Source organism: Cherax quadricarinatus, chromosome 61 (assembly GCF_038502225.1).
Source record: "Cherax quadricarinatus isolate ZL_2023a chromosome 61, ASM3850222v1, whole genome shotgun sequence".
In the NCBI taxonomy this organism is placed as follows: Eukaryota; Metazoa; Arthropoda; class Malacostraca; order Decapoda; family Parastacidae; genus Cherax; species Cherax quadricarinatus.
This window is the reverse complement of record NC_091352.1, coordinates 4,225,919-4,470,306: the sequence shown is the minus strand read 5'-3', so window position 1 is coordinate 4,470,306 and position 244,388 is coordinate 4,225,919. Positions and strand designations below refer to the sequence as shown.

Below are 244,388 nucleotides of genomic sequence, written 5' to 3'. Positions count from 1 at the left end.
AACAGTCAGTAACACGAGTGTTACTCCATCAGTAACACTGTAGCACTCAATAACAGTCAGTAACACGAGTGTTACTCCATCAGTAACACTCAGTAGCACTCAATAACAGTCAGTAACACGAGTGTTACTCCATCAGTAACACTCAGTAGCACTCAATAACAGTAAGTAACACGAGTGTTACTCCATCAGTAACACTCAGTAGCACTCAATAACAGTCAGTAACACGAGTGTTACTCCATCAGTAGCTCAGGTGTTACTTACTCCATCAGTAACACTGTAGCACTCAATAACAGTCAGTAACACGAGTGTTACTCCATCAGTAACACTCAATAACAGTCAGTAACACGAGTGTTACGCCATCAGTAACACTCGGTAGCACTTAGTAACAGTCAGTAACACGTGTGTTATTTCATCAGTAGCACAGGTGTTACTTACTCCATCAGTAACACTTAGTAGCACTTAGTAACAGTCAGTAACACGAGTGTTACTCCATCAGTAACACTCAGTAACACGAGTGTTACTCCATCAGTAGCACCCAGTAACAGGTGTTACTCCAGTAACACAAGTGTTACTTACTCCTTCAGTAACACTCAGTAGCAGAAAATAACAGTCAATAATACGAGTGTTACTCCATCAGTAACACTCAGTAGCACTCAATAACAGTCAGTAACACGAGTGTTACTCCATCAGTAACACTGTAGCACTCAATAACAGTCAGTAACACGAGTGTTACTCCATCAGTAACACTCAGTAGCACTCAATAACAGTCAGTAACACGAGTGTTACTCCATCAGTAACACTCAGTAGCACTCAATAACAGTCAGTAACACGAGTGTTACTCCATCAGTAACACTGTAGCACTCAATAACAGTCAGTAACACGAGTGTTACTCCATCAGTAACACTCAGTAGCACTCAATAACAGTCAGTAACACGAGTGTTACTCCATCAGTAACACTCAGTAGCACTCAATAACAGTCAGTAACACGAGTGTTACTCCATCAGTAACACTCAGTAGCACTCAATAACAGTCAGTAACACGAGTGTTACTCCATCAGTAGCTCAGGTGTTACTTACTCCATCAGTAACACTGTAGCACTCAATAACAGTCAGTAACACGAGTGTTACTCCATCAGTAACACTCAGTAGCACTCACAAAGGGTTGTTAGGTAGCACTGCACAGCAAATAGCACCAGGGAGAGTGAGACGTGATCACCACCCTGGATATGACTGGAATGCCAGGTAGCGTAGCGCCCTACCTTCCTGGGTGCCACTGGGAAGGCAGGAGGGTGCCACAGTGAAGGGAGGAGGGTGCCACTGGGAAGAGAGGAGGGTGCCACTGGGAAGGGAGGAGGTGCCACTGGGAAGGCAGGATGGTGCCACTGGGAAGGGAGGAGGTGCCACTGGGAAGGCAGAAGGGTGCCACTTGGAAGGCAAGAGGGTGCCACTGGGAAGAGAGGAGGGTGCCACTGGGAAGAGGAGGGTGCCACTGGGAAGGCAGGAGGGTGCCACAGTGAAGGGAGGAGGGTGCCACTGGGAAGAGAGGAGGGTGCCACTGGGAAGGGAGGAGGTGCCACTGGGAAGGCAGGATGGTGCCACTGGGAAGGGAGGAGGTGCCACTGGGAAGGCAGAAGGGTGCCACTTGGAAGGCAAGAGGGTGCCACTGGGAAGAGAGGAGGGTGCCACTGGGAAGAGGAGGGTGCCACTGGGAAGGCAGGAGGGTGCCACTGGGAAGGCAGGAGGGTGCCACTGGGAAGAGAGGAGGGTGCCACTGGGAAGGGAGGAGGGTGCCACTGGGAAGGCAGGAGGGTGCTACTGGGAAGAGAGGAGGGTGCCACTGGGAAGGCAGGAGGGTGCCACTAGGAAGGCAGGAGGGTGCCACTGGGAAGGCAGGAGGATGCCACTGGGAAGGTAGGAGGGTGCCACTGGGAAGGCAGGAGGGTGCCACTGGGGAGGAGGGTGCCACTGGGAAGGCAGGAGGGTGCCACTGGGAAGGCAGGAGGGTGCCACTGGGAAGGCAGGAGGGTGCCACTGGGAAGAGAAGAGGGTGCCACTGTGAACTCAGGAGGGTGCCACTGGGAAGGCAGGAGGGTGCCACTGGGAAGGGAGGAGGGTGCCACTGGGAAGGCAAGAGGGTGCCACTGGGAAAGCAGGAGGGTGCCACTGGGAAGGCAGGAGGGTGCCACTGGGAAGAGAAGAGGGTGCCACTGTGAACTCAGGAGGGTGCCACTGGGAAGGCAGGAGGGTGCCACTGGAAAGGCAGGAGGGTGCCACTGGGAAGGCAGGAGGGTGCCACTGGGAAGAGAGGAGGGTGCCACTTGGAAGGCAAGAGGGTGCCATTGGGAAGAGAGGAAGGTGCCACTGGGAAGGAAGGAGGGTCCCACTGGGAAGGCAGGAGGGTGCCACTGGAAAGGCAGGAGGGTGCCACTGGGAAGGCAGGAGGGTGCCACTGGGAAGGAAGGAGGGTGCCACTGGGAAGGCAGGAGGGTTCCACTGGGAAGGAAGGAGGGTCCCACTGGGAAGGCAGGAGGGTGCCACTGGAAAGGCAGGAGGGTGCCACTGGGAAGGCAGGAGGGTGCCACTGGGAAGGAAGGAGGGTGCCACTGGGAAGGCAGGAGGGTTCCACTGGGAAGGCAGGAGGGTGCCACTGGGAAGGCAGGAGGGTGCCACTGGGAAGGCAGGAGGGTGCCGCTGGGAAGAGAGGAGGGTGCCACTGGGAAGGCAGGAAGGTGCCTCAGAATGCCAGTATATCCTACAGCTCTTGGACCCATCCCTTCCCTTTCAAGCAGAGGATGCTACGATACTGAAGTGGTTTTGATTCGAGGGACTGGAGCTATCCTTCCTCCCCTTCCTTGGATCAAACAATAATAATAATAATAATAATAATAAAGTGAAAATCACACTGACATGGACCCATTACCAGGTTCTGGACCATCATCAGGTCCTGGACCCATTACCAGGTTCTGGACCATCATCAGGTCCTGGACCCATTGCCAGGTCCTGGACCCATTACCAGGTCCTGGACCCATTACCAGGTCCTGGACCCATTACCAGGTCCTGGGCCCATTACCAGGTCCTGGACCCATTACCAGGTGTTCAGAATCGTAGTGTCGTGAGACAGTCAGACAAGAAAGGCATTCAATTGTTCATTGATTATACTGTTCTCACCTTGGAGTATCCAGCACCACCTGTGGTCTTAACCACCAGGTCTAGTGTGGTCTTAACCACCAGGTCTAGTGTGGTCTTAATCACCAGGTCTAGTGTGGTCTTAACCACCAGGTCTAGTGTGGTCTTAACCACCAGGTCTAGTGTGGTCTTAACCACCAGGTCTAGTGTGGTCTTAATGACCAGGTCTGGTGTGGTCTTAACCACCAGGTCTAGTGTGGTCTTAACCACCAGGTCTAGTGTGGTCTTAATGACCAGGTCTGGTGTGGTCTTAACCACCAGGTCTAGTGTGGTCTTAACCACCAGGTCTAGTGTGGTCTTAATGACCAGGTCTGGTGTGGTCTTAACCACCAGGTCTAGTGTGGTCTTAACCACCAGGTCTAGTGTGGTCTTAATGACCAGGTCTGGTGTGGTCTTAACCACCAGGTCTAGTGTGGTCTTAACCACCAGGTCTAGTGTGGTCTTAATGACCAGGTCTGGTGTGGTCTTAACCACCAGGTCTAGTGTGGTCTTAACCACCAGGTCTAGTGTGGTCTTAACCACCAGGTCTAGTGTGGTCTTAACCACCAGGTCTAGTGTGGTCTTAACCACCAGGTCTAGTGTGGTCTTAACCACCAGGTCTAGTGTGGTCTTAATGACCAGGTCTAGTGTGGTCTTAATGACCAGGTCTGGTGTGGTCTTGACTAATGAGGTATAAACGACCAGGTCTAGTGTGGTCTTAATGACCAGGTCTGGTGTGGTCTTGACTAATGAGGTATAAACGACCAGGTCTAGTGTGGTCGTAATGACCAGGTCTGGTGTGGTCTTAATGACCAGGTCTGGTGTGGTCTTAATGACCAGGTCTGGTGTGGTCTTGACTAATGAGGTATAAACGACCAGGTCTAGCGTAGTTTCCCGTTAACTCAAATTATGACAAGGCTGACGCCATAACCATTCTCATATTTTTATATTATTAACAAAAAAGTTAATCAATTATCGACATTCGGTTATATCAAGAAGCAAACTATATATATTTTAGATTTTTTGGTAAGAAAATAAAATTCGTAGATGATGCACACGCATGACTTTTGTGTTCGTCCACCCAGAAATACCTCGACCCGTTAGGTAAGTGTTTCTGCCCTCAGTAACACGGAACTAGCAGTGTTAAGAAACTAGCGGTGTTACGGAAGTAGCAGTAATACGGAACTAGCAGTGTTAAGAAACTAGCGGTGTTACGGAAGTAGCAGTAATACGGAACTAGCAGTGTTAAGAAAGTAGCGGTGTTACGGAAGTAGCAGTAATACGGAACTAGCAGTGTTAAGAAAGTAGCAGTAATACGGAACTAGCAGTGTTAAGAAAGTAGCAGTAATACGGAACTAGCAGTGTTAAGAAAGTAGCAGTAATACGGAACTAGCAGTGTTAAGAAAGCAGTAATATGGAGCTAGCAGTGTTAAGAAAGTAACAGTAATACGGAACTAACAGTGTTAAGAAAGTAGCAGTAATACGGAACTAGCAGTGTTAAGAAAGTAGCGGTGTTACGGAAGTAGCAGTAATACGGAACTAGCAGTGTTAAGAAAGTAGCAGTAATACGGAACTAGCAGTGTTAAGAAAGTAGCAGTAATACGGAACTAGCAGTGTTAAGAAAGTAGCGGTGTTACGGAAGTAGCAGTAATACGGAACTAGCAGTGTTAAGAAAGTAGCAGTAATACGGAACTAGCAGTGTTAAGAAAGTAGCAGTAATACGGAACTAGCAGTGTTAAGAAAGTAGCGGTGTTACGGAAGTAGCAGTAATACGGAACTAGCAGTGTTAAGAAAGTAGCAGTAATACGGAACTAGCAGTGTTAAGAAAGTAGCAGTAATACGGAACTAGCAGTGTTAAGAAAGTAGCGGTGTTACGGAAGTAACAGTAATACGGAACTAGCAGTGTTAAGAAAGTAGCAGTAATACGGAACTAGCAGTGTTAAGAAATCAGTAATACGGAACTAGCAGTGTTAAGAAAGTAACAGTAATACGGAACTAACAGTGTTAAGAAAGTAGCAGTAATACGGAACTAGCAGTGTTAAGAAAGTAGCGGTGTTACGGAAGTAGCAGTAACACGGAACTAGCAGTGTTAAGAAAGTAGCAGTAATACGGAACTAGCAGTGTTAAGAAAGTAGCGGTGTTACGGAAGTAGCAGTAACACGGAACTAGCAGTGTTAAGAAAGTAGCGGTGTTACGGAAGTAGCAGTAATACGGAACTAGCAGTGTTAAGAAAGTAGCAGTAATACGGAACTAGCAGTGTTAAGAAAGTAGCCGTGTTACGGTAGCAGTAATACGGAACTAGCAGTGTTAAGAAAGTAGCGGTGTTACGGAAGTAGCAGTAATACGGAACTAGCAGTGTTAAGAAAGTACCAGTAATACGGAACTAGCAGTGTTAAGAAAGTAGCGGTGTTACGGTAGCAGTAATACGGAACTAGCAGTGTTACGGTAGCAGTAATACGGAACTAGCAGTGTTAAGAAAGTACCAGTAATACGGAACTAGCAATGTTAAGAAAGTAGCGGTGTTACGGTAGCAGTAATACGGAACTAGCAGTGTTAAGAAGGTAGCAGTAATACGGAACTAGCAATGTTAAGAAAGTAGCAGTAATACGGGACTAGCAGTGTTAAGAAAGTAGCAGTAATACGGAACTAGCAATGTTAAGAAAGTAGCAGTAATACGGAACTAGCAGTGTTAAGAAAGTAGCAGTAATACGGAACTAGCAGTATTAAGAAAGTAGCAGTAATACGGAACTAGCAGTGTTAAGAAAGTAGCAGTAATACGGAACTAGCAGTGTTAAGAAAGTAGCAGTAATACGGAACTAGCAGTGTTAAGAAAGTAGCAGTAATACGGAACTAGGGGGGAAGAGAGTAGCTCCTGTTACTTACCGTTGGGCGATGAAGACAACAGTGCTCTCATCTACCGTTATAACTGTTTTTTACGACCAGTAGCTACTTCACTCAGCTGTATAATAATAATAATAATAATAATAATAATAATAATAATAATAATAATAATAATAATAATAATCTTAGTAGCTAAATTTAATTCAGTAAAAAAAATAGAAATCTGTCTGATGTGGTTTAGCATAGTTAATGTGTACGTGGATGTTGTACGTGGTACGTGTACGTGGATGTACGTGGATTGTGTACGTGGGTGTTGTACGTGGTTTGTGTACGTGGGTGTTGCACGTGATTTGTGTACGTAGTTGTTGTACATAGGTGCTGTACGTGGGTGGTGTACGTTGTGTACGTGGGTATGCACATATTGATTTCATTTACGTTTATTCCTTGCTGCTCGGCAACCAGTCTCCCCCCCCCCATCACCCCTCCTCTTCCTCCTCCTCCTCCTCCTCTTCCTCCTCCTCTTCCTCCTCCTCCTCCTCCTCTTCCTCCTCCTCTTCCTCCTCCTCCTCTTCCTCCCCCTCCTCCTCCTCTTCCTCCTCCTATATTGTTTACATTAAGGTCATTAATATAATATTTTTTCTTGAATTCGATTTTATATCATCGTTGTAATAAATTACCACCAATTATTTTGAAATTATAATTAATATAATTACCACCATTATTGTTGTTCTTGTTATATTGTTCTTATTGTTATATATATATATATATATATATATATATATATATATATATATATATATATATATATGTGTGTGTGTGTGTGTGTGTGTGTGTGTGTGTGTGTGTGTGTGTGTGATATTATTATTACTATTATTATTATTATTATTATTAGTAGTAGTAGTAGTAGTAGTAGTAATAGCAGTAGTAGTGATAGTAGCAATAGAAGTAGTGGTAATAGTAGGATTAATACCACTACTTCAATTACTACTAGTAGTGCTACTACTAATAGTAGTAGTATACTAGTACTACTACTAGAAGTAGTAGTATACTAGTACTACTACTAGAAGTAGTAGTATACTAGAAGAAGTAGTAGTACTAGTAGTAGTACTAGTACCAGTAGTAGTAATTGCAGCAGTATTTTATTCAGGTAGAAGCGTTAAACCCATCGGGAAAATGGGAGGCAGTCAGATTCGATCCGAGGAAGAGGACAACAGGTTCAGTTCCTTGGATCAAGAGCCCCTCGCCAGCATCAAGGAAGCGTCATGTGTGCGCATGCGTAACGTAACTATACGTACGCTGCCGTTACAACCGCTAAATTGTAGCGGTTTTCTTCACCTCCGGCGTCACCTGCATGGCCACGCTGCCTGACGTAAGATAGCTGTACTCTCAACAACGCTCTACTAATTTCAACCCTTTAATATATACCAGTAAAGTCGTAATTTATTGCATTAATTATTATTTCAGTTAAATATTATTCTTTTTACATTAGACAATGTGTGTATGTAATGTGTATATTTGTATTCAGATTCGTAGCTTTCTGCCCGATGTAAACAGCGACCCCCAGGAAATAGACATACCGTATTCCAATTTTGATTAGTATTGTGAATTATTATTATTATTATTATTATTATTACTATTATTATTATTATTATTATTATTATTATTATTATTATTATTATTATTATTATGTGAGCAAATTACCTGCAGGAGGTTTACAGGGCATTACCTGAATTTTTACCTGCAAGTAATTTGAGTGAGGTAAGTGGGACTTCGTCACAGCAAGTCGCCAAACTGTCACTCCTTCGAAGCCCACCCTCTACCACTCTCACAAAAAGCTAGACCTGGATCACACCACAATACCTGCCTAACACCTACACTCTACACTGGCCAGCTGGAGATGTAAGTGCAAGGACTAATGGTGCACTTCCCTGTGAGTGATGTTCGCTTCCCTTATCTTCTGCCATCAACACCCAGTTCTTGAGGTCCCGCAAATTTCTTGTCCCAATTCTTCAGCAGGGGATATTAACAAGGGTTCCTAATTACAAATTCAGGCCGAAAACCCCCAATTGACCTTCGAGAATGCCCGATCATATTGCACAACTTAGCCCAGTCTTCACGCATTATTAAATTCAATATGGTGTCTCTCCCCGGCGTCACTCCGCAGCTCCTCTGCACCCCCCCCTCACTCGAAATTTTCGAAGGGTCTAAATAGCATCACATTTTAATACATAATTATTATATTGTTCGTTTATATGTTCTACCTTTAGGAAATTATGTAAAAAAAAATTCCTCAGGTTTATCTGAATTTAACTTTATTTACATAGAGTACGATAAGTACACATTACGTCTGGCAAGGTAGAATATCGCTTAGTTCCTTAAAGCGTTGGTATCCACACGAAGGTAACTTAAATTACAAGATGGACCTATTATAAGCATATTAACCAACTCTTTTTAAAAGAAAATAAATAAATATATAGGAGGGTAGGAGAGTTTCAGTGGGGGGAAATAAATGGGATTAAATCTGGAGTATCTGAGAGAGTTAGAGCAAAGGAAGGGGTAGCAGTAATGTTAAATGATCAGTTATGGAAGGAGAAAAGAGAATATGAATGTGTAAATTCAAGAATTATGTGGATTAAAGTAAAGGTTGGATGCGAGAAGTGGGTCATAATAAGCGTGTATGCACCTGGAGAAGAGAGGAATGCAGAGGAGAGAGAGAGATTTTGGGAGATGTTAAGTGAATGTATAGGAGCCTTTGAACCAAGTGAGAGAGTAATTGTGGTAGGGGACTTGAATGCTAAAGTAGGAGAAACTTTTAGAGAGGGTGTGGTAGGTAAGTTTGGGGTGCCAGGTGTAAATGATAATGGGAGCCCTTTGATTGAACTTTGTATAGAAAGGGGTTTAGTTATAGGTAATACATATTTTAAGAAAAAGAGGATAAATAAGTATACACGATATGATGTAGGGCGAAATGACAGTAGTTTGTTGGATTATGTATTGGTAGATAAAAGACTGTTGAGTAGACTTCAGGATGTACATGTTTATAGAGGGGCCACAGATATATCAGATCACTTTCTAGTTGTAGCTACACTGAGAGTAAAAGGTAGATGGGATACAAGGAGAATAGAAGCATCAGGGAAGAGAGAGGTGAAGGTTTATAAACTAAAAGAGGAGGCAGTTAGGGTAAGATATAAACAGCTATTGGAGGATAGATGGGCTAATGAGAGCATAGGCAATGGGGTCGAAGAGGTATGGGGTAGGTTTAAAAATGTAGTGTTAGAGTGTTCAGCAGAAGTTTGTGGTTACAGGAAAGTGGGTGCAGGAGGGAAGAGGAGCGATTGGTGGAATGATGATGTAAAGAGAGTAGTAAGGGAGAAAAAGTTAGCATATGAGAAGTTTTTACAAAGTAGAAGTGATGCAAGGAGGGAAGAGTATATGGAGAAAAAGAGAGAAGTTAAGAGAGTGGTGAAGCAATGTAAAAAGAGAGCAAATGAGAGAGTGGGTGAGATGTTATCAACAAATTTTGTTGAAAATAAGAAAAAGTTTTGGAGTGAGATTAACAAGTTAAGAAAGCCTAGAGAACAAATGGATTTGTCAGTTAAAAATAGGAGAGGAGAGTTATTAAATGGAGAGTTAGAGGTATTGGGAAGATGGAAGGAATATTTTGAGGAATTGTTGAATGTTGATGAAGATAGGGAAGCTGTGATTTCGTGTATAGGGCAAGGAGGAATAACATCTTGTAGGAGTGAGGAAGAGCCAGTTGTGAGTGTGGGGGAAGTTCGTGAGGCAGTAGGTAAAATGAAAGGGGGTAAGGCAGCCGGGATTGATGGGATAAAGATAGAAATGTTAAAAGCAGGTGGGGATATAGTTTTGGAGTGGTTGGTGCAATTATTTAATAAATGTATGGAAGAGGGTAAGGTACCTAGGGATTGGCAGAGAGCATGCATAGTTCCTTTGTATAAAGGCAAAGGGGATAAAAGAGAGTGCAAAAATTATAGGGGGATAAGTCTGTTGAGTGTACCTGGTAAAGTGTATGGTAGAGTTATAATTGAAAGAATTAAGAGTAAGACGGAGAATAGGATAGCAGATGAACAAGGAGGCTTTAGGAAAGGTAGGGGGTGTGTGGACCAGGTGTTTACAGTGAAACATATAAGTGAACAGTATTTAGATAAGGCTAAAGAGGTCTTTGTGGCATTTATGGATTTGGAAAAGGCGTATGACAGGGTGGATAGGGGGGCAATGTGGCAGATGTTGCAAGTGTATGGTGTAGGAGGTAGGTTACTGAAAGCAGTGAAGAGTTTTTACGAGGATAGTGAGGCTCAAGTTAGAGTATGTAGGAAAGAGGGAAATTTTTTCCCAGTAAAAGTAGGCCTTAGACAAGGATGTGTGATGTCACCGTGGTTGTTTAATATATTTATAGATGGGGTTGTAAGAGAAGTAAATGCGAGGGTCTTGGCAAGAGGCGTGGAGTTAAAAGATAAAGAATCACACACAAAGTGGGAGTTGTCACAGCTGCTCTTTGCTGATGACACTGTGCTCTTGGGAGATTCTGAAGAGAAGTTGCAGAGATTGGTGGATGAATTTGGTAGGGTGTGCAAAAGAAGAAAATTAAAGGTGAATACAGGAAAGAGTAAGGTTATGAGGATAACAAAAAGATTAGGTGATGAAAGATTGAATATCAGATTGGAGGGAGAGAGTATGGAGGAGGTGAACGTATTCAGATATTTGGGAGTGGACGTGTCAGCGGATGGGTCTATGAAAGATGAGGTGAATCATAGAATTGATGAGGGAAAAAGAGTGAGTGGTGCACTTAGGAGTCTGTGGAGACAAAGAACTTTGTCCTTGGAGGCAAAGAGGGGAATGTATGAGAGTATAGTTTTACCAACGCTCTTATATGGGTGTGAAGCGTGGGTGATGAATGTTGCAGCAAGGAGAAGGCTGGAGGCAGTGGAGATGTCATGTCTGAGGGCAATGTGTGGTGTGAATATAATGCAGAGAATTCGTAGTTTGGAAGTTAGGAGGAGGTGCGGGATTACCAAAACTGTTGTCCAGAGGGCTGAGGAAGGGTTGTTGAGGTGGTTCGGACATGTAGAGAGAATGGAGCGAAACAGAATGACTTCAAGAGTGTATCAGTCTGTAGTGGAAGGAAGGCGGGGTAGGGGTCGGCCTAGGAAGGGTTGGAGGGAGGGGGTAAAGGAGGTTTTGTGTGCGAGGGGCTTGGACTTCCAGCAGGCATGCGTGAGCGTGTTTGATAGGAGTGAATGGAGACAAATGGTTTTTAATACTTGACGTGCTGTTGGAGTGTGAGCAAAGTAACATTTATGAAGGGATTCAGGGAAACCGGCAGGCCGGACTTGAGTCCTGGAGATGGGAAGTACAGTGCCTGCACTCTGAAGGAGGGGTGTTAATGTTGCAGTTTAAAAACTGTAGTGTAAAGCACCCTTCTGGCAAGACAGTGATGGAGTGAATGATGGTGAAAGTTTTTCTTTTTCGGGCCACCCTGCCTTGGTGGGAATCGGCCGGTGTGATAATAAATATATACATATATATATATATACATATATATATATATATATATATATATATATATATATATATATATATATATATGCAGAACAACCGCTGTGAAAGAATAGAGAAATTCCAAGCGCTTTCGTGACTACTCACATTATCAAGGAACAATGTTCCTTGGTAATGTGAGTAGTCACGAAAGCGCTTGGAATTTCTCTATTCTTTCACAGTGGTTGTTCTGCATATTCTGAAATCACCTGTTTACTGTGATCTTATTGCATATATATATATATATATATATATATATATATATATATATATATATATATATATATATATATATATATATATATATATATATATATATATACATATATATATACGTATATATATATATAAACCACCACGGGGGGAGTTGAAAGATAGCTCTAGGCCTTTCGTCTTGTAAACAACACATCATCAGAAGCTTGCAATTCTGCAGAAAAGAGGATGAGAACCAAGCAAACACGTTCAGAATGAGCGTTGTGTTCACTCTGAACAACTGTCAATGAACAGACAGAAGGATGGACGAGAAGGCTCCAACGTGATCATAAAACATAGAGGCAGTAGAGCGATGTACCTGGCAATTTTGTGGCCACGGTTCAAGCCTCTAGTCCATCTTTCTATATAGCATTTAGTTTTGAAATAAAAATCAACCTGAAGAGGTATCAGTGGATACCACGTCTAATTTCAGTTACAGCTTTACTAACTGCAGTGCAAATCTGGGATGATATTCTTGATGAGTACGACAACTGCGGCTGGTAGTGGAGTACCGTATGTGGGTTGCCCGGGGGTGCCAACCTCAGTCTTCCTCTAGCCTTGTGAGGGGGTGTATAGATTATTGTTGCTGCTGCTAGACTTATTATTTTTTTAAATGTTATACCTTAAACTAATTCTGCGATTATGTTTTGAAGATGAAAAGAACATGAGAAAATTCTCTTAAACAAAAAAAAAGGTGGGAAAAACAATGCTAGAAAAAATAATTTTGTTTCGAAGTGAATATAAAGTACAACTAAACAAATTACTAACAATTATCAAAAAAATTTGACTGTCATAACTAGCTAGAAAAAATAATTTTACGTTGAAATGAATAGAAAGTGCAACTGAAAGAAAATTATTCGTAATTATCAAAATTTTGACAGTCTTAAATTATCATTGTAAGAGGGAAAAAAAAAATTTTAAGTTCATCCTGGAGAGGATTTCTCTGTGGGAAAAATAAACTTTCTTATATATATTTTTTAAGCTTGTGATGAAGTGGAACTTAACAATGAGGAGATGGAGGTACAGTGACCAGGCCAACGCTTTACTAGGCCTCCTCAGGTAGGCCTACTCTTGATCCACGCCTCTTTAGGGGAGGATCCTTGATGCTGGTGAGGGGCTCTTGATCTAGGAAATTGGATCTGTGATCCAGTTCCCTGAATTAAACCTGAATACCTTCCATCCCCCCCAGGCGCTGTATAATCCCTATGAGTTTAGTGCTCCCCATGATAATAATCTTGATCCAGGAAGTCACCCTTCCCTCCCTAGGCCTCCTCAGGTAGGCTTACTGTCTCCCTTGATGCAAGAAATTTAACCCTTATTCGGATGCAGCGCCGTATAACTCTTAAGGGTTTAGCTCTTCGTTATGATTATAATAATTCTTCCTCGGATCAGCCCACTTTTGCTTCCATATAAATTCCTTTACTAAAATATCGAACATTAACTCCCATGCAAAATCAGCCTCAATCTTATTCTCCACATTTCTCAAGTTTCTCTCCACTCCCACGTTTTTTAACCCTATTATATAGAAGGTTTATCTACTATTAAACGTTTTCCCTGTCCTTTAAACGCTTTTTCCCCACCATTTAAAACTTTTCCATATTTCGACCTTTTTTGTCTACCATTCTGACATTTTTCCCATCATTTAATGTGTCTAATTAACTTTTGAATATTTCTTGGCTGCCAGTTTAGCATTTCTTAATACTTTAACTCTCCTCAGTACCTGGTGAATCAAAGCTGCTCCTGTCTCCCGCCTCAGGTACCTACCGTACGTGGCGTGCGTGGTGCTGCTGAAGGTGTACGTTATTATGCTGCTGGTCCACTCCAAGGACTACACTGAGGACCTCAGTGACTACGACGACTACACTCTTCGTCACGACCACCCGTCCCACAGGTTCTTCGATATTAATAATCTTTATTTACTACAAGTACATGATACAACTTATACAGACCATAGCTGATATCAATGACATACTACTATATAGAAAGATACTTGTTTTGCTGAGCATTTCCCGCAACTTAGGTCAATTTTGTCCCAGGATGCGACCCACACCAGTCGGTGTAGGTTTATTTAGGCACAAGTACACATACAGTATACACAAATTATCATACATAAGTAACTGTAAATTACCCAGGTGGGCGTGTTTTTAATTTAGAGTATGTTAGGGAGGTAGTGGAAAGTCTTCATCACCCTCCTCTGCAGAAGGCCTACTTTAGGTTAGATTAGGTAAGGTTCGTCAGGAAACAGGGCAAGTGTTTACTGACGCGGGTCTTAGTCATATGATGACCCGTAGCTGGAGCTTTTGGTTATCTGACCGACGCCTTCCGCTGGCTTACCCCAACACTCCCCTCAAGGAAGGTTCCTTGATGTTGGTGAGGGGCTCTTGATTTAGGGAATTGGATCTGTGCTCCAGTTCCCCGAATTAAGCCTGAATGCCTTCCACATCCCCCCCCCCAGGTGCTGTATAATCCTCCAGGTTTAGCGCTTCCCCCTTGATTATAATAATAATAATAATTACCCCAACACTTTATGGTTATAGTTATAACCATTTTATAAGGCCTACTTTGTGCCACCTGAGTAGTTAGTTTACTGCGCACCTGCAGGTCATCCTGTGAGCGGTAACTTAAAAGAACGGGATTACAGGGAGTGATAATTGGCCTTTGTCAGGCCCCACCACGCGCAGTTACATCCTTGACGATATTACAGCCGTTTAAATAACAAAAAGGCACAATACCGTGATTGGAACCATTCATAAATAACCTGCACATAGGACAAAGAAGCTGATGACGACGTTTCGGTCCAAACTTGGATCACTGACAAGTCACGTTTCATGTATCGTAATTTATTGACATAGCTAATCTACACAATGGAATATGTAGACACAGTCTCAAGACAGTTTGTTGACAGGTTAAGTTAATTAAGGTTTGTCCTGTGCCAGTGGAAGGCCAGTGTCAGTCCTGTGCCAGTGGAAGGCCAGTGCCAGCCCTGTGCCAGTGGAAGGCCAGTGCCAGTCCTGTGCCAGTGGAAGGCCTCGGTCAGATGACTTACCGGTCCATCCCAACCATTAGATTGTATTATTTTGTTGACAGGAAGTTGTCAGTGCCTGCTACTACGACGACTGAGGAGCCGGGGTGGCAGGAGAAACAAGAGGTTCTGGCCCGTCTTAACGACACTGTTATTGAACCCTCAGCCACGAATCGAACCCCCAACACCATCTGGCTCTTCTTCAACCGCATCCCACGCACGGGAGGCCAAACACTGGTCTCCCTCCTCAAGTCCCTCTCTGAGAACCTCGACTACCAGCACCAGGAACACGTGTACAGAACCCCCTGGCAGAGGTAAGAAATTAACTTCTATAAGATTTTCCCTTTTTGTGCCCTTTCAGTAACCCCTTTTATGTTTTGTTCAGGGGCTCCCTTTATACCTGTCCATTGCCAATTTTCAAGTCACTTTGACCCTCTCTTTTCCAGGTTGATGACTAATGAGGAACAGAAAAACTTGGCTACATGGTTCGAGTACAACTTCTGGCCTAAGAGTTATGACCGCTTCTCTCTCTTCATTAACTTTACCAAGCACAGGAGGTTGGTCGTACACGGTTATCATGTAAGGATGTTCAGAGGTCGTCTTCTAGCCGGTTGTATTTAAGGGGTAATCTTGAAGGGTATCTTTGTACGGGGGTAATCTTTAAGTGGTGGTTCTGTATGGGACATTCATTAAAGGGTTAGCTCTAAAAGGGCCTTGAGGCAGTCGTGGGTTAGCTTAAGGAGTAGTCACTAGATTTTTGTGTACAAATTACTGAAGGATTTTTTGTTTCTTGACACGTTTGAACGATCTTGTACTCGCTAATGTTCCACATGCCTTGGCCCTATTCTTGGCCACTTGAAGTCTAGTTTACTTACTTCATCCTGCTAAAACCCAACTTCCTTCTTTCTTACTCAACCTCCACTTCTTCCACTGTCTCCAACACATTCTTTGTGTTTCAAATACATTCTGTGTATCCTCAATACATTCTGTGTATCCTCAATACATTCTGTGTATCCTCAATACATTCTGTGTATCTTCAATACATTCTATGTATGTTCAATACATTCTGTGTATCTTCAATACATTCTGTGTATGGATTGAAAAAGCCACTAGTTGGCGAAGTCTCTTCAATAAAAATTCCCAGGTGTCGTTATCGTATTTCAATAATATAATGATAATTGCCCTGGGTCACTAAGCTGACGTGATAACCTTGACCTCCACAGCCAGTACGTGAAGATGCGTCCCGCCTACATTACCTTGGTGAGGGACCCCGTAGACAAGTACATCTCTCACTTCCGCTTCAAGAGAGTCAGTCAAGAGAGAGTGAAGCTGGAGATGGCAGTGAAGGAGAGAGAGAACCCAGGCAGTGGTAAGTTAGGTAGGAGAGTATCAGTGTTGGGGAGTGTGTGGGGAGTGTATGTGGGGAGTGTATGTGGGTGAGTGTATGTGTGGGTTGTGAATAAATAATTTACAAAACCGACAAGTTGATAAATGAGACACTTGTGAGACATTTGGGTACTATATTCCAGAATAAAGATACCCAAATGTCTGACTTATCAATATGTGTGGGGTAAGAGGTGTCATTGTGAATAAGTTTATTTAGGCACAGCTATACACGTAAGTACAATTTCCTCGATAATGTGAGAAATCACGAAAGCGCTTAGACTTTTATTATTTTTTCCATTTTTTTTTTATTTTTTTTCACAAGTACAACTATCACACAATGTGTAGATTACCTCGGTTAACACAAAAAAAAATCAAAGTGATTTATTTCCATTAGGGTCCTTGAGTGTGTGTGAGAGAGGAATGCAAGAGTGAGAAGTTGTCGGTATGGACGAACTGGAGGTTTAAACAAGGTGTTTGAGAAGGTTATTCAGCAGGTGTCATACCTTCCCCGGGTGACAGGTCGAACTTGGTACTGGAAGAAGCTGGAACAATGCGTCTTGGAAGATGACCCCGAGTGTGATCTTCAACCTGGTTCCCATGACTTTATCTCCGCTATTCCCTTCTTCTGCGGCCAGCACCAGCAGTGTCTGTAAGTCAGTCAGTCTCTCTCTCTCTCTCTCTCGGAAAGGCTCTTGGTCAAAGGAGTTTGAGCGTCCATCCCTTTTCTTGAATCAAACCTGATAGCATTTCATTCCCAATTCCTTATATGACCTCAAAGGGACTATAAAAACAATAATAATAATATAATTAGTAATGAAAATATAACAAAAATATAATTAATAAAATTGTAATTAATATAATGATAATTATAATTAAGAATATAAGTGACCAACGAACCACAAACTACCTCAACACTCAACGGTAGTTACAAACTACCTCAACACCCAACGGTAGTTACAAACTACCTCAACACTCAACGGTAGTTACAAACTACCTCAACACTCAACGGTAGTTACAAACTACCTCAACACTCAACGGTAGTTACAAACTACCTCAACACCCAACGGTAGTTACAAACTACCTCAACACTCAACGGTAGTGTTACAAACTACCTCAACACTCAACGGTAGTTACAAACTACCTCAACACTCAACGGTAGTTACAAACTACCTCAACACTCAACGGTAGTTACAAACTACCTCAACACTCAACGGTAGTTACAAACTACCTCAACACTCAACGGTAGTTACAAACTACCTCAACACCCAACGGTAGTTACAAACTACCTCAACACTCAACGGTAGTTACAAACTACCTCAACACTCAACGGTAGTTACAAACTACCTCAACACTCAACGGTAGTTACAAACTACCTCAACACTCAACGGTAGTTACAAACTACCTCAACACCCAACGGTAGTTACAAACTACCTCAACACTCAACGGTAGTTACAAACTACCTCAACACTCAACGGTAGTTACAAACTACCTCAACACTCAACGGTAGTTACAAACTACCTCAACACTCAACGGTAGTTACAAACTACCTCAACACTCAACGGTAGTTACAAACTACCTCAACACTCAACGGTAGTTACAAACTACCTCAACACTCAACGGTAGTTACAAACTACCTCAACACTCAACGGTAGTTACAAACTACCTCAACACTCAACGGTAGTTACAAACTACCTCAACACTCAACGGTAGTTACAAACTACCTCAACACCCAACGGTAGTTACAAACTACCTCAACACTCAACGGTAGTTACAAACTACCTCAACACTCAACGGTAGTTACAAACTACCTCAACACTCAACGGTAGTTACAAACTACCTCAACACTCAACGGTAGTTACAAACTACCTCAACACTCAACGGTAGTTACAAACTACCTCAACACTCAACGGTAGTTACAAACTACCTCAACACTCAACGGTAGTTACAAACTACCTCAACACTCAACGGTAGTTACAAACTACCTCAACACTCAACGGTAGTTACAAACTACCTCAACACTCAACGGTAGTTACAAACTACCTCAACACTCAACGGTAGTTACAAACTACCTCAACACTCAACGGTAGTTACAAACTACCTCAACACTCAACGGTAGTTACAAACTACCTCAACACTCAACGGTAGTTACAAACTACCTCAACACTCAACGGTAGTTACAAACTACCTCAACACCCAACGGTAGTTACAAACTACCTCAACACTCAACGGTAGTTACAAACTACCTCAACACCCAACGGTAGTTACAAACTACCTCAACACTCAACGGTAGTTACAAACTACCTCAACACTAGTTACAACGGTAGTTACAAACTACCTCAACACTCAACGGTAGTTACAAACTACCTCAACACCCAACGGTAGTTACAAACTACCTCAACACCTCAACGGTAGTTACAAACTACCTCAACACTAGTTACAACGGTAGTTACAAACTACCTCAACACTCAACGGTAGTTACAAACTACCTCAACACTCAACGGTAGTTACAAACTACCTCAACACTCAACGGTAGTTACAAACTACCTCAACACTCAACGGTAGTTACAAACTACCTCAACACTCAACGGTAGTTACAAACTACCTCAACACTCAACGGTAGTTACAAACTACCTCAACACTCAACGGTAGTTACAAACTACCTCAACACTCAACGGTAGTTACAAACTACCTCAACACTCAGTTACGGTAGTAGTTACAAACTACCTCAACACTCAACGGTAGTTACAAACTACCTCAACACTCAACGGTAGTTACAAACTACCTCAACACTCAACGGTAGTTACAAACTACCTCAACACTCAACGGTAGTTACAAACTACCTCAACACTCAACGGTAGTTACAAACTACCTCAACACTCAACGGTAGTTACAAACTACCTCAACACTCAACGGTAGTTACAAACTACCTCAACACCCAACGGTAGTTACAAACTACCTCAACACTCAACGGTAGTTACAAACTACCTCAACACCCAACGGTAGTTACAAACTACCTCAACACTAGTTACAAACTACCTCAACACCCAACGGTAGTTACAAACTACCTCAACACTCAACGGTAGTTACAAACTACCTCAACACTCAACGGTAGTTACAAACTACCTCAACACTCAACGGTAGTTACAAACTACCTCAACACCCAACGGTAGTTACAAACTACCTCAACACTCAACGGTAGTTACAAACTACCTCAACACTCAACGGTAGTTACAAACTACCTCAACACTCAACGGTAGTTACAAACTACCTCAACACTCAACGGTAGTTACAAACTACCTCAACACTCAACGGTAGTTACAAACTACCTCAACACTCAACGGTAGTTACAAACTACCTCAACACTCAACGGTAGTTACAAACTACCTCAACACTCAACGGTAGTTACAAACTACCTCAACACTCAACGGTAGTTACAAACTACCTCAACACTCAACGGTAGTTACAAACTACCTCAACACTCAACGGTAGTTACAAACTACCTCAACACTCAACGGTAGTTACAAACTACCTCAACACTCAACGGTAGTTACAAACTACCTCAACACTCAACGGTAGTTACAAACTACCTCAACACCCAACGGTAGTTACAAACTACCTCAACACCCAACGGTAGTTACAAACTACCTCAACACCCAACGGTAGTTACAAACTACCTCAACACCCAACGGTAGTTACAAACTACCTCAACACCCAACGGTAGTTACAAACTACCTCAACACCCAACGGTAGTTACAAACTACCTCAACACCCAACGGTAGTTACAAACTACCTCAACACCCAACGGTAGTTACAAACTACCTCAACACTCAACGGTAGTTACAAACTACCTCAACACTCAACGGTAGTTACAAACTACCTCAACACTCAACGGTAGTTACAAACTACCTCAACACTCAACGGTAGTTACAAACTACCTCAACACTCAACACGGTAGTTACGGTAGTTACAAACTACCTCAACACTCAACGGTAGTTACAAACTACCTCAACACTCAACGGTAGTTACAAACTACCTCAACACTCAACGGTAGTTACAAACTACCTCAACACTCAACGGTAGTTACAAACTACCTCAACACTCAACGGTAGTTACAAACTACCTCAACACTCAACGGTAGTTACAAACTACCTCAACACTCAACGGTAGTTACAAACTACCTCAACACTAGTTACAAACTACCTCAACACCCAACGGTAGTTACAAACTACCTCAACACTCAACGGTAGTTACAAACTACCTCAACACCCAACGGTAGTTACAAACTACCTCAACACTCAACGGTAGTTACAAACTACCTCAACACCCAACGGTAGTTACAAACTACCTCAACACTCAACGGTAGTTACAAACTACCTCAACACCCAACGGTAGTTACAAACTACCTCAACACTCAACGGTAGTTACAAACTACCTCAACACCCAACGGTAGTTACAAACTACCTCAACACTCAACGGTAGTTACAAACTACCTCAACACTCAACGGTAGTTACAAACTACCTCAACACTCAACGGTAGTTACAAACTACCTCAACACTCAACGGTAGTTACAAACTACCTCAACACTCAACGGTAGTTACAAACTACCTCAACACTCAACGGTAGTTACAAACTACCTCAACACTCAACGGTAGTTACAAACTACCTCAACACTCAACGGTAGTTACAAACTACCTCAACACTCAACGGTAGTTACAAACTACCTCAACACTCAACGGTAGTTACAAACTACCTCAACACCCAACGGTAGTTACAAACTACCTCAACACCCAACGGTAGTTACAAACTACCTCAACACTCAACGGTAGTTACAAACTACCTCAACACCCAACGGTAGTTACAAACTACCTCAACACTCAACGGTAGTTACAAACTACCTCAACACCCAACGGTAGTTACAAACGGTAGTTACAAACTACCTCAACACTAGTTACAACGGTAGTTACAAACTACCTCAACACTCAACGGTAGTTACAAACTACCTCAACACCCAACGGTAGTTACAAACTACCTCAACACTCAACGGTAGTTACAAACTACCTCAACACTCAACGGTAGTTACAAACTACCTCAACACTCAACGGTAGTTACAAACTACCTCACCACTCAACGGTAGTTACAAACTACCTCAACACTAGTTACAAACTACCGCACCACACAACGGTAGTTACAAACTACCTCAACACTCAACGGTAGTTACAAACTACCTCAACACTCAACGGTAGTTACAAACTACCTCAACACTCAACGGTAGTTACAAACTACCTCAACACTCAACGGTAGTTACAAACTACCTCAACACGGTAGTTACAAACTAACGGTAGTTACAAACTACCTCAACACTCAACGGTAGTTACAAACTACCTCAACACTCAACGGTAGTTACAAACTACCTCAACACTCAACGGTAGTTACAAACTACCTCAACACTCAACGGTAGTTACAAACTACCTCAACACCCAACGGTCGTTACACACTACCTCAACACTAGTTACAAACTACCTCAACACCCAACGGTAGTTACAAACTACCTCAACACCTCAACACTCAACGGTAGTTACAAACTACCTCAACACCCAACGGTAGTTACAAACTACCTCAACACTCAACGGTAGTTACAAACTACCTCAACACCCAACGGTAGTTACAAACTACCTCAACACTCAACGGTAGTTACAAACTACCTCAACACTCAACGGTAGTTACAAACTACCTCAACACTCAACGGTAGTTACAAACTACCTCAACACTCAACGGTAGTTACAAACTACCTCAACACTCAACGGTAGTTACAAACTACCTCAACACTCAACGGTAGTTACAAACTACCTCAACACTCAACGGTAGTTACAAACTACCTCAACACTCAACGGTAGTTACAAACTACCTCAACACTCAACGGTAGTTACAAACTACCTCAACACCCAACGGTAGTTACAAACTACCTCAACACCCAACGGTAGTTACAAACTACCTCAACACCCAACGGTAGTTACAAACTACCTCAACACCCAACGGTAGTTACAAACTACCTCAACACTCAACGGTAGTTACAAACTACCTCAACACCCAACGGTAGTTACAAACTACCTCAACACCCAACGGTAGTTACAAACTACCTCAACACCCAACGGTAGTTACAAACTACCTCAACACCCAACGGTAGTTACAAACTACCTCAACACTCAACGGTAGTTACAAACTACCTCAACACCCAACGGTAGTTACAAACTACCTCAACACTCAACGGTAGTTACAAACTACCTCAACACCCAACGGTAGTTACAAACTACCTCAACACTCAACGGTAGTTACAAACTACCTCAACACTCAACGGTAGTTACAAACTACCTCAACACCCAACGGTAGTTACAAACTACCTCAACACCCAACGGTAGTTACAAACTACCTCAACACTCAACGGTAGTTACAAACTACCTCAACACCCAACGGTAGTTACAAACTACCTCAACACTCAACGGTAGTTACAAACTACCTCAACACCCAACGGTAGTTACAAACTACCTCAGCAACCACCCCTGTCCCTCCCACAGGAAGCTGGGAGACAAGTGGGCTTTACAGAGAGCCAAGTATCACGCTGAGTACGAGTACTCTGTAGTAGGCTTGATGGAGCACTGGAACACCACTCTGGGGGTCCTGGAGCACTATCTCCCCCTGTTCTTCCAAGGAGCTCGACAACGCTACTGGAGCCCAGGTGAGAGCTTTCAAACAGATTTTTTTTTGTTTTTTTAATAAAATTTTTGCTACCTTGTTCTCTGTGATTAATACACAGTGGGAACAAAACCTAGCTATACCTTCCTGTCAGCCTGAGCTGGAAGACTTCAGTAGTATCAGCCTGAGTTGGGAGACTTCAGTAGTGTCAGCCTGAGTTGGGAGACTTCAGTAGTATCAGCCTGAGTTGGGAGACTTCAGTAGTATCAGCCTGAGTTGGGAGACTTCAGTAGTATCAGCCTGAGTTGGGAGACTTCAGTAGTATCAGCCTGAGTTGGGAGACTTCAGTAGTATCAGCCTGAGTTGGGAGACTTCAGTAGTATCAGCCTGAGTTGGGAGACTTCAGTAGTGTCAGCCTGAGTTGGGAGACTTCAGTAGTGTCACCCTGAGTTGGGAGACTTCAGTAGTGTCACCCTGAGTTGGGAGACTTCAGTAGTGTCACCCTGAGTTGGGAGACTTCATTAGTGTCACCAGGGCCAGATTAAGAAGTCTCCGGGCCATAGGCTATTCAGATTGGCGGGGCCCCTTTGAGTTACGGGTAAGCGAAGCGACCCCTTCCAGCTTGGGGGTGGGAGGTGGGGGGGTCGGTGTGAGCCTGTTTAAGGTCTAATTATATACATTCTGGCTATTTAGATTAAATTTAATAGGGAAAGTACATCAAGACAACCAAAACCATTTACCAACAGCCATTAACTATCTTGTTAAATCATGCATTTTAAAGAGAATAAACTCAAGACAGCATAGTATTACTAGATTAGGCTATTAAAGTAGTGACATCATGTACCTATTATATTCAGCATAACCACTACAGCACTATTATTCCCTTTATAAATCACTGACCATTATTGTTATCATTGCAAATGACCATAATTTTTAAAGGGGTGGACCGGTAAGCCAGCGGAAGGCCTCGGTCAGATGACCAAAAGCTCCAAAGGCGGGTCATCATCTAAGACCCGCGTCAGGAAACATTTGTCCTGTTTCCTGACGAACCTTACCTAACCTAACCTAATTGCATCATGCATAAGACTATCAAATCTTATAAACTCAAGAAAGTAAAGAATTGTTTATATTCACAGGCACTTCTTAAATAAACTTTTTTCTGGATTTCAGATTGGCAAAATCATCAATTATATTCTGAAAATCAATATTTCTTGTTAGATCAGACTCAATGGTAAACAAGGCTAGGTTACACAATTTGTCTTGGCTCGTTGTTGAACGGAACTGGTTTTTCACTCTTTTCAAAACAGAAAATGAACGATCTCCTTCACAGTTAGTAGCTGGAAGTGTTAGGTAAAGGCGATACACTATGTCAACATTAGGGAAGGTTTCTGAGATACAGTACTGAGATACAGTACAAGTCTAGATAACGTGTAATTACTACAGAAAATTGGAGAGGAATCTCCCATACTCACCCATTAGCTGGAAAACACAGCTGTTCTGATGTAAACAAAGGTGTGTTGAGTGTTGCCATCTATGGTTAGGTTTATTTATTTTTATTTTATTTTATTTCATTTCATTATTTATTTTTGTTTTGATTAATTTTTAAAAATCAATTTTACTCTCCAAACACTTGAACTTTTTAGGTAGGGACCCCTTTGCACTTGCACCATGTGCGCAGTCTTGGATGAGCCCCTGAACCCCTTGGACCGCGGGGCCCTAGGCAAATGCCTAGTTTGCCTATGCGGTAATCCGGCCCTGAGTGTCACCCTGAGTTGGGAGACTTCAGTAGTGTCAGCCTGAGTTGGGAGACTTCAGTATCAGCCTGAGTTGGGAGACTTCAGTAGTGTCAGCCTGAGTTGGGAGACTTCAGTATCAGCCTGGGTTGGGAGACTTCAGTAGTATCAGGCTGAGTTGGGAGACTTCAGTAGTATCAGCCTGAGTTGGGAGACTTCAGTAGTATCAGGCTGAGCTGGGAGACTTCATTAGTATTAGCCTGAACTGGGAGACTTCAGTAGTATCAGGCTGAGCTGGGAGACTTCAGTAGTGTCAGCTTGAACTGGGAGACTTCAATGGAACAATGAGGATGTCATCAAGTATTCCAGTAAGGGTTCATCAGGTACGGGAACGTCAAACATTTCCTTCTATCAGAGCTGGAGTTACTGTCACTTGGGAATTTCCATCTCACGTGAGAACCTGCCCCATACATAAAAGAAATGTATTTTTATGAAAATATCTCTATCATCCCAGAGCGGAGACAAGAGAAATTTTACATAGGAGTGTTACATGGAAGGAGGCGTAAGGTATATGCGCCGAGAAATAAGTATCTCGCTGTATATACCCTGTGGTGTATATACAAAGAGGTAGGTGTGTGTGTGTGTGTGTATACGTACCTAGGTGTGTCTCTCCAAATTGACCGGTAAGCCAGCGGAAGGCCTCGGTCAGATGACCCAAAGTTCCAGCTGTGGTTCATCATATGACTAAGACCCACGTCAGGAAACTTGTCCTGCCTCCTGACAAACCTAACATAATCTCAAAATCAGTGCCACTCAGGGGCGGATCTACTATAAAATTAATGAAGCTTAAACTTCAGGGCCCGTGATCCCGGAGGGACCCCAGAAGCGACTGTAGTTGCTTAAAGATGTTGAGTCTACTGTATGAGAAGGGGTTGCGAAGGGGCCCCCATAACAGTTCATGCTTCAGGGCCCCAAAAATGTAGGTCCGCCACTGGTGCCACTAAACGATTTTATCCACCTCTCCATCCCACCACCTCCCTCCATCCCACCTCCTCCATCCATCCCACCACCTCCCTCCATCCCACCTCCTCCCTCCATCCCACCACCTCCCTCCATCCCACCACCTCCCTCCATCCCACCACCTCCCTCCATCCCACCACCTCCATCCCACCACCTCCCTCCATCCCACCACCTCCCTCCATCCCACCACCTCCCTCCATCCCACCACCTCCCTCCATCCCACCACCTCCCTCCATCCGACCTCCTCCCTCCATCCCACCACCTCCCTCCATCCCACCTCCTCCCTCCATCCCACCACCTCCCTCCATCCTACCACCTCCCTCCATCCCACCACCTCCCTCCATCCCACCACCTACCTCCATCCCACCACCTCCCTCCATCCCACCACCTCCCTCCATCCCAACACCTCCCTCCATCCCACCACCTCCCTCCATCCTACCACCTCCCTCCATCCCACCACTTCCCTCCATCCCACCACCTCCCTCCATCCCACCACCTCCCTCCATCCCACCACCTCCCTCCATCCCACCACCTCCCTCCATCCCACCACCTCCCTCCATCCCAGCATCTTCCTCCATCCCACAATCTCCCTCCATCCCACCACCTCCATCCCACCACCTCCCTCCATCCCACCACCTCCCTCCATCCCACCACCTTCCTCCATCCCACCACCTTCCTCCATCCCACCACCTCCCTCCATCCCACCACCTCCCTCCATCCCAGCATCTTCCTTCATCCCAGCACCTCCCTCCATCCCAGCACCTCCCTCCATCCCAGCACCTCCCTGCATCCCACCACCTCCCTCCATCCCAACACCTCCCTCCATCCCAGCACCTCCCTCCATCCCAGCACCTCCCTCCATCCCAACACCTCCCTCCATCCCACCACCTCCCTCCATCTCACCACCACTTCTACATTATCATCTCCACCTCTGGCAGAGTTCGAGGAGCAGCGACAAGTGAACAGAAACCCGAAGAAGTACCCGCAGGTGGCGGAGCGGGTACTGAAGGCCTTGAGGCAGAGACTGGGGCTGGAGTACGACCTCTACGAGTTCCTCCGTCAGCGCCTTCACTTGCAGCACCAGCAGCTGCTACACACCCTGACGGCCTCTACCACCAGACTACCAACCAGGTCCACTGATGTCCCTCGCTGGGGCATTCTTGACAGGATGGACATTGAAATGAGACATTAATGATGTCTGCTTGTGTGAGGAAAAAAAATAATTTTAAGCGCTAAACTCACGTGGGTCGTTCGGCGCAAGACGTGGTGGAGGCTTAAACCTCCGTTTGCTGAATGCGTGACAGACGCGCTTCCTATTTATACTCACCTATATGCTTGCGTGAGAGAGTGGGAGAGAGAGAGTAAACCGTAGGGGTTATAAAGCACCTGGGAGAATTGGAGGTGATCAGGTTTGAGCCGAGGAAAGGGAAGGCAGCTCCAGTTCCATGCATCGATTCTCTCCTCTTACAAAGTTCCTAATTGGTCACTACCCTCATCCACATTTTTATTACCTAGCAAGTAGTTAACACCCAGTTATAAAATGTTGATAATTCAGATAATAAATAATATCTAGGCAACATAATTTACACTTAAAATTACCATTTCCATAATTATTACTCATTTTAAGATACAAATTTCTACATGAGAGGGATAACTATAATAAATTTTTCTATACACATTATTTATTTATAAGTTTAGGGCACATAAGATTTTTTTTAAAGTTTAGCGAGACAATAAAATATACAAACACGATCGACTTTTTATTACCTGGAGAGAGTTCCGGGGGTCAACGCCCCCGCGGCCCGGTCTGTGACCAGGCCTCCTGGTGGATCAGAGCCTGATCAACCAGGCTGTTACTGCTGGCTGCACGCAAACCAACGTACGAGCCACAGCCCGACTGGTCAGGAACCGACTTTAGGTGTTGACAATAATTAAGGTAAGATATTGTTCGGATTTTTAACCCCGGAGGGTTAGCCACCCAGGATAACCCAAAAAAGGAATTATATCATTAAGGGACTCTTATTTCCACTGGGGTCCTCAATTTTGTTCCCCAGGATGCGACCCACACCAGTCGTCTAACACCCAGGTACCTACTTGCTTGCTAGGTGAACAGGTATAAGAGCGCCTAGTTTCCACCCCTGCCGGGAATCGAACCCGGACACTCAGCGTGTGAAGGAAGAACTTTGCGAGCCACTACAGACAGGTGAGGTGAAGCAGTTGAAGGCGGCGTCACCGGTGGACAATTCACTAGTGCAAGGATTCCCATTTTTTTATGCCCCGCACCCTTAGGAAATGATTGATTAATGTCGCACTCACTACAAAAGTAATATCACATTTGCATCAATTGTAAATATAAATTGAGCAATTTAAAAAGTTTTTGGTCAAATAAACGGAATTGTGCATGTCATTAGGGCTCGTTGTCGCACTCCCTTGAAATGCCAGCTCCCACCCCAGGTCAGGAACCCCTACACTAGTGGACTGTCCACCAGTGATGCTGCCTCCAACTGCTTCACCTCGCCTGTTTGTAGTATATAAACTGCTTCTACACGCATATGCTGTACTTTTATCAAGATAGACTGAACAAATCTTCAGGCTGAGGGACTGTTTACCTCAGACTCCTCATTTTCCAACGGTCTTTTCTGCATTGGACTGAAGAATCCACTGGCTGGCAAAACGTTCCACAATAAACATAACCCAAATTGTGAGTTTGATCTAAGGAAGAGGCAGAACTGCAAAGAGGCCTGGACAGGCTGGACATGTGGTCCAGAAACTGGCTTCTCGAATTCAACCCTGCCAAATGCAAAGTCATGAAGATTGGGGAGGGGCAAAGAAGACCGCAGACAGAGTATAGGCTAGGTGGACAAAGACTACAGACCTCACTCAGGGAGAAAGACCTTGGGGTGACCATAACACCGAGCACATCACCGGAGGCACACATCAACCAAATAACTGCTGCAGCATACGGGCGCCTGGCAAACCTGAGAATAGCGTTCCGATACCTTAATAAGGAATCGTTCAAGACACTGTACACTGTGTATGTTAGGCCCATACTGGAGTATGCAGCACCAGTCTGGAACCCACACCTGGTCAAGCACGTCAAGAAGTTAGAGAAAGTACAAAGGTTTGCAACAAGGCTAGTCCCAGAGCTCAAGGGAATGTCGTACGAGGAAAGGTTAAGGGAAATCGGACTGACGACACTGGAGGACAGAAGGGTCAGGGGAGACATGATAACGACATACAAGATACTGCGGGGAATAGACAAGGTGGACAGAGATAGGATGTTCCAGAGAGGGGACACAGGGACAAGGGGTCACAACTGGAAGCTGAAGACTCAGACGAGTCACAGGGACGTTAGGAAGTATTTCTTCAGTCATAGAGTTGTCAGCAAGTGGAATAGCCTAGCAAGTGAAGTAGTGGAGGTAGGAACCATACATAGTTTTAAGAAGAGGTATGACAAAGCTCAGGAAGCAGAGAGAGAGAGGATCCAGTAGCGATCAGTGAAGAGGGGGGGCCAGGAGCTGAGTATCGACCCCTGCAACCACAATTAGGTGAGTACAATTAGGTGAGTACACACACTCAGAAGTGTCCTTGTTTGCAGATGATGTGAAGTTAATGAGAAGAATCAAATCGGACGAGGATCAGGCAGGACTACGAAGAGACCTGGACAGGCTACAAGCCTGGTCCAGCAACTGGGTCCTTGAATTTAACCCTGCCAAATGCAAAGTCATGAAGATTGGGGAAGGGCAAAGAAGACCGCAGACACAATATAGTTTAGATGGCCAAAGACTGCAAACCTCACTCAAGGAAAAAGATCTGGGGGTGAGTATAACACCGAGCATATCTCCTGAGGCACACATCAATCAGATAACTGCTGGCAAACCTACGGATAGCGTTCCGATACCTCAGTAAGGATTCGTTTAAGACTCTGTATACCATCTACGTCAGGCCCATACTGGAGTATGCAGCACCAGTTTGGAATCCACACCTAGTCAAGCACGTCAAGAAATTAGAGAAAGTGCAAAGGTTTGCAACAAGACTAGTCCCAGAGCTACGGGGATTGTCCTATGAAGAAAGGTTGAGGGAAATCGGCCTGACGACACTGGAGGAGACATGATAACGACATATAAAATACTGCGCGGAATAGACGAGGTGGACAAAGACGGGATGTTCCAGAGATGGGACACAGACACAAGAGGTCACAATTGGAAGTTGAAGACTCAGATGAATCAAAGGGATGTTAGGAAGTATTTCTTCAGTCATAGAGTAGTCAGGCCATGGAATAGCCTAGAAAGTGATGTAGTGGAGGCAGGAACCATACATAGTTTTAAGGCGAGGTATGATAGAGCTCATGGGGCAGGGAGAGAGGACCTAGTAGCAATCAGCGAAGAGGCGGGGCCAGGAGCTGTGACTCGACCCCTGCAACCACAAATAGGTGAGTACAAATAGGTGAGTACACACACACACACACAAACGCGTCAAACAAAGGGGGACTGAAGTAAACTCAGTTTACTATACACGCGAGGCATACACCTTTCTGTGTATTTCCTGCGGGTTTAGCTCTTTCCCAAGACTATAATAATTAATTTTATTTACCTGGAGTTTACCTGGAGAGTGTTTCGGGGGTCAACGCCCCCGCGGCCCGGTCTGTGACCAGGCCTCCTGGTGGATCAGCGCCTGATCAACCAGGCTGTTGCTGCTGGCTGCACGCAAACCAACGTACGAGCCACAGCCCGGCTGATCAGGAACTGCCTTTAGGTGCTTGTCCAGTGCCAGCTTGAAGACTGCCAGGGGTCTGTTGGTAATCCCCCTTATGTGTGCTGGGAGGCAGTTGAACAGTCTCGGTCCCCTGACACTTATTGTATGGTCTCTTAACGTGCTAGTGACACCCCTGCTTTTCATTGGGGGGATGGTGCATCGTCTGCCAAGTCTTTTGCTTTCGTAGTGAGTGATTTTCGTGTGCAAGTTCGGTACTAGTCCCTCTAGGATTTTCCAGGTGTATATAATCATGTATCTTCTGTGTAACTCCTCAATATCCTTGTACACATGTACGTCCAATGTTTTTAATGCTGTGTTATGCTGTACTCGCCAGAGGATAAAGTGTCCAGAATATCTTGCTGCCAATTTTGTCAAGGTCGGGAACCAAAGCAATCATAGTACTAAGGGGGGGGGAGATGACACAACTTTGTTGTACACACAGTCAGTGGCCAGGCTTCAAACACCTTTTATTGTACAACAATAAAGGAATGGAACAGACTGCCTGCACATGTCAAAGCCAGTCATAGCATGAACCAGTTCAAGAAGACTGCCAAAAGTTGCTTAATGAATGTAGAGACAGAAAGGGAGGGGAATGATTTTTTATGTTTTAGCCGACCTAGAAAATGTACAGAGAACTTTCACGGCGCGCATAACGGAGATAAAACACCTCAATTACTGGGAGCGCTTGAGGTTTCTAAACCTGTATTCCCTGGAACGCAGGAGGGAGAGATACATGATTATATACACCTGGAAAATCCTAGAGGGACTAGTACCGAACTTGCACACGAAAATCACTCACTACGAAAGCAAAAGACTTGGCAGACGATGCACCATCCCCCCAATGAAAAGCAGGGGTGTCACTAGCACGTTAAGAGACCATACAATAAGTGTCAGGGGACCGAGACTGTTCAACTGCCTCCCAGCACACATAAGGGGGATTACCAACAGACCCCTGGCAGTCTTCAAGCTGGCACTGGACAAGCACCTAAAGGCAGTTCCTGATCAGCCGGGCTGTGGCTCGTACGTTGGTTTGCGTGCAGCCAGCAGCAACAGCCTGGTTGATCAGGCGCTGATCCACCAGGAGGCCTGGTCACAGACCGGGCCGCGGGGGCGTTGACCCCCGAAACTCTCTCCAGGTAAACTCCAGGTAACACACGTGTAATTTTACCTTATTCCTAGTAATGACCCTCGTATTGTAGTCTTAATGACCCTCGTGTAGTAGATAGTCTTAATGACCCTCGTGTAGTAGATAGTCTTAATGACCCTCGTGTAGCAGATAGTCTTAATGACCCTCGTATTGTAGATAGTCTTAATGATCCTCGTGTAGTAGATAATCTTTTTAGTGTGATAATAAGATGCTATCTTCATTATAGATTAATAATAAGATATAACCTTTATATTATAATAATAAGGTAAAAGGACCCCAATGGAAATAAGTCACTGACTTTTTTAGGTTATCCCAGGTTCTCTACACATATGCTGCTATGTATGATAATCTATGTAACTGTATTTGTGGATATGTACCTGAATAAACTTATTTAGTCAAACTTGCTGGAAAATGCTCTAGTTAGGTCAGTAACTTTATTTAGGTACAGGTACACATTAGTACAATTATCATAGTTTAACATATATGTAAATTACAAAAGATAACCCCTCCAAAAAAAAGTCAAAGTGAATTATTTCCATTGGTAGGTTGATGGAGTTTAAAGCCGATCTACTACACGAGGGTCATTATGGCTGCTCGTAATCTTTTCACCATCTGACAGTAATACTTTAATAAGTGAAATAGAGGCTAATATATATATATATATATATATATATATATATATATATATATATATATATATATATATATATATATATATATATATATATATATATATATATATATAATATATATATATATATATATATATATATATATATATATATATATATATATATATATATATATATATATATATATATATATATATATATATATATATATATATATATATAATCACCCAACCTGGAGATATACACATGGACTGCCAACTATCTTCCAGTTTTACAAGACTTCTGCGACACATTGATGTAAATTTAGTAGTAGTGGTAGTAGTAGTAGTAGTAGTAATGGTGGTGGCAGTGGTAGTAGTAGTAGTAGTGTGGAAAATACTGTATATATTTTCCTGAAATACAGTAGTTATATGTAAATAGATGGCCATACTGTATTTAATAAAAATTATGTTATAAAAAATGGGAAACTGCGCCTGCACAGAGGAGACTCGCCATTGTTGGTTGAATTGGACACAAACGTTAGTGAATAATGGGAAGAATTTTTCGTGCTCTAGAGGTAAAATTGGGCTGACACCTCTCAAATAGGAGCCGAAATTGTTGGATGTGCAGTCCTGCATAACGAGAGAATCAGGCGACTGGACAGGACTCCGTAATTAGATGAAAACAGGATATTACCCCCAGTTAAGTCATGTCTATATTTATGTTTATAGTTCTGGCCAGTATTATTATCATAAATGTAGACAGGGGGGATTTCTGAGTATGATGCACCTTAATCTCCAGTCAAATTGGTGAGTGATATTAAGATATATTCTCCTTCTGTTATGTAAATGTGTGTATATGTAATCATTTATTAATTTTAATATACAGTCCACAAATTTATATATTTACCAGAATTCCTGGTGATGTATATTTCATTTGTAATTATATATGTAATTAATGTGTGTATATGTAATCATTTATTAATTTTAATATACAGTCCACAAATTTATATATTTACCAGAATTCCTGGTGATGTATATTTCATTTGTAATTAATAGGTCCAGAGCAACTTGTGAATATGACAGTGGTAGGTATCGAAGGGGGACAATTTTTGTGACCTAGGTGTCCCAAATTCCTACTTGTCTATGTAACTCTGATAAATAATAATTATCTTTGTTATTTACTGGTATGTACATTATGAGTTACATACAGATAAATGTAATTTTCCACAAGTAGTAGTAGTAGTAGTAGTAGTAGTCGTAGTAGTAGAAGTGATGGTGGTAATAAATTTTAGTAGTAGTAGCAGTGGTAGTAGTAATTTTTGTTATTATTATTAGTAGTAGTAGTAATTATTATTTGTTATGATTATTATTATTGCTATTATTAGTGATAGTAGTATTATTATTATTATTATAATCAAGGGGGAAGCGCTAAACCCGGAGGATTATACAGCGCCTGGGGGGGGGGGGGATGTGGAAGGCATTCAGGCTTAATTCAACTGGAGCACAGATCCAATTCCCTAAATCAAGAGCCCCTCACCAACATCAAGGAACCTTCCTTGAGGGGAGTGATAGTAGTAGTAGTAGTAGTAATATCATTATTATTAGTAGTGGTAGTAATTATCATTGCTATTATTATTAGTAGTAATTGTAATAATAATTATTATTAGTTATTATTATTGTTATTATTAGTGATAGTAGTAGTATCACCATTATTATTAGTAGTAGTAGTAGTAGTAGTAATTATTATTATTTGTAGTAGTAGTCATTATAGCTCTTATTAATAGTAGCAGTGTTAGTAGTAATTATTATTGTTGTTATTATTGCTATTAGTACTCAGTAGTAATCATCATTGATAATTATTAAAGTTACACATAAACATGAATGTTAGTAAACAGACAGACGCCTCAACTTGACTCTCTCTCCCTCTCTCTCTCTCTCTCTCCTTCCTTCATTTATGGCGCCGATATTAAGTTGAAGTAAGTGAACCTTTGAGTTCTTCCCTCACGGGAGGTTCTGTCTTCTCTTGGTGTATTTCTCAGCCTAGAAAGAACTAGAGAAGGTTAAGTTCGTGGAAAATACTGAGGTTCTTGGTGGTGGTCTGCAGAGCTGACGGCGCCGCCATCACTTTTCAAAATCTGTTTTTATCAATATTCTGGGCTTTAAAAATCTAACAACCACTTAGACTAGATATTAAAGCTGTTCACAATCACACACACTTTCTGGGCTTTAAGCTAGATAAATTTTGTTCGGATTTTTAACCCTGGAGGGTCTGTCTGATTTCCATTGTGCTCCTCAGTTTTGTCCCCCAGGATGCGACCCACACAAACCTAACACCCAGGTACCTACTTGCTAGGTGAACGGGACGACAGGTGTAATGAAATGCGTCCAATGTTTCCACCCTTGCTGGGAATCGAACCCGGACACTCGGCTTTGCCTACCAGGCCATGAGGCCTATACATAATCTGTACACAATCACACATTCTTGGCTTTAAGCTTTAAAAAACAGGCAGTTTAGACTTTAAAGCTGTTTACAAACACATTCTGGGCTTTAAACTAAAAATACGTACTTTAGACTTTAAACGTATACCAACGTGTACCAACAATACCACCAGTCCGATAACATTCTTCTTTGCAAATATACAGGGTCTAAAGCCAGCAATAAACAACAAAATACCTTTCATCCGTGGACTGCTTGCAGAGGCAAAGGCAATGTTCGCAGCTTTCACTGAGACCCACATAAAGGATCACTTGGACAACGAAATATGGATCCCAGGTTACAACCTATACAGATGTGACAGAGTGAACAGGCAAAAGGGGGGGGTTGGCCTGTACATTGCAGAGTCACTTGTTTGCACAGAACTGCTTAATGCCTCAAATGACGTAGTGGAAGTTTTAGCAGTAAAGGTCGAGAACCAAAACCTAGTCATTGTGGTAGTCTACAAGCCTCCGGATGCAACATCCCAGCAATTCCAGGAACAGCTGTTAAAAATTGACCACTGTCTGGAAAATCTTCCAGCTCCTGCACCCAACATCTTGCTCCTGGGGGATTTCAACTTAAGGCACCTAAAATGGAGGAATATAGCAAATAATATTGTTGCAGTAATAACACCAGGAGGCAGCTCTGATGAAAACTCACACTCACACGAGCTTTTAAATCTCTGCACAAAATTCAATTTAAACCAGCAAATAATAGAGCCTACTAGACTGGAGAATACACTAGACCTCATCTTCACTAACAATGATGATCTGATAAGAAATGTCACCATATCAAAAACAATATACTCAGATCACAACATAATTGAGGTTCAGACATGTATGCGTGGAGCCTCAGACCGACAAAATGAGACTAGTCACGAGGGAGCATTCACCAAATACAACTTCAATAACAAAAACATAAAGTGGGACCAAGTAAACCAAGTCCTAACCGATATAAGCTGGGAAGATATACTAAGCAACACAGACCCAAACTTATGCCTAGAACAGATTAACTCGGTGGCACTCGATGTATGCACAAGGCTTATTCCTCTAAGAAAAAGGAGGAGTAGATGTAAAATAGAAAGAGACAGGCGCTCCCTTTACAGGCGACGGAAAAGAATAACAGAGCGGCTAAAAGAGGTCAATATATCAGAAATGCGCAGGGAGACACTGGTCAGAGAAATAGCAAGCATCGAACTTAAGCTAAAAGAATCCTTTAGGAGTCAGGAATCGCGGGAAGAACTAAAAGCCATAAATGAAATCGAAAGAAACCCAAAGTATTTCTTCTCCTATGCCAAATCAAAATCGAGAACAACGTCCAGTATTGGGCCCCTACTTAAACAAGATGGGTCCTACACAGATGACAGCAAGGAAATGAGTGAGCTACTCAAGTCCCAATATGACTCAGTTTTTAGCAAGCCGCTAACCAGACTGAGAGTCGAAGATCAAAATGAATTTTTTATGAGAGAGCCACAAAATTTGATTAACACAAGCCTATCCGATGTTATCCTGACGCCAAATGACTTCGAACAGGCGATAAATGACATGCCCATGCACTCTGCCCCAGGGCCAGACTCATGGAACTCTGTGTTCATCAAGAACTGCAAGAAGCCCCTATCACGAGCCTTTTCCATCCTATGGAGAGGGAGCATGGACACGGGGGTCGTCCCTCAGTTACTAAAAACAACAGACATAGCCCCACTCCACAAAGGGGGCAGTAAAGCAACAGCAAAGAACTACAGACCAATAGCACTAACATCCCATATCATAAAAATCTTTGAAAGGGTCCTAAGAAGCAAGATCACCACCCATCTAGAAACCCATCAGTTACACAACCCAGGGCAACATGGGTTTAGAACAGGTCGCTCCTGTCTGTCTCAACTACTGGATCACTACGACAAGGTCCTAAATGCACTAGAAGACAAAAAGAATGCAGATGTAATATATACAGACTTTGCAAAAGCCTTCGACAAGTGTGACCATGGCGTAATAGCGCACAAAATGCGCGCTAAAGGAATAACAGGAAAAGTTGGTCGATGGATCTATAATTTCCTCACTAACAGAACACAGAGAGTAGTCGTCAACAGAGTAAAGTCCGAGGCAGCTACGGTGAAAAGCTCTGTTCCACAAGGCACAGTACTAGCTCCCATCTTGTTCCTCATCCTCATATCCGACATAGACAAGGATGTCAGCCACAGCACCGTGTCTTCCTTTGCAGATGACACCCGAATCTGCATGACAGTGTCTTCCATTGCAGACACTGCAAGGCTCCAGGCGGACATCAACCAAATCTTTCAGTGGGCTGCAGAAAACAATATGAAGTTCAACGATGAGAAATTTCAATTACTCAGATATGGTAAACATGAGGAAATTAAATCTTCATCAGAGTACAAAACAAATTCTGGCCACAAAATAGAGCGAAACACCAACGTCAAAGACCTGGGAGTGATTATGTCGGAGGATCTCACCTTCAAGGACCATAACATTGTATCAATCGCATCTGCTAGAAAAATGACAGGATGGATAATGAGAACCTTCAAAACTAGGGAGGCCAAGCCCATGATGACACTCTTCAGGTCACTTGTTCTATCTAGGCTGGAATATTGCTGCACTCTAACAGCACCTTTCAAGGCAGGTGAAATTGCCGACCTAGAAAATGTACAGAGAACTTTCACGGCGCGCATAACGGAGATAAAACACCTCAATTACTGGGAGCGCTTGAGGTTTCTAAACCTGTATTCCCTGGAACGCAGGAGGGAGAGATACATGATTATATACACCTGGAAAATCCTAGAGGGACTAGTACCGAACTTGCACACGAAAATCACTCACTACGAAAGCAAAAGACTTGGCAGACGATGCACCATCCCCCCAATGAAAAGCAGGGGTGTCACTAGCACGTTAAGAGACCATACAATAAGTGTCAGGGGACCGAGACTGTTCAACTGCCTCCCAGCACACATAAGGGGGATTACCAACAGACCCCTGGCAGTCTTCAAGCTGGCACTGGACAAGCACCTAAAGGCAGTTCCTGATCAGCCGGGCTGTGGCTCGTACGTTGGTTTGCGTGCAGCCAGCAGCAACAGCCTGGTTGATCAGGCGCTGATCCACCAGGAGGCCTGGTCACAGACCGGGCCGCGGGGGCGTTGACCCCCGAAACTCTCTCCAGGTAAACTCCAGGTAAACATTCTGGTCTTTAAGACTTAACAATCACAGTCTGGACTTTAAATTAAAGCTGTTCACAAAAACATATTCTGGGCTTTAAACTTTAAAAACACACTGTACAGGCATTTACCAACTCATTCTTAGTTTTAAAGCTTACAAATTAGCATTGTCTTAAAATTTCACAAATAATCATTCTAAGAATAAAAACATTTATCAAGCCAACATTCTGTATTTAGATTGATTTAAAAAATACAGTAAAAGGAGCCCTTTATTAATACAGCGTTTCACCTACACGAGGCTTTATCAAAATTTGCAAGCCAGCAATCGAGATTTTAACATTTACGAACCATCATTTTGTAGGTAACAGGTTCATAGAACCGGCAGGTAGATGAATTAGACACTTGTGCAACACTTGGGTATCTTTACTATGGAAATGTTTTGCCAACCAGCTGCTTCCTCAGTCAGTGCAGAGAAAAATGGTTGAAGATCACAAGGAGTTTGAGGTAATCAGTCCCTGAGCCTAGAGTTGATGGGATCAGTACATCTTCCTCAGTCCAATCTGACTGAGGAAGCCGCTGGTTGGCAAAACGTTTGCTCAGTAAAGATACCCAAGTTTTGCACAAGTGTCTAATTCATCACTTTACATTTTGAAGATCTTTTCTAGTTAGCATTGCAGATAGAAAATGGTTTGCAAACCAACATTTTAGTATACAGTGGACCCCCGGTTTACGATATTATTTCATTCCAGAAGTATGTTCAGGTACCAGTACTGAAAGAATTTGTTCCCATAAGGAATATTGTGAATTAGATTAGTCCATTTCAGACCCCCAAACATACACATACAAATGCACTTACATAAATACACTTACATAACTGGTCGCATTGGGAGGTGATCGTAAAGCGGGGGTCCACTGTATATTAAACTGGGTTATGAATTAACATTGTAGACTGTTCTCACAAATGTTGTTAAGGTTTAATATATGATTTTTAAAAGTATTGCAGTTTAAACATTTACAAACATTATGAGATTTAAATATGTACATTGTAAATGCAGTCCTTATGCTGTAAATGTTATACAGTATTTACAAACTCTAGATTTTAAAAGTTTATAGCATAAGGTTTTGCTAAAATTGTGTTAAAAATGTTAAATGTTACATTGTAAAAGACAAAACAGTTTTTTTCATGTGAAAGAGGCCTATTGTTTTGTGGTAGTTTCTGTAATTTCTGAATACTGTCCTACGTGTTTTTAAGCCAGGCTTATAGTGACACTGCTGCCTATTAATTAAATTGTTGATAATAATTACATGTAAAGTTAGCTACACAAGACTAGGCAGTTTGTCTAATTTTCCTTAATGAGTCAAATTAGTTAGGGGGGAAAAGTAGTTGTGTTAAGTATATATTTTTGTTGTTGTAGGAGATAGTTTAGAGACTGTGATAGGAGACAGTTAAGCAGCTATTGTCAGTAGAGACAGTTAAGGAGCTATTGTCAATAGACGAAGTTGGGAAGCTATTGCCTCTTTAAAAATTCTGCAAAGTTAGTTGTACTGGATTTGATATTCCTTTGTGATTTGAAAAAAAAAAAAAAAGAGTTGTCGACAGATAACATTTGTGATCTAAGTGCCGAGACAGATCAGACAGCTAAAAACTAAGTTTTTTGATTTATGGGAGTTTATTTTAACATGTGCCTTCTAATAATTCAATCATCTTGTAGCATACCTGGCACTGTATGACCCATTTGGGTTTGGTGCACTCTTGTAAATGTGGGTAGATAGCTTTTTTTTAATCTTTCAAATAACATATGATACATAGTTAAAAGGGGCCACAGGTTATTTGTACCCTGAAAATTTTTGTTTTAATACTTACTATATTTTTTGACAACTTAGGGAAAATATTAGATTGCATGTAATTTGTCCTGAAGTAATTTTGTGTTCACTCTGTGTCTTGCATGCAATAGCCTGTATGTGTTTATGTGTAACTCGATACCTCTGTATGAGAAAGTTTATGTTAGAACCTTTTAAGTACCCTGACAGCATTATACATGACTCGGAGGTAAATGAAGAACATAGAATGTCATTGTGTCTCTCGATTTGTATCACACAGCTCATGTTACAATATTTTAAGTATTGTGGCATCATTATACATGGCTTGGAGATAAATAAAGAACAGTGAATATTACTTTGATGCAAAGTACTCATCTGTTGTGGAAAAGTTAATTTTTTCCCTTAGCTGTCAATGAGACCTCATCCAACTAGCTCTGGAGCAGCAACAATGCTGGAGCCAGAATAGCACAATACATATACTCGGACTGATTAAATGGTATCTCATATCCCCAGCTGTGGAAAAAAATTAATTTTTTAAATCTTTGAAAATATGGCACCAGCTAGGTAATAGTATCTGACTAGAAGAAAAAACATATAGTAATTTGTGTGTGTTGTATGATAACTTTTTCCATGATTCACATTAGTTTTTATAAATTTTTACAATAATTTCCTTTTTTTATCTGCATCAATTTTTAAAATATAGGATAATATCTATAGATCAGAAAATAATAGTCGAGAAACAAGGTATAGCATAAAATTATGGTTAATATTTTGTACTTCAAGACTTATAGTGTGGGTATCACCAGCAGCCAGTAAAGAAATACATATATACTGTAGAAACAAATGTCCCTCACTTTATGCACTGTGTGCGTTCCAGGCCCGTGGCAGCTGTACTAAACCCAATCAGGCCATCAGCACTTAATTCTGCATAATATGAACCAACAGTACACTTTGTGAGCCACATCGATAACATATGGCAAAAGTACAGTGGACCCCCAGTTATCGGCCGTAATCCGTTCCTGAAGGTCCGCCGATAATCGAAATGGCCAATAACCGAAATGGCCGATAACCGAATTAATATTTCCCATAAGAATTAATGGAAATATGTACAATTAATTCGTTCCAAACAAAAATATTTACAAAAAAAAAAATTTTTTTTACAATTGTGTAAGTATTACATACCTTTATTGAAGGCTAATGCTGGCTTCTGGAAGATAGGGAGGAGGAAAGAGGGAGGAGTTAGTGTTTGAAAGGGAAATCCCCCTCCATAAAAACTTTAGATAGCAAAGCCTTCTCTGGGGTTACTTCCCTTCTCTGTCTTTTAATGCCATTAAGACCAGCTTGAGAGTCACTGGACCCCTGTCTCACAAAATAACTGTCTGAGTGCTCTGTTTCTGGCATCTCTAAGATTTCCCTGAAGTGAGACAGGGTTTTGCCACTAAACATGTTGCAGATATGGTTTGTTTCAGCTTTATCAGGGTGGTGTTTCTTTACAAAAGCTTGCACCCTAGTCCACAATGCACACACCTCTTTAATCTCTGAAGAATCACCTCCTTCACTCCCTCTTCCTCCTCCTCTGAAGTAAGTTCCTCAGCTGCAGTCTGTTGCTGCTCAAGTTGAAGCTCTTGCAGCTCTTCAGTGGTAAGCTCTTCCCTGTGGTCCTCCACCAACTCTTCCACATCCTTGCCACTCACCGCCAACCCCAGGGACTTCCCCAGTTCCACAATAGAGTCCACAAGGTCGGCAGGGTCAGGGTCACAGTGAGCCTCAAACCCTTCAAAATCCCTCTCTTGGACACAGTCTGGCCACAGTTTTCTCCAAGCAGAGTTCAAAGTCCTGGAAGTCACTCCCTCCCAAGCCTTAACTATAAGGCTTATGCAATGGAGGATAGTGAAGTGATTCCTCCAGAACTCTCTTAGGGTCAACTGAGTGTCCGAGGTCACTTCAAAGCACTTTTGAAACACTGTTTTTGTGTAGATTTTTTTGAAGTTAGAAATGACCTGCTGGTCCATGTGCTGGAGGAGAGGAGTGGTGTTAGGAGGCAAGAACTTCACTTTTATAAAGCTGAAGTCCCTAAACACTTGATTTTTTTGAAGTTAGAAATGACCTGCTGGTCCATGTGCTGGAGGAGAGGAGTGGTGTTAGGAGGCAAGAACTTCACTTTTATAAAGCTGAAGTCCCTAAACACTTGGTCTTCCAAGTTTGGAGGATGTGCAGGAGCATTGTCCAGTACCAGGAGGCACTTGAGTGGCAATTTCTTTTCCAGGAGGTATTTTTTCACACTTGGGCCAAACACATCATTAACCCACTCTTTGAAAATTTGCCTTGTGACTCATGCCTTATGATTAGCTTTCCACATCACACAATCTATTCTTCATGACATTGTTTGTCTTAAACACTCTGGGATTTTCTGAGTGATACACACGTAAAGGCTTCACTTTGAAATCCCCACTAGCATTACCACACAACAAAAGAGTAAGCCTGTCTTTCATAAGCTTGTGTCCTGGCAGTGCCTTTTCCTCCTGGGTAATGTAGGTCCTGTTTGGCATTTCTTCCAAAACAGGCCTGTTTCGTCACAATTGAACACTTGTTGTGGTTTGAATCTTTCAGCCTTTACACAGTCCTGGAATTCATGAACATACTTTTCAGCCACACATTTGTCAGAACTTGCAGCCTCACCATGCCTTACAACACTGTGTATGTCACTACGCTTCTTAAATCTATCAAATCTATCAAACCATCCCGCTGTATAGCAGTTGTGGCTTAGCGCTTCTTTTTGATTATAATAATAATAATATCAAACCATCCTTTGCTGGCCCTAAATTCACAAATTGCAGCACTTGTTCCAGGCATTTTCTTTGCAAGATCCTCATGCAACTGCTTTGCCTTCTCACAAATGATCGACTCCACAACTTATTTCACAGTTGCACTGCAAGAAAAACCACTAAAAACAATGGTAAACAAACGAAATGTTTGGATGTATGAGCAGAAGCTTCCTCAGCCACCAAGAGACAAAGCCAAAATAAAGCGCAAGCTGCCCCAGCCGGTGGATGGACGTGTCCAAAATGGCTGATAACCGAGCGAACGGCCAATAACCGGGCGCCGAAAACCCCGCTGATAACCGAGTTTGCCGATAACCAAACCGGCCGATAACCGGGGGTCCACTGTATATCGCACATATGGAATTACTGGTAGAAATGGGACATCGCATAATAATGAATTCGGATAAAATAAACCCACAAAAAGTGAGTGAAACATGTATTTTGTGTATGAAAGCTTATATACACAGCAAACAACCAACATTTTCTTGTTAATTTCTAAATACAACTTTGCACCTCATAGAATTTTTTTTTTTGTTATACGTACTGTACATCATGTCTTTGCACTCTAAAATTACCATTATACAATAAAAACTAAATGGAATGTTGATTTAATTTATTATTTATTCTGCATGCTGATTCTGATTAGATAATCTATTGTTACCCTACAAACTTTGTTACCCTACAAACTTTATTACTCAAAGAATTTTAGCGGTTGCTAAATCTCTGCACCATATTATTGTCACATAATGTCACTTGTACATATATTGAGAGACCTTGATCCTTGCATGCTTCTGGAGAGAGAAAGAGAGAGACCTATTGAACGTAGCTTGAATTATTATCAGTATGAAAAGAAAAATCTTTGGGTTAGTAGAGGCCAAAAGGATAATATCAGCAGATATAAAATGTACATGTTCTATCATGGGTCTTGGAGTTTATGTAAATGGTAATAAGTTTTCTTGTCATGCATTTGGCTGTTGTTACCATATAAAATTGAAATGACCTAAGTAAATATATAGTAAAGGAAAGTCAACTGCCTGGGCAATAAGTGTAGAAATATAGTCACTTTGTCATGAAGTTCTTTGTATTTAAACCAAACCTTCTTGAGTTATGTTCATACAATGCAAATGCATTATATGTATTCACCTCTTCAGTATATTATCAAATAGCATTTTCATTGAAATGCAGTATTTTAGTGTGAGCTTCTTCGTAGTAATTCAGAGCGTTTCTTTTGTTAACATCGATTTCAAGGCTGAACTAATAAAACAGTTGTGCCCTTGTTTCATCTCTGTACTTTGGTGATTTTCTTTACCACGTCCAGTGATTCATCAGCGTTATGTATGGTGTGGTGCGGAAGTCTACTCGTGGGAATATTTGAAGGTTCTGTTGTGTGTACTAGGCTTTAAAATTGTTTTCTGACAATACAAACTAAATTGAATATAAATTTGATCTACTGATTAATCCTAGAGTGGGTTTGATGGCATTCTGTACTGGCATGTAAGTCAATTGTTAACAATGCTTATGGAACTGGTGAAGATGGTGTACCGTAGGTCATATTGAAACACTGTTGCCATAGGTAACATCTGCGTACTTGAACTGCGTGCTTTTTATTTTTAATTAGAGCACCCGTGATCATTTTTGTTTCATTTTGAGTAGTAGTAGATCGCTAGCTTATATTAAGTTGAAATGCAAGTGAGCTTTAAATGGATTTTGTTTTCATGCCTGTTGTCTTACACTCGGAGTGATTTTATTTCGATTTATACTGAAAAATCATCATCTTCCTCAATCCTTTTAGTACTTATTCGCGTCAACGCAAAATTTTCCGGGTTTTAATAGTTTGATGATTTTCAGACTGAAAAATATTAATTCACTTGCACATATAAACGATGTCAGTTGAACCTCCTACCCATGAAGAGATCCAAATAGATGATGAAGTAGAAGAAATTGATGATGAGGAAGAGGATGAGGAGGAGGTTGATGAGGAAGAAGATGTAGATGAAGAGGAGGAGGAAGAAGAAATAGAGGAAGTGACTCATGGTAGGAGCACTGGCAGAGGCCTAACCTTGAAGACACTGGTGAAGGAAGGCATCTTACAGCCTGGCGAGGGACTCATGACCATCAATTACCTGGTAAGGTCATCTTACGATATCTTGCGACTCAATCATGTGATGTTTTGCATCACATGCTTTTATGATGTCTGATATCCTAAAGTCGCATAACATCTTGCACCTAATGTTTTTACACAGAAATGTGTCTCACCATTTTATAGTACCACAGTCTGATAATGCCTTTTGGTTGCTCTTTTGTGATAGCCTGCCTATCATCTTTATGGGGTGTTGTATATTTTACAACATTTGCATTTTATGTTATAATCAAATGGTATTGTAGTTCTCAGACTGCTGGAAGACTTGAATGTTACATCTGCCAGTATACACAGCAGTGAATAGCTGTGTGAATTTGGAAACTATTGCCTTTTCCACCGCATAAATCTTCTGCTGGAGCTGAGAATTTTAAAGGGAAAATTACCTAAAATCTCAATATTTCATATTAAATGAAAAAACTTGATATTTTGCAATTTGCCGACATTCGCAATGCACGTCGTAAATTGCATAGATTACAAGCCTTGTTAAGTCTACTGATCAAAAGGCTTCATGAAGAACTATAGTATATATATTTAATACAGTATGAAATTATCTTACATATGAGCAAGGCATAAATATAGTGATCACCTACTCAAAATGAAACAGTAGGAACATTTGTCAGTAACAATTGCTGCTAAATTCATAGCCAGGGCAATTACTAATATACTTTTCTTAAAATATACGAACAAATCGATTAATTCCCTGCAGTAAATAAAATTTCATTGGCTGCAAATGTTGGGTATACTGATGTACCTTGTCCCTACCTATTTCTTGTATACTTTACTAAAGGCAGCACTCAGGATTGATGGACTCTTAATGTTATCTTATTATTTAATTACAGAACATAATGGGAAAAACAACATGATATGCATACTGACAGTCACATGTTGATTTGTTGATTACATCTTCATCGTCAGTGAATTGCTTCAAGACAGTTTCGTGGTTAGTGCTGCTCTCTGGTGTCTTACTCACTTGCTGAAGTGGGTTGTGTAGTAAAAACTTGTACTAACTTTGTAAATGCTCAATAACAAATCCTAATATAGAATATGCTCTGAAATATATAATTTAAAACATTAACATATTCTTGCTCTTATTAACACTACCCGTAACATTGTCAAGTGAAAATCTATCAAGTGGAGGATGGCATAGGAGTTGTCTCTACTGTATTGTGGATGCTTGCAGAATGATGAGGTTATATTCTTGAAAAATGCTGTACAGGGCAAAAACCCATTTGGTCAACTTGATAATTTATAGAGAAAATTGGGTTAAGGTATTTCAGTTGGAACATTCAGCAGCAGACAAAGTAACACAAATATTCCCTATATAAGTGAGAGAAAATAGGAGCATAGGAACACTGTACAGCAGACAATAACCTTTGGTCACCATGATATATGGAGTTTTATATTTTATTAGTACAGTAATGTAATCTATTCCTGTCTTTAATTGTAAGTTTATAATTATGACTGCATTGTTCATTTCGCTCAAAGTGAATAAGAGAGCGTCTCACCTTCTCACTTTCACATGTGGGGAAGCACAACAGCATTCAGTACTTCCTAAATCATATGGTATAAATGAATTTCATATGACATTATTTGTAAATTAATAAATAACTTAACAGTGTGACTAAAGAGAGATGCAGAAATGATATCCTTTGAAGGGAGGGAGCTAGGGATAGTGGTGTAGCGGCCTCTGAGGTACACCAGACATGTTCATGTACTGGACAAACACCACACTTCCACCCACCCTGTCAGTCTTCCTCTTGTTCTTCATGCCTTCTTATGACTTTTATCTTAAAAAATGATGAGTGAAATGTGAAAAGTTTCTTTTGAAGACAAGAGGGAGGGAGAGAGACAAGTTATTTAAGTTGTAGGAGGGAGGCAGAAAGCTCATTTTATTGTAGGATCGCCACACCACTAGCTAACTCTTGGCTGCTCAAGTCTTATGATGAATGAGTTTCACAGGAAACTTTCTAGGTTATGAACTGTGCTGTAAATCTTATCCTAGTATATGTATTCTACTTGACTTTCATCATTTTCTTGTTTATACCATAGCCAAAGCACATGATCTAATACCTGCATCTTGGCTTTCTAAGCATTTTTCATATGCTCATGGCTTCCATAGTTTCAGCATCTGCATAAAATTTGAGCAAATCAATTTTGTGTGTCACTCATGGTACATGTGTAAATATTAGACTCGTGCACTGCTAACAACAGACCTCCGTGTTATCCTGCAGATTTGGTCAAGTCCACCGTTTTGAATGCAAACAATTTTCCCATTCACCAAAACCAAGTAACACAAAAATCCAGTGCAAACCCATGTTGTACAAAAGTTGACTGTAGACAGAAATTAGGTAGGGATGAAACAGAAAATAGCCTGGTTCATGAGGCCTGGTCCATGAGGCCTGGTCCATGAGGCCTGGTTCATGAGGCCTGGTTCATGAGGCCTGGTCCATGAGGCCTGGTTCATGAGGCCTGGTCTGTTAGGCCTGGTCCATGAGGCCTGGTTCATGAGGCCTGGTCCATGAGGCCTGGTCCATGAGGCCTGGTTCATGAGGCCTGGTTCATGAGGCCTGGTCCATGAGGCCTGGTTCATGAGGCCTGGTTCATGAGGCCTGGTCCATGAGGCCTGGTTCATGAGGCCTGGTCTGTGAGGCCTGGTCCATGAGGCCTGGTTCATGAGGCCTGGTCCATGAGGCCTGGTCCATGAGGCATGGTTCATGAGGCCTGGTTCATGAGGCCTGATCCATGAGGCCTGGTCCATGAGGCCTGGTCCATGAGGCCTGGTCCATAAGGCCTAGTCTGTGAGGCCTGGTCTGTGAGGCCTGGTCCGTGAGGCCTGGTCCATGAGTCCTGGTCTGTGAGGCCTGGTCCATGAGGCCTGGTCCATGAGGCCTGGTCTGTGAGGCCTAGTCCATGAGGCCTGGTCTGTGAGGCCTGGTCCATGAGGCCTAGTCCGTAAGGCCTGGTCTTGGGGCATTGACTCTCAGAACACCCTCCAGGTATGTGCAGGTTATTTATGTAGTATATGTAAGTGTGTATGTGGTGTAGTATATGAGTAAAGGTAGAAAGTTGAAAGTGAACATAGAAAAGAGTAAGGTGATGAGAGTATCAAATGATTTAGATAAAGAAAAATTGGATATCAAATTGGGGAGGAGGAGTATGGAAGAAGTGAATGTTTTCAGATACAGTGGACCCCCGGTTTACGATATTATTTCATTCCAGAAGTATGTTCAGGTGCCAGTACTGACCGAATTTGTTTCCATAAGGAATATTGTGAATTAGATTAGTCCATTTCAGACCCCCAAACATACACATGCAAACACACTTACATAAATACACTTACGTAATTGGTCACGTTGGGAGCTGATCGTAAACCAGGGGTCCACTGTGTTTGGGAGTTGACGTGTCAGCAGATGGATTTATGAAGGATGAGGTTAATCATAGAATTGATGAAGGAAAAGAGGTGAGTGGTGCATTGAGGTATATGTGGAGGCAAAAAATGTTATCTATGGAGGCAAAGAAGGGAATATATGAAAGTATAGTAGTACCAACACTCTTATATGGGTGTGAAGCTTGGGTTGTAAATGCTGCAGCGAGGAGGTGGTTGGAGGCAGTGGAGATGTCCTTTCTAAGAGCAATGTGTGGTGTAAATATTATGCAGAAAATTTGGAGTGTGGAAATTAGGAGAAGGTGTGGAGTTAATAAAAGTATTAGTCAGAGGGATGAAGAGGGTTTGTTGAGGTGGTTTGGTCATTTAGAGAGAATGAATCAAAGTAGAATGACTTGGAGAGCGTATAAATCTGTAGGGGAAGGAAGGCGGGGTAGGGGTCATCCTCGAAAAGGTTGGAGGGAGGGGGTAAAAGAGGTGTTGTGGGCGAGAGGTTTGGACTTCCAGCAAGCATGCGTGAGCGTGTTAGATAGGAGTGAATGGAGACAAATGGTATTTGGGACCTGACGATCTGTTGGAGTGTGAGCAGGGTAATATTTAGTGAAGGGATTCAGGGAAACCGGTTATTTTATATAACCGGACTTGAGTCCTGGAAATGGAAAGTACAATGCCTGCACTCTAAAGGAGGGGTTTGGGATATTGGCAGTTTGGAGAGATATACAGTATTGTGTATTTTTATACGTATATACTTCTAAGCTGTTGTATTCTGGGCACCTCTGCAAAAACAGTGATTATGTGTGAGTGAGGTGAAAGTGTTGAATGATGATGAAAGTATTTTCTTTTTGGGGATTTTCTTTCTCTTTGGATCACCCTGCCTCGATGGGAGACGGCCGACTTGTTGAAAAAAAAAACGTATATAATATATACGTACAGTATATCTTTTTTTCTTCTTTCAACACACTGGCCATTTACCACCGAGGCAGGGTGGCCTAAAAAGAAAACAAAAGTTCCTCTTTTTAAATTTAGTAATGTATACAGGAGAAGGGGTTACTAGCCCCTTGCTCCCGGCATTTTAGTCAACTCTTACAACACACACAGCTTACGGAGGAAGAATTCTGTTCCACTTCCCCATGGAGATAAGAGGAAAGAAGAATAACGATTAATAAGAAAATAGAAGAAAAACCAGAGGGGTGTGTATATATGCTTGTACATGCATGTGTAGTGTGGCCTAGGTGTAAGTAGAAGTAGCAAGACGTACCAGAAATCTTGCATGTTTACAAGACAGAAAAAAGATACCAGCAATCTTACCATCATGTAAAACAATTACAGGCCTTCATTTTACACTCAATTGGCAGGACTATAGTACCTCCCTGGGTGGTTGCATATATACATATGTTCTGGTCACAGAACATATGTAAAAATACAGTATTTGATTGATAAACAAATAACCCACACATAGAAGAGAGGAGCTTACGGCAACGTTTCGGTCCGACTTGGACCATTTGCAAAGTCACACTAACCAGAAGTGAAGCAGGACGGCTATATATAGGCAGGAAGAGGTAGTGGTGATAGTAGTAGTAGTGGTAGTGGTGGTAGTGGGGAATTAAGGAGGAGGAGCCAGTCAAGTACAAAGAAAGGGGAGCACTGCAAGGGAGCTAGGTGCCCACAGAGGGAGAGCAAGTGCACAGAGGTAGGGGGAAGGGGAAGTGATGAAATAAATAATGAAGGAACAGAAACACGTGATAGAAGAAAGAAAGACAAAAAAGGAAAGAGGAAAGGGGAAAAGGGAGAAGAAGAAAAAAAATGAGGAATCAGGTTCAGAACACCCGTGACTTAACCTGATTCCTCAATTTTTTTTTTCTTCTCCCTTTTCCCCTTTCCTCTTTCCTTTTTTGTCTTTCTTTCTTCTGTTGTGTGTTTCTGTTCCTTCATTATTTATTTCATCACTTCCCCTTCCCCCTACCTCTGTGCACTTGCTCTCCCTCTGTGGGCACCTAGCTCCCTTGCAGTGCTCCCCTTTCTTTGTATTTGGCTGGTTCCTCCTCCTTAATTCCCCACTACCACCACTACTACTGCTACTACTACTACCACTACTACTACTACTACCACCACTACCTCTTCCTGCCTATATATAGCCATCCTGCTTCACTTCTGGTTAGTGTGACTTTGTAAATGGTCCAAGTTGGACCGAAACGTCGTCGTAAGCTCCTCTCTTGTATGTGCGGGTTATTTGTGTATCGTTCCAGTCAGGGTATTGTGCCTTTTTTTGTTATTTGATTGATAATATTTTATATGTAGAATTCAAAATTAATTGGATGATAATGATAAGTGAAATAAAAATCAGTATTGATAATAATAAAGTGATAAAGGTTAAAGATATGGTGAACACAATAAAATGTAGAGGGATGAAATCAAGACATGATGCAATTATTAAGATAACAATAAATATGAAAACTTTAGCAATTAAAAAACTTGTTTTAGTGAATTTCTGTACAAGGAATTTCATGACTGAAGTATTAAAGCACACAGTACTTTCCTTTGCTCTGATTGGAATTCATTTAGTGTGTTACATTTTTACATATTGATCTGAGAAGTTACTCCACATTTTTCCCTTTAATTTGCATAGTTCCTCTAGAGGTTCAAACAAATACAAGGAATATCCAAGAAGCATTTGTTTCTAGTATGATGTCTTTGTGTTGCTACAAAGTTTCTGAGCATCAGTATTGTAGTATAATGTCTAAAGATGCAGAGAAAACAGTAATAAAAAAGAATGGTATTAATATTTGGAAGGTTTAGGGATTTAAATAAAGACAGTGTATTGCCTGTACTTAGAGTTGTGCTTTTTTCTGATAGCTGCCTTTGATTAGATGGCAACTGATTGGAAGTGAGTTGCCAAAGTGGATCCCCAGATGCAAATTCCGTGTGTGACATTATGGGAAAATGTTGCAAAAACATAGAATTACTCTGAATCTAAAAATACTTAATACTGAAAATGTTTGGTAAGAAATATGATTATTAAAATGACTTTGATTACTGTGACTCTAAGCAGCTTTCAATACTGTACTGTACTTAAGGAAGGGTGGGACTGTTACAGTTCAGATGTTCATTTAATGTGTTATGTCCAAGTATTTCTGGCAAGTCAGCCATTAAGTAAATAATGAAATTTAGCTGCATTTATTTTACTGAGGATACAACTGCTGTATGAGTAGTTATGAATTCTATTAGTGCACACTTAGACGAAGTATTTTTATTTACGAAATATACTGTGCTGGGTTACACATCATCCATTTTATACAATTTTAACATGATAAGGCTTGATAACTTGGATAAAACCTCCTCTATGCATTTTTAAAGGTTAAAAACCACCTGCCCCAACAATAATTATTCTATAATGTGGTCTCCGTTCCATTTCATGGAATATTTGTACTCTGGGGAATGTTCGCTGTTACTATGTGCTATACCTGTTTAAGCTTATTTCTGATATAATTTTGTTGTAACAAACAAAATATAGTTTATAAGAGAATGTAACACAGTTATGTAATCTTTCAAATAGAAAGTTAAAGATTAATAAAACCACTAGTGAGAAACTAACTATTGAACAGTGAATAAACTGATTATACCTGTTGAACAATGAATAAACTGGTCATAACTGTTGAATAATGAATAAACTAGTCATAAAACTGTTGAGCAATGGAGAGAAACTGGTTATAAAACTGTTGAACAGTGAATACACTGGTCATAACTGTTGAATAATGAATAAACTGGTCATAACTATTGAACAATGAATAAACTGATAAGAACTGTTGAACAATGGATAAACTGATAAGATGTGATTTTGTTTGTTTCTGAACACAGTTAGTTCTGGCATATAAATTTACAATGTTCAGTAACTGAGTGTAATTTAATGGTAGTGATGAGGTGGACATTATTTAGTTAATGTTGGTCATTCACTGATAGGTTGTAATAATGTTTGTAGAATTACCAACAATGTGTTAGGTAAAAGGACACTTGTGCGACTAATACATTTTATTGTGGCAATGTTTCACTCTCTGGGAGCTTCGTCAAGCTTGACAAAGCTCCTGGAGAGTGAAATGTTGCAACAGTAAAATGTTGCATTAGTTGCACTTGTGTCCTTTTACCAAGCGTTGATAGGTTTCATAGTGTATTGAGGGTACGTGTTGGTCTCTGCCCTTCGTAAGTTCTGAGACAACAGTTCAGTAACAGCAAGGTTTGTTAAGATGTTCTCATCAGCTGTGCTTTTTTTTTACACAGTTGAGTTTAGTTATTGTATGGTCTTAGTAAAAAAAAAAAAGTTATATTACTCTAAACTTTTAATAGAAAATGTTACACATTACAAAACTACGAAGTGTTTTTATAGCTTCCATCTTATGTGGTAACGCTCCTGATGTTGAAATAACCAGAATGAAGACAACAGTGACTTTGTAAATGGTCCAAGTCGGACCGAAACGTCATCGTAAGCTTCTCTCTTTTATGTGCGGGTTATTTGTGTATCGTTCCAGTCACGGTATTGTGCCTTTTTTTGTTATTCCCATGGGAATATGAAGATAACTTTGTTTATTTTTTACATATCGGAATACGTATATAAACCTGATTGTGTGTGTTATTCCAAAACTATAATAAATTTTAATTTATATGTTTTGGAAATTAATTTATAAATAAACAGTAGAAATTATTATATGTATGTCTTTTTAAGAAGGTATGGTGGAACCTCTACTTGCGAGTTTAATCCGTTCCATGACCTTGCTCGCAACTGGATTTGCTCGTTTGCAGAGTCAATCTTCCTCATTTAAATTAATTGAAATGCAATTAATCCATTCCATTGGAATTCTGTACTTCAGTAATTTTGCTAATATCAACTCTATGGCTTATTTATCTATCAAAGTTCATCTAATATGACATAACAAACAATATAATAGAAACCTGATATATACTCCAGAATGCATAAAATGTCATTATGTAACAGGTGGCAGTGGTAAACACTGCCATCTAGTGACGGCCTTTTGAAGTCGTCTATTATTATAATTATTATTATGTAGTACATTATTATTATATATGTATTATTATTATATGTATTATATTATTATTATTATTATTATTATTATTATTATTGTATTATATTATTAAACTATTATTATTATACATATGATCATTATTATTATTATTATTGTATTATATTATTAAACTATTATTATTATACATATGATCATTATTATTATTATTATTGTATTATATTATTAAACTATTATTATTATATATATGATCATTATTATTATTATTATTATTATTATTATTATTATTATTATGTTAAGAAGCATCTTTCCATCATACATTGCCCAAGTTTCAATAAGATAGTCCAACACACAAATGAGATACAGTTACCTAGATAAAGATCAGGAGCCCCTCACCAGCGTCAAGGAACCTGCCTTGAGGTCTGCTTGCTTATGGAAATTTTGCTTGCGTATGGAAGCAAAAAATTGACCCATCAACTGCTCGTATTTGGAAAAACTCGCACATGGATGCGCTCGCAAGTAGAGGTTCCACTGTATAAAGTTTTAACTAATGCAAATAGTCATACTTAAGTGTCTTACAGTAATTTCAAAGGCAGCTCAGTGAATCATAATTGATAGTTTATGTTGCATATTTTTCTATTCATTATCTATATATCTTTTGTCCAGTATTAAAAATGTTTAATGCTGCATTTTATTTTTATTGTTGTTGTAAATGCAAAATTAGGCCAAGAGTGGGGCATGTTAGAATGTCATTAGTAAACACACAAATTGGTATGTGTGTGTTGCTGTGTTAAACATTATTTTATATGGAAAAGTAGAGCCTGAAATATTAATTTGCATTTGGTCAAGTTTTGACTGTTAAATTGTCAGGGAGACACTCCAGTAAAAGTCATTCCATTACTTAGTCTAGTCTGTGCAGTATTTTAATTATGAAATTCAATCACTAGAGTAAAAAAATGCATCAAAACAATGGAGTAGCTGTACAATACATGCATATGAAGCATGGAATTTAGTTTTCCTACTAAGAAGATGTCAAGGGATGCTTCATTAGTATTTAAAGGGGACTGATTCAGTTGCTGCTGGCATCAAGCTCTCCACTCAAGTTTCGAAGGCTTTCATGTAATAATAAACTTACGCAATATAGGTGCATATCCTTGAAGTCAAATCCTTTATAAGTAGCTAATACACTTATTAGTTTAGGGTCTCCACAGATTTATCAACTGTGTCTGCTTGTGTAGCATGAAGTGATATTAAATTTACAAGTCAATTTTTCTTTGATCAGTCTGTTCATCTCTGAATGTAAAAGGGAAAGGAGATAGGAATGTGATAAACTTACACTTGAGGTTATTGTATAACATGAAGCACAACAGAAACTATAAGAAACTTTGTTTAAAACAAAATTAAACTTTCTTTAGAAATCCTCACAAATAGTAAGAAAAAATAGGTTTTGGTAATTATTGCTGTTAACTTTAAAAACTTGTGTTCTTATGTCCTCTCTTAACTATTGAATGGTTTCTTGATGCATTGTACCACATTATACTTTTTGACACTCTACTTAACTATAGTAGATTTTTAGTCTTTACTACTGTACTAACCATGACATGATTACTCACATGTATTAGCAGTATCTTCTCAATCTAGTTGGTGAATTAATCAGTCGTATTTGTGTAACCAGGGTAACAAGTTTAAGGGTGACCTGTTACCCGATGGGAGAATTCGGTCACAAGAAACAAATAAGATCTTCGGTACACCCAGTGCATGGGCCATCTATTGTAAGAAGATTGTTAACCCAGACAAGAAATCGGGTTGTGGATGGGCGTCGGTAAGAGCAGTGTCATCAGCAAGATATCATTGTCGTGGCAACTTTGTATATTTTTCTGGAGTTCATTTCGATGTGCTTTATTAATTTATATTGTAATTTTTTATATTATTTCCTGTAGAATGGCATTATTGTGCTGTACTGTATTAGACATTTTTATGGCTGTTATATTTTTGCACGTATTGTAAAGTGTGTGCGTTCGCTCAGACCATTTTTTTATTTTCTTAGTAGAATATTGTTTAATATTTTTAGTAGGCTTTTTTGCATAGTAATGCAATTTATGTAAGCATTTTTTTTATAAATTTGGGCACTTGGGAGTATGGTAATCCATCTTTGTTCATATTTCAACTTCTCTACCAGTAATTACAACAGTATGTGCTCTCTCTAATGGTTATCCATTATCAGGTTTTATAGGAATTATTTGTATTTTTTATACTTTTCTAACATGCATATATATTTTTTTATTCTCTCCATCCATTAGTTCCTCAGATTGTACTAATTAATTTTCATAAACAGTTTATAGACACTTGTCTATAAACAAGACGAGATTTTCTTTTATATACTGTTCATTCACATGGACTGTGTATTTTTTTTGTTTTTTAAACTTTTGTAATACATAGTACATTATGTACAGTAGATGAGGTCATTAAATAATCAATTTTCTTTTTTCTCATTGTGTTAACAGATTTATGACACATGTAAACGTTTGTGTTCCATCATCAGGTACGATACCGTGGAAAGAAATTGGATTCTTACAAGAACAACTGGTACAGGCAGAAGCAGCTTGAATTTGAGAGGGAAGGTGAAGCATTGGGTTAGTATTAGCATAGTTCAAGCTGTGGCATACCTCTGACATATCTGTAACCAGTTTCATACAAGGTTCTGCCTTTGCAGCCTGACCTGGTCAACCAGGCTGTTGCTGATAGCAACCTGCAGGCCTACACAGCCTGGTTGATCTATAATAGTTACCCCTCAACTTAATGGACCACTGTAAGAGGGAAAAGTGGGTGACTGGTAATGGTGTTTGTAGTGGATAGCAGTGAGATTGTTTTGACATCAACATAGCAATAACAATTAATTCTGTAATCAACAGCCTGTGTCCATTGTTTCCAAATCAGTTAACCCAGCAGATTTTGTCCCATAATTCCAAAGTTTGTTAAATTGGGGTCTGTAATAATAGTAATAAAATTTTCAATAGACATTAGAGTTACTAATATAGGTTAAAGGAGATCGTGGTTTAGTTTCCTCTTGAAAACTTTCAAACTAAACGCAGACTTAGCAGGAAAGTAGAAAGTACATAAGAGGGAGAGAGTTTATATTTTAATGTCTTTTATTATGCATCTCAAACCCATCCCATGAGTGCTAGTCAAAACATTACACAGGTACATACTTTTGAAATGTTGTCAAGTCTTATCTTCATAGTATTGTAGTTTATTATTGTTACACTATACAGAGTCATCCCTCGGTATCCACGGGGGATTGGTTCCAGGACCCCCTGCAGATACCAAAATCTATGGATGCTAAAGTCCCACATATAAAATAGAATAGTATTTGCATATAGCCTATGCACATCCTCCTGTATACTTAAAATCATCTCTAGATTATTTTTAATAAATAATGCAATGTAAATAGTTGTTATACTGTATTGTTTAATGAATAATGTTGTGAATTAAGGTCATCTATTGCCCTAGTAGGTTTAGTGCTTTGTTTTGATTATAATAAAAGGTCATCTGTTCATTGCAGATGAAGAAGAGATGACTGACAGTGACAGTGACGGACCTCACGAGCAGGAGATTGTTGAGTTTGAGTTAATTGGCAACAGACATCCCAACCAGTAAGTAAATAAGGTGTTAGGTTAGGTAAGGTTTATCAGGAAACAGGACAAGTGTTTCCTGATGCCGGTCTTAGTCTGATGAACCACAGCTGGAGCTTTTGGTCACCTGACTGAGGCCTTTTGCTGGCTTACTGGTCCACCCCTTTTAAAAATTATGGTTAAGATTATAACCATTTAGTAATGAGGTGTTATGTCTCCCTGATTTTTTTATTTAAATCAAGGGAGATGGAGAATGAGATTCAGATTTAATCCAAAGAAAGGTAGGATCACTCCAGTTTCTTGAATCAAGTCTTTCACTGGCATAAGGGAACCTTCCTTGAGGGGTGTATTTGATGCAAAATTTCCTATATTAAATGCTGTAGAAATATTGATTGCTGATTGGAGGAGGCAGGGTCGGATTAAGGCATGGGTTTTAGGGGCTGCAGCCCAGGGGCCTCCACCACCTGGAGGGCCTCCAGAAATGTTCTCAACAACTTACAACAATTTACTGATGTTTGGAGAAATTTGTTTCCAAGAAATTACACAAAGCAAATGTTTGAACTTTGTGGTTAGCCTTGTAAAAATATATTTATCATTTCTTTAACTTTTTTCTCTTGAAAATATCACTGGGTGGAGGACATATGTCTAATGAACTGAGAATTTAATAACTTAGCTTAAAAAGCAACAAATTAATGGCTTTTCATACAGTATCTTTGTTTTTGTAATAGCCATGCATTTCTAGCAACATAGTTATTCAAGGAATGATGGTGAATGTGTTTCTTTTTGTATCAGTCTACCTTTCTGGGAGATAGCCTGTGCATTGAAAATATATATTCTCAGTATGTGTTGAGTAGGCAATTAAACCTTACCAAATAACCGTACCACTGCACTTTTATTGTATTAAAGCAATTTATGAGTTTTACGGAGTGACATGCAGAAAAAATATTTTATATAACATAGTTCCAGGATTGAACTGAAAGCGAACGTGTTTTCCTGTCAGTCAGGCAGTGGCCAGGACAGAAGCAGATGAGAGGTGTGTTTAGTTCAGTACGAGTTGGTGGTGATGGAGGTAAAGTCATGTTTGGGCGGTAGTTTGAGTAAGTAATTTTGGTAAGTTTTTTTAGTGTATACGACTATAGGCATTTGTGTTCTTATGTTTATTTATAAGGCCCTGGTATGCAGAGGCCTGTTTATGTATATGGTGTTTTGCCTGCCGTTAATTAGTCTACTAGGCAGAAGTGAAGAGGGGATGTGTATGTCATGGAGCCTCCCTGATGATTTATTTTGTTTAACTCGTTAGTAGCAGTGTGCTAGTGAGCTAATGTGAACTGGAGTCTGGTGGTTTTTTGGAGTAGATTGTAAGTTGTATGTAAGTTACTATTATTATAATAGAGATATTTTTATGTAAAGTAAAAGGACACAAGTGCAACTTGTGTCCTTTTACTTTACATATTGTCAGTAATTCTACCAACATATATACAGATATAAAAGAGATCATAGAGATAAAAGAGAGTGCAAAAATTATAGGGGGATAAGTCTGTTGAGTATACCTGGCAAAGTGTATCGTAGAGTTATTATTGAAAGAATTAAGAGTAAGACAGAGTATAGGATAGCAGATGAACAAGGAGGCTTTAGGAAAGGTAGGGGGTGTGTGGACCAGGTGTTTACAGTGAAACATAAGTGAACAGTATTTAGATAAGGCTAAAGAGGTCTTTGTGGCATTTATGGATTTGGAAAAGGCGTATGACAGGGTGGATAGGGGGGCAATGTGGCAGATGTTACAGGTGTATGGTGTAGGAGGTAGGTTACTGAAAGCAGTGAAGAGTTTTTACGAGGATAGTGAGGCTCAAGTTAGAGTACATAGGAAAGAGGGAAATTATTTCCCAGTAAAAGTAGGCCTTAGACAGGGATGTGTGATGTCATCGTGGTTGTTTAATATATTTATAGATGGGGTTGTAAGAGAAGTAAATGCGAGGGTCTTGACAAGAGGCGTGGAGTTAAAAGATAAAGAATCACACATAAAGTGGGAGTTGTCACAGTTGCTCTTTGCTGATGACACTGTGCTCTTGGGAGATTCTGAAGAGAAGTTGCAGAGATTGGTGGATGAATTTGGTAGGGTGTGCAAAAGAAGAAAATTGAAAGTGAATACAGGAAAGAGTAAGGTTATGAGGATAACAAAAAGATTAGGTGATGAAAGATTGGATATCAGATTGGAGGGAGAGAGTATGGAGGAGGTGAATGTATTCAGATATTTGGGAGTGGACGTGTCAGCGGATGGGTCTATGAAAGATGAGGTGAATCATAGAATTGATGAGGGGAAAAGAGTGAGTGGTGCACTTAGGAGTCTGTGGAGACAAAGAACTTTGTCCTTGGAGGCAAAGAGGGGAATGTATGAGAGTATAGTTTTACCAACACTCTTATATGGGTGTGAAGCATGGGTGATGAATGTTGCAGCGAGGAGAAGGCTGGAGGCAGTGGAGATGTCATGTCTGAGGGCAATGTGTGGTGTGAATATAATGCAGAGAATTCGTAGTTTGGAAGTTAGGAGGAGGTGCGGGATTACCAAAACTGTTGTCCAGAGGGCTGAGGAAGGGTTGTTGAGGTGGTTCGGACATGTAGAGAGAATGGAGCGAAACAGAATGACTTCAAGAGTGTATCAGTCTGTAGTGGAAGGAAGGCGGGGTAGGGGTCGGCCTAGGAAGGGTTGGAGGGAGGGGGTAAAGGAGGTTTTGTGTGCGAGGGGCTTGGACTTCCAGCAGGCATGCGTGAGCGTGTTTGATAGTGAATGGAGACGAATGGTTTTTAATACTTGACGTGCTGTTGGAGTGTGAGCAAAGTAACATTTATGAAGGGGTTCAGGGAAACCGGCAGGCCGGGCTTGAGTCCTGGAGATGGGAAGTACAGTGCCTGCACTCTGAAGGAGGGGTGTTAATGTTGCAGTTTAAAAACTGTAGTGTAAAGCACCCTTCTGGCAAGACAGTGATGGAGTGAATGATGGTGAAAGTTTTTTTTTTCGGGCCACCCTGCCTTGGTGGGAATCGGCCAGTGTGATAATAAAAAAAATAATAATAATTTTATATAGGTGAGTTTTTGTCCTTCCTAATAATAATTAATATTGTTTAATATATGAGTACATGCTGGCCCAAGGTTCGCTGTGTTTTCAGAGTAATTTTATATCCCCTAGACAGCAGTGTGAGCAGCCTTTAGGAGCCAGGAACATTTTATTTAGGAGCAGGAACATTTTATTTAAGTTACGACATCAAAGTCGTAACAATGGGTTAATTTTGAGTTGTACCAGTCTTTTTGTTGTAACTTAATCAAATTGAAATTGTACAAATTACATACAATTCTATGATCTTTTCAGTGACATGAACACAATGGTCGAATTAACTTCGTTCCAGTCTTTGGGACGAATGCAACCCTTCACCGTTACTATGTCATCATCGGCCATGGCTATGATCGATATTCATGCTCACCTGACTACATCAGAAGTTGTAGGATACTTGGCTGGACAGTGGGATGTCACTAATCACAGTAAGTAACTGACTAATGCTTAAGACAGTGACAGGTACTTGTAAATCTTGGACAGGAGAATTAGCAAAACTAATTATAATTATGAGAAGTGCTAAATCCATAGGGATCATATAGCACTTGAGGAGTGGGAAAAATCAGTTTTGATGCAAGAAAGGGATGGGTAACTTCACTTCCTTGGATCAAGATCCTTTCATCAAAACAGAGTAAAACAAAACCATGTTTGTGTATCTGTAGTAATAATTTTTGCTGAACTGTGTTCATTAAAGGTTCAATTATCAAACGGAATCATCAGTAACTTTCAATCATTATGGAAGCCTTTTAATTTTCTCACCTTCCTCTTAGTACTTTTTTGACCTCTTTTTTTTTTTTTTTAAGTTTTCCTTATTTTTTTTCTGTGTTTGTGGTACTTCATAAGGCAACTCTCATCTATTCCACGTGTTCTTCTTTCTCAGTGCAAACAAGTGGTAACTGCCATGCTTTTGTCATAACTACAAGTATGTAGATTCTTCAACATATGTTAAAAGTTTTTCTCAGTAGTTTTAACTCGTATACTGCATATGTGGATATAATTAGTGACTGAAATGTTTAGAGAAGCTTTGTTATATATATATTGTTAAGTACTTTCTTGATAATGCTCTTACTGATTCATTGTTCACAGACTTGATAGTTTCTCATGCGTTGCCAGTGCGGTGCCGTTTAGGTGATGGAGAAAAAGGCCGAATTGTTGAACAGGCATTATATGCTGAGATGGAAAAACTTAATTTGTCCCTCGTCGGATGGTAAGTATAAGCAAGAAGTAAGTTTAATGCATATTTTTTTGTCTTTTTTATATTAATGACATTTATTAAATTTGTCTTTCTCATTGTGAATAGTAGTAAGGCATGTCTGTTACTGATCATGTGTTTTGTAAACAAATCCCATGACAAGTATTCAAATTATAATACAGTACTAGATGATTTTTATTTAATCATACCTAGTCCATTGTAGTAGGTTGGTAGACAGAAACCGCCCAGGGAGGTACGTACTACCGTCCTGCCAAGTGAGTGTAAAACGAAAGCCTGTAATTGTTTTACATAATGGTAGGATTGCTGGTGTCCTTTTTTCTGTCTCATGAACATGCAAGATTTCAGGTACGTCTTGCTACTTCTACTTACACTTAGGTCACACTACACATACATGTACAAGCACATATATACACACCCCTCTGGGTTTTCTTCTATTTTCTTTCTAGTTCTTATTCTTGTTTATTTCCTCTTATCTCCATGGGGAAGTGGAACAGAATTCTTCCTCCGTAAGCCATGCGTGTTGTAAGAGGCGACTAAAATGCCAGGTGCAAGGGACTAGTAACCTCTTCTCCTGTATATATTACTAAATGTAAAAGGAGAAACTTTCGTTTTTCCTTTTGGGCCACCCCGCCTCGGTGGGATACGGCCGGTGTGTTGAAAGAAAGAAAGACCTAGTCCATGATTAACTGTTGGGCAGATATGTTAATATTATTTTAATTTCAGTCTATCTGTAGGCAGAAAATTACTTCTAATTATCTGGCATGGCAGTCTATAGTCTTATTAACACTTTACTCTTCTGTACAGAATTTACAATATTTTTTGGTGTAATACCCTTCAAAGGGGTACCTTAGTGATAGTAAAGGGTTCCTAATACAAGTAATTGGAGCTACAGTACCATATTTTATGGTGAACAAGACATGCCCAGTGTTGAGGATCCTTCTCCCCTTTCTGATCATTTTTTTTGTTTTTATCCAAAATTTGGCCTAATGGTACTTTGGCCTCCAAGACACCAGGTAAATTTTTGAGACATTTTGGGAAAAAGTAGCATCTTCGATGCCGTAAAATACAGTATCTTTCCCTTCCTGGGATTGAACCTGGTTGCTTAAACCCTGTACTATATAATTCATGGGTTTAGCAGTATCCCGTTAATACAGTGGAACCTTGTTTTTCGGCTGCTGCGTTTACCAGTTGATTCGTATTTAGGCCGGTTTTTCGACAGAAATTTGCTCCGTATTTTGACTGTTACTTTGTATATCGGTTGTATTAGACACGTCAACCCAGGATGCCACGCGTAGGCGAGTCAGTCTCCCTTTGTCTGTCAGCGAGTGAGTATATACTCCATGCATTCATCCAAACATTTCCTTAAAATCCATTGTTTTTGGTGTTTTTTTTATTAAATGCGACTGTAAAATGAGTCACCATGGGATGTATGGCAAAAACAAATCAACTATCACCTCTATCCTAGCAAAGAAAGAATAAATCAAGGAAGCTGATGTGGCTTGTTTATTAAATGTGACTGTGAAATAAGCCACCATGGGCAGGGAGTGTAGCAGGCATGCAGGGAGTGTAGTATGGAGGCAGGGAGTGTAGCAGGGAAACTGGGAGTGTGGAAGGGAGGCAGGGAGTGTAGCATGGAGGCAGGGAGTGTAGCAGGGAAACAGGGAGTGTGGAAGGGAGGCAGGGAGTGTAGCAGGCAGGCAGGGAAGTAACCCCAGAGAGGTCTTTGATACCTGAAGTCCTTTTGGAGGGGGATTCCCCTTCCAAACAATAATCAGTCCTCCCTCTCTCCTTAAGCCATAAGCCAACAAGTCTTCAATAAAGGTATGTAATAGTGATTTAAATGTTTGTTTATTTATTTTATTTAGTTCTCATTGTTTTGTGTACATAAAACTATAATTAATCCTCAAAAAATTTATTTTTTGTGAATATTTTTGGGTGTCTGGAACAGATTAATTGTATTTACATTACTTCTTATGGGAAACATTGCTTTGAACTTAGGCCAACCTTCTGGAATGGATTATGGCCAAAAAATGAGGCTATGAGGCTCCACTGTATGTTGTTCAGGTGTCAGGTGCAGTAGCACTGTACATCAATGAATTTTCAATTGCATGTTAGATTGTTGGTAGGATACATTTTTGTGTACATTTTAGCTTTATAGTTTTGATGACAATTGTAATAATGTTGGTAGAATTACTGACAATATGTAGAGTAAAAAGACACAAGTGCAACTAATGTGACATTTTTATTGTGGCAATGTTTCGCTCTCCAGGAGCTTTGTCAAGCCATTACAAACAGTACACCCTCCTCAGTGAACACATTTGTGTATGTAGGAACGACAACCTGAACAACGCCTGCATACAACACCGAAATCCCACCAGTCATCTCATGAAATTTAGGGACACCCAATTAGCGATCAAAGAAACTAATTTCTGCAGACGCAAGTGCCTTGAATCATCACTAATCACTGTTTCTGATACAATTAAACAAAGCAAAGGCAGCTTCACCATCTCTGAAGTCTTAGCAAGAATCTTCCTGAAAACAGTAAACCCTGCCATCACAGTCTCTCCTGCTAATACTACACAAGCACATTACAGAGAATGAACATTGAAACAGGCCTTCTCTATCCAGCCTCCTATAGAAATATTTGTCTAACCTATTGTTATGTTACCCAAGTTATAGCTTTTATATCCTTTTACGCATGTGCAAGTTAATTGTTCTACCATATTGTATTACTGCTGCTACTACTACTAATACAACTTATATCACTACTACTATTACCACTAGTATTGTACCTCACTCTGAGCCTATATATACCCTCTGTATCCATGCACTATTTTTAACAGCTTGACAAAGCTCCTAGAGAGAGAAACGTTGCCACAATAAAAATGTCACATTAGTTGCACTAGTGTCCTTTTACTTTACATGATGATGTAATTGTAAGTTATGATAAGGGCAGACAAATATTCAGTGAGGAAGGAAGATGTAAGATCATTTTAATAATGACCATATTTTTTCCCATTTATGAAAAACAAACCTCTTCAAGGGGGGCTCCTTGGCGTGGTGAAGAGGCTCTTGGTCTGAGGAATTAGACCTGTCGGTCTCCTTCCTCAGACCGAACCTAATTACCCCCCAATCCCCCCTTCCCTATCCCATCCTCCCCTTTTCCCTTTCCTCCTCCCCCTCCCCACCCTTCCCTTTTGCCCTTCCTCTTTTTGGCCTTTGGGATTTTTCCCACAGGCGCGCTAGTTCCTAGGTAGGGAAAAGGGTACCAGGGTCCATCCCATTCCGTTGAGGTTCTTGGTGGTGGCGTAGTTTGCCGTGGAATCTGGATCGCCTGGGGATGTCCCGATCCCTCTCCGGTATCCCGGAGAGTGGCTTTGGGTGTCTTTCGTGTGACGGGTATATCTCTGGAAGCCACCTTTCGGATTCCGGGGGTGGTGGCTGAAGGAGGTATGCTTTGTGGAGGATATCCGGCCACCCTCTCTTTTGTCCACCGAGGTAGCTCGGTAGATGTGAGGTTGCTATCCCGGATTCCTAGTTTATTGGCATGATGGGTAGGGTATGGCACGGGTTCCATGCTGCATCTACACTGCTTGCGGTGCTGAGGTCCTCTTGGGCGCGGAGGGAGATTTCTGGCCCTTTCATTCCTCCTAGGAACTATCCCTCCCCAGTCCCCCCTTTTTTTTATTATTTTTTTTTATTTTTATTTTATTTTCTTCTTTCTTTTTTTTTTCTTAAAAACAAAAAGAAAGAAGTAACCTAACCATGGCAGCCTTAGTCCATGAACCTGATTCCCCCGGGCCCCTTCTTGATACCGCACCCCGCCTCGTCTTTGGACCACTCTTCGGACACTCCTCATGCCTCTGTACCTCTTGCCGGTGCTGTTTCCTCACCTGCTTCAGGTACTGAGGTCTCACCTGACTCCTTTGATTTATCTGACCTCCACTCTCCTTTGATTATGCTTCCGGCCTCTCCCTCTACGGTGCGGCAATTTTCGAATCGCCGGCCCGTTCCGCGTCGGACCAATTCTGGTCCCACGCCTAAATGCCAACGACAGTTACCTGCTGATGATACTTCACCTTCTCGTTCTTCTCAGAAAAGATCAACACGTCCTGCACTCCCTTTCCACGCTCAGTTTCAGACTGCACAATGGACTAAATTCTTCACTTTACGACCAGCTTCCTCTACCGCCTATCTTTCCGACCACAGTATTGGCAAGGCACTCCTGTGCCATGTTGGTAAAGATATTTCTTTTCATGCTCTTAAGAGCGGTACATGCATCATCACTGTACAGAATGCTACCCAAGCTCATGATCTTTCTCTTCTTTTCCATATAGATACTGTTCCTGTCACTATTGAAAAACATCATTCCCTCAATTCTTGTAGTGGTACCGTCATTCTGCCGCATACCATAGTTCAACAAAATTTCCAGACATGTGGCAATGACATTCTTGAACAGCTGGAACTCCAAGATCTCCCAATCCTCAAGGTAGACACTTATGTTCTTCCTGCCTGCGGGCGGAGACGATACCCTAGCAATGTGGCTCGTTTAACTTTTGACAGCCGTGAACTCCCATCCTCAGTTTATGTGGCAGGACATCGGTTGCAAGTTCGAAAGGTGATCCCTACACCGCAGCAGTGTAGAAATTGCTGGCGATTTGGCCATCCAGCTAAATATTGCAGATCCATAGCCGAATGCCCAGTCTGTGGTGCCGATGACCATTCTAATACGTCTTGCAATCGACCTCCCTCTTGCCTTAATTGTCATGAGGCTCACCCTTCATACTCTTGCCGTTGCCAAGTCTACTTAAATGAGTGGGAAATCCGTTACCTCAAAGAGGCAGAAGGTCTCCCTTATGCCATGGCAGTTTCTCATCTCCGCCTCCGAGGGAGACTACCTCATGTTTCTTATTCCCGTATTTCAAAACGTCCCCCCACTTCTGGGGTCCCATCTTCTGCAGCCTCCTCTGTGGTTACCTCTCCCATAGTCACTCCTGTATCTAATTCTTTTGCTGTCCTAGGCTCAGACGTCCCTACTTCAATGCCTCAGTCTGTTCACACTTCTTCGTGTTCTCCCTCACAAGCCTCAGTATCGACGAGACTTCGTACGACACCTCCTCCCAATCGTCCCTCTACTTCTCAGAAGTCAAAAAAAGGTCCTTTAACCCCTCCTTCCCTAATTCCACCTCCTCATTTTACCTTCCCTGTCTCTGTACTGGGTTCTTCCCCTCTCACTGGCTCTGTTACAAGTGTAGAGGTTCACCCTCCTCCTCGTACTATACCTACCTCCCCTGTTCCCTCCCAGGTATCCTCTTCTACCACCTCCCAGGATTCTGCCTCTGCCCCCTTCCACGCTTCTTCTCCAGTTCCCTCCACCCTTTTGCCCCCCCCCTACCTTGGTACAGTCCATTACCTTTCCAATCTTTATTCATCCTCCCCCTACCATCTCCAATATTGTCTCCCATACGACGTCTCTGAATTCTGAAACACTTGAAGCAATCTCTGAATATATTGCAGAGACCAAACCATCAGTGGACACTGATCCACCCTCTGTTCCTTCTCTCTCCTCTCCTCCATCTGCGCAACTCCTTTCTTCACAGTGCACCGTTCCTTCGCTGCTTGAACGTTTTCCGCTGCCTCCGCATGCGGACTTTTCTAACCCCTCTAGTCCGTAGGAACCCTTACCTGCGGATTTCAAGTACAGTATATCTTTATCATTGCCAATCATGGCCTATTTACAGTGGAATATACGCGGCCTCAGGGGTAATCGGGGTGAGCTTCAGATGTTACTCTCCCAGTTTTCCCCTGTTGGTGTTTGCTTACAGGAACCAAAATTACACTCTGCTGTTATCTCTCCCATCTCAGGCTATAATTTATTGTATTCGTCAGATCCTTTTCCTGATGGGACCTTTAATGAAAGTGCCCTTCTTCTACGCAATGATATTCCGTACCATCAGCTATTTGTTCGTACTTCGCTGCATTACACAGCACCCTGTATCCACTTGCATAGGTGGTATACGCTCTGTTCTTTATATCTCTCTCCTTCTCGAGCATTATCTATTCCAGATATTGCCTTTCTTGTTTCGTCATTACCGCCACCGATTCTGTTACTAGGCGATTTTAATACCCATCATTTCCTCTGGGGGGGGGTCTCACTGTGATTCCTGTGGCATTCAGTTAGAGGCTTTTCTTGCCACCCACCCCCTCCATGTTTTAAATACAGGTACTCGCACCCATTTTGATCCTCGGACTCACTCTCTCTTGCATCGATCTTTCAGTCTGCTCTTCCTCTGCCACATTAGACTCCACTTGGTCTGTTCTCCCGGACTTACATGACAGCGATCATTTCCCAATCATTCTTACTTCCCCTTCATATTCACCACCTCTTCGCATCCCACGCTGGCAATTTGATCAGGCAAATTGGAACCTTTGCTCACACCTAACTGTTTTTAGAGAGGTTCCTTCTTCGTCCTCCATTGATGAGCTTTTACACCTCTTCTCATCCTCCGTTTTAACCGCCGGTTCTAATTGTATACCCCAAACTTCGGGCAGGCATTCTCAGAAATGCGTGCCTTGGTGGTCTCCTGCTTGTACTCGTGCAGTACGTTTGAAACGCGCTGCATGGGGCAGGTACCAGTACAATAGAACCACGGAGAGACTTCATGATTTTAAGCAGAAGCTTGCAATCGCTCGCCGTGTCATCCGTGACGGTAAACGCACTTACTGGCGAGATTATGTCTCCACCATCACCTCTGCTTCCTCTATGAGTGCAGTCTGGAAAAAAGTACGAAAACTGAGTGGTAAATATTCTCCTGACCCGGCTCCTGTTCTGCAGGTTGCCGGTGTTGATATAGCAAACCCACTAGATGTTGCCAATGAAATTGGCAATCATCTGGTCCGTATTTCTCAGGGACTCCATCTATGCCCCTCGTTTCTTTCCTCAAAGTCTGCCAGAGAGTTAGCACCCTTGGACTTTTCTTCTCTCAGAGAAGAACAATATAATGTGCCTTTTACACTTCAAGAACTAGAGGCAACACTCTCAGCTTGCCGATCATCGGCAGCTGGGCCCGACGACATTCACATTCGTATGCTACAACATTTACATCAGTCAGCCCTTGCAGTCCTATTACGCCTTTACAATCTAATTTGGTCACAAGGAGTTCTTCCACAGCTGTGGAAATCTGCCATTGTTCTCCCTTTCCGCAAACCAGGCACTACGGGACATGTTGATAAATTAGACACATGTGCAACTCTTGGGTATCTTTATTGAGGAAACGTTTCGCCACACAGTGGCTTCATCAGTCCATACAAAGGAGAATCTTGAAGAACAGGAGGAGAATGAGGTAATCAGTCCCTCAACCTTGAGTCGATGTGGTCAGTCCATCAATCTTGAATTCAAGATTGATGGACTGACCACATCGACTCAAGGTTGAGGGACTGATTACCTCATTCTCCTCCTGTTCTTCAAGATTCTCCTTTGTATGGACTGATGAATCCACTGTGTGGCGAAACGTTTCCTCAATAAAGATACCCAAGAGTTGCACATGTGTCTAATTTATCAACATGTCGGTTCTCTGAACCATTCATCTACAAACTACGGGACATGAAGCCTCCCACTATCATCCCATTGCTCTTACCAGTGCAGTTTGCAAAGTGATGGAACACCTGGTAAATAGACGTTTAGTGTGGTATTTAGACACACACAATAGTCTCTCTACTCGTCAATATGGCTTTCATAAGGGACGTTCTACCATAGACCCCTTATTACGCTTGGATACGTATGTTCGTAGTGCCTTTGCGAATAACTGGGCTGGAGTTTTGAGACTCTCTGACCGCGGGTTCAATCCCGGCCGGGGTATGGTTTAACCACTCAGTTATTGCCATATTTTTTGACCTTGAGAAGGCATATGACACAACTTGAAGGTATAATATTTTAGCCCAAGCCCACTCCTTAGGCCTTCGAGGCAATCTACCATCCTTCCTTAAGAACTTTTTAACTGACAGTCATTTCCGTGTTTGGGTTAATAATGTGCTCTCCCCAGACTTTATCCAAGCTGAAGGTGTCCCCCAGGGATGTGTTCTGAGCACAACACTTTTTCTCCTTGCTATTAATAATTTGGCCTCTAGTCTTCCATCACATATTTGGTCATCACTCTATGTTGATGACTTCGCTATTGCCTGTGCAGTAGCTGACTGTCACCTCATTACAGTTTCTCTCTGGCATGCGGTCGACCGTGTTTCCAATTGGGCCACCGCACATGGGTTTAAATTTTCCAGCACCAAAACCCACCAAATTACTTTCACTAGACGCTCTGTCATCTCCGATCATCCTTTGTACCTCTATGGCTCCCGTATACCTGAGCGTGATACAGTCAAGTTTCTGGGCCTCCTCTTTGACTGTAGGTTATCCTGGAATCCTCACATTACCTCTCTGAAGGCAACTTGTCACAGCCGGCTGAACCTTCTTAAAACCCTTGCTCATCTTTCATGGGGAGCTGATCGTCGAACCCTCCTTCGCCTACATTCCACCCTCATTTTATCGAAACTTGATTATGGTGACCAGATCTATTCAGTGGCATCTCCTGCTGCTCTCTGTAGCCTTAACCCCATTCATCACCAAGGATTACGTTTATGCCTTGGTGCTTTTCACTCTTCCCCTATCGAGAGCCTCTATGCAGAAGCGAACGTTCCATCCTTATCCGATCGCCGTGATGCCCATTGCCTTTGCTACTATGCACTCTCTCATGATCTCCGCAATCCTTCCATTTATAGAATGGTCACTGATATTAGTAGACATTCTTTATTTGTTCGCCGCCCCTGTTTACTCCGTCCCTTCTCTCTTCGCCTTCATTCGCTCTTGTCTTCTCTTCAATTACCACCTTTCTATGTTCATGTAGCATCTCACTTTTCCCTACCCCCCTGGGAAGTTCTAGCTGTTCGAGTCTGTGCTTTCTCTCTCCCTTGCTCGAAAGCCCAACTGTCTACGGTCGCTTCCCGCTCTCTTTTTCTTGACCGCTTCCACTCTCATTCTCATGCCATTGCTGTGTACACAGATGGCTCTAAGTCTTCTGACGGCCTAGGATTCGCAGCAGTGTTTGCGGACAGCGTCATACGAGGGCATTTACTATCTTCGGCTAGTATTTTTACTGCTGAAATGTATGCTATCCTTGCAGCACTTATCCGTATTGCATCTATGCCTGTGTCATCATTTGTGGTTGTCTCAGACTCCCTTAGTGCTTTACAGGCTATACAGAAATTTGATACACCTCACCCCCTAGTCCTCTGTATCCAACTTTGGCTACGCCACATCTTTACCAAGCATAAAGATATTGTTTTTTGTTGGGTCCCTGGTCATGTTGACGTACAGGGCAATGAACAGGCAGACACTGCTGCGCGGTCAGCAGTACATGACCTACCAGTTTCATGTAGAGGTATTCCATTTATGGACTATTTTGCTGCAATATCTTCCCACCTTCACACCCGTTGGCAACAACGTTGGTCTACTATGCTCGGCAACAAACTTCAATCTATTAAACCGAGTATAGGTTACTGGCCGTCTTCTTATCACCAGTGTCGATGTTGGGAAACTACTCTCTCCTGTCTTTGCATTGGCCATACTCGTCTTACTCATGGAGAGGCGCCCTGCTCCTCTCTGTGAGAATTGCCAAGCTCCATTATCAGTCAGCCACATTCTGTTGGACTGCCCACTTTATCAACGAGCACGCAGGATTTATCTCCGTCGTCGTCTTCGCTCCGCTGCTCTCTCTTTACCTTCTCTTCTCGCTGATGGACCCACCTTTCATCCGGACTCTCTCATTGACTTTTTGACAACAACTGACTGACTTCACAAATTCTGATGCCTTCAGCACTTTCTACTTCAATCTCTTGCTACCCTCTACCCCCGTACTATCCCCTGCCCCACTGTTTTCTGTAACCTACTGATCATCCCTCCTCCCTTCTGCCATCCAATACCCTCGCTTCCTTCCCTACCCTGCAGCGCTGTATAGCCCTTGTGGCTTAGCGCTTCTTTTTGATTATAATAATAATAATATGAAAAACAAAACAGTTATTGAAAAAGGATATATAAAAGGTTCTTTTATTAATAGACTATTATAATAATATAAAGTAAAACATGAACTTCTTATGTCTTTTTAATTATTGTTACAAATAGGATTACAAGTATTAATGATAAAGGCTAAACAAAGGATAGTATGACCCTTAAGGGTTTAAAGCTTGGTTATGATTAAATAAACAGGATAAGATCTTGAAGACTAGAGGTGTTGAGGGTGTAATAGTAATGATCAGAGCTACTGGGTAGTGCACTGATGGAGTGTACTAAGCTTCACAAGGGGTCCAGCAATTATGGTGGTGGAACATACTGTATGTACAGCTAGTGGGTGGCAACTGATGTTGCAGTATTGACTTTAGTGAGAGAGTATGTTTTGAACTATCAGTTTTTAATAGGCATCATAGTCAAGTAACAAGAGTACAATAAAGACTGGCACTTGACTACACTGTCAGATGTGGATATACAGGCAGTTGACTTCTAGAAATTTGAAGGTGGCTGTTGCCTTGTACTGGCACTTGTAGTTAACAGCTCCATTGTTTCATGATTCATAACTAGGCAAGTTCTATGGTCTGGAAAAAAAAAATATATTAGGAAGTTTGTATGTGATATAGAAAAATACCAATACTGAATTAACCATTAATTTTTTTCAGGTATCATTCACACCCATTCTCCCCACCTCTTCCCTCACTGCGTGATATAGATTCACAGTTGGAGTACGAGTTGAAAATGAAAGGCTCAAATGATGCAAGCTACACTCCATGTATTGGAATCATAATTTGTAAGTTACATTTTTATATTTCCGTATCATTACAGTTGCTGTATTAGGTCTGATATTTTACTTATTATACAGGAAAATTTGTCAAACATGTTTAAAAAAAATGTCATTTTGTATAGCACCTTATGTACGAGGTGGAGGCCAGGGGACAACCACGAGTGGATTTTGGGTAATGCCGCCACCAGAACATAAGCCTCAGGAATACGGACGACCCATGAGCATCCAGTTTACCATAGTACAGGATGCTTTCATACCAAAGGATGCACTCTGTCATGTGGTGAGTTAGTTATTTGTATTACTGCAATTCTCTCCTCTGTTATGAAAATAAGACATTAGCTACATATTATTTTGTAAACTGCACATATCTTAAAATATATAAGCAGATGTTGACAGATCAGTAGACAGAAAACCCTCTCATATTATTATTATTATTATAATCAAAAAGAACAGCTAAGCCACAAGGGCTATACAGCGCTGCAGGGTAGGGAAGGAAGCGAAGGTATTGGATGGCAGAAGGGAGGAGGGATGATCAGTAGGTTACAGAAAACAGCGGGGCAGGGGATAGTACGGGGGTAGAGGGTAGCAAGAGATTGAAGTAGAAAGGGCTGAAGGTATCAGAATTTGTGAAGTAAGTCAGTTGTTGTCAAAAAGTCAATGAGAGAGTCTGGATGAAAGGTGGGTCCATCAGCGAGAAGGGAAGGTAAAGAGAGAGCAGCGGAGCGAAGACGACGACGGAGCTAAATTCTGCGTGCTCGTTGATAAAGTGGGCAGTCCAACAGAATGTGGCTGACTGATAATGGAGCTTGGCAATTCTCACAGAGAGGAGCAGGGCGCCTCTCCGTGAGTAAGACGAGTATGGCCAATGCGAAGACGGGAGAGAGTAGTCTCCCAACCTCGACACTGGTGATAAGAAGACGGCCAGTAGACCAACGTTGTTGCCATCGGGTGTGAAGGTGGGAAGATATTGCAGTAAAATAGTCCGTAAATGGAATACCTCTATATGAAACTGGTAGGTCATGTACTGCTGACCGCGCAGCAGTGTCTGCCTGTTCATTGCCCTGTACGTCAACATGACCAGGGACCCAACGAAAAACAATATCTTTATGCTTGGTAAAGATGCGGCGTAGCCAAAGTTGGATACGGAGGACTAAGGGGTGAGGTGTATCAAATTTCTGTATAGCCTGTAAAGCACTAAGGGAGTCTGAGACAACCACAAATGATGACACAGGCATAGATGCAATACGGATAAGTGCTGCAAGGATGGCATACAATTCAGCAGTAAAAATACGTACTAGCCGAAGATAGTAAATGCCCTCGTACGACGCTGTCCGGAAACACTGCTGTGAATCCTACGCCGTCAGAAGACTTAGAGCCATCTGTGTACACAGCAATGGCATGAGAATGAGAGTGAAAGTGGTCAAGAAAAAGAGAGCTGGAAGCGACCATAGACAGTTGGGCTTTCGAGCAAGGGAGAGAGAAAGAACAGACTCGAACAGCTGGAACTTCCCAGGGGGGGGTAGGGAAAAGTGAGATGCTACATGAACATAGAAAGGTGGTAATTGAAGAGAAGACAAGAGCGAATGAAGGCGAAGAGAGAAGGGACGGAGTAAACAGGGGCGGCGAACAAATAATGTCTACTAATATCAGTGACCATTCTATAAATGGAAGGATTGCGGAGATCATGAGGGCGTACATAGTAGCGAAGGCAATGGGCATCACGGCGATCGGATAAGGATGGAACGTTCGCTTCTGCATAGAGGCTCTCGACAGGGGAAGAGCGAAAAGCACCAAGGCATAAACGTAGTCCTTGGTGATGAATGGGGTTAAGGCTAGAGAGAGCAGCAGGAGATGCCGCTGAATAGATCTGGTCACCATAATCAAGTTTCGACAAAATGAGGGTGGAATGTAGGCGAAGGAGGGTTCGACTATCAGCTCCCCATGAAAGATGAGCAAGGGTTTTAAGAAGGTTCACCCGGCTGTGACAAGTTGCCTTCAGAGAGGTAATGCGAGGTTTCCAGGATAACCTACGGTCAAAGAGGAGGCCCAGAAACTTGACTATCACGTTCAGGGATACAGGAGCCATAGAGGTACAAAGGATGATCGGGGATGACAGAGTGTCTAGTGAAAGTAATTTGGTGGGTTTTAGTGCTGGAAAATTTAAACCCATGTGTGATGGCCCAATTGGAAACACGGTCGACTGCATGCTGGAGAGAAACTGTAATGAGGTGACAGTCAGCTCCTGCACAGGCAATAGCGAAGTCATCAACATAGAGTGATGACCAAATATTTGATGGAAGACTAGAGGTCAAATCATTAATAGCAAGGAGAAAAAGTGTTGTGCTCAGAACACATCCCTGGGGGACACCTTCAGCTTGGATAAAGTCCGGGGAGAGCACATTATTAACCCGAACACGGAAATGCCTGTCAGTTAAAAAGTTCTTAAGGAAGGATGGTAGATTGCCTCAAAGGCCTAAGGAGTGGGCTTCGGCTAAAATATTATACCTCCAAGTTGTGTCACATGCCTTCTCAAGGTCAAAAAATATGACAATAACCGAGTGGTTATTCGCAAAGGCATTACGAACATACGTATCCAAGCGTAGTAAGGGGTCTATGGTAGAACGTCCCTTACGAAAGCCATATTGATGAGTGGAGAGACTGTTGTGTCTCTAAATACCACACTAAACGTATATTTACTAGGCGTTCCATCACTTTGCAAACTGCATTGGTAAGAGCAGTGGGACGATAGTGGGAGGCTTCATGTCCCGTAGTGCCTGGTTTGCGGAAAAGGAGAACAATGGTGGATTTCCACAGCTGTGGAAGAACTCCTTGTGACCAAATAAGATTGTAAAGGCGTAATAGGACTGCAAGGGCTGACTGATGTAAATGTTGTAGCATACGAATATGAACGTCGTCGGGCCCAGCTGCCGATGATCGGCAAGCTGAGAGTGTTGCCTCCAGTTCTTGAAGTGTAAAAGGCACATTATACTGTTCTTCTCTGAGAGAAGAAAAGTCCAAGGGTGCTAACTCTCTGGCAGACGTTGAGGAAAGAAATGAGGGGCATAGATGGAGTCCCTGAGGAATACGGACCAGATGATTGCCAATTTCATTGGCAACATCTAGTGGGTGTGCTATATCAACACCGGCAACCCGCAGAACAGGAGCCGGGTCAGGAGAATATTTACCACTCAGTTTTCGTACTTTTTTCCAGACTGCACTCATAGAGGAAGCAGAGGTGATGGTGGAGACATAATCTCGCCAGCAAGTGAGTTTAGCGTCACGGATGACACAGCGAGCGATCGCACGCTTCTGCTTAAAATCAAGATGTCTCTCTGTGGTTCTATTGTACCGGTATCTGCCCCATGCAGCGCGTTTCAAACGTACTGCACGAGCACAAGCAGGAGACCACCAAGGCATACATTTCTGAGAATGCCTCCCCGAAGTTTGGGGTATACAATTAGAAGCTGCGGTTAAAACAGAGGACGAGAATTATTATTATAATCAAGAAGCGCTAAACCCAGAGGATAAAAGCTCATCGATGGAGCACAAATCCAATTCCCTAAATCAAGAGCCCCTCACCAACATCAAGGAACCTTCCTTGAGGGGAGAGGACGAGAAGAGGTGTAAAAGCTCATCGATGGAGGATGAAGAAGGAACCTCTCTAAAAACAGTTAGGTATGAGTAAAGGTTCCAATTTGCCTGATCAAATTGCCAGCGTGGGATGCGAAGAGGTGGTGAATATGAAGGGGAAGTAAGAATGATTGGGAAATGATCACTGTCATGTAAGTCAGGGAGAACAGACCAAGTGAAGTCTAATGCGGCGGAGGAAGAGCAGACTGAGAGATCGATGCAAGAGAGAGTGAGTCCGAGGATCAAAATGGGTGTGAGTACCTGTATTTAAAACATGGAGGGGGTGGGTGGCAAGAAAAGCCTCTAACTGAATGCCACAGGAATCACAGTGAGACCCCCCCAGAGGAAATGTTGGGCATTAAAATCGCCAAGTAACAGAATCGGTGGCGGTAATGACGAAACAAGAAAGGCAATATCCGGAATAGATAATGCCCGAGAAGGAGAGAGATATAAAGAACAGAGCGTATACCACCTATGCAAGTGGATACGGGCTGCTGTGTAATGCAGCGAAGTACGAACAAATAGCTGATGTTACGGAATATCAGTGCGTAGAAGAAGGGCACTTTCATTAAAGGTCCCATCAGGAAAAGGATCTGAAGAATACAATAAATTATAGCCTGAGATGGGAGAGATAACAGCAGAGTGTAATTTTGGTTCCTGTAAGCAAACACCAACAGGGGAAAACTGGGAGAGTAACATCTGAAGCTCACCCCGATTACCCGAGGCCGCGTATATTCCACTGTAAATAGGCCATGATTGGCAATGATAAAGATCAGGTAAGGGTTCCTACGGACTAGAGGGGTTAGAAAAGTCCACATGCGGAGGCAGTGGAAAACGTTCAAGCAGCGAAGGAATGGTGCGCTGTGAAGAAAGGAGTTGCGCAGATGGAGGAGAGGAGAGAGAAGGAACGGAGGGTGGATCAGTGTCCATTGATGGTTTGGTCTCTGCAATATATTCAGAGATGTCATATGGGAGACAATATTGGAAATGGTAGGGGGATCATGAGTAAAGATTGGAACTGTAATGGACTGTACCAAGGTAGGGGGGGGGGCGAAAGGGTGGAGGGAACTGGAGAAGCGTGGAAGGGAACAGAAGAGGCAGAAACCTGGGAGGTGGCAGAAGAGGAAGAAACTTGTGAGGGAACAGGGGAGGAAGGTACAGTACGAGGAGGAGGGTGAACCTCTACACTTGTAACAGAGCCAGTGAGAGGGGAAGAAGTAGGTACAGAGACAGGGAAGGTAAAATGAGGAGGTGGAAGATGGGTAGGAGGTGTTAAAGGACCTTTTTTTTTTGCTTTTGAGAAGTAGAGGGACGATTAGGAGGAGGTGTCATACGAGATCTCGTCGCTGCTGAGGCTTGTGAGGGAAAACACGAAGAAGCGAGATCAGACTGAGGCGTTGAAGTAGGGACGTCTGAGCCTAGGACAGCAAAAGAATTAGATACAGGAGTGACTATGGGAGAGGTAACCACAGAGGTGGTTGCAGAAGATGGGATCCCAGAAGTGGGGGGATGTTTTGAAACACGGGAATAAGAAACACGAGGTAGTCTCCCTTGGAGGCAGAGATGAGAAACTGCCATGGCATAAGGGAGACCTGCCTCTTTGAGGTAACGGATTTCCCGCTCGTTTAAGTAGACTTGACAACGGCGACAGTACGAAGGGTGAGCCTCATGACAATTAAGGCAAGAGGGAGGTCGATTGCAAGACATATTAGAATGGTCATTGGCACCACAGACCGGGCATTCGGGGATAGATCTGCAATATTTAGCTGGATGGCCAAATCACCAGCAATTTCTACACTGTTGCGGTGTAGGGATCACCTTTCGAACTTGTAACCGATGTCCCGCTACATAAACTGAGGATGGGAGTTCACGGCTGTCAAAAGTTAAACGAGCCACATTGCTAGGGTATCGTCTCCGCCCGCGGGCAGGAAGAACATAAGTGTCTACCTTGAAGATTGGGAGATCTTGGAGTTCCAGCTGTCTGGAAATTTTGTTGAACTATGGTATGGGGCAGAATGACGGTACCACTACGAGAATTGAGAGAATGATTTTTTCAATAGTGACAGGAACAGTATCGATATGGGAAAGACGAGAAAGCTCATGAGCCTGGGTAGCATTCTGTACGGTGATGATGCGCGTACTGCTCTTAAGAGCATGAAAAGAAATATCTTTACCAACATGGCGTGGAGTGCCTTGCCAGTACTGTGGTCAGAAAGATAGGCAGTAGAGGAAGTCGGTCGTAAAGTGAAGAATTTAGTCCATTGTGCAGTCTGAAACTGAGCGTGGAAAGGTAGTGAAGGACGTGTTGATCTTTTCTGAGAAGAACAAGAAGGTGGAGAAGTATCAGCAAGTAATTGTCGTTGACGTTTAGGCGTGGGACCAGAGTTGGTCCGACGTGGAAAGGGCCGGCGATTCGAAAATTGCCGCACCGTAGAGGGAGAGGCCGGAAGCATAGTCAGAGGAGAGCGAAGGTCAGATAAATCGAAGGAGTCAGTCGAGGATTCAGTACCTGAAGCGGGTGAGGAAACAGCACCGGCATGAGGAGTGGTCAGAACGGGGTGCGGTATCAAGTTCATGGACCAGGGCTGCCATGGTTAGGTTACTTCTTTCTTTTTGTTTTTAAGAAAAAAAAAAGAAAATAAAAATAAATAAAGGGGGACTGGGGAGGGATAGTTCCTAGGAGGAATGAAAGGGCCAGAAATCTCCCTCTGCGCCCAAGAGGACCTCAGCACCGCAAGTAGCGCAGATGCAACATGGAACCCGTGCCATACCCTACCCATCATGCCAGTAAACTGGCAATCCGGGATAGCAACCTCACATCTGCCGAGCTACCTCGGTGGACAAAAGAGAGGGCGGCCGGAAATCCGCCACAAAGCATACCTCCTTCGGCCACCACCCCCGGAATCTGAAAGGTGGCTTCCAGAGATACACCCGTCGCCCAAGAGACACCCAAAGCCACCCTCCGGGATACCAGAGAGGGATCGGGACATCCCGGGCAATCCAGATTCCACGGCAAACTACGCCACCGCCAAGAACCTCAACGGAATGGTATGGACCCCGGTACCCTTTCCCCTACCTAGGAACTAGCGTGCCTGTGGGGGGGGGGGGAAATCCCAGAGGCCAAAAAGGAAGGGCAAAAGGGAGGGGTGGGGAGGATGGGATAGGGAACGGGGGATTAGGTTCGGTCTGAGGAAGGAGACAGACAGGTCTAATTCCTCAGACCAAGAGCCTCTTCACCATGCCAAGGAGCCCCCCTTGAAGAGGAAACCCTCTCATAAAGCAATGCTACATAATAGTTTTTGTGCAATGTGACTGAAAAAAGTGCAACCAGAAACTATGATACAGCACTGAGCTTTTCAAGAAGGATTATTTACACTGAAGATATTTTGTTGCTGTTACTTAACAGCAATATTAGCTTATTGTGGAGGGCTTCCATTCCCTTATGAAATTTGGGTAGTACACACTGCTCACTTACCGAGTGGAAATCTTGTTCACTTAACATTTTCCATACCTTCCTACTTAATATTTTTCACAAAAATTATGCATTATCTAATAATTGCACAATCCCTTGTCTTTTACAGTGATATGTCTACTGTTAAGCATGTTTTTTTATGACTTGCCTTGCTTGTATTCCAACAATATATTAAGATTTATGAAGGTGGGAAGTACAGTGCCTGCACTCTGAAGTAGGGGTAGGGATATTTGCAGTTTGGAGGAGCATCTGAACTGTAGTAACCACGTGCTCCTGACAAGACAGTGATAGAGAGCGCAATAGTGAAAGTGTTTCTTCTTTTTCGGGTCACCCTGCCAGTGGGAGACAGCTGGTGTATTAAAAAAAAAAATTACATGCCTCTTTAAACAAGAAAGGTGTGGAGGTAATATGTATCTTGGAAGTCTGTCAAGGTTTGGCCATGACACCAGTTGACCTACCTAACACATTGGCACATTCTAGATAATGTGATGTAGTATTTATTTGAATGTCTAATAAAATGAGAGATGATGTATAGGCAATTCTTCTGGCAGCTGCTGCCCCTATTCACTTATTACCAACATTTTTTTTTTTTTTACACTGATTTAATGAGTGAGAGCCACTGTCTTGCCAGAAAAGCATCAGCATTACAGTTCAGATGACCCTCCAAACTACAACAGCCTCACCCCTCCTTCAGAGTGCAGGAGTCATAGTTTCCACCTCTAAGACTAGTCCGGTTAACTGGTTTCCCCGAGTCCCTTTGTTACTTTGCTCATACTCTAACATGTAAAGTACCAAAAAAATCACTTGCCTAAACCCCTCTATAACATGCTCACACACAAACCTAGTGAATGCCTAAGCCCTAACACCTAAAACCCCTACATATCCTTCCCTCCATCTCAGAGTTGTCTTCCTAAAGGATGGGTACCAGGAGGCCAGTCCCAAAGCAGGCCTCCTGAAGTTATCCTCTTTTTCTCCATCCTCTCTAAATGTACAAACCACCTTAATCTCCAATACATATTCACAGTGCCCTCAAACATGACAACTCTGCCTCCAGCCTCCTTGCTGCAACATTCAGAACCTATTCTTCACACCCATACAAGTGTGTTGGTACTACATTCTCATTTATACCCCATTATGCCTCCATGGATAAAGTTTTGGCTCCACAGACATCCTCAATGAACCACAAACCTTTTCCCATCCATCTGTTCTGTGGTTCACCTCATTCATAGAATCAACGTATTATTATTATTATTATAATCAAGGGGGAAGCGCTAAACCCGGAGGATTATACAGCGCCTGGGGGGGGGATGTGGAAGGCATTCAGGCTTAATTCGGGGAACTGGAGCACAGATCCAATTCCCTAAATCAAGAGCCCCTCACCAACATCAAGGAACCTTCCTTGAGGGGAGAATCAACGTAGCAGTAATAGTTGTGAGGTGGGATGAGCATTGATTTCCTTAATCCCCTGCTAACTGTAGCTTCACTTCAAGATGTGATGTAGCTGACTCCTTTCTCCTGCAGACAATTCAGATTTTTAATAAAACTTGAGCAAAAACCAGAATCAGCAGCTCCCAAATGCAACTTCCCACACCATATTACAATTCTACTGGCATTTTGCTTGATTATTGCTTTTTTTTTTTTTTAATGGATTAATTTAATTTGGTAAAGGTGTGACAAGTTCCTATTTATTTGGACCATATTAATCCTTCCAGCATTTCAAATGCTTTAAGAATGACTAATGGTGTGAAAGAAGTTATATTTAGTGATTATTTACTGACATTCTTCACTTAACCTGCCAGTTTTCAGGAACATAGCCTGCTTATTATGAGAGGATTTACTGTACCTAAGAAGAGCAATGAATATTGTTTGATGTTCAATAGTCTAGTTATTTTTATAATTGGAACCCCTCAAGGAAGGTTCCTTGATGTTGGTGAGGGGCTCTTGATTTAGGGAATTGGATCTGTGCTCCAGTTCCCCGAATTAAGCCTGAATGCCTTCCACATCCCCCCCCCCCCCCAGGCGCTGTATAATCCTCTGGGTTTAGCGCTTCCCCCTTGATTATAATAATAATAATAATTTTATAATTGGAAGACTATCTTCAGTTTCATGAAGCAGTAGGTGCATTTACAGGATTATGTAAAATTTGTAGTAGTTATTGAATGATAATATTTCTATTTTTCATACAGCGTGACACTGTGAGATATTACAAGGACTGCCCTGATAGTGTCATCTTTACCGACATATTCCAGGATCGCTTTACTTACTGGGACAAATTAAAGGTAGAAACTGCTGAACATTGTTTTTGAAAGTAGCTTAATTTATTAAAATACCTCATCTAAGAAGCTTTCCTTACATTGGCAGCATTATTGCAGATATATTATTGCCTTTTTGAAAATGATTGTTTTTTAGCTATTTATACTCTGTGATGTTCAGAGAAAAGATAACTAAACACAAGATATTGTCTTGAATGGAAAAAGAGATTCAAATGACCGACTTATTGAATGATGCTGTACTTCAGTTAATGCAAATATTATCTGCCACTGACTTGTCATCTCACTGGCAGCTGCTTGCTTTGCGTGTACAGCACTCCTTACTATAATACTTGATGTTAGTTTGTCCTCTGTACTTATCTTTTTATTCCTGTTTTAGAATCTGTGAATTGTTAACAAAAATTTATTTTCATATGGAGCTGAATGTCCAATCATGTATCTATCCCAAGGATAACTGATTGATTTAATTCTCACCATCCTGAAATTATTTTAACAACTGCTGCAAAAGTATATAACAAAATTAGCATCTGCTAATATACTGTAGTGATGATTCTCACTTTTAGATATATTTTTTATATACAGGAGGGCCTGCTTACACAGCAGGTTTAGTTTCAGACTACTGCTGTAAAGCAAAAAAAAAAAAAAAAAAAAAAAAAAAATCACTGTAAAGTGAAACAGCCTTTTTTCACTTTCAAATGCACATAAAAGCCTGATAACATGTTTATACTATCATATTAAATGAGCATTAGAGCTAGGCCTAAAAAAAGGCACAATACCAGGAAGGGTAGCTACCCATGGCTACCCTTCCCATTTCATAGACTCTGCCTTTTCACGTGCTACAAGGACTTTCTTCTCTCCCAAACTGTACTCCTGGGAACTCTCCTGTACTCTCCCTTCCCTACATTTCTGGTCTTCCTAATCTCAACAACCCTCTCCATTCCTTAAACATCAGACTTACACTTCACACTAATCTAGTTCATCTCTCCTCTCTCAACAGATGCTCCTGGTGTCTATTTATTTCTTGTTCCTCCTGTCCTCCTCAGTACTTTGGAGAAACTGGCCATTCTCTTTCTGACAGACTCAGAGAGCACAAAAGTAGTGTTAGGCTTGCCAACACCAACAATGCTCTTTTCTGTTAGCCACATTCTGTTAGACTGCCCTCTCTACCAACGAGCACACAGAATTTACCTCTGTCGTCTCCGCTCTACTACTCTCTCTTTACCTTCCCTTGCTGGACCCTCCTTTAATTGTGACTGTTTCACTGACTTCTTGACAACAACTGATTTGCTCCACAAACTCTGATGATACCTTTCGCACTCCCCTCAACCGTTTCTACCTCAATCTCTTGCTACCCTCTACCCCTGCATTATCCACTGCCCCGCTGTTCTCCATAACCTACTAATCATCCCTCTCCCTTTTGCCACCTGATACCCTCACTTCGTTCCTGCCCTGCAGCGCTGTATAGCCCTTGTGGTTTAGCGCTTCTTTTTTTTTTATTATTTTATTATCACACTGGCCGATTCCCACCAAGGCAGGGTGGCCTGAAAAAGAAAAACTTTCACCATCATTCACTCCATCACTGTCTTGCCAGAAGGGTGCTTTACACTACAGTTTTTAAACTGCAACATTAACACCCCTCCTTCAGAGTGCAGGCACTGTACTTCCCATCTCCAGGACTCGAGTCCGGCCTGCCGGTTTCCCTGAACCCCTTCATAAATGTTACTTTGCTCACACTCCAACAGCACGTCAAGTATTAAAAACCATTTGTCTCCATTCACTATCAAACACGCTCACGCACGCCTGCTGGAAGTCCAAGCCTCTCGCACACAAAACCTCCTTTACCCCCTCCCTCCAACCTTTCCTAGGCCGACCCCTACCCCGCCTTCCTTCCACTACAGACTGATACACTCTTGAAGTCATTCTGTTTCGCTCCATTCTCTCTACATGTCCGAACCACCTCAACAACCCTTCCTCAGCCCTCTGGACAACAGTTTTGGTAATCCCGCACCTCCTCCTAACTTCCAAACTACGAATTCTCTGCATTATATTCACACCACACATTGCCCTCAGACATGACATCTCCACTGCCTCCAGCCTTCTCCTCGCTGCAACATTCATCACCCATGCTTCACACCCATATAAGAGTGTTGGTAAAACTATACTCTCATACATTCCCCTCTTTGCCTCCAAGGACAAAGTTCTTTGTCTCCACAGACTCCTAAGTGCACCACTCACCCTTTTCCCCTCATCAATTCTATGATTCACCTCATCCTTCATAGACCCATCCGCTGACACGTCCACTCCCAAATATCTGAATACATTCACCTCCTCCATACTCTCTCCCTCCAATCTGATATCCAATCTTTCATCACCTAATATTTTTGTTATCCTCATAACCTTACTCTTTCCTGTATTCACTTTTAATTTTCTTCTTTTGCACACCCTACCAAATTCATCCACCAATCTCTGCAACTTCTCTTCAGAATCTCCCAAGAGCACAGTGTCATCAGCAAAGAGCAACTGTGACAACTCCCACTTTATGTGTGATTCTTTATCTTTTAACTCCACGCCTTTTGTCAAGACCCTCGCATTTACTTCTCTTACAACCCCATCTATAAATATATTAAACAACCACGGTGACATCACACATCCTTGGCTAAGGCCTACTTTTACTGGGAAATAATTTCCCTCTTTCCTATCTACTCTAACTTGAGCCTCACTATCCTCGTAAAAACTCTTCACTGCTTTCAGTAACCTACCTCCTACACCATACACCTGCAACATCTGCCACATTGCCCCCCTATCCACCCTGTCATACGCCTTTTCCAAATCCATAAATGCCACAAAGACCTCTTTAGCCTTATCTAAATACTGCTCACTTATATGTTTCACTGTAAACACCTGGTCCACACACCCCCTACCTTTCCTAAAGCCTCCTTGTTCATCTGCTATCCTATTCTCAGTCTTACTCTTAATTCTTTCAATAATAACTCTACCATACACTTTACCAGGTATACTCAACAGACTTATCCCCCTATAATTTTTGCACTCTCTTTTGTCCCCTTTGCCTTTATACAAAGGAACTATGCATGCTCTCTGCCAATCCCTAGGTACCTTACCCTCTTCCATACATTTATTAAATAATTGCACCAACCACTCCAAAACTATATCCCCACCTGCTTTTAACATTTCTATCTTTATCCCATCAATCCCGGCTGCCTTACCCCCTTTCATTTTACCTACTGCCTCACGAACTTCCCCCACACTCACAACTGGCTCTTCCTCACTCCTACAAGATGTTATTCCTCCTTGCCCTATACACGAAATCACAGCTTCCCTATCGTCATCAACATTTAACAATTCCTCAAAATATTCCCTCCATCTTCCCAATACCTCTAACTCTCCATTTAATAACTCTCCTCTCCTATTTTTAACTGACAAATCCATTTGTTCTCTAGGCTTCCTTAACTTGTTAATCTCACTCCAAAACTTTTTCTTATTTTCAACCAAATTTGTTGATAACATCTCACCCACTCTCTCATTTGCTCTCTTTTTACATTTCTTCACCACTCTCTTAACCTCTCTTTTTTTCTCCATATACTCTTCCCTCCTTGCATCACTTCTACTTTGTAAAAACTTCTCATATGCTAACTTTTTCTCCCTTACTACTCTCTTTACATCATCATTCCACCAATCGCTCCTCTTCCCTCCCGCACCCACTTTCCTGTAACCACAAACTTCTGCTGAACACTCTAACACTACATTTTTAAACCTACCCCATACCTCTTCGACCCCATTGCCTATGCTCTCATTAGCCCATCTATCCTCCAATAGCTGTTTATATCTTTCCCTAACTGCCTCCTCTTTTAGTTTATAAACCTTCACCTCTCTCTTCCCTGATGCTTCTATTCTCCTTGTATCCCATCTACCTTTTACTCTCAGTGTAGCTACAACTAGAAAGTGATCTGATATATCTGTGGCCCCTCTATAAACATGTACATCCTGAAGTCTACTCAACAGTCTTTTATCTACCAATACATAATCCAACAAACTACTGTCATTTCGGCCTACATCATATCTTGTATACTTATTTATCCTCTTTTTCTTAAAATATGTATTACCTATAACTAAACCCCTTTCTATACAAAGTTCAATCAAAGGGCTCCCATTATCATTTACACCTGGCACCCCAAACTTACCTACCACACCCTCTCTAAAAGTTTCTCCTACTTTAGCATTCAGGTCCCCTACCACAATTACTCTCTCACTTGGTTCAAAGGTTCCTATACATTCACTTAACATCTCCCAAAATCTCTCTCTCTCCTCTGCATTCCTCTCTTCTCCAGGTGCATACACGCTTATTATGACCCACTTCTCGCATCCAACCTTTACTTTAATCCACATAATTCTTGCATTTATACATTCATATTCTCTTTTCTCCTTCCATAACTGATCATTCGACATTACTGCTACCCCTTCCTTTGCTCTAACTCTCTTTTTGATTATTATAATAATAATTTTCTGTCATGTCAGAGATCACAGTCATCCTATTGACTGGTCTTCAGCTAAAACTGTCTACCCTACTTCTAACTTTCACAGTTTCCATCTGGTTGAATCCTCCCTTATAAACAACTTTCCTTGCATGAATTTTAGTCCTGGCTTTGTCTCTGTAGATGCCTTCCTTTCCCATTACATTGTAAAATGCTCCAAGCTTCAGAACACCTGTGACTTAACTTGATTCTTTTTTTCCCCCTTCTCCCCTTTCTGCTTTGATTTTTTTTTCTTCTGCCTTGGGTATTTGGCCTATTATCATTAATTTATTTATTCTTCCCCATTCTGTGTTCTTGTTCCTACTCTTTTGGGCCTCTAGCTCCCTTGTAGTGCTCCTCTTTCTTAGTACATGTACATGTATTTGACTGACTGCACTACTACTACCATTACCTCTCTTCCTTCTTTCCTACTGCCTCTCTTGTCCTGCCCCTGCCAGCTGGCCTATATATACTCCCTCCCTCCTCTCCTTTTTGTTAGTGTGACTTTGTAAATGGTCCAAGTCAGGCTGAAACGTTGTTGTAAGCTCCCCTCTCCTACGTGCGGGTTATTTGTGAAATGCATATACAGTACACACATTACTTACCTTAAAATATTTTTGTTCTTAGCTTATAGTGAGTGGTGAATATATTTTAACAAGTCAGACTAAATGAATAATGGGTTTGATTGAAAACCGCTGTATTAAACTGCACAGCAGGGCATTCCTGTACTGTTATTCAATCATGTACTGTTTTGTTGCAATGCAAGTTTATTTTATCAGGTTTGGTAGAGATTAGTCAAGACCTATAGATTTAATAAATTATGATTTCCTTAAGATTTAATTATAAACTTGCAATAATTTTTGTGTTTGTCTTTTACCAAGTGCATGTTTTGAGAATTCATGGTTTTTTTTTTTTTTTTTTTTTTTTTGGTAGAGATTGGTTAAGAGCTGTAGACTAAATGCTTTCAATCTGCAGCAGCCACAATGTGACAAGAGGGTGCAAGTGTGAGAGAAAGGGAATCGGTCCAGCTGTACTGTGTTAATATGATGCAAGAGGGTGGGAGTGAACAGGACCATCAAAATGGGAGAGGGAAACAGTCCAGCTGGTGCTTGCCCCTAAACATCTGTACTGTAACTTGCATTGCAACAAACCAGCCGTATCCCACAGAGACCCTGCTGTCTTACGTACATACATTAATATTTAATACTATTTGTAAATACTCCTTGTTAAATATTAAATGAAATTTGATAAGGAATTATGGCTCAGGAAAGCACCTTCAATTATAACTTGGTATCGGCAGGAAAGTAGGTTTCAAGTAATGAACATTCAACTTTTTTTTGATCAATTTTCAGGAATGCATTGATTTCACAAGTTGGGCCCTACTGTATACAGTGTATTTGTACAAGTTAATCATAGCTTCTCATTTTTGTTTCAGACTGCTATCCGAATGTGTGTACCTAAGGACCATTATGCCCCACTGTTGGACTATCTTGCCAAGCTTTTAGAACTAAAAAATTATGTACCTGAGCCAATAGGACCTACCAGTAAACAAAAATCTACCCCAGCACCAAAGTCACAGATGTCAACAGAAAATGATCAAAAGGAAGCCACCATTTCTACCAACGTAACCAGCTCAGTAATTAAAAACAGAATGTCTTTAGAGACTGGAGGTGGCATTATAATTTCTGATATAAATATAGCCCTTGATGCACTAAAGACTTCTTCTCAACCTCCTGTCAAAGTTGCCCCAGAAAATTCATTGTCTGAATCTGTATCAGGGTTGGAAAGTCAACCCCAAGTCCAGTCCATGGAAGTTGCTGTGCCAGAAGCTGGGAAATCTCCACATCTTGAATCACAACAAAGTCAGTCTGATTCTAAACAGGTGCACTCACAGCAGGAAGAATACCAGCAACCTGGATACCAGCAGCGCAGTCCACCACCATATAAACAACCACAACAAGAACTTGTGTATCAAGAGCAGAAACAAGACTCTGAAGGCCAACAAGACTTCATCCAAGAGCAAGAGTATGACCGTCATCAACAACTACCCCAACAGCAGCAGCAATACCAACAACAAAAGCAATACCAGCAGCACATTGAGGAATATCAAGGACAGCAGAAATGTGAAGAGGAAATAATAGAAGAATATCGTGAACCTCCACCCAGTTATCACCAACAGCATTTTACAATACCAACAGGATACATGCACGAGGAACCAAAGGCAGCACACTTAATAGAAGACAGAGCACTGGGCCAAGAAACCCCACAGACAGAGGAGGAAAGCCAAACACCTCGTTACCATGAGAACCTTGCACTAGACCCTTGGGGGTTGCACAGACCAAGTGATCCACCTCATCAAAGTGAAGCTAGAGAGGTTGAAGTTATTCAGCCTATGACTCTGGATGACCAACCCTAATAGAACCTGATCAGTATAATCTTTTTGTATATGGCAGCTTTAGATGTTAAGCTTTTCAGTGTTTTGTTTACAAACTTTATGGATGATACCACAGGAAAATTCAATGTGAAAACAGGAATATCTCATCTCATGTCCATATCAAGCTTACCAAGAGGTCTGCATTTCATTTTTTATCTAAACTACTGTATATAAATTTTATTTTTTTTAGAGTAAATTATGAAAATATTTATTGTACTGTATAATAATAATAATAAGTGATGTGTAGACACATATATATATATATATATATAATGCCTTCCACATCCCCCCCCCAGGCGCTGTATAATCCTCCGGGTTTAGCGCTTCCCCCTTGATTATAATAATAATAATTTGAGGAACTTTTAAATGTTAAGGAAGAAACAGAGGCAGTAATTTCATGCACTGGTCAGGGAGGTATACCATCTTTTAGGAGTGAAGAAGAGCAGAATGTAAGTGTGGGGGAGGTACGTGAGGCATTACGTAAAATGAAAGGGGGTAAAGCAGCTGGAACTGATGGGATCATGACAGAAATGTTAAAAGCAGGGGGGGATATAGTGTTGGAGTGGTTGGTACTTTTGTTTAATAAATGTATGAAAGAAGGGAAGGTACCTAGGGATTGGCAGAGAGCATGTATAGTCCCTTTATATAAAGGGAAAGGGGACAAAAGAGACTGTAAAAATTATAGAGGAATAAGCTTACTGAGTATACCAGGAAAAGTGTACGGTAGGGTTATAATTGAAAGAATTAGAGGTAAGACAGAATGTAGGATTGCGGATGAGCAAGGAGGTTTTAGAGTGGGTAGGGGATGTGTAGATCAGGTGTTTACATTGAAGCATATATGTGAACAGTATTTAGATAAAGATAGGGAAGTTTTTATTGCATTTATGGATTTAGAAAAGGCATATGATAGAGTGGATAGAGGAGCAATGTGGCAGATGTTGCAAGTATATGGAATAGGTGGTAAGTTATTAAATGCTGTAAAGAGTTTTTATGAGGATAGTGAGGCTCAGGTTAGGGTGTGTAGAAGAGAGGGAGACTACTTCCCGGTAAAAGTAGGTCTTAGACAGGGATGTGTAATGTCACCATGGTTGTTTAATATATTTATAGATGGGGTTGTAAAGGAAGTAAATGCTAGGGTGTTTGGGAGAGGGGTGGGATTAAATTATGGGGAATCAAATTCAAAATGGGAATTGACACAGTTACTTTTTGCTGATGATACTGTGCTTATGGGAGATTCTAAAGAAAAATTGCAAAGGTTAGTGGATGAGTTTGGGAATGTGTGTAAAGGTAGAAAGTTGAAAGTGAACATAGAAAAGAGTAAGGTGATGAGGGTGTCAAATGATTTAGATAAAGAAAAATTGGATATCAAATTGGGGAGGAGGAGTATGGAAGAAGTGAATGTTTTCAGATACTTGGGAGTTGACGTGTCGGCGGATGGATTTATGAAGGATGAGGTTAATCATAGAATTGATGAGGGAAAAAAGGTGAGTGGTGCGTTGAGGTATATGTGGAGTCAAAAAACGTTATCTATGGAGGCAAAGAAGGGAATGTATGAAAGTATAGTAGTACCAACACTCTTATATGGGTGTGAAGCTTGGGTGGTAAATGCAGCAGCGAGGAGACGGTTGGAGGCAGCGGAGATGTCCTGTTTAAGGGCAATGTGTGGTGTAAATATTATGCAGAAAATTCGGAGTGTGGAAATTAGGAGAAGGTGTGGAGTTAATAAAAGTATTAGTCAGAGGGCAGAAGAGGGGTTGTTGAGGTGGTTTGGTCATTTAGAGAGAATGGATCACAGTAGAATGACATGGAAAGCATATAAATCTATAGGGGAAGGAAGGCGGGGTAGGGGTCGTCCTCGAAAGGGTTGGAGAGAGGGGGTAAAGGAGGTTTTGTGGGTAAGGGGCTTGGACTTCCAGCAAGCGTGCGTGAGCGTGTTAGATAGGAGTGAATGGAGACGAATGGTACTTGGGACCTGACGATCTGTTGGAGTGTGAGCAGGGTAATATTTAGTGAAGGGATTCAGGGAAACCGGTTATTTTCATATAGTCGGACTTGAGTCCTGGAAATGGGAAGTACAATGCCTGCACTTTAAAGGAGGGGTTTGGGATATTGGCAGTTTGGAGGGATATGTTGTGTATCTTTATATGTTTATGCTTCTAGACTGTTGTATTCTGAGCACCTCTAACAGTGATAATGTGCGAGTGTGGTGAAAGTGTTGAATGATGATGAAAGTGTTTTCTTTTTGGGGATTTTCTTTCTTTTTTTGGGTCACCCTGCCTCGGTGGGAGACGGCCGACTTGTTGAAAAAAAAAAAAAAAAAAAAAAAAAAAAAAAAAAAATTATATATATATATATATATATATATATATATATATATATATATATATATATATATATATATATATATATATATATATATATATATATATATATATATATATATATATATATATATATATATATATATATATATATATATATATATATATATATTTTAATATACAGTGATCCCTCATTTCTCGTAATTAATCCGTTCCTGGAGGAGCTACTATAAAGGAAATTTACGATTTGCGAATCAATTTTCCCCATAAGAAATAATGTAAATACAATTAATCCGTTCCTGACACTCAGAAGTATTAAAACAAAAAAATTTTTTCATGAAATATACATGTAGTACATAAACAATACAATGGGAAATGATGAATGAAACATTAACAGCATAACACTTACCTTTATTGGAGATTCTTCTTAGTGTATGAGAGACTGGAGGAGGAGAGAGATTGGATTGTTTACAGTTTGGAAGGGGAATCCCCTTCCAGCAACACCTCAGGTACCAATTGCTTCTCTGGGGTTGCTTCTCTTCTCTGTTTCTTAATGCCACTAGGACCACCTTGAGAGTCACTCTAGTCCTGTCTCGCAAAGTAACTGTGGAGAGAGCTCTGTTTCTGGAGTCTCTTTAACACTTCCCTAAAATGGCCCAAGACTGTCACTGTACATATTTCTCACCTTCTTTACCACAGGCTTGGCACTAGGAGCTTTCTTTGGAGCCATGGTAGCTTATTTAGTACTTGCAAGCACTAAAATGAGTGGAATATTATGAAATATTTCGTAGGAGCACTCGAGGGGACCTTCACTCACTGGTAAACAATGCCAGACTGGCTGGGTAGGGAGGCTTCCCCGGCTTGCACCGTGCATACGCGTCCCGGACGAACTACTATTCGCGAGTCAACCTATGAAAAGCGAGTCCATGTTTATACGAAAATACCCCTATGATTGGCGAAATTTACGATTGCCGAGAACTACGAAAAGCGAGAGACCACTGTATATATATATATACACATATATATATATATTTGTGTGTATATGTAATTCCCTAGTTGTAGTTAAAGTAGTAGAGCTTATGCTCATGGTGTTTGATCTTATATTTTTATCATAATTCTTAAATAAACACAGCTGAAGAATAAGTTTATATGTAGTATCATATATCTCCTTTTTACTTTCATCAGTGGCATTTCCAGTACCCCTACTCTTGTTTTGCTCTCTAAGAATTGCGCCTTGTTATTAGATTACTAAATATAAACAGGCTGTATCAACAAACATGTTAAGATTGTTTTATCCATCGGAGCATGTAGACTTCATCTTGAACACCACCACCACCACCACTGACATGTTCACTAACTACCCTCATTTTATGCAGACAATACCAACTGAAGCTAACCTATTGCACCGAATATGACTTCCATTTTGCACCCACACAAGTCCTGGACTCTTCTCACCCATACCATGTAACTCTCCTGCCAATGCATTTTTTTTTTTTAATACCATTTTTTTTTTCAACACATCAGTAATCTCCCACCAAGGCAGGGTGACCCAAAAATAAAGAAAATCCCCAAAAAGAAAGTACTTTCATCATTATTCAACACTTTCACCTCATACATAATCACTGTCTTTGCAGAGGCATTCAGTTACGACAGTTTAGAAGTCCCTCCAAACTGCCAATATCCCAAACACCTCCTTTAAATTGCAGGCATTGTACTTCCCATTTCCAGGACTCAAGTCCAGCTAACTGGTTTCCCTAAATCCCTTCACAAAATATTACCCTGCTCTCACACCAACAGCTTGTCAGGTCCCAAAAACCATTCGTCTTCATTCACTCCTATCTAACATGCTCACACATGCTTGCTGGAAGTCCAAGCCCCTCACTCACAAAACCTCCTTTATCCACTCCCTCCAACCTTTTCGAAGACAACCCCTACCCCGCCTTCCTTCCCCTACAGATTTATACGCTCTCCAAGTCATTCTACTTTAATCCATTTTCTCTAAATGACCAAACCACCTCAACCCCTCTTCAGCCCTATGACTAATATTTGTAGAAACCACACCACCACCTAATTTCTACAGTCCGAATTCTCTGCATAATAGTACTTACACCACACATTGCCCTTAGACAGGACATCTCCCCTGCCTCCAGCCGCCTCCTCGCTGCAGCATTTACAACCTAAGCTTCACATCCATATAAGTGTTGGTACCACTATACTTCTGTACATTCCCTTCTTTGCCTCCTTGGATAACATTTTTTGTCTCCACAGATACACCAATGTGCCATTCACCCTTTTTTTCTTTATCATAAACCCATCCACTGACAAGTCAACTCCCAAATACATGTATCTGAAAACATTTACTTCTTCCATACTCCCTCTCTCCAATGTGATATCCAATTTTTCCTTATCTAAATCGTTTGATACCCTCATTACCTTACTCTTATCCATGTTCACTTTCAACTTTCTACCTTTACACATCCTCCCAAACTCATCCACTAACTTTTGCAACTTTTCTTTAGAATCTCCCATAAGCACAGTATCAGCAAAAAGTAACTGCGTCAACTCCCATTTTGTATTTGATTCCCCATAATTTAATCCCACCCCTCTCCCTAACACCCTAGCATTTACTTCTTTTACAACCCCATCTATAAATATATTAAACAACCATTGTGATATTACACATCCCTGTCTAAGACCTAATTTTACTGGGAAGTATTCTCCCTCTCTTCTACACACCCTAACCTGAACCTCACTATCCTCATAAAAACTCTTTACAGCATTTAGTAACTTACTACCTTTTCCATATGCTTGCAACGTTTGCCACATTGCTCCCCTATCCACTCTATCATATGTCTTATGTTAAATCCATAAATACAATGAAAACTTCCCTACCTTCATCTAGATATTATTCACATCTATGTGCTTAGGTCACACTACTCTTGCATGTACAAGCATATATATACACACCTCTCTTGGTTTTCTTCTATTTTCTTACTAGTTCTTGTTTATTTCCTATCTCACAGGGAAAGTGGAACAGAATTCTTTTTCCATAAGCCATGCATGTCGTAAGAGGCGACTAAAATGCCCGAAGCAAGTGGCTAGTAATCCCTTCTCCTGTATACATTACTAAAGTTAAAAAGAGAAACTTCTGTTTTTCTTTTTGGGCCACCCTGCCTCGGTGGGATACGGCCAGTTTGTTGAAAGAATCTATGCTTCAATGTAAACACTTGACCTACACATTCCCTACCCACTAAATCCTTGCTCATCTGCAATCCTACTCGCTGTCTTGTCTCTAATTTTTTTAATACATATACTGTATAATAGTACTTTTTCCTCATAATTCATTTCTCAATTACTGAACACTTATTTTGTGCATTTTATTGTGGGTTGAGTGTGTTTTGTGATGATAATAATTTGGATTTTATGTATTCAGTACATTTTTTTTAAAAGTGCAGTTACCACGGCTGAATACAATTCAATTATAGTCTCAACTTATAAACAAAATATCCAGCATTTTCCTATCCATATACTATACTGCAATGGAAAGCAATTTCAATTGTTTTAGCTGATGTATACCTGGAGAGGATTTCAGGGGTCAATGCCCCCGAGGCCCGGTCTGAGACCAGGCCTCGTGGTGGATCAGAGTCTGATCAACCAGGCTGTTACTGCTGGCTGCACACAAACTGACATACGAACCAATGTTTTTAATTTTATTGCACAAAATTTGTATTTTCATCCATTTCCATTGTGTGCTATTCATCACAACAGATTACATCCAATTTTTACTACACAAACCATATTTAAATCCAACTAAGAAATTTAATTTTCTGAAATACCATTTTCTTACTATATAACTGTAAATAGAGAGATTTCTTGTTCCAATCCAAGACAGGAAATGACTATTAACCTCAGCAGCGTGTGTGAGATTATCTATTTATAATGTGCTGCATTTGAGTTTTACCGAGGTTAAGCTCCAGCTCCTGGTTTCCTTTTTAAACTTTCAACTGACCTGAAATAGCAGCTATGCCTATTTTGTAATACGACTTATTGTACATTCAAAAAAATAAGCCTTTGTGGGCTATTTAGTTCTAATATTGTATCCTATTTAAGACAAATCTACTTTCACTTTGTTTTCCTTCTAAGTTTCTTCATTTTAATTTCTAAACATTTATCATGAACAGTGATAATACTCTATTTATATATACTGTAATGCTAATTTCTTATTATTTTTAAAGTAAAGATAATTATACGCCTGAGTGTAATTTTTCTCCCTTGAGGACGAAGTTTATTACAAAAGTGATTTTTATGATTATATTCAAGGGCAAGCACTCAACCCCCAGGTGTGGCAACCACGGCTGTATGACTTATGGCTTTGTTACCAGTTCCCCTACTGCCATTAATCACTGAAACACAATTACACAGTTAGTGCTGTAGTCTAATTAGGCAGTTTTGGTAAGCCTAGCTCAGTCAGTCCTGGAGGAACCATCCTGGGATACTGAGTAGATTAAGAAGCAGTTTCCATGGCAGAAATGATCATGGTTCTGGGAAAGGAAGTGGTTTCTTTTCAATTATTCTTAAGAGTTGCCCCTTGTATGAAAAATAAGTTGCAATCTTGATCTCTTATCCCAAGTGACTGTGACCCCTTTCACTGACCCCAGCACAGTTTCAGAACCCAGACTCACTTCCAAGCAACAGCCTGTTAATTAAACCCAGTACCAGTTGTCTACCACTTTCTTGTATCTATGATCCTAACTGCAACCAGCTTCACCCATGATGCAATGACAGTTCACAAACCATGTGCCAAAGAGCAGAAAGGCTCAATCGATTACCAAACAACAATGCAAGAGGCTTGGCAGGTGATGCAAAATATTCAAATGAAAAATAGATGAAATGAACTGCCCCAGTAAGTGTAAAGTTACCAAGACTTAACATGTCAAACAAATTACCAACAGACTTTTTGTAATCTTCAAGAGGAAGCTTTTCAACTTGATCAGCCAGGCTGCTGTAGTTCTTGTTTTGGACTGCAAGTGGCCAGTAACAACAGTCTGATTGATGAGGCCATCAAGTGGGTCAGTGATCCCCCAGAACTTAGTCTACAAATAGACTACCAATGTCTAGATTTTAAAAAGGTCAAAAGGAGGCTCCCTGACAATGACACCTCCCTCACAATACTGTACATAGATATGCTTCTAAAATTCAAGCTGTGTAACCTTTATCATCACACGCTGTTATAGCAAGACTTCAGATAATGCAGTCCTGATATCCAGAAGCACCTGGAACTGTTATCTCCACACAAAGATTACTTGGAAGAAAAGGATTTTGCTCGGAGAGTTAGTAACTCAGGATAACCCAATGAGGCCACTGTCACCAGACTGTCTTAAATGTCACTGAGGTCCTTAATCCTCTCCCTAGGATGCGACGAGCACCAGCTGGCTAACACAAGTGAATATATGTTTGTATGTGTATATATGGATGCATGTGGCTTCTCTAAGAATGTAATGTAATGCATCTCAGCCCTATCTAATTTATCCTGGGATCAGCCTACATTTAGTGAGTGTTCCTTAGTTCAAGTGAAGTTTTTTCATGATGTTCAGGCTAGTGTTGGTAAGGCTAGCACCAGTATGTATTCTCAGGTGTATAATGACTCTGCATAGTTATATACTGGATGGTAATTTCTAAGTAGCTAATTGTAAATCAAAGCTCTGCTGGAAGGAAGCCTTTGAAGCTCCCGTAACTTAATGGAATATTTAACATCCTCATTGCCCTATTAAAATCTAGCTCAGTCTGACAGATTTTAACACTATGTATGTAACCCATCTGGCATAATGGGATATGACAGGGAAACATGGCTAGCTTTTTTTCTCACTATTTAACTATCATATAGAATAGGGTAGCATTACATTGCTGTATCCAGGTTTACTAAATTAAAAAAAAACAAGGTACGTACTTACTGATATGTGAAGATGGACAGCTGGTTTAAGGAAACATGCCCAAAGTTTTCACTCACATTGGAAATCGAACTTCAGTCCCTCAGTGTGAGAACTGAGGCTGCTACCAATTAAGCCACTTACTGTTATCATACAAGTCCTGAAAGATACACAATTATCAGAAGGAATGAACTTTGATATCAAGTAAAGTAATGAAGTTAATATTAATGAGTATTATAAAAACCACAAGACAACCTATTACCCATAGGAACATACAGCTGAATGGCCAAAGAGGATTAACAGTTATTACTGTAACTTGTATACCCATAGCACATATGAAGTCTATAAGAGTACCCAAAGTTAACACAAGGGTTCCTGTTAGACTGAAATAGAGAACTGAAGGGGTGGCTAGTGGCTACGAGGCCTGGTCACAGACCGGGCCATGGGGATTTTAATTCCCAAAACCCTCTCCAGGTATACTTAATTGGTGGATGACTCAGCCAACCAAACTCAGAGGTTTGTTTGCACAATAGGTCCTGTACAGCCATAATAATTAATATGGACTTTATTTATTTATATATACATGTACATACATACATGATCAATTTCATAGTTCAGGAGACACTGACCCCCGACCCCCCACCCCCATCTCACAAGCTTATGACATGAGGTGCTATCAAAAATGTTCCGTACTTTAAATTTTCATGAGTCTCCTTGGTGAAATACACTGGCAGCGTAAAACACACTGCGCATTACATTCCTTTGTGAAGTAGTTTGGCAAGTTTCAATGCGGTCAGTCATTCTGTCGAGGTTAGAAGGAAAGGAATTTTTGTCCTATTGACAGAGTGTTGTTGCAATTTTTGTGTAACAGTGGAATCTCGAGTGGGAATCGTTCATCATGAATTTGTTCCAGTAGGGCAGACAGTTAACCAGAATTTTTACATCAAGATTCTGAGACGCTTGAGGGAAGATGTGAGACAGGAAAGTCTAGCATGGTGGGTGTCCAATGACTGGTTCATTCACTATGACAGTACCCTTGTTCACTCAGCACTGTTTAGTGTTTTCTGGCCAAAAAAAATGGCAGTCATCCCCCACCCTCCCTACTCCCCAGATCTAACCCCTTATAACTTTTCTCTTCCCAAAACTAAAAATGGTACTCAAGAGATGGCATTACCTGGAGTTTACCTGGAGAGAGTTCCGGGGGTCAACGCCCCTGCGGCCCGGTCTGTGACCAGGCCTCCTGGTGGATCAAAGCCTGATCAACCAGGCTGTTGCTGCTGGCTGCACGCAAACCAACGTACGAGCCACAACCCGGCTGGTCAGGAACCGACTTTAGGTGCTTGTCCAGTGCCAGCTTGAAGACTGCCAGGGGTCTGTTGGTAATCCCCCTTATGTATGCTGGGAGGCAGTTGAACAGTCTCAGGCCCCTGACACTTATTGTATGGTCTCTTAACGTGCTAGTGACACCCCTGCTTTTCATTGGGGGGATGTTGCATCGTCTGCCAAGTCTTTTGCTTTCGTAGCGAGTGATTTTCGTGTGCAAGTTCGGTACTAGTCCCTCTAGGATTTTCCAGGTGTATATAATCATGTATCTCTCCCGCCTGCATTCCAGGGAATACAGGTTCAGGAACCTCAAGCGTTCCCAGTAATTGAGGTGTTTTATCTCCGTTATGCGCGCCGTGAAGGTTCTCTGTACATTTTCTAGGTCAGCAATTTCACCTGCCTTGAAAGGTGCTGTTAGTGTGCAGTAATATTCCAGCCTAGATAGAACAAGTGACCTGAAGAGTGTCATCATGAGCTTAGCATCCCTAGTTTTGAAGGTTCTCATTATCCATCCTGTCATTTTTCTAGCAGATGCGATTGATACAATGTTATGGTCCTTGAAGGTGAGATCCTCCGACATAATCACTCCCAGGTCTTTGACATTGGTGTTTCGCTCTATTTTGTGGCCAGAATTTGTTTTGTACTCTGATGATTTAATTTCCTCGTGTTTACCATATCTGAGTAATTGAAATTTCTCATCGTTGAACTTCATATTGTTTTCTGCAGCCCACATTGTAACAATACAGAGAATCAAACCATACCATGAGCAGGGATGGAGCCCAGGGCCAGAGAAACATAAAACTCCAGATCGACACATTTTGCCCGTGGTATGCTTTGTTTGCAATCACGTCATTACAATTTTGCGAGTCATGGGGACTCAATCAAAAATCATAAACTGCACTAGATGCTGTTAGGAAAGGAGAGCTCCAGAAATGTTTTGAGAAGTGGCGAAGGCACTGGGATCAGTGTATAGCCTCCCAAGGGACACAAATTAGGTTATCAGGTACGCCTATATATTTTTTCACTGCAGTTCGGGAACTTTTTTGATAGTACCTCACATAGTAGCTACATTTATGGCACACAGTAAGCAGCAGACTACCTTCCTTGGATTGGAAGACAGCCTGATATACTCAATTTACACGTTACTGTTCAATACAATTGTAAAAATCTAAACTTATTATTATTATTATTATTATTATCAAAAAGAAGCGCTAAGCCACAAGGGCTATACAGCTAAACTTACATAGAGCCTAAATATACTTACATTTTTTGCATTCAGGCTTTGCCCAGGAATATGATGTGTAGGTAAACTGAGGTTGGCGTTTCTAGCATCAGGAACACAAGAGACAAAGGGACGCCACTGATGTTCCTGGAGTTTACCTGTATATCCAAACTTTGGTCCTACCCTTAAGGGGGTACTGCATGTGATTCCAATTGTTACACCTTCCACAACCGTTTTCTTCTGTCACTATTCATCAACATAACTTGTCCAATAAATTGCAAACAGCCTTTTACACACTAATTCATGCTCACAGAGCCAACCCCTGATATTACTGTTATCTTAAAATAATTTTACTGAAACAATATTCGTTACGTGGAAAAAGTTATAGCATAAAGGCAGATAAACATCACAAGAGGGGTAGCTCTAATTCCTTGGATCAAAAGATTTTTACGATCAAACCACCCTTCACCCCTCCGTGCAGGCTGGCTACCAGTAGAGGGCAGTATGGCTGGGCAGTTGGGCAGCATGTACTGTGAGGGCAGAAAACTCCTGCGGGTTGGGTCTGCCAGAGAGGGCAAACACGTGAATGGCACCCACCAGTGTCTGACCCCACATTAGTTGATTCAGGAAAGCTGCCCCACCCACGGGCGTCATGTGGCACCAGCTAAGCCACACCTGAGCATACTGACGGCTGAGGGCGGCTGTCACCTTGCCCGCCCACTCCGCCCAACTGTCAGTAATCCTATCCAGTCTAAGTGTCAGACGATCCTTAGAATAGGAGAGTTGTGGGACATCGTCGGATGAGACAAAGCCCTGAAGGGTAAGGTACACTTCTAAGTCATCAAGGAGTTCCAAGTGAGGTAAGGCTCTGTTGAGGGCCACGAGTACCTCTAACGAGGAGATCCTCACTTTGAGCATCTCCAGGTACCGTATGGATGCTGTGGCATGGTAGAAGGGCCGGTGCCTCACACCAGGGAAGTCCTCCTCTGAGCTATCATTGTGGGCCTCCTCTTGGAAAAATTTAGTAGCGGCCTCAATGCCCAAGTGACAGGCTAAATATCGCAGCCTAACGCGAGCGAAAGCCTCCAGGAAAGGCAGGAGGAGGTAGTCAGAGGTGCAGGTGTCGTTGCTAGCCACATAATCTCCCTCCAACATAAGGATAAGGGAGCAAGAGGTTCTGGCGAGAGAGGCGGTGATAGAAGGCAGCGCTGGGAGGGACGTGGAGGGCTGGTCATCAGGGAGGCTAAGTGATATTGTAGAAGGTCTAGAACACTTGAGTAGGGCAGCCATGCCAGGTGTCACGCTGCCATCCTCCCCCAGCTGCCAATCTCTACGCCACTCGGCCACCACCTTACACTTACCCTGCGTCAATATTAATAAAGATAAATGTAGGCTAGTTCTGTGAATCTTTTTGAATGCATTTGTTCGGTGTAAAGCCTTTAGACTGCATGTGAATTATTAAGGCAGCGACTGAAACACATTAGGTTTTTGTCTAAATAGTTGGTTAATTGAGATTCAAGCTAAACAACTGCTCCAATGGTCATTAAGGCTGCATGCTACTTATTCACCACCCGTCAAGAATATTTTAATACCTAAAATAGGGATTAAAGTAATTATTATTATTATTATTATTATTATTATTATTATTATTATTATTATTATTATTATTATTTTAAAGGGGAAGCGCTAAACCCGTAGGATTATACAGCGCCTAGGGGTGGGGGGGATGGAAGGTATTCAGGCTTAATTCAGGGAACTAGCGCACAGATCTGGTTCCCTAGATCAAGAGCCCCTCACCAACATCAAGGAACCTCCCTGGGGGGGGATTAAAGTAAAACAGAATATACTATATATATTCTCCCCTGCAGCTGACAAGATATTTTTTATATTACACCCCAAAACGTGTTTAGGAAATTAACCTTAATTTAGACCTTTAATTATGTTATTAATGCAATGCTCTAGCATATCTCTGGGATAGGAGAATAAATGTTAAGTAATAATAATCTTTTATTTCTACATGTACACGGTATACAGGCCTAGATGACATTAATGGCATAATACTATACAGAAAGCCCCTAGTTATGCAGAGCATTTCAGGCAAATTAGATCCATTTTGTTCCCAGGATGCGACCCACACCAGTCGACTAATACCCAGGTATCTATTTTACTGCTAGGCGAACGTGGACAGTAGGTAATGTTTCCACCCGTACCGGGGATCAACCCCCGGACCTCGGTGTGTGAGCCGAGTGTGGTAGCTACGGGACACGTGTTTCATAAAGCAACATCACCCTCCACCCATCTTCACCGTCCCCAAAAACCTAGTAATTTCAATCTTATATCCTCTACCCCTGTACTATCCACTGCCCTGCCACACTTCATAACCTAATAATCATCCCTTTCCCTTTTACTACCCATTACCTCAACATTCTTCCCTGCCCTGCTGCGCTGTATAACCCTTGTGGTTTAGCGCTTCTTTCTGATTATAATAATTCAATCTTATATTTTCACATGTTTGCTTGGGTTGTGAATTTCATCTACATCGCCTTATTATTTTGAATATTAAACTACAAATGTTGGGCCTTTTGGAGGGTTTAGTTATAACTCTTAGGTCTCGTGAGGGAGGTTGGGTAAGGTTAGTTAGGAAACAGGTCACCATTGGAGATTTTGATCATCTGACAGAGGCCTTCCACTGGCTTACCGATCCACCCCTTTAAAAATTACGATTATAGCCATTAATTATTGTGAGGGTTTTGAAGTATAACTGTTACTGCTGGCTGCACGTTGGACTGCGTGCAGCCAGCAGTAACAGCCTGGTTGGTTAGGCTCTGATCCACCAGGAGGCCTGGTCACAGACCGGGCCGCGGGGGCGTTGACCCCCGGAACTCTCTCCAGGTAAACTGACCTGTTGCTGTACAATAAGAACATAACATGGCAATATAAACACAAATGCAGTATAATGTGATCCTTTATTGACTACGTTTCGCCCACACAGTGGGCTTTTTCAAGTCACAAACAGAACTACCTGGGGTGGAAGGAACGCGAGTATTTATAGTCTATAAATATAGTCTATAAATACTCGCGTTCCTTCCACCCCAGGTAGTTCTGTTTGTGACTTGAAAAAGCCCACTGTGTGGGCGAAACGTAGTCAATAAAGGATCACATTATACTGCATTTGTGTTTATATTGCCATTGTGTCGGTATTTTATACCATTTATTTCCAAGAACATAACATAAGAAAGGAGGATCACTGCAGCAGGCCTGTTGGCCCATACTAGGCAGGTCCTTTACAATCCTTCCCACTAACAAAATATTTAAAGTAAAAGGACACAAGTGCAACTAATGTGACATTTATTGTAGCAACGTTTCGCTCTCCAGGAGCTTTATCAAGCCATTACAAACAATACATGGACACAGAGGGTATATAAAGGCTCAGAGTGAGGTGAATACTAGTGAGGTACCATTTCGATGTTCACTAGTGGTAGTAGTAGTAGTAGTAGTAGTGGTAGTGACAAAAAGCAATTAATTCGTACATGAGTAAAAGGATATAAAAGCTATTACTTGGGTAACATAAAAATAGGTTGGACAAATATAAACTGGAATGAGGCAGGTTGTTTCAGTGTTCACTCTCTGTGCTTTGTGTAGTATAACAGGAGAGACTATGTGATGGCAGGGTTTACTGTTTTCAGGAGGATTCTTGCTAAGACTTCGGAGATGGTGAAGCTGCCGTAACCTCTCCATCCGTAACAAGAAACTAAGCAGTTTGGATGTGACTTCCCTCTTCACAAAAGTACCTACCAAAAAAGCCATCGAGGTTCTACGACGTAAAGTCAACCAGGACCTTAATCTTCCTTTACCTCCCGGAGATTTTGTTGACTTGATTGAACTCTGTGTTAACTTCAACTGTTTTTCCTTCAATAACAAGCTCTACAAACAAACCTACGGCATGGGAATGGGATCCCCAATAAGTGCCGTCCTAGCCAACTTATACATGGAACACCTAGAGTCTGAACACTTCGCCAACATCATCCCTTCAAGCGTCACTTGGTTACGTTACGTGGACGATGTCCTCGTAATAACTCCAAAACGTTTTGATGTACGGGATCTTCAGGCAAGGCTCAACGCAGTTGAACCAGCGATTCAGTTTACACTAGAAGAAGAGTCCAATGACAAGCTACCTTTCCTCGACGTCCTCATTCACAAAGTAGACAACAACCTAAGATTTCAAGTTTATCGGAAACCCACCAATAAAAATGATCTCACACACTTCTATTCCAGTCAAGATACCAAGACCAAAAGAGGCATCATCATCGGGTTTTTCCTAAGAGCATACCGAATTTGTAGTCCTGAGTTTCTTGACGAGGAATGTACTTACATTCACCAAACATTCACTGAGTTACAATTTCCTTCTTTTTTCATCAAAGACTGCAAGAAAAGAGCTCTTCAGATCATCAATTCTCCACGCATCAACACCGCTCCCAACAAAGTTATAATTCTTCCCAACAGCCAGGTTGCACTAAACGTCTCAAAAGTACTTTCACAAGCTAACACCAGAGTCGCCATCGCTTCTACCACTTCAATAAAGGATCTAACCAGGACAAAACCCAAGCACCACGAACCAGTCAATGCAGGAGTTTACACTATACCCTGTGGAGGCTGTGACAAGATCTACGTAGGTGAAACAGCAAGAAACCTCGACACCCGCCTCAATGAACACATATACGCATGTAGGAACGACAACTTAAACAACGCCTGTGTACAACACCGAAATTCCACCAATCATCTTATGAAATTCAGAGACGCCCAATTAGTGATAAAAGAAACTAATTTCCGCACACGCAAGTGCCTTGAATCAGCACTGATCGCTGTTTCGAATACAATTAAACAAAACAACGGCAGCTTCACCATCTCCGAAGTCTTAGCAAGAATCCTCCTGAAAACAGTAAACCCTGCCATCACATAGTCTCTCCTGTTATACTACACAAAGCACAGAGAGTGAACACTGAAACAACCTGCCTCATTCCAGTTTATATTTGTCCAACCTATTTTTATGTTACCCAAGTAATAGCTTTTATATCCTTTTACTCATGTACGAATTAATTGCTTTTTGTCACTACCACTACTACTACTACTACTACCACTAGTGAACATCGAAATGGTACCTCACTAGTATTCACCTCACTCTGAGCCTTTATATACCCTCTGTGTCCATGTATTGTTTGTAATGGCTTGATAAAGCTCCTGGAGAGCGAAACGTTGCTACAATAAATGTCACATTAGTTGCACTTGTGTCCTTTTACTTTACATATTGTCGGTAATTCTACCAACTTTATTACAACAAAATATTTGCCCAACCCAATTTTCAGTGCTACACAAGTCTCACTCAAATCCAACCCCTCTCACTCATGTATTTATCTAACCTAAATTTGAAACTACCCAACGTTTTAGCCTCAATAACCCTACTAGGTAGACTGTTCCACTCATCAACTACCTTATTTCCAAACCAATACTTTCCAATAAACACAGAGAACAAGGAGATTATAAAATACAGGAGATACCTCTAGTGAATCCTGACAGTGCTCACCTTCTCCAGCGTCTGGAGCACCGGCAGGAGACCAGGAAGGTTCCACGGGTGATCCTCCGTCAGGGTAATATGTGCTAACTCAGGTTGTGTGTGGAAGGCCAGACCTGCCACTGCTTCCCACACTCCTACCTGTCACAGTCAATTATTTCATATGTGCATTATTTTTTTATCATACTGTTTCCTACCATAGTAATGTGATATACATAGACATAAATTGTGAAGTAAGCATTTGTATTATTATTATTATTATTATTATTATTATTATTATTAATATTAATTTAAACACTAAACTCGAAAGGATCATATAGCACTTATAAGAGTTTAGGGACAACGTTTCTGTCTGATGATAAATTAGACACATGTGCACATTCATCTACAAAACGTTTCTGTCTGCATACAAGTTTAATGTTGTGCGAAACGTCATAAAAGAAACTTGTTTTGCAAAGTTGTTTTTGTCTTCTTGTTAGTTATGGGAAATTTTATCGTAACTACCGCCCACATTATTATTATTATAATCAAGGGGGAAGCGCTAAACCCGGAGGATTATACAGCGCCTGGGGGGGGGGGGATGTGGAAGGCATTCAGGCTTAATTCGGGGAACTGGAGCACAGATCCAATTCCCTAAATCAAGAGCCCCTCACCAACATCAAGGAACCTTCCTTGAGGGGACTACCGCCCACAGGATGGACATGGGGCGTACAATAGATATTAAAATAATTAAAGTGACATTCACCATCACTCATTCAATACCTTTTAAAGTGACGGTTAAGGGTTCGTGATCTAGGGAACTGGAGCTGTCCTCCTGCTCCTTGGATCAAGCCTGGCTCCCATTACCCAGACGCTGTATGACCCACACGAATTTAGCGCTTTCCAGTTAATGTAATAGTAACTCATTTACTAGCCTAGTCAGAGGCTATATATACATGTACCTGTATTATGAGGAAGCCCTAAATCCACAGGGGCCATACAGCACCTGAGGACTGGAAGGTACTCGGGTTTGATATAAGGCAAATTATTGTAATCATAATTGACCATTAAACCCACAAGAGTCAAGAGCTTTTCACTCGACATAAAGGCACTCTCCTCCCCTGAAAGGAATTCTGACAAATGTACATAAAAACTGACCTTAAAATGCTGATCTTGTAGCCTCCATGACCCCAGCTTCAGCTTGGCCTTGGACAGTAAGCTTGGCTTTTCCTGTCAACACATTGATGGCAAAGGTCATCCATCTATCTTAAAGGTCATGTGTCTCAATGTAACTCAAAGGTCATCTATATACTCTACATCCTTGCGGGTTTAGCCCTTAGTTATATTAATATACTTTACATAATTATATCAAAACATTTAAGGAAAGATATCCAATTATTATTATTACGTTAAGGGAAGAGCTTATTAATACAGCGCCTCAAGGAATAATAAGTAGCCAGGTTTGATCCTAGGAAGGGGAGGGTAGCTCCACCTCCTTGGATGAAGAGTTCTTACCTGTACCATGGCCCACCATGTGATGAATGTTCTCACGTCCTGTACAACTTCCTTCATTTTAACTGCATGAAACAAGCTTTAAAAAACTATTTTACATATTATATATATATATATATATATATATATATATATATATATATATATATATATATATATATATATATATATATATATATATATATATATATATATATCGTGCCGAATGTGTAAAACTGGTCAATTAGCAAGAACTCATTTAAAATTAAGTCCTTTATAAAATTTTCTCTTATACGTTTAAATATATATTTTTTTCATTAATGTTAATGTAAAAAAATTTAATTTTGCACCAAAAGAATCTTAGAAAACTTACCTAACCTTATTATAACAAGAACAATTTATTTTAGCCTAACCCAACTAAATATATTTTAGATTTGTTTACAATAATTTAATACTAAACAAACACAGTGAAATATATTTTTTTCGTTAAGTTCAGAATGATTTTAGCGAAATTATTGCATACACAAATTTTCACTTGTCTTATATGGCAAGATGAGCGTTGCTATTTAAGCCAAGATCGCAAGTTCTGCCTATTCGGCACGACATATATATATAATATATATATATATATATATATATATATATATATATATATATATATATATATATATATATATATATAATGAGAGAAAGAGAGCACAAACTTGGCACATCTACATCCAAAAAGTACATATTTCAGTTTTTTCACAGTATATGACAACACTGGACCATCAAAATAAAAAATAATATATTTTTAACAATAATAATAAAGTAAGTTGACTCACAGCAGCAGCTCTCACCACTTCACTTCGTTGTTGTTGTTAAAAAAGAAACGTTAAACCCGTATGAGTTATAAGGAGGTAACTGGTGTAGTTATGTATACGAGATATATATATAGACTGAGCTAGACTCTACTGAGGATATTGTATATTACATCCGTTCTTGTCTTGATAATATTATATCCTTCTATGATAACATTGTCTTATTTATTATATTAAATATAATTATGCCAAAAACTGCTATCTTAAAATATTTCTTTAAAATTCTGCATATCAAATAAATTTTAGTATTTTTTTTTTCATTTTTCTCAGTTTTTTTCACACTAATACGATTATGATAGTTTTATGTATTATGTTATTGTGATTACCTTCATAGTTACAAAGTAATTTTTCGTGGTTTTATATTTTCTTTGTTGGAACTTCGTGTTACAATTTAAAAAAATGGTTATAATTATAACTACAATTTTTATAGGGTTGGAGGGGTAAGCCAGGGGAAGGCGTCGGTCGGATGACCAAAAGTTGCAGTGGTGGGTTATCATATGACTAAGACCGGCGTCAGGAAACACTTGTTCAGTTTCCTGACAAACATTACTTAACCTAACGCTTACCATACGACCCACAACTTTTAACTTTTTGGGTTATCCTAGATAATTTACATTATGTATGATAATTGTACCTGTGCCTAAATAAACTTAATAACAGTCGATTACCTGGCGGGTACCTGTTTACCTGCTAATTAACATAGACTTGTATATCCATGCCTTGCCTTGCCCGGGGTCAAATCCGTACCCATCGCTTATATGCCCTCGCCTATGTGAATTTAGCTACGTGTCAATGGGTCATCTAAATGACTGTGACCCGTGACTTTGGTGATGGTCACAATAACCACTACCCACTATGTATGTATAAGTCGTTACGATTGTAATTATATATAAACATATAAATAGTTCATTATCATTTTAATTTGTTTAGTTATCAGAACTTTGTGGCCCAGTCCCTAGACCCAATGTGTGCGTCCGTAATGTTGAGGTACAGTCCCTAGACCCAATGTGTGCCTCCGTAATGTTGAGGTACAGTCCCTAGACCCAATGTGTGCGTCCGTAATGTTGAGGTACAGTCCCTAGACCCAATGTGTGCCTCCGTAATGTTGAGGTACTGTCCCTAGACCCAATGTGTGCCTCCGTAATGTTGAGGTACAGTCCCTATTATTATTATTATAATCAAAAAGAAGCGCTAAGCCACAAGGGCTATACAGCGCTGCAGGGTAGGGAAGGAAGCAAGGGAATTGGATGGCAGAAGGGAGGGGGGATGATCAGCAGGTTACAGAAAACAGCGGGGCAGGGGATAGTACGGGGGTAGAGGGTAGCAAGAGATACAAGTAGAAAGGGCTGAAAGTATCAGAATTTGTGAAGTAAGTCAGTCGTTGTCAAAAAGTCAATGAGAGAGTCCGGATGAAAGGTGGGTCCATCAGCGAGAAGGGAAGGTAAAGAGAGAGCAGCGGGGCGAAGACGACGACAGAGGTAAATTCTGCGTGCTCGTTGATAAAGTGGGCAGTCCAACAGAATGTGGCTGACTGATAATGGAGCTTGGCAATTCTCACAGAGAGGAGCAAGACGCCTCTCCATGAGATATCCATGAGTAAGACGAGTATGGCCAATGCGAAGACGGGAGAGAGTAGTCTCCCAACCTCGACACTGGTGATAAGAAGACGGCCAGTAACCTATACTCGGTTTAATAGACTGAAGTTTGTTGCCGAGCATAGTAGACCAACGTTGTTGCCAACGGGTGTGAAGGTGGGAAGATATTACAGCAAAATAGTCCGTACATGGAATACCTCTATAAGAAACTGGTAGGTCATGTACTGCTGACCGCACAGCAGTGTCTGCCTGTTCATTGCCCTGTACGTCAACATGACCAGGGACCCAACAAAAAACAATATCTTTATGCTTAGTAAAGATGCGGCGTAGCCAAAGTTGGATACGGAGGACTAAGGGGTGAGGTGTATCAAATTTTTGTATAGCCTGTAAAGCACTAAGGGAGTCTGAGACAACCACAAATGATGACACAGGCATAGATGCAATACGGATAAGTGCTGTAAGGATGGCATATAATTCAGCAGTAAAAATACTAGCTGAAGATAGTAAATGCCCTTGTACGACGCTGTCCGGAAACACTGCTGCGAATCCTACGCCGTCAGAAGACTTAGAGCCATCTGTGTACACAGCAATGGCATGAGAATGAGAGTGAAAGTGGTCAAGAAAAAGAGAGCGGGAAGCGACCGTAGACAGTTGGGCTTTCGAGCAAGGGAGGGAGAAAGAACAGACTCGAACAGCTGGAACTTCCCAGGGGGGTAGGGAAAAGTGAGATGCTACATGTACATAGAAAGGTGGTAGTTGAAGAGAAGACAAGAGCGAATGAAGGCGAAGAGAGAAGGGACGGAGTAAGCAGGGGCGGCGAACAAATAAAGAATGTCTACTAATATCAGTGACCATTCTATAAATGGAAGGATTGCGGAGATCATGAGAGCGTACATAATAGCGCAGGCAATGGGCATCACGGCGATCGGATAAGGATGGAACGTTCGCTTCTGCATAGAGGCTTTCGACAGGGGAAGAGCGAAAAGCACCAAGGCATAAACGTAATCCTTGGTGATGAATGGGGTTAAGGCTAGAGAGAGTAGCAGGAGATGCCGCTGAATAGATCTGGTCACCATAATCAAGTTTCGATAAAATAAGGGTGGAATGTAGGTGAAGGAGGGTTCGACGATCAGCTCCCCACGAAAGATGAGCAAGGGTTTTAAGAAGGTTCAGCCGGCTGTGACAAGTTGCCTTCAGAGAGGTAATGTGAGGTTTCCAGGATAACCTACGATCAAAGAGGAGGCCCAGAAACTTGACTGTATCACGTTCAGGGATACGTGAGCCATAGAGGTACAAAGGATGATCAGAGATGACAGAGCGTCTAGTGAAAGTGATTTGGTGGGTTTTAGTGCTGGAAAATTTAAACCCATGTGTGGTGGCCCAATTGGAAACACGGTCGACTGCATGCTGGAGAGAAACTGTAAGGAGGTGACAGTCAGCGCCTGCACAGGCAATAGCGAAGTCATCAACATAGAGTGATGACCAAATATTTGATGGAAGACTAGAGGCCAAATCATTAATAGCAAGGAGAAAAAGTGTTGTGCTCAGAACACATCCCTGGGGGACACCTTCAGCTTGGACAAAGTCCGGGGAGAGCACATTATTAACCCGAACACGGAAATGCCTGTCAGTTAAAAAGTTCTTAAGGAAGGATGGTAGATTGCCTCGAAGGCCTAAGGAGTGGACTTGGGCTAAAATATTATACCTCCAAGTTGTGTCATATGCCTTCTCAAGGTCAAAAAATATGGCAATAACTGAGTGGTTATTCGCAAAGGCATTACGAACATACGTATCCAAGCGCAGTAAGGGGTCTATGGTAGAACGTCCCTTACGAAAGCCATATTGACGAGTGGAGAGACTGTTGTGTGTCTCTAAATACCACACTAAACGTCTATTTACTAGACGTTCCATTACTTTGCAAACTGCACTGGTAAGAGCAATGGGACGATAGTGGGAGGTTTCATGTCCCGTAGTGCCTGGTTTGCGGAAAGGGAGAACAATGGCGGATTTCCACAGCTGTGGAAGAACTCCTTGTGACCAAATAAGATTGTAAAGGCGTAATAGGACTGCAAGGGCTGACTGATGTAAATGTTGTAGCATACGAATATGAATGTCGTCGGGCCCAGCTGCCGATGATCGACAAGCTGAGAGTGTTGCCTCCAGTTCTTGAAGTGTAAAAGGCACATTATACTGTTCTTCTCTGAGAGAAGAAAAGTCCAAGGGTGCTAACTCTCTGGCAGACTTTGAGGAAAGAAATGAGGGGCATAGATGGAGTCCCTGAGAAATACGGACCAGATGATTGCCAATTTCATTGGCAACATCTAGTGGGTTTGCTATATCAACACCGGCAACTCGCAGAACAGGAGCCGGGTCAGGAGAATATTTACCACTCAGTTTTCGTACTTTTTTCCAGACTGCACTCATAGAGGAAGCAGAGGTGATGGTGGAGACATAATCTCGCCAGCAAGTGCGTTTAGCGTCACGGATGACACGGCGAGCGATCGCACGCTTCTGTTTAAAATCAAGGAGTCGCTCTGTGGTTCTATTGTACCGGTACCTGCCCCATGCAGCGCGTTTCAAACGTACTGCACGAGCACAAGCAGGAGACCACCAAGGCACGCATTTCTGAGAATGCCTGCCCGAAGTTTGGGGTATAGAATGAGAAGCTGCGGTGAAAACGGAGGACGAGAAGAGGTGTAAAAGCTCATCGATGGAGGACGAAGAAGGAACCTCTTTAAAAACAGTCAGGTGTGAGTAAAGGTTCCAATTTGCCCGATTAAATTGCCAGCGTGGGGTGCGAAGAGGTGGCGAATATGAAGGGGAAGAAAGAATGATTGGGAAATGATCACTGTCATGTAAGTCCGGGAGAACAGACCAAGTAAAGTCTAATGCGGCGGAGGAAGAGCAAACTGAGAGATCGATGCAAGAGAGAGTATGAGTCCGAGGATCAAAATGGGTGTGAGTACCTGTATTTAAAACATGGAGGGGGTGGGTGGCAAGAAAAGCCTCTAACTGAATTCCACGGGAATCACAGTGAGACCCTCCCCAGAGGAAATGGTGGGCATTAAAATCACCAAGTAACAGAATCGGTGGCGGTAATGACGAAACAAGGAAGGCAAAATCCGGAATAGATAATGCCCGAGAAGGAGAGAGATATAAAGAACAGAGCGTATACCACCTATGTAAGTGGATACGGGCTGCTGTGTAATGCAGCGAAGTATGAATAAATAGTTGATGGTACGGAATATCAGTGCGGAGAAGAAGGGCACTTTCATTAAAGGTCCCATCAGGAAAAGGATCTGAAGAATACAACAAATTATAGCCTGAGATGTGAGAAATAACAGCAGAGTGTAATTTTGGTTCCTGTAAGCAAACACCAACAGGGGCAAACTGGGAGAGTAACATCTGAAGCTCACCCCGATTACCCCTGAGGCCGCGTATATTCCACTGTAAAAAGGCCATGATTGGCAATGATAAAGATACTTGAAATCCGCAGGTAAGGGTTCCTACGGACTAGAAGGGTTAGAAAAGTCCACATGCGGAGGCAGTGGAAAATGTTCAAGCAGCGAAGGAACGGTGCGCTGTGAAGAAAGGAGTTGCGCAGATGGAGCAGAGGAGAGAGAAAGAGCGGAAGGTGGATCAGTGTCCATTGATGGTTTGGTCTCTGCAATATATTCAGAGATTGCTTCAAGTGTTTCGGAATTCAGAGATGTCGTATGGGAGACAATATTGGGAATGGTAGGGGGAGGATGAGTAAAGATTGGAACTGTATTGGACTGTACCAAGGTAGGGGGGGGCGAAAGGGTGGAGGGAACTGGAGAAGCGTGGCAGGGGACAGAAGAGACAGGAACCTGGGAGGTGGCAGAAGAGGAAGAAACTTGGGAGGGAACAGGGGAGGAAGGTACATTACGAGGAGGAGGGTGAACCTCTGCACTTGTAACCGAGCCAGTGAGAGGGGAAGAACTAGGGACAGAGACAGGGAGGGTAAAATGAGGAGGTGGAAGATGGGTAGGAGGTGTTACCGGACCTTTTTTTGACTTTTGAGAAGTAGAGGGACGATTGGGAAGAGGTGTCGTACGAGGTCTCGTCGATACTGAGGCTTGTAAGAGAGAACTCGAAGAAGCGAGATTAGACTGAGGCGTTGAAGTAGGGACGTCTGAGCCGAGGACAGCAAAAGGATTAGATACAGGAGTGATTATGGGAGAGGTAACCACAGAGGTGGGTGTAGAAGATGGGATACCAGAAGTGGGGGGACGTTTTGAAACACGGGAATAAGAAACACGTGGGAGTCTCCCTTGGAGGCGGAGATGAGAAACTGCCATGGCATAAGGGAGACCTTCTGTCTCTTTGAGGTAACGGATTTCCCGCTCGTTTAAATAGACCTGACAACGGCGAGAGTACGAAGGGTGAGCCTCATGACAGTTAAGGCAAGAGGGAGATCGATTGCAAGACGTATTAGAATGGTCATCGGCACCACAGACTGGGCATTCGGCGATAGATCTGCAATATTTCGCTGGATGGCCAAATCGCCAGCAATTTCTACACTGTTGTGGTGTAGGGATCACCTTTCGAACTTGTAACCGATGTCCTGCTATATAAACGGAGGATGGGAGTTCTCGGCTGTCAAAAGTTAAACGAGCCACATTGCTAGGGTATCGTCTCCGCCCACGGGCAGGAAGAACGTAAGTGTCTACCTTGAGGATTGGGAGATCTTGGAGTTCCAGCTGTTCGAGAATGTCGGTGCCACATGTCTGGAAATTTTGTTGAACTATGGTATGGGGCAGAATAACGGTACCACTACAAGAATTGAGGGAATGATGTTTTTCAAGGGTGACAGGAACAGTATCTATATGGGAAAGACGAGAGAGCTCACGAGCCTGGGTAGCATTCTGTACGGTAATGATGCGCGTACCGCTCTTAAGAGCATGAAAAGAAATATCTTTACCAACATGGCGTAGGAGTGCCTTGCCAATACTATGGTCAGAAAGATAGGCAGTAGAGGAAGTTGGTCGTAAAGTGAAGAATTTAGTCCACTGTTCAGTCTGAAACTGAGCGTGGAAAGGTAGTGAAGGACGTGTCAATCGTTTCTGAGAAGAACGAGAAGGTGAAGGTGGAGAAGTATCATCAGCAGGTAATTGTCGTTGACGTTTAGGCGTGGGACCAGAGTTGGTCCGACGTGGAACGGGTCGGCGATTTGAAAATTGCCGCACCGTAGAGGGAGAGGCCGGAAGCATAGTCAGAGGAGAGCGAAGGTCTGATAAATCGAAGGAGTCAGTCGAGGCCTCAGTACCTGAAGCGGGTGAGGAAACAGCACCGGCAATAGGTACAGAGGCATGAGGAATGTCTGAAGAGTGGTCCAAAGACGAGGCGGGGTCAGAACGGGGTGCGGTATCAAGAAGGGGCCCGGGGGTACTAGGTTCATGGACTAGGGCTGCCATGGTTAGGTTACTTCTTTCTTTTTGTTTTTAAGAAAAAAAAAGAAAGAAGAAAAGAAAATAAAAACAAAAAAAAGAAAAAAAAAAGGGGGGACCGGGGAGGGATAGTTCCTAGGAGGAATGAAAGGGCCAGAAATCTCCCTCCGCGCCCAAGAGGACTCGACACCGCTAGTAGCGCAGATGCAGCATGGAACCCGTGCCATACCCTACCCTTCATGCCAGTAAACCAGCAATCTGGGATAGCAACCTCACATCTGCCGAGCTACCTCGGTGGACAAAAGAGAGGGCGGCCGGATATCCGCCACAAAGCATACCTCCTTCAGCCACCACCCCCGGAATCCGAAAGGTGGCTTCCAGAGATACACCCGTCGCCCAAAAGACACCCAAAGCTACTCCGGGATACCGGAGAGGGATCGGGACATCCCTAGGCAATCCAGATTCCACGGCAAACTACGCCACCGCCAAGAAACCTCAACGGAATGGGATGGACCCCGGTGTCCTTTCCCCTACCTAGGAACTAGCGCGCCTGTGGGAGAAATCACGAAGGCTAAAAAGAGGAAGGGCAAAAGGGAGGGGTGAGGAGGAGGAGGAGGAATGGAAAAAGGGGAGGATGGGGAGGATGGGATAGGGGAGGGGAGAATGGGGGGTAATTAGGTTCGGTCTGAGGAAGAAGACCGACAGGGCTAATTCCTCAGACCAAGAGCCTCTTCACCACGCCAAGGAGCCCCCCTTGAAGAGGGGTACAGTCCCTAGACCCAATGTGTGCCTCCGTAATGTTGAGGTACAGTCCCTAGACCCAATGTGTGCCTCCGTAATGTTGAGGTACAGTCCCTAGACCCAATGTGTGCCTCCGTAATATTGAGGTACAGTCCCTAGACCCAATGTGTGCCTCCGTAATGTTGAGGTACAGTCCCTAGACCCAATGTGTGCCTCCGTAATGTTGAGGTACAGTCCCTGGACCCAATGTGTGCCTCCGTAATGTTGAGGTACAGTCCCTAGACCCAATGTGTGCCTCCGTAATGTTGAGGTACAGTCCCTAGACCCAATGTGTGCCTCCGTAATGTTGAGGTACAGTCCCTAGACCCAATGTGTGCCTCCGTAATGTTGAGGTACAGTCCCTAGACCCAATGTGTGCGTCCGTAATGTTGAGGTACAGTCCCTAGACCCAATGTGTGCCTCCGTAATGTTGAGGTACAGTCCCTAGACCCAATGTGTGCCTCCGTAATGTTGAGGTACAGTCCCTAGACCCAATGTGTGCGTCCGTAATGTTGAGGTACAGTCCCTAGACCCAATGTGTGCCTCCGTAATGTTGAGGTACAGTCCCTAGACCCAATGTGTGCCTCCGTAATGTTGAGGTACAGTCCCTAGACCCAATGTGTGCCTCCGTAATGTTGAGGTACAGTCCCTGGACCCAATGTGTGCGTCCGTAATGTTGAGGTACAGTCCCTAGACCCAATGTGTGCGTCCGTAATGTTGAGGTACAGTCCCTAGACCCAATGTGTGCCTCCGTAATGTTGAGGTACAGTCCCTAGACCCAATGTGTGCCTCCGTAATGTTGAGGTACAGTCCCTGGACCCAATGTGTGCCTCCGTAATGTTGAGGTACAGTCCCTAGACCCAATGTGTGCCTCCGTAATGTTGAGGTACAGTCCCTAGACCCAATGTGTGCCTCCGTAATGTTGAGGTACAGTCCCTAGACCCAATGTGTGCCTCCGTAATGTTGAGGTACAGTCCCTAGACCCAATGTGTGCGTCCGTAATGTTGAGGTACAGTCCCTAGACCCAATGTGTGCCTCCGTAATGTTGAGGTACAGTCCCTAGACCCAATGTGTGCCTCCGTAATGTTGAGGTACAGTCCCTAGACCCAATGTGTGCGTCCGTAATGTTGAGGTACAGTCCCTAGACCCAATGTGTGCCTCCGTAATGTTGAGGTACAGTCCCTAGACCCAATGTGTGCCTCCGTAATGTTGAGGTACAGTCCCTAGACCCAATGTGTGCCTCCGTAATGTTGAGGTACAGTCCCTGGACCCAATGTGTGCGTCCGTAATGTTGAGGTACAGTCCCTAGACCCAATGTGTGCGTCCGTAATGTTGAGGTACAGTCCCTAGACCCAATGTGTGCCTCCGTAATGTTGAGGTACAGTCCCTAGACCCAATGTGTGCGTCCGTAATGTTGAGGTACAGTCCCTAGACCCAATGTGTGCCTCCGTAATGTTGAGGTACAGTCCCTGGACCCAATGTGTGCGTCCGTAATGTTGAGGTACAGTCCCTGGACCCAATGTGTGCCTCCGTAATGTTGAGGTACAGTCCCTAGACCCAATGTGTGCCTCCGTAATGTTGAGGTACAGTCCCTAGACCCAATGTGTGCCTCCGTAATGTTGAGGTACAGTCCCTAGACCCAATGTGTGCCTCAGTAATGTTGAGGTACAGTCCCTAGACCCAATGTGTGCCTCCGTAATGTTGAGGTACAGTCCCTAGACCCAATGTGTGCCTCCGTAATGTTGAGGTACAGTCCCTAGACCCAATGTGTGCCTCCGTAATGTTGAGGTACAGTCCCTAGACCCAATGTGTGCCTCCGTAATGTTGAGGTACAGTCCCTAGACCCAATGTGTGCCTCCATAATGTTGAGGTACAGTCCCTAGACCCAATGTGTGCCTCCGTAATATTGAGGTACAGTCCCTAGACCCAATGTGTGCCTCTGTAATGTTGAGGTACAGTCCCTGGACCCAATGTGTGCCTCCGTAATGTTGAGGTGCAGTCCCTAGACCCAATGTGTGCCTCCGTAATGTTGAGGTACAGTCCCTAGACCCAATGTGTGCCTCCGTAATGTTGAGGTACAGTCCCTAGACCCAATGTGTGCCTCCGTAATGTTGAGGTACAGTCCCTGGACCCAATGTGTGCCTCCGTAATGTTGAGGTACAGTCCCTAGACCCAATGTGTGCCTCCGTAATGTTGAGGTACAGTCCCTAGACCCAATGTGTGCCTCCGTAATGTTGAGGTACAGTCCCTGGACCCAATGTGTGCCTCCGTAATGTTGAGGTACAGTCCCTGGACCCAATGTGTGCCTCCGTAATGTTGAGGTACAGTCCCTAGACCCAATGTGTGCCTCCGTAATGTTGAGGTACAGTCCCTAGACCCAATGTGTGCCTCCGTAATGTTGAGGTACAGTCCCTAGACCCAATGTGTGCCTCCGTAATGTTGAGGTACAGTCCCTAGACCCAATGTGTGCCTCCGTAATGTTGAGGTACAGTCCCTAGACCCAATGTGTGCCTCCGTAATGTTGAGGTACAGTCCCTGGACCCAATGTGTGCCTCCGTAATGTTGAGGTACAGTCCCTAGACCCAATGTGTGCCTCCGTAATGTTGAGGTACAGTCCCTAGACCCAATGTGTGCCTCCGTAATGTTGAGGTACAGTCCCTAGACCCAATGTGTGCCTCGGTAATGTTGAGGTACAGTCCCTGGACCCAATGTGTGCCTCCGTAATGTTGAGGTACAGTCCCTAGACCCAATGTGTGCCTCCGTAATGTTGAGGTACAGTCCCTGGACCCAATGTCTGCCTCCGTAATGTTGAGGTACAGTCCCTAGACCCAATGTGTGCCTCCGTAATGTTGAGGTACAGTCCCTGGACCCAATGTGTGCCTCCGTAATGTTGAGGTACAGTCCCTGGACCCAATGTGTGCCTCCGTAATGTTGAGGTACAGTCCCTAGACCCAATGTGTGCCTCCGTAATGTTGAGGTACAGTCCCTAGACCCAATGTGTGCCTCCGTAATGTTGAGGTACAGTCCCTAGACCCAATGTGTGCCTCCGTAATGTTGAGGTACAGTCCCTAGACCCAATGTGTGCCTCCGTAATGTTGAGGTACAGTCCCTAGACCCAATGTGTGCCTCCGTAATGTTGAGGTACAGTCCCTGGACCCAATGTGTGCCTCCGTAATGTTGAGGTACAGTCCCTAGACCCAATGTGTGCCTCCGTAATGTTGAGGTACAGTCCCTTGACCCAATGTGTGCCTCCGTAATGTTGAGGTACAGTCCCTAGACCCAATGTGTGCCTCGGTAATGTTGAGGTACAGTCCCTGGACCCAATGTGTGCCTCCGTAATGTTGAGGTACAGTCCCTAGACCCAATGTGTGCCTCCGTAATGTTGAGGTACAGTCCCTGGACCCAATGTCTGCCTCCGTAATGTTGAGGTACAGTCCCTAGACCCAATGTGTGCCTCCGTAATGTTGAGGTACAGTCCCTGGACCCAATGTGTGCCTCCGTAATGTTGAGGTACAGTCCCTGGACCCAATGTTTGTCTCCGTAATGTTGAGGTACAGTCCCTGGACCCAATGTGTGTCTCCGTAATGTTGAGGTACAGTCCCTGGACCCAATGTGTGTTTCCGTAATGTTGAGGTACAGTCCCTGGACCCAATGTGTGTCTCCGTAATGTTGAGGTACAGTCCCTGGACCCAATGTGTGCCTCCGTAATGTTGAGGTACAGTCCCTGGACCCAATGTGTGCCTCCGTAATGTTGAGGTGTTCTTGGACCCAATGTGTGCCTCTGTAATGTTGAGGTACAGTCCCTGGACCCAATGTGTGCCTCTGTAATGTTGAGGTACAGTCCCTGGACCCAATGTGTGCCTCCATAATGGTGAGGTACAGTCCCTCGACCCAATGTGTGCCTCCGTAATGTTGAGGTACAGTCCCTGGACCCAATGTGTGCCTCCATAATGTTGAGGTACTGTCCCTAGACCCAATGTGTGCCTCTGTAATGTTGAGGTACTGTCCCTAGACCCAATGTGTGCCTCCGTAATGTTGAGGTACTGTCCCTGGACCCAATGTGTGTCTCCGTAATGTTGAGGTACTGTCCCTAGACCCAATGTGTGCCTCCGTAACGTTGAGGTACTGTCCCTGGACCCAATGTGTGTCTCCGTAATGTTGAGGTACAGTCCCTAGACCCAATGTGTGCCTCCGTAATGTTGAGGTACTGTCCCTAGACCCAATGTGTGCCTCTGTAATGTTGAGATACAGTCCCTGGACCCAATGTGTGCCTCTGTAATGTTGAGGTACAGTCCCTGGACCCAATGTGTGCCTCTGTAATGTTCAGGTACTGTCCCTAGACCCAATGTGTGCCTCTGTAATGTTGAGGTACAGTCGCTGGACCCAATGTGTGCCTCCGTAATGTTGAGGTACAGTCCCTGGACCCAATGTGTGCCTCCGTAATGTTGAGGTACAGTCCCTAGACCCAATGTGTGCCTCCGTAATGTTGAGGTACAGTCCCTGGACCCAATGTGTGCCTCCGTAATGTTGAGGTGTTCTTGGACCCAATGTGTGCCTCTGTAATGTTGAGGTACAGTCCCTGGACCCAACGTGTGCCTCTGTAATGTTGAGGTACAGTCCCTGGACCCAATGTGTGCCTCCATAATGGTGAGGTACAGTCCCTCGACCCAATGTGTGCCTCCGTAATGTTGAGGTACAGTCCCTGGACCCAATGTGTGCCTCCATAATGTTGAGGTACTGTCCCTAGACCCAATGTGTGCCTCTGTAATGTTGAGGTACTGTCCCTAGACCCAATGTGTGCCTCCGTAATGTTGAGGTACTGTCCCTGGACCCAATGTGTGTCTCCGTAATGTTGAGGTACTGTCCCTAGACCCAATGTGTGCCTCCGTAACGTTGAGGTACTGTCCCTGGACCCAATGTGTGTCTCCGTAATGTTGAGGTACAGTCCCTAGACCCAATGTGTGCCTCCGTAATGTTGAGGTACTGTCCCTAGACCCAATGTGTGCCTCTGTAATGTTGAGATACAGTCCCTGGACCCAATGTGTGCCTCTGTAATGTTGAGGTACAGTCCCTGGACCCAATGTGTGCCTCTGTAATGTTCAGGTACTGTCCCTAGACCCAATGTGTGCCTCTGTAATGTTGAGGTACAGTCGCTGGACCCAATGTGTGCCTCCGTAATGTTGAGGTACAGTCCCTGGACCCAATGTGTGCCTCCGTAATGTTGAGGTACAGTCCCTAGACCCAATGTGTGCCTCCGTAATGTTGAGGTACAGTCCCTGGACCCAATGTGTGCCTCCGTAATGTTGAGGTACAGTCCCTCGACCCATTATTTGTCTCTATCTTTTTAACTACCACCTACAGGATGGTTATGGGGTGTATAATAAAATATTAAACTAACTAAATACTGAGCTTGAACTTATGTGTGCAAGCTTACTGTTGTTTGAAGGGGTTGAGACCACTGACTGTGCCTCTGCAAGTGGCCTGACTAACCCTATATGGACTATGGCATATTTACACCTGCTCTGCAAGTGATGGGCACATTACAATAAAGCAAAAACTATAAACCTGTAAGAGTGATACAGCAGCTGAAAAATAAGAGGTTATCAGATTTGATCCAGGGGAGACAGCTCCAATTCCTTGGATCAAGAGCCCTTCACCAGTGATATCTCTTTTACAGGGGAAACTAAGGAGTTTTGAAGTTTACTGCCACTACCTTTTCTAGAAAGCAGTTGATCCCAAAGGAGTACTACCCTGAAGCTAAATAAAAACATTAAAATATTTTTATCGTTAATCTTTGTCTCTGTGTACTCGCCTATATGGGGTTGCAGAGGTCAATTCACAGCTCCTAGCCCCACCTTTTTGCTAGATGTGTACACTCACCTATATGTGGTTACAGGGGCCAATTCATAGCTCATGGCCCCATGTGTGTGTGTAATATATATATATATATATATTTTTTTTTTTTCAACAAGTCGGCCGTCTCCCACCGAGGCAGGGTGACCCAAAAAAGAAAGAAAATCCCCAAAAAGAAAATACTTTCATCATTCAACACTTTCACCACACTCACACATTATCACTGTTTTTGCAGAGGTGCTCAGAATACAACAGTTTAGAAGCATATACGTATAAAGATACACAACACATCCCTCCAAACTGCCAATATCCCAAACCCCTCCTTTAAAGTGCAGGCATCTTCTGATGTTATCCAATTTAGGTGAAGTTCTGTGGTATGTCTATATGGCAAAGAGTGAGACACTTATGCAACATATGGGAATCTTTATTGAGGAAACATTTCGCCAATAACGTTTCCTCAATAAAGATTCCCATACGTTGCATAAGTGTCTCAATCTTCAACTTGTCGGTTTTTAAACCATTTATCACACAGGCTATATGGCATTTCTGGTATTTCTCCTCCTATCCTCATTTCCTTACAATCCAACACCAATGCAGGTGCATCTATAGTAAGCCTATTTAAAAGTCAGAGAATGAGTGGTGGAACACTTGGCGAGTAAGTCGTTGAGTATATCGGATGTTGAAAGTGAATTTTTTGGATGCTCTCAGATAATATAAATCATTAAAATGTAGTGAACTGAGAGCTTGGCCTGGCAACAAAATGCAGGAATCCACTTGGAGTTTAATGGAAAACAATTTGTTCTGCTCCAACTTAAGACTAACCTTCTTGCAAGCAGTTTTGGAGCTGTTGGGAGAGTACCAGAAAACAGTTGTCTTAATTGTAGTTTAGAATGAAACAAGGACTGTCCCTAAAATATATTATTATTATTACAGTATAGTTCATGAAGAAAAGCACTAAACCCATGTGGATCATTCAGAGCTACCCACAAGGGTGAGAGAGACTAGAGGATAAGTGCCACAGCCAGTGTAACAAATCAGTGTCAGTTAATAAATCCTTAAAAGTAGAACCATCAAAATTTCTTTGCTGGTGGCAGCAATTATTATGGCCTTCACCAGCAGACAAAATAACAGGGACCATTTTATCCATTATTCCAGTTACCTGATATTACTATACAATATTCACAAGAGAGCACTAAACCTGCAAGGGTCATACAGCACTACACAGCAAACTGAGAGAGATGGTAGAGAGGAACCCTTGTGGGTTTAGCACTTAGTTTTGATTATAATAATAATACAGTGGACCCCCGGTTAACGATATTTTTTCATTCCAGAAGTATGTTCAGGTGCCAGTACTGACCGAATTTGTTCCCATAAGGAATATTGTGAAGTAGATTAGTCCATTTCAGACCCCCAAACATACACGTACAAACGCACTTACATAAAAACACTTACATAATTGGTCGCATTGGGAGGTGATCGTTAAGCGGGGGTCCACTGTAATGGTAAAGAGGAAGAGGCAGTGTTGGAGAAAGCACATCAGCAGAAAGGAGAAAATTTATTATTATTATTATTATTATTATAATCAAAATGAAGCACTAAACCTACAAGTCACTCATACAGTGCTGCGAAAGGAGAAAAAAAGGTGTGTCACGATTCAAGTAATAAATTGATTTCGTTTTGAGATACTGAAGCAGCACTAGCATCCCCCCCCCCCTCCCCTTTCAATGCAACATACTGATTTAGGGAAAAGTCATGGAAGAAAAAAGAATGCATGAAAAATTAAAACTATTGGTCTGTGTCCTCACACCCAGCATGAAGTCCAGCAGGTAAGGAACTGAATGTACTAACATTTTCAATGGTAATGAAGATATACAGAAAAATAAACCATGGCAAGTCTAGTGCAGCCTCAGAACCAAAAGATTGTATACATGCCCTTTAATGCACTCTTATCCCATTTGAATATCAAATGTGGAATAGCTTATTTAAGAGGGAAAAAAAGCATATGATACAGTATTTGATTTCACCAACTGAACCCACCACTTACTTGCAGAGATAATAATCATTATGGCACATCTTGTTGAACCCAGTACTTATATTAAAGCTTATATGTCAAGGATAATCAAGATTCTCCATACAAAACTGATATTTAATGATTCTTGGTCATACTCAATAGTCGATAACATGTTAAATGTTCTTTGTCACTATGTAATGAGCTTGCAATAGAACAATTTTGACAACTGTACCAGGGTCATGATATGGGTGAATTTTTTGCATACCTTTAAATTATTAGAATTCAGAATATCTTATCTGTCTTAATTTTGTAATGAACTCAACATTGAAAATGAATTCCAATAATTTTTAAATAAAATTCACTAGTAATAAAATGATACTGCATTAAATGGGTGTCGTATATTAAAAAGATACAATGCTAAACTGCTGGAAATGTGAAAAAAAAAATTATGAAATTAGCGAAGTATTAGATATAAAAAAGCTTCTTTGCTAATTAAAATGTACTATGTGTATTCAACACAATGTTACATAATACTGGCTTTGGACTGAGCTCCAATTAACCTCTGGGTTGACCCAGGTTGCTTATGAAATGAGCAAAATATTAGAATTGTCATTACTGGCAATTTCAATTTCTTTTTTTTTTAAGAAAATATATAATTAGTGTAATGTACAGTGAATACTTTAGACATCTATGCTAAAAATTAATATGTACATAATTTATCGTAACTCGAAATAAAACAAATGCTTCTCTAATTTTGTAGTTTTTAGACAAACAGAAATGCCTTCTGGTACATTATTTTAGAAATGTCAAAATAATCTGGAATCTTATTTTATAAAGTTCAAAATATTTTGGTATCTTATTTTAGAAATGTCAAAATAAAAGTTCTTTTAATGACGAGATATTACACTGCAAAATAGTTTATGATTTCTTTTTGGGTACCAATGATTGCTTTAAAAAGAATGGTACACGGGGCTTTTGTGCTTTAACTGGCGTACCTGTTGCTGGCCCAACTGACTCTTTCAGTGCAGACAAAGCTTTGTACTTAGGTGAAAAAAGAAATGAGCACACTTGTGTCCTTTTGGGTTTTAGGAAACTGGGAGGACTTGCTTCTGATTGATCAATGACAGCCCCAGACTCTGAGGCAAATACTTTAACATCTTCTGTTTTGATGTTATAATAAATGCTACTATCAGGTACTGTTACTGAAGATGATAGAGAAACTGAATCACAATCGGATAGTATGTTTAGTGAAGACAAAATTGTACCTTTTAATTTTTCAGTATTTTTATCATCAACCAAACTATCTTCGCCTGGAAAACCACCACTTGGCCCCTGAAGAACTAAGCCACTTTCTTGGTCATTGTGTGTCAAGCTAAGAGATGCATCGAGTATTTCCACTTGTAACTCCTCTGAATTTTCACATTCACTAGTGAATTGTGGTTTGCATGGGGACACTGTGGTGGTATTCATTTGTACTGAATTTACTGGAACATACACAAAATTACCATTCATTTTTACCTTGACCAATTTACAATCTCCTGTATGCAAAAAGTCCTTTCCACCAGTTACAGAACCATGCTGGGGATTGTGTGGATACGGCATAGAATTAATAATAGATCTTTTTTGCATAGCTGGAGACCTTTCCAGGGCCATGTGTGTATTTGAAACAGTCTCTTGATACCTAGTTGGAATTTCTAATTCAGGCTGGTGAGTCGGTTGATCCTCAATGACCCTGAATGGTTGATTATCTATGGGATAAACAGGCACCCTCTGGTATGAAATAACTTTCAAAGGACTATTAGAATAGCTGACTGTCACAGCAGAAGTAGTAGAAGTTTGAGATCCACTGTGACTATGGGACTGGCATACTTGTAGTGGAGAGCTATGTGGCAATCCATGGAAATCCAAAATATGAGAACTATGTCCTTCCTCAGCCAAAACATTCTGAATGGGATTCGCTAGAGAAACTGGGCTTGACGCAGCCAAGGGGATATTCAAGGGCATTACTACTGACGTAGGAGATGAATAAACTACTGACTGGGGATGATCAACAGTCACCTTTGCATTCTCTTCTGCAGAGTGAGACACACTCATCTCTCTACACTGGAGAGTTAAAGGTGCAGGCATTCCTTCTGAAATTGTCTGAGCTGCAGGTCTACTGGGCACAACATGTGGTTGCATTTTACATAAGGCATGATCAGTTGACTCTTGTGCAAGACCATTATGACTAAAAACAACTGAAGTACTTACTGATGGCTGAGAATATGAAAAATCATCTCTTTGGTAATCTGCTTCTATAATATGATTATCTCTCATGACAGAATTGTGGGTTGATGGCAGTCCTGTCAAATCTATGTACCCATCAAAATTATTTACATCCATATCCACACTCTGAATTAGGTTTTCATCATGAGGAATATACATCTTATTCACATTTTTCGCAACAACACTGCACTTATCATTCTTTGTTGTAACCAATCTTCTTTTATTAATAATCAAGGTATCTTTAGAGTCATTAGGCAATGCTTCATGTGAATCTACTTGACTTTCTGTATCACTTTCTTTATTGTACATATCAGCAATAGTCTCAGCCTCTGTCCCTGAACTAGAAGCATCTTCAAAAATTACTGATGTTTGTACAAAGTCCTGATGGTTACCACTGGTTTCATCCTCAGGTTGTGGGGACACCAATTTTATATCTGGAGATTCTTCCCTAGTGTTTGAGCTTTCCAAAGAATCTGCTAATTGATATTTATCCAGTATATGAGTATCCTCAGAGATGGTACACTCAACAGCGTCCACTGGAAATGACTCATTGTCTTGCTCTTCTGAATCATCAGCATCTCCTGTTAAATAGGGAGTTGAAGGTAAATAACGGATAACACCACCTATGTTGATAGGTACCATTGTTACCTTGCCTCTTCTATGAGACTTCATACCCCTACTTCTTCTTCTTGGTGGTGATGTCACTACCTCTGCTTCAATCAAGTTCTTTGTATCCTGGCAATGAAAGGAGTTAAATGTATGATTCGGTTTCACATCAACACGGGGAAGGCATTGACCATTATCTTCAATTACAGACGGAGAAACATTAATGGCTACAACTATTTCACCGCTCTCAGTTTCACCAGGTGATAAAAGCTTGAGCAATTTGTTCTTCAGAGCTTTGGTTTTTTTATCATCATTTTGAATAGATTTCCAAACACTTTTCATTATTCTGAATTTCATCCATCTCTTGATATCAGTTTGTACATTATTAAATTGCACATTTAAAGTTAAAAAACTGTTGTCATGATTTAGAGAATCATTACTTTGCATAGTATCCTTTTCAGAATCAAAATCAGTCATTGTACATGTTTCTCTTAAGGTGTTGCCTGTAAGATTTTCATCATTATCATTAGCATATTTCCCTGGCAAACTAATATTAATCTGATCAGATGGCAAATCAATGATTGTTGGGTTTCCTTGAATGCCAATTGAAGAATTACCATTGTACAGCTCATCGTTCAGCAATTCCCTTAATGGCCTGGTTTTTCCTCTCCCAAAACATAACGATGATACTGGCTTATATGAAATTTTTCTTTTTGAATTTTCTAAAGCTTTTTGAAGAGCATTTTTTCTTGGCCGTCCTCGCTTCCGTTTGGGAGGCAGATGTACTTCAGGAAGAGAAACAAGATCCTCATCATGTTCCTGGTCAGCATTAGAAGAAATGACATTTTTAATCTTTGGTGGTGTTTGTATATCGTCTTGTTCTAAAGGTTCATCATCTGCAACTTCATTGTTCACATCATCATCACTACCAATACCATCTTCTTGGTCTTCCTTATTGCAAATAGCTTCATCAGTCTTCTCTGTCGGTTTCAATGGCATACTAAGAGTGCAAGCTGAGGGTGGGCTCATGAACTGACGTACATTCTTATCCAGCACTGTTCCAATATCTTTATAGACACGATTAACTGGTTGCTTAGCGACATCATCATCATCATCATCATCACTTTCTACATTTTCACTTTTGCCTGTCTTTTGCATATGACGTTTCAAAAGTCTTCTTTTACGTACCATTCTTCCTGACTTTCCTTTGAATGAGAAAGTCTTCACTAGTCCCTTTTTCTTCAGATACTCTTCAGTTGTATCTACAGTCACTGTTCTTGCTCTGATATGAGCACGTCTGGTACCTGAAAATAGAAAAAAGGCAAATCTCAGGTAGCTAATAAAATAAACGGATTTATACGTAATTCAAATACTTGCTACTGCAATATTCAATAAGCACGAACAACAATTACTTTCAAAACCACCTCTTCTGTTTGGCAAATAATACAGCAGTCCCTCAAGGCTGAGGGACTGAACACATCGTATCAAGGCTGAAGTTGGAATGCTGCTGTACACAAATGGCCCCTTTCAAGGCAGACGAAATTACAGATGTAGATAATATGTAGAGAAATTTCACTGCACGTATAAGTGCAATAAAGCACCTAAATTACTGGGAATGGTTGAAGTCCCTTGACCTATACTCCTTGGAATACATATGAGAAAGATACATGAAAATATACACTTAGAAAATCCGAGAGGGACTAGTCCCAAATCTGCACACAGAAATCACTCCCTATGAAAGCAAGAGATTCGGCAGGTGGTGCAACATCCCCCCAATGAAAAGCAGGGGTGCCACAAGAGACAAAATAAATGCCAGGGGCCCAAGACTGTTTGATTGCCTCCCAGCACACATAAGGGGAATTATATAAACCCATGGCTGTCTTCAAGAGAGAGAACTGGACAGACACCTAAAGTGTGTACCTGACCAGCTGGGTTGTGGTTATGTCAGTTTGCATGCAGCCAGCAGTAACAGCCTGGTTGATCAGGCCCTGATGCACCACAAAGCCTGGTCACGGACCGGGCCATGGAGGCATTGACCCTCGGAACACCCTCCAGGTATACCCCAACTTACCTTGTCTCTTCTTCCACTATTTATTCTCTATATTGGATTGATAAAGCAACTGGTTGGCAAAATGTCCCCAAGACAGTAAAGATACCCAAGTGTTGTACATGTGTTTTCTTCAGCCTCTAGAAAGACACATAATGGCACTTTCCTTCATTATGCGTCTTTCATTTTTATACCACTGCAAAATTATTGAGATAAAAGAATATGTATGCTTCCAAAATTTTGGCATCTAGAGACAGCTTAGTCTCCAGGTGCCAGTAAAAGAAACAACTAAAAACTATTAAGACACTCACAGAAAAGTAAATGTGAGTTCATACTGAGAGCAAGTAAAAGTTTGTAATTTTACTTCTCATCTTACATATGAGACAGAAAGAAAAGATTAGCAATGACTCATGAAATCATAATGAAACGATTGCAAACAAACCATACCACAGGCAGGGTGAGAACCCACGATCAGAGAGTCATAAAACTCCAGACCGCCGTGTTTGCCACTGGGCCAGCTAGCTACAATGAGATTCATCCAACTAGGTATATTTATACACCATAGGAAGGTTAGCATAGGCACCACTGTGACCACAAATGCAAGTTTGGTATGGTTTGTTTGTAATTGTGTCATTATGATTTCATGAGTCATGTTGCTGGCTTGAGGGCACTTGAGCTAGAGTTCGAAGAAGAGACAAGGTAAGTTGGGGTATAACTGGAGGGTGTTCCGAGGGTCAACGCCTCTGTGGCCCGGTCCATGACCAAGCTTTGTGGTGCATCAGGCCCTGATCAACCATGCTGTTACTGCTGGCCACATGCAAACCGATGTAACAACCACAACCCGGCTGGTCAGGTACACACTTTAGGTGCCTGTCCAGCTCTCACTCTTGAAGACAGCCATGGGTCTATATAATTCCCCTTTGTGTGCTGGAAGTAAGTCGAACAGTCTTGGGCCCCCTGACACTTATTGTGTTGTCTATCTTAGCATACTTGTGGCACCCCTGCTTTTCATTGGGGGATGTTGCACCACCTACAAGTTTGGTATGGTTTGTTTGCAATCGTGTCATTACGATTTTGTGAGTCATGTTGATGGCTTTGAGGGGATTTGAGATAGAGTTCATCACGGCCATGCTAGTGGGAGATTTGTCTGTAAAAACTTGCATTTGTGGTCACAGTGGTGCCTATGCTAACCTTCCTATGGTGTATAAATATTCCTAGTTGAATGAATCTTATCGTAGCTAGCTGGCCCATTGGCTAACTCGTCAGTCTGGAGTTTTATGATTCTCTGATTGCGGGTTCTAGCCCCATCTGTGGTATGGTTCGATTAGCAATGCTTGTTTCACACATGCAGAAGATGTAGTACCTTTGAAGATAGTCACTGTCTACCAACCTACTTAATACTTTTATTTTTTTTTCAACAAATCAGCCATCTCCCACCGAAGCAGGGTGACCCAAAGAGAAAGAAAATCCCCAAAAAGAAAATACTTTCATCATCATTCAACACTTTCACCTCACTCATACATCATCACTGTTTTTGCAGAGGTGCCCAGATACAACAGTTTAGAAGCATATATAAAGATATATAACATATCCCTCCAAACTGCCAATATTCAAAACCCCTCCTTTAAAGGGCAGGCATTGTACTTCCCATTTCCAGTACTCAAGTCCTTGAATCCTTTCACTAAATATTACCCTGTTCACACTCCAACAGCTCGTCAGGTCCCAAAAACCATTCGTTTCCATTCACTCCTATCTAACAAGCTCACCCACGCTTGTGGAAAGTCCAAGCCCCTCGCCCACAAAACCTCCATTACCCCCTCCTTCCAACCTTTTCGAGGATGACCCCTACCCCGCCTTCCTTCCCCTACAGATTTATATGCTGTCCATGTCATTCTACTTTCATCCATTCTCTCTAAATGACCAAACCACTTCAACAACCCCTCCTCAGCCCTATGACTAATACTTTTATTAGCTTCACACCTTCTCCTAATTTCCACACTCCGAATTTTCTGCATAATATTTACACCACACATTGCCCTTAGACAGGACATCTCCACTGCCTCCAACCGCCTCCTCGCTGCAGCATTTACAACCCAAACTTCACACCCATATAGGAGAGTTGGTAACACTATATTTTCATACATTCCCTTCTTTGCCTCCATAGATAACGTTTTTGTCTTCACTATACCTCAATGCACCACTCACCTTTTTTCCTTCACCAATTCTATGGTTAACCTCATCCTTCATAAACCCATCAACTTACACATCAACTCCCAAATATCTAAAAACATTCACTTCTTCCATACTCCCTTTCTCCAATGTGATATCCAATTTTTCTTTATCTAAATCATCTGATACCCTCATCACCTTACTCTTATCTATGTTCACTTTCAACTTTCTACCTTTACACATCCTCCCAAACTCATCCACTAACCTTTGCAATTTTTCTTTAGAATCTCCTATAAGCACAGTATCATCAGCAAAAAGTAACTGTGTCAACTCCCATTTTGATTCTGATTCCCCATAATTTAATCCCACCCCTCTCCCGAACACCCTAGCATTTACCTCTTTTACAACACCATCAATAAATATATTAAACAACCATGGTGACATTACACATCCCTGTCTAAAACCTACTTTTACCAGGAAGTTATCTCCCTCTCTTCTACACACCCTAACCTGAGCCTCACTATCCTCATAAAAACTCTTTACAGCATTTAGTAACTTACTACCTATTCCATATACTTGCAACATCTGCCACATTGCTCCCCTATCCACTCTATCATATGCCTTTTGTAAATCCATAAATGCAATGAAAACTTCCCTGCCTTCATCTAAATACTGTTCACATATATGCTTCAATGTAAACATTTGATCTACACATCCCCTACTTTCTCTAAAGCCTCCTTGCTCATCCACAATCCTACTCTCTGTCTTACCTCTAATTCTTTCAATAATAACCCTACCGTACACTTTTCCTGGTATACTCAGTAAACTTATTCCCCTATAATTTTTACAATCTCTTTTGTGCCCCTTCCCTTTATATAAAGGAACTATACATGCTCTCTGCCAATCCCTAGGTACCTTCCCCTCTTTCACACATTTATTAAACAAAAATACCAACCACTCTAACACTATATCCTTGCCTGCTTTTAACATTTCTGTCAGAATCCCATTAATTCCAGCTGCTTTACCCCCTTTCATTCTACGTAATGCCTCACACACCTCCCCCGCACTCACATCCTGCTCTTCTTCACTCCTAAAAGATCTTATACCTCCCTGGCCAGTGAATGAAATTACTGCCTCCCTTTCTTCATCGACATTTAAAAGTTCCTCAAAATATTCCCGCCATCTACCCAATACCTCCAGCTTTCCATCTACTAACTCCCCTACTCTGTTTTGAACTGACAAATCCATTCATTCCCTAGGCTTTCTTAACTTGTTTATCTCACTCCAAATTTTTTTCTTATTTTCATCAAAATTTCTTAACAGTGCCTCTCCCACTCTGTCAGCTACTCTCCTTGTGCACTCTCTCACCACTTTCTTCACCTTTCTTTTACTCTCCATATACTCTGCTCTTCTTATAACACTTCTACTTTGTAAGAACCTCTCATAAGCTACATTTTTCTCTTTTATCACACCCTTTACCTCATCATTCCACCAATCACTCCTCTTTCCTCCTGCACCCACCCTCCTATAGCCACAAACTTTTGCCCCACATTCTAATACTGCATTTTTAAAACTATTCCAACCCTCTTCAACCCCCACTACTCATACTTGCACTAGCACACCTTTTTGCCAATAGTTGCTTGTATCTCACCCTAACTTCCTCCTCCCTTAGTTTATACACTTTCACCTCTCTCTTACTTGTTGTAGCCATTTTCCTTTTGTTGTATCTACCTCTTATTCTAACTGTAGCTACAACTAAATAATGATCTGATATATCAGCTGCCCCTCTATAAACATACACATCCTGAAGCCTACTCATCAACCTTTTATTTACCAATATATAATCTAATTACTTTCATATGTGTTATATCATACCTTGTATGCTTATTTATCCTCTTTTTCATAAAATATGTATTACTTATTACCAAACCTCTTTCTACAAATAACTCAATTAACCCCTTGACTGTCGCAACCCCAAATCCTGAGGTGTCTCCTGGTGTCGCAAAATTTCCAAAAAGAAAAAAGTTATTTTTTCTTATGAAATGGTAGAGAATCTTTTCCCGATTGTAATGACACCAAAAGAACGAAATTTGATGGAAAACTGATGGACTTATGCTCGCGAAGTTAGTGACCTCGGCGATATTTACAAATTGGAGATTTCGCTCACTTTGAGCCCTATTTTCGGCTAATTCCATTGTTCCAGTCGACCAAACTCATAGCCATTTCTTTAGAACTCCATTTTTTCTATCGAATGAGTACAAGAAACTGCCCATTTACTGATTTCAACTACCCAATAACGTGGTCAGAAATTTGCAATTTGGCCAATTTCACGAAAATTAAAAAAATATGACAATTTCAAAATAGGGTCCAGAATGAACAATGCACACATTCCTGGCTCTAAAATAACATTTTCTTTGTTCATCAGTCACGTCTCCAGGCCCCTCTGATATTACTCTTGCTTTCTATTTTGAATTTTTATTCAAACAAAAAATAGAAGATTTACTGTTATGCAGACTACTGCAATATTTTAATAATGGTATAAATACTGTCAACCCATTTATGACTGCATATCAGAATGGCTACTTGAACATTTACTGGAAAATGACATCATTTGTTTACTTTTGAACATCAGCAAAAATCAAACATTTCCCCTACTTTGAGCTCCATTTCAAGGTTCTTTTCATAGTAAAACCAATCAAAACTACCTCTATTTCTATAATATGTTTTCCATTCTATCAAATGAGACCAAGAAAACGAGAATACAACCATAAATACTATGCGCAAATAGACCACAAAGTCGGCATTTTTATTTAAAAAAAAAAAACGGTCGGAGTTTTTTTTTCTCATTATGCACTGCGTGCTGCAGGATTTTTTTTATATGGTGCAAACTGACCACACAGACCCATTCTCTCACATGTGGGCCTACCAGCTTTCTCCTGCTTGATTTGAAGCTGCTAGAATTTATGAGTATACAGTGGACCCTCGACTAACACTATTAATCCGTTCCTGAGAGCTCATCGTTAGTCAAAATTATCGTTAGTCAAGTTAATTTTCCCCATAAGAAATAATGGAAATCAAATTAATCCGTGTAGGACACCCCAAAGTATGAAAAAAAAAATTGTTTTTACCACATGAAATATTAATTTTAATACACACAAACTGAAGAAGACATGCACAGTTACATGACACTTACCTTTATTGAAGATCTGGTGATGATTGTTGGGATGGGAGGAGGGGAGAGTGTTGATGGTCTTAAGTGTTTAGAAGGGGAATCCCCTTCCATTAGGACTTGAGGTGGCAAGTCCTTTTCCAGGGTTACTTCCCTTCCCTTTAAATCTCTCAAACCAACCTTTGCTGGCCTTAAATTCACTCACATCACCACTAGTTGCCGGCATTTTTTTTATTAAATCGTCATGCAACTTCCTAGCCTTTTCACATATGATCGCTTGAGAGATGCTATCTCCTGCTATCTGTTTTTCGTTTATCCACACCAATAACAGTCTCTCAACATCTTTGAGTACTTGCGATCTCAGTTTCGAAAACATAGTTGCACCTTTGGCAAGAACAGCTTCCTTGATTTCCGTTTTCTTGGCCACAATAGTAGCGATGGTTGATTGGGGTTTTGTGTACAACCTGGCCAGCTCAGAGACACGCACTCCACTTTCATACTTAGCAATGATCTCTTTCTTCATATCCATAGTAATTCTCGACCTTTTTGCTGTAGGGTTGGCACTAGAAGATTTCTTGGGGTCCATGGTGACTTATTTTGCAGGTGCAATCACTAAAAAGGCTGTGATAACATGAAATGTTCCGATTGTATGCTTGGAAGTGACCGCGGTGGCTGGCTGGCTTGTAAACACTGGCCAAAAGTGGACGCGTCTGACGGAACAAATAGTGTTGGTCGAGTTTTTTAGCACTAGTCGAGGCAAAAATTTTGCATTAAAATGTATCGCTAGTCGGATTTATCGTTAATCGATGCCATCGTTGGCCGAGGGTCCACTGTATATACGTCAAAAACAGTGGCTCGTAAGATGTATATATACGACCAAAACAGTCAAAGGGTTAAAGGCTCCCCATTTTCATTTACCCCTGGCACCCCAAATTTACCTACTACTCCCTCCACAACATTTTTACTCACTTTAGCATTGAAATCTCCAACCACAAGTATTCTCACACTTGGTTCAAAACTCCCCATGTACTTACTCAACATTTCCCAAAATCTCTCTCTCTCGTCTACACTTCTCTCTTCTCCAGGTGCATAAATGCTTACTATAACACACCTTTCACATCCAACCCTTATTTTACTCCACATAATCCTTGAATTAATACATTTATATTCCCTCTTTTCCTGCCATAACTTATCCTTTAACATTATTGCTACTCCTTCTTTAGCTCTAACTCTATTTGAAACCCCTGACCTAATCCCATTTATTTATCCCCACTAAAACTCTCCCACCTCCTTCAGCTTTGTTTCACTTAAAGCCAGGACATCCAGCTTCTTCTCATTCATAACATTCACAATCATCTCTTTCTTATCATTCACACAACATCCATACACATTTAAACATCCCACTTTGATGGTTTTCTTCTTTTTCTTTTTAGTAGGCTATATGGGAAAAGGGGGTTACTAGCCCATTGTTCCCGGTATTTTAGTTGACTTTTACAACACGCATGGCTTACGGAGGAAAGATTCTCATTCCACTTCCCCATGGATATAAAAGGAAAAGCAGTAAGAACAAGAACTATTAGGATAAAATCAAAGAAAACTCAGATGAGTATGTATACATAAATGTGTACATGTATGTGTAGTGTGACCTAAGTGTAAGTAGAAGTAGCAAGATGTACCCAAAATCTTGCATTTTTTTTTTTTTTTTTTTTAACAAACCGGCCATACCCCACCAAGGCAGGGTGGCCCAAAAAGAAAAACGAAAGTTTCTCTTTTTAAATTTAGTAATTTATACAGGAGAAGGGGTTACTAGGCCCTTGCTCCCGGCATTTTAGTTGCCTCTTACAACACGAATGGCTTATGGAGGAAGAATTCTGTTCCACTTCCCCATGGAGATAAGAGGAAATAAACAAGAACTAGAAAGAAATAGAAGAAAACCCAGAGGGGTGTGTATATATATGCTTGTACATGTATGTGTAGTGACCTAAGTGTAAGTAGAAGTAGCAAGACGTACCTGAAATCTTGCATGTTTATGACAGAAAAAAGACACCAGCAATCCTACCATCATGTAAAACAATTACAGGCTTTCATTTTACACTCACTTGGCAGGACGGTAGTACCTCTCTGGGTGGTTGCTGTCTACCAACCTACTACAATACTTCTTTTCTTTCAACAAACCGGACGTATCCCACCAAGGCAGGGTGGCCCAAAAAGAAAAACGAAAGCTTTTCTTTTTAAATTTAGTAATTTGTACAGGAGAAGGGGTTACTAGCCCCTTGCTCCCAGCATTTTAATCACCTCTTATAACATGCATGGCTTATGGGGGAAGAATTCTGTTCCACTTCCCCATAGAGATAAGAGGAAATAAACAAGAACAAGAACTAGAAAGAAAATAGAAGAAAACCCAGAGGGGTGTGTGTATATATATATATTCGTGGATAAAAGGTTGATGGGTAGGCTCCAGGATGTACATGTTTATAGAGGGGCAACTGATATATCGGATCATTATTTAGTTGTAGCTACAGTTAGAATAAGAGGTAGATGGGAAAAGAGGAAGGTGGCAACAACAAGTAAGAGGGAGGTGAAAGTGTATAAACTAAGGGAGGAGGAAGTTCGGGCGAGATATAAGCGACTATTGGCAGAAAGGTGGGCTAGTGCAAAGATGAGTAGTGGGGGGGTTGAAGAGGGTTGGAATAGTTTTAAAAATGCAGTATTAGAATGTGGGGCAGAAGTTTGTGGTTATAGGAGGGTGGGGGCAGAAGGAAAGAGGAGTGATTGGTGGAATGATGAAGTAAAGGGTGTGATAAAAGAGAAAAAGGTAGCTTACAAGAGGTTTTTACAAAGCAGAAGTGTTATAAGAAGAGCAGAGTATATGGAGAGTAAAAGAAAGGTGAAGAGAGTGGTGAGAGAGTGCAAAAGGAGAGCAGATGAAAGAGTGGGAGAGGCACTGTCAAGAAATTTTAATGAAAATAAGAAAAAATTTTGGGGTGAGTTAAACAAGTTAAGAAAGCCTAGGGAAAGTATGGATTTGTCAGTTAAAAACAGAGTAGGGGAGTTAGTAGATGGGGAGAGGGAGGTATTAGATAGATGGCAAGAATATTTTGAGGAACTTTTAAATGTTGAGGAAGAAAGGGAGGCAGTAATTTCATGCACTGGCCAGGGAGGTATACCATCTTTTAGGAGTGAAGAAGAGCAGAATGTAAGTGTGGTGGAGGTACGTGAGGCATTACGTAGAATGAAAGGGGGTAAAGCAGCTGGAACTGATGGGATCATGACAGAAATGTTAAAAGCAGGGGGGGATATAGTGTTGGAGTGGTTGGTACTTTTGTTTAATAAATGTATGAAAGAGGGGAAGGTACCTAGGGATTGGCGGAGAGCATGTATAGTCCCTTTATATAAAGAGAAAGGGGACAAAAGAGATTGTAAAAATTATAGAGGAATAAGTTTACTGAATATACCAGGAAAAGTACACGGTAGGGTTATAATTGAAAGAATTAGAGGTAAGACAGAATGTAGGATTGCGGATGAGCAGGGAGGCTTCAGAGTGGGTAGGGGATGTGTAGATCAAGTGTTTACATTGAAGCATATATGTGAACAGTATTTAGATAAAGGTAGGGAAGTTTTTATTGCATTTATGGATTTAGAAAAGGCATATGATAGAGTGGATAGAGGAGCAATGTGGCAAGTATATGGAATAGGTGGTAAGTTACTAAATGCTGTAAAGAGCTTTTATGAGGATAGTGAGGCTCAGGTTAGGGTGTGTAGAAGAGAGGGAGAATACTTCCCGGTAAAAGAAGGTCTTAGACAGGGATGTGTAATGTCACCATGGTTGTTTAATATATTTATAGATGGGGTTGTAAAAGAAGTAAATGCTAGGGTGTTCAGGAGAGGGGTGGGATTAAATTATGGGGAGTCAAATTCAAAATGGGAATTGACACAGTTACTTTTTGCTGATGATACTGTGCTTATGGGAGATTCTAAAGAAAAATTGCAAAGGTTAGTGGATGAGTTTGAGAATGTGTGTAAAGGTAGAAAGTTGAAAGTGAACATAGAAAAGAGTAAGGTGATGAGAGTATCAAATGATTTAGATAAAGAAAAATTGGATATCAAATTGGGGAGGAGGAGTATGGAAGAAGTGAATGTTTTCAGATACTTGGGAGTTGACGTGTCGGTGGATGGATTTATGAAGGATGAGGTTAATCATAGAATTGATGAGGGAAAAAAGGTGAGTGGTGCGTTGAGGTATATGTGGAGTCAAAAAACGTTATCTATGGAGGCAAAGAAGAGAATGTATGAAAGTATAGTAATACCAACACTCTTATATGGATGTGAAGCTTGGGTGGTAAATGCAGCAGCAAGGAGACGGTTGGAGGCAGTGGAGATGTCCTGTCTAAGGGCAATGTGTGGTGTAAATATTATGCAGAAAATTCGGAGTGTGGAAATTAGGAGAAGGTGTGGAGTTAATAAAAGCATTAGTCAGAGGGCAGAAGAGGGGTTGTTGAGGTGGTTTGGTCATTTAGAGAGAATGGATCAAAGTAGAATGACATGGAAAGCATATAAATCTATAGGGGAAGGAAGGAGGGGTAGGGGTCGTCCTCGAAAGGGTTGGAAAGAGGGGGTAAAGGAGGTTTTGTGGGCGAGGGGCTTGGACTTCCAGCAAGCATGCATGAGCGTGTTAGATAGGAGTGAATGGAGACAAATGATACTTGGGACCTGACGATCTGTTGGAGTGTGAGCAGGGTAATATTTAGTGAAGGGATTCAGGGAAACTGGTTATTTTCATATAGTCGGACTTGAGTCCTGGAAATGGGAAGTACAATGCCTGCACTTTAAAGGAGGGGTTTGGGATATTGGCAGTTTGGAGGGATATGTTGTGTATCTTTATACGTATATGCTTCTAAACTGTTGTATTCTGAGCACCTCTGCAAAAGCAGTGATAATGTGTGAGTGTGGTGAAAGTGTTGAATGATGATGAAAGTATTTTCTTTTTGGGGATTTTCTTTCTTTTTTGGGTCACCCTGCCTCGGTGGGATACGGCCGGTGTGTTGAAAGAAAGAATATATATATATATATATATATAGATAGATATAGATATAGATATATATATCTTTCTTCTTTCTTTCAACACACCGGCTGTATCCCACCGAGGCAGGGTGGCCCAAAAGGAAAAACGAAAGTTTCTCCTTTTACATTTAGTAATATATACAGGAGAAGAGGTTACTAGCCCCTTGCTCCCGGCATTTTAGTCGCCTCTTACAACACGCATGGCTTACGGAGGAAGAATTCTGTTCCACTTCCCCATGGAGATAAGAGGAAATAAACAAGAATAAGAACTAGAAAGAAAATAGAAGAAAACCCAGAGGGGTGTGTATATATATGCTTGTACATGTATGTGTAGTGTGACCTAAGTGTAAGTAGAAGTAGCAAGACGTACCTGAAATCTTGCATGTTCATGAGACAGAAAAAAGGACACCAGCAATCCTACCATCATGTAAAACAATTACAGGCTTTCGTTTTACACTCACTTGGCAGGACGGTAGTACCTCCCTGGGCGGTTGCTGTCTACCAACCTACTACCTATAACTACAATACTTTTTAATACTTATTAGTCCAAAATGGTCCTAAACTCAGACTTAACTGTATAGGTAGTGGAGCCCTGACAGGGGTAGACAATGTATTTACTAAGGAAGAAGACTATAAAGCAAAATAACTTTTGTTTATAAAAGCTAATTATTATTTTTATTTTTTATTATCACACCGGCCGATTCCCACCAAGGCAGGGTGGCCCGAAAAAGAAAAACTTTCACCATCATTCACTCCATCACTGTCTTGCCAGAAGGGTGCTTTACACTACAGTTTTTAAACTGCAACATTAACACCCCTCCTTCAGAGTGCAGGCACTGTACTTCCCATCTCCAGGACTCAAGTCCGGCCTGCCGGTTTCCCTGAATCCCTTCATAAATGTTACTTTGCTCACACTCCAACAGCACGTCAAGTATTAAAAACCATTTGTCTCCATTCACTCCTATCAAACACGCTCACGCATGCCTGCTGGAAGTCCAAGCCCCTCGCACACAAAACCTCCTTTACCCCCTCCCTCCAACCCTTCCTAGGCCGACCCCTACCCCGCCTTCCTTCCACTACAGACTGATACACTCTTGAAGTCATTCTGTTTCGCTCCATTCTCTCTACATGTCCGAACCACCTCAACAACCCTTCCTCAGCCCTCTGGACAACAGTTTTGGTAATCCCGCACCTCCTCCTAACTTCCAAACTACGAATTCTCTGCATTATATTCACACCACACATTGCCCTCAGACATGACATCTCCACTGCCTCCAGCCTTCTCCTCGCTGCAACATTCATCACCCACGCTTCACACCCATATAAGAGCGTTGGTAAAACTATACTCTCATACATTCCCCTCTTTGCCTCCAAGGACAAAGTTCTTTGTCTCCACAGACTCCTAAGTGCACCACTCACTCTTTTTCCCTCATCAATTCTATGATTCACCTCATCTTTCATAGACCCATCCGCTGACACGTCCACTCCCAAATATCTGAATACGTTCACCTCCTCCATACTCTCTCCCTCCAATCTGATATTCAATCTTTCATCACCTAATCTTTTTGTTATCCTCATAACCTTACTCTTTCCTGTATTCACCTTTAATTTTCTTCTTTTGCACACCCTACCAAATTCATCCACCAATCTCTGCAACTTCTCTTCAGAATCTCCCAAGAGCACAGTGTCATCAGCAAGGAGCAGCTGTGACAACTCCCACTTTGTGTGTGATTCTTTATCTTTTAACTCCACGCCTCTTGCCAAGACCCTCGCATTTACTTCTCTTACAACCCCATCTATAAATATATTAAACAACCACGGTGACATCACACATCCTTGTCTAAGGCCTACTTTTACTGGGAAAAAATTTCCTTCTTTCCTACATACTCTAACTTGAGCCTCACTATCCTCGTAAAAACTCTTCACTGCTTTCAGTAACCTACCTCCTACACCATACACTTGCAACATCTGCCACATTGCCCCCCTATCCACCCTGTCATACGCCTTTTCCAAATCCATAAATGCCACAAAGACCTCTTTAGCCTTATCTAAATACTGTTCACTTATATGTTTCACTGTAAACACCTGGTCCACACACCCCCTACCTTTCCTAAAGCCTCCTTGTTCATCTGCTATCCTATTCTCCGTCTTACTCTTAATTCTTTCAATTATAACTCTACCATACACTTTACCAGGTACACTCAACAGACTTATCCCCCTATAATTTTTGCACTCTCTTTTATCCCCTTTGCCTTTATACAAAGGAACTATGCATGCTCTCTGCCAATCCCTAGGTACCTTACCCTCTTCCATACATTTATTAAATAATTGCACCAACCACTCTAAAACTATATCCCCACCTGCTTTTAACATTTCTATCTTTATCCCATCAATCCCGGCTGCCTTACCCCCTTTCATTTTACCTACTGCCTCACGAACTTCCCCCACACTCACAACTGGCTCTTCCTCACTCCTACAAGATGTTATTCCTCCTTGCCCTATACACGAAATCACAGCTTCCCTATCTTCATCAACATTTAACAATTCCTCAAAATATTCCTTCCATCTTCCCAATACCTCTAACTCTCCATTTAATAACTCTCCTCTCCTATTTTTAACTGACAAATCCATTTGTTCTCTAGGCTTTCTTAACTTGTTAATCTCACTCCAAAACTTTTTCTTATTTTCAACGAAATTTGTTGATAACATCTCACCCACTCTCTCATTTGCTCTCTTTTTACATTGCTTCACCACTCTCTAATTAATATTACTGAATTCATTGAAAGTGCTAGACCAGTAATGGTCATATAGCACCTGTGGAATGAGAGAGAGTGGCTTATGCACTGGCCTGGAGTTTTACCACTCACTCAACATAGGTTCAAACCCTACCTGTAATGCTGGTTTGAGAGATAATCAGGTTTGATCCAAGGAAGGAGAGGGGAGCTCCAATTGCCTCAAAGCAAGAGCACTTCCCCACAGTAGCAGATTTAGAGGGCCGGGGAGTCCTAAGCAGAACATTTAGGAGGCCCTATGGTGTGTAGTTGCAGTGGATGTAACAACTACCATCAGAACTATGAAATCATTATTCAATGTTAATACTGAAAATAAAGCATTTTACCATGGTAACAATAAAACCAAATGACTGCCACTGCAACTCACTGGGAGTCAAGTAACAAATAGTTAATTTGAGGCCCCTGAGCAGCTGTTTAGTCTGCTTATCAGTAAATTCGCCACTGCTTCACCAGTATCAAAGAGATCCCCTTGAGAATTTGAAAGAGCAGAATGAACTTAATGATAATGATCTTACCTATCTCTGACAGATGATTCCCATCAGCATCTGTGGTGGATGTCTTACTGTATGTTTCCTTTAGACCCAGCTCAACGAGTGTATCTTCCTTCAGCTGCTTTAGAGCCTTATCAACATCTTCTGGAAGTGACATCTGAACAAGGTGGATAGCTTTCTCTGGCTCTTTGCCATCACCTGAGAATTGATAAAGGAAGATCAGACTTTGTCAAGAAACATCAAAAGTTACTTTGATGTATTGTCTAGGAAGATTAGAAGAAGGAGGTTCACATAAACCTTCTTCTTCTAATCTTCCTAGACGATACATCACTGCCCTTAAGGACCTCGCCAAAAGTTACTTTAAAACATAACTCAGGGATTTACATGTATCTCATAAGTAGTTCTCTATTAATAAATAAGGTATCCATGTTAAATTGCTAAAATTTTCTGCAATTACTCAGGGAGCCAAGACGACAAAAGCTAAGTAACCAAAAATATTAGGCACTATATTTTGCATCAGCACTTACCAAGTTGTAATGAGGTACAACAAATTCGAAACAAACGTGTCCCTAGGGCTAAGATACACCCAGAAATCAGTAAATCATATAAAATGTCCTGGTACTTGTCTATCAGAACAAACCTGTCTCATTCAATACTTGATTATAAAATTAGATATGTAACCAAGTGGGAAGTTACAAGGAATTTTAATTTTTATTTTGTGGAAAAAACCCTGCTTTCTCACACATTATATTATCACTTTAATGTACACCTTCAGCCACTCATACAACAACTTAACCTAAATCTTAGAATCAAGAAGCCAAAAAAGTTTGGCTCAGCACAACTTTTCTCTGGTACAGTATTATTTATATATAACTTGAAAAAACATTGGACCCACTTTATCATGCATACCTCAATGCACCAAATATTGTTTATAATGCACTTAAAACTTTTCTTTTCTACATGCATTGCAATAAGTCTATTATTTGCCTAATATTTAAGCCAAATCACTTCTTTTTCTTATCAGATATTGTACTTTCTGATCTAGAGGCCAGAACATCACCAAACAGAAGTGCATTCAAAATAAGCAACTCTGATCATGGTAATAAAAACAAAAGAAAATTTGTCCAATTTAGAAAGTTTATGGAGTCTTTTGAGATTTTGGTTTGATTTACCCCAAGAGAACAACTAAGAAGAATTTCAGTTTCCTGAAGTTTTAAGATTCCTGTCAAAAATCAGTCCTATTGTATTTAAAACTTCTGAAAAATTATAGCACTACTGTACATGCATAATTTTTATTTCACAAAACCTTTCTTAAATTACTTTACACTAATGACAACCTTGTGTGACTCAGTCTGTTTCATGCTATCAGACAACCAAAAAATTAGGATGACACATAAATACGGAAATAAACCGATAAGTGGGTTGACACTGCTGGTCATAGTCTTCTCAGCATCTTTCATAGTTTAACCTTAAAATTTCCTACACTGTTACAGTAAGAGAATTTGGAAAATATGACGATCACAGTACCTACCCATAGCAACAGCTTTGACCTTATAATACTGCTGTAATAGGTGACTGTCAACGTCTCGCTTCTCGGGAGGAAGGGCAGTGACAACAGGTGATGCATTTGCAAGACGTTGAGACTCGTATTTTACATCAACCACATCACGTTCCGAAGAATAGAAGTCCAAACCCATCTAAAAAACAAAAATTTGAGTCAAAAATTACTTTACAGAAAAATGAGAAAAGATAAGAAGGCTACAGCAATTTTTGATACAAACAATGGAGCAGATGAAAGCACAAGTGAAATAATGTAGGCAAGAGCCTGAGGTGTTTTTTCAACTCAGATGTCCAGGGCTCATGCACTACATATTTCTTCTTGAGGCACTTTGATTCTATTAATACCTCTTCCCCCAGTGGTCTTATATATTTATTTTTTGTTAAATACTCTATGTTCTAGTGTAAATGGATCATGGGAACAAATGTGGGAAATCATTTAATGACTTTTGACACTGATGACACTTATTGTACCAAAAAATTCCTACGACTGTTTGCAGCTCAGTGGCTATTGCAATGGGATAGAAAAAACATAGCAATCATGAATGGGCAGTAAAAAACATGTAACAATAACAAAAACAATAACAAAGAGACAGAAAATGTCTAGGTTTAGTTTTTTTGTTTTTTAACAAGTCGGCTGTCTCCCACCGAGGCAGGGTGACCCAAAAGAAAGAAAATCCCCAAAAAGAAAATACTTTCATCATCATTCAATACTTTCACCTCACTCATACATGATCACTGTTTTTTCAGAGGCACCCAGATACAACAGTTTAGAAGCATATATAAAGACATATAACATATCCCTCCAAACTGCCAATATCCCAAACCCCTTCTTTAAAGTGCATGCATTGTACTTCCCATTTCCAGTACTCAAGTCTGGCTATATAAAAATAACCAGTTTCCCTGAATCCCTTCACTAAATATTACCCTGCTCGCACTCCAAGAGCTCGTCAGGTTCCAAAAACCATTCGTCTCCATTCACTCCTATCTAACACGCTCAAGCACGCTTGCTGGAAGTCCAAGCCCCTTGAGCACAAAACCTCCTTTATCCCCTCCCTCCAACCTTTTTGAGGACAACCACTACCCTGCCTTCCTTCTCCTACAGATTTACATGCTCTCCATGTCATTCAACTTTGATCCATTCACTCTAAATGACCAAACCACCTCAACAAACCCTCTTCAGCCCTCTGACTAATACTTTTACTAACTCCACACCTTCTCCTAATTTCCACACTCCGAATTTTCTGCATAATATTTACACCACACACTGCCCTTAGACAGGACATCTCCACTGCCTCCAACTGCCTCCTCACTGCAGCATTTACAACCCAAGCTTCACACCCATTTAAGAGAGTTGGTACCGCTATATTTTCATACATTCCCTTCTTTGCCTAAGTAGATAATGTTTTTTGTCTCCACATATACCTCAATGCACCACTCACTTTTTTTTCCTTCATCAATTTTATGGTTAACCTCATCCTCCATAAACCCATCCCCTGACACGTCAACTCCAAAATATCTCAAAACATTCACTTCTTCCATACTCCCTCTCTCCAATGTGATATCCAATTTTTCTTTATCTAAATCATTTGATACTCTCATCACCTTACTCTTATTTATGTTCACTTTCAACTTTCTACCATTACACACCCTCCCATTAAAATGTACATTCACTTTCCTTCAGCTAGCACTAAACTGCCAATAATCTGAGTCAACTGTGGAAGCAGTTCTCTGAGAGAGGTGTTAAATTCACAAGATCACAACTATCATCTTGTATTTTTCTAGCTATAGCTCTGTACTAATCATTTGCATATTATAACTGGCCCTTGCCATGACTGGATCTTAAAGACAGAGAAATCAACCTTATAATCCTTGATAGTCAAATGTTTTGGGAATAATTCCAAGTAATATTATATGTTACTGTTTTACATGACTTAAGTCATAAACTATGGGAGGACATGCATTGTTAATTACCCAGAGTCTATTAATTTGGAAGGAAAAAATTACAGTTACCCATGATGTACTGCATGGACCAGCACGGGCCTACACTGTTTTCCTCAGCGTCAGGTGGTGACAGGCAATCCAAATAGCTGAGCCAAGGCCTAAAATAGCAGTGCATGGCACATTTGAATGTGCAAAAAATTACACATATACATGTATATGTATCAGATGTAGGTAATAGGTTGGTAGACAGCAACCACCCAGGCGGGTACTACCGTCCTGCCAAGTGAGTGTGATATGAAAGCCTAGAATTGTTTTACATGATGGTAGGATTGCTGGTGTCCTTTTTTCTGTCTCATAAACATGCAAGATTTCAGGTACGTCTCGCTACTTCTACTTACACTTAGGTCACACTACACATACATGTACAAGCATATATATGCTACACACACCCCTCTGGGTTTTCTGCTATTTTCTTTCTAGTTCTTGTTCTTTTTCATTTCCTCGTATCTCCATGGGGAAGTGGAGCAGAATTCTTCCTCCGTAAGCCATGCGTGTTGTAAGAGGCGACTAAAATGCCGGGAGCAAGGGGCTAGTAACCCCTTCTCCTGTATAAATTCCTAAATTTAAAAAGAGAAACTTTTGTTTTTCTTTCTGGGCCACCCCACCTCAGTGGGATACGGCTGGTACGCTGAAAGAAGAAAAGTATTGCTGGTGTCTTTTTTCTGTCTCATAAACATGCAAGATTTCAGGTACGTTTTGCTACTTCTTCTTACACTTAGGTCACACTACACATACATGTGCAAGCATATATATATATATATATATATATATATACACACCCCTCTGGGTTTTCTTCTATTTTCTTGCTAGTTCTTGTTCTTGTTTATTTCCTCTTATCTCCATGGGGAAGTAGAACAGAATTCTTCCTCCGTAAGCCATGCGTGTTGTAAGAGGCGACTAAAATGCCGGGGGCAAGGGGCTAGTAACCCCTTCTCTTGTATAAATTACTGAATTTAAAAAGAGAAACTTTCATTTTTCTTTTTGGGCCACCCTGCCTTGGTGGGATACGGACGGTTTGTTGAAAAAAAAAATGTATCAGTTTGATCCATGAGTAAATTTACATCACACACAGTGAAAGGGATAAGTACTTGTACAGATAAATTATCAATTTTACTTTTATTTTTATTATTATTTTTTTAACACACCAGCTGTTTCCTACCAAGGCAGGATGACCCGAAAGAGAAAACAAAAGTTTTCTTCTTTTTACATTTAGTAATTTATACAGGAGACGGTGTTACTAGCCCCTTTGCTCCTGGCATTTTTGTCACCTCTTACAATACTCATGGCTTACAGAGGAAGAATTCTTCTCCACTTTCCTATGGAATAATATTATTATTATTATTATTATAGCTAGGGGTAAGTCTGGGAAATTGTGATAACCAGATTTACCTAAAGGAACAGGAGTAAAAATCCAAGATAATTTATCAGAATAAATGTTGGTGTACACAAACTTAGAAAATGACATTCACCAACCTCACTAGAAGTGGCAACATGATGGTAGGCCCCTTCAATTTCCATCTTGCGAAAAATGTATGCTGGGTCAGGATTGTCTACACTGGTCCGAAATTTCTCCACCAAGTCCACAAGTTCTTGATATTCACTTCTGATAAGACGGATCTTGAAGAAGTGCCTAAGAGATCAAATACATTCTGTAGTGGGCATCCTTAAAATGGTTACCATCTTAAGGATAAAAATACTGTAGCTAATTTTATTTCCCAGTAAAAGTAGGCCTTAGACAGGGATGTGTGATGTCACCATGGTTATTCAATATATTTATAGATGGAGTAGTAAGAGAAGTGAATGCTCAGGTGTTGGCAAGAGGTGTGGGGTTAAAAGATAAAGAATCTAACACAAGGTGGGAGTTGTCACAGTTGCTCTTTGCTGATGACACTGTGCTTTTGAAGATTCTGAAGAGAAGTTGCAGAGGTTGGTTGATGAGTTTGGTAGGGTATGCAAAAGAAGGAAGTTAAAAGTGAATATAGGAAAGATTAAGGTGATGAAGGAGGGGTGTTAATGTTGCAGTTTAAAAACTGTAGTGTAAAGCACCCTTCTGGCAAGACAGTGATGGAGTGAATGATGGTGAAAGTTTTTCTTTTTCGGGCCACCCTGCCTTGGTGGGAATCGGCCAGTGTGATAATAATAAAAATAATAATAAGGTGATGAGAATAACAAAAATGGATGCCAGATTGGAGGGGGAGAGTATGGAGGAGGTGAATGTGTTCAGATATTTGGGAGTGGACGTGTCAGCAGATGGGTCTATGAAGGATGAGGTGAATCATAGAATTGACGAGGGAAATAAGGTGAGTGGTGCACTGAGGAGTCTGTGAAGACAAAGAACTCTATCCATGAAAGCAAAGAGGGGAATGTATGAGAGTATAGTTATACCAACTCTCTTGTACAGGTGTGAGGCATGGGTTGTGAATGTTGCAACAAGAAGAAGGCTGGAGGCAGAGGAGATGTCATGTCTGAGGGCAATGTGTGGTGTGAATATAATGCAGAGAATCCGTAGTCTGGAGATTAGGAGGAGGTGTGGAATTACCAAAACTATTATCCAGAGAAATGAGGAGGAGTTATTGAGATGGTTTGGACATGTAGAGAGGTTGGAACAAAATAGAATGACTTTGAGCGTATACAAGTCTGTAGTGGAAGGAAGGCTAGGTTGGGGTCGGCCTAGGAGAGGCTGGAGGGAGGTGGTAAAGGAGGTTTTGTGTGTGAGGGGCTTGGACTTCCAGCAAACATGTGTGAACATGTTAGACAGAAGCAAATGAAGACAAATGGTTTTTAGGACTTGACGTGCTGTTGGAGTGTAAGTAAGGTAACATTTATGAAGGGATTCAGAGAAACCAGCAGGCCGAACTTGAGTCCTGGAGATGGGAAGTACAGTATCTGCACTCTGAAGGGTGTTAATGTTGCAGTTTTATAACTGTAGTGTAGGCATGCCTCTGGCAAGATAGTGATGGAGTGAATGGCAATGAAAGTTTTTCTTTTTCAGGTCACCCTGCCTTGGTAGGAAATGGCTGATGTGTTAATAAAAAAAATAAAACCTTTTAATTCATTGCAAGGCAGCATAAAATCTGCTTTCACAGAACAGTGGAACAATGGAATGGTTCAGAAGAGGAGGTAGCAAATGCTACTACCACTGGAAATTTAAAAGAATATTGCATGATGAATTAATTGTTGTAGACGACACTACAGGAGAGCCTCGCTTTAGAGTGATTCATTAATAAAGCAGTTTTCAGTTATACCCATTCTTCATTTATTCAGGCTACCTACAATAAATATATTCACCACTTGCTATAAGCTAAGGGCAAAAATATCTTAAGTAATGTGTACTGTATATGCATTTTTTTGGCCTAGCTCTTATGCTCACTAAATATATTATAGTGTAAACATATTATCAGGCTTTTGTATGCACTTGAAAGTGAAAAAAAGGCTATGTTTCACTTTACAGCAGCAGTCTGGAACTTAACCTGCTGTATAAGTGGGGCCCTCCTGTAAGAGCACAGCCCTGCTCCTGTAACTGTAAATAGGAAATTTTTTTTAACACCAGCCATTTCCCACCAAGGCAGGATGACCCATAAAAGAAGAAATGAGTGTTTCTTCTTTTCACATTTAGTAATTTATACAGGAGAAGGGGTTAAATAGGTAATTACAGCTCTCAATTGCTAACAGGGCTTGGTGTTGTGCCTTTTTGATACCTATTTCTTGTGAGTCCTTTCTCTGAATTGGTTCTTAACCTGTAGTACTCTTTTGTCATCCACTTTCCACTCGTGCAATTATATTACATAATTTATACTTTTTCTTTATAAGCAAACTAATTAGAGCTTGCTTTTTTTACTCGTGAAATTACCAGGATTTGTCTTAATCTTACATTTTAATTTCTCATTTTAAAGCTAAATTCTGGTTTACAAAATACCATACAGCCGGAAAAAATCAGCAAGAATGAGCCACTTAGCAGGCTTTCAATGAATGCTGCAACTTCAGAATAAAGCCTCAAAGGTCTGGTCTACAATTACATATCTACCCTGACACCTGCACACCGAGTTGTAACCTCGTTGCAATGCCACAAAAATAAAAACTGCAAATCCAAATAAAATATCTCACCTGAAAGGGTGTTTATAGTAGAGACCATAAATGGTGTAGAGTGCTCCAATCCTCAACTTCAAACTGTGTGGAGGAAGCAAGAATCTCTTAGTAAGTAATGCCACCTCTTCTGAGAACTCTAGCAGCTCCTTGAAGTTCTGACGACCCCTGTAAACCAAGAGAGAAAATCAGTACTGTATTATTATTCATTTGTGTTCTGTCACACTTTTACAACCCAACTTAAGAATTAAAAGAAAAAGTAATTATTGAAAAAAGATGTTACTTCATGCAGTTCAATCAACCTCATAACACCTTGTTTCCTAAGTTGAGCCTCTTTCTGTGTTTGTGCATTATTATTATTATTATTCAATGATAGCACTACACCTGTAGGGGTTATATAGCACCCAAAGAGTAGAAGCCAATAGGTATGATCAGAGGAAAGAGAAGGTAGCTCTAGTTTCTTTGATCAAGAACCCTTGAAGGGCTATATGTATGCAATTCATATCTTTACACTGCCCACAAGGGTATTCTATTATTAATATTAAAATTAGGGGAAGTGCTAAACCTGTAGGGGTCATACAGCACATGGGAAACAATCAGGCTGAACCACAAGGGTAGCCCAGCACAGAAAACAAGTGACACAAGTAACTTCCACTTGCCATGATGCCAACATCATAAATGAACACCCTCCTTGTTGGCATATGAAGGACACAGGCTTTTTTTTTTTTTTTAACAGATGTGAATCTAATATAAAGTCATGTCTCTTTAATTAGGACAGCAAATATTGAATATTTAATCTATACCACACCCAGTTCCCATATGGCTTTAGAACAATGTGTTAACCTGCTTAAGAGATAGAAATCACCAAAAAAATGAACTGAAACAATATGAAGTGCTGTATCAAATCAAGAAAGTAACTAATATAGAGCAAAACACTGTACAGCACAATATCACACTGTACAGTGTTATATTTCAGGCCAGCAAATGAGGTATTGTTTGGGACCGAGGTGGTAGGGGGTAATTACCCTTAGAATCGTCAAACGTTGAAGATCTTCTTTCAACAAACTGGCCGTATCCCAAGGAAGAGTGACCCAAAAAGAAGAAAAAAGTTTCTCTTTTTAAATTTAGTAATTTATTCAGAAGGGGTTACTAGCCTCTTGCTCCCAGCCTTTTAGTCGCCTCTTACAACACGCATGGCTTACGGAGGAAGAATTCTGTTCCACTTCCCCATAAAGATAATGTCTACTATTTTTCTACAGCCATAGGTTAGCATGAGTTCCAACAGTATTATGTAGTGTAAGATGCAGTTATAACCTGTAGATGAGGGAAAACTTCTTTTTCTGCCAGCACATGGCAAAGTCCTTATATCTCCAGCTCTGAATTTCTTCGAAACACTGCAGAAGATGTGTCAAATCTTGCAAATAGCCAGAGGCAATATACCAGCTTCCTGGAAATAAAATTAACATTTGAAATTAATGGTTGCCTGGTGAAATAATTAGTACACTATGTCATCTGCAATTCAAATGAGTACTGACTCAAGCTATTCTTCTCTAAGCAGAATTCAAATTTGATTGTGTAATAAATTACTATAAAAAATTAAGCAAATAAATAAATATCATGCAAGTACATGTACACACGTACACACGTACACACACACACACACACACACACACACACACACACACACACACACACACACACACACACACACACACACACACACAGCATTCCGACATCTTAATAAGGAATCGTTCAGGACCCTGTACACCGTGTACGTTAGGCCCATATTGGAGTATGCGGCACCAGTTTGGAACCCACACCTAGCCAAGCACGTAAAGAAACTAGAGAAAGTGCAAAGGTTTGCAACAAGACTAGTCCCAGAGCTAAAAGGTATGTCCTACGAGGAGAGGTTAAGGGAAATCAACCTGACAACACTGGAGGACAGGAGAGATAGGGAGGACATGATAACGACATACAAAATACTGAGAGGAATTGACAAGGTGGACAAAGACAGGATGTTCCAGAGAGTGGACACAGTAACAAGGGGACACAGTTGGAAGTTGAAGACACAGATGAATCACAGGGATGTTAGGAAGTATTTCTTCAGCCACAGAGTAGTCAGTAAGTGGAATAGTTTGGGAAGCGATGTAGTGGAGGCAGGATCCATACATAGCTTTAAGCAGAGGTATGATAAAGCTCACAGTTCAGGGAGTGACCTAGTAGCGATCAGTGAAGAGGCGGGGCCAGGAGCTTGGACTCGACCCCTGCAATCTCAACTAGGTGAGTAAACACACACACACATGCATGCGCACACAACACACACACACACACACACACACACACACACACACACACACACACACACACACACACACACACACACACACACACACACACACACACACACACACATGCACGCACGTGCACACACACATGCATGCACACACACACACAGGGATCAGTCCTAGGACCAGTGCTGTTTCTGGTATTTGTGAACGACATGACGGAAGGAATAGACTCCGAAGTGTCCCTGCTTGCAGATGACGTGAAGCTGATGAGAAGAATTCATTCAATCAAAGACCAGGCAGAACTACAAAGGCTGCAGACCTGGTCCAGTAATTGGCTCTTGGAGTTCAACCCCACCAAGAGTAAAGTCATAAAGATTGGGGAAGGGCAAAGAAGACCGCAGATGGAATACAGTCTAGGGGGCCATAGACTACAAACCTCACTCAAGGAAAAAGATCTTGGGGCAAGTATAACACCAGATACATCTCCTGAAGCGCACATCAACCAAATAACTGCTGCAGCACATGGGCGCCTAGCAAACCTCAGAACAGCATTCCGACATCTTAATAAGGAATCGTTCAGGACCCTGTACACCGTGTACGTTAGGCCCATATTGGAGTATGCGGCACCAGTTTGGAACCCACACCTAGCTAAGCATGTAAAGAAACTAGAGAAAGTGCAAAGGTTTGCAACAAGACTAGTCCCAGAGCTAAGAGGTATGTCCTACGAGGAAAGGTTAAGGGAAACCAACCTGATGACACTGGAAGACAAGAGAGATAGGGGGGACATGATAACCACATACAAAATACTGAGAGGAATTGACAAGATGGACAAAGACAGAATGTTCCAGAAATGGGACATAGCAACAAGGGGACACAGTTGGAAGTTGAAGACACAGATGAATCACAGGGGTGTTAGGAAGTATTTCTTCAGCCACAGAGTAGTCAAGAAGTGGAACAGTTTGGGAAGCGATGTAATGGAAGCAGGATCCATACATAGCTTTAAGCAGAGGTATGATAAAGCTCACGGTTCAGGGAGAGTGATGAAGAGGCGGGGCCAGGAGCTTGGACTCGACCCCTGCAACCTCAACTAGGTGAGTACATGCATGCACACACACACACACATGGAAGACATTGAAAGAACTAGGACATGTGCAAGGACCTTACCAGATACCTGTGGGGGCCAGGAACAGGTGAGCAGGAAGGACAAACCAAGAAGCATAGGGGCCATAACTAGGGAAGGGACTGAAGGAAGGAACACTCCACGGGAAGGAACTAAAATACATCAGAGGATGCAATGGGAGTCACAGTGGGAGGTGGAAAGGGAGAGATCCGTGTTTGTCTATGGGCTAGACGAAGCTAAAGGGGAAACTTATGATGAAAGAAGGCAGGAGGAGAAAAAAGCGATTGAAGATATCATGAAGGTGATAGGCGAGGGGGACATGACCCAGGTGGCAAATTTTCGGAGAATTGGGTGGTTCACAAAGAAAAGGAATCGGCCTCTCAAAGTAATTTTCAAGGCAGAATCAACCCGAACCATGATCCTGCAGGAGAAAGCACGGCTGAGAGGCAAGCAGGAGTTCCGGAGTGTGTACTTCGATCGAGACAGAACACAGGACGAAAGGAAGACGATGAAAGAGAGAGTTCAAAAACGAAAGGAGAAATGGGAGGAAATGAAAAAGGAGAGCAGAATAACCCAGGATCAAATGGAAGGACAAGCACACCCCCCAGAAACACCTGCAGAAGGACTCCGGCCACGACACCCCCAAGGCAACTGAACAATCCAAACCAACCATCACACACCGATCCCTCTGTTTCCACCCCCTGCACCACAGTTACAGTATTAGAACAGAAGTTGAAGGTTTGGTACACAAATGCAGATGGATTAACGAATAAACATGAGGAATGGCAAGAAAGAATCAATGAGAAGTCCCCAGACATCATAGCAGTTACAGAAACAAAACTCACGGAGACAATAACAGATGCAATCTTCCCACCAGGATACCAGATCATGAGGAAAGATAGAAGGGGCAGGGGGGGAGGTGGGGTTGCTCTGCTCGTAAAAAACAGATGGAAATTCGAGAAAATGGAAGGAATAGATGAGACGGGAGAAAGAGACTACATAGCAGGTACACTTCAGTCTGGGGAACACAAAGTGGTCATTGCAGTGATGTATAATCCACCACAGAACTGCAGGAGGCCAAGAGAGGAATATGAAGAGAGCAACAGAGCAATGGTGGACACACTTGCTGAGGTGGCAAGAAGAGCTCATTCCAGCAGAGCAAAGTTGCTGGTTATGGAGGATTTCAACCACAGGGAGATTGACTGGGAAAACCTGGAGCCACATGGGGGTCCCGAAACATGGAGAGCCAGGATGTTGGACGTGGTGCTGGAAAACATCATGCACCAACATGTTAAGGACACTACCAGAGTGAGAGGGGAGGATGAACCAGCAAGATTGGACCTTGTGTTCACCCTGGGCAGCTCAGACATTGAGGACATCAAGTATGAGAGTCCCCTAGGAGCTAGCGACCACGTGGTTCTGTGCTTTGAATACATAGTAGAGCTGCAAGTGGAGAGAATAACAGGAGTTGAATGGGAAAAGCCTGACTATAAAAGAGGGGACTACATAGGGTTGAAGAACCTCCTGCGGGAGGTCCAGTGGGACAGAGAACTGGCAGGAAAGCCAGTAAATGAAATGATGGAATATGTAACAACAAAATGCAAGGAGGCAGTGGAAAGGTTTATTCCCAAGGGCAACACTAACAACGGGAAGACCAGAACGAGCCCCTGGTTTACCCGACGGTGTAAGGAGGCAAAAACAAAGTGCAATAGAGAATGGAAAAAGTACAGAAGGCAGAGAACACACGAAAATAGGGAGACCAGTCGCAGAGCCAGGAATGAGTATGCACAGGTAAGGAGGGAGGCCCAGCGACAGTATGAAAATGACATAGCATCGAGAATCAAGACTGACCCGAAACTGTTGTATAGCCACATTAGGAGGAAGACATCAGTCAAAGACCAGGTGATCAGATTAAGGACAGAAGGTGGAGAACTCACAAGAAATGATCAGGAGGTATGTGAGGAGCTGAACAGGAGATTTAAGGAAGTTTTTACAGTAGAGACAGGATGGGCTGTGGGAAGACAGCACAGAAGGGAACATCAAGAGGGAATATACCAACAAGTGTTGGATGATATATGAACAACTGAGGAGGAGGTGAAGAAGCTCTTAAGTGACCTTGACACCTCAAAGGTGATGGGACCGGACAACATCTCCCCATGGGTCCTTAGAGAAGGAGCAGAGATGCTGTGCGTGCCTCTAACCACAATCTTCAACACATCCCTTGAAACTGGGCAACTACCTGAGATATGGAAGACAGCTAATGTAGTCCCCATATTTAAGAAAGGAAACAGAAACGAGGCACTAAACTACAGACCTGTGTCTCTAACATGTATTGTGTGCAAAGTCATGGAGAAGATTATCAGGAGGAGAGTGGTCGAACACCTGGAAAGGAACAAGATTATAAATGAAAACCAGCATGGGTTCATGGAAGGCAAATCTTGTATCACAAACCTCCTGGAGTTTTATGACAAGGTAACATAAGTAAGACACGAGAGAGAGGGGTGGGTAGATTGTGTTTTCCTAGACTGCAGGAAGGCCTTTGACACAGTTCCCCACAAGAGATTAGTGCAGAAGCTGGAGGATCAGGTGCATGTAAAAGGGAGGGCACTGCAATGGATAAGGGAATACCTGACAGGGAGGCAGCAACGAGTCATGGTACGTGAAGAGGTATCACAGTGGGCGCCTGTTACGAGCAGGGTCCCACAGGGGTCAGTTCTAGGATCAGTGCTATTTTTGATATATGTGAATGACATGATGGAAGGAATAGACTCTGAAGTGTCCCTGTTCGCAGATGACGTGAAGTTGATGAGAAGAATTAAATAAGACGAGGATGAGGCAGGACTGCAAACAGACCTGGACAGGCTGGACATGTGGTCCAGTAACTGGCTTCTCAAATTCAATCCAGCAAAATGCAAAGTCATGAAGATTGGGGAGGGGCAAAGAAGACCGCAGACAGAGTATAGGCTAGGTGGACAAAGAATACAGACCTCACTCAGGGAGAAAGACCTTGGGGTGACCATAACACCGAGCACATCACCGGAGGCACACATCAACCAAATAACTGCTGCAGCATACGGGCGCCTGGCAAACCTGAGAATAGCGTTCCAATACCTTAATAAGGAATCGTTCAAGACACTGTACACTGTGTATGTTAGGCCCATACTGGAGTATGCAGCACCAGTCTGGAACCCACACCTGGTCAAGCACGTCAAGAAGTTAGAGAAAGTACAAAGGTTTGCAACAAGGCTAGTCCCAGAGCTCAAGGGAATGTTGTACGAGGAAATGTTAAGGGAAATCGGACTGACGACACTGGAGGACAGAAGGGTCAGGGGGGACATGATAACGACATACAATATACTGCGGGGAATAGACAAGGTGGACAGAGATAGGATGTTCCAGAGAGGGGACACAGGGACAAGGGGTCACAACTGGAAGCTGAAGACTCAGACAAGTCACAGGGACGTTAGGAAGTATTTCTTCAGTCATAGAGTTGTCAGCAAGTGGAATAACCTAGCAAGTGAAGTAGTGGAGGCAGGAACCATACATAGTTTTAAGAAGAGGTATGACAAAGCTCAGGAAGCAGAGAGAGAGAGGACCAGTAGCGATCAGTGAAGAGGCGGAGCCAGGAGCTGAGTCTCAACCCCTGCAACCACAATTAGGTGAGTACAATTAGGTGAGTACACACACACACACACACACACACATGCATGCACACACATGCACACACACACACATTCACACACACACATACACGCAAACACACACATGCACGCACACACACATGCACACACACACACACACACATGCACGCACACACACATATGCATGCACACACACACACACATGCATGCACACACACACACATGCATATGCACATGCACACACTTGCACATGCATGCCCTATCGCACATGAACACATACTCGTACATGCACACACGCACATGTGCTGTGTTGTGAGAGCTGTAACTGCAGGACCAAGACTGTAAATCGACCCCTGAAACCACAAATAGGTAGGTACACACTCTCTGTCTTGGTAAGACAACCATTAAGGTAAAAATAAATGTATATGTTAAAAGAATATTTCTATGATAGTGAGAATGATAGTGAAAGTGTTTCTTTTTCGGGTCATCCTGCCTTGGTGGGAGATGGCCAGTGTGTTAAAACAAAATAAATAGCGAAAAATATTCAATAAAAAAAGCAGAGGTGTAAAAAAAACTGACTAGACATGTCTGGTAATCCTCAAAAAATAGAACTAAAAACAGAGAATGCTTTATTAAAGATTATTTAAACCTATCTTGCATTTGCAGCAATATTTATAAAGAAGTATGAAGAAATGTGAAATATTAGTGCTAGAACATCTCTGGGAACAAGAGTTATGTTAGGTGACAAAAATACTTAACACATTCATGGGAAACATTAAATCTGCATCAATAATGATTATAGAGAAGTGCCTAAGGAATGGGAGGCAATCAGGTTTTATCCAAGGAAGGAGGGGGTAACTCTAATTCCTTGACTCAAGAGCCCTTCACCAATGCCAAGGCACCCCCCTTCGAAAGCGTAGGAAATAAAAATGGACAATGGAAACTCACCAGTGACGGAATAGGGTTGGCCATATTTTGAATCCTTTTTGGATTTACAGCTTTTGCCCTTTTCAGTCTCTTCTCCTTCCACATACTCAATCTCCCGATCCATTAACATTCTCTTTTTCACTATCTTAGGTTTTATTTTTTTTTTTCTTCCTCTTTTAGGCTTGATCACTACTTTGTCATCACCCTCTGAAAGATCTGGTATATCTCTAAGTGATGATGTGTCTGCCATAGCAAGAGCTTTCTTTCTAACATACTTTCTCTTCGTTACAGTTTTAACAACACTACCATCTGTTTCAGAATCTTGAAGTGTTTCTTGATTCTTTTTTGGTTCAGTTTTTTTTTGTCTTTTCTTCTTAGGTTCCTCTTTAATCTTTGTGGTTTTTCCTTTGGTTGACCTTTTTTTCTTACATATTTCATCTTCCTCAAACTCATCAGGATCTTCTTCAAATTCCTTTGGAGGTTTGTACTCTGTTGAAGAATCTAAATCCAAGTCAATATCATCATCATCAAGGACATATTCACTGCTCAGGATATGAGGCTGCTTTCTCTTTCTCTTTCCTCGTGTCTTCTTAGTTTCTTCAACAGGTGTCTCTTCGACATTTTCTTTCTCAGCACTCGTTTCTGGAGTGTTTTCCTGTGAAGCTATACTTATGATGTCAGAGAGGAGTTTTACATCGACGTTCTTTGGAGTTGGTTGCTGTTGTTTGACTTTTTTTGGAGTCAGTTGCTTTCGCTTGCTTACAGGTTTAACTGGAGAGCTAGATGCCCCCTTTTCTTCTTTTTCCTGATTTACATTTTCATTGCATACAGCAACCTTACTGCGATGTTGTTTGCGTTTACGGCCTATGGCCGATTTTTTTCGTCTTCCTGGCATAAGAATAAGAATAAGAATAAGATTTCGTTCGGATTTTTAACCCCGGGGGGTTAGCCACCCAGGATAACCCAAGAAAGTCAGTGCGTCATCGAGGACTGTCTAACTTATTTCCATTGGGGTCCTTAATCTTGTCCCCCAGGATGCGACCCACACCAGTCGACTAACACCCAGGTACCTATTTGCTGCTAGGTGAACAGGACAACAGGTGTAAGGAAACGTGTCGAAATGTTTCCACCCGCCGGGAATCAAATCCGGGCCCTCTGTGTGTGAAGCGGGAGCTTTAGCCACCAGGCCACCGGGCCGGACTTAAGACTAACACTGTCTTGTATCCATGTTTCGTTTTCTTTCTCTTCTGAAGCTGAGAGGGTTTCACTTGAATGGCTTTCTCTAGCTGCAGTAGTTATTACATTTATCATAAGGCATAGTATCTGAAAACAAAAAAGTAAATCAAATTAAGCTGTCATAACAATAATCATGCTTCAGAGTAATCATGATTGAAACAATTCCCCTATTCAACACAAGATTAATTTATTATCCATACAACTCAAAAATGTACAATAAACTATATTAAACACTGGCATGAAAGGTCTGTATGATAAAGGTATAAATTACAAAGGAATATATCACAAAGGTAATTATCGTAACTGTATAAAAAAAAATGTAGGTGACAACCTGCAGGTAAGCATTTCTGCACTTTCGTTTAAGGCTTTGTTCTCTGTTCACATCTTCTTTAGAAGCAAGCAAGTTCTTCAGTCTAGAAAATATAGAGAGATCATTTACTGCTTTCACACTGTAAAACAAATAAATATAACCATTTAGTCACACAGATACAGATAGATTTTCAAAATAAAAACTTAACGAGATACACTAGAAAATTCAAGATTATTATTTCAATATATCTATATTTATGGTGAAGTCCTAATTCTGTAGAGGTCATATGTTTCTGGAATGGAAGATAATCAAAGTTTGACCCAAGGAAGGAGTGGGCAGATCCAACACCTTTGATTATAAACCCTTTATTAGAATCAGGGCAACCCCCTGAATGGAAGACAATTAGTTAAAACCAATGAAAAGTAAGCTTTCTATCAACACAACTAGAAAACACTGTCACCATCTGAGTTCCAAGACAATTGAACCTCACACCAGTAAACAGAAGATAGGATGTATTGCTGGAACAAAATTATTTAAGAAGATACTTGACAGGTCCATGTGGCAGTCCCAAATCAGCCACATTTAATGGCAATAGAAACTTGCAGACTACAAACAAATCAGCTCTGGCTGATCATACCCAAGGCTAAAGCTATGGGTAGGATCAGCCATACCCAGAACTAAAGCATATTTTGGTAATACATTGTGTGTTAATTTACTAAACCAAGAGTTCCACAATGCAAAGAAACCGTCCTTACAAAATTGCATGTAAATTGTGTCCAGACTACCTATTAACCCGTAAACGGTCCAAACGTACATATACGTTTTTTCAACATTTTAAAGTATGTAAAAAAAAGTAGACCTTCTTTTTGTTTTTTTACATTTGAAAATGTGTAAAAAAACTTTGATCTACTTTTTTTTTGTTATATTTGAAAATATGTAAAAAAAAACGTAGATCTACTTCTGTAGCATCACACATGTGAACGTAGATCTGCTTGGACCGTTTACGGGTTAAGTATACAGTAGCAGATTATAATCATTATATTCAGAAAAAAGCATTAAGCAAATAAGGGTCATATACTGAAGCTTCAAACAGTAAAGGTTAAAATAGGTGGCAGAGTTAGTGGAGGTGCTGAGAAAACATCGGCATGGGAGGGGTGTTACAGCAAAGTGGAGGCACAGTCGGCATTAAGAACCATCAAGAAAGAACGTTGTTTTATAAGAGCAGCAGTAGCAGCACTGGTGGCAGGGTTAGCAATGGCAGTATCAGTGTTAGGAATAGAGGTATTAGTTAGAAATGGTTGCATCAGCATTAGCAACGGTGGTATCAGTGTCAGCAGGAGCAGCATTAGCAACACCAACATCACTGGCAGTAATTTAAAATTTTAAATACGTGTATGCACCTTTACGAGGTGCTAAACTTGTTGGGCATTCAGTGTAAGGAGTGTTGGAGGCTCGATCCTCTGACTTCTAATGACATGACTGACATCATTAGAAGTCAGGCAGGCTGTAGCTGGAAAAAATACCAGTAGCAATAGATGTAACACAGGAAAACTCAGCAGCATCAGTGGAAACAGAGGGCATTTCAACAACACTGGCATCAGCAAAATTTGCTTTGGCAGCAAGGACAGTATCAGAGGCAGCAAAAGACTAGAGCCAATGGTCACAATTCATGCTAATACAGCCTCTCCTCACATAGTGACGTACTCGTTTACTGACGACTTGGACTTATAATGGGCTCTCTGTTCAGTATGCATACCTAAATAATGTATACTAGAGCTGATTTCCTCTATTCTGTTTATTACAATATATGTACAGTAAACTACTGCATAAACATTTAAAAATATACCAGAAATGTTGTAGTGTAAATGGTGCAAAGGTGACATTAAAATAATATCAAAGATGGTTGACACAAACCCACTATCATTACAGTTTGCTCTTCACTTAGCAACGAATTTATTTACTGACGTGGTCTTAGGAACAGAACTCCATCGTTAAGTGATGAGAGGATGTATATATATGTAATGTACAGCAGTAAGGAGTGGTTTGTAATTTTACTATTTTGTAAGTTTTACTTTACTGTATCACCCATAATATAGAATTATTATAGTAAACATAAAGGTTTCACTATGTGACTAAATAAATTAGAAAATGTAATAAAAATAAATTTCTGTTGGGTAAGATTAGGTTAGGTTAGGTTAGGTTAGGTTAGGTTAGGTTAGGTTAGGTTAGGTTAGGTTAGGTTAGGTTAGGTTAGGTTAGGTTAGGTTAGGCTAGGTTAAGCTAGGCTAGGCTAGGCTAGGCTAGGCTAGGCTAGGCTAGGCTAGGCTAGGCTAGGCTAGGCTAGGCTAGGCTAGGCTAGGCTAGGCTAGGCTAGGCTAGGCTAGGCTAGGCTAATTACATTTGGTTATGTTACATTGCACTGATGCCTATTAATAAAACTTAGCAAAACAAAACCTACCACAACACCAATAAATATAATAATGCATAGAGGCAATAAAAACTATTGAAAGGAAAGCAAAAAACCAGGGACTCTCCAGGGGGACTGTAGAATACACAGGCAAATAATTACCTCTTACCATAACTCACATCAAACTCACAGGTCTGACTGTAATAGCCATGCTGAAATGTTATGATTAGGATGATGGGTCAGGCTTTGATGTTCTATCCAAATTTCAAATATCTCTTGTCATCACTGTACTGAATGCTTATAATAGTGCTTAATGGAATTTATGTAAAAGTGTAAAATTCACTGACACAACAAACATATATTTGTAAACCTGTATATTCAACTAAAGTTTTATGCATATCTCAGCTGATGCATTAGTATGAATCTTCCTCAAAGATACAACAATCAAAATCTGCTACTAACCCATTTCAAATATATACCATAAATCTTAACAAATCACTTAAATCCTCTTGAGAAATCACAGAGATATTCCAGGTTAAGGCAAGTAAGTTAATTCAGGTGCAGGTACACATAAATAGTTACATAAATTATCATACATAGCAGCACATGTGTAATTAACTAGGATAACTCAAAAAAGTCAGTGATTCATTTCCACTGGGGTCTGTGAGGCAACACAAAATGTCACCTTAGTGTATCTATCATGACTAAATGCAATGTTGTAATTTTTAAACCCTAAGGTCAATTTACTTATGTATATTATAATACTTCCGTACATGGCTTAACATAATTGAATTCTTAATTAAGAAACATTATCATTCACTTTAGTTACATTAATCAACCTTCCTGCCTGATGCAACAATTAATATATTCATGGGGAAGCTCTAAACTCATACGGTATTACACAGCACTTAGGGAATGTGAAATAATTAGATACGATCAAATCAAGGGGGAAAGTAACTCCAATTCCTTGGATTAAGAGCTCTTAAAGTGTATCAGAGCATCCCCCTTAAGGCAGCAAAAGAGGTGCTACCAGGCTTTTTTAATCTAATTATCAATTACTGACAGGCTCAAAACTGCAATAATTTACAAAAATAAAAGCCAATAGCGTCCCCGAACTTTAAAATTGAAGCTAGAAGAGAGGAGCATCACTCACACTTAACACTCAATACTCGTACAAACTTAAATTACAGTGACAGACTACAACTTCAAAAATAAATGGCACTCCTGGGGGTAATTTACCGTCAAAATGGTGAGGAGACGCGAGAGAGTTTCCCAGTTATAGTAATATAATAGAGAGGGTGATGGTGGCCACATACAAAATAGTTACTCCAGAGATGTTGTTGTGGCTGCCCAGTCAACTTCCTCTCCTCACCTCATATATAATTATCCTTCACTCTTTTCTATGTCTTAATTTTTATTACGGTTGATATTCAATTATGTCATCTAAATCGGCTGGCTGTAACGTGAATCTCCATTATATTAAGAATTTATAAGTGAGACGTTGAGTCGCATGAAGATCTAAGATGCAACGTTTCTTGTCGAGTCGGGAAATGGAAATATATTCCCAGTTGTAATTTACAGGAATTTTTATGGACGCATATCTTCAAATAATTTCGTTTAGTGAGCACTGATTTACATGGGCTTAATAATAATTTGTTGAAATTTATGTATATAATTGTATATAATACTCAGCGAGGACCCTAATGGAAATACTTTGACTTTTTTTTAGGTTATCATAGGTAATTTACTCTATGTATGATAAATGTACTTATCAAAAAAAATCAAATTTTTCATTTCTTTGCAAAGTTTACAATGTGTGGTTTACATGTTACAAAATATTAAGTACAAAAAAAGCTACTAGCATGCCTAGGCATTTCGGGCAGACTAATATTAATTCTTACTGATTATATTCCATAAACACAAGTTATGTAGTGGTACATTTTAATATTCATTATTTCATATTATTACAAAAGTTAGGCAACCAAAAATGTACCTGTACCTACATAAACTTACTTAGGTTGTATTTATGTATATGACACGTCAGGAAAAAATATTGTCAAAAATATAAGCTTTATCCAGGACAGCCTAAAGCATGAAGGAGGTTCACCTCTAGTGAAAATTATAGGTACACAGCCTACCCTGACTTTACCTATTGTAAATAACTTATAGCCACTTACAAGGTTAAATTTAATAATACCTTACTAAAACATAAGGTAATATAAATAATTGAAAACTGCGTACATGTAAGCTACACTGTAATATTTATGTGACTGGATATATGTCTGTATAAATAAATCATTATAATTGTAACCAGATATAAACATGTAAATAGTTCATTATCATTAGACAATAATTAATAATAATGATAATGATAATCTTCATTTCTACAGTACATGTACAAGGTATAGAGGCCTAGCTGATATAAGTGACACTACTATATATAACTTTGAGGCCCAGTACCTGGACCCATCATTAAGTTTATTTAGGTACAGGTACACATACACACAACAATAAATTATCAGACATAGTAACATATATGTAAATTACCTAGGATAACCTAAAGAAGTCAAAATGTAGTTCCTGGACCCATTATGTGTAATGTTGAGGTACAGTCCCTGGACCCATTATGTGTCTCTGTAGTGTTTGAGATACAGTTCTTGGCCCCCATTATGTGCCTCTGTAATGTTGAGATACACTTCCTAGATCAATTATGTGCCTCTGTAATGTTCACGTATATTCCCTGAACCCATTATGTGCCTCCGTAATCGTTTGACCACCACCCACAGAATGAGTGTAAGGAGCATTATAAAAGATGTTAAAAGCCTTAGATAAAAGGCTTCGAGGTGAAATATTTAGATTTCTCCCTCAGGATGTCAGAATATTCCACTTTTGCAACCCCATCTTTTATAAATGCAACGACAGGCATGTATAACAATGCAGTATGATACATAAAGTAGCTTTAAATTTAGACAGTAGTTCTAAGGGCACATGTAGGTGCTGTAGGTACTCACTAGTGCCACATTATGTAGATTTTAAATGTGAAAGCGTAAATATAAGTAATTATATAATTTTCCATCTTGAAATTCCACTTACATTAAAACAACATCCTGAGGTGTATGGCTCCTCCTTATATATAAAGGAAAAATAGCGAAAGTCCTAACAATCTATTAAAAAGATACGCGGTATCTGGATGTAAGGATATATAAAACAGGTCCTTCACACTGAATATAAGGATAAACAACAGTACCTCTAGTCCCTCCACAATCTATTAGCTCGACGGGAAGAAAATGCACATATAAAGTTTGATCCAACACCATGACTCAAATATTATTATATTCATGGGAAAGCGCTAAAACCGTGAGGCTCGTCAAGCGCCTGGGGAATGGGAGGAAATCACTCTCTATGCAAGGGAAGGAAGGGTAAATTCAGGCACTAAAAGGAGGAGGATGGTACTCATCAATGCAAAGATCCAAGGTGTCACATACTTGGCACAATGCATGCTGATGGTGCTTCCTTCGTCAGGAGCCCTTCAGGGGGTTCCTTGATGCTGATGAGGGGCTCTTGATCTGGGGAGCAGGGTCTGTGCTACAATTCCCTGAATTAAGCCTGAATACCTTCCACCCTCCCCCACAGGCGCTATATAATCCCTCCGAGTTTAGTGCTCCCCTATGATAATAATAAAAATAATCTTGGTCAGGGGCACTATCTCCTGACATCTTATAATACATGATGTTAGGACTCCACCTCAGCATCCAGTTCAAAGTTCATTCTCTATAAGGATAACAATGCTGAGTTTACAGAATTTGGTTACTGTGTGGTTTACATGTAGTAAAATAATAATTACAGTGTACCACTAGAACACCTAGCATGGCAAGGCATTTCGGGCAGACTTAAATTAAATCTTAAGTTTAAAATATTACAAAATTATGAGGTAAGTTGGTATTATGGCTAAGTGACTAAATACTAGTTTGTGAGTTTAGCAATGTGAATGCTTTTGTTTTGTTTTATATAAATGGTTTAGAAGACTAAGTTGATGAATGAGACACTTGTACAACATTTTGGTATCTTTATTGTGGAAACGTTTCGCCAGCCAGTGGCTTGGAAATATAAACACGTTTCGCCAGCCAGTGGCTTCCTCGGGTCAATGCAAAGAACGGTGGAAGATGAGACTTTGAGGAAATCAGTCCTCAGCCTGGAGTCAATGTGTTAGTCCATCAATATTGATTAGTACAGCATATGGTTAGGCTACGTAGGTTTGTCAGGAAACAGGACAAGTGTTTTCTGACGAGGGTCTTAGTCATAGGATGGCCCGCAGCTGGAGCTTTCGGTCATCTGACAGAGGCCTTCCGCTGGCTTACCGGTTCACTCCACCTTTAAATATTAAAGTTATACAGCATATGCTCGGAAAAGGGGCTTATATTCTGCAGATAGGAGAGGTGAATCAGTTGGAGCTGGCGTGTTCTACTTCCACTAGGTTTAGTTTAATATGTATACTATGCACCCCATACCCATCCTGTGGGCGGAAGTGAAAAGATTACAGAAGTACATAATTGGTCCAGGGACTGGACTCCAAAGTTTTGATAGCTAAGCAAGTTACAGAGGTAATGAATTCACAATTACCAAGTTAATGAACTCACAATTTACAAAGGTAATGAACTCCTGGTAGGTCTGGTCACAATCATGACAAGTTACAAAGGTCATGCCTATAGGTTAGGCATGACCTAGTGTATTTTAAGATCTTGATACAGGGATTTCTTCAATGCTAAAAGCGTCATGTGTCCAACGTCTTATAACCAACATTGTCTTGATCTCAACACTGTTTTGATCCTATGATTGTTCTGACCCTAACAGTAAGATTATTCAGGTATAGGTGCACAACTGTACCTAAACAATTGAAGTTAAATCAATTTTACAAAATTGTTCACAGTGTACAGAATATCTTGCTGCCAATTTTGTCAAGATTGGGCCCCTCAAGGAAGGTTCCTTGATGTTGGTGAGGGGCTCTTGATTTAGGAAATTGGATCTGTGCTCCAGTTCCCCGAATTAAGCCTGAATGCCTTCCACCTCCCCCCCCCCAGTGTATAATCTAGCGCTTCCCCTTGATTATAATAATAATAATGTCAAGATTGGGACACAATCATAGTACTAGTAGTAGCCACAGTCAGTGGCCAGGCTTCAAACACCTTTTATTGTACAGCAATTAAGGAATGGAACAGACTGCCTGCACATGTCAAAGCCAGTCATAGCATCAACCAGTTCAAGAAGAGAAGCAAAAGTTGCTTAATGAATGTAGAGACAGAAAGGGAGAAGAATGATTTATTTTTTAACTAACACACGTGTAAATATAAATAACTCATTTTACCTTATTCCTCGTATATCTCTTTTAGAGCATAGTAATATCGCCTTTACAGTACAATAATAAGATATCTCCTTTATGGTATAATAATAAGGTATTAAAAGGAGTCTGAACCCAATGGAAATAAGTCACTGACTTTTTTGGGTTATCCTAGGTTCTCTACACATATGCTGCTATGTATGGTATAATCTATGTAACTGTATTTGTGTATACCTGAATAAACTTATTTACACATAAATAGTAACATAAATTATCATACATAGCACATGTGAAGATTACTCTTTTGATCTCAACATTTTCTTACATTTCAGCCAGGTTGATCAGGCCCTGATCCAACATGAGGCCTGGTCACAGACCGGACCGCGGGGGCGCTGACCCCCGAAACCCTCTCCAGTTATTCCAACACTCGTGATTCCAACACTTGATTCCAGCACTTTCCTGATTCCAACACTTAATTCCAACACTTGATTCCAACACCCTGTCTTGATTCCAACACTTGATTCCAACACCCACTGTCTTGATTAGTAAGTTAATTCAGGTATACACAAATACAATTACACAGATTATCATATATAGCAGCATATGTGTAGAGAACCTGGGATAACACCAAAAAGTCAGACAGGGTGACTTATTTCCACTGGGGTCCTGTTTTGATTCCAACACCCTCTGTCTTGATCCCAACACTATTGATCCTAACAATGTCTTGACCCCAACACTATTGATCCTAACAATGTGTTGATCCCAACACTAATGATCCTAACAATGTGTTGATCCCAACACTATTGATCCTAACAATGTCTTGATCCCAACACTATTGATCCTAACTGTCTTGATCCCAACACCATTGATCCTAACAATGTCTTGATCCCAACACTATTGATCCTAACAATGTCTTGACCCCAACACTATTGATCCTAATAATGTCTTGACCCCAACACTATTGATCCTAACAATGTCTTGATCCCAACACTATTGATCCTAACAATGTCTTGATCCCAACACTATTGATCCTAACGATGTCTTGACCCCAACACTAATGATCCTAACAATGTCTTGATCCCAACACTATTGATCCTAACAATGTCTTGACCCCAACACTATTGATCCTAACAATGTCTTGACCCCAACACTATTGATCCTAACAATGTCTTGACACCAACACTATTGATCCTAACAATGTCTTCACCCCAACACTATTGATCCTAACAATGTCTTGATCCCAACACTATTGATCCTAACAATGTCTTGATCCCAACACTATTGATCCTAACAATGTCTTGACCCCAACACTATTGATCCTAACAATGTCTTGATCCCAACACTATTAATCCTAACAATGTCTTGACCCCAACACTATTGATCCTAACAATGTCTTGACCCCAACACTATTGATCCTAACAATGTCTTGACCCCAACACTATTGATCCTAACAATGTCTTGACCCCAACACTATTGATCCTAACAATGTCTTGACCCCAACACTATTGATCCTAACAATGGCTTGACCCCAACACTATTGATCCTAACAATGTCTTGACCCCAACACTATTGATCCTAACTGTCTTGACCCCAACACTATTGATCCTAACAATGTCTTGACCCCAACACTATTGATCCTAACAATGTCTTGATCCCAACACTATTGATCCTAACAATGTCTTGATCCCAACACTATTGATCCTAACAATGTCTTGACCCCAACACTATTGATCCTAACAATGTCTTGATCCCAACACTATTGATCCTAACAATGTCTTGACCCCAACACTATTGATCCTAACAATGTCTTGACCCCAACACTATTGATCCTAACAATGTCTTGATCCCAACACTATTGATCCTAACAATGTCTTGACCCCAACACTATTGATCCTAACAATGTCTTGACCCCAACACTATTGATCCTAACAATGTCTTGATCCCAACACTATTGATCCTAACAATGTCTTGATCCCAACACTATTGATCCTAACAATGTCTTGATCCCAACACTATTGATCCTAACAATGTCTTGATCCCAACACTATTGATCCTAACAATGTCTTGACCCCAACACTATTGATCCTAACAATGTCTTGACCCCAACACTATTGATCCTAAGAATGTCTTGACCCCAACACTATTGATCCTAACTGTCTTGACCCCAACACTATTGATCCTAAGAATGTCTTGACCCCAACACTATTGATCCTAACAATGTCTTGACCCCAACACTATTGATCCTAACAATGTCTTGACCCCAACACTATTGATCCTAACAATGTCTTGACCCCAACACTATTGATCCTAACTGTCTTGACCCCAACACTATTGATCCTAACAATGTCTTGACCCCAACACTATTGATCCTAACAATGTCTTGACCCCAACACTATTGATCCTAACAATGTCTTGACCCCAACACTATTGATCCTAACAATGTCTTGACCCCAACACTATTGATCCTAACAATGTCTTGACCCCAACACGAGCCCAACAATATCCGCCTTGGGCCAGGCCCCCCGGGGCATATTTCGGTACCAGTTCCCCTCAAGAAGGGAATTTCCCCGATGCTGGTGAAGGGTTCTTGATCTGAAGACCTGGAGCTGTCCTCCCCTTCCCCGGATCAAACCTGCCTCTCAACTCCCCCAGGTAAGCCCTCACGGGTTTAGATGACTCAGTGAGGCTGGACGGCTCGTACGTGGAGCTGCTAACGGCATTTCCTCCTCTCTTCTTGAAGAAAATAAAGGAAGAGTTGATGTGAGGAGAAAGCAAAGAAATATTTAAGAAGTTGAAGAGTCTTGGAAGGTGAAAGAAGTGTCGTGGACGGTGATAATGTAAGATATAATGAAGAAAAGGCCACTCTGCTGACAGGTCTTCCTCCGGGTTAGAGTTTTTTTTTAATATGTATTTTTGCAGACTTACATTTTGACAGCATTTACAATAATTTTATTATTATTATAACTTTCATTGGTGATGCATTAATGAGGTTTTAAATATAGTTAACAAAGTTGGTGTGATTTATTTCCATTAACGACCCGTTGTTTCCAGATTTTTCTGAATTATAAGACAAGTCGTGATTTTTAGAAATTATCAGTTTTACTTATAGACATTTTTAGTGTATATAACTAAATGCATTTAAGTAAATCCATTCAGTTATAAAATAAAAAATAGTGATTTGTTTCCTGGCAGCTGGCCACAGCTGTCATGGTAGTCTTGCTTAAATCTTTATTTAGTACATCAGTAAGAAGTAGTTTATGTATATATAAATACTTTGTATTTCTACCTGGATAATTATAAATTACATATAGATAATACCAGTGATCTCATCGATGTTACTAAGTCACCGATTAGTGATCAATAGATAAGAATCCTCTGATATTTTCTTACTGACGAAGAGTTCTTCCATATATAAATTAAGTTACATTATCGATAACCTCTAACTTAATCTAATTTAAGCCTAAATTATATTGTTGGATAAGACTTGGTTATTTAATTAAGTCACCGAATCTGCCGCCTGGATAACTCACTGACGATGGTAATTTGAAAAGTCGTTGACTTCACTTCATGCCTATAGAATAGAATAGATATACAGTGTTTAGTTCTTTATTTTTTATAATAATAATAATACTTAGAGATACAGCAGTCACAGTTTATGATCACTTAACCTAGGGTAACCATAATGTTCCTGAACAGCATATCTTGAGTTAGTGGTATGATCCCTATAGGTTGAGCATTTCCCCTTAAGTTATTTAGGCACAGGTACACGTAAGTACAATTTGTAAGTTATACATAATGTAAATTACCTAGGATAATCCCCCAAAAAAGTCATCTAAGTTGCTCATTTCCACTGGGACCCTAGAACATAATTTATTGTTTCCTCAGCAGGTTTTAAATCCACTGGGGTTCCCATTTAATTTCTCATCAGTACACATATGCATGTCATTTTTAATGAAAATGAAAAATAATTTTATGCCCAAATAGCTACAGTAAAGCTCAAAAAAGTTACAAATGCAAACTTACCCAATGTTACCTAACTCAGTGGTAGAGCATTGGGCTCTATAACTGAATTTTAAGTATCACCTTGCTTGATTCTCAAGCAAGGTGATACTCATAAAGACAATCTATTATCTAGCATGTAACCTAATCTACAATAATGTTAATATTACCTAGCATAATTTAAGGCCAACAACTTAGCCAAAATACTGTACATACTTAGATCTGTACATTGTACATTGAATCAGATTGCCTCTTTATATAGCCTATGAAGCAAATGTTCTAATACTGCATTATAGTATGTTTTTATTGGTCTTCATGTGGTATTATGGTACTGTTTAACAATGATTTAATACAACAGATGGACAAGTGTCTCATGTCAAGGAGCCCACACTCAATGCTTCAAGAGGCAGTGTGAAATGCAGAGCAGTTGAAGCATCATACTGTACTGTACTGTACTATAGAATAAGCTGCCATGGACTTTTCTGGTAAGAAATTTGTATATTGTAAGGTTGGATAAACAAATACTGTAATGTGAATGTGTATTTTTCCTAAGATTAGGTTTTTCTGATGTGATGGCCTACAATCATCCTCACTGCTACCTTCCATATATTCTTAGGCCCCTAGTACCCTCACTATAAAACAGAGGGTGGTACACTTATGCAAAGAGTGATTTGGCATCTTTGATGAGATAAAAGGAAGGAATGGGAGAGGAGAGAACAAGGAGGGAGGATAAAGGATTGGGAAACAATAGAGAGGGAGGGAACAGAAAGGAAGGAAGTAGTCTTGTTGCTATTGTGTCATACAATGGGAGAAAAGGTGGGAGTAATTGAAAGTGGAAGTGAGAATGCAAGAGAGGGAAGGACATCAGGGAATGGTATAGAATGGGCACAGGGGAAGGGAAGAGGAGAGAGAGGACTTCTTTGAGTATCATTTATTTTTTTTTTATTTCATTGTTATAAAAATAAACGAAATTGGCATGGAATATTATGGCCCAGGCATGCATCTCCGGTTATAACATGGGTATCTATTGGAAAGTAATTGGCAAAGTTCGGAACACCCAAGTAGTGAATAATTTTCAGAAACATAACAATGTTTTAGGTTTGGGCCTTACTCTATATTAGTACTGTATATATAATCTTCCATAATAGCAAACATGTTATTGTATAACCAAGGTAGAACATTTTAAGGAGACTAAAAAAGAACATTTTAAAGAGTTAATACATGTCTCATTGAATGCAGTGTCATCTGATATTGTGGTGGAGCTCCTTGAGGTTGCTATCAACCTAATACTGTACACCAGAGAAATTTATCCTCAATCAGTTTTTCAAAGAAGAAAAAAGTACAGCATCCCCGTACAGGTAAGATATTGTGTATAGTATAATTTTTTTGTATACGTACCAGTAGTTAATTAATATAACCTTGATTATACTGCCTGGTATTTAGTCATATAAAGATTAGCAGTTAATAGTTCTTTGTCTTGTGTACCTTTTCACAAGTGTTGTTGGATTTGTCCTGTAGGAGCAAGCTAACTTGTACCAAGACTGAAGAACAGTATTAATATAAAAGAGGATTTGAAAGAATCATACTACATACTCCCATAGCCTCTTCTAATTTATGTATCAATCTCTTAAAAAATTACCACTCAAGATTGGTATTATCTTCAGAGACAAATAAGCCCATATTCATCTTGATAATTAACATTAGGGTGGTGAAGGGGACAGATGTACAATATACTTTCTACAAACTCTTGTATACTTTATATTTTTTCTGCACTTTGCATTGCCATGAATATATTGATTTGTACTTTGTATGTACAATATATCCTAACTTTTTCATTACATTGTCATACATTGTTATACAGCGCAACAATGAACTGGGAGATAATTTTATGGTCCTTGTTTAATGTAAATAAATATGTTTATCAGTCACTGTAAGTCATTGATACATATATACAGGGTATCAATAATAAAAAAATTAAGAATATATTTATAATAAATTGGCTTCTTTCTTCAGATGTGTATTCACCCAGGGCTGCGGTCGTATATTGGTGAATGTGTAAGCTCAATTCGTCCAGTTTTGGAGAAAGGTGAAGTAGAAAAGGTTGTTGTTGCAGTACTGTCAACTGAGGGAGTCCCAGTTGAAAAGTTTGTATTTGAAATTGTGCAGAAGCCGACTAAACCTCATGAGATCAAGTACGTGCAATATATCATTTCTGTTCAGCTGTTGCCATTTCTTTTTGTACCACCATATCAAATATAATTATAATGGCTATCATATACTATGCATTTGGATTAATTTTGCTCATATGTAGTACAGTGCTCTATTTTTTTTTTTTTTTTTTTTTTTTCAACAAGTCGGTCGTCTCCCACCGAGGCAGGGTGACCCAAAAAAGAAAGAAAATCCCCAAAAAGAAAATATTTTCATCATCATTCAACACTTTCACCACACTCACACATTATCACTGCTTTTGCAGAGGTGCCCAGAATACAACAGTTTAGAAGCATATACGTATAAAGATACACAACATATCCCTCCAAACTGCCAATATCCCAAACCACTCCTTTAAAGTGCAGGCATTGTACTTCCCATTTCCAGGACTCAAGTCCGACTATATGAAAATAACCGGTTTCCCTGAATTCCTTCACTAAATATTACCCTGCTCACACTCCAACAGATCGTCAGGTCCCAAGTATCATTCGTCTCCATTCACTCCTATCTAACACGCTCATGCACGCTTGCTGGAAGTCCAAGCCCCTCGCCCACAAAACCTCCTTTACCCCCTCTTTCCAACCCTTTCGAGGACGACCCCTACCCCTCTTTCCTTCCCCTATAGATTTATATGCTTTCCATGTCATTCTACTTTGATCCATTCTCTCTAAATGACCAAACCACCTCAACAACCCCTCTTCTGCCCTCTGACTAATGCTTTTATTAACTCCACACCTTCTCCTAATTTCCACACTCCGAATTTTCTGCATAATATTTACACCACACATTGCCCTTAGACAGGACATCTCCACTGCCTCCAACCGTCTCCTCGCTGCTGCATTTACCACCCAAGCTTCACATCCATATAAGAGTGTTGGTACTACTATACTTTCATACATTCCCTTCTTTGCCTCCATAGATAACGTTTTTTGACTCCACATATACCTCAACGCACCACTCACCTTTTTTCCCTCATCAATTCTATGATTAACCTCATCCTTCATAAATCCATCCGCCGACACGTCAACTCCCAAGTATCTGAAAACATTCACTTCTTCCATACTCCTCCTCCCCAATTTGATATCCAATTTTTCTTTATCTAAATCATTTGATACCCTCATCACCTTACTCTTTTCTATGTTCACTTTCAACTTTCTACCTTTACACACATTCTCAAACTCATCCACTAACCTTTGCAATTTTTCTTTAGAATCTCCCATAAGCACAGTATCATCAGCAAAAAGTAACTGTGTCAATTCCCATTTTGAATTTGATTCCCCATAATTTAATCCTACCCCTCTCCCGAACACCCTAGCATTTACTTCTTTTACAACCCCATCTATAAATATATTAAACAACCATGGTGACATTACACATCCCTGTCTAAGACCTACTTTTACCGGGAAGTATTCTCCCTCTCTTCTACACACCCTAACCTGAGCCTCACTATCCTCATAAAAGCTCTTTACAGCATTTAGTAACTTACCACCTACCAGTGCTCTATGTATACATTAATTATAAGAAACCTTTATGGATATATAAATAATTTCTAAATTTTACGTGACTGAGAATTATTTCTGCAATGCACATGAGTTAAGTTATTTTTATATTTTGAAATATGTAATTTAAATAATAAAGGTAATTGTCATCCAGTTTCTCATGTCATTTCCATGAAACTATATTATTTCATATATTATATCTTCCTATTTTTATTTGCTCTTTCACAATCTTACATTGATGTCTTAGTGCTGAAGGGCTAGTGATCCAAGGAATTGGAGCTATCCTCACATTCAGATAAAGAATCTTTATTCTACATCCTTCCTTGGATCAAGCTTAATTATGGGTTACACCAATACATAAAGGTGGTGACCCTACAGACTTAAACAACTATAGGCCAATATCAAACTTACCATTGCTATCCAAAATCTTTCAGAAACTCGTGCACAGGAGACTATATTCATTTATAACTGCACAAAACATACTCAACCCCTGCCAATTTGGATTCAGGAAAAATAAAAGCACTAATGATGCAATCATAAAAATGCTAGATCTGCTTTACACAGCATTGGAAAATAAGGAATATCCACTAGGAATTTTTATTGACCTAAGAAAAGCTTTTGATATAGACCACGACATCCTACTCCACAAACTTGACCATTACGGTATAAGAGGCCATGCGCTTGCTTATTTCAGATCTTACCATACTAATAGGTATCAGTATGTCACCATTAAAGACACAGCATCAACAACACGGCCACTTGATACTGGAGTTCCGCAGGGAAGTGTCCTTGGTCCCCTGCTCTTCCTCATATACATCAATGATCTTCCAAAAGTATCCCAACACCTGAAACCCATTCTCTTTGCTGACGACACGACTTATGTCATCTCTCACCCTAATCTTGCCACCCTCAACGCCATTGTTAACGAGGAGCTGATCAAAATATCGACTTGGATGACAGCCAATAATCTTACGCTTAACACTGACAAAACCTACTATATTATGTTTGGTAGCAGAGCAGGAGATGCACAAATTAACATTAAGATCGACAACACTCTAATTACCAGACATAATGGGGGCAAATTCCTAGGCCTATACCTTGACAACAACCTGAATTTCAGCACCCATATCCAACACATAACCAAAAAAGTATCCAGAACAGTTGGGATCCTCTCCAAGATACGATACTACGTGCCGCAAAATGCCCTTCTCACACTATACCACTCACTTATTTATCCATACCTCACCTATGCTATTTGTGCTTGGGGATCAACTGCAGCAACACACCTAAAGTCAATAATAACCCAACAAAAAGCTGCAGTAAGAATAATCACTAAATCCCATCCCTGGCAACACCCCCCCCCACTATTCATAGATCTAAACTTACTCCCTGTTCAGTACATCCACACTTACTACTGTGCAATCTACATCTACAGGGCCTTAAACTCCAATATCAACCTTGACCTAAAATGCTTTCTTGATAGTTGTGACAGAACCCACAGGCATAACACCAGACACAAACATCTCTACGACATTCCCCGTGTCCGACTAAACCTATACAAAAATTCAATGTATGTCAAAGGCCCTAAAATCTGGAACACCCTACCTGAGAACTCTAGAACTGCAGACACATTCATCACCTTCAAAACTACCATTAGAAAACATCTTATCTCCCTGATACACCCCGTCAACTAACTACACGAATACCACCTGGTGGTTCACACTTACATTCACTCACCCATTTGACCATAAACAGAAATATTAATCTCAATCTTAAAATAATGAATCCTGTGATACTCCAATACTGAAACTATGTACTGTGCCAAAACAAAAGAATTCACATTGCTAAACTCACAAACTAGTATTTAGTCACTTAGCCATAATACCAACTTACCTCATAATTTGTAATATTTTAAAATTAAGAATTAAACTAAGTCTGCCTGAAATGCCTAGCCATGCTAGGTGTTCTAGTGGTACACTCTGTAATCATTATTTTACTACCTGTAAACCACACAATAACCAAATTCTGTAAACTCAGCATTGTAATCCTTATAGAGAATAAACTTTGAATTTAATTGAATTGAATTGAATTCCTCAGGCTTAGTATGACCCTTATAAGTTTAGTGCTTTATCATATCTGGGCACCTTCACAGAGACAGTAATTATGTGTAAATGATGGTGACAGGGTTGAGTGAATGTGAAAGCGTTTCTTTCTTTCTTTTTTAGGTCGTCCTGCCTCGGTGGGAGACTGCTGACATGTTTTAAAAAAAAATATTTTCCCTCACCCCAGCCAGTCATTATTCTTTGCACATATTAAGGGTTGTACCTCAAAACATTGTTGCCCACTTCATTTATCTAATAAAGAACATTTACAGTACGTATACTTAGTGCCTTTCACAGACAACCTCACTAAATGAAATATAGCAAATTTATGAAAATTTGTTACTTGTGTGACTCCATATCTAATCAAAAGAAGTTTGTGTTAAATTTTTTAATAACCTGCAGGAAAGACCCGCAGTTGTTACGTATGGAAGAGGCTTTGCGAGCTTTCTGCCTCAAACTGAGCATCAGTGACTCCCTCTTGCAACCTCTTCCCCCTGGCTGCTCTTTCGCAGTTCATATCCATGTTCCTGAACATGTACCAGCTGTCATGAGTTCAGGGAATCAGTACCAGGTGAGAAGATGACACCTCTCAGTATTTAGTGCTACTGTGTTCTGCTCTATACAGTATAGGTATCAAGCTTATCAGGAAACACGTCTCGATGCAGGTTTCAGTCACGTGATAACCTACTCAGGGATTCAACAGCTGCTAGTGTCCCAGTCCTAGGGATCCATCACACTTAAAAAACCATGAGTTATCTGCGCCTCTAATATAGTTAGCTGGTGGGGTTATGCACAATACTGAACTAAACTTTGGTAAATGATACTGACAAAGTTGTTTAAAAAGACATGTGAGCAAACAGTAGGACATTTGTAATAATGTTGGTAGAATTACCGACAATATGTAAAGTAAAAGGACACAAGTTCAACTAATGTGACATTTTATTGTGGCAACATTTCGCTCTCCAGGAGCTTTGTCAAGCCGATGGTATCGGCTTGACAAAGCTCCTGGTGGGCGAAACGTTGCCACAATAAAATGTCACATTAGTTGCACATGTGTCCTTTCACTTTACTAGGACATTTATTGGAAAACACTTTGGTCCCAGGACCTAAATGATTTCTAATAAATATGTCTTAGTGTTTCCTCATATGTCTTTAAACCACAATACTAAACTCAAAAATTAATGGTAGTTTATTATAAATATCTACTGGGTGTGTGAAATATTTGTGCAATATAGCATACTGACAGTAAATACAGTAATTAGTATTTACTTGTCATGTTTGGATGACCTGATTTCTGACATGCCAGTATGCTACAAATATTTGTGCTGTATAGCTCTTGTGGCTTAGTGGTTTGGAGGGATATGTTGTGTATCTTTATACGTATATGCTTCTAAACTGTTGTATTCTGAGCACCTCTGCAAAAACAGTGATAATGTGTGAGTGTGGTGAAAGTGTTGAATGATGATGAAAGCATTTTCTTTTTGGGGATTTTCTTTCTTTTTTGGGTCACCCTGCCTCGGTGGGAGACGGCCGACTTGTTAAAAAAAAAAAATATTTGTATTAACCCTTGATCTTGTGTTAAGTGATAAATATTGTCAGGTATAGAGTACTATACATGTATTTGAACCATTTCAACTAGATTTGTATGAACCATTATTCTTTGAAAGTGGAAATTTTCTACAGAAAATAAATAAGCTATGTAATTTACATACTGTGTTTATCTTTAAAGTGCCTTAAACCCATGTACAGATTTGTTGTTCAGTCTTGTCACTTCTCTCACTCACCTTGCACTTCATCTGCCTCTTATTCTCACTGTAGCTACCACTAAAACATGATCTGACATACTATACTCGATGGAGACCAATGGTTTGGTATAAATTACTGACATGATAGAAAAATAAAAGCAAATGCAATATAATGCAATCCTTTATTGACTACATATTGTACTCCACTAAAAACAAGCACAACCAAAAGTCTGTCTATCAATCTTTTATCTGTCAATATGTAGTATAGCAAACTGTTATCACTGTGCAGCTCATCATAACTCATATACTGCTTGATTCCTTTTTTCTTAAAAAAAGTATGATCTATTAGTAAACCTCTTTCTATACATAATTCAGTTAGATATTCCCTATGTTGTTTGCATCTGTCACTTCAAGCTTAATCTACTCTGCAGTCTATAATAGTCTCTCCGACTTTTACATTTAGTTTTCCCACAACACATTTTTTTACTTAGTTCAATACTTAATAAACATTTGCATAGCACTGCCCAAAACCCCTCTTCATTCCTCGTTTCCAAGTGCATAAATACTTAACTATAACCTACTTCTTACATCCCATCTTATCCTAATCCACATAATTCTTAAACAGTTGCCACTATTGCCACCACTCCTTCTTTAGCTAACTCTAGTTCTTTCAGATACACCTGATTTAATCCCATTTGCTCCTGCTGATACTCAAATTGACAACACTATTTCTTGTCCCTTAGGATTTCCCATGGGTAGAAGCTGAGAAGGAACAAACGGAGGTGCACGACCCACACATTGTGCCTCTCAAAACACTGAGAACGGAGTTGTGCAGAATGCAACTGTATGTTGAAGAGAGCAGCAAAAAACAAAGCTCAAGCGAATAAGGTTATAATCCATGGTTGTTATAACAACATAAAATGTGTGCTCATCATCAGTAGAGGAAAATCCTGTTACTATATTTTATGGCAACCAAGATGCTATGGTGTCAAGGATGCCCTCCCCCCCAATTCTGATTTGCTAAATTTTGGAAAAAAAGATAAATGGTACTTCGGCCTCTAAGACGCTGGTAAATTTTCGAGACTTATTTTTAGAAAAAATAGCATCTTCGATGCTGTAACATACAGTATAGCTCTACAAGTCATCCATGACTAAAAGTCATTGTAATGAAAATAAGATACAATGCATAGTATAGTGAATAATACATAGTATAATGTAAGGTATGAGATCCTTTTATGGAGACAGTGTGTAATGTATATGATCCTTTTATATAAATGGTGCTCTCTTGTAAGTCTTCCTGTTTATATTTATGATTGATAACAATTCAGTGGGACTGAATTTGAGAATACTTATTTATGTGTATATACTTTATTTATTTATTCCAAAACAGTATTCTAATTATTTCATAAAACCAATAAATATTTCTGTAATTGATTTTTGTATTTTTGCAAGATGACTTTTGTTTTACTGTAAATATAAAAAAAAGGACAAACTTGCTAAATGAGCTTTTTATAAATATTAGTTTTATTGTATGGATGAGAAAAATATATAAACATTATATGATTGAATGTGTTACCTTTATTTTAGATACTGCACTGTATACTGTACATTATTTATTTTACATCACAAGAAATTATTTCATGATGACTCGGTTCTTTAAAAAAAATCAAAGTTATATGCTGTATAGTTTAATAAATGTTTTATTAACTTAGATTTATTTTAATCCAAATTGTCTTACAGAATAAACGTTTTTTTATTACATATTACACTGAAGGTGAATAAGGAGAACGAAAATTAAATATGCAAATGCTGTTAGAGGTGTTAAGTTGTAATGTCAATACTGTGGCATATATGTATGTATGTATTCCTATGTTCACAATGTTAGCAATTTGACCAGAGTGAGAACTTTCTCTTCATATTTTCCACTTACAACTGGTACCATGGGGAAGTGGAACAGAAGAACTGGAACCATGGGGAAGTGGAACAGAAGAACTGGTATCATGGGGAAGTGGAACAGAAGAACTGGTACTATGGGGAAGTGGAACAGAAGAACTGGTACCATGGGGAAGTGGAACAGAAGAACTGGTACCATGTGTCATTCCTGTGTGGTTCATTTCATCGTAGAAAATTGTATTTATTTAGTGTTAAGTAAAGACTGATGAATGTCCAAAATGATGTATGGAGATGATGCAACACATGCTGTTATCAGCATTTTCCTGTTGCCCATAGAGCTGAATGATCCAAATGGGTTTTCTTTCTTCTGCCTTGGGTATTTAGTCCATTACTATTATTTTTTTCCCCTCTGTGTTCTTGTTCCTACCCTTTGTGAGCCCCTAGCTTGCTTGCAGTGCTCTTCTTTCCTAGTCCTTAACTCCACTAATACTACCTCTACCACTACTTTACTTCCTATCCTACTACCTCTTTTGTCCCGTCCCTTTCTGCTGGCCTATATGTACTACCCCCTTTCTCTCCTTTTTGTTAGTGTGACTTTGTAAATGGTCCAAGTTGGACCAAAACGTTGTCATAAGCTCCTCTCTCCTATGTGTGGGTTATTTGTGAACAGTGGTAAGTAAAGCATGGGGAAGGTCAGGTGACACCAGGAGAGGTCAGATGATACCTTCCCCATTCTTTACTAATTCCATTGCCTCCTATTCCCCATTCTCTAAATGCTATATGACCACTGTTCCCTCAAGGGAGGATTCTTAATACTGGTAAGGGGCTTTTGATTTAAAGAATTGGACCTGTGCTCTTCTTCCTTGGACCAAATCTGAATGCCTCCCATTCCCTCACGTACTGTATGACCCCTACAGATTTACACTCCCCCATGAATATAATATATGACCACTATGAGTTTGGTGTTTCCCATGAATGCCATGATAATTTTATATAAGCAGTGGCTCATTTATCAGTGACAGCACTTTCAGCTCACAACTGAAAGACCCAGGTTCAATCTTAGACATGTAGCAATGTGTTCAGATATCCTTATTCCTGTTGTGTCTGTTCCTTTAGCAATAAATTAACTGTTGAGGGATGCATCCTAAGAGCGTAGTAGGTATACCTTAAAGAGGACTGAGCTTTGAAATGAGGTGAGGTAGGATAGTAGCTCTTTGTAAACTCAGTTTTGTAAAAGAATGTGTTTATCTTGGAGTGAACTTGTTGGTACATGGGTATAAGAAAGACAAGGTGAATTATAGAATTAATGAAGGGGAAAACAGTGGGTGGTGCACTGAGGAATCTGTGGAGACAGAATTTTATCCATGGGCAAAAAGGGGAATGTATGAGAGTATAATGGCACCAACACTCTTACGTGGGTATGAAGCATGGATTGTGAATGTTGCAACAAGGAGGAGGTTGGAAGCAACTGAGATGTCATGTCTGAGGGCAATGTGTGGTGTAAATATTATGCTGAGAATTCATAGCTTGGAGATTAGGAGGTCCAAAGTTACTAAAAATATTATCTAGAGGGGCTGTTGAGGTGGTTTGGACATTTAGAGAGGGTGGAGCAAAATAGGTTGACATGGAGGGTGTATAAATCTGTAGTGGAGGGAAGGTTGGGTAGGAGATACCCTAGGAAAAGTTGGAGGGAGGGGGTAAAGGAGGTTTTTGTGTGCAAGGGGCTTAGACATCCAGCAGGCATGTGTGGATATTAGACAGGAGTGAGTTACGGCAAATGATTTTTTGGGACCTGACAGACTGTTGGAGTGTGAGCAAGGTAACGTTTTGTGTAGAGATTCAGGTAAACCGGTTAACCAGACATGAGTCCTGGAGGTGGGAAGTACGATGCCTGCACTCTGAAGGAGGGATAGGGGTATTTGCAGTTTGAACTGAAGTATCTGTGCCCCTCTGGCAAGACAGTGATGGTAAAAATGTTTCTTCTTTTTTTTAGGTCACCCTGCCTCAGTGGGAGACAGCTAGTTTGTTGATGTATAATGTTAATGAAATGATATTTACTAGTTAAATTATGCACCCCATTCCCATCCTATGGGGGTAGTAAAAATTAACAATAATAATCTTTATTTCTCTAAGATGTACTGTACATGTACTATACATGTACTAAAAACATAAAAGTTTGTATACAGACTTAAAGAAAACTGTTAGGTATGAAATATTGGTATGTAAATTTATGTGGGTTTCTCAAGGAAAGCCTAACTAACCTTGCCCAAAGTCCTACATTTGATGTAGACTTTCTTTTTGACATTTTAACAGAAACTAACAGTACCAACTTTGATTTTAATTTTCTTCTTGCACTCTCCCCTACCCCCATGGCCTGGTAGGCAACTCTCGTCTCACACACTTGAGTGTCTGTGGTTCAATCCCTGGCTGGGTGGAAGCATTAAGCATGTTTCCTTACACCTGCTGTCCCTGTTCACCTAGCAAGTAGGTACCTGGGTGTTAGCCAAGTAGTGTGGGTTGCATCCTGGGGGACAAGACTGAAGGACCCCAGTGGAAATAAGACAAGACAGTCCTCTATGATTCACTGACTTTCTTGGGTTATGCTGGGTTAAAAATCCGAACAAAATCTTATCCTAACCCCTCACATTAATGCATCCATCCCTAATGCTGTATGACCCCTTTGGGTTTAGTGCTTTATTATTCCCTGTGATCCAAGGAATTGAACCTGTCCATTCTCTGGGTGCTATATAACCTCAATAGGTTTAGCAATTCCCCTTGATTAAAATCAATTCAACTCCATGGACAGAGACCTTCAGAGGCATGAAAGAAGCCTCCTTGCAGAGACTTGCTTATGCAAAGGCACATCATGGGGGCCAGGAACTGGTACTAGTATTAAGTCATAGTTCTGCTCCCTGCAAGGGCAGTGCCTTGATGCCAGTGAGGGGGTCTTGATCCTAGGATATGACCCTGACCTCCCTTTACTGTGGGGAGGTCAGGTTCAACCGAATTGCCACCCATTCTGTATGGCACTGTAGGACCACTACTGGTTTAGCGCTTTGCCATAAATGTGGTTTTCCTACTACTGCTATTATTACTGCTGTCACTATTACTAATACTACTACTTACAACTACTAACTACTACTACACCCACCAATCCCCACCACCACTCTTACCAACCACCACCACCACCACCTCCACCACCACTCCCACCACCACCACTCCCACCACCACCCACCACCACCCACCACCTCCACCACCCACCACCACCACCACCACCACCACTCCACCACCACCACCACTCCACCACCACTCCACCACCACTCCCACCACCACCACCACCACTCCATCCACCCCTCCACCACTCCCACCACCACCACCACCACCACCACCACCACTCTACCACCACCACCACCCACCACCACCACCACCACTCCCACCACCACCACCACCCCTTCCACCACCACACCACCCCACCACCACCACCACTCCCACCACCACCACCACTCACCACCACCACCACCTTCCACCACACCACCACCACCACCACCACCACCCCACCACCACCACCACTCCACCACCACCACTCCCACCACCACCACCACCCCACCACCACCACCACCTCCCACCACCACCACCACTCCCACCACCACCACCACTCCCCACCACCACCACTCCCACCACCACCCCTCCACCACCACTCCACCACCACACCACCACCACCACTCACCACCACCACCACCACCACCCCACCACCACCCACCACCACCACCACTCCCACCACCACCACCACCACTCCCACCACCACCACCACCACCACCCCACCACCACCACCCACCACCACCACCACTCCACCACCACCACCACCACCACCACCACTCCACCACCACCACTCCACCACCACCACTCCCACCACCACTCCCACCACCACCACTCCCACCACCACTCCCACCACCCCACCACCACCACACCACTACCACCACCACCACCACCCCACCACCTCCCACCACCCCACCACCACCCACCACCACCTCCCACCACCACCACCACCCACCACCACCACCGCACCCACCACCTACCACCCCACCACCACTCACCACCACCACCACCCACCACACCACTCCACTCACCACCACCACTCCCACCACCACCACTCACCACTCACCACCACTCCCACCACCACTCACCACTCACCACCACCTCCCCACCACCACCACTCCACCACCACCCACCCACCACCACCACCACCACCACACCACCACCACCACCACCACTCCACCACCACCACCACTCCCACCACCACCTCCACCCACCACCACCACCACCACTCCACCACTACCTACCACCACTCCCACCCTGAGTTTACCTGAGAGCCTCTGGGGTCAACGTCCCCGCGGCCCGGTCTGTGACCAGGCCTCCCGGTGGATCAGCACCTGATCAACCAGGCCTGTTGCTGCTGGCTGCACGCAAACCAACGTACGAGCCACAGCCCCTCCCGGCTGATCAGGAACTGACTTTAGGTGCTTGTCCAGTGCCAGCTTGAAGACTGCCAGGGTCTGCTGGTAATCCTCTGTGTGCTGGGAGGCAGTTGAACAGTCTCGGGCCCCTGACACTTATTGTATGGTCTCTTAACGTGCTAGTGACACCCCTGCTTTTCATTGGGGGATGGTGCATCGTCTGCCAAGTCTTTTGCTTTCGTAGTGATGATGTGCAAGTTCACCACCACTACTTCCACCACCACCACCACTTCCCACCACCACCACTACACCACCACCACCACACCACCACCACCACCACTCCACCACCACCACTCCACCACCACTCCCACCACCACCACCCACCACCACTCACCACCACCACTCCACCTCCTCCACCACTCCACCACCACCCACCACCACCACCACCACCACCACCACCACTACCACCACCACCTACCACCACCACCCACCACCACTCCACCACTCCCACCACCACTCCCACCACCACCACCACCACTCCACCACCATCCACCACCCCACCACCTCCACCACCCACCACCACCACCTCCACCACCACCCACCAACACCACCACCCACCACTCCCACCACTACTCCACCACTCCACCACCACCACTCACCACCACTCACCACCACTCACCACCACTACCACCACCACCACCACCTACACCACTACCACTACCACTCCAACCACCACTTTACCACCACCACTACCACCACTACCACCACTCACCACACTTTACTCACCACCACTCTACCACCACCACCTACCACTACCACCACCACTCACCACCACCACTCCCACCACCACTCTCACCACCACTCACCACTCACCACCACCACCACCACCACCACTACACCACCACCCCACCACCACCACCACCACCACCACCACTCCACCACCCCACCACCACCACTCCACCACCACTCCCACCACCACCACCACCACCACTCCACCACCACTCCACCTCACCACCCACCACCACCACCCTCCACCACCACCACTACCACCACCACCACTCACCACCACCACCACCCACCACCCACCTCCACCGCCACCACCACTCCCACCACTCACCACCCCTCCCACCACCACCTCACCACCACCACCACTCCCACCACCACCACTCCCACCACACCACCACCACCACACCACCACTCACCACCACCACTACCACCACCACCTACCACCACCACTCCACCACCACCACCTCACCACCACCACCACTCACCACCACCACTCACCACCACTCTACCACCACCATCTCCCACCACCACCACTCCACCACCACCACCCACTCCCACCACCACTCACCACCCACCACCACTCCCACCACTCCCACCACCACCACCTCCCACCACCACCACACCACCACCACCCACCACCACCACTCCACCTCACCACCACTCCCACCCACCACCCCACCATCACCACCACCACCACCACCACCACCACCACCACCACTCCCACCACCACTCACCACCACCACCACCCACCACCACCACCACCCACCCACCACCACCACCACCCTCCACCACCACTACCACCACTGCCACAACCACCCTCCACCACCACTACCACCACTGCCACAACCACCCTCCACCACCACCACTGCCACAACCACCCCACCACTCACACTCCCACCACCACTCCACCACCACTCCACCACCACACCACCACCACTCCACCACCTCACCACCACTCCACCACCACCACTCCCACCACCACCACCACCACCTCCACCACCACCCCACCACCACTCCACCACCACCACCACCACCACCACTCCACCACCACCACTCACCACCACCACTCCCACCACCACCACCCCACCACCACCCCACCACCACCACACCCACCACCACCACCACTCCACCACCACCACCACTCCCACCACCACCCTCACCACCACTCCACCACCACCACTCCACCACCACTCTCTACCTCCATTCCCACCACCACCACCACCCACCACCACTCCCCACCACCACCACTCCCACCACCACCACACCACTACCTCAACCACCACCACCCACCACCACCACTCCACCACCACTCCCCACCACCACCACCCACCACCACCCCACCACCACCACCACTTCCACCACCACCACCCACCACCACCACTCCCACCACCACACTCACCATCTACTACTACTACTACCTGCCAGACCGACAAAATGAGACTAGTCACGAGGGAGCATTCACCAAATTCAACTTCAATAACAAAAACATAAAGTGGGACCAAGTAAACCAAGTCCTAACCGATATAAGCTGGGAAGATATACTAAGCAACACAGACCCAAACTTATGCCTAGAACAGATTAACTCGGTGGCACTCGATGTATGCACAAGGCTTATTCCTCTAAGAAAAAGGAGGAGTAGATGTAAAATAGAAAGAGACAGGCGCTCCCTTTACAGGCGACGGAAAAGAATAACAGAGCGGCTAAAAGAGGTCAATATATCTGAAATGCGCAGGGAGACACTGGTCAGAGAAATAGCAAGCATCGAACTTAAGCTAAAAGAATCCTTTAGGAGTCAGGAATCGCGGGAAGAACTAAAAGCCATAAATGAAATCGAAAGAAACCCAAAGTATTTCTTCTCCTATGCCAAATCAAAATCGAGAACAACGTCCAGTATTGGGCCCCTACTTAAACAAGATGGGTCCTACACAGATGACAGCAAGGAAATGAGTGAGCTACTCAAGTCCCAATATGACTCAGTTTTTAGCAAGCCGCTAACCAGACTGAGAGTCGAAGATCAAAATGAATTTTTTATGAGAGAGCCACAAAATTTGATTAACACAAGCCTATCCGATGTTATCCTGACGCCAAATGACTTCGAACAGGCGATAAATGACATGCCCATGCACTCTGCCCCAGGGCCAGACTCATGGAACTCTGTGTTCATCAAGAACTGCAAGAAGCCCCTATCACGAGCCTTTTCCATCCTATGGAGAGGGAGCATGGACACGGGGGTCGTCCCACAGTTACTAAAAACAACAGACATAGCCCCACTCCACAAAGGGGGCAGTAAAGCAACAGCAAAGAACTACAGACCAATAGCACTAACATCCCATATCATAAAAATCTTTGAAAGGGTCCTAAGAAGCAAGATCACCACGCATCTAGAAACCCATCAGTTACACAACCCAGGGCAACATGGGTTTAGAACAGGTCGCTCCTGTCTGTCTCAACTATTGGACCACTACGACAAGGTCCTAAATGCACTAGAAGACAAAAAGAATGCAGATGTAATATATACAGACTTTGCAAAAGCCTTCGACAAGTGTGACCATGGCGTAATAGCGCACAAAATGCGTGCTAAAGGAATAACAGGAAAAGTCGGTCGATGGATCTATAATTTCCTCACTAACAGAACACAGAGAGTAGTCGTCAACAGAGTAAAGTCCGAGGCAGCTACGGTGAAAAGCTCTGTTCCACAAGGCACAGTACTCGCTCCCATCTTGTTCCTCATCCTTATATCCGACATAGACAAGGATGTCAGCCACAGCACCGTGTCTTCCTTTGCAGATGACACCCGAATCTGCATGACAGTGTCTTCCATTGCAGACACTGCAAAGCTCCAGGCAGACATCAACCAAATCTTTCAGTGGGCTGCAGAAAACAATATGAAGTTCAACGATGAGAAATTTCAATTACTCAGATATGGTAAACATGAGGAAATTAAATCGTCATCAGAGTACAAAACAAATTCTGGCCACAAAATAGAGCGAAACACCAACGTCAAAGACCTGGGAGTGATCATGTCGGAGGATCTCACCTTCAAGGACCATAACATTGTATCAATCGCATCTGCTAGAAAAATGACAGGATGGATAATGAGAACCTTCAAAACTAGGGAGGCCAAGCCCATGATGACACTCTTCAGGTCACTTGTTCTATCTAGGCTGGAATATTGCTGCACACTAACAGCACCTTTCAAGGCAGGTGAAATTGCCGACCTAGAAAATGTACAGAGAACTTTCACGGCACGCATAACGGAGATAAAACACCTCAATTATTGGGAGCGCTTGAGGTTCCTAAACCTGTATTCCCTGGAACGCAGGAGGGAGAGATACATGATTATATACACCTGGAAAATCCTAGAGGGACTAGTACCGAACTTGCACACGAAAATCACTCATTACGAAAGCAAAAGACTTGGCAGACGATGCACCATCCCCCCAATGAAAAGCAGGGGTGTCACTAGCACGTTAAGAGACCATACAATAAGTGTCAGGGGCCCGAGACTGTTCAACTGCCTCCCAGCACACATAAGGGGGATTACCAACAGACCCCTGGCAGTCTTCAAGCTGGCACTGGACAAGCACCTAAAGTCAGTTCCGGATCAGCCGGGCTGTAGCTCGTATGTTGGTTTGCGTGCAGCCAGCAGCAACAGCCTGGTTGATCAGGCTGTGATCCACCAGGAGGCCTGGTCTCAGACCGGGCCGCGGGGGCGTTGACCCCCGGAACTCTCTCCAGGTAAACTCCAGGTAAACTACTTCTACTACTACTTCTACTACTACTACTACTTCTACTACTACTTCTACTACTACTACTTCTACTACTACTTCTACATTGTACATTGCAGAGTCACTTGTTTGCACAGAACTGCTTAATGCCTCAAATGACGTAGTGGAAGTTTTAGCAGTAAAGGTCGAGAACCAAAACCTAGTCATTGTGGTAGTCTACAAGCCTCCGGATGCAACATCCCAGCAATTCCAGGAACAGCTGTTAAAAATTGACCACTGTCTGGAAAATCTTCCAGCTCCTGCACCCAACATCTTGCTCCTGGGGGATTTCAACTTAAGGCACCTAAAATGGAGGAATATAGCAAATAATATTGTTGCAGTAATAACACCAGGAGGCAGCTCTGATGAAAACTCACACTCACACGAGCTTTTAAATCTCTGCACAAAATTCAATTTAAACCAGCAAATAATAGAGCCTACAAGACTGGAGAATACACTAGACCTCATCTTCACTAACAATGATGATCTGATAAGAAATGTCACCATATCAAAAACAATATACTCAGATCACAACATAATTGAGGTTCAGACATGTATGCATGGAGCCCCAGACCGACAAAATGAGACTAGTCACGAGGGAGCATTCACCAAATTCAACTTCAATAACAAAAACATAAAGTGGGACCAAGTAAACCAAGTCCTAACCGATATAAGCTGGGAAGATATACTAAGCAACACAGACCCAAACTTATGCCTAGAACAGATTAACTCGGTGGCACTCGATGTATGCACAAGGCTTATTCCTCTAAGAAAAAGGAGGAGTAGATGTAAAATAGAAAGAGACAGGCGCTCCCTTTACAGGCGACGGAAAAGAATAACAGAGCGGCTAAAAGAGGTCAATATATCTGAAATGCGCAGGGAGACACTGGTCAGAGAAATAGCAAGCATCGAACTTAAGCTAAAAGAATCCTTTAGGAGTCAGGAATCGCGGGAAGAACTAAAAGCCATAAATGAAATCGAAAGAAACCCAAAGTATTTCTTCTCCTATGCCAAATCAAAATCGAGAACAACGTCCAGTATTGGGCCCCTACTTAAACAAGATGGGTCCTACACAGATGACAGCAAGGAAATGAGTGAGCTACTCAAGTCCCAATATGACTCAGTTTTTAGCAAGCCGCTAACCAGACTGAGAGTCGAAGACCAAAATGAATTTTTTATGAGAGAGCCACAAAATTTGACTAACACAAGCCTATCCGATGTTATCCTGACGCCAAATGACTTCGAACAGGCGATAAATGACATGCCCATGCACTCTGCCCCAGGGCCAGACTCATGGAACTCTGTGTTCATCAAGAACTGCAAGAAGCCCCTATCACGAGCCTTTTCCATCCTATGGAGAGGGAGCATGGACACGGGGGTCGTCCCTCAGTTACTAAAAACAACAGACATAGCCCCACTCCACAAAGGGGGCAGTAAAGCAACAGCAAAGAACTACAGACCAATAGCACTAACATCCCATATCATAAAAATCTTTGAAAGGGTCCTAAGAAGCAAGATCACCACCCATCTAGAAACCCATCAGTTACACAACCCAGGGCAACATGGGTTTAGAACAGGTCGCTCCTGTCTGTCTCAACTACTGGATCACTACGACAAGGTCCTAAATGCACTAGAAGACAAAAAGAATGCAGATGTAATATATACAGACTTTGCAAAAGCCTTCGACAAGTGTGACCATGGCGTAATAGCGCACAAAATGCGCGCTAAAGGAATAACAGGAAAAGTCGGTCGATGGATCTATAATTTCCTCACTAACAGAACACAGAGAGTAGTCGTCAACAGAGTAAAGTCCGAGGCAGCTACGGTGAAAAGCTCTGTCCCACAAGGCACAGTACTAGCTCCCATCTTGTTCCTCATCCTCATATCCGACATAGACAAGGATGTCAGCCACAGCACCGTGTCTTCCTTTGCAGATGACACCCGAATCTGCATGACAGTGTCTTCCATTGCAGACACTGAAAGGCTCCAGGCGGACATCAACCAAATCTTTCAGTGGGCTGCAGAAAACAATATGAAGTTCAACGATGAGAAATTTCAATTACTCAGATATGGTAAACATGAGGAAATTAAATCTTCATCAGAGTACAAAACAAATTCTGGCCACAAAATAGAGCGAAACACCAACGTCAAAGACCTAGGAGTGATTATGTCGGAGGATCTCACCTTCAAGGACCATAACATTGTATCAATCGCATCTGCTAGAAAAATGACAGGATGGATAATGAGAACCTTCAAAACTAGGGAGGCCAAGCCCATGATGACACTCTTCAGGTCACTTGTTCTATCTAGGCTGGAATATTGCTGCACTCTAACAGCACCTTTCAAGGCAGGTGAAATTGCCGACCTAGAAAATGTACAGAGAACTTTCACGGCGCGCATAACGGAGATAAAACACCTCAATTACTGGGAGCGCTTGAGGTTTCTAAACCTGTATTCCCTGGAACGCAGGAGGGAGAGATACATGATTATATACACCTGGAAAATCCTAGAGGGACTAGTACCAAACTTGCACACGAAAATCACTCACTACGAAAGCAAAAGACTTGGCAGACGATGCACCATCCCCCCAATGAAAAGCAGGGGTGTCACTAGCACGTTAAGAGACCATACAATAAGTGTCAGGGGCCCGAGACTGTTCAACTGCCTCCCAGCACACATAAGGGGGATTACCAACAGACCCCTGGCAGTCTTCAAGCTGGCACTGGACAAGCAACTAAAGTCAGTTCCTGATCAGCCGGGCTGTGGCTCGTACGTTGGTTTGCGTGCAGCCAGCAGCAACAGCCTGGTTGATCAGGCGCTGATCCACCAGGAGGCCTGGTCACAGACCGGGCCGCGGGGGCGTTGACCCCCGAAACTCTCTCCAGGTAAACTCCAGGTAAACTACTACTTCTACTACTACTTCTACTACTACTACTTCTACTACTACTACTACTACTTCTACTACTACTACTTCTACTACTTCTACTACTACTTCTACTACTACTACTTCTACTACTACTTCTACTACTACTACTTCTACTACTACTACTTGTGATGAATGGTTTGAAAAACCGACAAGTTGAATATTGAGACACTTATGCAGCATATGGGAATCTTTATTCAGGAAACGTTTCGCCACACAGTGGCTTCATCAGTCCAATACAAAGAGGAAGGCGTAAGGAGAGGAGGAGTATGAGGTAATCAGTCTACTACTTCTACTTTACGCCTTCCTCTTTGTATTGGACTGATGAAGCCACTGTGTGGCGAAACGTTTCCTGAATAAAGATTCCCATATGCTGCATAAGTGTCTCAATCTTCAACTTGTCGGTTTTTCAAACCATTCATCACAACTGTCAGACACTGCAGCATCATGGGATCTTCTTACAAAGAATTCTTCAACGGTTGTCCAACCTTTGGACAAAGACCTACTTCGACTAGTGGATGGTACCACTATGATCCCGCCTCCGTCTGCTTCAAGTCACCTCACTACAGTATATAAGCCACGTCTACGGCCCTATGCTGTACATTCTACAAGATTGATGGACTGAACACATCGACTCCAGGCTGAGGGACTGATTACCTCATACTCCTCCTCTCCTTACGCCTTCCTCTTTGTATTGGACTGATGAAGCCACTGTGTGGCGAAACGTTTCCTGAATAAAGATTCCCATATGCTGCATAAGTACTACTACTACTTCTACTACTACTTCTACTACTACTTCTTCTGTGTGTGTGATGAATGGTTTGAAAAACCGACAAGTTGAAGATTGAGACACTTATGCAGCATATGGAAATCTTTATTCAGGAAACGTTTCGCCACACAGTGGCTTCATCAGTCCAATACAAAGAGGAAGGCGTAAGGAGAGGAGGAGAATGAGGTAATCAGTCCCTCAACCTGGAGTCGATGTGTTCAGTCCATCAATCTTGTAGAATGTACAGCATAGGGCCGTAGACGTGGCTTATATACTGTAGTGAGGTGACGTGAAGCAGATGGAGGCGGGGTCATAGTGGTACCATCCACTAGTCGAAGTAGGTCTTCGTCCAAAGGTTGAACAAGTGTTGAAGAATACTTTGTAACAAGATCCCATGATGCTGCAGTGTCTGACAGTTGTGATGAATGGTTTGAAAAACCGACAAGTTGAAGATTGAGACACTTATGCAGCATATGGAAATCTTTATTCAGGAAACGTTTCGCCACACAGTGGCTTCATCAGTCCAATACAAAGAGGAAGGCGTAAGGAGAGGAGGAGAATGAGGTAATCAGTCCCTCAACCTGGAGTCGATGTGTTCAGTCCATCAATCTTGTAGAATGTACAGCATAGGGCCGTAGACGTGGCTTATATACTGTAGTGAGGTGACGTGAAGCAGATGGAGGCGGGGTCATAGTGGTACCATCCACTAGTCGAAGTAGGTCTTCGTCCAAAGGTTGAACAAGTGTTGAAGAATACTTTGTAACAAGATCCCATGATGCTGCAGTGTCTGACAGTTGTGATGAATGGTTTGAAAAACCGACAAGTTGAAGATTGAGACACTTATGCAGCATATGGAAATCTTTATTCAGGAAACGTTTCGCCACACAGTGGCTTCATCAGTCCAATACAAAGAGGAAGGCGTAAGGAGAGGAGGAGAATGAGGTAATCAGTCCCTCAACCTGGAGTCGATGTGTTCAGTCCATCAATCTTGTAGAATGTACAGCATAGGGCCGTAGACGTGGCTTATATACTGTAGTATATACAGTGTTCAGTGGTCAGTCGTCACGTGAGGTCACAGACCCTGAGCTGCTTTGGGGATTAGCGTGGACGGTTACAAAGCATGGCTTGCTTCTGCAGTGTTTTAAAATCTGAGGTTGGAGAGTTGAAGGAGGAGGTCTTGCTTCTCCAGGAGGAGATTAGGAGGCTGAAGGTCCACCTCAATGGGCCTGGGAGAGAGTGTGAGGTGGTTGGAGATGTGGGGAATGAGGCTTCTAGCAGTGGGGTGCAGTCTGTCTCTCACTGTGAGGAGGCTGTAGGTGGGGAGGTAGCAACGGCTACCAGCAGTGAGGTGCAGTCCAGCACCTGCTACAAGTGGCGAGTTGTTCACAGTAATGGGAGGCGCATCAGAGTAAGGAAAGTTAAGAGTGAAGATCTGAAGGTAGGAAATCGCTTCTCTGTTCTCCAGGATGAATGTACTTCAGTGGCCAGTGAAGGTAAGGGTACTACTGCCCCTGCTAATGAAGGTAAGCGCATTCTTGTGGTTGGTGACTCTCAGGTAAGATATGTTGACCGTGCTTTTTGTAATAGGAATAAGAAGATGAGAGATAGAGTGTGCTTCCCTGGAGCTGGTGTTGGGGACATTGTCAACAGGCTGGATAATATCATGTCAGGTAATGGGAACAAGCCCATTATCTGTCTCAGTGCTGGTGGAAATGATATTGGGAAGGGTAGGAGAGAAGAGCTGCTAGATAAGTACAGGTCAGCTATAGATTTCATTAAGTCTAAGGGAGGGATCCCAATCATATGTAGCATCTTGCCTAGAAGGGGAGTAGGAAATGAATGGTTGTCTAGGGCAATTGGTGTAAATTGCTGGCTAGACAGATACTGCAAGGAACTTGCAATCCCATTCATTGACAACTGGAACAACTTTTATGGCAAACATGATATGTATGCAAGGGATGGGGTACATCTCTCTGGGGCAGGGGTGGTAGCACTTGCAGACTCGATTGAGAAGGCCATTGGTGAAATGCCTATGATTTTAAACTGATGGAAGATAGAGGTATGGGTGTGTGTGGGAAACAAGCAGGTTGCAACACTAGGGTTGGAAACAGTAAATGTATAAAAGGCATTCAGCATGAAGTTATAAATAAAGACAATAGAACAGGTCAGCAAACAAAGGGGGACAGCAGAGGGCAGCAAGGGACTAGCTCCCTTAAGGTTTACTATACTAATAGCAGGAGTGTTAGAAATAAGATAGATGAGCTAAGATTAATTGCAAGTGCAGGAAACATAGATATTATTGTATAACAGAGACCTGGCTCAATCTGAAAGATAGAGAGATGCCCTCTGAATGTCACATACAAGGCTATAAATTATTCCACACTGACAGGGTCAACAGGAAAGGTGGTGGAGTAGCGATGTATGTCAGAGACAATTTAAATTGTTGTGTTAGACAAGATATTAAATTAGAAGCGTCAGCCACTGAATCTGTTTGGTTACAGCTTCTCGAGGGCCGAGAAAAACTAATTTTGGGTGTGATTTACAGGGCCCCAAATCTTGATAGGGAGTGCAGTAAACTTCTATGGGACGAAATTCGTAAGGCATCTACATACGAAAATGTTGTGCTAATGGGAGATTTCAACTATAGACAGATTGACTGGAGCAATTTGACAGGAAATTTAGAGTCGGGTGACTTTCTTGATACGATCCAGGATTGCTTTTTAAAACAGTTTGTGACAGAGCCAACTAGGGGAAATAACCTCCTTGACTTGGTTCTTGCCAGTAGGGAAACACTAATTAATAATCTTGAGGTTAATGATGAGCTTGGGGAGAGTGATCACAAATCACTCAGTTTTAACATATCATGGAATTCCCCTAATAAATCGAATCTAGTCTCCGTCCCTGACTTTCGCTTGGCTGATTTCATAGGACTGAAAAATTACTTAGGTGGGCTGAACTGGAATGACCTGACTAAGGGTCAGGTAGGTGGTGATGGTTGCCGATATGATGCTTTCCAGGGCATAGTTCTAGCTGCTCAGTCAAATTATGTTCCAAATAGGGAAATCAGATCAAACAAAATTGATCCTAAATGGATGAACAATAGATTAAAATATCTGATTGGTCAAAAGAGAGGCATATATAGGCAAATCAAAAGAGGAGAGGGGCAATTAAGAAATCGATATATTCAGTTAAAGAGAGAAATAAAAAAGGGAATTAGAAAAGCAAAAAGAGATTATGAGGTTAAAGTTGCAAGAGAATCGAAGACTAACCCAAAAGGATTCTTTCAGGTATACAGAAGTAAGATCAGGGACAAGATAGGCCCACTCAAAAGTTCCTCGGGTCAGCTCACTGACAGTGATAAGGAAATGTGTAGAATTTTTAACACATACTTCCTCTCAGTTTTTACACAGGAGGATACCAGCGATATTCCAGTAATGATAAATTATGTAGAACAGGACGATAATAAACTGTGCACCATTAGGGTCACAAGTGACATGGTCCTTAGGCAAATAGATAAATTAAAACCTAACAAATCCCCAGGCCCTGATGAACTGTATGCAAGGGTTCTAAAGGAATGTAAAGAGGAGCTTAGCACACCTTTGGCTAATCTTTTCAACATATCACTACAAACTGGCATGGTGCCAGATAAGTGGAAAATGGCAAATGTGATACCTATTTTCAAAACAGGTGACAGGTCCTTAGCTTCGAACTATAGACCAATAAGCCTAACCTCCATAGTGGGAAAATTTATGGAATCAATAATTGCCGAGGCAGTTCGTAGCCACCTTGAAAAGCATAAATTAATCAACGAATCTCAACATGGTTTTACAAAGGGGCGTTCCTGCCTTACGAATTTATTAACTTTTTTCACTAAGGTATTTGAGGAGGTAGATCATGGTAATGAATATGATATTGTGTATATGGACTTCAGTAAGGCTTTTGACAGGGTCCCACATCAGAGACTATTGAGGAAAATTAAAGCACATGGAATAGGAGGAGAAATTTTTTCCTGGATAGAGGCATGGTTGACAAATAGGCAGCAGAGAGTTTGCATAAATGGGGAGAAATCAGAGTGGGGAAGCGTTACGAGCGGTGTTCCACAGGGGTCAGTGTTGGGCCCCCTGCTGTTCACAATCTACATAAACGACATAGATGAGGGCATAAAGAGCGACATCGGCAAGTTTGCCGATGACACCAAAATAGGCCGTCGAATTCATTCTGACGAGGACATTCGAGCACTCCAGGAAGATTTGAATAGACTGATGCAGTGGTCGGAGAAGTGGCAGATGCAGTTTAATATAGACAAATGCAAAGTTCTAAATGTTGGACAGGACAATAACCATGCCACATATAAACTAAATAATGTAGATCTTAATATTACGGATTGCGAAAAAGATTTAGGAGTTCTGGTTAGCAGTAATCTGAAACCAAGACAACAGTGCATAAGTGTTCGCAATAAAGCTAATAGAATCCTTGGCTTCATATCAAGAAGCATAAATAATAGGAGTCCTCAGGTTGTTCTTCAACTCTATACATCCTTGGTTAGGCCTCATTTAGATTATGCTGCACAGTTTTGGTCACCGTATTACAGAATGGATATAAATTCTCTGGAAAATGTACAAAGGAGGATGACAAAGATGATCCCATGTATCAGAAACCTTCCCTATGAGGATAGACTAAGGGCCCTGAAACTGCACTCTCTAGAAAGACGTAGAATTAGGGGGGATATGATTGAGGTGTATAAGTGGAAGACAGGAATAAATAAAGGGGATGTAAATAGTGTGCTGAAAATATCTAGCCTAGACAGGACTCGCAGCAATGGTTTTAAGTTGGAAAAATTCAGATTCAGGAAGGATATAGGAAAGTACTGGTTTGGTAATAGAGTTGTGGATGAGTGGAACAAACTCCCAAGTACCGTTATAGAGGCCAGAACGTTGTGTAGCTTTAAAAATAGGTTGGATAAATACATGAGTAGATGTGGGTGGGTGTGAGTTAGACCTGATAGCTTGTGCTAACAGGTCGGTTGCCGTGTTCCTCCCTTAAGTCAATGTGACCTGACCTGTTAGGTTGGGTGCTTTGGCTTAAGCCGGTAGGAGACTTGGACCTGCCTCGCATGGGCCAGTAGGCCTTCTGCAGTGTTCCTTCGTTCTTATGTTCTATGTTCTTATGTAGTGAGGTGACGTGAAGCAGATGGAGGCGGGGTCATAGTGGTACCATCCACTAGTCGAAGTAGGTCTTCGTCCAAAGGTTGAACAAGTGTTGAAGAATACTTTCCATATGCTGCATAAGTGTCTCAATCTTCAACTACTTCTTCTACTTCTACTTCTTCTTCTTCTAGATAATAAGTAAGACACATGTGCAACAGTCAGGTATCTTTATTCCGAAACGTTTCGACTACACACCTTTGGCAAGAAAGCTTCCGTTTTCCCTTTTTTCTTGCAATAGTAGCGATGGTTGATTGGGTTTTGTGTACAACCTGGCCAGCTCAGAACACGCACTCCACTTTCATACTTAGCAATGATCTCTTTCTTCATATCCATAGTAATTCTCGACCTTTGCTGTAGGGTTGGCACTAGAAGATTTCTTGGGGTCCATGGTGACTTTTTTTGCAGGTGCAATCACTAAAAGGCTGTGATAACATGAAATTTTCCCGATTGTATGCTTGGAAGTGACCGGTGGCTGGCTGGCTTGTAAACACTGGCCAAAGTGGGCGTCTGACGGAACAAATATGTTGGTGGGAGTTTTTAGCACTAGTCGAGGCAAAAATTTTGCATTAAAATGTATCGCTAAGTCGGATTTATCGTTGTCGATGCCATCGTTGGCGAGGGTCCACTGTATATACGCCCAAAAACAGTGGCTCGTAAGATGTATATATCGACAAAACAGTCAAAGGGTTAAAGGCTCCCCATTTTCATTTACCCTAGCACCCCAAATTTACCTACTCTCCTCCACAACATTTTTACTCACTTTAGCATTGAAATCTCCAACCACAAGTATTCTCACACTTGGTTCAAAACTCCCCATGACTTACTCAACATTTCCCAAAATCTCTCTCTCGTCTACACTTCTCTCTTCTCCAGGTGCATAAATGCTACTATAACACCCCTTTTCACACCCAACCTTATTTTACTCCACATAATCCTTGAATTAATACATTTATATTCCTCTTTTCCTGCCATAACTTATCCTTTAACATTATTGCTACTCCTTCTTTAGCTCTAACTCTATTTGAAACCCTGACCTAATCCCATTTATTTATCCCACTAAAACTCTCCCACCTCCTTCAGCTTTGTTTCACTTAAAGCCAGGACATCCAGCTTCTTCTCATTCATAACATTCACAATCATCTCTTTCTTATCATTCACACAACATCCATACACATTTAAACATCCCACTTTGATGGTTTTCTTCTTTTCTTTTTAGTAGGCTATATGGGAAAAGGGGTTACTAGCCATTGTTCGGTATTTTAGTTGATTTTTACAACACGCATGGCTTACGGAGGAAAGATTCTCATTCCACTTCCCCATGGATAAAAAAGGAAAAGCAGTAAGAACAAGAACTATTAGGATAAAATCAAAGAAAACTCAGATGAGTATGTATCATAAATGTGTACATGTATGTGTAGTGTGACCTAAGTGTAAAGTAGAAGTAGCAAGATGTACCCAAAATCTTGCATTTTTTTTTTTTTTTTTAAAAAACCGCCATACCCCACCAAGGCAGGGTGGCCCAAAAAGAAACGAAAGTTTCTTTTTTTAAATTTAGTAATTTATACAGGAGAAGGGTTACTAGGCCCTTGCTCCCGGCATTTTAGTTCCTCTTACAACACGAATGGCTTATGGAGGAAGAATTCTGTTCCACTTCCCCATGGAGATAAGAGGAAATAAAAAAGAACTAGAAAGAAAGAAAAAACCAGAGGGTGTGTATATATATGCTTGTACATGTATGTGTAGTGACCTAAGTGTAAGAAAGTAGCAAGCGTACCTGAAATTTTTGCATGTTTATGACAGAAAAAGACACCAGCAATCCTACCATCATGTAAAACAATTACAGGCTTTCATTTACACTCACTTGGCGGGGCGTGTACCTCTTTTGGGTGGTTGCTGTCTCCCAAACCCCTACTACAATACTTCTTTCTTTCAACAAACCGGACTTATCCCCCCAAGGGCGGGGTGGCCCAAAAGAAAACAAAGCTTTTCTTTTAAATTTTAAATAATTTGTACAGGAGAAGGGGTTACTAGCCTTGCTCCCACATTTTAATCACCTCTTATAACATGCATGGCTTATGGGGGAAGAATTCTGTTCCACTTCCCCATAGAGATAAGAGGAAAAAAACAAGAACAAGAACTAGAAAGAAAATAGAAAAACCCAGAGGGTGTGTGTATATATATATATTCGTGGATAAAAGGTTGATGGGTAGGTTCCAGGATTACATGTTTATAGGGGGGCAACTGATATATCGGATCATTATTTAGTTGTAGCTACAGTTAGAATAAAGGGGTAGATGGGAAAGAGGAAGGTGGAACAACAAGTAAGAGGAGGAAAGTGTATAAACTAAGGGAGGAGGAAGTTCGGGCGAGATATAGCATATTGGCAGAAAGGTGGGCAGTGGATGAGTAGTGGGGTTGAAGAGGTTAAATAGTTTTAAAAATGAAAGTATAGAATGGGGGCAGAAGTTTGGGGTTATAGGGGGTGGGAGAAGAAGAGAGTGTTGGTGGAATGATAAAGTAAAGGTTGATAAAAGAAAAGGTAGCTAAAAGAGGTTTTACAAAGCAGAAGTGTTATAAGAAGAGCAGAGTATATGGAGAGTAAAAAGGTAAGAGAGTGGTGAGAGGTGCAAAGGAGCAGATGAAAGTGGGAGAGCACTGTCAAGAAATTTTAATGAAAATAAGAAAAATTTGGGGTGAGTTAAACAAGTTAAGAAGCCTAGGGAAAGTATGGATTTGTCAGTTAAAAACAGAGTAGGGAGTTAGTAGATGGGGAGAGGGAGTATTAGATAGAGGGCAAGAATATTTTGAGGAACTTTTAAATGTTGAGGAAGAAGGGGGGCAGTAATTTCATGCACTGGCCGGGGAGGTATACCATCTTTTAGGAGTGAAGAAGAGCAGAATGTAAGTGTGGTGGAGTAGTGAGCATTACTTAGAATGAAAGGGGGTAGAAGCAGCTGAACTGATGGGATCATGACAGAAATGTAAAGCAGGGGATATAGTTTTGGGAGTGGTTGGTACTTTTGTTTAATAAATGTATGAAAGGGGAAGGTACCTAGGGATTGGGAGACATGTATAGCCCCTTTATATAAAGAGAAAGGGGACAAAGAGTTGTAAAATTATGAGGAATAAGTTTACTGAATATACCAGGAAAAGTACACGGTAGGGTTATAATTGAAAGAATTGAGGTAAGACAGAATGTAGGATTGGATGAGCAGGAGGCTTCAGAGTGGGTGGGGATGTGTAGTTTCAAGTGTTTACATTGAAGCATATATGTGAACAGTATTTAGATAAAGGTAGGGAATTTTTTATTGCATTTATGGATTTAGAAAAGGCATATGATAGAGTGGATAGAGGAGCAATGTGGCAAGTATATGGAATGGGTGGTGAGTTACTAAAGCTGTAAAGAGCTTTTTATGAGGATAGTGAGGCTCAGGTTAGGTGTGTAGAAGAGAGGGAATACTTCCGGTAAAAAGGTCTTAGACAGGGATGTGTAATGTCCCATGGTTTGTTTAATATATTTATAGATGGGGTTGTAAAAGAAGTAAATGCTAGGGTTTCAGGAGGGGTGGGTTTAAAATTTTGGGAGTCAAATTCAAAATGGAATTGACAGTTACTTTGCTGTGATACTGTCTTATGGAGATTCTAAAGAAAAATTCAAAGGTTAGTGGATGAGTTTGAGAATGTGTGTAAAGGTAGAAAGTTGAAAGTGAACATAAAAAAGAAGTAAGGTGATGAGAGTATCAAATGATTTAGATAAAGAAAAATTGGATATCAAATTGGGGAGGAGTATGGAAGAAGTGAATGTTTTCAGATCTTGGGAGTTGCGTGTCGGTGGATGGATTTATGAAGGATGAGGTTAATCTAAATTGATGAGGGAAAAAAGGTGAGTGGTGCGTTAGGTATATGGGGAGTCAAAACGTTATCTATGGAGGAAAAAGAGAATGTATGAGATAGTAATCCAACACTCTTATATGGATGTGAAGCTTGGGTGGTAAAATGCAGCAGCAAGGAGGCGGTTGGAGGCAGTGGAGATGTCTGTCTAAGGGCAATGTGGTTGTAAATATTTGCAGAAAATTCAGGTGGAAATTAGGAGAAGGTGTGGAGTTAATAAAAGCATTAGTCAGAGGGCAGAAGAGGGTTGTTGAGGTGGTTTGGTCATTTAGAGAGAATGGATCAAGTAGAATGACATGAAAGCATATAAATCTAGGGGAAGGAAGGGGGGGTAGGGTCGTCTCGAAAGGGTTTGGGAAAAAGGGGGGAAAGGAGGTTTTGTGGCGAGGTTTGGGACTTCCAGCAAGCATGCATGAGCGTGTTAGATAGGAGTGAATGGAGACAAATGATCTTGGGACCTGACGATCTTTTGGGAGTGTGAGCGGGGTAATATTTAGTGAAGGTTCAGGAAACTGGTTATTTTCATATAGTCGGACTTGAGCCCTGGAAAGGGGAAAGGTACAATGCCTGCATTTTAAAAGAGGGTTTGGGATATTGGCAGTTTGGAGGATATGTTGTGTATCTTTATACGTATATGCTTCTAAACTGTTGTATTCTGAGCACCTCTGCAAAAGCAGTGATAATGTGTGAGTGTGGTGAAAGTGTTGAATGATGATAAGTATTTTCTTTTTGGGATTTTCTTTTCTTTTTGGTCACCTCCGGGTGGATAAGGTGTGAAAGAAGAATATATATATATATATATATATATATATATATATATATATATATATATATATTTTTTTCTTTCTTTCAACACACACTTATCCACAGCTAAAAAAAAACAAGTTTCTCCTTTACATTTATAATATATACAGGAGAAGAGGTTACTACCCCCTTGCTCGGCATTTTAGTCCTCTTCAACACGCATGAAGCTACGGAGGAAGAATTCTGTTCCCTTCCCATGGAGATAAGGAAAAAAACAAGAATAAGAACTAGAAAGAAAATAGAAGAAACCCAGAGGGTGTGTATATATAGCTTGTACATGTTGTAGTGTGACCTAAGTGAAAGTAGAAGTGCAAGACGTACCTGAAATCTTGCATGTTCATGAGACAGAAAAAGGACACCAGCAATCCTACCATCATGTAAAACAATTACAGGCTTTAGTTTTACACTCACTTGGCAGGGCGGAGTACCTCCTGGGGTTGCTGTCTACCAACCTACTACCTATAACTACAATATTTTTTAATACTTATTAGCCCAAAATGGTCCAAAACTCAGACTTAACTGTATAGGTAGTGGAGCCTGACAGGTAGACAATGTATTTACTGGAAGAAGACTATAAACAAAATAACTTTGTTTATAAAAGCTAATTATTATTTTTATTTTTATTATCACAGCCGATTCCCCCAGGCAGGTGGCCAAAGAAAAACTTTCACCATCATTCACTCCATCACTGTCTTGCCAGAAGGGTGCTTTACACTACAGTTTTTAAACTGCAACATTAACACCCCTCCTTCAGAGTGCAGGCACTGTACTTCCCATCTCCAGGACTCAAGTCCGGCCTGCCGGTTTCCCTGAATCCCTTCATAAATGTTACTTTGCTCACACTCCAACAGCACGTCAAGTATTAAAAACCATTTGTCTCCATTCACTCCTATCAAACACGCTCAAGCATGCCTGCTGGAAGTCCAAGCCCCTCGCACACAAAACCTCCTTTACCCCCTCCCTCCAACCCTTCCTAGGCCGACCCCTACCCCGCCTTCCTTCCACTACAGACTGATACACTCTTGAAGTCATTCTGTTTCGCTCCATTCTCTCTACATGTCCGAACCACCTCAACAACCCTTCCTCAGCCCTCTGGACAACAGTTTTGGTAATCCCGCACCTCCTCCTAACTTCCAAACTACGAATTCTCTGCATTATATTCACACCACACATTGCCCTCAGACATGACATCTCCACTGCCTCCAGCCTTCTCCTCGCTGCAACATTCATCACCCACGCTTCACACCCATATAAGAGCGTTGGTAAAACTATACTCTCATACATTCCCCTCTTTGCCTCCAAGGACAAAGTTCTTTGTCTCCACAGACTCCTAAGTGCACCACTCACTCTTTTTCCCTCATCAATTCTATGATTCACCTCATCTTTCATAGACCCATCCGCTGACACGTCACTCCCAAATATCTGAATACGTTCACCTCCTCCATACTCTCTCCCTCCAATCTGATATTCAATCTTTCATCACCTAATCTTTTTGTTATCCTCATAACCTTACTCTTTCCTGTATTCACCTTTAATTTTCTTCTTTTGCACACCCTACCAAATTCATCCACCAATCTCTGCAACTTCTCTTCAGAATCTCCCAAGAGCACAGTGTCATCAGCAAAGAGCAGCTGTGACAACTCCACTTTGTGTGTGATTCTTTATCTTTTAACTCCACGCCTCTTGCCAAGACCCTCGCATTTACTTCTCTTACAACCCCATCTATAAATATATTAAACAACCACGGTGACATCACACATCCTTGTCTAAGGCCTACTTTTACTGGGAAAAAATTTCCCTCTTTCCTACATACTCTAACTTGAGCCTCACTATCCTCGTAAAAACTCTTCACTGCTTTCAGTAACCTACCTCCTACACCATACACTTGCAACATCTGCCACATTGCCCCCCTATCCACCCTGTCATACGCCTTTTCCAAATCCATAAATGCCACAAAGACCTCTTTAGCCTTATCTAAATACTGTTCACTTATATGTTTTCACTGTAAACACCTGGTCCACACACCCCCTACCTTTCCTAAAGCCTCCTTGTTCATCTGCTATCCTATTCTCCGTCTTACTCTTAATTCTTTCAATTATAACTCTACCATACACTTTACCAGGTACACTCAACAGACTTATCCCCCTATAATTTTTGCACTCTCTTTTATCCCCTTTGCCTTTATACAAAGGAACTATGCATGCTCTCTGCCAATCCCTAGGTACCTTACCCTCTTCCATACATTTATTAAACAATTGCACCAACCACTCCAAAACTATATCCCCACCTGCTTTTAACATTTCTATCTTTATCCCATCAATCCCGGCTGCCTTACCCCCTTTCATTTTACCTACTGCCTCACGAACTTCCCCCACACTCACAACTGGCTCTTCCTCACTCCTACAAGATGTTATTCCTCCTTGCCCTATACACGAAATCACAGCTTCCCTATCTTCATCAACATTTAACAATTCCTCAAAATATTCCTTCCATCTTCCCAATACCTCTAACTCTCCATTTAATAACTCTCCTCTCCTATTTTTAACTGACAAATCCATTTGTTCTCTAGGCTTTCTTAACTTGTTAATCTCACTCCAAAACTTTTTCTTATTTTCAACAAAATTTGTTGTCATCTCACCCACTCTCTCATTTGCTCTCTTTTTTGCTTCACCACTCTCTAATTAATATTACTGAAATTTATTGAAAGTGCTAGACCAGTAATGGTCATATAGCACCTGTGGAATGAGGAAGTGGCTTGCACTGGCCTGGGTTTTAACTCCTCAACATGGTTCAAACCCTACCTGTAATGCTGGTTTGAGAGATAATCAGGTTTGATCCAAGGAAGGAGGGAGCTCCCAAATTTCCTCAAAGCAAACTTCCCACAGTAGCAGATTTAGAGGGGCCGGGGTCCTAACAGAACATTTGGAGCCTATGGTGTGTGTTGCAGTGGATGCTACCATCAGAACTATGAAATCATTATTCAATGTTAATACTGAAAATAAACATTTTACCATGGTAACAATAAACCCAAATGACTGCCACTGCAACTCACTGGGAGTCAAGTAACAAAGGTTAATTTGAGGCCCTGAGCAGCTGTTTAGTCTGCTTACAGTAAATTCGCCACTGCTTCACCAGTATCAAAAAATCCCTTGAGAATTTAAAAGAGCAGAATGAATTTAAATGATAATGATCTTACTTATCCCCTGACAGATGATTCATCAGCATCTGGGGTGGATGTCTTATGTATGTTTTTTTAGACCCAGCTCAACGAGTGTATCTTCCTTCAGCTGCTTTAGAGCCATCAACATCTTCTGAAGTGACATCTGAACAAGGTGGATAGCTTTTTTCCTCCATACCGAGAATTATAAGGAAGATCAGATTTTTGTCAAAAACATCAAAGTTACTTTGATGGATTTCTAGGAAGATTAGAAGAAGGAGGTTCACATAAACCTCTTCTTCTAATCTTCCTAGAACATCACTGCCCTTAAGGACCTCGAAAGTTACTTTAAAACATAACTAGGGATTTAATGTATCTCATGTATTTCTCTATTAATAATAAGTATCCATGTTAAATTGCTAAAATTTTCTGCAATTACTCAGGAGCAAGTGACAAAGCTAAGTAACCAAAAATATTAGGCACTATATTTTGCATCAGATACCAAGTTGTAATGAGGTAAAATTCAAACAACGTGTCCCTAGGGCTAAGATACACCCAGAAATCATAAATCATATAAATGTCCTGGTACTTGCTATCAGAACAAACCGTCCCATTCAATACTTGATTAAAAAATTTAGATATGTAACCAAGTGGGAAGTTACAAGGAATTTTAATTTTTATTTTGTGGAAAAACCTGCTTTCTCACACATTATATTTCACTTTAATGTACACCTTCAGCCACTCATAACAACAACAACCTAAATCTTAGAATCAAGAACCCAAAAAGTTTGGCCAGCACAACTTTTCTCTGGTACAGTATTATTTATATATAACTTGAAAAACTTTGGGACCCACTTATCATGCATACTAATGCACCAATATTGTTTATAATGCACTTAAAACTTTTCTTTCTCATGCATTGCAATAAGTCTATTATTTTCCAATATTTAAGCCAAATCCTTTTTTTTTATCAGATATTGTACTTTTGATCTAGAGGCCCGAAAAATCACCAAACAGAAGTGCATTTAAAATAAGCAACCTGATCTGGTAATAAAAAAAAAAGAAAATTTGTCCAATTTGAAAGTTTATGGAGTCTTTTTAGATTTTGGTTTGATTTACCCAAGAGAACAATAAGAAGAATTTTGTCTAGAATTTTCAAAAATCAGTCCTATTGTATTTAAAAATTGAAAAATTATGCACTCTTAACATGCATAATTTTATTTCACAAAACCTTTCTTAAATTACTTTATATGACAACCTTGTTGGGCTGTTGTTTCATGCTATCAGACATCAAAAAATTAGGATGACACATAAATAAGAAATAAACTCGATAATGGGTTGACACTGCGGTCATAGTCTTCTCAGCATCTTTCATAGTTTAACCTTAAAATTTCCTACACTGTTACAGTAAGAGAATTTGGAAATATGACGATCACAGTACCTACCCATAGCAACAGCTTTGACCTTATAATACTGCTGTAATAGGTGACTGTCAACGCCTGCTTCTCGGGAGGAAGGGCAGTGACAACAGGTGATGCATTTGCAAGACGTTGAGACTCGTATTTTACATCAACCACATCACGTTCGAAGAATAGAAGTCCAAACCCATCTAAAAACAAAAATTTGAGTCAAAATTACTTTACAGAAAAATGAGAAAAGATAAGAAGGCTACAGCAATTTTGATACAAACAATGGAGCAGATGAAAGCACAGTGAAATAATGTGGCAGAGCCTGAGGTGTTTTTCAACTCAGATGTCCAGGGCTCATGCACTACATATTTCTTCTATGCACTTTGATTCTATTATCCTCTTCCCAGTGGTCTTATATATTTATTTTTTGTTAAATACTCTATGTTCTAGTGTAAATGGATCATGGGAACAAATGTGGGAAATCATTTAATGACTTTGACACTGATGACACTTATTGTACCAAAAATTCCTACGACTGTTTGCAGCTCAGTGGCTATTGCAATGGGATAGAAAACATAGCAATCATGAATGGGCAGTAAAAACATGTAACAATACAAAACAATAACAAAGAGACAGAAATGTCTAGGTTTAGTTTTTTGTTTTTAACAAGTCGGCTGTCTCCCACCGAGGCAGGGTGACCCAAAAGAAAGAAAATCCCCAAAAGAAAATACTTTCATCATCATTCAATACTTTCACCTCACTCATACATGATCACTGTTTTTCAGAGGCACTCAGATACAACAGTTTAGAAGCATATATAAAGACATATAACATATCCCTCCAAACTGCCAATATCCCAAACCTCTTCTTTAAAGTGCATGCATTGTACTTCCTATTTCAGTACTCAAGTCTGGCTATATAAAATAACCAGTTTCCCTGAATCCCTTCACTAAATATTACCCTGCTCGCACTCCAAGAGCCTCGCAGGTTCCAAACCATTCGTCTCCATTCACTCCTATCTAACACGCTCAAGCACGCTTGCGAAGTCCAAGCCCCTTGAGCACAAACCTCCTTTATCCCTCCTCCAACCTTTGAGGACAACCACTACCCTGCCTTCCTTCTCCTACAGATTTACATAGCTCTCCATGTCATTCAACTTTGATCCATTCACTCTAAATGACCAAACCACCTCAACAAACCTCTTCAGCCTCTGACTATACTTTACTAACTCCACACCTTCTCCTAATTTCCACACTCCGAATTTTCTGCATATATTTACACCACACACTGCCCTTAGACAGGACATCTCCACTGCCTCCAACTGCCTCCTCACTGCAGCATTTACAACCCAAGCTCACACCCATTTAAGAGAGTTGGTACTGCTATATTTTCAACATTCCCTTCTTTTGCCTAAGTAGATAATGTTTTGTCTCCACATATACCCAATGCACCACTCCTTTTTTCCTTCATCAATTTTATGGTTAACCTCATCCTCCATAAACCCATCCCCTGAACATCAACTCCAAAATATCTCAAAACATTCACTTCTTCCATACTCCTCTCTCAATGATATCCAATTTTTCTTTATCTAAATCATTTGATACTCTCATCACCTTACCTCTATTTATGTTCACTTTCAACTTTCTACCATTACACACCCTCCCATTAAATGTACATTCACTTTCCTTCAGCTAGCACTAAACTGCCAATAATCTGAGTCAACTGTGGAAGCAGTTCTCGAGAGAGGGTCTAAATTCACAAGATCACAACTATCATCTTGTATTTTTCTAGCTATAGCTCTGTACTAATCATTTGCATATTATAACTGGCCTTGCCTATGACTGGATCTTAAAGACAGAGAAATCAACCTATAATCCTTGATAGTCAAATGTTTTGGGAATAATTCCAAGTAATATTATATTCTGTTTTACATGACTTAAGTCATAAACTATGGAGGACATGCATTGTTAATTACCTAGAGTCTATTAATTTGGAAGGAAAAATTACAGTTACCCATGATGTACTGATGGACCAGCACGGCCTACACTGTTTTCCTCAGCGTCAGGTGGTGACAGGCAATCCAAATAGCTGAGCCAAGGCCTAAAATAGCAGTGCATGGCACATTTGAATGTGCAAAAAATTACACATATACATGTATATGTATCAGATGTAGGTAATAGGTTGGTAGACAGCAACCACCCAGGCGGGTACTACCGTCCTGCCAAGTGAGTGTGATATGAAAGCCTAGAATTGTTTTACATGATGGTAGGATTGCTGGTGTCCTTTTTTCTGTCTCATAAACATGCAAGATTTCAGGTACGTCTCGCTACTTCTACTTACACTTAGGTCACACTACACATACATGTACAAGCATATATATGCTACACACACCCCTCTGGGTTTTCTGCTATTTTCTTTCTAGTTCTTGTTCTTTTTCATTTCCTCGTATCTCCATGGGGAAGTGGAGCAGAATTCTTCCTCCGTAAGCCATGCGTGTTGTAAGAGGCGACTAAAATGCCGGGAGCAAGGGGCTAGTAACCCCTTCTCCTGTATAAATTCCTAAATTTAAAAAGAGAAACTTTTGTTTTTCTTTCTGGGCCACCCCACCTCAGTGGGATACGGCTGGTACGCTGAAAGAAGAAAAGTATTGCTGGTGTCTTTTTTCTGTCTCATAAACATGCAAGATTTCAGGTACGTTTTGCTACTTCTTCTTACACTTAGGTCACACTACACATACATGTGCAAGCATATATATATATATATATATATATATATACACACCCCTCTGGGTTTTCTTCTATTTTCTTGCTAGTTCTTGTTCTTGTTTATTTCCTCTTATCTCCATGGGGAAGTAGAACAGAATTCTTCCTCCGTAAGCCATGCGTGTTGTAAGAGGCGACTAAAATGCCGGGGGCAAGGGGCTAGTAACCCCTTCTCTTGTATAAATTACTGAATTTAAAAAGAGAAACTTTCATTTTTCTTTTTGGGCCACCCTGCCTTGGTGGGATACGGACGGTTTGTTGAAAAAAAAAATGTATCAGTTTGATCCATGAGTAAATTTACATCACACACAGTGAAAGGGATAAGTACTTGTACAGATAAATTATCAATTTTACTTTTATTTTTTATTATTATTTTTTTAACACACCAGCTGTTTCCTACCAAGGCAGGATGACCCGAAAGAGAAAACAAAAGTTTTCTTCTTTTTACATTTAGTAATTTATACAGGAGACGGTGTTACTAGCCCCTTTGCTCCTGGCATTTTTGTCACCTCTTACAATACTCATGGCTTACAGAGGAAGAATTCTTCTCCACTTTCCTATGGAATAATATTATTATTATTATTATTATAGCTAGGGGTAAGTCTGGGAAATTGTGATAACCAGATTTACCTAAAGGAACAGGAGTAAAAATCCAAGATAATTTATCAGAATAAATGTTGGTGTACACAAACTTAGAAAATGACATTCACCAACCTCACTAGAAGTGGCAACATGATGGTAGGCCCCTTCAATTTCCATCTTGCGAAAAATGTATGCTGGGTCAGGATTGTCTACACTGGTCCGAAATTTCTCCACCAAGTCCACAAGTTCTTGATATTCACTTCTGATAAGACGGATCTTGAAGAAGTGCCTAAGAGATCAAATACATTCTGTAGTGGGCATCCTTAAAATGGTTACCATCTTAAGGATAAAAATACTGTAGCTAATTTTATTTCCCAGTAAAAGTAGGCCTTAGACAGGGATGTGTGATGTCACCATGGTTATTCAATATATTTATAGATGAGGTAGTAAGAGAAGTGAATGCTCGGGTGTTGGCATGAGGTGTGGGGTTAAAAGATAATGAATCTAACACAAAGTGGGAGTTGTCACAGTTGCTCTTTGCTGATGACACTGTACTTTTGAAGATTCTGAAGAGAAGTTGCAGAGGTTGGTGGATGAGTTTGGTCGGGTATGTAAAAGAAGAAACTTAAAAGTGAATATAGGAAAGATTAAGGTGATGAAGGAGGGGTGTTAATGTTGCAGTTTAAAAACTGTAGTGTAAAGCACCCTTCTGGCAAGACAGTGATGGAGTGAATGATGGTGAAAGTTTTTCTTTTTCGGGCCACCCTGCCTTGGTGGGAATCGGCCAGTGTGATAATAATAAAAATAATAATAAGGTGATGAGAATAACAAAAATGGATGCCAGATTGGAGGGGGAGAGTATGGAGGAGGTGAATGTGTTCAGATATTTGGGAGTGGACGTGTCAGCAGATGGGTCTATGAAGGATGAGGTGAATCATAGAATTGACGAGGGAAATAAGGTGAGTGGTGCACTGAGGAGTCTGTGAAGACAAAGAACTCTATCCATGAAAGCAAAGAGGGGAATGTATGAGAGTATAGTTATACCAACTCTCTTGTACAGGTGTGAGGCATGGGTTGTGAATGTTGCAACAAGAAGAAGGCTGGAGGCAGAGGAGATGTCATGTCTGAGGGCAATGTGTGGTGTGAATATAATGCAGAGAATCCGTAGTCTGGAGATTAGGAGGAGGTGTGGAATTACCAAAACTATTATCCAGAGAAATGAGGAGGAGTTATTGAGATGGTTTGGACATGTAGAGAGGTTGGAACAAAATAGAATGACTTTGAGCGTATACAAGTCTGTAGTGGAAGGAAGGCTAGGTTGGGGTCGGCCTAGGAGAGGCTGGAGGGAGGTGGTAAAGGAGGTTTTGTGTGTGAGGGGCTTGGACTTCCAGCAAACATGTGTGAACATGTTAGACAGAAGCAAATGAAGACAAATGGTTTTTAGGACTTGACGTGCTGTTGGAGTGTAAGTAAGGTAACATTTATGAAGGGATTCAGAGAAACCAGCAGGCCGAACTTGAGTCCTGGAGATGGGAAGTACAGTATCTGCACTCTGAAGGGTGTTAATGTTGCAGTTTTATAACTGTAGTGTAGGCATGCCTCTGGCAAGATAGTGATGGAGTGAATGGCAATGAAAGTTTTTCTTTTTCAGGTCACCCTGCCTTGGTAGGAAATGGCTGATGTGTTAATAAAAAAAATAAAACCTTTTAATTCATTGCAAGGCAGCATAAAATCTGCTTTCACAGAACAGTGGAACAATGGAATGGTTCAGAAGAGGAGGTAGCAAATGCTACTACCACTGGAAATTTAAAAGAATATTGCATGATGAATTAATTGTTGTAGACGACACTACAGGAGAGCCTCGCTTTAGAGTGATTCATTAATAAAGCAGTTTTCAGTTATACCCATTCTTCATTTATTCAGGCTACCTACAATAAATATATTCACCACTTGCTATAAGCTAAGGGCAAAAATATCTTAAGTAATGTGTACTGTATATGCATTTTTTTGGCCTAGCTCTTATGCTCACTAAATATATTATAGTGTAAACATATTATCAGGCTTTTGTATGCACTTGAAAGTGAAAAAAAGGCTATGTTTCACTTTACAGCAGCAGTCTGGAACTTAACCTGCTGTATAAGTGGGGCCCTCCTGTAAGAGCACAGCCCTGCTCCTGTAACTGTAAATAGGAAATTTTTTTTAACACCAGCCATTTCCCACCAAGGCAGGATGACCCATAAAAGAAGAAATGAGTGTTTCTTCTTTTCACATTTAGTAATTTATACAGGAGAAGGGGTTAAATAGGTAATTACAGCTCTCAATTGCTAACAGGGCTTGGTGTTGTGCCTTTTTGATACCTATTTCTTGTGAGTCCTTTCTCTGAATTGGTTCTTAACCTGTAGTACTCTTTTGTCATCCACTTTCCACTCGTGCAATTATATTACATAATTTATACTTTTTCTTTATAAGCAAACTAATTAGAGCTTGCTTTTTTTACTCGTGAAATTACCAGGATTTGTCTTAATCTTACATTTTAATTTCTCATTTTAAAGCTAAATTCTGGTTTACAAAATACCATACAGCCGGAAAAAATCAGCAAGAATGAGCCACTTAGCAGGCTTTCAATGAATGCTGCAACTTCAGAATAAAGCCTCAAAGGTCTGGTCTACAATTACATATCTACCCTGACACCTGCACACCGAGTTGTAACCTCGTTGCAATGCCACAAAAATAAAAACTGCAAATCCAAATAAAATATCTCACCTGAAAGGGTGTTTATAGTAGAGACCATAAATGGTGTAGAGTGCTCCAATCCTCAACTTCAAACTGTGTGGAGGAAGCAAGAATCTCTTAGTAAGTAATGCCACCTCTTCTGAGAACTCTAGCAGCTCCTTGAAGTTCTGACGACCCCTGTAAACCAAGAGAGAAAATCAGTACTGTATTATTATTCATTTGTGTTCTGTCACACTTTTACAACCCAACTTAAGAATTAAAAGAAAAAGTAATTATTGAAAAAAGATGTTACTTCATGCAGTTCAATCAACCTCATAACACCTTGTTTCCTAAGTTGAGCCTCTTTCTGTGTTTGTGCATTATTATTATTATTATTCAATGATAGCACTACACCTGTAGGGGTTATATAGCACCCAAAGAGTAGAAGCCAATAGGTATGATCAGAGGAAAGAGAAGGTAGCTCTAGTTTCTTTGATCAAGAACCCTTGAAGGGCTATATGTATGCAATTCATATCTTTACACTGCCCACAAGGGTATTCTATTATTAATATTAAAATTAGGGGAAGTGCTAAACCTGTAGGGGTCATACAGCACATGGGAAACAATCAGGCTGAACCACAAGGGTAGCCCAGCACAGAAAACAAGTGACACAAGTAACTTCCACTTGCCATGATGCCAACATCATAAATGAACACCCTCCTTGTTGGCATATGAAGGACACAGGCTTTTTTTTTTTTTTTAACAGATGTGAATCTAATATAAAGTCATGTCTCTTTAATTAGGACAGCAAATATTGAATATTTAATCTATACCACACCCAGTTCCCATATGGCTTTAGAACAATGTGTTAACCTGCTTAAGAGATAGAAATCACCAAAAAAATGAACTGAAACAATATGAAGTGCTGTATCAAATCAAGAAAGTAACTAATATAGAGCAAAACACTGTACAGCACAATATCACACTGTACAGTGTTATATTTCAGGCCAGCAAATGAGGTATTGTTTGGGACCGAGGTGGTAGGGGGTAATTACCCTTAGAATCGTCAAACGTTGAAGATCTTCTTTCAACAAACTGGCCGTATCCCAAGGAAGAGTGACCCAAAAAGAAGAAAAAAGTTTCTCTTTTTAAATTTAGTAATTTATTCAGAAGGGGTTACTAGCCTCTTGCTCCCAGCCTTTTAGTCGCCTCTTACAACACGCATGGCTTACGGAGGAAGAATTCTGTTCCACTTCCCCATAAAGATAATGTCTACTATTTTTCTACAGCCATAGGTTAGCATGAGTTCCAACAGTATTATGTAGTGTAAGATGCAGTTATAACCTGTAGATGAGGGAAAACTTCTTTTTCTGCCAGCACATGGCAAAGTCCTTATATCTCCAGCTCTGAATTTCTTCGAAACACTGCAGAAGATGTGTCAAATCTTGCAAATAGCCAGAGGCAATATACCAGCTTCCTGGAAATAAAATTAACATTTGAAATTAATGGTTGCCTGGTGAAATAATTAGTACACTATGTCATCTGCAATTCAAATGAGTACTGACTCAAGCTATTCTTCTCTAAGCAGAATTCAAATTTGATTGTGTAATAAATTACTATAAAAAATTAAGCAAATAAATAAATATCATGCAAGTACATGTACACACGTACACACGTACACACACACACACACACACACACACACACACACACACACACACACACACACACACACACACACACACACACACAGCATTCCGACATCTTAATAAGGAATCGTTCAGGACCCTGTACACCGTGTACGTTAGGCCCATATTGGAGTATGCGGCACCAGTTTGGAACCCACACCTAGCCAAGCACGTAAAGAAACTAGAGAAAGTGCAAAGGTTTGCAACAAGACTAGTCCCAGAGCTAAAAGGTATGTCCTACGAGGAGAGGTTAAGGGAAATCAACCTGACAACACTGGAGGACAGGAGAGATAGGGAGGACATGATAACGACATACAAAATACTGAGAGGAATTGACAAGGTGGACAAAGACAGGATGTTCCAGAGAGTGGACACAGTAACAAGGGGACACAGTTGGAAGTTGAAGACACAGATGAATCACAGGGATGTTAGGAAGTATTTCTTCAGCCACAGAGTAGTCAGTAAGTGGAATAGTTTGGGAAGCGATGTAGTGGAGGCAGGATCCATACATAGCTTTAAGCAGAGGTATGATAAAGCTCACAGTTCAGGGAGTGACCTAGTAGCGATCAGTGAAGAGGCGGGGCCAGGAGCTTGGACTCGACCCCTGCAATCTCAACTAGGTGAGTAAACACACACACACATGCATGCGCACACAACACACACACACACACACACACACACACACACACACACACACACACACACACACACACACACACACACAGACACACACACACACACACACACACACATGCACGCACGTGCACACACACATGCATGCACACACACACACAGGGATCAGTCCTAGGACCAGTGCTGTTTCTGGTATTTGTGAACGACATGACGGAAGGAATAGACTCCGAAGTGTCCCTGCTTGCAGATGACGTGAAGCTGATGAGAAGAATTCATTCAATCAAAGACCAGGCAGAACTACAAAGGCTGCAGACCTGGTCCAGTAATTGGCTCTTGGAGTTCAACCCCACCAAGAGTAAAGTCATAAAGATTGGGGAAGGGCAAAGAAGACCGCAGATGGAATACAGTCTAGGGGGCCATAGACTACAAACCTCACTCAAGGAAAAAGATCTTGGGGCAAGTATAACACCAGATACATCTCCTGAAGCGCACATCAACCAAATAACTGCTGCAGCACATGGGCGCCTAGCAAACCTCAGAACAGCATTCCGACATCTTAATAAGGAATCGTTCAGGACCCTGTACACCGTGTACGTTAGGCCCATATTGGAGTATGCGGCACCAGTTTGGAACCCACACCTAGCTAAGCATGTAAAGAAACTAGAGAAAGTGCAAAGGTTTGCAACAAGACTAGTCCCAGAGCTAAGAGGTATGTCCTACGAGGAAAGGTTAAGGGAAACCAACCTGATGACACTGGAAGACAAGAGAGATAGGGGGGACATGATAACCACATACAAAATACTGAGAGGAATTGACAAGATGGACAAAGACAGAATGTTCCAGAAATGGGACATAGCAACAAGGGGACACAGTTGGAAGTTGAAGACACAGATGAATCACAGGGGTGTTAGGAAGTATTTCTTCAGCCACAGAGTAGTCAAGAAGTGGAACAGTTTGGGAAGCGATGTAATGGAAGCAGGATCCATACATAGCTTTAAGCAGAGGTATGATAAAGCTCACGGTTCAGGGAGAGTGATGAAGAGGCGGGGCCAGGAGCTTGGACTCGACCCCTGCAACCTCAACTAGGTGAGTACATGCATGCACACACACACACACATGGAAGACATTGAAAGAACTAGGACATGTGCAAGGACCTTACCAGATACCTGTGGGGGCCAGGAACAGGTGAGCAGGAAGGACAAACCAAGAAGCATAGGGGCCATAACTAGGGAAGGGACTGAAGGAAGGAACACTCCACGGGAAGGAACTAAAATACATCAGAGGATGCAATGGGAGTCACAGTGGGAGGTGGAAAGGGAGAGATCCGTGTTTGTCTATGGGCTAGACGAAGCTAAAGGGGAAACTTATGATGAAAGAAGGCAGGAGGAGAAAAAAGCGATTGAAGATATCATGAAGGTGATAGGCGAGGGGGACATGACCCAGGTGGCAAATTTTCGGAGAATTGGGTGGTTCACAAAGAAAAGGAATCGGCCTCTCAAAGTAATTTTCAAGGCAGAATCAACCCGAACCATGATCCTGCAGGAGAAAGCACGGCTGAGAGGCAAGCAGGAGTTCCGGAGTGTGTACTTCGATCGAGACAGAACACAGGACGAAAGGAAGACGATGAAAGAGAGAGTTCAAAAACGAAAGGAGAAATGGGAGGAAATGAAAAAGGAGAGCAGAATAACCCAGGATCAAATGGAAGGACAAGCACACCCCCCAGAAACACCTGCAGAAGGACTCCGGCCACGACACCCCCAAGGCAACTGAACAATCCAAACCAACCATCACACACCGATCCCTCTGTTTCCACCCCCTGCACCACAGTTACAGTATTAGAACAGAAGTTGAAGGTTTGGTACACAAATGCAGATGGATTAACGAATAAACATGAGGAATGGCAAGAAAGAATCAATGAGAAGTCCCCAGACATCATAGCAGTTACAGAAACAAAACTCACGGAGACAATAACAGATGCAATCTTCCCACCAGGATACCAGATCATGAGGAAAGATAGAAGGGGCAGGGGGGGAGGTGGGGTTGCTCTGCTCGTAAAAAACAGATGGAAATTCGAGAAAATGGAAGGAATAGATGAGACGGGAGAAAGAGACTACATAGCAGGTACACTTCAGTCTGGGGAACACAAAGTGGTCATTGCAGTGATGTATAATCCACCACAGAACTGCAGGAGGCCAAGAGAGGAATATGAAGAGAGCAACAGAGCAATGGTGGACACACTTGCTGAGGTGGCAAGAAGAGCTCATTCCAGCAGAGCAAAGTTGCTGGTTATGGAGGATTTCAACCACAGGGAGATTGACTGGGAAAACCTGGAGCCACATGGGGGTCCCGAAACATGGAGAGCCAGGATGTTGGACGTGGTGCTGGAAAACATCATGCACCAACATGTTAAGGACACTACCAGAGTGAGAGGGGAGGATGAACCAGCAAGATTGGACCTTGTGTTCACCCTGGGCAGCTCAGACATTGAGGACATCAAGTATGAGAGTCCCCTAGGAGCTAGCGACCACGTGGTTCTGTGCTTTGAATACATAGTAGAGCTGCAAGTGGAGAGAATAACAGGAGTTGAATGGGAAAAGCCTGACTATAAAAGAGGGGACTACATAGGGTTGAAGAACCTCCTGCGGGAGGTCCAGTGGGACAGAGAACTGGCAGGAAAGCCAGTAAATGAAATGATGGAATATGTAACAACAAAATGCAAGGAGGCAGTGGAAAGGTTTATTCCCAAGGGCAACACTAACAACGGGAAGACCAGAACGAGCCCCTGGTTTACCCGACGGTGTAAGGAGGCAAAAACAAAGTGCAATAGAGAATGGAAAAAGTACAGAAGGCAGAGAACACACGAAAATAGGGAGATCAGTCGCAGAGCCAGGAATGAGTACGCACAGGTAAGGAGGGAGGCCCAGCGACAGTATGAAAATGACATAGCATCGAGAATCAAGACTGACCCGAAACTGTTGTATAGCCACATCAGGAGGAAGACAACAGTCAAAGACCAGGTGATCAGATTAAGGACAGAAGGTGGAGAACTCACAAGAAATGATCAGGAGGTATGTGAGGAGCTGAATAGGAGATTTAAGGAAGTTTTTACAGTAGAGACAGGAAGGGCTGTGGGAAGACAGCACAGAAGGGAACATCAAGAGGGAATATACCAACAAGTGTTGGATGACATACGAACAACTGAGGAGGAGGTGAAGAAGCTCTTAAGTGACCTTGACACCTCAAAGGTGATGGGACCGGACAACATCTCCCCATGGGTCCTTAGAGAAGGAGCAGAGATGCTGTGCGTGCCTCTAACCACAATCTTCAACACATCCCTTGAAACTGGGCAACTACCTGAGAAATGGAAGACAGCTAATGTAGTCCCCATATTTAAGAAAGGAAACAGAAACGAGGCACTAAACTACAGACCTGTGTCTCTGACATGTATTGTGTGCAAAGTCATGGAGAAGATTATCAGGAGGAGAGTGGTCGAACACCTGGGAAGGAACAAGATTATAAATGAAAACCAGCATGGGTTCATGGAAGGCAAATCTTGTATCACAAACCTCCTGGAGTTTTATGACAAGGTAACAGAAGTAAGACACGAGAGAGAGGGGTGGGTAGATTGCGTTTTCCTAGACTGCAGGAAGGCCTTTGACACAGTTCCCCACAAGAGATTAGTGCAGAAGCTGGAGGATCAGGCGCACGTAAAAGGGAGGGCACTGCAATGGATAAGGGAATACCTGACAGGGAGGCAGCAACGAGTCATGGTACGTGAAGAGGTATCACAGTGGGCGCCTGTTACGAGCGGGGTCCCACAGGGGTCAGTTCTAGGACCAGTGCTATTTTTGATATATGTGAACGACATGATGGAAGGAATAGACTCTGAAGTGTCCCTGTTCGCAGATGACGTGAAGTTGATGAGAAGAATTAAATCGGACGAGGATGAGGCAGGACTGCAAAGAGACCTGGACAGGCTGGACATGTGGTCCAGTAACTGGCTTCTCGAATTCAATCCAGCCAAATGCAAAGTCATGAAGATTGGGGAGGGGCAAAGAAGACCGCAGACAGAGTATAGGCTAGGTGGACAAAGACTACAGACCTCACTCAGGGAGAAAGACCTTGGGGTGACCATAACACCGAGCACATCACCGGAGGCACACATCAACCAAATAACCGCTGCAGCATACGGGCGCCTGGCAAACCTGAGAATAGCGTTCCGATACCTTAATAAGGAATCGTTCAAGACACTGTACACTGTGTATGTTAGGCCCATACTGGAGTATGCAGCACCAGTCTGGAACCCACACCTGGTCAAGCACGTCAAGAAGTTAGAGAAAGTACAAAGGTTTGCAACAAGGCTAGTCCCAGAGCTCAAGGGAATGTTGTACGAGGAAAGGTTAAGGGAAATCGGACTGACGACACTGGAGGACAGAAGGGTCAGGGGAGACATGATAACGACATACAAGATACTGCGGGGAATAGACAAGGTGGACAGAGATAGGATGTTCCAGAGAGGGGACACAGGGACAAGGGGTCACAACTGGAAGCTGAAGACTCAGACGAGTCACAGGGACGTTAGGAAGTATTTCTTCAGTCATAGAGTTGTCAGCAAGTGGAATAACCTAGCAAGTGAAGTAGTGGAGGCAGGAACCATACATAGTTTTAAGAAGAGGTATGACAAAGCTCAGGAAGCAGAGAGAGAGAGGATCCAGTAGCGATCAGTGAAGAGGCGGGGCCAGGAGCTGAGTCTCGACCCCTGCAACCACAATTAGGTGAGTACAATTAGGTGAGTACACACACACACACACACACACACACACACACACACACACACACACACACACACACACACACACACACACACGCAAACACACACATGCACGCACACACACGATGGCCAGTGTGTTAAAACAAAATAAATAGCGAAAAATATTCAATAAAAAAAGCAGAGGTGTAAAAAAAACTGACTAGACATGTCTGGTAATCCTCAAAAAATAGAACTAAAAACAGAGAATGCTTTATTAAAGTTTATTTAAACCTATCTTGCATTTGCAGCAATATTTATAAAGAAGTATGAAGAAATGTGAAATATTAGTGCTAGAACATCTCTGGGAACAAGAGTTATGTTAGGTGACAAAAATACTTAACACATTCATGGGAAACATTAAATCTGCATCAATAATGATTATAGAGAAGTGCCTAAGGAATGGGAGGCAATCAGGTTTTATCCAAGGAAGGAGGGGGTAACTCTAATTCCTTGACTCAAGAGCCCTTCACCAATGCCAAGGCACCCCCCTTCGAAAGCGTAGGAAATAAAAATGGACAATGGAAACTCACCAGTGACGGAATAGGGTTGGCCATATTTTGAATCCTTTTTGGATTTACAGCTTTTGCCCTTTTCAGTCTCTTCTCCTTCCACATACTCAATCTCCCGATCCATTAACATTCTCTTTTTCACTATCTTAGGTTTTATTTTTTTTTTTTCTTCCTCTTTTAGGCTTGATCACTACTTTGTCATCACCCTCTGAAAGATCTGGTATATCTCTAAGTGATGATGTGTCTGCCATAGCAAGAGCTTTCTTTCTAACATACTTTCTCTTCGTTACAGTTTTAACAACACTACCATCTGTTTCAGAATCTTGAAGTGTTTCTTGATTCTTTTTTGGTTCAGTTTTTTTTTGTCTTTTCTTCTTAGGTTCCTCTTTAATCTTTGTGGTTTTTCCTTTGGTTGACCTTTTTTTCTTACATATTTCATCTTCCTCAAACTCATCAGGATCTTCTTCAAATTCCTTTGGAGGTTTGTACTCTGTTGAAGAATCTAAATCCAAGTCAATATCATCATCATCAAGGACATATTCACTGCTCAGGATATGAGGCTGCTTTCTCTTTCTCTTTCCTCGTGTCTTCTTAGTTTCTTCAACAGGTGTCTCTTCGACATTTTCTTTCTCAGCACTCGTTTCTGGAGTGTTTTCCTGTGAAGCTATACTTATGATGTCAGAGAGGAGTTTTACATCGACGTTCTTTGGAGTTGGTTGCTGTTGTTTGACTTTTTTTGGAGTCAGTTGCTTTCGCTTGCTTACAGGTTTAACTGGAGAGCTAGATGCCCCCTTTTCTTCTTTTTCCTGATTTACATTTTCATTGCATACAGCAACCTTACTGCGATGTTGTTTGCGTTTACGGCCTATGGCCGATTTTTTTCGTCTTCCTGGCATAAGAATAAGAATAAGAATAAGATTTCGTTCGGATTTTTAACCCCGGGGGGTTAGCCACCCAGGATAACCCAAGAAAGTCAGTGCGTCATCGAGGACTGTCTAACTTATTTCCATTGGGGTCCTTAATCTTGTCCCCCAGGATGCGACCCACACCAGTCGACTAACACCCAGGTACCTATTTGCTGCTAGGTGAACAGGACAACAGGTGTAAGGAAACGTGTCGAAATGTTTCCACCCGCCGGGAATCAAATCCGGGCCCTCTGTGTGTGAAGCGGGAGCTTTAGCCACCAGGCCACCGGGCCGGACTTAAGACTAACACTGTCTTGTATCCATGTTTCGTTTTCTTTCTCTTCTGAAGCTGAGAGGGTTTCACTTGAATGGCTTTCTCTAGCTGCAGTAGTTATTACATTTATCATAAGGCATAGTATCTGAAAACAAAAAAGTAAATCAAATTAAGCTGTCATAACAATAATCATGCTTCAGAGTAATCATGATTGAAACAATTCCCCTATTCAACACAAGATTAATTTATTATCCATACAACTCAAAAATGTACAATAAACTATATTAAACACTGGCATGAAAGGTCTGTATGATAAAGGTATAAATTACAAAGGAATATATCACAAAGGTAATTATCGTAACTGTATAAAAAAAAATGTAGGTGACAACCTGCAGGTAAGCATTTCTGCACTTTCGTTTAAGGCTTTGTTCTCTGTTCACATCTTCTTTAGAAGCAAGCAAGTTCTTCAGTCTAGAAAATATAGAGAGATCATTTACTGCTTTCACACTGTAAAACAAATAAATATAACCATTTAGTCACACAGATACAGATAGATTTTCAAAATAAAAACTTAACGAGATACACTAGAAAATTCAAGATTATTATTTCAATATATCTATATTTATGGTGAAGTCCTAATTCTGTAGAGGTCATATGTTTCTGGAATGGAAGATAATCAAAGTTTGACCCAAGGAAGGAGTGGGCAGATCCAACACCTTTGATTATAAACCCTTTATTAGAATCAGGGCAACCCCCTGAATGGAAGACAATTAGTTAAAACCAATGAAAAGTAAGCTTTCTATCAACACAACTAGAAAACACTGTCACCATCTGAGTTCCAAGACAATTGAACCTCACACCAGTAAACAGAAGATAGGATGTATTGCTGGAACAAAATTATTTAAGAAGATACTTGACAGGTCCATGTGGCAGTCCCAAATCAGCCACATTTAATGGCAATAGAAACTTGCAGACTACAAACAAATCAGCTCTGGCTGATCATACCCAAGGCTAAAGCTATGGGTAGGATCAGCCATACCCAGAACTAAAGCATATTTTGGTAATACATTGTGTGTTAATTTACTAAACCAAGAGTTCCACAATGCAAAGAAACCGTCCTTACAAAATTGCATGTAAATTGTGTCCAGACTACCTATTAACCCGTAAACGGTCCAAACGTACATATACGTTTTTTCAACATTTTAAAGTATGTAAAAAAAAGTAGACCTTCTTTTTGTTTTTTTACATTTGAAAATGTGTAAAAAAACTTTGATCTACTTTTTTTTTGTTATATTTGAAAATATGTAAAAAAAAACGTAGATCTACTTCTGTAGCATCACACATGTGAACGTAGATCTGCTTGGACCGTTTACGGGTTAAGTATACAGTAGCAGATTATAATCATTATATTCAGAAAAAAGCATTAAGCAAATAAGGGTCATATACTGAAGCTTCAAACAGTAAAGGTTAAAATAGGTGGCAGAGTTAGTGGAGGTGCTGAGAAAACATCGGCATGGGAGGGGTGTTACAGCAAAGTGGAGGCACAGTCGGCATTAAGAACCATCAAGAAAGAACGTTGTTTTATAAGAGCAGCAGTAGCAGCACTGGTGGCAGGGTTAGCAATGGCAGTATCAGTGTTAGGAATAGAGGTATTAGTTAGAAATGGTTGCATCAGCATTAGCAACGGTGGTATCAGTGTCAGCAGGAGCAGCATTAGCAACACCAACATCACTGGCAGTAATTTAAAATTTTAAATACGTGTATGCACCTTTACGAGGTGCTAAACTTGTTGGGCATTCAGTGTAAGGAGTGTTGGAGGCTCGATCCTCTGACTTCTAATGACATGACTGACATCATTAGAAGTCAGGCAGGCTGTAGCTGGAAAAAATACCAGTAGCAATAGATGTAACACAGGAAAACTCAGCAGCATCAGTGGAAACAGAGGGCATTTCAACAACACTGGCATCAGCAAAATTTGCTTTGGCAGCAAGGACAGTATCAGAGGCAGCAAAAGACTAGAGCCAATGGTCACAATTCATGCTAATACAGCCTCTCCTCACATAGTGACGTACTCGTTTACTGACGACTTGGACTTATAATGGGCTCTCTGTTCAGTATGCATACCTAAATAATGTATACTAGAGCTGATTTCCTCTATTCTGTTTATTACAATATATGTACAGTAAACTACTGCATAAACATTTAAAAATATACCAGAAATGTTGTAGTGTAAATGGTGCAAAGGTGACATTAAAATAATATCAAAGATGGTTGACACAAACCCACTATCATTACAGTTTGCTCTTCACTTAGCAACGAATTTATTTACTGACGTGGTCTTAGGAACAGAACTCCATCGTTAAGTGATGAGAGGATGTATATATATGTAATGTACAGCAGTAAGGAGTGGTTTGTAATTTTACTATTTTGTAAGTTTTACTTTACTGTATCACCCATAATATAGAATTATTATAGTAAACATAAAGGTTTCACTATGTGACTAAATAAATTAGAAAATGTAATAAAAATAAATTTCTGTTGGGTAAGATTAGGTTAGGTTAGGTTAGGTTAGGTTAGGTTAGGTTAGGTTAGGTTAGGTTAGGTTAGGTTAGGTTAGGTTAGGTTAGGTTAGGTTAGGTTAGGTTAGGTTAGGCTAGGTTAAGCTAGGCTAGGCTAGGCTAGGCTAGGCTAGGCTAGGCTAGGCTAGGCTAGGCTAGGCTAGGCTAGGCTAGGCTAGGCTAGGCTAGGCTAGGCTAGGCTAGGCTAGGCTAGGCTAGGCTAGGCTAGGCTAGGCTAGGCTAGGCTAGGCTAGGCTAGGCTAGGCTAGGCTAGGCTAGGCTAGGTTAGGCTAGGCTAATTACATTTGGTTATGTTACATTGCACTGATGCCTATTAATAAAACTTAGCAAAACAAAACCTACCACAACACCAATAAATATAATAATGCATAGAGGCAATAAAAACTATTGAAAGGAAAGCAAAAAACCAGGGACTCTCCAGGGGGACTGTAGAATACACAGGCAAATAATTACCTCTTACCATAACTCACATCAAACTCACAGGTCTGACTGTAATAGCCATGCTGAAATGTTATGATTAGGATGATGGGTCAGGCTTTGATGTTCTATCCAAATTTCAAATATCTCTTGTCATCACTGTACTGAATGCTTATAATAGTGCTTAATGGAATTTATGTAAAAGTGTAAAATTCACTGACACAACAAACATATATTTGTAAACCTGTATATTCAACTAAAGTTTTATGCATATCTCAGCTGATGCATTAGTATGAATCTTCCTCAAAGATACAACAATCAAAATCTGCTACTAACCCATTTCAAATATATACCATAAATCTTAACAAATCACTTAAATCCTCTTGAGAAATCACAGAGATATTCCAGGTTAAGGCAAGTAAGTTAATTCAGGTGCAGGTACACATAAATAGTTACATAAATTATCATACATAGCAGCACATGTGTAATTAACTAGGATAACTCAAAAAAGTCAGTGATTCATTTCCACTGGGGTCTGTGAGGCAACACAAAATGTCACCTTAGTGTATCTATCATGACTAAATGCAATGTTGTAATTTTTAAACCCTAAGGTCAATTTACTTATGTATATTATAATACTTCCGTACATGGCTTAACATAATTGAATTCTTAATTAAGAAACATTATCATTCACTTTAGTTACATTAATCAACCTTCCTGCCTGATGCAACAATTAATATATTCATGGGGAAGCTCTAAACTCATACGGTATTACACAGCACTTAGGGAATGTGAAATAATTAGATACGATCAAATCAAGGGGGAAAGTAACTCCAATTCCTTGGATTAAGAGCTCTTAAAGTGTATCAGAGCATCCCCCTTAAGGCAGCAAAAGAGGTGCTACCAGGCTTTTTTAATCTAATTATCAATTACTGACAGGCTCAAAACTGCAATAATTTACAAAAATAAAAGCCAATAGCGTCCCCGAACTTTAAAATTGAAGCTAGAAGAGAGGAGCATCACTCACACTTAACACTCAATACTCGTACAAACTTAAATTACAGTGACAGACTACAACTTCAAAAATAAATGGCACTCCTGGGGGTAATTTACCGTCAAAATGGTGAGGAGACGCGAGAGAGTTTCCCAGTTATAGTAATATAATAGAGAGGGTGATGGTGGCCACATACAAAATAGTTACTCCAGAGATGTTGTTGTGGCTGCCCAGTCAACTTCCTCTCCTCACCTCATATATAATTATCCTTCACTCTTTTCTATGTCTTAATTTTTATTACGGTTGATATTCAATTATGTCATCTAAATCGGCTGGCTGTAACGTGAATCTCCATTATATTAAGAATTTATAAGTGAGACGTTGAGTCGCATGAAGATCTAAGATGCAACGTTTCTTGTCGAGTCGGGAAATGGAAATATATTCCCAGTTGTAATTTACAGGAATTTTTATGGACGCATATCTTCAAATAATTTCGTTTAGTGAGCACTGATTTACATGGGCTTAATAATAATTTGTTGAAATTTATGTATATAATTGTATATAATACTCAGCGAGGACCCTAATGGAAATACTTTGACTTTTTTTTAGGTTATCATAGGTAATTTACTCTATGTATGATAAATGTACTTATCAAAAAAAATCAAATTTTTCATTTCTTTGCAAAGTTTACAATGTGTGGTTTACATGTTACAAAATATTAAGTACAAAAAAAGCTACTAGCATGCCTAGGCATTTCGGGCAGACTAATATTAATTCTTACTGATTATATTCCATAAACACAAGTTATGTAGTGGTACATTTTAATATTCATTATTTCATATTATTACAAAAGTTAGGCAACCAAAAATGTACCTGTACCTACATAAACTTACTTAGGTTGTATTTATGTATATGACACGTCAGGAAAAAATATTGTCAAAAATATAAGCTTTATCCAGGACAGCCTAAAGCATGAAGGAGGTTCACCTCTAGTGAAAATTATAGGTACACAGCCTACCCTGACTTTACCTATTGTAAATAACTTATAGCCACTTACAAGGTTAAATTTAATAATACCTTACTAAAACATAAGGTAATATAAATAATTGAAAACTGCGTACATGTAAGCTACACTGTAATATTTATGTGACTGGATATATGTCTGTATAAATAAATCATTATAATTGTAACCAGATATAAACATGTAAATAGTTCATTATCATTAGACAATAATTAATAATAATGATAATGATAATCTTCATTTCTACAGTACATGTACAAGGTATAGAGGCCTAGCTGATATAAGTGACACTACTATATATAACTTTGAGGCCCAGTACCTGGACCCATCATTAAGTTTATTTAGGTACAGGTACACATACACACAACAATAAATTATCAGACATAGTAACATATATGTAAATTACCTAGGATAACCTAAAGAAGTCAAAATGTAGTTCCTGGACCCATTATGTGTAATGTTGAGGTACAGTCCCTGGACCCATTATGTGTCTCTGTAGTGTTTGAGATACAGTTCTTGGCCCCCATTATGTGCCTCTGTAATGTTGAGATACACTTCCTAGATCAATTATGTGCCTCTGTAATGTTCACGTATATTCCCTGAACCCATTATGTGCCTCCGTAATCGTTTGACCACCACCCACAGAATGAGTGTAAGGAGCATTATAAAAGATGTTAAAAGCCTTAGATAAAAGGCTTCGAGGTGAAATATTTAGATTTCTCCCTCAGGATGTCAGAATATTCCACTTTTGCAACCCCATCTTTTATAAATGCAACGACAGGCATGTATAACAATGCAGTATGATACATAAAGTAGCTTTAAATTTAGACAGTAGTTCTAAGGGCACATGTAGGTGCTGTAGGTACTCACTAGTGCCACATTATGTAGATTTTAAATGTGAAAGCGTAAATATAAGTAATTATATAATTTTCCATCTTGAAATTCCACTTACATTAAAACAACATCCTGAGGTGTATGGCTCCTCCTTATATATAAAGGAAAAATAGCGAAAGTCCTAACAATCTATTAAAAAGATACGCGGTATCTGGATGTAAGGATATATAAAACAGGTCCTTCACACTGAATATAAGGATAAACAACAGTACCTCTAGTCCCTCCACAATCTATTAGCTCGACGGGAAGAAAATGCACATATAAAGTTTGATCCAACACCATGACTCAAATATTATTATATTCATGGGAAAGCGCTAAAACCGTGAGGCTCGTCAAGCGCCTGGGGAATGGGAGGAAATCACTCTCTATGCAAGGGAAGGAAGGGTAAATTCAGGCACTAAAAGGAGGAGGATGGTACTCATCAATGCAAAGATCCAAGGTGTCACATACTTGGCACAATGCATGCTGATGGTGCTTCCTTCGTCAGGAGCCCTTCAGGGGGTTCCTTGATGCTGATGAGGGGCTCTTGATCTGGGGAGCAGGGTCTGTGCTACAATTCCCTGAATTAAGCCTGAATACCTTCCACCCTCCCCCACAGGCGCTATATAATCCCTCCGAGTTTAGTGCTCCCCTATGATAATAATAAAAATAATCTTTGGTCAGGGCACTATCTCCTGACATCTTATAATACATGATGTTGAGTTTCCCTCAGCATCCAGATTCAAAGAGATTCATTCTCTATAAGGATAACAATGCTGAGTTTACAGAATTTAGTTGCTATTGTAGTTTTTACATGTAGTAAAATAATAATTACAGTGTACTAGAACACCTAACATGTTGAGCATTTCGGGCAGACTTAAATTAAATCTTAAGTTTAAAATATTACAAAATTATGAGGTAAGTTGGTATTATGGTTGGCTAAACATTGACTAAATACTAGTTTGTGAGTTTAGCAATGTGAATACTTTGTTTTGTTTTTATATAAATGGTTTAGGAGCTAAGTTGATGAATGAGACACTTGTACAACATTTGGTATCTTTATTGTGAAACGTTCGCCAGCCAGTATTGCAGGAAATATAAACACGTTTCGCCAGCCAGTGGCTTCCTCAGGTCAATCACAAAGAACCTTGGTGGAAAGATGAGACTTTGGGGAAATCAGTCCTCAGCCTGGAGTCAATGTTTCATTTAGTCCCATCAATATTGCGAGTTAGTACAGCATATGGTTGACTCACGTAGGTTTGTCAGGAAACAGGACGAAGTGTTTTCTGACGAGGGTCTCTAGTCATGGGGATGTGCAGCTGGAGCTTTCGGTCATCTGACAGGAGGCCTTCCGCTGGCTTACCAGTTCCTCCACCTTCAAATATTAAATTATACAGCATATGCTCAGAAGGGAAAAACTATATTGCAGATGGGAGAGGTGAATCCAGTTGGAGCTGGCGTGTTCTATTCCACTAGGTTTTAGTTTAATATGTATACTATGCACCCCATACCCATCCTGTGGGCGGAAGTGAAAAGATTACAGAAGTACATAATTGGTCCAGGGACTGGACTCCAAAGTTTTGATAGCTAAGCAAGTTACAGAGAGTAATGAATTCACAATTACCAAGTTAAATGAACTCACAATTTACAAAGTAATGAACTCCTGGTAGGTCTGGTCACAATCATGACAAGTTACAAAGGTCATGCCTATAGGTTAGGCATGACCTGGTATATTAAGATCTTGATACAGGGATTTCTTCAATGCTAAAAGCGTCATGTCCAACGTCTTATAATAACATTGTCTTGATCTCAACACTGTTTTGATCTATGATTGTTCTGACCTATAGTAAGATTATTCAGGTATAGAATTTGTGTACTAAACAATTGAAGTTAAATCAATTTTACAAAATTGTTCACAGTGTACAGAATATCTTGCTGCCAATTTTGTCAAGATTGGGAACCAAAGCAATCATAGTACTAGGGAAAGAGGACACAACTTTGTAGTAGCCACAGTCAGTGGCCAGGCTTCAAACACCTTTTATTGTACAGCAATTGGGAATGGAACAGACTGCCTGCACATGTCAAAGCCAGTCATAGCATCAACCAGTTCAAGAAGAGAAGCAAAGTTGCTTAATGAATGTAGAGACAGAAAGGAGAAGAATGATTTATTTTTAACTAACACGTGTAAATATAAATAACTCATTTACCTTATTCTCGTATATCTCTTTTAGAGCATAGTAATATCGCCTTTACAATTACAATAATAAGATATCTCCTTTGTGGTATAATAATAAAAAGGTATTAAAAGGTCTGAACCCAATGGAAATGAAGTCACGCTGACTTTTGGGTTATCCTAGGTTCTCTACACATATGCTGCTATGTATGGTATAATCTATGTAACTGTATTTGTGTATACCTGAATAAACTTATTTACACATAAATAGTAACATAAATTATCATACATAGCACATGTGAAGATTTACTCTTTGATCTCAGCATTTCTTACATTTCAGCCAGGTTGATCAGGCTGATCAACATGGGCCTAGTCACAGACCGGACCGCAGGGCGCTGACCCCGAAACCCTCTCCAGTTATTCAACACTCGTGATTCCAACACTTGATTCCAGCACTTTCCTGATTCAACACTTAATTCCAACATGATTCCAACACCCTGTCTTGAGGATTCAACACTTGATTCCAACACCCACTGTCTTGATTAGTAAGTTAATTCAGTATACACAAATACAATTACAGATTATCATATAGCAGCATATGTGAGAACAGGATAACACCAAAAAGTCAGACAGGGTGACTTATTTCACTGGGGTCCTGTTTGGATTCCAGCACCCTCTGTCTTGATCCCAACACTGTGAGAAGTCATAACAATGTCTTGGCCCCAGCACTGTGGTCCTAACCGTGTGTTGATCAGCACTAATGATCTAACAATGTGTTGATCCCAACACTATTGATCCTAACAATGTCTTGATCCAACATATTGATCCTAACATCTTGATCCCAACACCATTGATCCTAACAATGTCTTGATCCAACACTATTGATCCTAACAGTATGTAAAGCCCCAGCACTAGTGATCCTAATAAATATGTGGCCCCAACACTATTAGTCCTAACATTAATAAATCCCCCTTTTCTTCAGTCCTAACTGATATCTTGATCCCAACACTATTGATCCTAACGATGTGCTTGGCCCCAGCACTAGTAGTCCTAACAATGTCTTGATCCCAGCACTATTAGTCCTAACGATATGTTGACCCCAACACTAACCCAGTCTAACTGTGTCTTGGCCCCAACACTGTGATCCTAACAATGTCTTGGCACCAACACTGTGATCCTAACAATGTACCACCAACACTATTGATCCTAACAATGTCTTGATCCCAACATAGCCCAGTCCTAACAATGTCTTGATCCGCCTGTTGATCTAATGTCTTGACCCCAACACTGTGATCCCTAGCAATGTCTTGATCCCAACACTATTAATCCTAACAATGTCTTGACCAACACTGTGATCCTAACAATGTCTTGACCCAACACTTCTATTGATCCTAACAATGTCTTGGCCCCAACACTGTGATCCTAGCAATGTCTTAAAGCCAACACTATTGATCTAACAATGTCTTGGCCCCAACATATTGATCCTAACAGTAGCTTGAGCCCCAGCCAGTCTAACAATGTCTTGACCCACAGCTTTTCTTTTGATCCTAACTGTCTTGGCCCAACACTATGTGATCCTAACAATGTCTTGACCAGCTTTCTTGATCTAACACAATGTCTTGATCCCAGCACTATTGGTCCTAACAGTGTCTTGATCCCAACACTGTGATCCTAACAATGTGTTATTTAACACTGTTAGTCCTAACAGTATCTTGATCCCAACACTATTGATCTAACAATGTCTTGGCCCCACAACACTATTGATCCTAACAATGTCTTGGCCCCAACACTATTGATCTAATGATATGTCTTGATCCCAGCACTATTGATCCTAACAATGTCTTGTTTAACACTAATGATCCTAACAATGTCTTGACCCACAACACTATTGATCCTAACAATGTCTTGATCCCAACACTGTGATCCTAACAATGTCTTGATCCCAACATATGATCCTAACAGTATGCAGTCAACACTATTGATCCTATATGTCTTAGTCAACACCAATGATCCTAACAATGTCTTAGAGCCCCAACACTATTGATCCTAACAATGTCTTATTTAACACTATTGATCCTAAGAATGTCTTGGCCCCAGCACTATTGATCTGTCTTGACCCCAGCACTGTGATCTAAGAATGTCTTGGCCCCTTTTCATTGATCCCTAACAATGTCTTGACCCCAACACTATTGATCCTAACAATGTCTTGGCCCCAACACTGTAGTCCTAACAATGTCTTATTCCCCAACACTATTGATCCTAACTTTGTCTTGGCCCCAACACTATTCAGAAGTCCTAACAATGTCTTGACCCCAACACTATTGATCCTAACAATGTCTTGACCCCAACACTAGTGAGAGTCCTAACAATGTCTTGGCAGCCCCAACACTGTGATCCTAACAATGTCTTGGCCCCAACACTATTGATCCTAACAATGTCTTGGCCCCAACACAGGCCAGCCCAACAATATCCATAGCCAGGCGGGCCCCCCCGGGCATATTTCAGTACCAGTTCCCCTCAGAGAAATTTCCCCGATGCTGGTGAAGGGTTCTTGATCTGAAGACCTGGAGCTGTCCTCCTTCCCCGGATCAAACCTGCCTCTCAACTCCCCAGGTAGCCCTCAAAGGTTTAGATGACTCAGTGAGGCTGGACGAAGCTCGTACGTGGAGCTGCTAACGGCATTTCCTCCTCTCTTCTTGAAGAAAATAAAGGAAGAGTTGATGTGAGGAGAAAGCAAAGAAATATTTAAGTTAGAAGAGTCTTGGAAGGTGAAGAAGTGTATCGTGGACTTGGCTGACAATGTAGATATAATGAAGAAAAGGCCACTCTGCTGACAGGTCTTCCTCCGGGTTAGAGTTTTTTAATATGTATTTTTTGGACACATTTTGTAGCATTTACAATAATTTTTATTATTATTATAACTTTCATTGGTGATGCATTAGTGAGGTTTTTAAATATAGTTAACAAGTTGGTGTGATTTATTTCATTAACGACCCGTTGTTTCCAGATTTTCTGAATTATAAGACAAGTCGTGATTTTTAGAAATTATCAGTTTTACTTATAGACATTTTTTAGTGTATATAACTAAATGCATTTAAGTAAATCCATTCAGTTATAAAATAAAAAATAGTGATTTGTTTCTGGCAGCTGGCCACAGCTGTCATGAGCCAGTCTTGCTTAAATCTTTATTTAGTACATCAGTAAGTAGTTTTATGTATATATAAATACACTTTGTATTTCTACCTGGATAATTATAAATTACATATAGATAATACCAGTGATCTCATCGATGTTACCTAAGTCACCGATTAGTCAATGAATGAAAATCCTCTGATATTTTCTTACTGACGAGTTCTTCCATATATAAATTAAGTTACATTATCGATAACCTCTAACTTAATCTAATTTTAAGCCTAAATTGTATTGTTGGATAAGACTTGGTTATTTAATTAAGTCACGAATCTGCCGCCTGGATAACTCACTGACGATGGTAATTTGAAAGAATGAATTGACTTCCTTCATGCCTATAGAGATAGAATAAGATATACAGTGTTTAGTTCTTTATTTTTTTATAATAATAATAATGTAGAGATACAGCAGTCACAGTTTATGATCACTTAACCTAGAGGTAACCATAATGTTCCTAGACAGCATATCTTGAGTTAATTGGTATGATCCTATAGGTTGAGCATTTCCCTTAAGTTATTTAGGCACAGGTACACGTAAGTACAATTTTGTAATTATACATAATGTAAATTACTAGGATAATCCCCAAAAAGTCATCTAAGTTGCTCATTTGTCCACTGGGACCCTGAGTGTAATTTGTTGTGTTTCTCAGCAGGTTTTAAATCCATAGGGTTCCCATTTAATTTCTCATCAGTACACATATGCATGTCATTTTTATTGAAAATGAAAAATAATTTTATGCCCAAATAGCTACAGTAAAGCTCAAAAGTTACAAATGCAAACTTACCGTATGCCCTAACTCAGTGGTAGAGCATTGGGCTCTATAACTAAGATTTTCAGTATCACCTTGCTTGATTCTCAGAAGCAAGGTGATGCTCATAAAAACAATCTATTATCTAGCATGTAACCTAATCTACAATAATATTAATATTACCTAGCATAATTTAAGGTAACAACTTAGCCAATACATGTATAGATCTGTACATTGTACATTGAATCAGATTGCCTCTTTATATAGCCTGTAAAGCAAATGTTCTAATACTGCATTATAGTATGTTTATTGTCTTCGTATTAGTATTATGGTGCTGTTTAACAATGATTTAATACAACAGATGGACAAATTAATATCATGTCAAAGGAGCCCACCTCAATGCTTCAGAGGCAGTGTGAAATGCAAGAGCAGTTGAAACATCATACTGTACTGTACTGTACTATAGAATAGCTGCCATGGACTTTTCTGGTAAGGTATATAGTGTAGGTTGGATAAACAAATACTGTAAATGTGAATGTGTGTTTCCTAAGATTAGTTTCTGATCTGATGGCCTACAATCATCCTCCCCTGCTACCTTCATATATTCTTAGGCCCCTAATTGCCCTCACTATAAAGCAGAGGTGTACATATGCAAGAGTGATTTGTCACTTTGAGTGAGATAAAGGATAGGAGAGGAGAACAGGAGGGAGGATAAAGGATTGGGGGAAACAATGAGAGGGAGAGGGGAACAGAGAAAAGGAAGGAGTAGTCTTGTTGCTGTGTCATACAATGGGAGAAAGGTGGGAAGTAATTGAAGTGGAGTGAGAATGCAGAGAGGGAAGGGACATCGGGATGGTATAGAATGGGGCTGGGGAGGGGAAGAGGAGAGGACTTCTTTGAGTATCATTTATTTTTTTTTTTATTTCATTGTTATAAAATAAGCTAGTGGCATGGAATATTATGGCCCAGGCATGTGCCATCTCCGGTTATAACATAGGTATCTATTGGAAAGTAATTGGCAAGTTCGGAACACCCAAGTAGTGAATAATTTTCAGAAACATAACAATGTTTGGTTTAGGCCTTACTCTATATTAGTACTGTATATATAATCTTCATAATAGCAAACGTATTATTGTATAACCAAAGGGTGAACATTTTAGGAGACTAAAAGAACATTTTAAGAGTGTACATGTCTCATTGGTACAGTAAATATTGATGTTGTGGTGGAGCTCATGAGGTTACTATCAACCTAATACTGTACACCAGAAGAGAATTTATCCTCAATCAGTTTTTCAAGAAGAAAAAATTACAACATCCCATTACAGGTAAGATATTGTGTATAGTATAATTTTTTTTGTATCATTTTCAGTAGTTATTAATATAACCTTGATTATACTGGTATTTAGTCATGCTCAAGATTAGCAGTTAATAGTTCTTTGTCTTGTGTACCTTTTCTGTTATTTAGTTGTCCTGTAGGAGCAAGCTAACTTGTACCAAGACTGAAGAACAGTGTTAATATAAAGAGGATTTGAAAGGAATCATACTACATGCTCCCCGCTAGCCTCTTCCCTAATTTTGTATCCAATCTCTTAAAAATTACCACTCAAGATTGAGTATTATCTTCAGAGAGACAAAATAAGCCCCATATTCATCTTGATAATTAACATTAGGGTGGTAGAGGGACAGATCATACAATATACTTTCCTAAACTCTTGTATACTTTATATTTTCTGCACTTTGCATTTGCCATGAATATATTGATTTGTACTTTGTAGTGTACAATATATCTAACTTTCATTACATTGTCATACATTTGTTATACAGCGCAACAATGAACTGGGAGATAATTTTATGAGTCCTTGTTTAATGTAAATAAATATGTTTATCCAGTCACTGTAAGTCATTGATACATATATACAGGGTATCAATAATAAAAAATTAAGAATATATTTATAATAGAATTGGCTTCTTTCTTCGGATGTGTATTCACAGGGCTGCGATTCGTATATTGAGTGAATGTATAAGCTCAATTCGTCAGTTTTGGAGAAAGTGAAGTAGAAAGGTTATTTGTTGCAGTACTGTCAGCTGAGGAGTCCCAGTTGAAAGTTTGTATTTGAGAATTGTGCAGAAGCCGACTAAACCTCAGTGAGGATCAAATGCGTGCAATATATCATTTCTGTTCAGCTGTTGCATTTCTTTTTTGTACCCACCATATCAAATATAATTATAATGGCTATCATATGCTATACATTTGGATTAATTTTGCTCATATGTAGTACAGTGCTCTATTTTTTTTTTTTTTTCAACAGTCGAGTCGTCTCACCGGGCAGGGTGACCCAAAAAAGAAGAAAATCCCCAAAAAGAAAATATTTTCATCATCATTCAACACTTTCACCACACTCACATTATCCTGCTTTTGCAGAAGTACCCAGAATACAACAGTTTAGAAGCATATCGTATAAAGATACACAACATATCCTCCAAACTGCCAATATCCATTCCTCCTTTAAAGTGCAGGCATTGTACTTCCCATTTCCAGGACTCAGAATCCAGGCTAACATCATAATGCTCCGGTTTCCCTAGATTCCTTCACTAAATATTACCCTGCTCACACTCCAACAGATCGTCCAGGTCCCAAGTATCATTCGTCTCCATTCCTCCTATCTAACTGCAGCTCATGCTGCAGCAGCAGGAAGTCAAGCCCCTCGCCCTAAGGCCTCCAGCTACCCCCTCTTTCCAGCCCTTTAGAGGCGACCCTACCCCTCTTTCCTTCTATAGGTTATATACTTTCCATGTCATTCTACTTTGATCCATTCTCTCTAAATAGCCAAACCCTCAACAACCCCCTCTTCTGCCCTCTGACTAATGCTTTGTAACTCCACACCTTCTCTAATTTCCACCTCCCGAATTTTCTGCATAATATTTACACCACACATTGCCCTTGAACAGGACATCTCTCCACTGCCTCCAACCCCGTCTCTCGCTGCTGCATTTGCCACACCCAAGCTTCATCCATATAAAGTGTTGGATACTACTATACTTTCATACATTCCCTTCACTTTTGCCTCCATAGATAACGTTTTGACTCCACATATACCTCAACGCACCACTCACCTTTTCCTCATCATTCTATGATTAACCTCATCCTTCATAAATCCATCCGCCCGACACGTCAACTCCCAAGTATCAAAACATTACTTCTTCCATACTCCTCCTCCCACAATTTGATATCAATTTTCTTTATCTAAATCATTTTGATACCCTCATCACCTTACTCTTTTCTATGTTCACTTTCAACTTTCTACCTTCCCCCACACATTCTCAAACTCATCCACTAACCTTTGCAATTTTTCTTTAGAGTCTCCATAAGCACAGTATCATCAGCAAAAAATGCTTCTGTCAATTCCCATTTTAATTTGATTCCCCATAATTTTAATCTCCCTCTGGAACACCCTAGCATTTTACTTCTTTTTACAACCCCATCTATAAATATATTAAACAACCATGGTGACATTACATCCTGTCACAAGACCTACTTTTACAGGGAAGTATTCTCCCTCTCTTCTACACCCCTAACCTGAGCCTCACTATCCTCATAAAAGCTCTTTACAGCATTTAGTAACTTACCACACCTACCAATTACTCTATGTAGCATACATTAATTATAAACCTTTATGGATATATAAATAATTTCTAAATTTCATTGACAGAATTATTTCTGCAATGCACATGAGTTAAGTTATTTTTATATTTTGAAATATGTAATTTAAATAATAAAGGTAATTGTCATCCAGTTTCTCATGTCATTTCCATGAAACTATATTATTTCATATATTATATCTACTATTTTTATTTGCTCTTTCACAATCTTACATTGTTGATGTCTTAGTGCTGAAGGCGCTAGTGATCCAGGAAATTGGGCTATCCCTACATTGAATAAAGAATCTTTATTCTACATCCTTCCTTGGATCAAGCTTAATTATGGGTTACACCAATACTATGAGGTGGTGACCCTGCAGACTTAAACAACTATAGGCCAATATCAAACTTACCATTGCTATCAAAATCTTTCAGAAACTTCGTGCACGGGGGCATATTCATTTATAACTGCACAAACATACTCAACCCCTGCCAATTTTAGTTCGGAAAAATAAAGCACTAATGATGCAATCATAAAAATGCTGAATCTGCTTTACACAGCATTGGAAAATAAAGGAATATCCACTAGGAATTTTTATTGACCTAGAAAAGCTTTTGATATAGACCCGCGACATCCTACTCACAAACTTGACCATTCTGGTATAAGAGGCCATCGCGCTTGCTTATTTCAGATCTTACCATACTAATAGGTATCAGTATGTCACCATTAAAGACGCACAGCATCAACAACGCGGCCACTTGATACTGGAGTTCCGCAGGGAAGTGTCCTTAGTCCCTGTCTTCCTCATATACATCAATGATCTTCCAAAGTATCCCAACACCTGGAAACCCATTCTCTTTGCTGACGACACGACTTATGTCATCTCTCACCTAATCTTGCCACCCTCAACGCCATTGTTAGAGGAGCTGATCAAAATATCGGCTTGGATGACAGCCAACGTCTCAACTTAACACTGACAAAACCTACACTATATTTATTATGTTTGGTAGCAGAGCAGGAGATGCACAAATTAACGTGGGTAAGCTAACTCTAATTACCAGACATAATGAGGCAATTCTGAAGCCTATACCTTGACAACAACCTGAATTTGCACCCATATCCAACACATAACCAAAAAAGTATCCCGGAACAGTTGGGATCTCTCCAGGAATCACGATACTCGTGCACTTAAAATGCCCTTCTCACTATGCCACTCACTTATTTATCCATGCCTCACCTATGCTGTGGCAGGGATCAACTGCAGCAACACACCTAAAGTCAATAATAACCCAACAAAAGCTGCAGTAGATAATCACTAAATCCCATCCCCTGGCAACACCCCCACTATTCATAGATCTAAACTTACTCCTGTCAGTACATCACACTTACTACTGTGCAATCTACATCTACAGGGCCTTAAACTCCAATATCAACCTTGACCCGATAACTTGATGGTTGTGACAGAACCCACAGGCATAACACCAGACTTCAAACATCTCTCACGACATTCCCGTGTCCGACTAAACCTATACAAAAATTCAATGTATGTCAAGGCCTAAAATCTGGAACACCCTATGAGAACTCTAGAACTGCAGACACATTCATCACCTTCAAAACTACCATTTAGAAAACATCTTATCTCACAATTACACCCCGTCAACTAACTACCACGAATACCACCTGGTAGTTACACTTACATTCTCACCCATTTGACCATAAACAGAAATATTAATCTCAATCTTAAAATAATGAATCCTGTGATACTCCAATACTGGGGCTTATGTACTGTGCCAAAACAAAGAATTCACATTGCTAAACTCACAAACTAGTATTTAGTCAGCAGCCATAATGCCAACTTACCTCATAATTTGTAATATTTTAAAATTAAGAATTAAGAGAAACTAGGAGTCTGCCTGGGAAATGCCTGGCATGCTGGAGTGTTCTAGTATTTTATCTGTAATCATTATTTTTACTACCTGTAAACCACACAATAACCAAATTCTGTAATAGCATTTGTAATCCTTATAGAATAAACTTTGAATTTAATTGAATTGAATTGAATTCCTCAGGCTTAGTATGACCCTTATAAGTTTAGTGCTTTATCATATCTGAGCACCTTCACAGAGACAGTAATTATGTCATCTAATAATGTGTGGTGTGTGGTGTCAGATGTAAGCGTTTACTTTCTTTCTTTTTTAAGTCGTCCTACTCGGTGGGAGACTGCTGACATGTTTAAAAAAATATTTTCCCTCACCCCCCAACCAGTCATTATTCTTTTGCACATAATGAGGTTGTACCTCAAACATTATTGCCCACTTCATTTATCTAATAAGAACATTTACAGTGCATTATCATAATTGCCTTTCACAGACAACACTCATAAATGAAATATAGCAAATTTATGAAAATTTGTTACTTGTCTTCGACTCATATATCTAGTCAAAAGTTTGTGTTAAATTTTTAATAACCTGCAGGAAAGACCACTTGGTTATTTACGTGTGGAAGGCTTTGCGAGCTTTCTGCCTCAAACTGAGCATCAGTGACTCCTCTTGCAACCTCTTCCCCCTGTGCTCTTTACATGCAGTTCATGTCCATGTTCTGAACATGTACTGCCAGCTGTCATGAGTTCAGGAATCAGTACCCAGGTGAGAAGATGACACCTCTCAGTATTTAGTGCTACTGTGTTCTGCTCTATACAGTATGAGTATCAAGCATCGGGAAACACGCGTCTGCGATGCGAGTTTCAGTCTGCGTGATAACCTACTCAGGATTCAACAGCTGCTGAGTGTCCCAGTCCTGAGATCCATCACACTTAAAAAACCATGAGTTATCTGCGCCTCTAATATAGTTAGCTGGTGAGGTTATGCACAATACTGAATAAACTGTGGTAAATGATGCTGACAAGTTGTTTAAAAAGACATGTGAGCAAACAGTGAGACATTTGTAATAATGTTGGTAGAATTGCAGAGCAATATGTAAGTAAAAGGACATAAGTTCAACTAATGTGACATTTTATTGTGGCAACATTTAGCTCTCCAGGAGCTTTGTCCAAGCCCGATGGTATCGGCATGCAGCACAATTAACGTTGCCACAATAAATGTGCATTAGTCCTTTCACTACTAGGACATTTGTTAGAAGAAACACTTTTGGTCCCCGGGACTGACAGTTTCTAATAAGTATGTGTAGTGTTTCCTCATGTCTTTAAACACAATACTAAACTCAAAATTAATGGTAGTTTTATTATAAATATCTACTGGGTGTGCTTAAAATATTTGTGCAATATAGCATACTTTGACTGATAAATACAGTAATTAGTATTTACTTGTCATGTTTGGATGACCTGATTTCTGACATGCCAGTATGCTACAAATATTTGTGCTGTATAGCTCTTGTGGCTTAGTGGTTTGGAGAGGATATGTTGTGTATCTTTATCGTGTATGCTTCTAGCTGTTGTAATTCTGAGCACCTCTGCAAAACGGTGATAATGTGAGTGTGGTGAAAGTGTTGAATGATGATGAAAGCATTTTCTTTTTTGAGGATTTTCTTTCTTTTTTGGGTCACCCTGCCTGCCGGTGGGAGGCGGCGACTTGTTAAAAAATATTTGTATTAACCCTTGATCTTGTGTTAAGTGATAAAATAATTGTCGGGTATAGGTACTATACATGTATTTGAACCATTTTCTTCGTTTGTATGAACCATTATTCTTTGAGAGTGGAAATTTTCTGAAAAATAAATAAGCTATGTAATTTTACATACTGTGTTTATCTTTAAAGTGCCTTAAGCCCATGTACAGATTTGTTGTTCGGTCTTGTCACTTCTCTCACTCACCTTGCACTTCATCTGCCTCTTATTCTCACATGCCACCACTAAGACATGATCTGACATACTATACTCGATGGAGACCAATGGTTGAGTATAAATTACTGACATGATAGAAAAATAAAAGCAAATGCAATATAATGCAATCCTTTATTGACTACATATTGTACTCCACTAAAAACAAAGCACAACCAAAAGTCTGTCTATCAATCTTTTATCTGTCAATATGTAGTATGGCAAACTGTTATCACTGTGCAGCTCACATCATAACTCATATACTGCTTGATTCCTTTTTCTTAAAAAGTATGATCTATTAGTAAACCTCTTTCTATACATAATTTAAGTTAGATATTCCCTATGTTGTTTGCATCTGTCACTTCAGCTTAATCTACTCTGCACAGTCTATAATAGTCTCTCTCCAGAGCTTTTACATTTAGTTTCCCACAACACATTTTTTACTTAGTTCAATACTTAATAAACATTTGCACTTTACCCAAAGCCCCTACTTCATTCCTGCGTTTCAAGTGCATAAATACTTAACTATAACCTACTTCTTACATCATCTTATCTAATCCACATAATTCTTCTTAGTTGCCACTAACGCACCACTCCTTCTTTGCTTCAACTCTAGTTCTTTCCAGATACACCTGATTTAATCATTTGCTCCTGCTGGCTCTCAAATTGACAACACTATTTCTTGTCCTTAAGTTTCCCATGGGTAGAAGCTGAGAAGGAACAAGCGGAGGTGCCACGACCCACATTGTGCCTCTCAAAACGCAGAAACGAGGTTGTGCAGAATGCAACTGTATGTTGAAAGAGAGCAGCAAAAACAAGCTCAGCGAATAAGGTTATAATCATAGTTGTTATAACAACATAAAATGTATGCTCATCATCAGTAGAGGAAAATCCTGTTACTGTATTTTATGGCAGCCAAGATGCTATGGTGTCAGAAGGATGCCTCCCAATTCTGATTTGCTAAATTTTGGAAAAAGATAAGTAGTACTTGGCCTCTAAGGCTGGTAAATTTTGAGACTTATTTTTAGAAAAAATGCATCTTCGATGCTGTAACATAGTATAGCTCTAAGTCATCATGACTAAAAGTCATTATATAATGAATAAGATACAATGCATAGTATATTGAATAATACATAGTATAATGTAGGTATGAATCCTTTTGGAGACAGTGTGTAATGTATATGATCCTTTTATATAAATGGTGCTCTCTTGTAAAGTCTTCCCTGACTTGTATTTAATGATTGATAACAATTCAGTGGGACTGAATTTGAGAATACTTATTTATGTGTGTATACTTTATTTATTTATTCCAAAACAGTATTCTAATTATTTCATAAAACCAATAAATATTTCTGTAATTGATTTTGTATTTTTGCAAGATGACTTTTGTTTACTGTAAATATAAAAAAAGGACAAACTTGCTAAATGAGCTTTATAAATATTAGTTTTATTGTGGATGAGAAAATATATAAACATTATGATTAGATAATATTTTGCTTTATTTTGATACTGCACTGTATACTGTACATTATTTATTTTACATCACAAGAAATTATTTCATGATGACTCGGTTCTTTAAAAAATCAAAGTTATATACTGTATAGTTTAATCAATATTAACTTAGATTTATTTTAATCAGAATTGTCTTAGAATAAACGTTTTATTACATATGTAATGTACCTGGTGAATAAGGAGAGCGAAAATTAAATATACAAATGCTGTTAGGGTGTTAAGTTGTAATGTCAATACTGTGGCATATATGTATGTATGTATTCCTATGTTCGCAATGTTGCAATTTGACCAGAGTGAACTTTCTCTTCATATTTCCACTTACAACTGGTACCATGGGAAGTGGAACAGAAGGAAGCTGGAACCATGGGGGAAGTGGAACAGAGAACTGGTATCATGGAAGTGGAGACAGAAGAACTGGTACTATGGGAAGTGGAACAGAAGAACTGGTACCATGGGGAAGTGGAACAGAAGGGCACTGGTACCATGTGTCATTCCTGTGTGGTTCATTCATCGTAGAAAATTGTATTTATTTAGTGTTAAGTAAAGACGGTAGATGTCCCAAAATGATGTATGGAGATGATGCAACACATGCTGTTATCAGCATTTTCCTGTTGCCCATAGAGCTGAATGATCCCAAATGGGTTTTCTTTCTTCTGCCTTGAGTATTTAGTCATTACTATTTTCCCCTCTGGTGCTCTTGTTCCTGCACCCTTTGTGAGCCCCTAAGCTTGCTTGCAGTGCTCTTCTTTCCTAGTCATGCTCCACTAATACTACCTCTACCACTACTTTACTTCTATCCTACTACCTCTTTTGTCCCGTCCTTTCTGCTGGCCTATATGTACCCCTTTCTCTCCTTTTTATTGAGTGTGACTTTGTAAATGGTCCAAGTTGGACCAAAAGCGTTATCATAAAGCTCCTCTCTCCTATGTGTGCAGGTTATTTGTGAACAGTGGTAAGTAGAAGCATCGGGGAAGGTCAGGTGACACCAGAGAGAGGTCAGATGATACCCTTACATTCTTTACTAATTCCATTGCCTCCTATTCCCCATTCTCTAAATGCTATGTGACCACTGTTCCTCAAGGAGGATTCTTAATACTAGTAAAGGAGCTTTTGATTTAAAGGTGGACCTGTGCTCTTTGCTTGGACCAAAAATCTGAATGCACCTCCCATTCCCTCCACGTACTGTATGACCCCTACAGATTTTACACTCCCCATGAATATAATACCATGACCACTATAGGTTTGGTGTTTCCCATGAATGCATGATAATTTTATATAAGCAGTGGCTCATTTATCAGTGACAGCACTTTCAGCTCACAACTGAAAGACCAGGTTCAATCTTAGACATGCGCAATGTGTTCAGGTATCTTTATTCCTGTTGTGTCTGTTCCTTTGTAATAAATTAACTGTTGAGGATGCATCCTAAGGCGTAGTAGGTATACCTTAAGAGGACTGAGCTTTGAAATGAGGTGAGGTAGGATAGTAGCTCTTTGTAAACTCAGTTTTTGTAAAAGAATGTGTTTATCTTGGTGAACTTGTTGGTACATGGGTATAAGAAAGATAAAGTGAATTATAGGGTGTAGAGGGAAAACAGTGGGTGGTGCACTGAAGTCTGTGGAGACAGGAATTTTATCCATGACAAAAGGGAATGTAGTGAGGTATAATGGCACCCAACACTCTTACGTGGGTATGTGAAGCATGGATTGTGGATATTTACCCAACAAGGAGGAGGTTGGAAGCAGCACTGAGATGCCATCTGAGGCAGTAATGTAGAATTGTAAATCAATATCTGAAATTCATAGCTTGGAGATTAGGAGGTCCCAAGTTACTAAAAATATATCTAGAGGCTGTTGAGGTGGTTTGAGACATTTTAGAGAGGGTGGAGCAAAATGAGTTGACATGGAGGGTCCAACATAAATCTGTAGT

At 41.1% G+C, this 244,388-nt stretch overlaps 6 protein-coding genes and 1 long non-coding RNA gene across 17 annotated transcripts; 3 read left to right on the top strand and 4 right to left on the bottom strand.

The window, feature by feature from the left end:
* Positions 1-12,373: 12,373 nt before the first annotated feature.
* Positions 12,374-27,409, top strand: LOC128699285 (heparan sulfate 2-O-sulfotransferase pipe). The gene is made up of 8 exons (XM_053791891.2): positions 12,374-12,872; positions 13,570-13,704; positions 14,901-15,149; positions 15,282-15,392; positions 16,059-16,204; positions 16,741-16,870; positions 22,795-22,955; positions 26,604-27,409. Exons 1-8 carry the CDS (start codon positions 12,802-12,804, stop codon positions 26,855-26,857), a joined length of 1,257 nt encoding a protein of 418 aa, XP_053647866.1. The 5' UTR covers positions 12,374-12,801; the 3' UTR covers positions 26,858-27,409.
* Positions 27,410-34,059: 6,650 nt separating this feature from the next.
* On the top strand, positions 34,060-88,410 carry LOC128699463 (MPN domain-containing protein). 2 transcript variants are annotated; one of them, XM_053792228.2, is made up of 12 exons: positions 34,060-34,156; positions 44,311-44,588; positions 54,693-54,839; positions 55,560-55,650; positions 56,580-56,670; positions 60,014-60,183; positions 60,636-60,677; positions 60,842-60,962; positions 71,688-71,815; positions 71,932-72,089; positions 81,098-81,190; positions 87,146-88,410. In XM_053792228.2, the coding sequence occupies exons 2-12, from the start codon at positions 44,346-44,348 to the stop codon at positions 88,124-88,126; spliced, it is 2,265 nt and encodes a 754-aa protein (XP_053648203.1). In that variant the 5' UTR covers positions 34,060-34,156; positions 44,311-44,345; the 3' UTR covers positions 88,127-88,410. The 2 variants fall into 2 exon arrangements, with proteins under 2 accessions (XP_053648203.1, XP_053648204.1); XM_053792229.2 differs by lacking the exon at positions 60,636-60,677.
* On the bottom strand, positions 71,056-80,150 carry LOC128699465 (uncharacterized). Of its 2 annotated transcripts, none has more exons than XR_011393696.1 (3): positions 80,100-80,130; positions 71,935-72,125; positions 71,056-71,606 (listed from the first exon to the last, which is right to left on the bottom strand). It is a non-coding gene; the product is annotated as an uncharacterized lncRNA (long non-coding RNA). The 2 variants fall into 2 exon arrangements; XR_008408607.2 differs by having other exon boundaries at positions 71,058-71,606; positions 71,935-72,079; positions 80,100-80,150.
* Positions 80,333-106,904, bottom strand: LOC128699464 (uncharacterized). Of its 2 annotated transcripts, XM_070098171.1 has the most exons (7): positions 106,801-106,904; positions 106,001-106,062; positions 105,644-105,715; positions 104,519-104,647; positions 98,980-100,299; positions 96,417-96,552; positions 80,333-80,426 (listed from the first exon to the last, which is right to left on the bottom strand). In XM_070098171.1, exons 2-5 carry the CDS (start codon positions 106,055-106,057, stop codon positions 99,424-99,426), a joined length of 1,134 nt encoding a protein of 377 aa, XP_069954272.1. In that variant the 5' UTR covers positions 106,058-106,062; positions 106,801-106,904; the 3' UTR covers positions 80,333-80,426; positions 96,417-96,552; positions 98,980-99,423. The 2 variants fall into 2 exon arrangements, with proteins under 2 accessions (XP_069954272.1, XP_053648205.1); XM_053792230.2 differs by lacking the exon at positions 80,333-80,426 and having other exon boundaries at positions 96,413-96,552.
* Positions 106,905-122,607: 15,703 nt separating this feature from the next.
* Positions 122,608-157,851, bottom strand: LOC138850930 (uncharacterized). Its single transcript, XM_070098170.1, has 7 exons — positions 156,728-157,851; positions 150,045-150,177; positions 148,752-148,898; positions 146,121-146,277; positions 142,618-142,783; positions 141,111-141,284; positions 122,608-126,661 (listed from the first exon to the last, which is right to left on the bottom strand). The coding sequence occupies exons 1-7, from the start codon at positions 157,599-157,601 to the stop codon at positions 123,405-123,407; spliced, it is 4,908 nt and encodes a 1,635-aa protein (XP_069954271.1). The 5' UTR covers positions 157,602-157,851; the 3' UTR covers positions 122,608-123,404.
* A 10,806-nt stretch (positions 157,852-168,657) lies between these two features.
* Positions 168,658-179,258, top strand: PolZ2 (DNA polymerase zeta subunit 2). 3 transcript variants are annotated; one of them, XM_053792225.2, is made up of 6 exons: positions 168,658-168,831; positions 170,352-170,478; positions 171,233-171,351; positions 172,007-172,185; positions 176,205-176,373; positions 178,291-179,258. In XM_053792225.2, exons 2-6 carry the CDS (start codon positions 170,466-170,468, stop codon positions 178,432-178,434), a joined length of 624 nt encoding a protein of 207 aa, XP_053648200.1. In that variant the 5' UTR covers positions 168,658-168,831; positions 170,352-170,465; the 3' UTR covers positions 178,435-179,258. The 3 variants fall into 3 exon arrangements, with proteins under 3 accessions (XP_053648200.1, XP_053648199.1, XP_053648201.1); XM_053792224.2 differs by having other exon boundaries at positions 168,658-168,880; XM_053792226.2 differs by lacking the exon at positions 168,658-168,831 and adding an exon at positions 169,219-169,532.
* Positions 179,259-206,647: 27,389 nt separating this feature from the next.
* On the bottom strand, positions 206,648-225,920 carry LOC128699457 (snRNA-activating protein complex subunit 1). Of its 6 annotated transcripts, XM_053792217.2 has the most exons (7): positions 225,592-225,918; positions 221,872-221,953; positions 220,325-221,627; positions 214,008-214,140; positions 212,715-212,861; positions 210,084-210,240; positions 206,648-206,807 (listed from the first exon to the last, which is right to left on the bottom strand). In XM_053792217.2, the coding sequence occupies exons 3-7, from the start codon at positions 220,431-220,433 to the stop codon at positions 206,763-206,765; spliced, it is 591 nt and encodes a 196-aa protein (XP_053648192.2). In that variant the 5' UTR covers positions 220,434-221,627; positions 221,872-221,953; positions 225,592-225,918; the 3' UTR covers positions 206,648-206,762. The 6 variants fall into 6 exon arrangements, 1 of the variants encoding a protein (XP_053648192.2); XR_011393692.1 differs by lacking the exons at positions 206,648-206,807; positions 210,084-210,240; positions 212,715-212,861 and adding an exon at positions 223,251-223,360 and having other exon boundaries at positions 225,592-225,920; XR_011393694.1 differs by lacking the exons at positions 206,648-206,807; positions 210,084-210,240; positions 212,715-212,861 and adding an exon at positions 223,251-223,354 and having other exon boundaries at positions 225,592-225,920.
* Between the last annotated feature and the right edge of the window lie 18,468 nt (positions 225,921-244,388).

Excerpts from the sequence above, each read along its gene's own strand:
- LOC128699285 (XM_053791891.2), top strand. The coding sequence starts at position 12,802 with ATGAAGTGGAACTTAACAATGAGGAGATGGAGGTACAGTGACCAGGCC. Across the intron at positions 13,705-14,900 it reads CACGACCACCCGTCCCACAG|GAAGTTGTCAGTGCCTGCTA; the intron begins GTTCTTCGATAT and ends TTTTGTTGACAG. Across the intron at positions 15,150-15,281 it reads TACAGAACCCCCTGGCAGAG|GTTGATGACTAATGAGGAAC; the intron begins GTAAGAAATTAA and ends TCTCTTTTCCAG.
- LOC128699463 (XM_053792228.2), top strand. The coding sequence starts at position 44,346 with ATGTCAGTTGAACCTCCTACCCATGAAGAGATCCAAATAGATGATGAA. Across the intron at positions 56,671-60,013 it reads GGCAACAGACATCCCAACCA|TGACATGAACACAATGGTCG; the intron begins GTAAGTAAATAA and ends TGATCTTTTCAG. Across the intron at positions 60,963-71,687 it reads AATTTGTCCCTCGTCGGATG|GTATCATTCACACCCATTCT; the intron begins GTAAGTATAAGC and ends AATTTTTTTCAG.
- LOC128699464 (XM_070098171.1), bottom strand. The coding sequence starts at position 106,057 with ATGAAGGAAGTTGTACAGGACGTGAGAACATTCATCACATGGTGGGCC. Across the intron at positions 105,716-106,000 it reads CATGGTGGGCCATGGTACAG|GAAAAGCCAAGCTTACTGTC; the intron begins GTAAGAACTCTT and ends ATGTGTTGACAG. Across the intron at positions 104,648-105,643 it reads TACAAGATCAGCATTTTAAG|GTAGGAGTGTGGGAAGCAGT; the intron begins GTCAGTTTTTAT and ends TGACTGTGACAG.
- LOC138850930 (XM_070098170.1), bottom strand. The coding sequence starts at position 157,601 with ATGCCAGGAAGACGAAAAAAATCGGCCATAGGCCGTAAACGCAAACAA. Across the intron at positions 148,899-150,044 it reads AAGTTTTCCCTCATCTACAG|GGGTCGTCAGAACTTCAAGG; the intron begins GTTATAACTGCA and ends CTTGGTTTACAG. Across the intron at positions 126,662-141,110 it reads GAATCATCTGTCAGAGATAG|GTACCAGACGTGCTCATATC; the intron begins GTAAGATCATTA and ends TTCTATTTTCAG.
- PolZ2 (XM_053792225.2), top strand. Across the intron at positions 171,352-172,006 it reads AGTACAGCATCCCCGTACAG|ATGTGTATTCACCCAGGGCT; the intron begins GTAAGATATTGT and ends TTCTTTCTTCAG. Across the intron at positions 172,186-176,204 it reads ACTAAACCTCATGAGATCAA|GAAAGACCCGCAGTTGTTAC; the intron begins GTACGTGCAATA and ends AATAACCTGCAG.
- LOC128699457 (XM_053792217.2), bottom strand. The coding sequence starts at position 220,433 with ATGTTAATGGATCGGGAGATTGAGTATGTGGAAGGAGAAGAGACTGAA. Across the intron at positions 214,141-220,324 it reads CCAACCCTATTCCGTCACTG|GAAGCTGGTATATTGCCTCT; the intron begins GTGAGTTTCCAT and ends TTTTATTTCCAG. Across the intron at positions 206,808-210,083 it reads ATGTTGCCACTTCTAGTGAG|ATGGGTTTGGACTTCTATTC; the intron begins GTTGGTGAATGT and ends TTTTGTTTTTAG.